This window comes from Toxotes jaculatrix, chromosome 12 (assembly GCF_017976425.1).
Source record: "Toxotes jaculatrix isolate fToxJac2 chromosome 12, fToxJac2.pri, whole genome shotgun sequence".
NCBI classification, from domain to species: domain Eukaryota; kingdom Metazoa; phylum Chordata; class Actinopteri; family Toxotidae; genus Toxotes; species Toxotes jaculatrix.
In genome coordinates this window covers 11488945-11774980 of record NC_054405.1, presented here as the reverse complement: position 1 = coordinate 11774980, position 286036 = coordinate 11488945, and the positions used below count along the sequence as shown (strand labels likewise).

Sequence of the window (286036 nt, the reverse complement as noted above, 5' to 3'; positions counted from 1 at the left end):
TTCATTTACCATTTTCCAGCCTGAATGAAATAACTGAGTGAACGGATGATACACAGACCAGTTTGGTTTTTGGTAAATTCACTACATTTGCCAACTTCAACTCTGGCAACCATCAAGTAGAGGGATTTCCAGTGGAAGTGTATAGTATATAGTATAATCCATGAATTTGTGCAGAGGAACAAAATGCCTTGTATGGTAACATGTCCACAAAAATATGCAGTGTAAACATGGCGTTTAGATTTAGATGGACAAACGTCATAGAAAGTGTGCTGAAATGTTTCCTCATCTGCGACTGTCTGTAGTTAAGTTTGTTAGAGTAGGTGTTCATGATTCAGTAAGTCGCGAGTGTAGTTAAACACATTGCAGTGTTGGCGGTAGTGCTGCTGTTGCTAACTTGTGTGAGAAAAGTGAGCGGGGTTAGTGTGACAGTGCATTAGCAGCCAGAGTCCATTCTCTGCGTCCCCAGAGAGACCAGAGCCGGCATATTAACATTCTCCTCAGAAGGGCCACAGGATCTGCCTTCAATGCCGTCTGACTCCAAACAAAAGATGGTGTGTGTATGTGTGCGTGCATGTGTGAGACACAGAGACAGGCTGGGACTGTGTGTGTAACTGTGTGTAAGACGAGGAGGTAAAAAGCAGGGAGAAGGAACAAGGGAAAAGGGCTATGGTAGGAGGAGGAGATGAGTTTCAGTAAATACAGTATGTACCGTTGCCTGCTGTGTATAGATTTGCATTCCTCCTCAAGCATACTGTAAAACCCCCTGTCCTGCAAAAAAAAAAAAAAAAAAACCCGTCAAAAACGTTTTAAGAATTCAACAGTTGATTGATTCCCTTTCATGGTTTTTGGATGAAAACTTTATCCATCAAAAACATTTTCAAGCAAATCTACCATCTTTTTCCTTGTTTCTCATCTTGTGCATTTTAAAGAACCAACAGACGGACTGTCAAATCATTCCCACGAAGAAACATAATCCACAAATACAAGCACAAAACTAAATCTGAAGAAATCTAAATCTGAGTCATGACATTTTTGCCTCACAGCAGTACTATGATTGCTTACTTTTATTTCAGTTTTTGACCAATCGATGTGATCAACACCCTTGTCAACCACCCTGACTCAGTTAAGGTTTAGTACGTATTGCTTTACAGTATGAGAAACAGGATTAGTTGCTATGCAAACTGTAACCAGGGAATTCACAAGCAACTCTTCTTACTTACTCACTCATATACCATTTCTATTTTTATTTATGCACTGTTTATGTGACGTTCTTTGAGGACTTGTTGTTCAAACTGAGTACATGTACTGGTTATATTCGAGCCATAATATGTGAGAGGACCTTCTTAAATTTGATTATACAGTAGATACCAGTGCTGGAGCCTGGCTGCTTCACTGTCATACCCAGTAGCAACTGTAGACAATTGACTTCCTATGCATAACTCAAACATCTGGCCTTCATCACTGACTGCCTGAAATCTTTCTACATTCCATGTGCAAACTGCACCATGTCATGCAATATATGTCCCCTCTGCTGCTGTGAAGATAATTCACTACTCCCTCATTTCAGACTATAGTGTGACAGTCATGCATTTACAGCAAAACTATGGAAACAACTAACGTATAGCTTGTTGTTCTTTATGTGATGTGTTTAGACTACTTGAACATGTCAGTGACCAGTCAAATATCTGTGCAGTGCAATTAAAGTTAATTCCTGCATGTTTTCCGCAATGTCACAACAAAATTTCTCCTTTGATTGGTTAATTGTATTATCCCCCACAGGGAAACTGACATTGAGTATGGGCAATAAAAGAAACATACACAATAAAAACAAATGAAAAACAATTACAGTAGAGTCATAGTTACATCAGAGATGTAGTCCACACATAATAAATACCTGTATCAGTGGTATATCACATAAAGGGACTTCACGACTTTTTACATAAATGTGACACTATACATGAATAAGAACAATAAAGCAATTAAATTTACAATATCTTGCAGTGTTTTTACAGGTACTCTCTGATAATATGAAATCAACAGTTAGCAGAACTGTTTGTGCAGCAGTCGACAGTGCAACGGCCCATTTTCCTATACACTAAAGAAACTAGACTCTACAGTCATGCTAGCAGCGCTGTAAGGCTGCAAGCAGGCACAGCAGGTAGTGCTTTGAGCTAAATGCTAACATGAGAATGCGAACACACTCACACTGACAATGCTAACATGCTGATGTTTAACATATGTAATATTTACCATCTTAGTTTAGTCTGTTTCCATTCTAACATTTGCTAATCAGCACAATCAGAATTCAGCTGAAGCTGATGAAAATGCCATTAGTTTTGAAGATATTTAGCAATGAGCCAAAGAACAGGACAAATTAAAGTTTTGACTTGATAGTGTTTTATGCAAAATTAAGGGATCAATAAAGGATATAAATGTCTGCACCAAAGGTTTTCTAAACCTGTTACCTTTACCTCTGCCCGTTAAGACATATCCAGAATGGAAGGGAGCTGACAAAAACAGCACAAACAACACTTTAAAAATACAATAGAATGCAATCTTTATACATATACTTATATACTTATAGTACTTCTTCTATTTGTTAAACAGCATCTGTCTTACCATTATTTACTTTATTGTAATGTGTACTGCCTCACTACTCACTACTGCCATAGTTTGTCCTCTAAAGAAAAATGTCCAACATTATTTGAGTTGTCAGTAAAATATAGCTGTATGTCATCTGTCAATAATGACAAATACCCAAAAGACCTGCCTTTTTCATAGAAAGTGTATAAATGATTAGTCCATCAACACATTATTTGTTGATAACTTGTCAGTTTAAATGCATTTAAGGATCAACTTCTACAAAAACTGGCTAGATTGGCTTTAATTCTGTCCATTTTGCTGCATTCTCGCGACCCACATCACATTCAGACTAAATATGACTGTGATTAGCATAATTCTAGTAGCTATGATTGAATAGCTCTGTGACTGACTCACAGCTGGTGCGACAGAGGGCCATCTCCAGTGACCTGAAAAAGGGGAACATCAGATAAAAGCTGACAACATTTAACCCTGAAGCAAGGCAGCCATTGACCTCAAATATGCAGTATCACCGCAAAGGTACAGTATACGTACGTCCAGGTCCAGAGACACAAGTTTAAAAAATAAAACTGGCAACCTCATATATATGGATACATTCTCAAGGGACAGTTTGTTTTCTTCATATTCTTTATCATTTCATTAGTATAGTTTCTTCTTGGCAGAGACTCTGAGAGGATCCAAGACCTTCTGAATTTACCGCTGTATATCTCTGGCCTCCACCTACACACATCCACTTGTTTTTCACCAAAGCACAGTTCAATACAGCTGTACCATTTCCATAAGCTGAAGTAGGCTTTCTGAATTCGTAGCCTTCACTTTCACACCATATTTTCTCTCACTGCAAAAGAAGTACTATACTCTTATCTTAATCTGTTAAGAAAAAAGTAATGTGTGCAGCACCTTTGTAGTTTGAGTGACAAAGTGACAAATACAGCTACAATTGATAGTATTGTCTGAAATATGATTTATCCATACAAACTAATTATGTTCAGACATGTTCTGTGAAAATAGCTGTGTTTGGAGTGAATGTGAGCATGTGTGAAGCTGTCATTTTATGATGGAAGTCTGCTCTGAGCACATATGGTCAAACAGCACAGTTTCTGACACACCACACACACACACACACACACACACACACACAAAGATAGCATATATGTGCGCTCGTATCTCATGTATACATAAATGCCTGCAGAATCATGGACACATTATGGTTCATATTTGATTTTGAAAAGCACAATTTATCATATCCTGCTAAAATTTCTTCATAAAAACATAAATATAAAATAATTATGAATTGACTTGTTATAATTATGTCGTATGGCATGGGATGGTGTATGGTGAGTTATTCTAGTCAAGATTAAAGTAAGTTATTTTAGCAACAACTGAACTGAAGTTTTGGTATTAGTTTTGTTAGTAAGTATTAGTGGTTGAAACCACAGTCTGCATCATTTTAGTACTCATGAAGATGAATTTGCTATAAGATCTTGATGACAAATGTCTGCACCCTCCACTCTATGACAACCTTTCAGGTATAATGCACACCTAAAAGTTGCAGGTGTGTCTGCCTCTGTGCAGAGATAAAATGCGTCCATTTGCTGGCTGCAGGCAAGTGTTGTGATATCGCTATGCTTAGGCAGGACTGGCATGGAACAAACCAAGAGTGGCAGGAGAGAGATCCTGGCAAACACTTGAGGCTGGGTTAGATGATTTGGTTTGAGTGCAGCAGAGGCAGGCAGACCGGCAGCACAAGCAGTAACAAGATGGCGGCGGTCTGCAGCAGAGAGTGTAGTGAGCTCTGTCTGTCCAGGGAGAGAAGAGACGGAGAGCCGTAAGCGTAACCTGCTCTGGGCACCTAGGTGCCAAGTATCACAGTGATTTGGAGCCAGTCCCTTCCATGGGGTGGGGGCAGGCAGAGTGGCGCCAGCACCCACGCTAGCACTGATAGGTGAGGGGGGGTGCGAGAACAATGGAATGGCTGCCTCCCAGACAGAGCTGCCGTACTGCAGTGATAAGGGAACAGGAAGAGGGGGGGTGGGAGGGGTGGCACAGGAGGTAGACACACCTGCTTCTGCCGCTGGAGCAACACAGACTGCAACAGACTGAGCTGGATTCAAGCGCGAGTCCAGCCTGTCATCCAGCGATCAGAGGGCATCTCAGGACTCTGTGAGAGCATGAGTGAGATCATAGCACAGGGGAAGAGACAAGGACAAAACCACACTCACTGACATATGCTGTACTCTCACATAACACAGAGGTGTTTATTCATGCATTTAAACACGAAAAAGAATAATAATAAAAAAAAGAAGCTGCATCTTAAATGTAGGCAACAGAAAATCGGTGATGGTTGCTTTGTGATTTACAGTACAATCTCTTCATTTAGTGCATCTCCAGGAGATGTTATCTGCTGTTACAGTGTGATGTTTTCTGAACAGTTACATCTACAATGAATCATCACTAAACCTGTTTTTAATTAGATGACAATAATGGCTACAGGTGGCTGTATCCACATTTTATGTCACTACATGATAAATCCACAATTGACTAATAGCAATAAACTACTGTACATATGCTGCTTAACTATGAGGTGAATTTATAGAAATGGGGCAAACAGGCAAAAAATAATAAGAATTGTATAATGCCGTCTATTCTTTTATCCCTAAAAATGGGATGCTTAAAATCTGCTTGCTTACGGTCACTGTGTGCACGACACCTAACTGTACAGTTTAACACTGTACAAAAAACATCCACACCGAGCAAGCTGTCAGTGAGAGACACTGATCTTTAGTCCTCTCAATGGTCGGCCATTTCACAAGTTGGAAAAAAAAAAATCCAGCAGAGGCCGGGGGGTAAGGCTGTGGTGGGAGGTCTTAATAATGTTGCATACGCGTGCGCACACACACAATGATGAAAGTACAGTGAGAATGCTTGAACCGCACACGTGGAAGTTAGCTGCTTTTATTTTCCTCACAGTCATTCCTTTTTTTTTCTTTGTCAGAGCAGAGGATGACATTTGAAAACCAAACAGAAATCATATCTGATATCACTCTACAAATATTCCTCTCATCTTCCTTACTGTCTGTCTGGATGTACTCTTTCTCTACATGTTAATGCTGAACAAGGCAAACACTGACATTGTGACCTACTACCTGCTGCTCCATGTAGGAAACTCCACTGAACTGAGACGACATGACTACATTTATATTTTACCACCAAACACCCAAATGTGAAAAGTAAACAACAAAAAAAGAAATTTTCAGTCAAGTTCAGAAAATGTATTTCTTCTGATTGCCTTTAAGATGTAAATGTCATAGAATGAAAGACGACATTACAATGGCAAACATAAACATCAGACCTCTACAGCTAATGCTTCTATATAGACAAGCTGGAGACGTTGGCAGTGAAGTATTTTCTGACCATGGCAATGAAAGATCAAGGCCCCCCACAAAATGTGGATTCAAGCTGTAACACAGACCAGACATCTAACAGAAATCAGCAGTCAGATTCTGTTGTACAGAGCAGTTATTTGTCTTTTGTTAAGCTCACTCAAGACGAGTTCAATCAAGGGCAAACTGGACTCGGTTGTCCAACCAAGACAACCACGACCTGGACGACGGAGAATCTTCACAGACATTGTTAAGCTGTGCTGTAGTATCAGGAGGTTTAGGGATCACTGAAGATATGATACACTTGTTTATAGAAATTTGGTTAACCTGCATAACATGCTGCTGAAGTCATTCTGAGGCAGCCTCTCTTACAGCTGCATCCTCACATAGTAAACTGAAACCAGGCTGGGGAGCAAAACTCCCAATAAGATATGAAGTGCGTGACAATGAGAATGAGTTGCAGACTTACAGAAGTCATTGCTCATTAGGAGCGATTGACCACATAGTAAAAATGCCTATTTAATGAATCTCTAAATTCCTTAAGCGTGGGGAGGGGGGGTTGTTGTACCAAAAATGGCAATTGTTCTGATATGGCTAAAAATGCCTTCAAATCAAAGCTGAAAATAGAATCCGAGCTCAAAGCTACCTGTCCTTCAACCACATAATCACGGCACCGCATTCAATCCAAATTAACGAAAGAATGAGGACAAAACATCAAACGGCATCACTGTTCAAACGCCGTTGACACTCCTTGAAAGACAGAGAGTGACTTCAGAGTGGCTGAAGAAGGAGGAGGAGGAGACATGTAAAGGGTTACAAACTGTAGGTGTGGAAAAAGGGAGGGGAAAGCTAGAAATGAAGCTGCTTCTGTGATCACAGATCACCGACCAATTATAGAAACAGAGCATACACTTTTCAGCTCGGTAGTTTTAGGAAAACTGTGAGCATTGGGATGACAGTCCTCAGCATGATAGATTGGACATCAGTAGCTAAGGACATGAACTGGCCCCACAGAAGATATAGCATCAGTCACTATACCTTCCATTCACATCCATTAAAATACAGTATACATTATAACAACTTTTTTCATTTCACTTTGACTGTAATCCTGCCATCATCCATGGTTTGATGACTTGGCATCCACTGGAGAGTGGGACGCTCCTCCACATGTACAGGTATCCCACAATTCTCATTCAATTACTGCGTTATCTTCTATTCACATGTAACAAAGACGCAACCACAGAAAGATGCACCAGGTATAGAAAAGGAAAGATGAGAATTTTCATGAGGTCAAACACAAGTGTACTGAGCTTTCAGTGTCACGCTCTCACCAGTACTTTGTGCTGCTCTCAAGATAAGACCTGTGGACAGCTTGAGTGGCGAAACTGAGGAAAATCATGATGAATTCAAACCTTTTCTCCCTTTTTATAAGGGAAATTCAATATCGTAAAGCACTGAATGCCATTATATTTAAAATATAACAGACTTTTCAGCCTAAGTGATATTTTTTCATTGTATGTAAATGAAAACATGCTTACAGATATATAGTTGTCATTGTGTGTCTATACTTTACCCACAGAATTGTGTGTCTACAACTGTCTTTTACAGCCTAGGGTGAGGGATATGCTGTTCGTCTATGTTAGCATAACATTAGTCACTGTGGGTGTAACCATAGTCACAAATTCCTCCTTCATTCATTGTACCTGCGCCAAAAAAACCCCAAAAAAAACAAGAATACTGTAAACGTGACAGCGTTTTGCCATATCACCCCACCTCGTCTGGACATCCCTCCATCCCAGTCACATGCCCTTCATACCCACATTCCTCTATCCATCTCCCCCTTTCACCCACCCGCCTCAACGCCCCACACGCTGTGCCTGCCTCTGGGTCCAAACCCCTCCATATCCTGAAAGAAACCCAATGTTCCTTCTTTTCGCTTCCCTCTATCTCTATTTTCGCTGTGTGGGTGGATCAAATGAACATTCCCTGTCACCGCGCCTAGCTAAAAAAGCAAAGCCGTCCCTTCTTTGCTGCGCTGTCTTTCCGCCATGTTAGTCTTTTCCTTTTTTTTTTTTTTGTTTTAGGTTACAGAGATGTGTGAGTGCCCCTCGCAGCTCCCAAGAACCCAACCCGTGCACATCACAGCAAAACGTCACAAGTTAGGGTCTCAGGGAATGAGAGAGGTACAGATTGCTTTTTGTCTGGCCTTTCCTATGCGACATACAGTAGATCATCAGCTGCTCGACCGCCATGGCTGAGACTAGAGGAGACAATGGCAGCTTCCTCTCTTCCTGGCTTTGTGCTGTGCTGTACCCTAAGTCTCAGTTTTGCCACTCAGTCCACTCTGGTCTCATTAAGTTGAGGGTCCGTACGACTGCACAGCACACGGATTGGTTCATCCATAACACTTTTATACTATATGAGACAATCGTGCTACTCCGTGCGGTATTTTGTGAGTCAAACACCGATACGAAAAGTAAATCACAAGCACATCACATATAAAGACTCTAATACAAAATCTGACCACATATCATCTTACTCCAAGTGAACACACGCATGCTGCACACACTTGTACTGTAGTCGCCACTGAATGGCCACACACACACACACCCAGACAGACAGCACTTTATTATCACATGATGTTCATAAGGATGGCTCTGCCTCAGCGTATTTTAGCCTGTCTGTCACTACCACAGCTTGGCTCGGATGAACAATGGTATTATAATCGATAGTAAAACATCACAGATTTTTCACTTAAAATGCCATAATCCCGCACTGTGCACATGCGCAGCAGTACCAGTCCGACGACAAGGACAGCAGCAGAAACTGAAAATGGGCTGTCAGGGTCTCAGTCATATAAAAAAAAACCCTCCCCATCGCTAAAAAGCCAAAGCTCCTTACCGCTTACATTCTCCCCATGAGATATCCCATCTCCAGACACGCCACGCTTGTCAGTCCTCTGAGACCACACCTGTCAATCATTTAGCTCTGACTTTATGGAGGGAAAGCTCATTCGTCAGGTGGACAGAATGAGATCTGACTGCCCGCGAGATGAAAGAGGAGGAGGAATGGGAGGTTGAGGAGGGCGATGAGACGAGATGCGAGGACAAGGGGAGCAGGAAAGAAGAAAAACTCACCCAGCTGACCGCGGTGGCGGAGGCTGCCGCAGTCCTCCCTGTGTGTCTGCGCCGGTCAGCCTAGCACAGAGGAGGAGAGGATGTGGCCAGACAAAAAGAGAGAGATCTGTGAGAAAAACAGAAAGCTAGAGAGAGAAGTAGAGGAGGAGATTTTAGTGCTGCGAGCTCAGGCTTTGTTGAATGGATCATTCGAACTAGCACATGAGGCTGCTGTAGCAGATTGCTGCTGTCTAGCCGTCTGCTGCTCAGACATGCAAGACTATACCATGTGCAGCCAGAGAGAGAGAGAGAGGCAGAGAGAGAGAAGGAGAGGGGGGTTGGGGGGGGTACAGTGACAGAGAGTGAGATGAAAGGGAGGGCAGGTGTGAGGTTAAAGGGTTAAAGTAGGTGAGCAAGAAAAATAATAGAGATGGGTTTAAAACAGAAAACTAGTCAGAATGACCGACACTACAGTAAATTTGGAAACTACAGAGTAAAGAAGCCACCGTATAAAAATGTAAAGCAGCAACAGAAAGTACAGGGAATACAAGAAATTCTTTAAAAAAATATTGCTTTACAAAATGAGAATGCAACAAGATGCGCTGTTGTGGAAACCATTAGAAAAACGGCATGCACAAGGAAAAAAAAGAGCAGATCAATAGGCCTGCGCCGCTACATGCATGCTCACTAGTACAGGAGAGCAAGAACAAATGACAGAGACAGAAAGAATGAGAAAAATAGGAAGGAAAGAGAAGAAGAAAAGCAGTATTAAGGTAAGTCAAGGTACATAACTGATTACTTATGTAAAATAAAAGCCAATTTCAAACGTACCATGCTAAGACACACATGCATGCCACATACAATAAAGTAGATATATACCCACAATTTCAGCATTCCCTAAAGTTTCCATATAAATCACAGCTTTACATGAGACCTTAAAAAAACATCAACAAACAAATGGAAATCCTTGTTATCATAAGATTTTCGCAGATATGGTTAAAAGCTCTGTAAACAGGCTCAGACACAGAGCGCCAAACCAGCCACAGGAGTGAATAATAGGAAAAAATGTGTAACGCCTGTTGCTGTAGTCCCTCTGTGCCTGCTGCTACTCACCCCACTTTCTCCATGTGACACTACTACCCATCTTTTTCTTCCCCTGTCTGTCTGTCTCCTGGCTCCATCTGTCTCACATTTTCTTTCTGCTCTTGCTTGGCGCTTTAGTCTCGCTATATCACACCTCTCTGTCTGTGTCTGTGCCTCTGTATTTTCTTTCCCTCCTCTGCCTTGCATGCTTCATGGATTGCAGGCTCAAGTCCCCAGGGCAGAGAAACTGTAGAGCCTCTGCTTGCCCCTCTCTGCCTGTTACATACAGCAACGAAACAGCAGCAGCAGAGCGGGGAAAGAGAAATAAATATCATCCATTCATTTCCTCCCACAGCTGAAATCACTTAGACTCTAAAGGCCTGCTATATGCAGAAAAGGAGAGATAAGGAAAGGTAGAGAGGGAGGGAGAAAGTAGAAAAGAGAGAGAGAGCATACAGTAGCAGAGGAGAGAAAGAAAGAAGGCAAAGATAGGCAATCTCATTTTCATCTTACAATGTCTCTTTTCAAGCTCCTTTTCATTTAAGCAAAGAAAAAAAAAAATCCTTCCCCAGTCGGCAAGTCCGGTTCTGTTCCTGTCTCTCTCTCCCTCTGTGTCTGTGAGAGTGACTGGGTATTACAGCGTGCGTTTCATGGAGAAAAGGAGGGTGGGATTGAAAGAGAAAAGGAGGGAGCAAGAGAGAGAAAACGCATGAGTTCAGGGAGCGGTAAAGGAAATGTAACTGGAAGCCTGGTGGTGTGGTAGTCTTATATTTTATCAGCATTAGCTGCTGTAAAGCAGCAGAAAAAGGTTGTGAAAAAGGACGAGAGACAAGATGGTAGGAGAGCGAGACAAATGGGGAGAAGAGGGAATTACCGGAACAGGGTTCCTCTGACGGACAACACACAATGGGCTGAGATCAGTGACAGCAGAAAAATGGCCTGTGTGGTCCCACACTAACACCCTCTTTCCCTCTACTGGTTTCAAATTGATTTCACTGAGCGTGTATTCCCTTAAATTCCTCTTCCTTGTTTGCTTGGTCAATTAGAAAATCACAAACCAAGGCTCTCACTTACATTTTCCTTTACTCCTGATTTGAGTATCATCAGAGATACGTCCTTTTTTGAATCTATTCCAGCAGTTTTCTTTTTTTTTAGTAAATACATTTCTCTGGGTCACACACATCACATGCTGTGCTGTCTCGATGCATCACATGCACTTCAGTGCGTCGAAGTGTCCGTTCATATAATCTCAAAGTGCTTTTACAAAGTGCCTTTCTCTACTTCCACTTCCTCCCCAGTAACGTTGACACACTGAGCCGGCAGCACACAGAATCCACATTAGAACAGCTAAACAAGACTATTTATAGAAATTGTCAATGAAGACAAAAACCTGCACTTAGATTCCACGAGGAGGGCGGGGTGTGTGTGCTGGGGGTTCACAAGTGAGAGCTCCTGTATGCCTCCTGCTGTATACTGTAACACACTACCCCATGGCCACCAAAATAAATAAATAAATAAAAAAATAACACTGACAACTGATAATGCTGAAAATGCTTTTCTTGTACCAGGAAAATCCAAACTAACTAAGGCAATTATGCACTAAGAGAAATCATTCCTGCTGTATCTACTGTAACCAACTGCTCGCTCTCTCGTACTGCTGAAGCTGCCCCGTACCAAGGGCCCCTAATTCATTCTGGCCCACAGAGCTCCTTACCCCACCTCCATCGAACCCGGTGGCCTTGGGACAGAGAGCGAAGAGTTTAAGTGGAAACAGTCTTTCATCATCATACCACTCCCTGCTCTACACATCTGCACACAGCAGCACACCGCACTACAGGGATACCATCTATCCCTAACAGGATAGATCCACAGTCTCACTGTATTTGTAAGAGTAGTTCTGACTACAGACTGTATAAGGAACATACTTCCATGGCAGTACAAATAAAGATGCACCAGGAATAATTCATTTTAACAACTGTGTTACTCAGTTAACTGTGTTATTCAGCAGGAAATCCTGCAACTATGGTATAATTTACTGCAAACTGCTCATAAAAAATTCCACAGTAACTGATAACCTGTACAAATAATTCCATCTATCAAAAAAAAAAAAAAAAAATAACATGGATTTCATTTATGTCACATTCAGCGGGAGTGTCTATTGATGGAAGCTTACAAGTGAAATTTCCAACACCTTGAACTGGGAGTTTAGAAAATGTAGTTTCCAACAGAGATCAAAACTATGCAGCTAAAACATGTCTGGGAAGAGCAGTTAAAGGTCATAAAAAGTTATCTGAATATGCCTCAAATAAAGCAATAAATCTGTGTATTTTACACTGCTGTCAGGGACCAAGATGATTTCAGGGGTCTGTCGTTTTCTCGGTTTGAAGCAGTGAAAGTTGTTACTGGCTGTTTTGATCACAGCTGTGTCTTTACCACATAGCTGTGCAGAGGAAATATATCGTTTTGGTTAAGTGAAGCTGAACTTTGTACATAATTGGCTGCCAAGACCGTGCTCTTCCCCCTGCGGCTGTATGGTGTTTCCCTTCAGTGGCATCTCTTTCATTAGAGCGGCCCGCAGACCTTGCTGCAGTAGCATGTTGGTGCTTTCTCCACAAAACTCAAACATTTTCTCAATCGTTGTTCTGTACTGTGTGATTGTTTTAATTTATGTGACAAATAATGTCATACAGTATGAAAGGAAGAAAGACATTTTTCTTGTTCTTATTCATGTTCATGCTGGCTTTACATTTTTCAAGTCTCTATTAAAAAAAAAAAAAAGGTGAAACACTGCATCAAACAAAAGAAACGGCGAAAATTCAAAATCAATAATTTAGTTCCAGATGCGAAACCACCCGATAAAAAGACAGTGTATTTACAACCAACTGATAAACCCTGTTCCCATTCTAATAAAGCACAAAAGTTGGTGTCTGGTAAAATAATCCATCAGAGTCCAGAGTGTGTAGTGTTTCCTCAGGGAAAGCTAGGAGGCTGTACAGTTATCTCCTGTGGTGTCACTCTGAACTATACAACCTACTACCTCAACCTGCGGAACACTGGAGGAAACTGCAGGATGGCTGTAGGTGTGGGCGCGCAGCTCAAATCTACCATTGTAATTTTACAGTATACTCTGATAGCAAACTATATCATGGTATAGACTGTTGTTAGGATGCTGGGAAATTTTTAAGAAAATTTAAGTAAAAGTATATGGCTAAAATAACCAGATAGGAACGTCCGTTTATTGCTAATCCATCGAATTACGTTACCTGACATGAAGTTTTATGCAAACATTCTGTAAATTCAATATTTGCTACGCAGCAGTCCTGTTCATTGGTTTGACCCAATGACCTAATTCAGCCAGAGATATTACAGGAATTTTTGTAATGTCATGTCTTATTGTCATAGAGCCCAACCCTACTAGTTTGGGTGGGGTCACTGCGAAAAGATGGGACATGTGGGATAGGTTTGGCAGGATTCAGGGTCAGATAGGGTTGATGCTGTTTAATCATGGAAACACAGGCAAGGAGAGCTTGGTGCTATAAATGACTTGCTTTTATAGACAAGACTGTGAAGAAATCTGACAGTTCCCGTCTTTACGCCATTCCAGTCAAAACCTGCTTTTGAAGATAATTACACTGAGCTACTCATTTGTCTTACAGGCATAGGGCAGGTGCTGTATTTGCCAGGAAGACACATACCTATAGATACGAGCTTGTGCAGCCAGTCACCACAAGTTCGGATCTACGGGTTTGTGGCAGCTGGCATTACCCCTTCAAGAGCAAATAAGGATGCAGAAACCCACAAAACATGGAAACAGCAAGTCATGCTACTGTCTGAACCTGTCAATTCAACTCATCTCATTGGGCTTTCAAGCACATATGTCACAATGAACCACACTGTATTTATCAAGAACCAGAGTGGATAATATTGATAACATAACCACAACACAACTACATCATATATCTTTCCATTGTATGTTAGATTTCATTAGAGAGAAGAGTTCAGTTCCACTTTCACAATATTTAAGGAATAAATCTTTGCTTAATAGTACGGAAATACTGATCCTTTCATGTACTGTTCATGTTTTCTATCTAATTAGACCATTTCAGTGTGGGTTTAAAACACATTTCCTGTTTGTGTATCTTACCGAGGAGAGCCTTGAAATTAAACCATGGTGCACTGAACAGGCCAGAGCACATGACTGCGAGAAGGACGTGGTGTTTGTGTAACCTACTGATCACATTCTTTTGAGGTCAACATTTATTTTTGAAATGTCAGACAGAATAATATACTGTACGTTGTTTCACATCTGGACGAAAAAAAAATACAAAATGTCAGCTACTAATGATTGATTTGAATTTAGAAAATAAATTTGTGCAGTATAAAATACTATTTTAGGCAGTGTGAGTTTTTTTTTGTTTCTTTTTTTTAACAAAATACCACAATATGAATAAAACATCCCAAGACCACATTACAAGACCATGTGTATTCTTAGCTAAAGGACCAAGTACAACTACAATTTCCAATAGAATCGCAAAAGCTTATTCTACAACAAATCCGACACCTCTAGGCAAATATAATAAACTAAGACTTAGTGAGACTGTGAAATCATATTAAATCGCACCTGTACAGAACACAAAATATGACACCAGTTTGAATTTTGAAAAGAAAACTGGGAATTTATCGATACTTTCTGTGCGATTATCTGATAAACTTCGCATTTCCATAATGTGTAATATTACTGTTTCTCTTCACCTTGCTACCTGCCATAAACTCCAAAAAAAATATTCAGTGTGAAAAGCGAACACCGACAAAAAAAAAGTGCACAAATCATCAGGTACATATCATATAGTGCGGATTACAAACTAGACTGAAGCAAGCTAACAGACAGAAAACTATAAGTATTATAAATCGCCAAACATACCAGTGGGGCACATGCTGGATCTGATGGTCAGACGTTTTCTGGAATCAGGCTTGAGGGGTAAGTGTAGGCCAATGCTTCAGCATAAATCAAGAAACCTATAAAAAAAGATATACAAATAATCAAACTGACTGTGAACAGAGCAGAAAGTCTAACGTTCACAGATGAGACTCCCGTACACACATTCCTAGCACCACACACTTACAAACACGTGGTAATACAAGCACACCCTAAAAACACATAAAAGACTAAAAACTCCAAGCACTACAACAGCGATTCAATAACAGTAACAGTGAAAAAAAAAAAGCTAAATAACATGCAAAAGTAAAAAGATAACAACCCCTCGTTCTCTCCCTGTTACGCCCTCCTAACCCGTTGTCCAGTCCCCATTTTCCGGGGTACAAAAACCTCAAATCGCCTTTAAAAAAAAGGTACGGCAAGAGAGAAATGGCAAAAGGTTGAATGCGGTAAGATGTGGATGAGGAGGAGTCGCAGCGCAGGGCTGGCTACAGAGAAAGTGGAATTTGTGACAAGCAAAGGAAAGGGTGGTGTTTTCTTTTTTTTTTTGGTGCTTCATTCTGCTTGGCTTTTTTGGATCTCAGCAGGATCCTTGGCTGCAGCTCTGTCTCTTCTTAGTGCTGCCAAAATTTGGACATATCCCTTTGTCTTAAACTTTGTTGCATAAAATCAAATTGAGAGATGAGAAAAGATATTACTTAAAAGAAACAAGGGGAAAGGAGCGGCCACCAAAACTAAAGCGCAAGTTATTGAAGAAAAGGACACAGCATGAGTGAAAGTGCACAGCAAAGAGGAGAGAGGCTTAGCAGCTGAGTGCAAGGGACACAAAAAATTCATTAAAAAAGAAAAAAAAAGTCAAGATGGAAGAAGGTTGTTTCGCGTCAGAATTTTTTTTCTCTGCAAACATATTATCTCCCAAGTGCGAGCTGCAAAGTGTGTCTTCTGTGCTGCTACAACACAGCAGCCGAAGCCTTTCCAAAGCTATGCCACGTAGTGAGAGAGGGAGAGAGAAAGCAGCCACTTTTTCCTCTCTCCAAAATGGCTGAGGGCCGGGGGAAAGCAGCTATGAGCAGAGAGGAAGAGTGGTGCTCCCCGTCCTGCTCAGGGGAGGGCTGGGCGATTCAGCGAGCATCTCTCCCTCGTTTCCCTCTCCTCACTCATGCCCTTTGTCCCATTAGCTGTCTTTCAGACCGGATGAATGGCGTACAGCTGTGTTGTCAGTGCATAAGAAACTCTACTTGGCCCACCATGCAGGGGAAGGCTACAACTGGGAACGAGTAAGGCTGATATGGCTTATTGTGTGTCTCCCATATGCCCACATGCTGATGCTCTGTGTTAATGTATCGTCCTGCGAATGACCTATGTTTTATGTACTCATTGAATGTGTCCAGAATGCATTACTGGACAAAGGGCTCGTGTTTTATCACGGCATATTTAATATACACAAATATAAACAGAAAAAAATATATATATCCAATATTGTGGAATTTTATCTTTGTATGTCGCATTTTTAGCACGGCATGCCAACATTATAATTTAAAATGTCCTGTTTACCATTTTTTTGCCTTGGTTTTTCAGTAAACAGTGCCCTCACTTTGTTGTCCTTTCCATAGCCATATGTTCCTCAATTATATATACTGTACATATGTCAAAATCATCACACAATAATAATTTACTACTACTAATTTACTTGAGTGGACTCCTCCAGTTGGCATCTTTCTTTCTGTACTGAACCTCAGCACCACTTCTGACATCACTACAGTATAGTACGTAGTTCAACAGCCAAGCTGCTGCAGTCAGTAGTACTACGTCTTCATCTAGTGGAGCAGCTCAAGGCTCTATCCACGGGCCGATTTTGTTTGTTGTCTCTTTCCTAATGTGTCCCTTGAAAAGCTCTACAGATTTACAATAAGGCCAAAGACTGTGTGTAACTGAAAAGCTTTAACTAAAAAAAAAGGAGAAAGTTATAAAATGCAGAAAAAGGATAAATTTAAGCAGACGTCAGAAGGTGTGTTATTCCTAAACTGATACACCATTGATTATAAATACTGCACTCTGCACTGCATAGGCACACCACCAGATTAATTCAACTACAAAAAGCAACAATAGGCTACTGGCAACTGGCAACATTCAAAAGGGCAAGCAATTTATTTTCTAAACTCACTATTTAACAAAGGAATGATGCAACTGGGTAACATTATTTTACGTGAGTCCATCCTGGTTTTTCCCATTGCAAAAACCAAAGGGTGGGGGAAATCCACTTCCATATACTTGATCCTGTTGTTCCTCCTTTACAGCAATAAGCTTTCTTTTTTATACAGTGCAGTACTTGTTCCTGGTAGAATATTCACATGCGGGTTTCCGCAGCTTTCACACAAAACATATTCATTTACAAAACATTTCCATCTTACATCTGAGAAGCTGACATACCAGTGAGGTAACCTGAATCGACACTGGAGGCATTATTTCAAATTTTGAAGTAGCTGTTCAAACACAGTTGTGCAGTTAGACTGTACTCACTGTGGCCACATACCAGTAAGCAGTTGCCCTCCTAGTGTCCTTAAGCAAGACATGAAATCCCCATCAGGGTTCCTCTTTCTCTCCTCGACTTCTGATCACTAGATGTATAAGCTCATTTGTGAGCAATTTATAAGCAGATACAAATTGCACAAGAAGCCACAGCATACGCCATATCTTAGAAATACCAGACCCGCCTTCACACATATATTTGCCCCTGCATATCAGCTTGTTAGTGTTATGAAAAAGGACAAATGTTGGGTTCAGGATATTAAGTGCCCTGGATACTAGTTTTGCCACAGCATGCCAATGTGCTGCTGTCTGCTCCATGGTCACCACTTGAATTTAAATGAACAGATTTGACTTTCAGGATATTGCCAAGAACCCTGTCACAGTGCCGACACAGAGAAGGGCCTCTCCAAAAACAGAAGGTTGAAGAAAACAGAGTGACCGACATGGGCATAACCCCAAACCTCTAACAAGGTAACCCCTTAAAGCCACTCTCAGAGCCTGGGAAAGTGGAGAAGAAAAAGTGGGCTGCCAACAATGGGCAAAAATCATTACCACATTTTTTCGTACAGTAACATAATGTTAGGACAGAAACTGCAGTGACAACTGAGCTGAAGAATTCAGGCCTGAGTAACATAGATTATCATTGTATTTGATTGTTGTAGTTAGATTTTTTTATTTGTTTACTATGTGTCCTCATTATTGTCCATCCAGTGCCTCGCAGTCGGGTTGTACATGTACCCTACCTTAAAAATGGATTATCCCCTCCTTTCCCCTCTCTCACAAAATTTCTGTGTAAATTCCTGTGAACATGGCATAAACTAATAATTTACTTAGTGATATACAAGTGTTCAAGTGAAAGATTTATTACTGCAGTGTCACAGGCGCACTTGTTGGCAAAGAAATGAAATGTTAACTCCTCCCATCAGTGCGGTGGCCTAAATTTTGCATCTGAGAGCCACCTTTAATAAAGGCAGGCTGTATTACAAAATCCACCCACACCTTTTTGTCTGAGGGATGTGTAAGTGACATGCTAGGAAATGGCCTTTATTGGTACAAGATGACCTTTTAAAGGATGTGTCTGATGATAGTGTTGTATTTCTTGATACGAAATGATCTTAAAACACTGGTCATCATTATTAATGAGGTGTCACTGCAGCACGTACACGACTGCCCCCACAAAATTTCACCTTGCTTGTTTTTTCTGTAAAGCAGTCCCTATTTTCTGGTTTCACTCCATGCCCTTATGAGGTTCTGTGCTGTTCTTTAGACAGACACGTGAGAGACTGAAGGAGTTTAATCTCTTCACCCGACCACTTACAATTACCCATTACGATCTTTTATAGCACTCAGGACTTTGATGCTCTCATTCACTTGAGGTGAGTTTATGTTTTCTGTTTTTACACTCCAAAAAAAAAATGAACCAAAATTTTCATCTGAGTTGTGAATCAGAATTTTTATATTTGAAATGAAAAGTACATTTGACCTCGAACAGTGCTACTTATAAAACTTCATTACAATATCGAATCAAAACCTATGGATGTCTTCATTTGTATATGAACATTAATCTATTTAATACAATGATGTATACTGTGTATAATAATATGTTTAAGCAGTTAAAATGCCTAAAGGCATTATTATACACTGAATATTATTCTCATCTAGATACAAAGAGGATTCCAGGAAAGGCTCCAACCAGCATCAATACTGAAGTTATTTTACTTCTCTATTCTACATTTGTGTTTAGGCCAATTGACTCATTGTTGCATCTTTAGTGAAGGAAGTTTCTACTAAAAGGTCAGTCACTGGTACCAAGTGACTACCAGGCATTCAAGTACAGTAATGTCCGGTGATGTTCCTATTTCAGATGTGGTTCTTGTCTACTGGCATTTTAATGAAAAACACAATCCTTTTCTGAGTACTTACAAGCAAAATTTAGCATCCCAGGGGGGCAAGTACTGCAAATGGCTGATTTTAATTGTTTGAATACAGCAGTCAAAACACGAGATAACCGCCCACAGTCCAGCCTGTCTGCTCTATTATCTGAGGAACTTGCACAAGCAACTTAAACCTACAGTAACACCTCTGAAATCCACCAGTGCTCAGAGTTCAGAGACATAAAGGCTGGATGTAGGTAATAGCTGTAAAAAAATATATACATATACTGGGTAGCTTTTGCAATATGGATAGAGTATGATGAACAGATTCATTTTGAGATTTTTAAATAACTCCTCAGTTTGCTTAATCACAACTACAAGTTACATACATTCATGATCACAAATGTATCGAGATCAAAGCGTTGGTGTGTATGTAAAGCCAGTTTCGTTTACCGAAATGATTTTTTGTCTACCAAAATGTTGCTGCTCACTCCAACCAAAAGCAGACATAAGGACATTAGATGTACCCATCTGTCTCCCAGAAACTTGCTAAAAGAAGAAAAAGAGAACAAGCGTCTGGTTCAAAAAATAAGAAGAGCCTTTATAATGGGTACAGGTGTGCCTGCAGTATGTCTCACAGGGACTTCAAGTATCATGTAAGTGAAATTAGCAGTAAATGTAAACAAAGGCCTTTCATCCTTGAAGAAGCATACTTCATTAACCCGAGTCTGCTCACAGAAAACATTTACTTGCTTTGTTTATTCTCTCCCTGGTTGTGTTTCCTACATGTGCTGTCTTTAGAGATATCTTTAACTGAACCTGATTGAGGTGTATATTTCAGCTGTCTGTGAAGAAGGCCCTCATGTAGATATTCAGCGCAGTGCAACAGAATGAAGGTGTAAAAAGCTTGCACTGTGGAGTGCAATCAGACAGGAGAGCAGGATAAAGCACCGCTGGGAGACACGAGACAGCAGCAGTATTTATTACTGTACATTTTCATTCACGCTCATACATCTTTGCTTCTTGATGTTTCAGTCCATTTTTATCTCTCTTCCCCCTTTCATCTCACCCATCTCTTGCAGTTGCTTGTCCCTCACTGTTCCCTCCTCTCGCTTCCCCCATCAAATATTCTGCTCACGCACAACTGCGGCACCCTTTCTCCAGTCCTCCCCATTAATCCACACCACAGACATCTTGGCCCACTGTCTCGTCTCTCTCTTAACGTGAACTCAAAACTCTCAAAGTCTGGGCCATTTCAGGAGAGAGTGCCTGAGCGTTTTTCACAGGCCATGAGGCCCACTGCTGAACATGCTTGTTACTGTACAGACAGACTGGTAGTATATCACCCTCCCACTAAATACCACTGATTACAAAAACGTAAGACGGTATCCTAGTCAAAGCAAAGGTCATATCAGGATAAGCAGCATACCAGTCCTTACTCACACTACACAGTATGCAACCTATAAGCTTGAAATTTATTTTCAGCACTTCAGAAAAGAACACCACAAAACAGCCTGCTTAAATCAAATATATCATATCAAATATATATATATCATATACTGTATATATATATATAAAATGTAAATTATTGATATATTTAAATTCTAAACTTAACAACTTTCTGTATGTTACTTCTTTTTTTCTTCTTATTATTATTAAACTCTAGGCTCTGACAGAACTTTCTAAGTATTACCAGTCATGGTTGGACTGTACTGCAGTGTTTGACAACATACCAGTAAACAGCAAGTACAACTTAGCAGCTCCAGTACAACAGCCTCTTAAAGATGCTTTGCAGTAGGAGCTGAGAAAGGAGCGAGCACAATGACATAGCAGGGGTAAGGCTGTAGGAAGGAGCAAAAGATCTAATTACTGTATTAATTACTTAATTTCTATTCATCTGCAGGATCCACTGGCTCGCACTAATCACTTTAAGAATGCAGCCAAAAACTCAATATTAACACATCTTCCATGACAGGAGGAAGAGAGGGTCTAGGAGAATGGGGATGAAGAAATGCAGAGATTTACAGGGAAATTAAAGCAATGAATGAAGCAGCTCAAGATGGACATCAAAGAGGAAAACTCAGGGAGTCCACAGTTTTTTTTTCTGTTTTTGTGAAGTGTGCTTATTTTTTTTCTTTAAATGTCTCCTTTTATCTGGCAGTGTACAGAAAAAAAATGTGGGTAGATAGACACAATATTTCCAGATATTCCAGAGTATAAAAACCCTGGGTGGATATTGAGTTTACTGCTGCCATCTTCCTCCTCTGAAATGAGGGCTCAAGTGAAAGTTTGCAGCGGTGCTTAGAAATAGCCCACAGTGCCTCATCAGCCACCCTCCTCTCTTGCCATTTCTTTCTTTCTCTCACCCTCCACTCCTGCCATTTCAGACCCTTATTTCCCTTCCCTCGTCCCCCTCCCTCCTCTCTCTCTCATTCATTCAGTTTAATTTTGAACTCTGCACTGGTAGACAGGCAAAGAGGGTAGCTCCATGGTTACCTGGCACCAGGCCATCTCATTACACTGCCAATTGATTCTGGCCTGCCGCCATGTCCACTGCCTACCTCCCCCACACCCCACACCCCACACCACCCACCATCTCTGCACCCCAGACTGTCTGCAGCAAAGGAGATTTCAGAACACACAGGAAGGAGAAAGGCAAACAGCTTCACTTACGTACATCAAACTTAGCTTGCATTCATGCGCCGCTGCACACAATAAGCGCACAAACAAATAACACCAATACTCACTCACATAAATAGTACATGGAAAAGAAAACTGTGTACTATGTTTAACCACTCTTACAAACCTAGCTCCCATACAGTGAACATGACAGAGTAGATACAACCCCAGAATTGTATTCAAAGGTTAAGACGAACAAAAAAACAAGTGAAATATTCAATAATCAAAAATCACAATAATTAGTAATACATTTTTGTCACCTATTTATCAAATACAAGTGTCTGAAGATGAAATATAGATCCAACTAAGATGAATCATTGAAACATCAACTGAATTTTACTCAAAAGACTTCCAAAATCATCTAAAATTTTAGTGGATGATAAGAAAAATGTGTTTTTCAAGGATAAAGAGAGTGAGTCCTGCAACAACGTTCTGAAAGAAAAAAAATGGTGTCACCGGTGATAGCACAAATAATGATTGTATGCTGTCATATATTTTTGAACATTTAATAAAACATAAAGGTAAAAAGTATGTTTGACAACGTGTGAGGAACCTGAATGCGTACGTTTCCCACAATGTATTTAATAAAGACATTATTCATATAATAATACATTATTCACACACTCAAAAGGAAAAGAGCTCTAATGAACCTTTATCTAGTAATATTAGTTGAAATTAGTTATACATTTATATGTAATGGATGCCTGCAGGGATCTGGTTTGTCTTGTTTGATATTTTTCATTTTCCATTATGATCAGTAACCTGTGGCTGTGTAATTCCAACTGTTATTGGACATAATTTTTCCAAAGCCAGCTTCATGAAGCCTGACCTAACCCAACAAAATGAAAAAAAAGGGATTTGGGTTTACTACTCACCACTGCAATTTTGCATTTTTCAGGACTTTGCAATGTGAAACTTCCTGTCCTTATCATTTGGTATACTGTTAAGTGTAAGCATGACGCTTACCCAGCCTGCTACTTCTATCAGTGACACATGCAGTATCCATCCAGTCACAGAACATTTTCTTGAGTTGAATGTTGGCACCAACAGCAACAAAATTTCCCACAAAATCACATCTGGACTCATAAGCACCTAAACAAGTATAAGCACAATGGTGTTTTGGTTGTCAGGCCAAGTGACAATGGTCCCTTGAGGTGGTCGAAGGCACTTAGTTTGACACAGGTGTAAGTTCTCACACAACAACAACAAATAATGTTGGTACTGACTTTTAAATGACATCCCTTATTAGGTAATACTGAGAAAGGACTAAGGTGTTTGGCTTTAGACTTTTCATATTTTACATGGTGACACATTTCACAGCAGTTTTAGACCAAACATAATCCTTATAGGGCGTTCCTAATATCTAAAGTGTCTGCTACAAATAATTTTGTGTAACTCTGAGCCAAAGGAGCCAGGATCAATGTCTAACGACTCATCTTGCCCTAAGAGACTTTCAGTCAGTAGCAGTGAGTATAGGGGCAGGTTCACTGAAAAAAAACTTCATCTTACAGAGCATCTGTCTAGGTGTGACTCAGACGGCTGTAGCTTGCCCCACCTTCTGCCACTGCTGGCAGATGCTGGGGTCATGGCCTCTAGGTCGCTGGGGATTTGAGAGGATCAGGAGTCAAAGGGATCATAAAGCCATATGACAGTGTGTACACTGTGCCTTCAATATCCCCATATTCAAGAGCCATTCATGTTCCAGTTAAAAGTGTAAAAGCAGATCGTTGTAGTTTTTGTATTGTGAAGACCTACAATAGTTCATCTACAGCTGACTGATTCGTCCAACAATGATAGTTGACTGGTCTGTAGTTGTGGTTTCAGGCTTTCATAAGTGTATTCAACAGATCTTTAAAATACGGAGCTATTATTTAGGATTTCAAGGATTTCATAAGTCCTGCCCTGCGTCAAGTCGGTGAAGCACAACTATGCTGGGAAGATTGTTTAAATAGGCTAACTTATTTTATGGTATTGATATTCAACTATAAGCATAATATAAGACTATAAAGTACCATGGTAAGTCTTTTTTTGAACTAAATATGCATTTTTAAAAAGCTGCCCTGCCTTTCTGACCATCTCCAGCTTCATTTATACGTGCACTACTAACCAAAATGTAGGCAAAATCTAATCAGAGCAAGACTTGGAGTGCAACCCAGAGCATCTACAAATGAGACCCAATCAAAAGGTGCTCTTTGACTCATTTTAGAAGGTTCTTGCACTTTGAGATTCAGCCTTGAGAAATGATTTCTGACAGTTTTCCCAACAGCAAGGAAACTAAGCAGATATAGTTGATATGTACAGATAAATTAACAGCATACTGGCTATTTACTTTGTAAGGAATAGACAGAGTTACCAAGACATAAATCATTGTCACCTTTGAAAATGAATTCTACAAAGCCAGCAGACAGGCAACAAGTATATCATTCAACTGCTGCTTTAGTATCACTTTCTACGTTTTTTTTTTTTTATAATTAAAGTGTCACAATTTTTCTTTGGAAGCAGGTTGAAAGCTGATTTTCCTCTGCGGTTTACAAAATCAACCAAAATCATCCACACACAAACACACACATATAATGTCCAATCCAAAATCTCAATTGTACCACCTTACACCGCTTAATTTTACCACATCTAGGACGTAAACATACATACTGCATTGGTGAAGCAAGTCAGTACAGAGAGAAGCTGCAACATGTACTTTAACATGAGATTGTAAATCTTAATTTTGTTCCAGTGCAGTGACCTTGGTGAAATGGTTTCCGTTTTTTTCTGCCTGCAACAGTTTGGTAATTTCATGGCTCATGGAGACATTACTTGTGTGGAAATGGATGGAGAAACTCCACTCGAGAGGAATTCTAACAAATCGAGTGCACTTCAGTAAAAGTGCATTTCAGTAAAAAATATGAAGCTTGTGCCTCCACTTATTTAGACCAGGTCTTACTACAAGCACCCACATTATCCTGTGCTTTCATGGTTTTAGTTAGCAAAGATTCAGACTGACCACTCTCAAGTCACATGAACTGAATATTATATGATATGGTACTTTATGAATTTTCCACAAATTTATAACCAACGGCAAACTGAAAACTCATTTATTCGATTTATATAGACAATACAGGGAACCATCAAAAATTAAATACGTTTGAATATATGGAGTCAGTTGTGTCTGCGGTTACTCTGTGAATTACTTCTTTTCAGTGTAAAAAGCAATTATGCATATTGCTACCTAAATCATTAGTTTAACTTCAAAAGGACCATCATCTGTCTTCAGCCCATTTCTTGGCTGCTGCACACTTTTGCCTATTGACTCTACATCTTCAGGACAAGGCCATCAATTTCATCCTAGCTGGTGCCACCCATCCATCCACCCACTTACTCATCCATCTCCAAACAGACAGGTGCCCCATGTTAAGGAGGACAGTATCTATAGAGAGGGGGATGAGAGGCCCACGCCCCAAATGAGTTAAATTAGCACAGACATGATATTTGAATGAAAAGTGCTAGAATTTCCTTTAGTGCATGTCTCAAAAACAAATATGTCTATAGAACATTTAAAATTAGTCCATTTCCTCTGTTAACTGTTACTGTTTCTTTACAAAACTGACTTTATAAACCCATCTAACTGCCTTTTTTTTTTTTTAAAGTGCAAAACTCAATACAAAAGCCAGCACACCTACCCACCTAACTAGTGAAACACCGGGGCCTTAAAACAACAACTGAAGATTCTCAAAGTATCACAAATGGTTAGACAAAGATTTTAAAAATATACATATAACCCAGATAACAATGCAAATCTTTAGGACATGAATGTTACTTTTTCCCATCTGTTGCTGTACACATGCTGAGAATCTTTAAAGCATACTGTAAACTTTTTGCATACATTTATGTACAGACAAGTGTGTGTCTGTATGGATTTTAATAGATAGCACTAATATTGCTGTTAATGATGACTGTGGTAATTATGGCACCCTGGAGTTCACCCGTAAAGTAAAGCTGGTATAGAGATTTTCCAATGCGAGTCTGTCTCTTCGAAAACTAAGGGTTAGAGATGGGCCTCCCCACTTTGGGGCCCCTTTCCTGTACATGCACACGGGTTGTTTAAGGACACAGTGAACCAGGCTACCCGATCTAGGGAAGGGGCCAGGCAGGGGGAACAGTGACGGGACGGCCAAGTGGAAGAAACTCTCATGGAATCCTAAGAGCCCAAGCTGCTGGCTTAATGCTGGAGGGAGTAGAGTGTGCTGGAAAAGAAAGACAGGATTGGCTGATGTAAAAAGAGAGGGAGGAGCCTGTTCCCCAGGAGGAGAGTAGGATAGATTCATGGGCTCCGCCAGCGGTAAGGAGAAAAAAAGAATAAAGGTGGTGGGGGATGGGGGTGTGTGCACAAGTTGGTTCAAATATGAGATTTTGTTATTGTAAAGTTACAGTACAGATGAGAGGCACTACAAAGAATCTCTGTTATAACCTATAAGTCTAGAATTTGGCACATAATAAGCAGATACACAAGGTCTGTTAACTCAAGGACTTAATAAACAATGTAATTTCTGAGGTTTTTCAAACAAAACTCCAGATTGTGGATCAAAGCAGAGCAGGTCTGGGTTGGTCCAGTTATACACAACAACCCATCACACCTGCATTCTCGGAGGAATGGGAGCTGCCACACAGACCTTCTCCCATTGCCCCCTCCCATCCCTTCTCCATTTTCTCTCCCCTTGTTACCTTGTCTCCCCCTCTCCTGCGTTCCTCTCCTTCTGTTGCTCCCCTTTCTGTGTGAGTGTGTCTGGGTCCTGCTGGAGAGGCTTTGTCTGTGAACACTGGAGCCCAGACCGGCCCACGGGGGCCAGATCCATGAATACCCACACTGTGAGAGCTGCTCTTTCACTTCACACCACTTTCTCTACTGGAATGCCTGAGCAGTGAGGTAAGAAACACATGCGCGCACTGTCATGTGCACACGCACGCGCGCGTACACATACACGAGCATACAGTACCAGTGCACACACATTTTCTCACTTTTTCTGCCTTACGCACGCGCACACGCACACATCCACACATACACCACACTTTACACACAAACTGAGTGAGTCATGCAGTGATGAAAAGCCAGTGTTTTGTGTGTGAACCCTCTCACCCTGGACTCACATCCTGAGAGCCTTTCTCCTCCATCAGTCCCTGCCAAGCTCTCCCACTAATTAAAGACCATTGGGTCCAATAGCATTGGCCCAGCTTCCCCCAGACCATGCCCCTTCCCCAGCTCATAGAGGTCCTGAGCAGAGTAGAGTCTATGTGGAATGTGAATGACTGTGGTGATTAACAACTTCTCAGGGTTTCTAATTCCTCAGTTAATGGTGTGCTTGGCCGCAAGACTCATGCCAGCTTTACAGAGACGCTGGCCTAATGGATAGACTTCAGCTGACAAGGGATAGTCTACAAACGCATCTCTAAAGACATTTAAATTGCTTGATGTTTTTGTTTGTAATTTAACAATACTATTGCATAGAATACTCTTATCCAGAAAAAAACAAAAATAATATAACTTGAGAAAATTTTGATCTGCTTGGCATTTGAATTTTTATGAACTGACTGCAACTTCAATGCACTGAAACTCTGCCTGCACCTGTATCTAATAAAGACACTGACGGCGGAGCTATGCAGGTAATACGTGATATCCAGTTGCACAATTTGCAATTGCAATGCACTGTCAGCCCAGTCAGTTACTGAAGCACGAGAGAGATTTTTGTTTTTTAAGGTTGCATGTCATTCAAAAGATTGTGTCGTTTGCTCCATTTGGCTGTGATTGTTGCTGCAGGACCTCAGCAGGCAAAGCAGCCAATGAGCCAAGCATGCGAGGGAGAGGCCATTCCATCTGTGTGCAAAGTATGCTTCAACTGTGATTGAATTTGGATTGGTCTGTTCAAGTGCTATTTTAGGGAGCATATTTTGCCACAACTTGATTTGCATACACATCCCAGTGAGTCACGCAGAAAGTTTGTGCAAATGAGCAGCAAACAATTAAGGGCTATCTGGACAAATTTCAAATGTAATAATGATGAAGCAAAGCAAAGAAGGAAAAGATAAAATAACTGCATCCTTAGGCTGTCCCGAATACTATTTTTGGTGCTCCGAAGCTTCAGTGACAATCACCCGCGAATGTCTGAAGCTTCAACTGGGTGCGGTGAGGGGGGGCAGAAAGAAACAAAGACAACAAACAGACTTCAACGTTAATAGAAAAAAGAACATTTTAGCAGCTGCAAGATGGTAATAATAATTAATGTTGAGGCATAATTAATAAAGTTGGATTACTGTTTGTTTCACAGGCTAATAGGGATTTTTGTGGTGATGTATATAAAATAAGGATTTTTAAAAAAAAAACAAGCAGCATTTGAATACTGGGAAGTCGGTTACTGGGGCAATGGGCCACTGTCCCACTGTCAGTACTAGTAACGTTGCAAACCAAAGGTATGTAAATGCATCAAAAAATGATAAAAATATGCTGCTAAGCAGAGAGGACAAGATAGAGCAACATTAAGCGACAATGTTCCCAACGCTGGTCCAAGAAGACTCAGATTTTCTTTCAAAATACAGAGAACAAAATTCAGCCAAAAGTATTTTCCATATCATCATATCCATATCATATTCCATATGTTAAATATTAAAACATGATAATGAGGCTTAAAGACACCATGTTTGCAGGTATATACAAAGCCAATTAGGCCACATAAAGCCCAATCTGTTTCTGACATGAACAGAGAGGCCACATGAATTCTGTTTTAACCATCCTGCCACAACAGATCCACAGGAACTCACTTCACAAATATCATACAGTTAGGGCCCTATGATTTCTGGGATCACAGAATCGCGGAATCGGCCAACCAAAACGGAATCCACTCTTTAACGCAGAACATCGCGGTACCCGACAAAACTTGACAAATTATGTCAAATTCCGCGCTATTCCGCATCAAAAAATTGACTCAGCTCTAGTCAGCCAATTCCACGATTCGGTGATTACGGAAATCATAGGGCCCAATACAGTAAATTACACAATCAGACTCTATCCAATACACGTTATATTTTCTTGAAGCATATTTAAAATGCTTCACTAATTTTAATGACGGTTGCTGTAGGCTAAAATTCTTATTTATATACTGCTATCTACATAATTGAATACAGGACTGGACTTAACATCATCAGAAAATCAATACTGAAAAGAGTCAGATCAAAAGCAAACCTGAGGAGGGGGATCCCTGTTTTGAGAATGTCTTTGTTTGACTGACAGGCCTCTCTGCCTCTCACAGTAAGTCATGATAGTTTACTCTTGCTTTACACAGAAGACCGCCTCCCCTTTGCCCAAATTTGGACTGGCGAACCCAAATCCAGACTTGAAAACCTCCCTTCAGAGACCTGTGGGTGATGTCATAGACACTGAATCCTTTGCAGCGTCTACAGTCTGTGGTCACACCCTCCACCTCTAACAAGTTACTCTTTTTCATTTTGGACATCACTCTCTTCGAAGTCATTTTAATAAACAACTAGCGGAGCGCTCTGGTTTGGAAAATGCCAAACATCACACAGACATTACCAGACTGTTACACATGTCTGCTGTGGAGGAGGAACGGGACAGCCAATCATCTGAATCTATGAGATGGCAGTAATTAGTCTGAAAGAATGAGTCGGAGTCAGGGTAGGACAGAAAACAAGTGGCAATTAACGCTCGCAACAAGCATTTCTCAGGCAATAACAGCTCATTGATTCCAAGCTCAAACAGGGATGTGACTTGAGCTACTGTACCTGCATCATGACACACTGTCGGTAGCAGATTCTAAACCTTCCCTCACTATAGCGATGTTGATTTTTTTTTTTTTTTTTCAGTTATTATTTCTAAAAATTTACATACATCTGAGCTTCTGATTTTTGATGAGCTGCAACAAAGGCCATTATGCCTCTTAAATCCATACCCATCACCAAGGAGATACAGTGACTGAAGCCGGCAAGAGGAGGATAATCAAGCTTTGACATGATTTAGACTGAGGACAAAGGGCTGAAATGCAGCTAGAAAATCTACCTTATAATTTTGTACATCCAGAATATGTTACATGGTTATGATTGTGGTCATATTTTGTTGCGTGTTCCATATAAGATCTCTTTTGTCCATCAGAGTGAATGAACAGCCATGACATGTGACAGGTGTGCCTAACTGTGTGTGTTTGCATGTGAGTGTGACTCTGTATGAAAGTAGTTGTGTTAACACACCACAAAGGCTGTTGATCGCTGGGATGACGGCTCCCACGGGTGATTTCTCATCCCAGATGAAAATCAACTTTATACAAAGTCCAAATGGCATCAGTGATGTGCAGAGCACAACTCATCTCCTTCTGCCTCCAACCAGCCTCTTCCATGCTGATGCCTTTGTCCTGTTGGAGTTTGTATGAGTGAGCTGCCAGTTTTGTTAAAATAGTTTTCTCTGTCTTTATTAATTTATTTATTTTTTAGTTAGTAAGGCTAAATTGCTGTAATTTATTTTCTTTGATTTTGTCATGTTTTTATAGATATTCTTTGTTTGATTTTGTTAGAGTATATTTGTTACCTTCCCAGTTTGATTTGTTTTGTTTGCTGTGTTGGCCTTTACCACCCTGAAGCCAGCCTTAGCTCTATCTTACATTTTTTTCCCTCCGTCACATTATAAATAAACACAATATATTCTGCAATCTGTCCTTGTGGTTGCTTGGGTCCTAGGAGAAGATGGGTCTATTTCATATTGCAGCTCAGCCACCTCTAGACAGGGAATAACATTAGCTGGGGCCTCATGGGTGGGGTGATTCATGGTAAGTTTGGTAACTAGTTTTTCTTTTATTGTTCTGATTGGAAGTTTCCTTTGGTGTATGGGAAAATTATGGCGTTCAGTCAAAATGTAATTCAACAGTTCATTTGCTTTTGTAATGTTTACAAATGCTGGATAAGGAGATCTGATTTGATTTTATAATAGGCGTCACTAAGTTAAGGAAACAATTCTGTTAAAAGCAGACTCTAATATTTCACCAGAATTAGGTAGACACTGCCTGCAGTTTGTTTCTGTTAGCCTGTGAACGTTTCTGACCACAAAAAGACTGTCCCTATTACAAGTGACAAGACGTGAAAAATAACTTAACATTTACTGACTTGGTGGAAAAGCTTGTGCCGAGTTTCAGCATTTGTTTCTGTAGAAAACAAAGCTGTGACAGAATAGGTAAAAGGAGAGTCTATACACACACACAGACACACACACAGTGCAAAGTGACCATATTTTTGGCCTATAATTTAATGAGGAATTCTGAACCTCCATCACTGCAATTAAAACAGAAATCAAAACAAAATGTTAAATATCAACAGTCACAGAAAAATAATTATAAGAAAGATCTCTTAAATAAATACAAATTAGAAGTTAACTACAGCAAATGCTCCCCTATTAATTTAACTATAAAGCCTCTACAGGGTTATAGATGCTTTTGAACATTTCTGTTTGAGCTTTAAGTTTTTAACAAGAAATCTTCATTTTTATTAACTTTGTATTAAACTGTAAAAAACTGATTAACTATTATAGCACATGACCATTGTTTTAATTCAGTGGGTTTCACTTACTATTATATAGTTATTCCACCGGAATAATTTCCTGTGCATACATGTATTCATTCATAGTTAAACTACCAAAAGAGCACAATTAGTGTCACTGTACTCCTCTTCAGCTGTGGGTCAGTAGTTCAAATGAATGACTCAACAATGTCTGTGTCTCCCTATTGAATAAATGCTTTTGTTTCAAAAGTAATAAATCTAACAACTTTGTTGGGTGTGTCTTCCCAATACGGTTTGGGACATGATTCAGAACAGTGGAAAGCCATTATGAGCAAGCGAAAAATCCTGAAGTTCTGAAATCAAGTAACTCAAGTGTGTGTGTGTGTGCGTGTGTGTGTGTTTATGGTACAAGGGAGTGTAGACATCACTGTGGTTTCCTGCTCTATTGTGTCTGTTTTTTACTGATGACTCAGTTGCACTTTCACTTGTGGTGAGCATATGAATCAAACTCATTCCACCACCAAAACTCAGCCTGAATCATTTCCTTGACCACACACACACACACACACACACACACACACACACACATACACACAGACGCACACACACCCTCCCACTCTCCCATCCACCCACCCACCCACACACACATACACACACACACACACAATCTGGAACAATCAAGAATATGTCTTGCACATAGTTCTGCGCAGTTATCGAGGACATGAAGCAGAGATCCACCCTGTACTAAACTGTATCCTCCTTAGTCTTTCCAGTGCATGCTGATACACACAAAATCTCTCTCTCTCTCTCTCACACACACTCACACTCACACACACACACACACACACACACACACACACACACACACACACACACACACACTCTACCTAGTGAGTCATGAACTATAGCTGTGAGGCTGAGAGGGAGGGACAGATACAGACAGTGGGTAGACAGCAGCCTCTCCCCTCAGTGTAGCTCCAACAGAAGTTGCACCTGACAATCACATTCCTAATATCCTCATTATGCACCCGCACGACACTGTCATCACACGCAGTCTCAGAGCAACGAATGTTTAAAAAAATAATAATAATCATCTGAACTACTTGAAACAACTCGTCAATAGTTCTGAAAATTGAACTCTAACGTATCTTTTACAACCAGAAAAATACAAAAAGTAAGCCACATCATAAATCGGTTCAACTCAAAATAATACATATCAACACAATTACAAATCAACCAATATCTATTTTGTCTTAATACTGGCATCATTTTAATGAATCTCCCAGTTTCAGTCAGCCTTGTTCCAGACATCTGAATCACAGACCTCATCTCCAAACATTTCAGTGATTTAAATAGTAAAGGTAGCAGCAGTTCATTCTGATTATCAGGCAGATTTTCTCACGTTTTGGTCATTTTCCAGTTCAACCTTGGTTGAGAGGAAATATATGGTTGGCTTTCTACTTTGTCTCTTCCAGGGCTTCGTGAGTTGAGGTGGTGAGACGAGAATTAAAAGACATTCCTGACGTGCCCAAATACAAAAAAAAAAAGAAAAAGGAAAAAAAAGCTAGAATCTCAGTTATGTGGCTTCATGATGCACACTGCACATTTTCAAAGGTCACTGTTGTAATAATATATATTTATATACAATAATTAAATTAATACAAAGTGTGTCATTAAATATTAACATGTTATTTGACTGTAATGTTACTGTATATAAAGTAAGGAAAGCATATACAATAATTCTAAAGCAGTTAAACAAGTACAATTTAGTTTTAACAAAAAAGGAATCAATTCTTTGTGTAACTACAGTAAATACAAACATATGAGTGATTATTCAACACATCAAAGCTTAATTTTAGACCCTTCCATTAACAGTAAATCACATAGAATCTATGAAATAGTTCTGCTGAATGATAAGATTAATTCTTGTTACTTGGCAGAAACAGAAACATGGACTTCTCTATAAAGTGAATTAATCGGTTTTGCCATAATTTAAGTGACACTGCAGACATTATATTATATTCAGCTTTGTCTTGGTATTAAAAGCCCAACCGTAACACAGGTGAGTAATCATTTCAATGGAACCAAATTCACAACAAACTTCTTCATTTTAACTTCTTCAAACACAAATAAGTGGATTATTTGAGAAGTTATATTACAAATACACCACAAATCCAGTGCATTGGACCCTACCCCAAAGAAATTGGTTTCCCCGGATTTCAAGCAAACTCACTGAACAGGTTGTTGAGAAGTTCAGAAAATTTAATCCTTTATCAGAGTGGCTTCTTGTGTGCTGAACTAAAGGAGGATACCTCAGGAAAGAAAATTTCATACAGCGCTGAAACAAACAGTCCAATAGACGGTCTTATATTTTGACATCCTACAAGCTGGAACATTGTTTTGTTTTATTGTTTTTTTATAAGTTAAAAGGTGTTCAAGCTGTTAGACATCATCATCACTTTACAGTAAAGATTAGAAAGCTCTTACAGGGATCAAATATGCACAATTCTATTCTTTTTTTTTAATTTCAATACAATGAAATGTATAGAAATGCTTGATGTTTATGGATGAGGATCTGTCTCTAAATAAATATTGTGGAACAATCATGAGAAATGCATGCCAGACTTTTTTGACATGAAAACATGAAAAACTGTTCAACATCACTCAATCTTAAGAAATCCAATAAAAGATTCCTTGACCTACACCCTGATCAAGACCCACACTTAACACTGATTACTTGGTTTTTTTTTACCAAATCTGAACTTTCCACAAAAAGTCACTGAAATCTGTTAACAGGTTCTGGAAACCCCTCCTTTTAGAGGTAACAACAACAACAACAAGGTATACTGAAGAAGCTATTAACTAAACTGCTAACTATAATGACTGCTGCAGTAATGTGATCCCTTTAATTTTAAACATTGAGTACCTTTGGAAATTCTTTTTTTCTCATTAATTTACATATTTCTCATGTAGCTCCAGAAGCTCCAGAATCTGCTGCAATCACCTATGTATTGTTGATGAGTTACTACCTTTACAAGAACGAGTCTACCCACAGATGGAAATAAAGAAAGATGCCAACCCTAGACCCTAGATGGTATCCGTGCTTGCATCCTGTTGGTGAAACATAAACTCGTATCCACCTCGTTTTCACGATGTCAACACCCTGATGAAGCACAGATTTAAAAAAAAAAAAAAAAGAAAGAAAGAAAATCACTGAACCACAACCAACACCAGGCACTGCATGTAAAACCTGCAGACATGTGCCACTCATCTAAGCCCCCCCTCCCAATTCACTCATTACAAACAGGGAAAAATGGCACTGAGGGTATGTACGGTGACATGTACAGTAAAGTGCACACTGATAGAGAAGTCCTCTGCCGGCTGGTCACTGTTGTCTGGCATGTGTCTGCAGCCGTTAAGACCGTACTGCCACACTGTGTCAGACAAGGTAATAGGCTGTTTTTCTGCTGTGACTGACTTGACAGACACTGAGGCTGACAAGTCACATCCTGGGTTGATTCTTTAAGAACTGACAGGGGCTGAGTTTCGAGAGCAGTACAGTAACTACAAGGCATTCCACATATTTGAGGTAGCAAGTATATATGTACCTAAAGGGAAATATGGAGGTTTATGGCTCCATTGTTGGAGCAGAAAAAGAGCTAATCCCTTTAACAATGCCCCGACAAAACTATGCTCTTCCTCTCCTCAATAAAAGCCACTGATTGCTGTTACATTGACCTTGTATGAATGAATGGCTGTCACCCATACTTATTATGCCAGACAATTATATGATCCTTTTTCACATCAAGGTGAGTTGAGGGGAAATCCAAAGTTGAAATTCAAAGGAGACGGCATTCAGACAGAGACCAAACATCCCCTCTCATATTTGTCTTCCTTTGTCTTTTCTTAACAGTGAACAGAAGAATATGTAATTTCAGGTCGACAAGGGCAGTCATCCCATTGTTTCCAAGAGTAACGGTGTGATTGGGAGGTGGTCGGTCAGATGCTGCTGATTATTAGCCAAACTGTATTTACAGTGTATAGTTTCAAGAGAGACAGTATAGAACCCCAAATGCAGACTAAAAATATCCGCAGGTACCAAATTCAAAATATATAAATATTAACCATGAATATCTAATCATTCTGAATAATTGAATAATTATATGTCTAATTATCATCTACTTGAATTGTGTTATTACATTGTATTTTTTTTCAAATGAATGCTATGACTTGCAAAATGTGCCTCCTTTGAATAAATTCTCACTGTACTTACTCTTTTCTTTCTTTCTTTCTTTTTTTTTTTTTTTTTTTTACTACTGCTGCTTTCTTTGCTGCAGTGTTCTGCGATTGGCTGAAAACATGTGTCAAGTCACTTCAATGCTATCTGGATAAGGAGTGTTATTGGCTGATGCTCCAACCGCACTCCACCCCCGCCAACCACCCACCTCCCAAGCCATGGCGTAGATGAGTGGGCAAGCAGATGTGTGCATCAGGTGGGGCTGCACTCCTAGGGAGGGGGAAGAGGAGGAGGAGGAGGAGGAAGAGGGGTAGGCGGCGCTCGTTGCCACCCCAGGTAACCGAGCATCAGCATGGGGACAGTGGAGTAACTGGATGCTTTTCACTGCCCTTGATATGTTTTCATTCACAGTGGGCCGAGTGCAGTGATGCAGTGGAGCACCTGTTTGGAGGGCTGCATTTACACACAGTGAAATATTCTAATTTATCCTGTAAAATCATGCCAGCGAGTAGCATCAAAATGGTAAAACGAGGTCATATGAGGGAAAGTATTTCAAGGAAAAAGGATTTCCATAAAAGCTGTTCATTTGGAATTACATTCCGGGTTATTTGCTTTATGATGGTCACCGACTAGAGGTCATGCCGCTCCATAATAGGACAAGAGACATGATACTTTTAATCTATAATCCACTTTTTTCCAGATAAGCCAAAGCCAAGGCCTCTCTCAAGCCTTATTCAATCTCCTCTGACTGTACAGGTTCACTGACAAGCTCCAAGCTCACGTCAGGGCGGCACATCAAAGCTCAACAGTATTAGTGAAGCTGTCTGGCATCGCACACAGGCCTCACGGTGACACTGTGGTTTAAAAAATAAAAAATAAAAAAAATAAAAAAAAATTTAGGTCATGCCAGTGCTGTGAGCCACTTCATGTGGTCTTCTGCCATAAACCACTGACATAAACAGCAGCAACACTAAAGAGACAAAACAAAAACACACGGACTCTGACTCACACAGCGTAAGTACTAAAGTGAAGTGGCCATCAACAATCCGTCGCTTTGTCACATCACACCAAACTTGGCAGACAGGGATGGTGAAATGGGAGTAGAGATCCACCCCCACCACCCCCAACAGTGGTGTTGCTGCTTGTATTGTACTGTGTGTAGAGCACACAGCAGTGGGTGTGACTTCCACCTGCAGGCCAACCCAGGAAGTGAGGTTTAGTGAAGACTCAACTTACCGGTGGGAACATGGCTGCTGATTCCATCCACTATAGATAGTTCATACAGGCACCTATGGAAGAGACAACAATGGTGATTAGATCATACGTAGAGCAAGTGGTTGTCCAAATCATCAAACACTGGCTAATAAGAAAGGTGTAAAATCTGACTTTTCTATCCTGGCGCTCCACGTACTTCAGTGCTGATATGGAGCCTAACATTTTGATCAGAGCAAGAGTGGCTGTTTTGCAGAATGAGGTCAGGATTTGGCTCGCAGTGTTATGTAACCTGGTATATGGGCCAGAATAATAGTATTACATATGAGATTGCAGTTCAAATGGGAGTCACAGTGGTGAAAGGCAGGCTGATGCAGACTGCGGCAGTGTCTGTGTTTTCAGGCTGTGGCTCTGTGCTCATAACAGACAGACGTGCCCCAGAGAGTAATCTAAGTCGTTTTCTTCTTGCCTCGTTTCACTTCTCTCCTTCCCCATCCTTCCCCATCCTCTGTGTTCTCACCCACACTCTGCTATTCTTTTTCTTTCATTTTCTTTTCTCAAACTCCCTGATGTCGCCATTGCCACATTTTAATGCTTCTGCTTCCCCATTTAGTCTCACTGTGACGAACTGGCAGACAACCAGCCAGACAGATAGAAAGATAAATCAGATAGATCAGACAGACAGACAGACAGACAGATTAGACAGACAGACAGACAGACAGACAGATAGACAGATAGACAAATAGACAGAGAGACAGATAGATGTTCATCTCTGTATCAAGGATCTCATTAGGGTCTTGTCAATCTGTCATTGCCACTTCTGTTTTTTTTCTCTCTTGCTCTGGAAGGGTGGGATATCCGCATTGGTTGCTATGGCACCAGACAGCTCCTCGTTTCCTCAGACAACGGCTAACTGCGATCGTGTGTCTGTGTGTGCACATGTGTGCCTGTGCACATGCATGTGTGTCTGTGTGTGCACGTGCACATGTGTTCCTCTACATGTCTAATTGTGTGTACGATCAATGCAAATACATGTAAGGCCCCTTGTGTTTAATGTGATGAGGTGCAGCAAAGCGATAATCATCAGTGCAGCGTCTGGTTTACTGTGCATTGACTGCAATCAATGATAAAATCCACTTAAAATTAATCCATGACAGGTAAGCAGCTGCAACCCAGCTTCATTCAGTGTGTTAAATAGGCCTTCCACCTGATGACTGACTTGATTTATTCATGAGATTTGAATGGGATTACAGCTGGCATCAACTATTTGCGAGGCAGACTGAATTTCTATCAGTCCTCCATTTTAATGTCTCTGCCATGCCTCTGCTCTTTTTCTCTTGACTTTGTAAAGTGTGAGTCTGTGTGACTTCACAAACTTGAATCTCACACTTGCATCTTGGGGCATCTGTCCTTGTTGACCTGCCCTTTCTTCTGTGCACTCCAGCAGAGGGCAGTGTCTGCTTGACACTTTTCTATGCCGCTCCCAAACTATATCCACAACAATTTATCTAGTGAAAGAGCATAATTTCTCAGAAAACACACACTTGCCTTTTTTTAATTAAGAAAAGTGTTTAAAAACTTGTGCTTTTATTTTCCACACACAGTCAAGCGTAGAACATCCGCATGTCAAAAAGTTAGCAATTATCAACTTCTGACTGACAACAGAAGATAATGAGTAAAAGCAAAGGGACTTCTTTGAGCCAGATAATCTTATTTACAACAGCCCAAAATTCAGCTTTTTCACTGAAAAATATCTAAAGTTCACAAAACATTTCCAACAACAATACGCATCATTTTTATTTAACAAGATGAAACGAATGAGGAAGGACCACGTACATTAAAATGACTTGTTGGAGATCTTTCAAATCAAGATAGCTTGAAACTGTCGAAACTACAAGACCTTGCTGCTTTGACAGCTGGGGCGGTAAAGAAAGGGAGCACTTGAGCATTTGTCTGTCAGTATATGCGTGTGTGTGTGTCTGTGTGTGAGTATGTGTGCGTGTGTGTCTGTTCATGTTTGCGTATGTGTGTATGTGAGGAGGCTATGGTGTTGGGTGAAAGAGGTGTGTTTTTTTCCACCCTGAGGGGCCTCAGGCTGGGGTAGGGCGAGGCGGAGCTTTGGGGAGGCGCAGCATGGGGCAGGCTGTTTCAGCTGAACTCAGTGCACTGTAACAGCACTCGGGGCGGGAGGTCACAGAGTCCAGCATTCCTCTAGAGCGCTGTGTGTTTACATGACTGCCGCTGGGCCGGGGGGAGGTGGCAGCTCTGCATAACTACACCATCAGATAACATTTATTGCTTGTATTCATGTTCATCATCTACTAGGCAGATAAAGATCCTTTATTCATTGTTTCAAATGCTCCAAACTGTTCAGGCTTTTTACTTCATTTAACCCCTTTGTTTTTAATATGCATAAATCCTAACACAACGGCTTCAGCGTAGACTTAACCCAAGAGACAGACTTTTTGGTACAGTAAATGGTGTATACTGTACTTGTTCCTCCTTTCTCCTTTGTGTTTTACATGCAAAGAGATACTGAGAAAACACTTGTGATATGACCACATGCAGTCAGTACAACCTAAACATAGCAGACAGTGCCTGTAATGCACCCCTAACAATGTATATGCCTCCCCTTGCAGCTGTACCCTTGTCTATGTGCACTGAAACTGTTGTTGCAATAAGCCATTTTTGTATTTTACATATAAGTAAAGATGCTATGAAAATATATTGGTTGTATAAAGTCAAATATATGTGAAATACAAAGCATACAAAATTATGTTTCACACTTACCCCCCCCCCCAAAAAAACAGACCAGAACTGATCAGGGCTGGATTGGACTAAAAAAGAACCAGTTCAACTTCCTCTAAACTGTCCTAGTTCATCAGATTATTTCTGCAGGAATAGCTTGGACTTGGCTGAGCTGAGATGCTGCTGGCCTCTCTGCTGGGCTAATCTGGGTTGAACTTTGACTGTACCTCCTCTGTACTGCTGCTTTCACATCCCAGAGCCTAGAAGCCAGCTGGTCAGCTCCAGGGGAGCACAACAGAGATGGGGAGTGACACCCAAGCCCTAGAGAGACAGTGCTCTGACTGTACTGTGGACTAGGGAGGGGGGTATGACTGTCAAAGGCTCCATTGTTTGACAGGCCAGCATGGTTTCACGTGCAGCGCATGATTCTCGCTGCGGGTCTGAACTCTAGCCCAGTCTGACTTAAACTGTCCAGGAGGATGTAGCTGTGGCCTCCCTGGGCAAGTTAAAGTGTAACCGTGTCCGTGTTTTCTCAGGAAAGTGTGTTTATCTAGAGGACCAACACGGAGGCCCTTTTGTTTAACTAAGTAGCAAGGCTCGCCCTAAAAGTAAAGCTCTCTGAAACACACAGGAACCAGGTGGCCCTTCTCTGTTCAATTTACTGCTATTTAGGTAAAGCGTGCATGAGCATGTGTTTGCTCAAGTGTTTATTTACATGTGTGGAGAAAAAAGCAGAAATGCAGATACACAGACACGCTGAAAAAAAGAAATCTGTAAAATGAACAGTGAAACCTAAGCTGAGATTTTTGATCCAGCTCAATGCAAATGGCACACAATGAAAGTGCCCAGAAATTCAGAAAACAAGAGGCACATATTTTCTGTGGAGTGTGAAACAGCTGCAGCCAATTAAATGCAAATAGTGTGAAGTTAATTTACAAGACACAGTGCAGCAGTGTTAAAAGGATATTCTGGTATTTTTCAACCTGCATTTTGTTCTAATAATTGTGGCCATTGTGACTATGGGTTCCAACAACTCCACAACTTGCCACCGCCACTGTGCAGATTTGGCAAACTCCGACTCTGACAAAACAACTTGTAAACAAAATAACCAACCCATGCTGTGAGTGGACTATTACAAGAATGATTGTAAGTCACTTAAACTTGATGGCCAGCCATATTTATACACACACGAGGAGCTTCATTAAAATGGAAGAGGAAAGATGAAGAACGGAGGCAGAGGGAGAAAGGCAGCAAGAAGATGTAATGGTGCTAAATGCTTATGTCAGCATGTTTACATGCTCACAATGATAATGCTGATGTTCAGCAAGTGAAATGCTTACAGTGTTCTTACTTTTACAAGTAACAACTGTATAGTGTTTACTGCAACAGAACTTGTTTTCCTTTGTTCACAGAAACTCCAGTAATTCTGTCCACTCGAGGCCCCCTAAAAATCTGTGGAAAATCTGTGACATACCCCCAGACACACCACCTCAAAACTAAAAGGCTATGTCACATTAGACCCCCACCTGTCAGACACCTCATCGCCAACATAAAAATACAGCAGTCAATTGTCAGCAGTGGGGACAGAACGTCGACTGTGAGCATGCAACTGAGAGTAGGAGTAATAGCAATAGCAATACTACAGTAGCAGAAATACTGCCTCTGTTACTTGTAAGCTAACAGTTTACACTGTTGATCAGTTTTATAGTGTTTGTGGCAAATTTGCCCCCTCCCTACCATTCATTGTCCAAAGTCAATGTGATGGTGGTGCTAGAGGAAAGGTCAGGAAACCACCAAAGTCATTAGGTTTTATCTTCTGAGGATCATGAATGTTTGCACAAAATTTCTTGCTAATCCATCCAATAGGTGTTGAGAGTCTGGACCAAATGAGTTGCCTGACAGACACACGTTGCTTGTGTAGCTAAAAACTCCTCTGTCAATGTTTCTTATGTTAGCTTGATGCTGTATGGGCTTCACTCATCAGTATAACTTCTAACAATACTACTGCTAACAAAACACATCAATGGCTTGTTAGCTGCAGCTCCAAGCACAAGTTTGTTTACTTTGTTTCTCTGTGCCCCTGCCAGGGATCAACATGTGAGCATGCCTGATATTTTTATTCCTTTTTAACAATGAAAACCTGTTAACAATGAACTCACTTTATATTTAACTTAATAACTTTGACATGGTTTTTGACTGATGACAAAATGGATGGACTGAATTAGTAGTTTACAGTGTTACAAGTTCAGGTAAAGCAGGGCAAAATGGATGACAGCAATAAGAAAATATTCACTTCAGGGTACGGGACATAAAGTACATTCAGACGTGCAGTTTTCAGTTGATACATGTGGAATATTGCCCTGAGGCAGAAACTGCAGAATGCATTTGAGAATGTCTTTGGGATTTTACTTTGGTTTGCATCTTTTTAAAACTGGTACAAAATGGTGTGTCTTTTAGATGTTAAACATAAATACTACAACTTTATATGTCTGAATTACATTATATGGAATCTCCACGTTGAACGGATCAAGTGAAATCTGATTTTTTGGCAGACTAGAGGATCCAGAGTATACAAAACTCAATTGAAAATGAATTCTATTTTGATCCATAGTCTCCCTTTCAACCATCCCTGGCTCTTGTAAACATTCAGACAGGTAAAAGAATTATTTATCATCAGCCAGATAGGCCTATATTATTTTCTTCTGACTCACTCTATGGCAATTAAATATTTTTATACTTTAATTTTCAAAGTTCTCCATGTTTCATAATAATGAAAACAGTAATACAATATCCCCATTGCCTACAGTTCAGTTATTGTAAAGGTACTATGATAACGAAAAACAAATCATTTTCTTATTTGAGATAAATTCCCTGCTTAAAATGACACTCACTCACTAACCCTCCAGTGACTTTGACATATTCATGACAAAATGACTGAGCTGGGTGTTGGCTGCTCAACTAACGGCCTTGTGGAGCATAAAGCTGTACACCTTTATGCACCAATATTCAGTTGTGCGTAAAAACCCTAGAGCAATGACAAGGTCTACTTCATCAAAGGCCTCACTGATTCACATAATCTGGTAACCACAGACGCCACCCAAACACCCTGGGTAATTTTTTTGCACCCTGAAAATACCTGGGATTGCCACTGGTATAATTAGGTTCTTACATGAGCTCAGTTTGTGACACTCAGTTTGTGTTTCACGCAGGTCTGACATTGCAAGCTTTTGTGTGCTCGGGAGAACAGGAGCTTACTGTAATAACTGCTGGGTTGGGTGGATAACTGCAAAATCCTGGTTTGAATCCCAGCTCAAGACCATGCTGAACACATGTTAGTAGGTTTTTGGTTTTAGCAGTGAAGTGTGTTTAACTACACTCCAGACTGGAGTCTCTGTTAATGCAAATAACCATAAATTAACCAGTGACAGGGATTGCATTTGTACAGGTCTAACACAGGTAAATGTGATCAGTAAACCTGCATTATACATGTGTCTACACTATAAGTAATACACTGATATTTATGCGTGTAACGAGGGATAAAGGAAATGTCCCCCTCAGTGAACGAAAGTAGGAAATTTGCCCCAGCCCAAGAAAAACTGTCATTCATTGATTCAGGTTCAAGTTCACACTTTTCTGTGTTTAATTAGTACACTCAGTTGGGTGGAACCACCCTTCATTGTACTAAGCATAGTGGAGTACCACAAAAGAAACAAAAGATGAAGAAACTGTGCACACGCGTGAGTATCTAAATGTGCGCGCTCACCTTCTGGTGAAAAGAGACAATGGAGGCAAAAGAGGCAGACAGAAAGCAGACTGATAAGATGTGGGCTCAAGATGAGAACCAAGAAACTGGTTACTCAAACAGTCGCATAATACTGTCGGCAGCATGTCGCGGGTTGTAGCAGCCAAACTCCATTTCACTTTCTGCTGTCCTCTGTCTCTCTTTGGGTTACTTGCTTCAGTAAAACTAACATTGGTGATCCTGGATAACCGGTATTATGAAGGTGGTTATTTCCTGTCTCTGTTAACATTGAGGTTTCCAGCTACAAGCAGAAAAGGCGTGTTGTTAACCGCTACGTTACAAACCACATAATTAGAACCATGAATGAAGTACTGAGATGAGATGAAACGAGGTTCAGTGGTGATTCAATGTCAAATGATTGCCATGATTTGCAACCATACACAACCGGATGCATTTTCCTCATGACCAGCCCTCCACACAGACACACACAGAGACACACACACCCCACCCCCTACAGTCTGAGGGAGGATTTTGCTCTTGGTGATTTTCAGATATCATGTTCGGGCTGACAGATCCCCATCACAACAAATAGGCAGACAAGTAACTGTCCCCTTCATCCCTTTTACTCACATTCTGCTTCATTTGAGCAACAACTATCTATCAAGCTATGACTATAAGGAACGAAGAATTTGAGAGCAAATCAGGGAACATCCACGGGTGCCCTCCAAGGTTAGGAGAAACTAGGAGATTGTACATTCTTTTTTGCCTCTAAAGAAAATACATGCACACTCAGCAAGTATGTTTCTCATACTGGAAGCAGATATAATGCCTTTTCTCTGGCCCAAGGGTCTGTATTTCCACTCATGGTGCTGATTCAGCCCACGTTGCAGAGGCTTACTATGAGAAATGGATAGCAGGGTAGAAAGAAGGATGTTGGGCACTGTTGGCATTAAGGGAGAAAAGGCAAGTGGGGAAAAAAAAAAATCTCATTTCATAACCTGGAGCACTGGAATCTGAAGTTCATGGCAAAAAGATTAACTCCTAAGGACAGTAATATTTTGCAGGGATTATAAAGATCTTTAACTTGCTTTATGTGACAGATATTTACTTCAGCCTATGATAAATCACCCGGTCCAAAAATTATGAGGTTTTTGACAATAATGGTTGTCAAAATTTTAGGACGCTCATTAAGAGGAATGTCCATCTGTAGGGCGGTGTTTTGGTTGAAAATGCTTGCTTTGCATTTTTGGATGGTGATACACAGTCTCTGTGTAGGGATTTTGTGAGGAAAAGCATACTTTTATGAAGCAACCAAAACCCATACTAAGTTTCCCAAATGTTCTAATGCAATTATGCATACCATTTATTTTACTGACAATCCTATTCAACAAGTTGAGAGCAAACACCAAACAGCTTTTTCGTCTATGTCCCAAGTAAAATCTGGTTCCACAGACACACAAAGAGACAGCCACACATGCCACCCTTTGCACACCACAGCAAGTATCAATATTTGGTTTTGCCCCATCACTTTCAAAGATGCCAATCTGTCTTTCACGCACACTCTGTAAACCCTTTTGGAAAATCTGACTGTCTACTTAGCTCAGACCTGTGTTCTGAATCACTGCTGGATGTGCAGAAAGTCAGTCTGTCCCTCAGTGGAGTTTGTTGTTCCAATGTAGTAACTCTGGATACATAAGAGTGTTGAGTCGTGGACCAGAAGTGGGATTGGGATGAGAAGTACTAGAGAGGATTTGCAGAAGATGCATGATGTGACTGTCGGAGTGGAAACATTATGGTGCTTACACTGAAAGAAACTGGTTATCTGTCAAGAGGCAAGCTGAACAGTCTCTCTTAGAGTTGAAGTTAGTGTTACTACCAGTGCAAGTGAAAAGCACAAAGAAGAAATGAGTGACTGTTGTGGTTGAGGGGATAATTGAATGCAGCCATCCTTATAGGATGATGGAGCACAAGAGGAAATGCAGAGTTACCCAAAACCCAGTGTTTGCTTTCCACACTCACAGATGGTCCTCCCTCATGCATTGATATAACTGTTTCCATATTGTCTATTTTTATGCAGCCACATGACTTACAGCATAGAGCTAGACCGATAAATTAGCTGGGCCGATATATTGGCTGACATTAGCTTACTGCAGATATATGGTACCAGTGTGCATGGTACTTTGTTTATTTTTCAACTCCAACACGTCCTGCTCAGTACATAGCTTCATCCAAATCCATTATTGTTGGAAATTTAATTCAGTATCCAAATCCAGAATACTAGATCATCAAAACGATTAATTTCTACACTAGATATTATGTGAAAATTACATCAAGTTTAAAGGATGTTTGAAAATATTGTGGTTGTTTGCCTTTTTATAGGAAGACCAAATTAAAGGACTCCCTGTATTGTGATCCTGCTGTCAATCAAGAGCTGAATCTGAAGCTCTGCTCTCATTATATTGTGTTTGCTAGCCCTCAAAACCATATGCAGCAACTACCATCTAACCTGCCTGGCCTGAAATTACAGAAAATCCAAAACAGACACGTAGCTTGTTAAGAGAGATCAACAACTAGCAAGCTGAAGAGGTATTCTACCCAAGAGGGGGCAGAAAAACAAAAGTAAGAGCAAAGCTAAAGTGCCAGTGAATCTTGGAAATGCATTCAACCACTGCCAAGAACAAGGACTCAAATGAGATGCCCGTGCTGCTATGTTTTTTGCAGTATGACGGCAGTTGTTTGCTACCACAGGACATACAAAGGCCTAAATGTATAATGTCTATTAATGTGCATGCTGGCTCACTGTCACACTGTCACGGCTTACTGAGAAAAGAAAGCCTGTGTTTTTTCTACAATGACAAGTAGTACATAAAAAATAACAATAATAATAATAATTAATAAAAAAAACCTTATACATTATAAGAGCACATCAATTTAGATGCAGCAGAACCACATACCATCTTATTTTTGTGCACATTCTTCTTCCTTGTCAGATTCTTGCACCTAAATTACCCAAAGTGCAACTCGATCACCAACAGTTGGGTCGAAGATTCAGGTGTTTTATGCTAAAAGCAGATAATATAGGTAGCTAATATAGTTAGAAATGAGCGAGCGGGCTCACTCATTTCTAACTCTAAACCTCTAGAATTTTTTTTTCTATTTTCAAACCTGTAGTCTGTTGCCCCAACTAATACTGAACCCAACAGCTCACATTTCAGACTTGTCCCGGCTCCCTCTGAAGCCACAGTCGACTTTATACACTCTTTTCATATATCTAGTAGTATTCCTCAAAATAAAATTAGTAAAGTTAAAATTGCAGCTTATACTATTACTGGTTTCTATGTTTAAACCACATTAAATAAATTCCTAATTTCTGTCTTTGAGCTATCCGGCAGGGTTTGGATGAATAAAAAACATAGAAAAACGCTTCTTACGAAACCTTTTTGCTGACCAAGAGATTGTGTTGCCACGAGGCAGTTCACTCAGGGAACACATTCTCTAAAACTACATAAATCCTTCACCAGGATAAGCACACCCAAACTCTAACCATAACTCCAAACCCTAACATTAAGAATCTATAACCTAAACCTAAATATAACCAGCAGATTGGTTGAGGTTTTTGGAGGCAGCACACAGCAGGGTGCTGGACAATGTCATGGGAATACAGCTGTTTCTCATGGCTCTGTCTCCTACTGCCTGCTTCAGTAAGAGGGAGACTGATATACTGGCAATTCCTGTAAAATTACATGTACCCACCGTATATGTATGTCTGAGTCCTCTTTTGTTTTCCATGTAAATTAATTCTTGCTACAAACTTTACAGGCTGCCCTGTCATTTTTATGTGACACCCAGCTACACAAACCTTTCTGACCCCCTACTGACCTAAGCATGATTGGCATTTGTTAAAATAGAAGTAAAGGAAATATTGGTGTAATATTTGATCACAAATTAAATTTTATGTGTTATAAATTTATCTGGTTGCATACTGGTTTTACAGGGAATAAAAATGTATATGCATGCACATATAGCTGGATAATGCCACATGAGTGATACTGAAGTATTCATGTGATACCGTTTTATTATCCTTCTCTTTTATCATTTTCCTGTAAGGTTTAGGTCAAACATTGTCCTCTGTTACTACAACAGTGCTTCAGATTTATGTATTTAATAAGCATATGATTTCAAGCAATGGCTGAAACTTGTCGGCCTCTTCTCTGTGAGAAAGCACACAAAAGAAAAAAACAATCACAGCATCCTTAATCCTTTTTTCTAATTAGTGAAAGCAAAACTCACAATGGCTTCTCGCAGTGACTGCATGAAGATGAAACGAGTGAGTGAGTTTAAGTTAATAACCTTTGTTTACAGTAAGCCTCATACTGTGTGTTTTTCTCACTGGCCCAGTATGAGATCAGCTGCAGACACAGAACCAGCTCCATACCATGAGACCCTCTGCCTCTCTAGCAGGTTGATCACACCAGCTGGAGTCCAGGACAGCAAAAGAATGTTAAGAGGTTCACCCAACCCAAAGCAACCCTCTGCTTTACATGAGCCACTCTCGCCACTCTCAGCTCCCCTGCACACTACAGCTCTGTCACGTGTGTTACCTGAGGAGGATCAGAAAGGCAACATCTGGATATGTTCTGAGGGCTGTAATTTTAGAAGCTCTCTAACACTCTTAATCCCCTCACAGTATGTTGTTTATTTTGGTCCTGTTCTCTGGTCAATAGCCAGGTTTCTTAGAAGCAACCACCAGGTTACTGGGATTGACACGGCGAGGCCCTACAAAGCAGAAAAAGATCTGGCTGGTATGGATTTTAAGCACACAGAGCACAGCTATCTTTCCCATAAAAAGTTAACAACCAGTCAATAGGCATATTTGTCAACGTAATTTATGTCTTCTTCACTCTACATCATGAGCTGGCTTTTTTTTTTTTTTTTTTTTTTTTTTCCTGTGTGCAGCTGTTTTGTTTGCATTCCAGGAAAAGCAGTTGAGCTCATCACAACACAACAATATGTCTGTTTTTCCTGAGACCCAAATGTTGGACCTGACTGTCACAGAAATAAAATGAATCCCAACTCAGTGCAGGCTTTTCTAACGTGAATACAAGTGTACCGAAAAACAGAAAAGAGCCGTAGTTTTCGCTGAGGCAGGGCAGAGACGGGAGTTATTCAGAAAACAAAAACTGATCCCATTACTCTTCATGCATGCTTCAAAACTGTGTTCTGACTGACTTCATCGTTTAACTATGCTTGGAGTGGAGGATTTTCAACTTTGTTACACAACTGGGCACTCTGGTTTCACATGCAGAGGGACAGACTGACAGGAGTACGTAGTCGAAAAACAGACTTGTAGAGAAAAAGTCAACTGATTTATTGTTATTTACCACCATGTTTATTACACAAACTGAATATATCAAATATAGAGACATTACTGAAAGGATGTAGTGCTGTATTATTTATCCAGTGTGCCAAAATATGATCAGATTTTACTAAGGTTCAAAGCTAAAGTTTTGATTAGATGTGGGCTAATGTATACCACCTGTAACAGTATTGAGCTCATGTCAGTTAACAATAGCCCATGTGGCAACCAGGAAAAAGGAAGCCAGTACAACAGCATACACTAAGGGAGGCAATTTTCTTGTCAAAGGAAAAGAGAGGCCTAACAGGAACAGACAAAAAAGGGAAATATAAAGAAGACGGAGAGAAAAGAGATGAGAAAGGGTCAAAAGGGCAGAGAGAGGAGAGAAAAAAGGAAGTAGCATGGTCATATTTTACAGCCGGCAGCGTGTGGTATGGCAGAAGACTCAGGAGTTTTCATTTACAAGGGGCTGTCCTTCCTTCAAAAAGGAAGGAAAAAAAAAACAGTCATCTCTCATCTCTGTAACATAAGGATATGGCCAGTCCATATGTTTCAGATTCAGGCGTACACAAGAACACTATATGCATAAATACCCATTAGTCCTGATAAATGTAACACATACAGTGTACCACAAGGCTGCCTGACACCTGAGGTGCAAGGTTTCAGGCAAAAATCACTATATGTCACTTTACATCCAACAGTTCACAGCTCAATTATATAAAGTGGTTGGATAAATTTTAATTTTCAGATGACTACATTCACTTCTAAAATGGACTCCGAGAGCCACAGGGAATCAAACATACAGGCCAAAGCAAAAAATACTGCTTAATAATGTTTTTGACTATATAGGTTTAACGATAGAGCTGCACAATTTGGATAAAATGAGTGTGGTTCCACTCACCCAGGCTTAACAAATATGTATGTAAAATATGATAATGAGGGAAAACATTTTTTTTTTTACTAAAATATGAAATCTCTTTGTTTTGAGGCAGATACAAACACAACAAACACTCTGGCTGTGACCTGACCATTTTAATCCATGGAAGAAGAAATTATGAGCAGAGGAAGAAATTATTGGAACTTATTTTTTTATGGAGCAACACAAAAATAGCACCCACCTGAGGCAAAAACACAGAAGGATGTCAGAAGTCAAGTTTTTTTGGAAATATACACATTACTTTTTGTTATTAGGAAACACTAAGAGCAGGAAAAGTGGATGAAGGGTCACCAAGTAATAAAATGTCGACAATAACTGCAAATATTAACTGACTAATATTGAGTTAAGCTCATATGTTCACAAGAAGAAGCTTTACCTTTCAAATATCTGCTCCCTGCTCATAGTCAGTAACACTACAGGCACTATGCCTACAAATATTAAAATCCAAAGTACACATCTTCCCAACATCTGACTGAACCGTTTGGGCTGAAACTTAATCACACTGGTGTCTCATCATGACAGTGGAATCAATACAAAAATGCTCTGTCAAAGAAGAACAGGATTATTTTTATTAAGAGATGCTTCTTTTATATGTAATCAGTCATGCAGAGGTTTTCACTGCCACTAATGCCTTGGTCTTTGGTTTGTTTAGGGATTACTCTAAACCGTTTAGTGAAAGGGTGTGTGATCACTGCAATGATACTGTCTTTTCATCTCTAAGCCTCATGCCAATTACTGCAGGAAAACTGTTTTTCTGTCACATCCCATCACCAGCTGCCTAAGATTAACTTTAGCCTGTGTCAGTGACCTCAGCCCTTTAATTTTCCAGGCAAAAATGAATTTGGACTGATGTCTTGACTGCAATAATCCACCCCAAACTGTTCACACCTCACAACCGTCATTTTTACCCTGTTCATTCGCTGATTTTTTTTTTTGTATATTCTGAATAGGCCTCATACCGTATTGATAAACAGAAACAATACTCTTAACCCTTTAAATAGCTTCTGTAACCAAAAACACAGTAATAACTTTAGCTCTAAAGTAAATGTAACAGTCCACACTACTAACATACATTAGAGATGGACAATGGAAAGGGACTCTAGCACCCTATAGTTTTAGAGTGTAAATCTCAGTGACAAGCGAAAAAAAAAATATTGATAACATTGTAATTAAATGTCTACATGGCTTATCCTGGGTTTGGTCTGGTTTTAATTTTTTTTTTCATCAATGTGCAATATATTTCCACACAGATCATATAATTACAGAGCAGCAGAGCACTAGGCTCACAAACATCAAGTTCACTACCAGTAACGAGTCAAAATCAGCCACTGGCCACAACAGTGTGACCTTCAAGCCCGGCTGTTGTTATTTTCCATAGAGGTCAGCAGCTAAGAATGTGAAGCATGTGGAGCCTGAAACACGCCTTTCTCTTCCCAACAACCCCCACCACTTTTCTGTAAATCATTTTTTGCCGCTATTACTATATGGTACCTCCATTTCTTTTGGTCTAAAATTAATGTAAGTTTTGAAGGACACGCTATGGCAACTCCATCATATGAAATGTCTGTCTTGTCTTCTGTTGTGCCTGTGCCACACTTTGAACTTTCCTACGTTTTTACAGAGAGCTATTTTAATTTCTTTCCCCTGCAGGATATCATGCAGATTTTCAAACTGCCCAACTCAGATCACGCTTTACCTCATGGGCATTTGCTTTGTTAAACTGTGCATAATATGAAGCTATGGATTGCAGTTAGACAAGCTGAGTCATTATTTGTTCAATTATTATTAAGATCATTTCATCATCTTTTTTTCTGAAAAATAAACTTTGAAGCAGTTACCTTTAGGTATGAACTGGTATGCAAATATTATGGCTCTGAAGCAAATAGAAGCAAGCTCTGTATTTCTAAAGTGTATCAATGCCATATAGATACTGTACTATATCTATTAACTGAAAGGAAAGTACAGCAGAAAACAATATCAAATACCACAACATTGGCTGCCCATTACAAAGCTACTGTAGAAACAAAACTAACAACTGAGGGCAAAAGTTTGTTAGTTACACACAGAATATACTATTAGTTGTGCTACAGGGTGATCAATGTAATTTAATCATTCTGTTAACTCTTTTCAGCACCAAACAGCAGACAGAAAAAGTTTGAAAAAGTTTGTCACTGCCTGGGTGCAGAAAACCAAACATCTAGTTACCTAAAGACCCAGATATTTTTCTCAGGAGTCTGTGGACACAACAACATGGCTAAAAGAGACGGTAAATATTGGAGTTACAGACAGCAAGACACATGATTCCAAATGAATGCTACTGTTGCGCCATGTCTGCTCGATGTGTAAACAGCCCTCTGTTTGCCAATACAATCCCCATTTAGGGTGAATAATATATCAGGGTTGTGTCTATGTCAGCTTGTTTTGGGCTCTACTGCCCACTAGTGGCTAAAAACGGATTAATATAGCTTTAAGGTTATTTAACAGTTGTAGACTTTTTACTTCAACCTCGTCTTTATATCCTGGATGAATAAAGCCATGTTCAGACTAACTTAAGCCCTGCATGAAAAAAAAATGAATGGAACCTGTCCATCGACACAGCATGGTTGGCCAAAGTGAGTGCCTCCAGCAGAACAACGCAGGGTCATCTGGCAAAAAAAAGTTGAACAAGGCTCAGTTTTTGCTGTAGCGCAACCTAATTTCATCCAGCAAAGCACTGCGATTGCTAATTAAATAAACACAAGTGCACATTCCTAGTGGATCACTTTGTAACGTGAATACAGTTTTCGTACCGTTTACCCTGCAATCGTCACGACAAAAGATAAAATAGTTGTTGTAGCGTTAACTTGTGTTGCTGTCTCATAAACATTCAAACACATAAATATGTTACTCCAATTGGACTTCCTTGATTGCATTTCACTGTCTCACCAATAAAACAGCTCAACCAAGTCAACAAAGCCCCTTGCGTTGTTTTAATCCAGGGCTGTTTTTGGCCTGAATCCCCACTAATGCAACCCAAATGTTGAACAGAAGGCTATTATGGTTAAAGGTTACTAATTCTGAGTTAAGGACATTTTTAATGATGTCCTATTGTAATATAGAGTACAGGTCGTCACAAGTCCACTCAGTTCCTGGTAATCGTGACCTGACTCAGGACCCGAGTTGGGCTGGCTCCAAATTATTTTCGAGTGGACGTGCTGCCAGCTCTGATGATGTGGTGTCTGCTACTTACAAACATTTTTGATTTGCGATCATTAATTGCGGGAAACTTTATGCACATCAAGTTTGGGTACGTTTTCCAGAAGCCTACTTCCGATTGGGTCGAATGTTTTGTTATGTTTGGATGCTGCTGGATCTCAATGGCGACTCGAAACTTTTCTGATCTGAAACAGCGTTATGTTCAGCTCTGATGAATACTCAAACCATGAACAGACGAAAAAAATCCACAATGCTCATTTAACGTTTAATTAGCGCCACTTCCTTTATTACAGCCAGACTGATCAATTCTACCTGCATCAGTCAACATCCATTTAAGCTGCCAACAATGTTTAACACTACCTCCCTTAAACAAGCTGCTACACTATTTTAACAGTAAGCAGGCTAACTGTTAACCATATTCAGCCCAAGATTCTCTCTACTGCATTCATCATGCACATCACAATGAATGCAAGCATACATCAAATCCTCTGGGTTTCTGTTTACGCTTACACATATTTGAATTTTGTAAGAGAACAGTAGCTCAGACCACAAACAGCTAAAAGCAATGATTTTACAGAACACAATTCATTAAATGACCACTGCTATAAAACTTTGCAGATTTATAAAATATGGTATTTTTGTTACAATGACCAAGCCCATATTTTTAATAAAGCAAACTCACCCGCAGTATATCACCAGAATTAGAGATAATCTACCAACAACACTGCAGACTGAGTGAGTTGTTTATAATGTTATTACCTCTGATTACAATAGATTATTGGTTTACAAGTAGACTGCTGTTTTTTTTTAACAGCAGGAGTAAATCCTGTCTGGCCTAGAGTGAAGACATCACACTGTCTAGTTGCTTCCTGTGTATAGAGCAGTGTGCGTGTGTTTATTTCTGGACATGTGAGATGTCTGAACAAATGAACAAGAGAAAACAAGACATACCCTGAGAGAACCAGAGCAGCTGAGTCTAATCCAAAGATGAACCACAGAGCAGCCAACGCATCATGAAATTCAACAAACACAACACACGCCCCCACACATGCGTGTGCACACACGGCTACAGTATTGCATAGTTTACTGAAGGGTTTTAAAGCTGTTGTACAAGAAGATGAAAACTTTTATACTGATCCTGGTTGAAACCAAACAACCAAGAGTAACTTCAGCAGTTTGTGAGTAACTTACCCTTTTCCACACAAGTCTGCTTGTTGTCAGTCCTTCATTCCAGCTAGGCAAGTTTGTTCCTCAGATTTCTTTTGTCTCAAAATGGAGGCAGAAACTCTCCAAACACAATTCCTTTGCTCTGAGTTTTTGTTATTTTGAGTCTACCAGGTCCAGTTCTGCTTCTCTCCTGCTGACTGCTGCTCGAGCTGCTAACATGACAGAATTCATAAACAACCAGTTGGAATGAGAGAGACCAGTGAGTACTGAAACACACAGGTGCACGCTGACTCCCAGCGAATACAAACAGAGGCATAGACAGCTCAGAGGAGCACAGTATGAAACGGCTCCTTTGCCAGTGGTTCCCCTTGTGTGGGACTCCAACCTTACTCCACCTCCCTCCTCCTCCTCCTCCTCCTCTCTGCACCTCCCCTCCCTCTCTCCCAAACAGCTCCAAGACAGAACAGAAAAGAAAGGACAACTCAGAAGTTGCTATTTCTTGCGCTTCTTCCTGTGAGCAGCTGTGAGTACAGCACAGAAGCTCTTCTTTTTGCTTGAGTAATTTACAGAACAACTTATGTAGATGAAAGATGAAGTGCAGCAATAGCACTTCTTTCCTCACACATTGAGCTCATTTCAAAATGACAGTAGCATTTGTACAGAGTACAAGTTAATATTTTCAGGCACCTAAGAGATAAGGTCTACAGCTCTTTCTTACCAATATCTTTGTAAAGGCCAGTGGCACAGAGTCTAGAAAGAAGAAGAAAGAACTGATGTTTTACATGTTTATCTTTGAGTTATGCAGCACAGTAAAAATGATCTGATGTTGCTTTTATTGCATAAAACCTTCTTCACCGGTTCCATTTAGAAAAGCATGCACTTGATGCCCCTGCTGACTAGTGTATAGTCAGAAGGAGCATTATACACAGTCAAACCATCACAGAAATGCACTGAAATCCAAAATGTAGTTTTATGCAAACAAAGGTGACTGAGCATGGAATGTCATATCATTTTATATATGCTTTAGCGGCTATTATTGTGCCAGCCCGGCAAGACAAGCAAGAATGCCTGTAACGACAGTGTTGAAATTTCAGTTTTATAAAAAGACGAAAGGGAAGGGTTCATGGAGGCTTTTGGAAAGATCACTCAGTGCATCCCTTGGGCAAAAGCTGGCCTCAAGCAGCACGTGCTAGCTCTCACTTGCCTAATTTCAGAAACACCAAGTCGTGTTTACGGGGAACAAAGCAAAACCGAAATGTTTTCCAGTACCGAAAAAGTATATTTGGTATTTCTTCTATAGTTGACTATATCAAATGGTTGATATAGTTGATTATTTTTTATAATTTCAGAAACAACATACTAGAGATGGCATCACTGTCTATGTGCTTGATGGCATCTGTATTTGCTCCTGTATATTCACACATTTCTATGTTCTTGGACTCTGAATCCAGTTTAGCCCATAGAGAACTTACTAACTCGTGACAGCTGTGTCAAACCCTATTAGTGGTCAGGATGACTAGCTCTGTTGTTCAAAGGCAAGAGGCTAAATCTCTAATTACAGAAACCCTGTCAGTGTGAAACCATTCACATCATCTTCAGATATATCCATATTTGATATTAGGAAGTGATAAATTTTTTTTTTTAATCAAATTTGAAGGAATGAGAAATTATAAATTCAACCAATGTAGCCTAATCTTCAACTAACTGTGCTGTTAAATTGACATTGTTCCATTCATTTGCTTCTACTGCTTCACTTGTGTGACAAGCTAACAGCTGACTTCAGACTAGCTGTCTTGGTAATTCTACTGTAAGGCAGTTGAAACAGTCTTACGCTGATCTTATCTTATCCTTGATTTTTCCATCTATGATGTTGAATCCAGAATGGTTCACACATTTGGTATGGATTATGTACTGTACTTTCAGGCTTTACAATCCACAGTCAAGAAATGTTTATGATTTAACCATTTAAGAGCCCTTTTACCCTAGAAATGTGCACTTTTCTCCATCTTTAAAAGCCTTGTGGGATTAATCTCTATGTTTCCATCAGTGATCCATCAGTGTTTCCCATCCAAATGTAGTGCAAGTTTTAGTTTTTCATAAAACTTGCAAAAGAAAACACAAATTAATCTGTGTTTCCGCCCATTACCATTATGCAAATATTAGGAGCTGAGTGCATCGAAATGAACAGCTGGTGGCGCTAAGTCTCTAGTTGAGTGCCATTAAGTCACTGCAGATGAAGATGGCACAACGTGATGGTATAATTAAAAGTTCCAGGCAAACCTCAAATGGTGGAAAAAAAACATTTGTTTCATGTATTAATTAGAGGAATTTTACAGGCTTCTCATCACTCCACTCAAACCTGCAGCTATTTTTAGTCTCTCCAGTGGAATGAGAGCTAGAGTGACAAATAAGTCACATGCTTCACGTACGTCATGATTAATTCCCTAAGTCTGTTTGCATTGCACTGTCACATTTTGCTTTTACAGAAACCTAAACTTTTCCACCTCAGTCAAGCATAAAATAACTTTTTTTTTTTTTTTAAGGTTTTTTTTGTGCACACATTGAAAATGCACACAAAAGCAGGTGGTGTCTCATTTTTCACTTCCTCTCCCCTTTCATATTTTCTCTCCTTTTTTTCTTTTTTTTTTTTGCTTTACATGTTCAGTAAAGCATTTGTATAATTGTCCATTGGTGGACACAGGTCTACAGCGTACATAAACTGCCAAACATCCCACAGCTGTCTCCTGATCCTGAGTAAAATCACACAGTCATACCTGGGTCATACCTTCTACATTATGGTCCACTTGTGTCATTTTGGTTTTGGCATTAACTGGCCTTAACACTATACAGAGCAGGGTCACACCTCTGACTTTTTCCACACTGTCTCAAAGGAAACCAAGATTTCAGTTCCCCCAGTGTCCCAGCTGATGTCATTACCAACAGGAAGCCCAGCAGCCTTGCATGACAGCCACTTAAGATACTTCTTCCTTTCAGACCGTCACTGCTGCTCTGCAGTGTGTCTGAAGACCCTCAATGGGTCCAACAAGTGGAAAGCAGCCATTTGCTATTGTCAGAGACAATTTAGCAGGACACAAATCTTCCCACACAGTGACACAGAATTCAAAAGTCAAAATTGTTTTCATGAGGGATTGGATAGACGAAAGTCCCACAACCTAATTTCAGCCCTCCCCAGACAGCGACACTTTGGGTCTAAATCAGAGTTTCAGAAACAGCCACAAAGAGCTAACAGTCATGATTGGCTGTGTTCCTGTCACATTCATTAACGTAAACTACCCTCATTAACAAGCTGCAGCTCTGTAACTATGGAGGGGCAAAACACTGATGAATGTTTTCAATTGATATCTTGTAAGGAAGCTGCTATTTACCTAATTAATTGATTTGCCAATCAAAAAAAATGTATAGCTGAACATTTTAATGACACTCACACAAAAGCTCTGATAAACTCACTGTACATTATCTACCCAAACAGCAGACAGACAGAGTAGGCACCTTGCTAAAGAACCGGACATTTCCCAGTTGGTGGAGACTAAAGCAGAGCTAAAAGGAGAGTGAATGTTGGACTTAACCTCGTCAGGGAAAAACAACTTCAAACGAACACTGTTGCTATGTACCGGTATAGATGTGTAAATGGGCAACTCTTTGGTATTACAATCACCCTACCAACTTCACAGGGTGATAATACTTTGTCATTGTTGCGTTTACAGCTTGCTGCACTGCCCCCAAGTGGCCAAAGTATAAATAATACAGGCTTAATTAAAAATAAACACTGGTTTAGTTTCATGCCAGAACAACTACTGAGGGACACTGATTATTAGATCATAGTACACCACAGTTGCATGGCTGAGAGGGCAATGTTACTGTACCAGTTTCCCTACGCAACCAAAGAAAAAAATGACAAACTAACAGGTTAGATTTAAATAATAATAATAATAATAATAATAATAATAATAATAATAATACATTTGGGGTAGTACCACAGGTGCTAAATAGGTGCTAAATACAACTCCTGGTCAATCTCTGACACAAATTCCCATGACACAGATGATAAAAAATAAGTGCATGAGGGGATACAAGAAGGTTTCTTTTCATCCTAGCTTAGGACACTGAAAATGACGGCCTGCCAATAATGTCTTCAATTACTTGTCTGAGGATTGATTGTGTAATTTTAAGAATGGCAGAGTGGCTGGATAGCTTAAAAATAAACGGACAGATATATTTGTATTTTTAGTATGGATAAAAGACAGGACTGTAAAGTACTTTACTATAGTACTATAGTAAAATGATTTTCTTAAGGGAAAATTTTGATTAAATAAATAATTTTAAAAATTATGCACCTATTTGTAAATATAAATGTATTTATAATTTAAAGATTGACTTTTGTAACTCAAATTACAATTCATTTAACCAATTAATAAACTGAACTTTCTTAAGTTCATTAGTACCATGAATCTATATTTGAAACTATCAGATATGCAGATAGCAAGCATTTTTCTTATTTCTTAACTTTCACAGATCCTCAAGAACATTGGAAACAATCCACAACAAAAAAGTGTTCACCTATGTAAACAACTGAGTCATTGAACACCTACCTGCAGGGATGCCGTCCTTCACTGCCCCTGCCCTCTGAACCCTGCAGGAAAATAAATGGATTAAGTATAACCAGTAAGCACCAAGCAAACTTATTTTACTTATGTTGTTTTATGAGGTATGTGTGTAAATATTTTACAGGCTATGTTTTGGTACAAGCTGATCAAATAAAGGACCTCTAGAATTTAGAGTACATAAAATGATCCACATAAATCAGAAACTGCTAAACCGTAGTCCAAATGTGGGGTTGTAGTGTTCTGTGAAATACTGCTTCTGATATTAGCCATCGAACAGCGCCATCTAGTGTTTGTCTCACACTTAGTCTGCATGTGAATATTTACCGCATTTAGTGAGTGAGACATCTCGGAACATCACAGGCACTAAATCTCAAACATCATAAGCCCTAACTGTTAATGTTTTTAACAGTACAAACACATGATCTACTATAGTCACTAACACAGTGTGAGATATAGTGTATCTAAATTGACTTTCATTGTATAGACGGTTATCCAAGGACCCTGCATACCAAATGACCATATTTAATTTATTAAGCTTTCAGAAACTTTCACCATTTTCTATGGGTGTGCAGTACCATGCTGTATTGAGTTTACTGCAACATTTCAGTGCGCACAGAAGATTCCTTCATACACTCATCATCATATTTATGAACATTTTACTTAACCGGTTACCATCCTTTCTTCCAAGTTAGTCTAAGGCTGCTGTCCTGTGAGAGAGATTGTGCTGTTACATTTAACAGTCAACACTTTTCAGGCAAGGTATGAATGACAAAATATCTAAAAATAGTTGAGTATTTTGTTGTTGTTGTTGGTTTTTTTTTTTTTTTGTTTGTTTGTTTTTTTAATAAATTAATGTGGTGGCATATGGTGCTATTACTCTGCAAAGTGCACCAATTTGCAAGGTCAAAATGGGAGCATTATGGTCACATTAAAACAATGCTAAATGTGCTTTAAAATACATTGTGGTTAAACGTAAGTTCTGTACTCATCACCTGTGTGTTAACCACAAACAGTGAGTGAGTTCAAAGGTTTAAATCCTCATGAAAGCAAACTTTTAAGGCAGTCAGGGGTCAGCAGCTGAATGGGGATGTACAGGAGATCAGGGTGGTCATTTACATAACAGCGTTAATATACAACCACTAATAGCATAAGGTCAGAGCATTAAAAGCATCACTTGTTAGCTTGAACTGATCCTGTTTCACGTCGCCTTTTGTGTAAAAAAGCTTGAACCACGTTATATTTTTTTTTAGTTAAAACTGATGTTAGCCGAACCAGTTTCAGGCTCAGTTTATAATATCATATACAAGTGCTTTAGTTAAGGACTAACAAAACAAACACTGCACGTCTCACCTGTGTTAGCAAGAGAAAAAAGCCCGTCTGTCCGTGAATCACTTTTCACCAAGCCAGCGTTAGTTAACGTTGCTCCGGGTGTAAGACGTCAAAGCTTCATATAATATTTATAAGTCCTTTCTATTACCCGGTGAAACTTTGAAATGTTATTAAAGCAGCAATGACTCCACTCCACAGGGTCCACATTGTCCAAAAGTGCTTCTTCAAAAGGAGACGCTCCTCTGCGGTTGAAGCCCAGGTAAGTTTTTGACATGAAAATATAACTTTATATATAAAAAGAAGTCTGACAAATGGACAAATTTATGTTAACACTCAGAATTCTGCCAATAAAGGGGAGGTATGCTGTAATTTATCCAACATTAGGCAAATTAAGTCTTGAATTTATATTCTTTACTTTCAGGAGTTTCAGGACTAAGATGTCTTCCTCACGACAGACGTTACGACGCCACAGCAGGTGAAGCACAGGTGTATTTAATCACATTAATGATGGCTGCATCACACTTAGTGGAGGGCCTGGTATTGCGTATGCTGGCTCAATCAGATATCTTACTGGAGCACTAAAAGGAACTCAGCCATCCCCTAATGTTATTTATCCCACCTGTGCTTTTCTCATTTCGTCAATTTAAATTGTCTGCTATGCAGAAGTTTATATATATATATGTGTGTGTGTGTGTAATTTATTTATTTTAATGAGAACGATCTCCATACTCCACAACCTTTGCTTTATTCCTTTTTGAGAGTAGCAACAGATTTTCTGAATCATACAACAAATAATTGGTATAGGCAGTAAGCACTTAAATTGTCTGACATAACCAAATTAAAAAAAAAAAAAAAAAAAAATGAAATGCAACAAGTGTTTGAAAAGTGTGGTTATCAGGCTTACAGAGTGTGTTAGGGTCATGATAAGCAAGCAAAAGTTTGAGTCAAACGGTCTCCATTTCATTATATTCATTTTCTTCCAACACATGAATGCTCTTGTGGTGGTAATCAAAACCGCATTTCCTCCACATAATGCCTGTGGACCATGCCCTCACAGGAAGCTTAAAGGATTCACGTGGGCACATAAATGTTAACTTAGAAGAATCACTTAATGATATGACACATACAGGAATAAAACAGGTATAATAAACCCACCCTCCTCAGCACCAGAAATAATGAAGATCAGTTCTCCCGTGTCTGATTGTCAACATTTCTTTTGTGCTTTTTCGTGCAGGAGGGTCATAGCTACAAGTTAAATAAGAACTTCTGACACATGGAAAAATATTTCTGTGATACAAGTCCTCTCATCTAATTCTTGTCACAGTGTGTGAGAAGGCAGCAGAACACAAAGTCTTCACTGCCACGCCTGAGGAGGAGCCACAGACAGAGCTTAATGACACACCTTCCCATGGAATAAAATCAGATTCATCAGCATCCATCAAGAAAAATCCTGATTTCTCGTAGCACCTCCACATTTTGGGCAAAGAAGTGGAATGTTGAGGGGAATGCGACATAGTGCTGCCCAATCTGTAGCTCATTTTTGCTGTGATCTCCAACACAAACTGTATTTTCTCTTTCCTGAGCAGTACATCTACATACATTTGCCTCAATGAATGCATACTTTTTTGCATGATGTCTTTGACAGAAGCTAGACTTTTTTCTTTTTTTTCTAATAGTTGGGCTGAATTTGTAGCAGTGTGGGTTAAAAATAAATATTTTTTTCAGCAGTTCAGGGCAGCAAAAAATGATAGAGAGCCAAACACAGCAAATCCTTCAGTGTTGCATTAACATTTCCCTCCAGTTGAAACTGTGATTGGGTCCATGTGTCAGAGGCAAAATGGGTGGATCGACCAGCTGCCACACCCCGGTCTCTCCCATTTCTTCACAAGCACAAAAACCCAAATAAGGAATCTGCACAAAAACAAGAGACAAATGTGTGTGTTATCAGAGAAAAAGACATGAGGAAAGGAAAGAATTGAAAGGAGTGCTGTAACCAAGGCAACAGACTGACCTTTCGGACAACTTGGACAAAGTCCTTGGAGTTTTGAGGGCTCAGGCCTTGTATCTGGCGAGTGCAGGCCTCCAGGGAAGAGGCATGAGCCACAATCAGGACTGTGTTTCCTGTGTGAAAGAGGTAGAGAAGCACATTCCACAGATAGCATTAGCGTAACATAATGTTTATGGACACTTTGTATTCACTAAGATGAAGTTTGAAGTGTTCAGGCTCTTTGACACATTTATATAGAGAATGGGACAACACCCAAAGTAAACATTTTGATTCAGAAGGCCAGCAAGCTAAGAACAAAGTGCTTAATAAAAACAGCACTTTCCTTATCCTGCTGGCCCTACACAAAGTAGGAGCCTGTTTCACACAGATCCCATCATTTAGTTTTGATTTTACTAACAGGCTCATTGTGCAGTGGCCACCACAGATTCAATTTCAAACATCAGTTAACAAGAAGAATGGGATCTTTAAAAAAGGAAGCAGCCAATGTAGCCTGTGAATGCTGACAACATTTTGTACTTAGAAAAATTCCACTTCACCTTTACCCAAACTCTTGCACTCTGCCAGGATCTCTCGAGTCACTTGGAAGCTCCTGCTGATGTAGGTGTCGTAAGACTCTGACACCGCCAACTTACTTATGGGAATGTGAGGTCTAGGGAGAAAAACGTTGGGAACATTACTGTAAACTGCAGCATCACAGATAAAACCTATATAGCACTAGTGTTGCTATATACCTGTACGTTGTGTCCACGCTCAGGTTAGCAGCAGCCAGCTCAGCTGGTGGGATCCAGGTGGGTAAACATGTGCCTGAAACCCACTTGGTCCATTCAAACAATCCAGGCTCCACTCTGATTTTTGTCTTTCCCTCCTGCTGGAGACCTGACACAGAGTGAAACACAGAGAGAAGCTGTCAGAGAGGAAGATATCTCTTAGAAATACTCAGGTCACATGTCTTGCTGTGTCAGAACTTTGGTGTTAAATCTATAAATACATTTTCACATGAAATGTAAGACTTGGTGCAGTAAGGTTTAGACAAAGAAAATACTTTTAGTGATGGGAAAATAAGGTAGACCTCCTGTGAGACCTCTTTCTTTTCCAATCCAATCTTTCTGATGTCTCTTGGTACCAGAGAGGTCTTATTGTAATTTATTAATGCTTTAAAAAACAAGACAAATCCTATGAAGATCTAAACCAAAGTTTTCAGATCCAAAAACACTATTGAAATTATCACGCAGCAGTAATAACTTTAAATGTACATATACCATACCAACTGAGGAACATGAATAGATGCTGTGTAACTTGTCTGTGACTGTGGTCAGAGTATTGTTAAGGGCAGTGAAAATGAGGTCCCACCCTGCAGAATGTTCTGAGCAGTCTGGATGCAGCGAAGAGAAGGAGAGCAGTAAACAAAGTCTATTGTCGTGTGGCTTTCCAATAGAGCTTCACCTGAAATAGAACAAGTAGAACAACACAGTGTGATTCTATTGTCAGCCATTTTAACTGTTATATGACTTGGGAAACATAATCTCTACTGTATTTAATGATCCTTAAAAAAGCAAACTGCAGTAACTTTACACATACTTATTGATTGAATCATATATAAAATGTACTGACCTACAAGACGGGCCTGGGTGGAGCCAAACACAGTAATTGGACAATCTTTATCATAGTCCCGGTGACCTCCACTTCTGGCTGGCAGGCTGGATGGCATGTTGAGATTGGAGCGGATGTATCGGCCTACACGGACACAAATGAGAATCTCTCAGAAGAAGGAAATACTAAAGTTAAAAGTGTCTGATTTAAGCTACCGCTGCATGCTAACCTTTGGAGTCGAAGCACTGAGTGACCCAGTGTTTCCCAAACACCACATCCATCCTCTCCCCATGGCGACACACAAACAGTCTCATCTTAGACTGGGAGGACTGACTAGTTGGCCTCGTCATCTGAGATAAAGATTCATTTCAAATTGTGAGGCATTATACTCAAGCTCCTGCCAGATGCCCACACTAATAATTACTAAACACAGTCTTACTGAGATGCACAACATTATGGCTCGACAGAAGCAAGGTTCATAACATTCTTTTCACCTCAGCATGAAGCCTGAGGATACATTTTTTATCTGCATGCCACAGGAAAGGTCTCACAATACAAAAACGACATACCTGCATGGGAGGACAGAGGCCAGCGAGGCTGGAGGGATCCATGAGACTGTCAAGTAAACTGTCATTGGGCTGTCCATCAAATAATGACCCACCCACAGTGCCGCCAGAGTTAGATGGAGAGGCACAATTGAGGGTGGAGTGAGACCTGAAGACCAGACAAACACAGAGAATTCAACCCAACCTTATTCACATAGCACCTTACATATGATGATCACAGTGATGTTTTTGTGAAATGGTCGTATAAAGAGACTTGGTCATTTTGAAGGGCAAGCAGCGATGAGCTATCACTGCCGTTAGTGCTGTGACTGTACTCTCTGTGGACTTCATTCATCAAATCCAATACCAGTGTCTCCAAGTACAGCACTCTTATGTGTCATGGAATTTTTTAATGCTAGAAATGCATGGTGATGGATTTGTATTTTTGTTATTGTGTCATGCTTCCCGTCCGTACCCGTGGACAACCCAGGTGTCAGACTCATCAGCACGGTTGACGTAGTTCTCGGGCAGCAGGCCGGACAGCCCCGTGCCCAGCGAGGTGCCGTACACCCAGCCCTCACTGGCACCGCTCTGCTCCACCGGAGACATGAAGATGAAGTCTCCCGTCACCAGCTCAAGCTCATCGTCATTTTGAGGCGCATACGGGTACATGACTTGCAGTGTCTACAGGGGGCAGATGGTTAACAACCATCAGACAGTGGCAATTATAATTTTAACAATTGTCACTTAATGTCAAAACTAACATGCCACAATTATTATTGAGGAAGGGAACCATATTTGATTAAAGAAAGTACTAATTTATTAAAGGGAGCAGTTCTACCTCATGGTTAGCAAACCGAATATCCCGGGAGAAGAGCACAGCCAGCCAGTCACATCCTGAGGACACGTCCACGTTTTTGGCTAACTTCTCCAAAACTGGAAGGTGACTGGCTTGGAAGTGGTATGCCAATGTGACATGCAGTTGTTTCTTATGGGGCTCGACATGAACGTCTGGATAAAAGAAAAAGAAGAAAGTGTGCACACCAGATGTATAAATACATACTGTATATATACACTATGTATACTCATGACAAAGATGAAATGTTCACATTCTTTTAACTATAATGGTTCTCCACTGACATTTAGACACTAACACACAACACACTGAAAATCTGGTGATGCTGCTCGGCTCGTCCCTAACAAATCATTACAGTAAATACAGTTAGTCCACAACTGCCCACATATGGAGCTGTAAATATACAAATGAGAGTCTCTTAAACTGCATTATTCTTGATTGGGCCTAGGAGCACCAAGTTTAACCCTGTACACTGACTCTACAGGACAGTGTTCGTGTATAATTGGATTTTCACCAAAGGGACTCAAACCTGCTTTGGCAGCTGCTTCAGTAGCAAAATCAGCAGCGAAACTCTTCAGCACCTCTGCCACCTGCTCCTCCACAAAGAGGCCAATAAAGGTTGAGGAGGTGTAGAGCTCCAGGGGGAGGGGCATGGGTATACGACCCTTCCACTTGGCCACAGTGGTCTGGAGAGCGTCGGACAAAGCCTCCACCTTCCCATCGGCACACTGAGCACAGCAGAAACAACAGAACAGGAAACTCAGCATGAAATGTTGAAATAGTAAACACCCAGTCATTATATGAAATATGCATATATAAGCACATGTGTACAACATATGTACTGTACAGTCAGTGGCCACTTTATCTGAGAACCATGAATGTCTGCACAAAATTTCATGGCATTCCATTCAGTTGTTGTTAAGATATTCTAATCTGGATCAAAGTGGTAAGATCAACTGACACTGTCATCCTTAGAGCCACCAGCACGGCTAAAAAACAAAATAAACCCTGCAAAATAATTTATTATGTAACAAGGAGTGCATTCAAAAATTATGACAGCGAATGCCAAACACTGCACCAACAAAGAGGAACTGGTGTCACAAGTTGAATCGAACTAACATGGATTTGAAAGCCATAAAGAGATGACAGGGAGTTAAAAAAAAAACATGCAAACTGGCAAAATAATGTGTAGCTGTGTTTGCAAAGCTGATTTAGCTGCTTCTCCCTTCTCAGAGAAACAGACTCCCCAATACCGTGTTGTTCACTGCATTATGAAGAGCTTCAATAAGATGAGACAGCGTGTAACATGGTGCACAGACTTGGTTAGAGCAACATGTGTTCAAAGAAATAACCTGACCTCCCTCTACACAAGCACCGACAAACACAGAAACACACAGAGTAAGGCTGAGCCTGACCATGAAGAACTGGCAGAGGGTGATGTGAGGGAAGATGTTGTGCGCCTTATTCTTGCCACAGGAGAGGCGGGACTGCTGCCAGAAGTGTGAGAGCTGCTGGAGCAGCGGTCCACTGGGCCGAAGATACAACACATATTCTCTGGGCAGAGGGTCGTCCAGGAAAGGGTCATCCACATGGGAGAAGAGCCTGGAGCGAGGGAGACAGCCCACAAGACTGGAGGTGAGGACAGATAATGTCCAGCAGAGGGCACTACTGCTGTAACAGCACAGTGACACGTCACTACAAGGTTGAGTTAGGTCAGTGCTTGTCAGGTTTACCATTACAAGACTTTCTATTGGTACTCCGGTTGTTCATTAATAAGTGTGTGGGAGCATTTGAGGAAATGTTTTGTTCTCACCAGTCGCAAGCTGCCTGGACATTTTTGCCTCCTGTCGAAACCAGAGCTTTCAAGCTGCAAAGACAAAGAGAGAGGGAGATCAAAGCACAGTCACAAAATCAATAGCTCCTCTTCCGGACCGGGTTTATTAGGAGAAGAGAGTGCTGCGCTTCCACGTGACAATGAACAAAGCCCAAACATCTCAAGAGAGCAGTAAAATCACAACAAGCACACTATAATTCAGAACAGGAGTTCATTATTCATACCAGAGGTTTATGGAACAGCACTGATACAGATTTGAAACAGCCATATTCTTTGCTATGAAAATATTTTAAAGCCCTGGTTCTATCATCGAGAAAGTGTGCTCACCCACTCAGTGGACACAAATCCCCATACTAAGTGAATACCGGGTTTAACATGACGCTGAATCTGGACATGATTCTGTTACAAGTGATTGAATCCATGATTAAATACCACTGTGTTCGAGAGGACAGGGTATGTGGAGCGACTCAGTTCACAGTCTCTTGGTTAACAATTAATTTCCTCAGCAGGAAAAAGTCACATCATTAAAACCCCTAAATACGACAGTAACATTGAGAAAAACATAATTAAAGCCTTGTGTTTTAGTGTAATAGACATTAATAAGAAAAATGCGGTGTCCATGTCCTACGACGATGATTTATCTGAGTCATTTCATTAACTCTAACTTCTAAAGACGTCTCTGTGAAAGAGGAGAGAGCTGATTACATGATTACTCCTGAGTGCTCAAAATCTAATTAGTGTCTTTTTATAAAACCTCTGGCATTGCGGGCCGCCTCTGAAGGGATTCACTGATGGGAGCGGCTTTCTTCGGTTTCGAAAGGACTAGCAGAATATCTAGATGTGTCTTTAATTTTGAAGGTTTACATCTCTGCCCTTCTTTCCGGCAATAAGCACATCAGCGACACGCTTGTCAAACACGCTAAATTCTTTCAGCTTTATCTGAAAAAAATTTGTCACACCATAACCTAAACTTGATATTCCTAAATTAGAGTCCAAAGAACTATGATATGACTTGGTGGCAGCTGAAACCTTGCGTGCTGCCTCTGTATACCACAATGACCACTTGCCAAAGATTGATCTTTTGATAGTTTATCTTTTTATATACCTGGCTCATTTCATTACTAACCATTAAAACTCAACTACAAGTCACACAATCCCATCTCCTTTTGCTTCAAGCTCTTTGTGTGATATGTGAAATGAAACGCAGCCCAGAGTCAATGAGAATTCATCACGCATTCACTTCATTAGATAACCAAAAACAAAGCCTCCATACTGCTGCCATGCTTCATCTAAAGGGTAACTGTGCTGCCCCTAAACACAGCACTGCTTGTTGTTGCTCTGAACGGCAGCTCTAATGAACAGAAAATAACAATCTACAGGTGATATCAAATTAAAATGAATAAGTAAAATGAATAAGCATTGGGTGTAAAACATTGACAGTGTCCATTGTGCCACTCAAGCGTTCAAATTCAATGAACCATTTTTAAATTTGTCCCACTGAGAGGGTCCTACATACAGCAAAGTCCCCAAGCCCTGGGGCAGTGTGCCCTGACAGAGCGCAGCATGCATGGTGGGAACGCCAAAGCTACAGCATCGTAACAGATGGCTCGCACAGATCTACCACAATATGCACACACAAATATATGCAGGGTGGAATCCAAGCTACAAAGATAGAAAAGCACAGTCAAAACCTAGATTTGTTTCCTGTTCATTCACCTGAACTGGGCCACAGCTGTTAGATGACAGATACAACATTTTACCTAAGTGATCCATTTTTATTCCTTCAGTATAAACCACTACTGCATGTAGAAAGCTTAAGACAGAGAGTCGTTTGTTGGCTGCAGGCGTATTATTCAGAGATTCCACCTGGTGCTGTGCGGAGGAGGAAAAGAAGGGGATTTTCTCTCAGAAGGAATGATGGGATTACAGGCAGATGTGACTGAGACGTCACAAAAACCAATCCAGGCTAGAACATTGGATTGCTTGCTTCTTATCTCACTGGTATTTTATGAAAGTGAACCCTAGTGACATGAAATAATAGAAAAGGTCTTACCGCTGTGTCCATGAGCATGTCCACAGAGACAATACAAGGTTGACTTGAATTTTATCTTTTTAGGTTGCGGAAATTACTAGAGAAGGTCCAGTGAAGTCGAGTCAAATTTCATTTATATGGTCTCAAAACGTATACATAATATATGGTCTCAAACGGGGCTTCACAGTCTGTCAGTCCTTAGACCCTTGGAATCAGATAAGACCCCCCCACACACACACACACAAAAAAGATCCTTTAAGGGAAAAAAGAAATGGAAATTTGAAGTCATTGATGTGAGACATACTTTCTGATGTGAGACATACTGAGCGAGGGTAAATAACAGCAATGTTTAAACAGAATGAAAGACTCATTACCACAACATTTGCCATTTCCAGCTCCAGTCTAACGGCTGGCTCACCAACAAAAAAAAAAGAGCAGTCAATAGCAAGAGACCAATGTAGGCCTTTAATTATCAAGCAGAAAAGTCAGTGTTTATGAAAAACAGGAATTGTTGTTCAGCATTAATGTTGACAATGTACTGCCTGCACTGTCTTGCTTGCACAGTATTGACACTGAAGGTATACTGATTTGGACATTGATGCATAATGCAGCCTCAGTTGGCCCCTTTTCCACCTATTACATCCAATAACTTAATCAACAACTAAATACATGCATATGTATGAAGTGGTTATCGCAGATAATAAGAAATCAACTGTTCAAACCCTGCTGGCCTTTATAATACATGGGTGACCTTGAGTGTGTACTTCCCAACTACTACTACATGAGACACACTGTAAGCGCTGTCTTTTTTGTGCTGAATGTAAAGAATAACATGTTCAGATTCTATAGTGCTACTTCTGGCAAAAGAAAGTGGGACACTGACATCTCCAGCACCCACAGAGAGCAGGAGAGGTGTGACAGGGAGCTGCAGAGACAGCGGTTCACAGATATCCTGGAAAAATGAGCCAGAGGCTGAAATCGCATGAGACAGCAGCCAGGCAACATGAGATGGACCAGTGCCGAGCAGAGTTTCACAGAGACGGCAAAGTTTCACAGCCACTTTCTGTCCCTTATGGGCCAGCTAGTCGATGTTTCGGCCAGGAAGACATCGCATCCTGTTCCATAGTTCTGTGCTTAGTATCTGCTGTTTGATCTTTTTATATTTTTAAAGAACAAGTAAGTATTTTTGAGACCAAGAGATTGTTTTTGCCAAATTGAATATTCCTGTTTCAAAATTCTTTTCTGTCTGTTCCAACGTAGTTGAAACAGTCATCTATAAACTGCATCCAACCCCAAGGCTTCTCCTTTGCTCTTCGCAAGCACTGAGCAAGTTATTTATAAACTGCATTTCCTGTTCACAGCTAGAGGAAGATAAAAAAAAAAAAAATAGAGAGCATGAGGGACAGAACTCACTTTGGGTTAGGTATAGCATCAAACCAGGAGCTATGTTTGCATATGTGACAGTGACCATTACTAGATGAGAGATATTACTTAATTTGTACATGCACCACTGCTGCAGGCGATATTGATAACAGCTTTTCCACACATGGCAACTGTGTTCATTTCCTATTTCCACATTTAACCCTACCACAGATAAAATGTGCTGGCTGCCTGTTGCATGTTTAAACAGAGGTGTTTTTGGTTTTTCACATATGTAAACATTCTTTGGACTGTTTATTGTAGCTGACCTTTTTTTTTTGCTGGACTTGGATACATTCGGGGTTTTAGAGAAAGTTATCTCTTTTTATCAGGCAATCTGCACACTTTTCAAAGTATCTCATGAGTGAGAGCACTTGGGAGTTTCTGTGATAAAACTCGACTACATAAATATTCTGCCTTTCATGTCCAAACATATTAGCTGAGAAAGAAGGAGGAGATCATAAATTAATGCCAACAGTAACAAGCATGTAGAACTGAAGTGAACAAAGCCATGCCACCCTGTTTCTGCACGGACACAAATGTGCACACATGCTAACACTCGCAGCTACATACTCCCAAGGGTCCCTCCCGGACTCAGCTCTGAGGGCGAATCAACATTTCCTGTTTACAAGCCAGTGGCGAACACACATCACTAACCACTTAACGCACTAACAACGCTGAGAGCACTGCTGCTGCCCAACACCAGACTGCACCCTAAGGAGAGCCCTGTCAGCAGAGGAAATGTGCTTTTCCAGGGAGTGCGATGCTGTGTTTAATTTTTGGCTAATCCGGCTAGCACCAGAGTCTTTGCTAGTCGCAGCATGTAACTTGCCACAAACTCTCTTTATGTTTATGGTTCATGTGCAGATAAATGAGATACAGCCTGTTAATTAGATAAGTTTAAAAGTGTTAGCAGGCATATTTTTTCACTCTGGACAGAGCCAGGCCAGCTGTTTGCTTCGAGTCTCTGTGCTAAATTAAGCAAACAGGCCGCTGGGAAGTAGATTCATATTTACCATAGAGAAATGACAGTGGTATTGAGTTTCTCATCTAACTCTTGGAAAGAAAGTGTATTTCACAAAATGTCAAACTGCTCCATTAACGGTGGAAGTGAGTGGTGACTGTTTGAGTGTTTTGGGACCACAACATTTTTTTTTAGGGTCAGCAAAGTCACTAATAAGGCCAGCTCTTGCTGTTGTACACTCATAAAGCTTTTCTTTTTGAAGCTGACAAGGAAACGTTTCAGTACCACATCTCTTAACAAAGCCAGCTGTGTACAGCCGGTGTCTGGAACTGCTTCTCTTCCTCTCACTTCATTATTTCTGGAGAAGAGAGATGAGATGAGATTGTCCACGAGGTCAGACAGAGCAAGTCAGAGACTGACACCATTAAATGAACTGTGTGCGTCTGTTCGTGAGTAGAAGACGTTGACAATATTCTTCACTAGGTTATTGTGTCCATCAAGTTTATCGGTCTGAACAAATGATTATCAATGTTTCTGTCAAACCTTAAAATGAAGAGTGCTGCATGAGTGTTATTTTTAGCGCTGCCTGACGTCAGTGAAACAAGTCAAAGTGCACAAAGCAAATGTTTCACTAAGAATACATGAGGCACAGTGCCAAAATTGTGATGGATCACACAGTACTCCTCAAAGTCCCAGGATGTGTCATACAAAGCAAACAGAGCGAGGCTCAGAGTTACAGCCATGATTGGTACAAGGCATCTTTAAAAAAAAAAAAACTTAAAAAATCAAGACCACCTCATTTTAATTAAATCCGGAAATTTGATTTCTGGGTCCATTTGTCAAAAGCTTAAAGAAATACAAAGCCTGTTTTTAAGCATGGTCCAGTCACTAATTGTGGTGAAAGTTTACTACATTTATGAAAAAATAGTAAGTGAAGTAAATCAGTCTTTTTCCTATCTTCATTTGAAATGTGAATCCCCTGCTTCAGCTGCGCTGAAACCACCATCTCAACAGAGCGCTCAGTAAAGGTCACAAGCCACTTCCGGAAATAGGCGACTTCCTTTTGGTCGGCTCTAACACAAGCTTAGAGTTTGTTCTTACAAGTTCCACATGCAGGCACCGAAGTGTCACATGTATATTATGTGCCGGAATTACTGGGCTTATGTGGAGTCCTCACATGACATAAAAGTGGTTTCTCACAGTGCTTTTTTGGCAGTTTTGAATGCAGTTAGTATGGTTAAGGCAGGAGTTATGAAACCGTCACACATAGTCAGCATGAGCGCTGACTTCCTCTTGAATACACAAAAGGCTTCATGGTGTGTGTGACAGGGTGAAAAGAAAATGTGAATTTACCGTACAAAGCAGCTAGATGTGTTACAGTTCAGCAACCAGAGACAATAAACATGTTCGGGTCTAAAGACTAAAGAATTTCATCTGCATCAAATGAGCAACCTGAAGAATTGTATCACTATTAAAACACATTTCATTGGACCATTATGACTCATGGTTGTGCTGTCAGATGCCATCAGTCCAAAAGGCCCTTACCATGGGATTACTTTAGTGCTGAAATGATTTTTCAATTAATCAATGACCTGATCAACAGACGACTGAAACCTACCAAACATTTTCCTGTCACAAAAATAAACTTTCAGCTCTTTATTTAAAAAAAAAATAACAACAAAAAAAAAAAAAGGTTTGCTTTCAAACTCCAATCCCTTCTACAGTTATCCAGTGAAAGGTAAGTACAGTAATTTAAATAATCACTTTTATTCCGACATCAACCTATGAGAGACACACACCGACTGCACGCCTGCCCAGTCGCCTAATGAGAAAGTAAGTTACAGTGGTGCCAAAGGAAAGAAATCTGTTGGTTTCCAAAACCCTTGGCAGAACCTGTCACCTAGGTAACCCACAACGCCTCAGAGAGGATCCACCCAGAGTTGGCTGTAAAGATTACCAACCTCAGCTACCAACTCAATTTGGGTCCTGGCCAAGAGTCTGCAGACCACCAACTGAAGTAGGCAAAGCCATGTTTTATTTCTCTCTTCATGACTGGGTTGCTGTCTGGATTAATATCTTTATTCTTATATTTCAGTTGTTATCATTTCAGTGTATATGGCAACTAAACACGTTCCCTCCCACCATTACCCAGTTCATCACATTGTTCATTTTAACAGCTACTCAGTAACATCATTCGTTTGATCCACTGTGAATCTTTACTTGATATCAGTCCTTGCATTTATCCTGTGTTAGTAGATAGCAGTTAATAAAATGTTCATTATTTAAACCCAGTCGTTGCTGCGTGTTGTGTGTTCCTTTGAAGCTGAGATCACAGATCAGTGAACTGAGAAGTTACAGCTTCTGATGTTTACGGATTAAAACGACTGATTAAAGTCTGTTTCCTTCGATAGAGGGTGGTGCCCCCCCCCCAAAACAAGTGAGTTCATATTTAAATAAAACCCACTTACTGCCTTAAGGGAAACTCCTCTTTTGGCTCAATGCTACCGTCTACCATCATGTTCGTAATACACTGAGTAAAAAGACCTTTAATTTTCCTCCTCAGTCTCCGTCACTGCAGTTGTTTTGCTGGTTCATTTTCATCATCAATCTTCCATTTCCCTTGATCACTATTGCCACATCATACATTGGTGTAACTAACAAAACAAAGCTACAGTAAATGATTACATAGAAATGTGCATCCTGTTTCAAATTCAAAAGTGTTTCTATTTCTGTCAATTTTGTTTCACACAGCTGCTCCCAGGTTCGTGCTTTATGCATGGCTGCCATGGTGGAGCCGCAGACATGCTGTCTGTTTACTTTGATGTTGAGACGTTTCTCACGTTTCTCTTAAGCACTTGGCACCTCCTTTGTCTAAAATTAACCCTTATTATTGCCATTAATTTCCTGTGTTAAGTCAAACAGCACAAGGACTCTCTGGGGTAATAAGTGTTGTTTCCTTATTTCAGGTGCTCCAGTCATTCCCAGTTATTTTGGCTGCAAGCACATTTAAAACTGCACACACACTGCCATGCATGTGTCTGCATGAAGCAAGAGCCAGCCTTCACACCACTTGGACCTCAAACACTCAAAGATGGTTTCTCTAAACATGTACGTTATACGTTATCGACATGCTCCTCACAGTATGTTCTGCATACAGCAGACAGACAAACCAATACATTCTTTTTATTATGCACAAGAACAATAAATGGATAGAACTGAAATACTGAGGAAAGTAAACAACAAATGAAGTTAATACTTAATCATCATCACAGTGATACAAGGAAGTTCCATTTACACAAGTGCAATTTAAGAGACGTCACAGAACACGTGATTCACACCTTGAAGGAGACACAAGTAATCTATTTTTCCTTCAACGTGTGCATCAGTAAATAAGAGCAACTGTGTAGAGGTGAAAGGGACTACACGCAAAGGTATGACAATACAGCAGTGCCAAGCCGCCCCCAAGAATTACCAGAGAAAACGATATTACAGTGGGTGTGGTGTTTATCTCACAGCAGATGGCTCAGTGGAGAAGGAGCTAGACATTTTTTTATCAGGACACATAGATCACATCCTCAGTATTTTACTCTGGAAACTTAGGTTGTTTTAGCAACCGTGGGGAGAGTTTACACTCTACAATTTAAAGACTTGAATGTTCTTTTGGATGGTTTCAGCATTTTCAGACTCAGTATATTTAAATTTGATTACTTTCGTGCCAACACAATTAATTAAAAGAGGAAGTCAAGTATTTCTCCACCAAGTTTTTTTTCATGTTGAGAAATAAAAATGACAATGCTTTCTTTTACAAGTCAGCAATTTCCAAATACATTAATACTAAGTTTCTTGGAAAGGACTGTGGTATTTGGTGATAATTTTAGAGGAAATAGAAACAAAGTACTTTCGCTGTTATTTTGGTTATAGTTTATTTTTTTGAGCAGTTGTCAGTTGTTCAATTAATCAATGAATTTATTTTATCTATAAAATGGTGAAATTGCTCATTTACAACTTCCCACAGCCCACGGATGATGGAAACTTTCAAAGCACCTCAAAATGCATTTAGAAAACATGGAAACCCTTTGATAGTTGGTGAATAACAAACGACAACTGTAGTGACATCTCTCTCATCAGAAACTAGTTAATGTTATCCTGTCATAAGCGGTTAACTGCTCTCCATCCAATTTAACATTTGTTATAATCAAACCAAAACTGGCCTAACTCTACTCTTATCTAATTCCAGCATGCTACAGCTACAGCAAACAATGAGCAATAACCCGATGAAACTCTGTGTGTCCATCACTTTCTCAGCCAGATCAGTTTGCAAACCTGCTTCCGACCATCAGGCATGATCAGCACAGGGAGAGATCACTGTCCATCCAGCTCCTATCTGATTACACCGGTCAATTCCTGAATGACTAAGCAGAAAATCCCCCAGTTAAAACAGAGGGGCTGTTCGGTGTGTGCATGTGTGTATAGATGATTCATGTTCCCTGTTGGCTGGAAAAAAAAAAGCTCAAAACACAATGAAGCTCTTGTTCCCTGAAACTATGACTGATAACTGATTTTCCTATTGTTCCTTCTTCCTCTACCACCAACATCTAGAGAAAGACCTGACAGCAAAACGTGAAAACCCGTCATGTATTTAGATATTTTCCTGCAATGTGACTGGGACAGCGGCTGAACCAAAGAGTAAAACGTGATCTGCACAGGCAGAGATGTTGCAGGTCGCAGGCCAACAGTCAAGGGTGTTTGAGTGTTTGAGTTTCGAAAGCTGTCAAGTACTAAAAGCTGGCACCTGAATGTCTGGTCAGTGTCGTGCTCTTCTTTACTTAATCACTAAACAGCCACTTTTTGATTTAAATAATAATTTTTAACCCACTAGGGAGTTATTGGTTAGCTCGCTAACTAGTCCTGCCAATATGGCCCCACATAATTTGTGTACACAAGCAAATGTTACTTTGCAGTGTGATTGCCACTTAAGTGAGCAACAGCAAAAAAAAAAGCTGCAAGTCATAAAACCAATACGCTAAAATTTTCTGTTTAGTTGGGTGGACCCATAGTCTGTGGGTTTTTGAAGCATTTTTGATACTCAGATGTCATATTGGCTCTAGTAAGGCAAAAAACAATACCCCCTGTGTAACACACCAAACTAACACAACAAAGTCAAACGCCTGGGGTGATGTTCATAAACATCATACAGCCCCCACCTGCGCTGATTTCAGGCTGTTCACAATGACATATTTTGCATTACATAACTATCTGAATTTTCATCAGTTATTGTGTCCTCACTGATATCAGGCCAGACAGGGTTGAAGGTAATGATGCTAAATTATTCTGCTTCATTATAATTTTATAGCCTCGATCAAATCAAAGCGTATTAGTCTGTCATCAATAATAGATGTTAGTCTGCAAATATAACCAAATCCAGCCGCTCATTCTGTCTGCAGCGGTTCATTAGGCAGGAGGAGAGAGAGCTGCAGTCTAGCACGATGAAAGCCCGAATGACCTTAGCCAGTTTTGCGGAGGATAAAAAGGCTTAATTTTGGAGATACTGTATCTGTCTAGTTGAAAGAAAAATGGCTGTTCAACGCTTTCGTCCTACTTAGCAAAACGTAGATAACTGTCAACACTCATTGAGAAATTTTAGCCCCTTGTTTTACTTTGGGGCAGTTTTACGTCCTACAACTCAGATTCTGAGACAAGTCACAGATCTGAGAGATGATCGCAGCACTGAGATTACCAAAGTGAACTTCTTCAGGTTTCTTTTCTTACTTGGGACACAATTTTGAGGCACGCTGCACATAAAGATAAAGAAAGGCTTTTGTGTGAGACGAGGCTGTTTAAATCATCAGGCTCAACGTATAATGTGGGAGTCTCTGACAAACAGGAACAAAGAGAAGAGACGTTATGATTACAGATTATGTGAATAGGTAGAGTTCGTACAGTGGGAGGAGGCTGAGGCGCAAAAACTGAGCTGTGCAGAACTTAAATTAAAATGTAATATCTTTTCAGCGTCTGCGACTATATGAACCAGATCAAAGACTGTATTCAGGTGCACAAGGATTCAAGCTGGTGTTAAAAAACTGGTTATTACAGTGTTTTGACTCTAAAAATATGTATTTGGCAAAAAACGCTTCGTTACCAGGAGTAAAAGAAGCACACATGGGTGTTGATTCATGGTTTCAAATACTTAGACTTCAACAATCCACTACAGTCTTGTGTTAACCAAGACTGTTATGTTTAAGCCCCTTGTTAAACACTTGTTGCAAGCAGATCACCAGACTCCTAACCTTTTTTTTTTAAATGTAATTACATAATCAACAGACTACAATCACAAGCCAATACTGCTTGTTTCCTGGCAACTTCTTCTCTCAGGGATGAATGAAAAGAAGTGTTGAAGACCACACTGGAATACCCGCAGGATCAGGTTTTCATTGAAAAGCAAGCAGAGCTGGCAAGAGAAACGCCTGACTCAGACAACACTGAGCATCTAGTCCAAGCTACACACAGGCAGGTATGAGCTAAAGCTGAAACAATTACTCGATTAATCGATTGGCTGATTTTTTGTTTCGCATTTCACTGTTTATGACAATTTCTAAAGCAAGTGATTAATCGTAAAAATAACCAGAAAATTGATCAATAATGAAAATAATCGATATTTTCTGCCCTATGTGTGTGTACATAAGTAATTCTATTACAGCCCAAATTTGAAGTAGTTGTGCGTTTTCAGAGGAATTACATGTTAATGCATCAGTAATAATAACCCCATATTGTACTATGTAATAATGTAACACTGACAGGAGCCAATCTGTGTGCATGTAAGCACACACAAGTACCTTTAACACTTTAAATCACTTTTTTTGGTCATATGAACTTTTGCTTACTTAAACTTTGATTGCAGGACTTTTACATGCAATGCAGTGTTTTTACATATAAGATATAAGAACAATATAACTCTCCACAACATATAAACTGACGTTAATGTACCAAGCTCTGGACACAAATGTGGATAAGTGACACTAAATCTCATTGCACAGCCCTGCTAGGGCCCATGCTATATGCCTGTGGATTCAAGAGCAAGAACCTAAGTTTAGAAGGGGTCACTTGACCTGACCCCAAAGGCTATGACATATGTTAAGTACGTGCACAGCAAAGCAGGCATGAAGCATCTCCCTTCAGCTGCAGAGAGGCTACACATCAGCTGCTGGTGTTGATCATGAAACACGTAGAGAGGGGAAACTTTGGCAAAGAGTGTGGATTTAGTGGATGCTGCTGGAAAATCATGATTCAGTCTCGTTTAAGTGTGTGTGCGTGTGTGTGTCTTGGGACAGTGCAGCTGTGTACTCACGCCCTGGTCTTGGGGAAGCCCATAGACAGCAGCACGTCCAGAGTGGACCCATGTTTGATAGTACTCGGCCGGGTCTGGCGCTGCCTCCGCGGGGTCACTTTGGCGTATAGGTCCTCTTTAGCTGCCATAACTCACTGCTCCATCGGTATGACAGGTCCTCGGCTCCTCTGGTGTGTTTTCATTTATTAAAAAAAAAAAAGAAACAAACGAGCAGGAAGGTATCGGCAGACTCTTTAAACCAGAATGACTTGTGTTAAGCGGAAGCACGTAGAAAACACAAAATCCTGCGATGAAACCAGCATTTTTAGAGGTTTGTGAAACGGTCCGGGCTCAATCAAGCTGCCTCCTGACGGCTCGCACATGAAGGGGTCAGCCATGGGAAGTCACTTCTGCTCTCTCAGCCGTGCCCCCCGATTCACAGTCCCCGACCGAGGTGAGTGTGTCTGGTTCCTGCTCGCCCCTCGCATCCGGTCCGCTGAATGAAAAATCAGATGCGCCTATATGAGCTTCCTTTCCACACGATGTCTTATTTATGAATGGATCCTGAGTGAGCGGGGCTTCAGCCTGTAAAAAGGTTGAAGCTCCAACTGCGCGGCCCCCCTTTTGTTGTTAAAGGGACAGTGCACAGTTTGTGAGAGGACAGGAAATCAGCGCGGTGCGCAGGCGGAAAATGAGCTGAACTGAAACCAACACGCAGCCTTCTGGGTTCGACGTGGGGTCGTTGCCCTTGTGCACGAAAATCACTCCGATTAGCTGAGGCAGTACGATGGAAAGTGTCGAGGGAGGCCTGGAAAGTGGAAAAAGTTGGTCACACTTCCTGTCTGCAAAAGTGGACGTCCACATTCCCCGCATGCGCAGTGCACAGAGCACGCCATCATCAGTTGCCATAGCAACGTCAGGATGGCAAACTAATCTACTTCATAATTTTGTACATCTTTAAGTTACTCGTTTACTCCTACATTTAAGTGTCTTTATTTACATTTTATTTTGAAATCACAGACTTTTTGCCTATAACAGGAAGCTATGACTAATCTTTGTGCTTACAGTTTCATGCGAGCTGGGAACTGATAATAATCTAGTAGTATTGTAATAATAATAATAATATTAGTAACTGCTAATCAAGCAATCAACAGCCCATCATGCCCAGATCAGGACTCGTGTAGACTGTATAATGCTGGAACTCTACAAGTGCAGGTATTTTATTTTGAAAGCTAACTGTGATGACGTCATGAACTAGAACTTGGCTTTACTTCCCTTAAACTGATAGCATTGTTCTGTATCACATGAGGAAGCTGTCTGAGTGTGTCATGGACATTAATGGGAACATTGCATTCTCATTTGAACTTGGCACAGTCAAAGGAAAAACATAGCAAAATAATACTGTCATCAAAAAGTTTTGTCAACAGCTCATCTCTCCATATAATCCCAGACTGACCCCATGATGCTGAGATCAGGGCTCTGCGGGGGCCAGACCATCTGTTACAGGACTCCTTGCTCTTCTTGTCACTGAAGATAGCTCTCTATAACTCTGGCTGTATATTTGGGGTCATTGTCTCGTGCTGCAGAATAAATTTGACTAGACGGCTTCCTGATGATACAGCATGACGGACAAGAATCTAAACATCGAACGTGCCTAAAACTTTTCCACTGTATTGTATTCTTTTATATTTGATAGTAAGAAATGTAAACGTAAGTTTATGTAAGTTCACTGCATCAGCAGTCGTTCCAAACTTCCAAATTTTAGCAAATATATTTAGAATCATCTGGGTTCAGAATTTCTCTGTCACAGAAATGTGTTCTACGGCTGGTGTGGATGCAAATTCTTATTTTTTCTCTCATTTTCTTTCAGTTTTGTCAGTGTCATATTAGCAGCTGATGTACACCATGTGGAAATGGGCTTCAGGGAAAATCTAGATGATGTATTTACAGCCAGGCTGCTAGTGATGCAAGTGTGCATCTGTATGCTTCACTCACTTTATTAGATCATTACTGTTGGAGTTGTTTATGCCTTTACTGCACAATTGTGCACTTGTAAGTATTTTAATGATGCAACAAGAGTACAATGTTCACAACACAGGGTTAATGAGGCTATTCACTAGTCAAATTTCAGTGGTTATTAATATACTTTGTTTTTCTTGGATCCTTAGTCCTATTATTTAGCAATACGTAGACCAAGCTGTCAGTCTTCACTTCTAATTCTCTTATTAGTAACCAGTGACCTTAAAGTAAAATCAGCTTGTGTCACACACCTGTAAAGAGAAAAGCAGAACTATCACAGACAAGCATCTTTTAATGAAGGTTAACTGTGCTTATGCAAAACTGATTATAAACTTGTTGACACAAGAGAATGGACTCAATATAACAACAAACATTTTATTAACAAATATATAAAGCAAAGTTAAAATCACCCGCCAGTTAAGCTCTAAAATGTTTACAAAGGTCAAGCAATGTAGAAAACAGACAGCGTTTCCTGATCAGTTATAGAAACTCGTGATATGTACTGATGTCTGACCTTCTCGAACCTCCTAAGCACCTGAGAATTTGTGGAAGTCAAAAATACCAAATGACTCAAAATCAGTCTGTCTAGATGACAAAACTAATATTAGGACCATCATTTCAGAACAGTGTGGGATTATGATAAGGCTACACACCATGCTCACAAACATGCTGGTCATCATTTAAAAACTTATTTAAAATATCATCATTAATCGTTTGCTGATGAAATGGATTTCATCTTTTAACAGCTATAGGTTTTTGAAGATCAACGCACGAGTTCACCAGATGTAGTAGAGAAGTTTACAAACTTATTTCTCTAACTACACAAGGAGAAAAATGTAATATTAGTTCAGAAATTACATGTTAAAGAGAATTAGCACCTAAATGTTAATATCATCCAAACCACGACAACCACAAATGAATGTTAAGAGTTTGTGTCAGGAATCTTCATGACAACTACTCCTGCTTTTTAAATTGTTGTAAATTTCAAATGTAAAATTATTAGACGTTATTTACAAGAAAAAAAACCTTAATAATTAACAGAAAAAGAATATTTTACAAAAGTTTGTGCTTTGTTAGATGTAATAATCTGACTGTAAGAGGTTTTATCTAGACACTGCATTTGCAGAGAAAATGGTGTCTATTGTACTTGTATGTTCATTTCCCACAGTGAAAATAACTATATATATATACCCAGATGTTTTCCTTGCTAAATGGCAGACAAAATCAGAAACACAAAAATGCACACTCCAAACGTAAATGGAAAAGAGTTTGAGGCTAAAATGGGTCAGAAATGGGTCACAGCTCATTCTATTAAAAAAAAAAAATGATGAGAGACATGATGAGAGAAACTTAAAACCCAGGGTTTTCTCCTGTGGTGACTCCTGCTTGCAGACTATACCACGAATGATGACTTTTGTTTGAAATCCCCCTGTAGACAAACACATAATGCACATAATCAAAATCAAAATAAGCAAACTGGACTGTGATATAAAGCTTTGGGAATTACAACAATGCTGTATGGTGAAAACAGGCAGGTTCATCCTTACATCGTCTTCTTCATTACCATACAGTGACTGGTTCTGGGGCTGGTACACCACGTTTTGTTTGCTGAAGGTAAGAAAAGCAAAAAACATGTTGAGATAGTGAAAGAGATACCAGACCAGTTCACTGATTATCTGTTAAAATCCATTAAAAAGTATAAAAAAGAAAATCCTCTTACCTCTTCTCTGTAAAGAGAAAAAAAGGACACATCAGTGAGACAAAGCGCTTGGTAAATATGTACTTATACATTGCTGTTTTCATTTTAACTGACAGTTACTACTGTGTCTTTAATGCTTCATGATGCTGGGACTGAGCTGAACAGACTCCATTTTTACAGCCTCTTCAAAGGCAAACACTTATTCAGCTTGAAAATGATTGAGCTAAAAATTCAAATAAAACCCTATCACCCCAGAATATACTAATGCAGCTTAAATTAATTCAAACCTATATAGTGTCGGAGTCTGACACTGTGGGCCTCAACCTAGACAAAATGAAGACAACAGCCCATAATCCCCTTAATCTGAGGTCGTCTATGAATTTTGATGCAAGTTGCAGCAATCAGGAGCTAAGTATTTTTAAAATGCCTTAACTGCCTCCATGCCTCTGTTGCCAAATCAGCAGGTCAAATTACAATAATTAACCTCACGTTGTTTTTATTCTCCCTTTCACCTCATGTAGTATCTTCATCTGCACCTTACATCTCCCTGTCTTTGCAACCCCTCTTATTAACCCCTCCTTATTTCCTCAGTAAATAGTAGTAGAAATATTGACATTTCTGTATGTCTTGTTTTTATTTTATTTGCTTTTTCAATAAACTTCATGCTGACAAGTTAGTTTTGCTACTTCCTTTAACTTGTTAATAAAAAATAAAACCATTGCTGCTGACATGCCAGCACCCAAACTAGCTGCCTCCGATTCTTTTACTGCTGCCTGTGTGTGGACTGTGTGCTGCTGAAGAACAACTTTTTTCAGTTTAATCTGAATCAATTTATTGCTCATTAAGGTGACTATTCAAATGTCTGAGGGTTCAGAAGTACCAGCACAGAGTATTAGAGTACTGATGATCACAGCAAATGCTATGACTTTAATATAAGGTAGAAAAACTCACGGGGCAGGTATCCTTTCTTGTGGGCATACCAAATGCCAACTCCCAGTAGGGCCAGTAGCAGCAGAGCCACAATAACCCCAGCAACAATTCCTGCCGTGTTTTGGTCGCCTTAAAAGAAAACATCACAATGTATGGGTCATTAGAATTACAATCAAATAAATAGTGTGGTAAACAAGTAACGTTTCATGAAAATTACAAAAAAAAGGAAAGTTGCTAAAACTGTTGATTAAAAGATAACTGAAAATGAAGTTGATGAAATTCTGATTATATACTCCTTTGATGCTAAAGTAGCTGTGTAGTAGCATGAGGCCCACTATACCAGCTGACACTGGCTGAATACATATTGTGTTGTACTTTATTTCATTTCATTCTCTGCCAAGGAAAAGCTCATCGGTTCAGACTGAAACATGCTTTTGAAATTAAATTGAAGAGCACTTACGGACTTCCATTCTCACAGCTTTACACTGCTGAGGAGGACCAGCATCGTTGATAGCCTCACAGTAGTACTGACCTGAGTCCCCCTTGGTTACTGCAGGAAATTCCTGGAGACAGACAGGGCACATTTATCACACATTATGATTTGGGGGGAAAAAAAGGCACAACTGTCACAGTAGTTGATGGTGCAAAGTAATGAGCTGTAGCTGACCAGGTTGCCATTCTCTGTGTTTAGCCTGTAGGTGGAATTTTTGAAGCCAGCAATCTTGTTAGGCTCGAGGGGCAGAGGGGTTCCATCTCTGTACCACCTGTACGTGGGAGGAGGTGAGCCAGTGCTGTCGTGGCAGGACAGGAGGGTCGTCTTGCCCGTCGTCACTGTGGAGGGGATCCTACACAAAGGCGAAGCTGGAGGCACTGCGGGACATAACACTCAGTTTTCAGCTGGTCTACTCATGTTAAGTACATGTGCCGACACTAAGTTTACATCAGAATATCAGCATATTTTATGGTGGTGATGTGAGTCTGCGTGGAGTATAAATGGAAGGATGTGTTTTCAGAATGTGACAATCAAAGGATCCTTACCCAGAACAGTCAACTTCACAGTGGCTTCCCCAAACTGGCCGTTGCTGGACACCTCACAGAAGTACTCTCCATTATCCCTGCTGGTCACTTTGGAGATTCTCAGATTGCTACCACCGTACAACGTCACTCGTCCAGAATACGACGCTGTGGAAAAGTTGCTGTGTTAGGTAACATTATGAAGGCATTCGGAGAGCTCCAGCCAAAGCTGCCTCATCCTCTAAAAATGTTCTTTATTAATACAAAATGTTTCGAAGCTTTCAATCTAAATCTGGATCACAAACACACACACAGGCTGTGAATCATGTGATCAAGTGACTTACTGAGGTATGTATGTATTTGAAAAATAATTCAGAATAGTGGAAAATATGTATGAATGGGCGATGCCTACAGGGACAGCTTTTTTTTTTTAACATGCTACAGATTCAAAAAAGAAATGTCTATCTACTTACTTGTTGGTTGCCCATCAAAAATCACATATGTCTGTGAGCCTTTTAAGTCCCTAAATTTCCACTCAACTCTGGGGCTCGAGCCAAAGTCCGCTGAATAAGAGCATTTCAGGTCGGTCCCTGAAAAAACAAGAGTTCACAGTGAGTCAAAAAAATCCAAAAACACATCACTATACTGTGAAGGTTTTCAAAATTATGATAATCATAATTGTTCTTATTATATGATAGAATGTGTAAGGGCTCTCTTAGGCCATCACAGATAAAAAAAATCACAGGTATGTTTTTACAAAATCAAAATATTATCATGCAACATCTGCTCAGATTTGTGGATATGACTAATTATTAATTTCCTGGCTCATCTCCCACATTCAGATGAATTTACATTTCCAGGACTCACCTTCATTCTCTTTCACCCTCACACTTTGAGTGGAGGTGGTGACTGTAAAGCCACTCACACCTGGACACACAGACATTAAAATAAAACAGGTAATTAGACTTCGAATAATACATCTTTCTACTTATTGATATAAGTAGAAATAATAATAATAATAAGCACAGCTTCACATATTTTCTATATTGAAATGGCCCAATCATTGTTTGAGTTTGCTTATAATGTCACATTTCCTCTAAGTGACAGGCATTCATCAGCATTTTTTTAAGGTGCTATGTCTAAACTCTTCTTGCATTTAGCAGTGTCTCCTCTGTGGGTGCAACAGCACCAGCACCCACCCAAAGCAGACAGAGAAAAGTCAGGTTGTAGTTACTGGGTTAGAAGCCTGTCTTTTTTAATTTCCCTCATATGAAGTTAAAGCTGGGTATGAAGCAAACATAAAAGCACTCTGTGTTGTAATATTCATAAGCAGCAGCAGCAGACATGAAGACTGGCCGAACTGATGCTGGGATGACTCAGTCTGAATCGAGATTAACATCAGTTCTATACTTTATTCACAGAGGAATCTCATTGGTCAGATTGGAAGAGTGAAATTATGAAAGATGATGACTGATCCATCATCAGAATGACAAGCAGCAATTTCAGTATTTCAATATTTTCAGTACTTTGTCTGTTTAAGAAACAAGCAGGCCTGAAACTAATTGTTGATTAATCAATTGGCTGAATTAATCAGCAGCAATTTTAATCATTCATTCATTTTTTTTTTTTTACATTTTTAAGGGAAAAAAATCACTGGTTCCAGCTCCTAAAATGTAAATATTTACCAGAGTTCTTCATATTCTATGATTGTAAATTGAATATGTGAATGAATAACAATTGAATGCTTACGATTAGGTAATTTGAATAAGTCAAATTGGCTTTTGAGAAACTGCAACAGGCAGTTTTTATTATTTTTCACATTTTATAAACTAAATGATTCATCGATCAATTGAGAACATGAGTGTGATATGAATCATAAAGAAAATATTTATTAGTTACTGCCCTATACAGATTTTATATCACCCTCTGTACCGTGCTTCTTTAGGGTGAAAAGATCCACCACAGTGTTTACAATAAGTGAAATGATCAAAGCTTCCCCACAGAAGAAGTTCACAAACTGGTATTCTCTTAAGGATCACAGAAAAAGCACTTAAGAACACAAGCCCTGTAAAAGCCTGAGAGCATGCACACAAGCCTTCAGGGTGTGAACCAAAAAAAAAAAAAAAGCGCGACTTACTCATGTCATGCTGAGCCACAAAACTTCCGGTGAAACTGTCAACAGTCTGGATGAAACTAGGCCCTTTCAGTCACAGCAGTGCCATCTCACACAGGTAACTAAATCATTCATGCATGAAACGATCGGCCAGTCTGACAGCCCCATTTACACATTTATGCACCACTTAACTTTTCATTACATTACACCACCGCCATTACTTTAAGTGTTGGGGGTGAGATGATTTAACTACTACCTTGTTTTCTGACAAGGTGGCTTCAACTACAGAGAACAGCAGCGGGAGCCAATTAATCATCAACAGCGTACAAAGTCATTCACATCACCCAAATTATTACGAAAGGAAAATATAAATATAACAAGGTTTAAATGAACTTCAGTCGATAATTCAAATTTACAGATGGCATTTTTATTGCAGCTATTTCCTCCAAGCCTGTACACGTTTCTCACAGGCATTCTTGGCTGAGATAACGAATAACAGTCACAGTTTTGGTTTGATAGAGATCAACGTCAAGTGTAAAATGAAACCAGGGCACTGCATGAATGCCTTTCAAGACAAAGTACTGGGAATACATGCAGATTAGGAAGCCACAGGAAGCCCATGATAAGCCTATGAGCTGCATTGTTCAGGGTCCTATGCCATGATGTTTTCACAGAAAATCCTTACAGTTACTAGTCAAGATTGTAAATTTAATGCTGCAAGTTCATCGTGATGACCTAATTTTGTCCACAGTATTACTGAAACAGCACTTTACATTTTAAATAACAACCCTGTCATAAACCAGAACATAATTTGTGGTTACTCGCTTCAAACAGTGGTTCATCCTCCCAAAACAAATTAAATTCAAAGACGCTGATCACATGAAGAGTGGCAGCTGGATTTTTGAGCATAAGTATGTCAGAAATTCAGAGAGCATATCATTTTAATTAAGAGACACACATTTAAGGATCTATGGCAGTGACAAGTAAAGGAAAAGCTGACAATGTGGGCAGTATTCACACACACAGTGACTGCATTGTCCGACTGCTTTTTTTTTGTTTAAATAAGATACAGATTACACAAGAAAGCAACAGGGGGAAAAGAAACATCTCGGCAAAGTGGAAATCAACTCTACTGGGACCTTCAGTTCCCTCAATTTGGATCTAACTGTGGCCTCACAGAAGTTCACTCGGTTTTAACATCATTGTAACTTATCTATGCCTAAAGTTCACTAAAAGAACACCGATGTGAAAATAAGTGATACCACATGCTGTGTTAAAGCACCCTGGCCAATACTTTGATGAACAAAGAACAATGGCAGTTTTTGCAGATGGGAAGGAACTGATTCTTCTCCCTCCCACATATTTGTGATATGGTGGCCCATCTCTTAGTTTTCAAAAAAAAAAGGAAAACGAGAGAGAGAGATAGCAAAAGTTTAAAATGTCCTGCAACGAGTAGAATACAAACAAGAATCCTTTTTAATGGCCACTAATATCAGCTTCAGCTTGTTTATCAAGCTTCTGAACATAGAGAGCAGGCCAGGCCCCGAGGCTCATGTAGGCATGACAGCAGCAACAAACTCAAAACAAACTGCAGTTAATTTAGTGTTTAGGGGTCTGTTTCTATTATTATTACTGCTGTTGTTATTGTTGTTTTTAAAAAAAAAGTGCAACAGTAACGTAACGTTAAGGCGTCGCCAGGATCACTCACCTGTCGAAGCGTAAAAGAACAAAGCCACCGAAACCAGCCCGCTGACAAACATGTTTGGTCCCTCTTCAACCAACTCCCAGAGAAAACGAGCAGGTAATACCCAACAATCTTCTTCGCGGTCGAATAAAACACCTGATCTCCGATCTTTTTTCCGACTTTCAAGCCACTGTTGACGACGTTCTCCTTTTGTAACAGCCGACTCCTCTCACCCGAAACGGCAGCCTGCCCAGGTGAACGCACGGTCGGTAACTTCCGGTAACTGGATCCTCTCAGGTGCCTGGATGACGACAGAGTGGAGAAACAGGTTTGACTGCAACACAGTGACACATAGCACATAAAGCAGAGGCGGGTCGGTCGGTCGGTCAAACGAGATCTGCTCACACGGCGGACAGGTCGGCTTCAGGTCTGCAGCTATAGTTGTGCCCAGAGGCGATTCTAGAGTCTCTTGGGGCCCAAGGCAAAAATTCACAGGGGGCCCTCCAACCAGCCTTCATCACCCTTACATAAAAATACTATGACACTAACAAGAAAAGTGAAATGTAAACATTTTTTATTTCAAAAGAGCACTGGCATCTTTTCAAAATAAGAACGTCCATCAATACACAGTAGTACAAATTTCTTGCACATTAATTTTATACTTTAGCATTCTTAGCTTGACAGTTAAGCTTGGCTGGAGCCAAGCTTTCATTTGATAACCAAAAGAAAAAGTATTGTCCAAGTTAGATTTTTATCCTGCTCGCTAAGCAAACAAGTCATCTCAGCTCGGTCACATCAGGACCAGCAGAGCAGGACACACTAACCTGAGCTAAATTAACAACTGCATTATACTCACCACAATCTTGCTTTCTTTTCTGGTCTAACTGACCAATTACACAAGTTCTCCTAAATCAGTGTGCATGGTTTGATGACTCAGCTGTGTAAGGACTTGCAAAATAAGCCAAAAGGGAACTTTTACTTTGGTAGTCGTTATGCTGCTCTCTCCTCAGCAAGATAAACATTTTTCACTGTACAGCTTTTAACTTTGTCTGTAGGTGTACAGTTACACCATGTGGCTGAAGGTATGTGGACATAAACTTTTGATGTTTATATTTATTTATTTATATGGTATTTTCCATTAAGGGAATTCATAATCCTACAACACACACATCCAGACACTACCACATTTTCAAAGCTGTTTCTTCATGACTATAAACCCTGCAATAAGTTCCTTCCTCTTTTTGGCATTTTCCAGTACAGTTCATCAACACTCATTCTAACATTTCGCTTTGGTTGGTTTGTCTCAGTGAACTGTCGTTGTATGTTGATGCCTTTAAATTTCAGTTCAGTTTATTGTCATTATACAGTACAGAGTACAGCAGAGCATTTCAGTGCATTTAAATGTTTGTGCTTTGGCTACACACCACCTACTCATCTATATACATGAGTAAAAATCCATTACAATATCAGAGAAAACATTGCACCATAAAAAGCATATTCAATGTAAATTTATAAATAGGACCATTAATGTGGATGTGACGTATAGCCCTCAGAGACACACTGTATATTTATGGGCTTCGGCTGAACATGGATCACGTGTCTCAGGCACAAGTGAAAGGCAAAATAACTCTGAGTTTGTGTTTCAGTTATCTTTGTCACAATCATTGCAAAATTTTATGCACTGTCTCCTCACAACAGAATATAGATTTTATTGCTTGTGCATGCATCATTAATCAGTCAAAAACAGTTTTAAAGTTTTTGTTTCTCTCCTTATCTTTAGATTAAACAGCCCTGCCCAGTTCTTATCGACAAATACAGCACAATCTTCAACTAGAGGACCTGTGTGGCACAAGGTCGCCTTTGTCTCCCCTCATCGTTTGGCAGCCAAGAAGAGACACAGGGGACAGATTTCAGTCAGGCTAAATAGATTGCTTACCTTAAAGAGCGATGAATGTTGCATTGTGGAGTGCAATGCTGTTTCACCTGTGAGTTGGGAAATTTTAAATTGCTATTTAGTTTAGTAAAAGCAGTTTTCATCTCTTTTTAAAGTCCCTCCTATTTGCAGCCCTCATTGTTTTTTCCTACCTTGTTATTAAGACTGGAGGCTAAAGCTCAATATCTTTCATTACATCAAATAAAATCAAATCACTGGAGTTATTGAATATAGACATCTAAATATTACAGAATACAGACTTTCAGTTTTAGCACATTCATGCTTTTTGCTCATCACTCTGTTAGAAATTCATCTGGATCCAACAGATTGGTACTGTACATTTCAACATCTGAGTATATGTGAGAGTACTGTAGGATATAAAGTGTTTGCAGTAGTATATGTGCTTGGTATTGAGTGCATGATGCTGAGTATGCAGGCCTGCGACATACCAAAATGCAGCATATGTTGTACATACATTCAGTTCAACTCATTGCACTTTGTGCATACACACAACTTGTGAGAAGGCCAGTAGCAGTCACCAGATGATTATGGGTGCAGTGTTAATGTATGCGGCAGTTTGGCGCCATGTTCACAGCCAGTGAATTTCCAGCAGCATGGGAAGTGTCATCAAGGTCAGCAGCAGACCGCTGCAGCTTTGTAACAGGACACTCCACGCTGAGCAGGGGAGGAGGAGCTCTGCAATAAGAAAAAATAATACAAGTTCAGATGAGTGGGTGGGGGGCGGCGTTTTGTTTGGCAGCCACCCAAATGGTTTCTTTTTTGCGCGTAAAATAACAGGATGTGCATAGCTGTGGTAAACAATGTCCATGAGCGCACGTAGCTTACTTTTCTCAACCACTGAGGTTTTGAATGCTGTGGCTGAGTCGGCCTGTTTGATGTTGCAGGTGAAGTTGGACTTGCCGTTGGGCAGGTTTTTAAACAGCAGGCGACAGTTGTTGCCCGGAAAGATGCGAACTTTGGCGCGGTTCTTGAAGGGGGCATGCTGCTCCTCATCTGGGTCGGTGGTGTCAAGGAGTCTCTCACCCTGTGTGTACTTGCAAAATGCTTCTGGTGACTCAGCGGGAAGCGCATATTTACAATCCATCCTGAGGTGGTGCTCTTCTATTGAGCAGTAGGTCAACTGAATCACCTTCTGGGCTGATGTAAAGCCTATGCACAGTATAACACAAAGAGATGATCAGATCCATCAAAAACACGTCATCAGTGCCAGAAACTCACTCAGAAAAGAAAAACTTTCAAAATGAAAGGGGAAAAAACATACAAATATGAGAAAAATATAACATAATGTCAACCATATATGATCTTACCAAAGAGTAAAATTGTGGCAAGGAGAAACATCCTTCCAACTTTCCTGAAAAAAAAAAAAATAGACATTAAGGAACAGAATCAGAGCAAAGTCACACAAGGCAGTTGCTACACAACAGAACCAAACAACTAGCTTCTTTATTTTATTTTACATCATCGACGCTCCAAGCAAATAAAGCTGACTATGCTGTAACCAGTAAGATCAGATTTCAGAGACATGAATACCACACTTCTGCAGCACTTATGCAAACCCACAGAGGTTACTGTAGAAAAGCCACTGTACCATGATACTGAACAACCGAGTACAATACAGCCTCACTGTTTATGCTGCAAAGACATGAACTGCAAACTTCACTGGTGAATTGCCAACGCTGACGCATTTCTGTCCTTAACGTCTCTCGAGAACTTGGGTTGATTCTATGCCTATTTGCATTCAAGACATTAAGAAAATACATGAAGCAGTTCAGCAACATTTTGTTTGCTTGATGCAACCCTGCTCTCGCCTTCATTCACATATTTGCTTTAGTGCTGGCTCCATTGCTTAATCAAAGATTTCCTTCTGAACAAAAGAAAGAAACAATACCACTCTGTGCAACACAGTTCAATATTTTATCCCAGCTCTGATTCAGCATATAACAGTATATGAATCATTCTCACCTTGTCTGATGCAGTTTGAGCTTTCCTCAGTGCTCTGCAGTGTGATGCCAGGGGTAGATACAGTAGAGGTCGGCTTGTAGAAGAAACATAGGAGAGAGGGAGTGGGACAGAGAGAGAGAAAGAGAGAGGGGAGGGGGAGAAAAATGCTGCTCCACTGGACTTTGGGGACATTTCTCAGTATTGTATAAGGATTTTTATTGATTTTTTTTTTTTTTTTTACCAGAGGACAGAGGATCACATGTCAATACACCTCTGGTCCCGTATCAAAAATTCAGGCTGTTGAATGAGAAAGAAAAGGGAAATGTTGTGATGAGGGTTTGATTAGCTGAGACGTAGACGCAGATACTTTTACCAACATCAGTTCTTATTTTAGATACAAACATGCAGACATGCATCCATACAATACGTGTTTGAGTATTCTGCTTACAGACAAACAGCTATATTAATATTACACAGAAGCAGTAAGTGCCAAAATTAGACCATTGAGAGGTCTACGTCGATGCCAGGATTAATCTGGAGTATGTTCACATTAGGCTAACTTTGAAAAAAAGCATCTTTTTCTCTTTGCTTTCTACCTGCACTTAGATGGCGTTCTTTACAAAAATCTTCAGAGTGGATAAATCGTGAACATTGGCTGATATGGGAGGGGAAGCTTTTTCCCTGTCTGGTAACCCACAAGTCAAACTTAACAACTCACTGTGACTAGTAACTGACTTGGAAGTTGTATTATCATTATCATGCCACACAACACCACAGCGCATTTTGAAAATTGACATATTTCGGGGGTTGAGTCTGTCATCACCTGGGTCTGGTGCTCTCAAACTATAAAGCGCCGCCTCTCTGGTCAGAGACGGCTCTCTTCTCCCCCTGGGGCTGCATCAGAACTGGGCTATGGAGCAATGGAGGAAGGTGGCCTGGCCTGATGAATCCCGTTTTCTTTTGCATCATGTGGACAGCTGGGGTCTGTGTGTGTTGTTCACCTGGGGAAGAGATGGGAGCAGGATGCACTATGGGAAGAAGACTTGCTGGCAGAGGGCAGAGAGTACCAACTACCTAAACATTCTTGCAGACCAAGCACACCCCTTCATGGCAACAGTATTTCTTGGTGGCAGTGCCCTCTTTGTCTGAGAATGGCTTGAAGAACACAACAAAGAGTCCAAGGTGTTGCCTTGGCCTCCAGACTCCCCAGATCTCAATCTGACTGGGCATCTGTGGCATCTGCTGGAAAAACAAGTCCAATCCATGGAGGCTCCACCTTGCAATTTATAGCACTTAAAGGATTTGACGCTAAGCCCTTGGTGCCCAGTACCCTAGGACACCCTCAGATGTCTTGTGAAGTCCATGCCTCAATGGGTCAGAGCTGTTTTGGCAGCCTGAGGGGGAACTGCGCAATATTGACTTTACGTTTTTTAAGTAATAAGTTGAAAACTCAACAAAGATATATACAGCCACTGCTGCCAGTCTGTTAATGGTCAGTAGCACAGTTGAATAAATAAATCATAAAAAAAATGCTCTAAATGTGAACTTCTATGGCAATGGAAAACAATATGACATTGAATAGCTAGAATTTCTTCTTTTTAAACCCAATGAGCTAGACCGACTGTATCCTCTGTATCCTCCTCACACAGCTCATCCATTTTGTCAAGGTCCTTCCTAGACAGCTGCTGAACAACTGCCATAGCGAAGCAGTCTCCCGGGACACTGACAAAAGTGTTTGCTGAGGTCTCTGAAAGGCACAAACCCCCACAAACAATGAAATCAGAGGAATCTGAAATCTGCCACTTTACATACTGTAGTTTATTTACTGTATTAACAAGCCAGTTCAACTCCTCCCTTTTTGCTATCAGAAGCAGAGAGAGCAGGTGTAGTGATTCCTGCCAAAAGTATTCATTAGAGATTCTGGTGTGATCCCAGCCTCTCCTCTGCTGGATGCTGCTGCTGATGCACTGCAGATGAAACACAGAGCCATCACCTATTCTTTTTCAGTGACATACAATATACTACAACTACTATGTTACCATTATACTGTCAAACTGCAGCAAGAATAAGTATGAAGTGGATGCTTTTTAAAGCCATTGTTTGTACACTTTTCCAGTATTTTTGCCTTAAGGTCCATAAAAAATTGTGTGGTTTCATGTTACAAAAGCAAACCGGGTTTGTGTGTTTACTTTATTTACTGGCATACACCTGTTGTGTGTATGAATGCGTGGTCATCATTAGACACTGTGTAGGTTTTTATGTATCTGCGGCAAAATATTTGTCATATTTAGATCACCACAGCACAATGAGCAAGTACACCGTGTACGGTTATAATTTTACAGTTTTCATTCAGTAACGCCACCAAAACACACCTGTGTTTGTATATTTCCAATGCATGACACACAGCACACCGTTGTGTCTCTGTCATTCAGCACCACTGTTAGAAAGCTCATTTACATACAGTTTTTGTATTTGTACTTTGTTAGTTCTCTTACCGTTCCCATTTTCATTGAATGCACCTGAAGTTATAATTTACCGACTGACCGTGAATGCACCTCGATCGCGGATGTACGGCGAAATCCAGGCACTAGTTATTTTTCCTTTGCCTGTGCGGCTGTTATAAGTTGGCGGTGTTGCTCGTTAACTTCCACTGTGTGTCGCCTAGTGCGTACCTGCTTAAAGGTGGGTGTAATGTTCACATCAGGAGTCATTTTCATTTTTTAGTAGCCTGTTGCTAACGGCTAAATTCGCCTGTGAGCCGTAAGAGGCTATACAGGCGATCAAAATTAGAGAACAACCCACAATTTCCTAAATTCCTAGGTCACTGCTTAGTCCTATTTGAAATTATCCAAACAGGAATAAAATAGCAGCTTTTTAAAACATATTTCATGAGTTACATATATTCTGAAACACAGTATAAAAAACTTTAATGAGATATTTGAAAAAGAACACTGATCAAAATTAAAAAACACTTTCAGATAGTTATTGGTGTTAATCTTGTACCTGGTGCTAATCTCGTTAATTATTTGACAAACCCTATTTAACTGGCAGCCTAACTTTCTAGTTTTCACTGATTTTGCAAGATGGTGAGCCGTTCAAAAGTGACTGAAACCCTCCAACAGCAGGTTGTCCAGATGAAGGCCCAGGGGATGACCCTTTCAGCCAGTTGGTCATTCCAAATCTGTGATTTCTATAATATTTTATCTTTACAACATCACAAACTCATTCAAGTCCCCCAAGAAGGCTGGTCGTCCACGAAAGACAAATGCAAGAGAGGACAGGATAATGCGGAGAACAGGGTAAGGATATGTAAATTTGCACTCAAAGCCCACTCTGCCGTGACCAGGGGCGGGCTGGGGTTGAAATTCAGCCCGGGAGCTTGGTTTGGAGAGGCCTTTTACCCGATCGCACTACAGACGCAAGTGGAACTGTGATTTTAACATGAATACTATATTTGCAAAAAAACAAAAACAATATAATGATATACAGTCAGTAGAGTGTACCAAAGTTAGCTACATATGCTCACACATACTATGCACATACTATTTAAAAATTAAAACTACTGTGTGTGTGTGTGTTAAACACACATTAAAGGAAGCACAGAAATAAATAGACTGACGTCTGGCATGGTCTTTAATCGGAACACCTACATACTCTGAACCACTCTAAAAAACAACATCCTTGGAGCCTATCTCTTCTTCAACCACAGTGATACCTCCGTACATACACACTGAGACACTGAGCTGTACCATTAATAAATGGCTGTTTAAATGATACTGTATGTTAATGTCAATATTTTAAAAATCTCCTAAAATTAATTCTGAATATAAAGGTGTAATTGACGTACTTCTTTTTTTTTATTTTTTTTTTTAGCTAATACACTGCAGGGGTGACCTATAATTGCTCTCACAGCAGAAATATTCCTCAAATTATTGTCATAACATTTTAAGTTTATTATATGATTTATTATATGATACGTCCACGTACACCAGATGCCACCAAAACATTGATTGCTTTGTCATTTCTGGTCGTGGTGCTTCCAGTTTTTGTCCTGCAGAGGGAACTCTTCCATTGCACCAAGATAACAGTCCCTCCATATCTGGATGAGAATGGTGGTGGTAGGAAAAGCTGCTTGTCATTGTGTATAAAAAACAAAAAGACATCTGCACCTCAATACAGTTCAAAAGTTCCACTTCCCTATAGGAAGTACAATGCAAACACTTTACAGCCTTCTCATTAAGTTTGACACATGAGGTGGTGATGAACATGAAATCTGAGTTCAGAGTAGAAACTTGATCTGATTATCTGATAAATGGAAGGAAACTGAAATGAGTTTATTATCTACATTCCACTGCTTTTGGATCCCTAAACTGTGAACAGAGTATTTTTATTATTTTATTTTTATGTTTTGTTTAGTTTTTTTTTTTTTTTAAGGATAACCGCCCTCAGTCCCTGTGTTTGAGCGAAACCGTACAGAGCAATAACTGTCTCCTAGTCAAACAGTCAGCGCTGCGCTGCTGAAGCTGATGCTGCTCTGCACACAGGCACAGCTCAGCCTCGAGACAGGGACCCAGCATCAGGTAAGACCGGCTCTCTCATCTGCGGGCTAGAAAAAAATGATGAGGATAATAAAATGAACGCTTAGATGCGTCAGTATAGAAGATCCAACGTTTTCAGATCGGTTCTGCGTGTGTCAGAAAGATGCATGGCTGTCCGGGTCTTTCACCTGCAGTAAGGACGAACTGTGCGCATATACAGTGAAGGAAGCTCGGCAGTTTGCTGCAGTGCAAAGGCTCTGCAAGGGCGTAGTCCTATCTGCATCTGGGCTGCAGGGAGTACAGTACATCCAGGCCTGTTTTTAAATGCGCTAGTGGATACAGGAGCCAAATTTGTGGTGCAGTTTGTGCATGTAGGTTGTGTCTCCATAGATTATAAGCATCTTGTGTTCTGTTGTAATCACTGCTGGTATTCTGGGAGCTTCATGTTCAACTTTCACATGCTGTCCCATGTTGAACTCCGCCAGGTGATAACGCGGCGTGAAGGCTATCGATCTGATCAGACAGATACCAGTGTCCATGGAGCTGCACCTGTTCGCCACAGCCTGTCTCCTCTTTGGCAGGATCGTGATAACGCATCAAACTCACAGTATGTGTGATTGTGTATTCTTGTAATTATTTATTCTCAGACTTGCATGTTAGATTTACTGAAGAACCATATGGATGCAATTTGAGGTTGTTGTTACAAGCTTGATTTTCAAAAGCAACTATGGGTGGTTACTTCAAAAAGACATTTATTAAACGTAATAAAATAGCCTATCTGTCCTGTGAATAAAACTTCAATCTGAGATCAAGTCCAGTTTGCTCACTCCTCCATAAAAATTCGATAATACTGCAGCAAAGGTGTCATTTCCCAGTTTCACCACAGAGAGTAGTAAAGTTTCATTAGGTTCATGTCATCTAATTGTAGAAGTTTAAAGATATTGGATTTATTACAGAAGGATGTTAGTTGTTTTCTACCTATGTTAAAATTTTACACTGAACTGAGTGGAAGATGTGAAGGGGTTAAAATGATGAACAGCTGTAGGTTACATCATCCCAAAAGCTCTTACAGTGCCATAACCCACTTGGCCTTTTATCGTGTTCATCTTCTAAACATATTGAGTTACAGTTGATATAAATGGATTTTCTTTTCTTTCTTTCTTTCTTTTTATTTTATTTCATTTTTGCTTGTTTTTTGGCATCATCTCATTGATCATGAGAAAAATATCATTTTAAAATAAAAAAGTCAGCAAAGAAATTAAATAACATACTGTTTAGAAAACAGAAAATCATTTACTCAAATAATTTGTTATTTCATCATTTTTATTTTCTTTTGTCAATTCATTTTCATTTTACAATAAATTAATTTTTAAATTCAAAGTCTGTTTTTATTTCGTAACGTCACTTTTCTATTTCGGCTGAATAACTGGTCGCTCAAGCCAACAAGAGCAAACTCTCACAGTTAACACTGACTCTTCACTTTGATGCTGAGTAATAGTCTAAGCTCACAAACTGGCCTAGCTAGTTAGGCAGGCTGGGCAGGTAAAAGAACAGCAGAGTTATAAGAACTGCTTCAATGAATTCACAAATTGTTGGTTCACATATAATCATCAATGTTTACATGTTTTACACATTTTATTCAATGACTTGTGTTCACCCATGTCAAGTCATTGTGTAGCTCTGGCTTTGTGTTTCAGGTCATTGAATCTTCACCCCTATTACAGTTCTCTTATGGACTGAAGCAAAACATTTTTTTCCAGGATTTCCTGTGTGTGTTGCTGCTTTCATTTCACAGTGTAAAATAAAAAAAACTAACACAATATATTTTTGTTGTAACTGTTATTTTATAAGCATACTGTAAAAGCGATTCACATCCTGTTTCCCTCTTTCAGTGAACCCAGTGACCACCTTTCTGTTCGCTCCACGTGGGCCTCAGATGTTTCCATGTCTAACTTACCTGGAGAGAAACGTCAGGGTGGACTGTGAGTTTCCTCCCACCTACCAGGTCCCTGGCCCCTACTGTGAGTACCGGCAGGACAGCAGACTGGTGGGTACCACCTACCCCAACGCCGTCATCTACGTGTCCACTGAGGACCGCAGGAGGAGCAATGTCAGCCTGGTCACTCCCTCTCTGTGCCGCCTCACCTGGGCCCCGCTGGCTGATGAGAAGCCTTACACCTACACCTGCAGAGTTTACCAGGGCGGCACCTGGAAAGAGAACAGCATGGCTGTGCATCACAGTGAGTAGACTTTACCTGTCCTGTGGCTCTTTGTTCCCTCTGAGCACCAGCAGAAACAAGATCTAAACTTGCATTCTGCTCTATTGCAGGGATCCTGCCAATCTGCTCTGCAATCAGTGTTATGTTCAAATCTGCACCCTGGCTTTTATCACTGGTGATGTCACTTCCTGTGGCAGTGGGTCTTCTGAGTCCATGAACTCTTACTTTCACAGGGTAATAACTCAGTGGACATTTTTACGTGATTTCTGACTCACACTGGTTTGAGGGGTGGCGTGTGAAACCGTGTGGGGTGATTTTGTTTTCTATTGTTTTAGGCAGAGATTGGAAGCCATGAAAACACCACTAAATAAATCAGATCGAATAAAATCAACCTCTCATTGAGCACTGAACAACACATTTAAACATGTATCTTTGAAATGTGACAGACCTCATTCCCACCACTGTACCTTGAACACCACTGTTTCCCAGTGCTACCAAAAGGAGGAAGAAATCATGGCGATATCAAATTAAGGGCAGCGTAGGCAAATGCAAACGTTTTCATTTTCTATTATAATGGCTAGTGAAAAAGAGCAGATTACAGACAGTTTTTTGAACTGTTGTTCTCGATCAGGTCTCCCTTGTAAATAAGATTCACTGGGGCCTATCTGCACTCAAACTATCGTTTCATTTATGGCCAAATAAATATTAATTTTGTGGTTTTGTATATTTTTTTTTTAAGAAAAACAGATGCTTCTTATAGATTTATATTGCAACCTATTGCTGCTATGAAAGCAAATAGGTTTGATTAAACTGTATATAAAAGTGGAGATCTTCCCTCAACACTTAGATCTGGTGCTCCTGCAACATACAGTTGTATGTGAAAAAGAAGAGAGCTCTTTGATTGATTTTGAAAACATTGCAGTTTTTATTGTCTGTCACTTCTCTCTCTTACTTTAATTTGAGTTTTGTTACATTATGTTAAATTCTCACCACTTTGCTCAACTATACTTACAGCGCTGTAGATATGTTTTCAGTTGGATGTTATGGCTAGTAATGAATAACTGCTCAAACACTGCCTGTCCTGCTAGCAATGGTAAGCTCAGACACCTTCAGTACCCCGCCCCCCCCCCCAAAAAAAGAATTAGGATGTTTTCTGTACACTGGATGCCCATGTGAGGTCCACTTGGTTATAAAACAGCAACTGAAATAGAACCATTTTTTCCCCCTTGGACAGCAGTAAGACAAATCCTCAAAATGACTGAGATGATTATTCCTTCCTTGAAGGCCATCTGAACTAGACTCTAATGTCAGTGCACAATGTTTCACTCAGTGCTTTGTGCTTTGTTTAATGGGCTGAAGGGTTGTTGTTTTTTGTCAGTGCGATACTGCAGCGGAATTACCTACCCATTTCATATGCAGTTCAGGTAATAACTAATGGTCATACATTTTTTGCATAGCTAACATTCACTACAATAGTCCTGGCGTGTTAAAGTTAGGCAAGGCTCTTCTGTACAAGTGCGCATGTGTTAATGTACACAGTATGTGTGTAGTATGAAAAAATATTGTAGCTTCATGTGTTTTTTCAAAGCTGCTTCCATTTTAATATGTTGCAGTCTACATGCCTTTCACGCTATCTGAACACACATGTAGGCTCTCTTTATGCTGCTTCCTTAATCCAACCTTGATGCTATTTTATTTTTTTTATTTTAATGTCACATTTATAATTATAATTGTGTCCACAGTGCATTTCTTTTTATGTTTCCATCATCTTCTGAAGCTACACTGCTCAGTATTATTTGCACAGTAGTACTTGTAATAAAGATGTCCTTATATTTTTCAAATAGACAATTTTTTGCTCATTTGATTTATTTTACTCTATTACCAAATGAGTACTAAATGCTATAGCAAATCTATAGTAACAAATAAAGGTTATGCACAGTAAAAGTTTCCTGTATTTTCTCTTGTTACTGTTCAAGATAATGAAAACACATAAGAATATTTTATATAAATAAAATAGGCTATATTCACATGTGAGCAGCAGCGTTAAAAAGGCTGGAATAGGAAAAGAATCACTTGAATATCCACATCACCATTATCCCTCTGTTGATAATGCTGCCAAAATACAGAGAGTGGCAAATTGTCCAGGGTGCATCCTTCTTCCAGTGCATGCTGGGATAGAATCCAGTCTCACAGACCATGAAAACAATAGCCAAATCACTATATAAGAACTGAAAGCTCTCAGACGTTGAGCTTTTGAAGCCAATGCTACAGCTCTGACCATGACTCTGGGGTACATCACACCCTGTTTGCCTTTACACTAGATGTCACTAAAACACTGAGTTGCCTTATTTATCAGTTTTGTGGTGTTGCTTCCAGCTTTTGTCCTGCAGAGGGAACTCTTTGTTTACACCTACATTTGACAGCCCTCTGAAAACATACTGCATATTCATATCAATGAGGTTATACAGTTGAGCCCCCGTGTGCATCAGGACCTACAGCTCTCTTTGACCTAACAGAGAAAAAAACAGGTGTGACTAGGTGCTATTCAGTTGCAGGTTGCTGATATTATGCATGCTGGCTCCATGTCAGGATTTACTGGAACAGTTAAACTAAACACAGCCACCATTAATGTCATTAATTACATCTGTGAAGTGGTGGAAGGTCACTAAGGACATACAGTTACTAGCACTTACTACAGTTTACGCTTTTTACTTCACTGCTTGACACCTATAGTTACTAGTTACTGTGCAAATAGGTCAACTTATAAAATATGGAGCATTGTCACTGATCAGTCTACCCCTCAGTATGCAAAGAAGTCAAAATTAGCTTTACCTTGGCTCACACGTTAATGCATCAGTAACTTTATTACTAATTACAAATGATAACTGTAACATTCTGAAAAGGGCTATTGTGTATATTGAGTGATTTAAGTTATGATACTTAAAGTACTTTTTGCTGACACAACTTCTGTACTTATCTGTAAGTTTGTGTAATTTCATGACTTTTACACTGTGGTATTGCTACTTTCCACTTCAGAAAAAAAAAAAAAATCTCAATACTTCTGTCACCACTGCACAAAAATCAAACTATGTATTGTGAGAAAGGCCTATTGCAGAAGTGATCGATTTGAAGATAAGCGTGTCACAGAAAGATGAAACCTGCTTGGTTCCATTCGCTCAAGATGTTTTAAGCAGAAATGCTGATCAAGCCAGGGAAACTGCTCCTGTTTTGTTGAAGCCCCCAAGCAGCACAGTCATCTTGATGTTTGCCAGAATGACATCAGGTCTCTCTGTCTGTCTGTCTGTCTTCCATACCCACGCACATGCTTTGAGAGTATTCAAAAATAAGCAGAATTTCATGCTAGTTTTGAGAACTGCAGTCATTAAATCCCAGCAGTGGGTTTGTTCATTTTTATCTTTAATGAGGGAGATGTAGGTTGCAGTTGTTGGTGAACTTAGCATGCATGAAAAGGGAAATACCAGCTGGCCTCTGGATAAGCAGCTCTACTAACTAAACGCAATTCATAGTGATGCAGCGCTGAGGCTTTTAGAGTATTTTGCTTCAATGGCACACGTGTACCAGTGTAAGTCACACTGTCATCAACTGACAGTGTGACTTACACTGGTGGTTGGTCATGCTGTAAATGCTGCTGTCTTAATGTCGTGAGGAGTCACATTTTAGTGATTTTCCGATTGTGGTTGTTCACACCAGAGTGAAGCTAAAGGGTAGAAAAGGACAAAAGTTGAAGAAACGGGTCCTGTCAGAGAGAAGGGCTGTCACATTTAGTCCTTTTTAGCGGCTGTCTCAAAACTGTGCTGCGTAAGCAAAACACTGTCACCAACGGTAAAGACTTGAAGAGCAGCAAAAGCTGAAGTCACTTCCTGTGATAATCAGCATACTGCAGTTCAGAGGAACCAGTGGAAATATTTTCTGTATGGAAATGACATGCTCATCAAAGGAGCAAAAAAAATACTTGGCTTCCTGTCTTTTTAATAACCTTCAACTGTACTTCTTCACAAAATAAAACATTAGATATACTTCTCCAGCAGTTTCTTAATGAATGGTACCAAACTATAATAATGCAGATTGATCCCCTGAAACACTTTAATGGTGCACATCACCATTTTTTTGTACATCTTCTGTGGCTCTGGAGGAAGCTGATAAAATAGACTAATGTGGTATTAAAATGGTTGGTCATTAACTCACCTGTGGGTGTCGAGACATATCCTTAGCCTCGCAGGGATGGTCAGTTTAAAAGATCTGATTGGTTGGATTATGGGAAGTGTAGGATCCAGTGTAGGGCCTACACTGCTTGACCACTATTCACACTAAAAATCAGGTCAGTACTGGCTCAGTTTGGGCCAATATGGCTTTTACCAAATAACTTTACCCAGTGCTGATGGTTTGTTTTGACCCTCTGTTACAGTTATATTTATGGGTTATTCACCTGTACTAAAATATGAGTATCTTCACCCAGTGGTATATAAGACAACTGTCAAAAAACTGTTTTTAGTTGTACAAAACAATGTGTAAGTGACATTCAAAACCACAAAGGACAGACGTTTTATTAGTAATAAAAAAATGACGTCAGTTGAAAAATAACAAAAGTCGTATCCACACTGTTTTTTAGTTTGAGTAAATCAAACGACCGTAATATGTGAAAAAAATATTGACCCAGTCAAGAGCATTTTATTTTTTTTCATAATTTTTTTTTTTTTTTTTTAATTGCAAGCATGTGGACCTGTCATGATTCGGTGACTCCGAGCAAAGATCCAGCCCTGAGTCACAAGTTACCAGGGTTGTTTGCATCCATACAACCAACCTGATTTTCTTTCCTGTTTCCTGTTCAAGCATTATGGGATTTGACTGATCAGCAGACCGCTGCCAGGTTAACCTCATCATGAATTCATCTTTATTCTGGCCTCCCTCTGAGAGATACAGAGATGCATTGCTGCTCTGATGCTGGGTGTGCATGTGTATACTGTGCTTTACATTAGCAAAGCTCCGACCACCCAAACCACATAATTCCCTGGCTTTGTGCCTGTGCTGCACAGATAAATTAGCCTGGCCCCAGCTTGCTGTGCATCCCCTTTGCAGACCACCACCCCCCCTTTGGGAGAAATTATTGAACAAAGGTCCACCTTATTTATACAAGCATGGCAGGAATAATCTAATTCAACTCTGAGGTGTATTAAACAAACCTTCATCTTCAACTCCATGCAGATGTTAATAGAAGCTCTGCTGCTTTTCTTATGAGTCAATTAGGAGCATCAAGAGCACAGCAAGACACCTTTAAACCACATCTGTGTCATGAGGTAATGTTTGTGGAACAAACAAGCAGATTTTTCATCTTGTATGTGTTGTGCTGTAGAATCACCTCTACATTCAGTCCTTATAACTCTTGTATGCAATTTACTGAATAAATGATTAGTGGTAGATTACAGCCATAGGTTACTCGCAGATGTAATGTACTGTAATCTCAGTCCCAGCATTTTCATGGGGCTGATGATGTCAGACCAACATAAGGCAGTACATGTGCAGAATGAATATTTCTGTTTACTGGAGAAGTGCTGTTGAATAAATGTGATTCTGGAAGAAAATACTGAATGAACAGAAGGCAGAAAAAGGTTGGCAGGAATATTCTAAAGAACCAGTTCTACACTTTTAGAAATATCTTTTTTCTTACATTATGAGATTTTGATACCCATCTCGTGTCTCTACACAAATATGAAGTTACAGTAAGGAGACAGCTTAGCCAGCCTGGCGAAAAAAATATGAAATATCTGCTTCTCAGCACCTCTAAAGCTCACTAATCAACATGTTTCTTTCCCCAGGCTGTGGCTCTGATGAATATGTGACTGTTTTTTCCCCACTACCTCCTTCAGCATCTTTGCACATTTTCCACTACCTCATTTCACCGTCTCTTTTTATGTTTTTTGCACTATAACCTGCACTATTTCTCTCAATAGCCTGAATATATATTTATAATAGTCTGAATATATATTTATAATAGTCTGAATATATATTTATATATATGTAAATAGTTATATAGTTATCTTCTGGAACAAAATTGCACTACCCACATTCAGACTGTCCCATTGCACCATTAGTGTTCCGTCGGTTGTGTGTTGTTGTTGTTGTTGTTGTACCGCAGGAGAGGAAGAAAAACCGGAGTCAAATTCCTTGTTCGTATGTACAAACTTGTATGTACAAACTTGGCCAATAAATCTGATTCTGATTCTGATGGTTATATCTTATTTGTTTGACTTTTACCTGAATAGAAATGTTAAAAGGACTGCTAAGTATATTTTTAACCTTTAGGGGCAGGCTAGCTGTTTCCCCCTGACTCCAGTCTTTATGCTAAGCCACGCTAATCATTTCCCATCTCTAGTTTTATATTAAATGGACAGATATGAGAATGGTATCAATCAATCAATCTCATCTAAAAGTGTTTTCATACAGAAAGTTACACCAATTTGTGTGCTATGTCATTTGCACAAATTTGTATTCATATAGTACACAAATAAGTGACAGGTCCCCACTCCACCACCCACCTAGCTTCTCCTAATGCACTTTATTGACCAGTCAGACAGGAGAGGTGACCCGATGCATCTGAACAACATCCACTTAGGCGTTATATTTGTGATCTGCCTCCCTGCTGCTGATAGGCGTTGATAAATTGTGTGTGAAGATGGCTCGGTGTGTTACTTTGAGATACTAAATTTGAGAAACAAGTGATGAGTGATGGAAGAAAAGTGCAAGTACATGTGTTCTGGTCTTTCTGATGAGATTATGATCTTTTTATTGATTGATTCTGCTATTAAACTGATTAACAAAGTTAAAAAGAGACACTGAACATTGCTCACGCACACAAGACTGCAGCTGTAAAGTGGCCTATTTTCATACAGGAAATGAACTTGCTATCACTGACATCAAGTTTGTCACGTCTGGCAGAGACCAAAGTGTGAATAAATGTTGAGATAGCAACCTGCCTCCTCTCTTATTACATTTGGTATTTTATTAAGATGTGCCTGAATATTTCCTACACTCAATAAAATCTATTAACTGGGCTTGTTTGGGGGAATGGACTTCAAGTGGTGACAAATAGGCCACATGGGAGATGATTAATTGTTCACATTTGCTGCCATACTTTTTAAAATCAGTTTCCTGAAAGTAATTTTAAAGTTAGGGGTTGAAATGGGTTGCAGCTCTGAATGCTCAGCTTAGCCAGCAGCTAAGTCTCGTACTGCAGATGTTCTGAGCTCATTGAAAACTAGAGGATTTTAGTCATGAACAGATAGGAAAGTCCATCCATCTGTTTTCTATACTTTCTATCAACATGAGAGGACAGACAGTCGTACTATGGCAAGAAGCCTACCACCCACACAGGAGGAGGCTATGACTGCAACTTTTTGTCCTGACTCTGAGTGTGGTCACTTTGAATGGGTGCAAACATATTAAGACGTGGTTGGAAGACATGTTGTGCAACCTTGTTTGTTCGAAGCATACTAAGGCCTTAAGAGACTCTTAATCTGTTCTGCCCCACTGCTGTACACCTTCCCAACTGCAGGAACCCAGGTCACAGCTCATTCAATGCCAGTTAGCCAAGAAACTGTAGAGACTGAGTGAGTCACTGTAGGAAGGAATGAAAATACGCCCTGATAGTGATCAAAAGTCCGGAGAACTTTCAAATGGGGGCTGGCCCTGGGCCTATAACCTGGAAACTATCTGTAGGCAGTGTGTTGGAGGTACAATATTTATTATTGATTTATTTTTTGCCTATGTAATGTGAATCAGCAATAACACCTTCCATTCATTTATTGCCCCTCCCACTGGTAAATGCTCAGATGTCATTTATGATAACAATCGCTTGACTCAATGGTTTGCTTTTATAGCAGAAAGACTTGTGCACACACGTATAGTTGTACAAGCTATGTTAGTGAATGAGGCTTGCCAATTTAAGGAATCAACACTGATTACATCTCCAGCGTTAATAAGCTTCTCTTAGCCAGAGCTCAACTGTGGTTAAATGTAGTAGGCTTGTCTCTGGTGGTATTCTTGGTGTTAAATTTGACTTCCTGAATGATAAATTTGTTGAAGCTTACAGTGAGATGTGATATCTGCATTGGTGACTCATACAGTGATCCTCTCACCCATTGGAGGAAACATTTTCTAAAGGCTGTTTAAGGACAAGTCAGCAACAGAAGAACGTGCTATAATGTTTCATGCGTAAGGGTCATATGACCTTGAACTGCTACTGACCTGTGTGACCTAGCAGAACTTTTGAGGATATGAATGAGAGCATGTGGACAGCACACTTCATGTGCTTAATGAGGGGTGTATATCCTGTACAAACCTCATTCCTCACCAATAGCCTCACTGTTTAAGATGCTCTGTGGCACTGGAGTTGCAAACAGTAATGACTCAAGTCATGATTAGTCAAATTGTTTTTAAAAGCTGGTCCTCCCAACACCCAGTAAACAAACAGCACAAATAATCCAACAGATTCAGACTGAGATAAGAGTTGGTGATGGCTGACATTACTTGGCATTGTTTTACCTTGTAATGCCACTGTAATAAACATACACTGATGCAATTCTGTTTTTTCTTCCTTTAATTGCAAGTTCTCATGGTGATATATGAATTGGAATGGGTTACATACAAAAAACTGCATTATTTCAAAAATACCTGTATGTGGATATCAAAGACAAAATAAAACATTCCATTTTTCCTGAAAATACTTTTTACACGAGTAGGTATCATCATTTGTGTAACTTCAAATATTATATAAAAAATTCATTATGCTATTTTTCCAAAATGAAATGTAACAGGCTCAAGTACTTGTTAAAGTTTAATCTCATTTGTGCAAGGTAGCAATGTTGACCCATTGTTAAAATCTTCCATCATGTATTTATTTTTAATTGACTTCAATAATTATAGAAATACTACTCTTCTGCCACAACATAATTAAATTCTGTTTACTGAATTCTGTTAAACTTTCACTGAACAATTTTAAAATGTTAAATTTCACACAAATTCATGTTTAATTAAAAACTTTTACTGTCACATTAACATTAACTATAAACTAATGGCTATAATCCTCAAGCACAAGAAAACAGAAATGCAAAGACAGACGACAGGTCCAAATATAACTGGTTTCAGCATTAATCATATACAAAAAAACAGAAAAATATTTACAAAACTATGTACGTCAAAAATGAAGATGAATTCAATACATTACTCACTGAGGAAAATGGCAGGAAAATCCCTTCAACACTTCAGAGGTAAAATATTTTGAGGTATGAGTGTTCATATATTTACTGATATAGGTTGGACTGAGATATGTAAACAAACATGCCTAAACAAATACATAAGAATGCAATATTTCAGTACAATCCTTACAAGTCATTTAAAACCATTTACAAAAATGTACTACTAAAGAAAATAATATGTACAACATTGTAAGTCAGTGAGACCATGTAGGCACAGTGAATTGGAACACTTTCTTTGAAATGTGTTTGGTAGAGTAGATAACTCTTTGGTGCATGAAAGCTGTAGCTTTGAAGACCATCATCCAGTTTCGGTTTGTTTAGAATCTGATCATCTCCACCTACTTCTGCTCCCCCTGTATCACACAGCATTAGTCAGGCGAAAATCTCCAGATTTTCCAAAATGTCCCTTTTTCAGTGAAAGTGATAAACACAGCTCTGATTTTAACTTGATCATCATACCTTTTCAGTTTCTCTAAAGCAATTTTGAAATGTTTTTCATGCACGGTAGAATTTCCTATATCCAAAGAGGTTCATGTAATTATAGAGAGATGGAAGTTTGTCCCCTGATAGCAACATTCATGATTAATGAGTTCAATACGGCAAAATAAGATGCTGAGGAGCATTATTCTTTATGGGTGACAAACACTCACATTTTCAAAGAGTAATTAGTGCATGAAAACACCCTAATGTAACAGCGAGCTTTCACAAAACAGATGTCTCCATATTAATTGAGACTTTGAGTAAACTGTTTTAGAAGGCAGCATTTCTAATGTATCTGTAATTTTGGATATTAATGTGAAAAAAAAATTAAGTACAGCATAACAGTATTGGGTATCTTAATTCCAGTGTATACATTGTACACAGTATAGACACTTTTTTTTTTTTTTACCAGAATACAAAATACAAAGCAAGAATCCAACAGCTACAAATAGAATAAAAACATAAATAAATATTTTCATACAGTATATGACTGATTGGTTGATATTTGACTCGAGCCCTCAGTTTGACAGCACTGTACCATGACATGTGTCTGTGAATATTTCAGCTGTGTGTAGGCCAATCAGTATATTTTTTTAGGCTACATTGTTGTTTGTTTCATAATTTGTGGATTTCTCCAGGGGTCTATTCCTGGACATATCTTTTGTCACAGTACATTATTATACAGCATTTTATACATTACACAGTATTTTAATATTGTTAATATGATTCCTTATGCAGATGATACACTGGTTTATCTATAATTTAAGCCGAATGACCTCAATAGGATTAACACTTGAGTAATCATTTGAAAAAAAAAAGGCTGGATGCTAAGAACTTTTCTCAAATTTAACCTTTCAAGTCTGACACTCTTGTGATTGATCAGACCGTACAGAACATCAGATATGGCAGATTTTTGGATCCACTAGATAATAAGAGACCAGTGCCATTTTCACATCATAAACACAATTTTAAGCAATGGACCAAAAAAAAAAAAATCACTGCTTGATGTCTTAAGTCAAACTTTGTGTGGACAGATATAGCCATGCTTTTATCTCACTGAATATGCATAATGCTGCTGTGTGGACCCCACATTAATCCATGACTGGCTCCTTTCACGAGATGGTACCAGACTGATCACAAATAATTTGTTTTAAGAAATTTCTAAACCTCTGCTTTTGTAACTATGTTTTGTCTTATGTAAAATCCTGTACAGTATATTTTAATATGTCAGGAAATCAGAAAAAATAAACAACTATTTACATATTGCCAGTTTTTGACAAGTAATTGTAAACTAAAGGCAGGCTTGTCTCTTTGTTTTTAAGCATGTTCAATGCTATTATGAATAACAACAATTCTGGCTTTTGAGTCTTTTTTTCTTTTCAATATCTGGATCTGAATGGTAAACTTCTTTAGTTTAGTCTCATAAATAAAAAGTAAATACATACACTCTTATGGTCTAAGTTGAGTCGTGGAGCTCAGCTTAGACCATAATATGGAGCTGCAACTCAAGATATCAAATTTTTGACAATGACTTTGTGTCAGGTGCTCTGTTGAGAGTGATGGTGGTGGCTTCTTTGGATTTACATTTTCCAGTCTCTGAATGAAGATGAGCAGTGGCATGATGCTGAGAAAACCTGCGAGGGAGAATGGAAAATGTTCAGAGACAAGAAACATTCAGAGGACATTTTATTTACTGAAAATGTAAATAATTGTACTTGCTGCCAGACTAATTGTCATTCTCACCTGTTTGTGATCCACCATGAATCCTAGCCTGACACCCAGCTGTGTGTGGTGGTCTTCACCCTTTGGGGAAACCCATGAGGCCCAGCTGCGGGGTCAAAGTTAAAGTCCAGTGCCCCACCATCCATGAGTGTGTCATGGAGGACAGACTCCATGTCACATTCAAACCTCTCAATGGACATGTTGTCCAGGTCACTTGGCAGCCGCTCCTGATGATGACCGTGCGGGTGACCCAAGCTGATTTCCCTGTAGCCATTGCTTCTGCCATAGGTTGCTGAGACATCATTAGTGTGTGCTGGGTGTCCACGGGGCAGCTGCATGGTTGTCCTCAGGTTGGTCATTTGAGGAGGGGCCACTGAAAGACTAGTCAGGCTAGTCACTGGGATCATGTTACAACTATTCAAGTCTTGTGAGGTTGAAGGACCCTGGCTATGTATAGCTTGTGGATTTACATGAGGAACTGGGTGACTCTGAGGAGGAGTCATCATTTTTACTCCATTGTGAGCCCCAGCATGCCTCTGGCTGCTGTAAGTGGGCATTAGGCAACCTCCCCTCCCAACCTGAGACACCAGCGCATCCCTTGAGGACATGACGTCCCTACTGGCATCTGCATCTACGGTCAGCAACTCTTTAAGAAGACCAGCTGTGCAGATATACTGGTTCTCATAAGGCCCGAAGCCCGGCTTGGTCTCTGGCAGTGTCTGCATGGGCACAGGGGAGAGGGAGTTCATCCTCACCTGGCCATACATGCACTTTCGGTAGTCCTGCTGTGAGTGCGGGGTCAAGCCAGAGGAGCTGTAGGGGCTACTCTGAAGCATGGTAGCATTGGAGGAATGTGAGGAGTCAGAACCCAGCGGAGGGTTTTTAGGAGACAGGAGGTTCAGGTTATCCAGCAGACTCTCCATGACATTCTCTGAACCATGTTGGCCCAAGGATCCAGTCACCTCAGACAAGCTGGGCAGGGTGGAGGTTATCTTGGTCCCTGCAGCTCCAGGATAAATCATATGGCCATCAGACTCTCCCAGGTCATCCTGTTCAGAAGGGAAAGGTGAATGGTGACCACTCAGAGTGCTGGCATCAGAGCTGGTGCGCGTCCTGAAGGAGCTCCAGGTTTCAAAGTCCTCATTACCGTGGGAGTTTGGGCTTCCCAGCCAGTTAGAGTACTGGGAACCAGGGCTGCCAGCTCCACCCTCAGCCCCTTCTTGTAGAGCCATCTGGGCAGAAAAAAAACATAGAAAAAATCTCACATAGGCTGCCATAGAAATTCCAGTATCTGATTAACTTGTTATAAAATGAACTTAGATCCAGCAGAGCTGTGACAATAGACATTAATTATATGAGTATAGTGTTAATAAAAGGAACTGTACCTTTTTCTTCGTAGCCCTTCCTTTGCTTTTGGCAAGCTTACTGTTGTTGTCCATGGAGGCGGCTCTGCGTCGAGGTGACTTTCCATTCTTTCCCCCCTCTGGGTTCAGCATCCACCAGGAGCTTTTTCCTGTTCCCTCATTCTGTATGCGCACAAACCGGCTGTGCAGGGACAGGTTGTGTCTGATGGAGTTCTGGATGAAAAAAAAAGTGAATCATTTGTAAGTTTTCTCTGGACATTACAGTACTGTGTTGGTTTCAATGCAGCTAGAGGAATAATGAAACCTAGATTTATTTTCCAAAGATGATTTTTGTTTCTGGCCAACAAATTAGTCAGTACTTGACATTCTAATGCAAAATAAATAAATAAATAAATAAAATCAGGTGTCAGTTATACAAGGCTGCTTTTCACTGGGAATTAATAGATTATCTTGAAGGGGAAACATTTGTCATTTTTCATAAATTGTGGAGAAAATTCCGGTAGTTGAGTGTGATGTCAATCGGCAGATGAGCAGCAAGTATGCATACATCCATATCCTCTGCTAACAATATTATGTCTACCAAGCCTTTTCCATTTCCTCCTCACACTCTCCAGGAACTGAAACTATTCACTTTGGCATGAGGGAGCGAGGGATGGACGGGATATATGGTGTCATTTATTTGACACTAAATAAATATTAGGTTCCCTCGCGAGCCAGAGTACAGTATCGGTTACTGAATATGACGACAAACAAAAGAAAAGACTAAAGGAGCAACAAAAAATACCTGACCAGATTTTTTTTTCTCCAAAAAGCAAGAACCAATAATGAAAGTTTAAATGATGACAAATCTCCATCAAATATATGAATGACGAAATAAACAGTTTCAGTTGGATCAGTCTCAGCCTCTTCTCCTATCATGTAAAAATGTATTCTCATCACATTGCTTTTTTTATAACCTGTTCAGTATTCTAATACAGTGGGTTTTGTTAAAGTATTTTAACTTTTAAGTTCACATTGTTTAGCTTTAGTCATCCTTTAAAGGCTTCTAGCTTTGCTTTTGTTGGGCTGGTTATCCTATTCCCTCCTCACAGTATGAAATATTCATATGTTTCCTGTGATTTCCAACTCTCAACTCTTATCTGCACAGCTATATCCCACCCTTCTACCAGCAGCAGCGCTGCTCCAGCAAACTGAAAGGACAGCACAGACAAAGCAAGAAAAGAGGGTAATTTTGGAAGACACATTACGGATATAATTAGATCAGGATCATCACAGCTGTTGGATACACGCATAAAGATCCAACTTTGTCTGTGTCTTGTCTCAAACCCACAGTTCTAGCTTGACAACTACGCTACTGAAAGAGCTAATTCAGACTGTATTCCTTTGGCTTTACCCAAATGGCTCCCCCTTTTTTTTTTTTTTTTATGTGGTCACATTTGTCCTTGTGCTAACACGAATACACCTAAAGCCTCATTCAGTCCGTTTTCTCTAATGCTATGTTATGAACCCTAAAAAGGACGCAGAGGCACCTCCTGCTGTAATTCTCTCAGGAAGAAAAACAGCGGTGGTTGAAGAACAGTAAGACCGTCACACAGGACACAGACGAACTGTACTGCTTGGTCTCTCTTCCTAATGTGCAACTCATGGTTGTGCTGGATGGAGGCTACAATAAAAGATCATAGAGCAACACAAGACGAACTAGCAGGGAATTTCCCTTCAATACCCATGTGAACCCAAGAGCAGCTCCCTGCAGTTAGTAAAGCCAGATGTCCCCAACCACAGGATTCAGCAGGGATATACAAAGCATGGAGATAAAGACACACATTCAAAACAACAGACAGATTGTCTGTGTGTGTCTCTGACTTGTTGGTCTTGGGTTTGGGTTAGGCTTTCAGCAGATGCATTTTGTGGTTATTAATCATCAGAATTTGACTCATTCAATAATTAATTAATATGACAGAATTATATCTTGTAAATATTTTTATTTATCATTGAATTATTTATCTCAGGAATATTAATACTCAGAAATTACTAACAGAAAAAAACACCAGCAGTTAAAGAACTATTTCATATTAAGGATGGTTCTGGAAAGTAGATTAAAAAAATAACCAAGACACTTCAAATAATTATAGAAACAGAACTAACTTAAAACTAATCTGAGTAATATTTGCACGACTGTTCTCACACAAAGGCACTGGACCATGGCAAGTTCAGCCTCAAGCTATACATAAACAGTAGCCTTCACAAGCCTGATCCTAAGAGTGGAAGCAGTGGGCTGTGCACGAAAGAGAAATCTTTACTGAAAAAGAAAGCAAAGGGAGGTTACAGAGTTCGAAGTGAGGATGGGGAGGGTGGCAGCGTGAGATGTTTTTGCCGGCATGGCTGGGGTCAATGAGTTCACTGTGTGCTGAACATGAGCTCCTCAACCGGCGCTGACGGAGACATGCAAACAGGTTGGATGGAGTGGGAACAGAGAGGAGGAGGAGAAGCGTCAGATGTGACGAGCTGGGCCAGACTGTCTGTCCTCTGACTTGAAAGAACTGAAAGAACCCCCCCACCTCCAGAACCGGACTCCTCCCTTCTCTTCCACTGACATTTAAATAAGGCTTCCTGTGTCAGAGGACATCCTGCACATGCAGGTTGGGGAAACCTGTGGTGGAGTTAAGGCACGCTGCACAGCCACAAACTGCAATGCTTACCCTGACTTGTGTTCATTTACGTCATGACCTTTTCTCCCCTTTTTCTTCCTTTTTATATGATCTCAACTGAAGACAGGAAATGAGTCATTATTGGAGGACCTGAGATCTGAGCAGTGTGCTGCACATACCCAATCTGTAAACCAACTTTTAGTCTAACTAACCAAATGACATGTCTTGCTCACACATGGCTGAGACCACTGGTGATATGCAAATGTCTACAGCCTCTGATTAGTGCCCACAATAGATCATGGACTGCATGACTGGGCCCTGTGAAGGGGCATTCTTTACTTGGCCTGGGATAATCCTTGTCTGAGACAGACCTCACCTCAACCCAAAGAGAACAAAAGACATCCCCTGCCTCACTAATTCACGAGGTGCCCCATTCACACATTATGTCTCTGAAAGCCCGAGCCAAGGTGCCCAATATGTTTCATTGTTGCTAAACTTCTTTATAAAAACATATTGTAATGGCCCTCACTTTAAAAATGACTTTGAAGTAGTAAAAAAAAAAAAAGTGCACCTGTGGCTGCATGACAGCTCATCTGAATGTGGGGCATTAAGAAATCTATATGATCTTCATTGGCCTCTCTAAGCAACCACTGGCAGCTCCCAGGCACAGATTATGGAGGGCTGTAAGTGATGCAGATGCTTAAGAGAGAAGATCTTTTGAGTTTAGAGCACTGATCCAACACAAGCTTGTACAAGTCAAGATGCATTACAAACAGTATATGTCATTACACAATATTTTAATATAATGCAGCTTTGCCTTTGCCCTTTGCTGCTCTTGGCTTGAAGACAAAATCTATACTCTTTGTGTGTGGGGGTGGCCATGTCAATTGATTTTTGTGTGCTTAAAATTTATTCTCAATGTCAACTCTGCATCATACCTGGCATTGCAGCAACTAAATATCTCTTTAGATTATTGCTATTAGCTTTTAATTAAAAAGTATATGCTAAGGAAATATATCGTTCTCCTTTCTATCAAAAAAAGAAAGCTCTGTGAATGAACAATATTTCTTGATGCTTGTTTTCCCCTATTTTTTTTTTATTTGCATCTGAAACAAAATGGCGGTACACTTAAGAATGCATGAGTTTTAACGTGACACTGGTCCTAGGTCACCTGGTGCAAGGACGACTGACATGGGAAAAATCTTTTTGCTTGTGACAAAATCTATTTTAAGTTCACCCACAGAAGTTGGGCAGCATGCTGTAGCAGTCGTCTCTCCACAGACTGAGCTGATGTGAGACCATCTGCTGCTGCCCAGCTCAGATACATGGTTGCACTTAGAGGACCTGCGTTAGATTATGGAGAAACTCCTCCAATGTACTCAATGATCTCATCTTAATCATCTGCGATCAGTGTCATCGAGACAAACTCCCACAGCATGAAATGACTCCTCCTCCTGGACTTCAAAACAATTGAATTGACACAGCTGCCGTTTCTTGTGTAGCGAAGCATGAGGCTTGCAGTAACGGTCGCAGGATAAGTAAACAAACAAGGCCCAGTTGCAGAGGACAGGTGCAGCCACAGTGAAAGTGGCCTCACTTGCAATTGGTCCAAACATTTTACATTCAGCACCAGACAAAACCACAGACAGGACAGAGGATCTCCCATGAGGCTGACTGCTGAAAACCAGCTGCTTCTCAAATCAGTAACTCAGTTTTATATCAATGATGAGGTCTGATCTTTAGTTAGTGATGAAAGACTGGAGGCAGAAAAGACTTATTTTAAATTTGCATTTACCACATGCAGCTACAGTTATGACAAAAACATTAAAGTGAGACTAGCTCCAGGAATTGATATTATTATCTTTTTTTTTTTTAATCTTACAAGTAAAACTCAGAGGTTTTGCTGCAACAGTCTTACTTGGTCTGGAGACTAGAAGCTTATGGTGGCCAATGTTTGCAGACTACTTCTGGGTGCTTGTGCATGTCACAGAATGGTTTTATTGCAAAAATAAAACAAGAAGTAAACAAACTGAGTTTACTGAAATGTTCATCTGTGACAAACTAAAACGTGTAACAACATCACAAACAAAGAAGTCAGCAAACTAATTTAGTAATATCAGTTATGCAGAAATGTCTGTCTTAAAGTTTGCTAACATTAGCTAATATTAGCTACCAATAGCCACTACTAAAACCAGACTATGTTAGGCTGTGGCCGCAAAACCACTAAGTGTGTAATGGTGTAATTTATTTCTTATGAGTTCAGTTGTTGATTTAAGAACAAGAGTGTATTATTTCTTTTTTTTTTTTTAATTACATGGTCTCGCTTTAAGCTATATATTCTTACACGTCATTTATTCAGCAGTAGTTTTTGGTTATAGAACTATTTTTTTTTCTTCTTACTTCTGATCAGAGCCTTATTGACCTCAGCAATCAATTCAATTGCTTTCAAAGCATTGTTTTTGAAATGCTTCTGCCGTAAGGTTTTGAAACAAAAGTTGTGAAAAAGAGGAAAAATGTGGAACAATGGTACATCAATGAACATTATATTAACTGTGAAATAAGGAAATAATGGCTGAGTCCTGGGCTGGGTAAATTAACTTCTGTTAACTAGCTGATTGTGTAGCTCACATTATCAATGCCAAGAGTGACTTCCTATTAGCGTTGCAAGTTGTGTCTGTAATCGGTCTCACAATATTAATGATTATTTTTCCGATAAATATAGCGATATATAGCAATATATATATTCGGTGTGTTCCCCTGGTATGCATTAAATATAATCAGACAAATCATTTTACATGTTTAAACAAAACCTTAAATAAATAATTATGTAAAGTACAGACACAAGTGGTCAACATGATACCAGCTGCTATGTTACAAGCAGTTACATTTTTAAAAAAGAAAAAAATCATCTAATTTGCAAAGATAATTTGTGGAAAAGGCAAATGACACAAGAGTGAGACAAGTGTTAACATAGCTTGACCTAATATATGAATGGATAACACACTGCTTCCTTATCTTATACTGAATGTTGGCTTTCTCTGGTCACAAGGTGCAAAAATAAATGCTATCTTTAATAACTGCTGTCATACAGTATTACTGCTATTACAGACAGATATCAGATATTTGGTTTAAATAAGAGAATGAGAAAGCAAAATGTCTGCAGAGATTACAGTAAAAGGACATGCCACTTCCTGACAGTGTGTCTTCCTGTGCACCCAAGAAACGCAAGCAGATTTGAAAAAATGAGTGTGGGAACTAAGTTTTCTGTTACACGCTGGCAAAAAGATGAGCACGGCTGCAAAAGAAGACAAACCCTGCAGCTCAGTGTGGAGACTATGTCGCCTCTTCATGGCTCCAGGCACAATGCAGGCTACTTCATTAACACTGAGCATCAAACTGAGTGACCTACTTCTGCAATGGCTTCAAAGTAGGACCATGAAAGGGAATGGAGAGCTTTGTGTTAGGAGTTCAGCTTTAGATAAACAAGGATAGGGCAAATGAGAATGACGGACAAACATTAGTTAAACATCCTCACGTAATGTGCTACTGATTACAAAAGAATACACGCAATCCTACTTAAATGATGCTTAATATTCAGAAATATAGACGTGATTAGAAACTTAATCTCCAGTCTTTCTCAGCCTGATCTTTAGAGTGACACATATTCTCACACTTTACAGGGTAAAAAGGCTAACTAGTTTTTTACAGGACACTAATCTCAATCACTTTTGACCCTGTTTCTCTGTCTTCACACCATATTTCTTTGCCTCCCTCAGCACCCGTGTCCTTTATGTTTTGAATAATGGCTTTGAGGCCAGGTTCTTTTTGTGAACATAATATGGAGGGGGATTATTATCCTGCGCAGGCTGGAGGACAATGCAGAAACCCACATGCCACAGATTCCACAGACTCACACATGTGTAGACAGCAGACTGTACACAGGCCTCAGCCCACTGCCAGCCAGTCAGCTGACTGCTCCCCTCCTTCCCTCAAGCCACAGTCGCTCCACTTTAAAAGCCCCTGCCCCAAGCCTCCCTTTCTTCATGGGGTTACTTTAAGCATTCAGTGGGCCTCTTAAGTTCAGGGCAGGCCTCCCATTTTAACCTTGTGATCCCAAGACAAATAGCTGGCAGTTATTCAGGTTTTTTTTTCTTTCCTCTTTTAGTAGCTGTTGTCTCTTTTCAGGCCCAAACTGTGTTCATAAACCAATAATTAAAAACTTCTTTTCGGATGATTCATTTTAAAATTGAACCTTTACTCTATTAAAATAATGTAGAGTAGAACATTTTTTAATAGAATTTCTTTCGTATTCTGTTTTGATATGCTATTTTAAATAGTCTCCAGCAATGCTAACAGCCCTGTGAGGCTACGCTTAAAGCCACAGTGGTGCTCTGAGTTAAATGTTAACGTCAGCATGCTAACATGCTAACAGTGGCAACACTAACATGCTGTTTAGCAGGCACAGTGACAATTTAACATGTTCAAAACCGATGTTTGTAGCATTAGCGTGCTAACAAATGCTAATAAGCACTATGCATAAAATACAACTGAGGCCAATGTGAATAGCATTAGTTTTGCAGGTATTTAGCATGCTTGCATTTTACAAACTAGACACCAGACTCAAAGATGTCACACATTAAATTCACTGAAACATAAGCCAAAAAGTTTTCTCCCATGTTGTGCAGCCAGCTGCACATGTGCATAAATATTTCTGGTGCTGGCCTGACCAAACTACAGGACCAACAAACAAACCTGACATTGTGTGGAGGTAGTTTTAGTAACTGATAGGCCAGTGGTAGTAAATGAGAGGTAATATAGTGACTCCTATTAGCCAAATTACTTGAAACACTTCATGACATTATCATTTACATACATTATTATTATTTTCATGTAACTTGCACTCAGCCTGGGCTGCAGGACAGTTTGCATTTTGCCAGCTCTTCAGCTCCATTTGTGGGCACTTTCATTAGCTGTTATTTGATCAGGGGGGATGTTGTTCAAATGGTCACAGAGTAAGTGTTTCCACTGAGCAGCTCAGCTCATCCTGAATAAATACTGCCTGTGTTGTCTGTCACTAATTTCCACAGTGGTCATATGAAAACATTAGGCACCAGACAGCACAATCAACAGGCTGGTGATTTGTAGTGTAGGGGCCCCTATGTCACCTAGTTTGATGATTTAGGAAGATAAACCACTTCACAGCAGGCGGCCATTGCACACATACTGCAGGCTGCAACCAAAACCAATACCCAAACTGCCTCAGATCCGTGTAGCACTGCGTAACCTTTGAATAGATCAAGAAGGTAGCTGAAATACTTTCTCGCAATTTACATGTTTTGAAATGAATACCTCAGAACATCACTGCCAGTTAAACTCAGGGGCGCTACTTCCTGTTCCACTATTTAAGGTCACAGTTCACTGAGAAAAACAGTGGCAGTACCAGTAAGATGGTAAAGTACCTCACATGCTGCACACTGTCACTCAAACACCCATCAATATCCCAGGGGAACCAGTCCTCCCAGTTGGTAGAGGCCCTCTCTTGTGGCAAAAGCGATGTGATCACTAAACTGCCACACAATTTTTGGAGGGAAAAGAAAAACATCTCCATGACATGAGGGAGACAGGAAGCTCTAGCAGCACCAGCATCGCCCCCGTCCTGCCCTCCACCCACCTTCAGTTTTCTAGGTGGAGCTGTATAATCACTGTGGTTCAAGCTCAGTGCCCTCCACCCACCATGAGGTCTCTGGCTTATCTCTGTCTGTCGTTACAATCAGGGCTCACGTTCATGCATGTGGATTCTAAAGTCAATACAAAGGCCAGGATATGACACGAAACATAATAAAGCAGGCTGGTGATTTATTTTGCCATGCGGTGGGAATGCTGAGATGGAATAAAATGACTTCATGTAGAATTAGATGCACAAACATGGTCCATTTATGGTCTCTCCCAATGGTAATTTCTCTTTTTCCAGCAGTGACCCTCGTGTTTTGCAGGGCGGGGATGTTAACACATGGTACTGTTTTCCATCCACTTGGCAGGAAATGCATCACAGTTCATTGTGGGGGGACTGCCGTGTTTTTTTAACCGGAAAGTGTAAAAATAACTATTAGCCGGTGGTTCCAAGGCCTGGCGTGCATGCCAGGATTTAGAAATGCAGAGGTTTAAGTGTGGATGTGTTGATTTAATGTTAAAGATAAACAGGCTTGATCTGTTGTTTTTGATGAAAACAGAGGAAAATAATTAACAAGGGATAAAAGATCATCAGCTGGACACACACTGATCATGGTATGTGCTCAGCACAAAATCCCACTGTGGCACTTCAAAGCTACTGGATGGCAGCAGTACAAGGCACAGTGCCTGTATCTGTCCCTTTTTCCTCTAACATCTAATCAACTAAATGGTCTCCACGTTATTTTAAAAGTAAATCAGGCATCATTTATTATTTTTCCAAAGTTGTTTTCAAAAATGTGGCAAGAAAGATGTTTATTTATGATGTTAAAACAAAAAGATCAATATATGATTTACCTAAAAAAAAGTGTAGGAGGCTTTTTTTTCTTTTGCCCCATCAACAGTATAAAAACTCTTCAAATTCCCAGTTTGACAGAAGGTCACAGAGGTCAAGATTACATGGACCTCAAGCTCTCTCAAGCTAAATGATGATCATAGAATGGAAAATAATCCAAGTCAGCAGTCTTGTAGATTGTGCTTCAGATAGACCTTCACCTCAGGGGTCCCCTCTAAGTAATGAACTCAAAGTAAATTCCAGACTGGGGCTCCAAACTGAAAAACCACTGCAAAGTCTTAAGTAATATAAAATCTGTATGTTATTCAAAGAGCTGCAGGGATTGTTCCCATAGTTTACAGATACATAACATTGGCCTTGAAACTAAAGAGTCTGTATGTCTCCAAACTCTGAGTTTCACTTGAACAAACACAAACACCTTCAGCAAAAGGCCTGAGAGAGGGCACAAAAGGAAGTGATAGGATAAAGAGCAGCAAACCCTTTCTCCAAGCTGTAGCATCCGCTGAGGAAACTCTAGAAGACAGGAACACAAAGATATGAGTGCACAGCTCAGGAATGGAGGATGTTTGACGTTGGTCCCAGCATCCCCTTTTCCCAGCCCCTTCCCCTCCAACACACTCCCCAGCACTGATTGAGATGTTTATGTCGCCTCCTGTTATTGTCGGGTTAGCTCCGGACAGCTTACTCCAAGCTGCCTGCCTGGCAAAAAACAAAAAAAAAAACTGTCTGCATTCCCACCAGCCAATGCACCTATATTTAAGAGAGTGCAGTGGAAGAATTGCAGAAAGACTAAGAAAAGGAGGAAAGGGAGGTTTAGCAAAGCCATAAGTCATAATACAAGCTGTGATCAAGCTTTCACGTGGGGGTGTTAAACAATGGAAACTATATTTGATTGAGGTTCGCAGGCATTTCCTGACATAACTTCAAAATTACGTCTCACGAGGATGCAGGGGTTACAGGGAGGGCTGTGAGCTTAAGTATGAATTTGACTCAGATTTAGTTTTGTGTGTAGGTTTTAATTAGCATCTGCTTTGGGCGCATCTTTGACTTTCTCTGCTTTTGTCCACAGTTTATTTCTGTCCTTCATGGCTAACTTCACTTCACCTGGCGAGATAATATCAAGACCTGGAATAACATGTTTCTGGGGGGGCATTTGACAAATGTACTAAATATTTCCAATATATGCCCAGGTCTGAAGCACAGATCTCAAATTTCAGGACTCTACCACGTTTTCCATGACTGTGGAAATGCTGCATAAACCATGAGTCAGTGTGTTTTGTGGCAATACTGGAATGTCTCTTCCCACTGAGGTTTGCTCAAGAATAGGAAAAGGCACATTTGAAATCTGTGTTGAGCTGCATCCTTCTCCTCAGTCAAACCAGATTTCAGCCATCATTCTGTCAAGGCTTGTTCTCCAACACCTAATTGATATTTTTATAATAAAACTCAATATTTTCTGCTGCAGTTTTCTGCTGCCCTCAGTATTCTCAATACTAAACATGTTAACAAAACATATTTTTTTGCAGTGTGCTACCTCAGGGCTTTTTAGAGAGAAATTTTCTCAGGCAGATGTATGGGATGTTTACGTTCTCACATGCTGGCTGGTGCTCTGCTGCTTTAGAGCAGTATGTTTCCTCACTGACGCAGCAGAGAGGTGTGTGCAACCACTGACAGAGGAAACCACTCCAAAACTTCAAAAGGTACTGAGATGCTAAAGTTCAACAGCCAGATTTCAGAGTAACCGCTGAACATTTCTGAAACCATGTTCATCGTTCATTTTTTTAAACCATGAACAACAAGAACAAGAAAGTATACTATACTCCCTCTTCGAGACGGGGAAGAGGGAGAGGATAGATAGATAGATAGATAGATAGATAGATAGATAGATAGATAGATAGATCCCCAAGGGAAATTCTTTTCCTATTATCATTGTTCATTTCTATTGTATGACCATGACCACCACTGATTATGTGCTCAGTATTAACCTGAAGAGTTTATAACTTTTGTATCGTGATTTGAGCAGTACAATAAGTTTTTAATGCACCTCTGTGCAAAACCAAGCACCTCTCTGTGCTTCCTGTTGACACAATGAGTAGACAGTAATATTAAGGATGCAGCCTTTGCTGCATTACTGCTTTCCCAAACCAAGTGAACATACTGTTGTCTATGTGATCAAAGAAGATGTAGGTGAGAAACCTACTGGTGCTCTCTCTCTCTGGGTTAAATCTCTCAGTCATGTTGGACTGACTGCATCGCAGCGAGTGATCTCACACCAGGTATTCTGCCGTTGGCACCTGATAATAATAATAATAATAATAATAATAATAATAATTGCAGTGACATCTATGACTGTGGAATTTAAACACAGGTGTTATTAATAACAGGACAACTGGAATTCAGTTGTTGTTGTTGGTGTTTTTATTTACACCTGTGATTTTCTTGCTGACATGACATAAAAAAGGCCTATTAATCCCTATATTTTTTTTATAATGTAAAAGTACTCAGTAGAGTAGGATGGAGCCTGTTTTCAAACTGCTGTTTTGAGAGTTTGAGCAATTTGAGTGACATTTTTTAAGTTTGACTCTTTGAACAGTATTGTGCTAACTGCCAACTGCATTCAGTTACACTCAGAGCCTACTTCCACAATATAACAATTAAGTCATTTATTGTTTTCTTTAAATATGTGATAGGAGCTCGTGGGCCTTCTTGAACCAATTTTTCACAAGCATATATCCTAACTCAGTTTGGCGTTGGTGTCTTTGGTTTTTATTTGATTTTTTGCGCTAAGAGTAAAAGGAGTTAAAAGATACAACCATCGAAACCATCTCAGGTGCGTCCTAAACAACTGGATGCTTCCGTGCGCCCGCATTCACGTAGAGAATAAGCCCTGACGTGCACGCAGACACTCACCTTCCAGCCCGCGGAGCTGTTGCTGTCTCCTTTATCCTTGAAGTAAGGCACACTCTTGACCATCCAGTCGTAAATCTGAGACAGTGTCAGCCTCTTCTCAGGTGAGCTGTCTATCGCCTTGGTGATCAGGTCAGCGTACGACATGTTCCCCCAGGCGTTACGACGGGACGAGCTGTGGCCGCTCTTCCTGTGGCCGGAGCTGCCCAGGGGTGCGAGGCCAGGAGGAGGCACCTGTTGCTGAGGCGGCAGTTGCGGACCCGGGAGCTGCTGCTGCTGCTGCTGCTGAAGATGATGGTGGTGGTGGTGGTGATGCAGATGCACACAGTTTCCGTCCCGACACTGAAAATCATTGCAGGGCACAGGTGGTTTCTGCTCTGCGTACTCCTCATAGTCCTCCTCTAACAAGCCGAGGTTACTAATGAACTCGGTGTTTCCTCCCGGCTCCTGTTGCACCGATGGTGCCGGGGAGGATGTGTTGGAGCCGGTCGGGTCGAGGAGTTCCGGCCGGGGAAGAGGCCAAGTGCACGATCGCGGGCGAGAAAGAGGCTCAAAGTCCGGGTCTATTTCGACCGGCTGTGTCTGTGGTGGCGGTGCCTCAGCCATGTCAGGGTCAAACCGGCGTTAAGTGTCACATAAACACTCACATACAAAAAGATAAATATTAACCAATAAGAAAAATATCACTGAGGTAAAAAAATAAAAATGAAATAAAATGTTGCGTTCACACGCTAGAGTCCAGTTCTATGACCAGGTGAGAGAGGTCTGTAATTTAAAAGTCAGAGAATTGCTTCGTTCAAGGTCTTCACTAACTTCACACTATCCTGCACCGATCCCTCCCAACTCTCAAGTCTGCCGGTCTGTCACTATTAACAAGTAGTACAGAGTCTGGTGCTGCCTTCACGGACCCCTCACAGGCTCCGTCTTCTGGCTTCCATAACTTCACAGCGCATTCAAGCGTTCTTTGGTTGGAAATCATGCGTAAATTGATCCTGTTTGAAATCAAACATGCAATACAGTTTGTTACTTTACATTTTGCAGCCGAGCTTAGATAATTAGTTCAGCTGTCATTAATTAGAACTTACTTAGAATCTTACAATCATTATTAGTTGCTGCCTTCACGTTAACCCCACCACATCTCGTTCAACTCTGACACTGACAATTTTCTTTAACTTCTCTTCCAACGCATTTTGACGGCACGTAAACGCACCATCGATGCGGAGGAACATGCAAACTTCCTCTAGTGCTTTGAGAGATACTGCACCCATCTGTCACAGAAAGGTTTTATGAATTGCTACCTTTCTCTCCTGTGGTTTTCATTGTAAAATCGATTTTTTTTTCAGACATATTTCTGGTGTGTAGTTGGGCATTTTCCCCACAAACGATTTCAGCCCAGTTGGTGTTTTTGACCTGTTAATTATGAATACTGCCATAACTTCAAGAACTGTTATGATACCACTTTAATCATAGGTTGCCCAATTAATATCCAGTTTTATCACACTAGTTAATAAAACTACTCCAACACATTATTGAATCACAGCGTTGTTGTTGGTAGAAATTTTTCACTTTTATATGGGATATTTATCAGTACCGCCATCTAGTGGGTTATTCTTATTTAAGAAACGTCTGTTCATAGCCAGGTGTCTTTCCACACAAACACATTTTTTTGTACTTCATACAGCCCACACACACGCATACAAGTAAGGAAGTGTTTCCAGCATCTTATCATGCCAATCCCGCCTGTGTTTAAGGAAAAGTGAACAAAATGTGGAAATGAGGCACTTTAAAATGTCAGGCTCTCAGTTTCCACACTTTCTCAGACAATACATTGCCAAGGGTGTTTTTAGACCAGAAGGAATCAGCGTGGTACATTGTTAACATGTTTTTTAGCTTTAAAAGTACTTCCTTTGCAAAGGGCACAAGGTTCAAAGTCTAATTATGCTCCTACTGTAAGCCTGATGTGAGGTCCTGGATGCGGCACGCAAGTTATACCTTTTTCACAGCATGCCTTGAAAAACACCATTAATCATAATCACAGCCGTTTGCGTAACCTCTGACACTAAAAGAACACAAAAATATTTTGATCAAACCTATTCTTTGAATGTGCAGGTCTTTATCAATTCATCAGACTTTACAGTCTTCTGTTGTTTTTTATGGAACCTAATCTGTAAACAACTTTTATGCAAAGCTAAAGCTTTTATATCATTTTTATAATCAACCAGTATAATTATATTTTGTATATCACTTAATATACCACCAAAACTTCTGTGAACACATTTGCCATATCCCAGACACTGAAAATCGACCACACTAGAGACACATTATAGTTGGTTAAACGTCTGCATTAGCATTGGACAATGCAAATATAGTGTAAAGAAAAGACAAGTGGTAGATGTGGGCAACTTAAATAAGCAAAGAGCCAGGATTGTGTCTTTGCAGCTTTATATTGTTTGTATACTTTGTACAATCACTTGTATCAGACTTTCTTCCCGCACAGTTTTCCTCCATCATCAATGGCTGAAGTGATTAAACAGTGGTTTTATGGTCTGATGAACATTTTAGAAACAGCATTTATTGTACAATGGTTGACACGGTGGCACAGACTTTATGCCAGTCCACTCTAACAGGCCTCATGGAAAAGTCAAGAAATCTAAACCAGGTTTCTGCTAGACTGTGTAACTGTTTGGGTAAAGATAATCATAGCAGCAAAGCCCTGCTGAGAAAATGAGCTATGCCTTTCTGTGTTCACATTGAACTAATGTTAAAAAAAAATAAAATAAATAATTGTCCTAAGTTTGGTTGAGATAAACATTAGCCTCCTTGAGGATGCCTTCTTTTTGATGGAAGTAGTCTCTGAACCACGAAATGTGTTCCTCCTTCTGTTGGACAGTTAAGTAGGGGTTTCTGGACAGTCCGGCCACCACGAGCTCCATGAAGTGACGCACTGGTCCCCGAAGGGGGAAGCTCTCCTTCAAGTGTTTCTCTAAGAAGATGTGCTCATGGAATGGGACACTGGCTTCCTCTTCCATGCCTGACGTAAAAGCAAGAACATACTGTCAGCGTGTCCCTAAGCCAGAATTTATTTTTCCCCATCTCCATTTATGCTGTACACAAATACAGCATTCATTACTCACCAGCTTCGTTGTTGATTGGGTACTGCCACATTTTCCCCTCTTTGGTCCACTGGATCATTTCCTCAAGCCCGTTGCGGGGCATTTGGTCGATTGACCGAGACAACCGATTAGCAAAGTCCATGTCCCATAAAGTTGGCCGTGCTGAAAAATTCGACACCAGCATTATTAGCAAATGTACCAATAAAGTTTAAACAAAAAGATTTTGCAAGGTGACATAGAGACACAAACTGCATGACCACATCCCATGACAATAAGCATTAATGAAGTTCTAGTCTAATTACAATGGTTTGTGTTACAGCACCATGTTTAAGACAGGGGTCTAAGGAAGAAAAAGACATTCAGAGAGAGAAAAATCAAAATGTATTATTACCAACTGCTGATTCAACTCCATCTTCATCAGTAACTGGGGAGAAGATGTTAAGTCTTTTCCCTGTGAACAAGTTCCTTCAAAAGAAACAAAAAAAAAAAAAAAAACAAGCATTAAAGTAAACCAAACAAAAATCATTATTCAAAATCTATCTGAGTAAAGATGTGTTGAAAGCATTTACCTTCTCTTAACACCATCCAGCTCAGCAGTGATTCCTCTGTCCTCTTTATATCCTCGCCCATCTTCATCAAACCGGATCTGATTGGCCGACCAAGCGCTGTTTCGGTTGGGTTTCTTTCCTACTTTCATGTCAGCGATAATTACTCTGAGAAAATATGGTTGGATTAATGTTTATTATGTGGGATGTGGTAATGAGGCTTTTTATTTTACAGTATCTAGGCTGAGACCACAAAAGAAATGTCCCATTCTCATTTAAAATATTCATACAATCAACATTAATATTCTAATACTGGAAACATATACACTCAACACACCCGAGGTTGCTCACGTCTCCTTTCCTCTGAGCCTCAGTGATGGCCTCGTGCTGCCTCAGCTGCCTCAGCAGCTCAGACTCAGCCTGGCTGCTGTTAGGCAGAGTGGAGGCAGCAGCCGATGCAGCTGCAACAAGTTCAGGATCCAAAGTCTTGCTGAAAAACACAGTGCAGAGAGGTTGGAGTCAATGGATGAAGAGAGACTAAAGCTTCCAAGGCAAGATGTTAAATAAATGAGACATTTTATAGGCACAAACTACAAGTAAACCCCTCCCTCTCACCTCTGTGATGAAGCCTCCTCTGTAGCCTTCTGAAACATACTGATGGTACTCTCCATAGCAGCTGGATTTGTTCTGCTAGACTGATGATCATGCTTTGTTTTCAAGACTTTGAGCTTCTTTTTACTGGTAACTTCCACCTTCATCGCCCCAAGAAGGTCAAGGAGACCCTCCTTCCCGCTCTTAGCTGCATCTGTCTTTACTGACACCCTGTCTTCATTTTTAATGTCCATCTGCTGTGAAGTGCTTTCTGTCTTTAACACCACTGGCTCCTTGCTTTGTTCAGCCATCTTGATGACTTTGATGTCATCTTCAGCTTCCTGCATAGCCAAAGTTGGACTTTCTGTTGGGTCAACCTGTTTATCCTCATTTGCTTTTTCATCATGATTCTGGAGGCCAACATCGTCTTTCTTTTCACAGAGCCTGACTGCACTTGTGCTGATGGCTTTGACTCCACTTCCATTTGCAACCCTACATGAAGTGGAAAACACAGTTAACCATCGTAGGGGTCTGAATCAGAAAGGATCACATAACTGAACAATAACAATAATAATAATAATAATAATATTCCAATACTCAACATGACAATTATTGTTAGGTTTGGGAAAGACTGTTATAATAACAATATAATATCATTTTATTCTTAACATATCACACTGGTTTACAGTTAGTTTCTGGAATTTACTCATTCACAGTGAAGCCAGCAGCAACAGTGCTTTTGTTTTCTGTCATGCGTAGTGCTGCTGTACACACTATTGATGTAAATATGAATAAACACACTGAATAATATTAATATCCTGATATAAAAAAATCTTATCACATTCAAAATTATTCCAGTATTACCAGTTGTTTTCACAATGTGCCAAAGGTAAAGCTGCACATAAATGAACAGAAGCGAAAACACACATCACTAAATAGTAAGAAGCAGTAATTAGCAGAGCGTTAGCGTTTATCAGCCACTCAGTGTAATCAAGTGTCCCGTTCGGTCTCAGACTCCTCACCTGAAAACTGCAGCCTTGTCGCATTTAGCTGGCAACACACTCAACTCATAGACACTGAATGAAGAACTTCGAGCCGTGTAAACAGTCCGGAATAAAAATCTATACATGGTTGCTTCTTGCAATGTCCTTCCACGTTCCTGACATTTGTCTCCGTTGCTGCAAGATAAAGTAACCCCCGTAAACTTCAGGATAACTTTGGTTCCGCGGTCTCTCTTGTAATAGGACGCTTCTTTTCATAGGAAAACTGACAGTTAATTATTGGTGTTATTTAATTGTTTAATTGAGACCTTGACTATTTTGCCATTAAAATACATGCCTTTAATTGATTTGTAGTAAGTAACTTCTCAATAAATTTGAGGCAGCTACTCGATGACCTGGCTTGTAATCTCGCGATAATACAACCGGAACGTGACTCAAAATGGCGATGCAATACAAGCGCTAATTCACGAACCGAGGTCCCAACTGCTATCCGTGAATTAGTTACTTATTTATATCAAGAAATGGATATTCACAGAGAAGAATTAGCTTTGCGAAATAATCACTGCTGCAAATCTCATCAGTGACGGTTTCTATTCGTAAAAGTTCCTGCTTGAACTCAAAAAGGAGAGGACAACTTCGCACAGGTAAAAACGTCAACGGAAGCTAAGTTACTAGCATGCAAGCTAACATACAACAAATTTAGCGCAGTGTAAGTTAATATTAAAGAAATATGCCATCGCCAAAAGCCTTAAAATTAACGCCTAAAATTATTTCGCAATGAAGCTGTTGCGTTTGAATGAATATACTTTTAATGTGACTGGTGTGTGGCATGTAGCTTGTTGGTTGTTATTCCGACAGTGGTTAACCCGCTTTCTGTGCAGCTCAGTGTGTTTGTTGACACACATGAAGTGTGCACTGAAAACCTCTTAAAAGCGTGCGTTTTTTTCATGTTTTACAACTCTGAAGCAGAGTGGATATGATCGGGATTTGTATCACCGATTACAGAAAAGATTGCGTATTGTCAGTGTGTCTATATTTAACTTACTAGTATGCTCCTAAGTTATTTAATTGGGACATCGACTGCAGAAATCTCAGCGTTCAGTCTATATACCTCCCTCATCATGTTGCATGATTAATTGATTAAGTTCAGATACAAATACAGTGACATTTTAAGAATCATTTGTGATTTGGTCTGGACCGCTCCAAGACAAACGTTATTGTTGTGAAACCATTGCCGAATGCGTCAGGCTTTACGTTTGCGATTGTTTTCCTGTCGGATTCATGTTACCTTATGCCGACATGCCTTCCGGGGCATGTTAGAGAATCATCCCACAGCATGAAGCTGTGACCACCAGGCTTCATAGTGGGGATATTGTGTTTTGCTGACGTTCTGTTTTTGGCGGAATTTCAATGCAGCATTTGAAACTGATGACCAATAAATGTAGTTTTGTTCTTATCAGGCCCATTTTCAAGTTGTGTATTTGAGTTTGCTACATGCCCCCTAGCACCTACTGGCTGAGATGCCATACAAGGCGTTTTCAACATTGACTTACTTTTTTTGTCATTGTCCCACAGAGCTGCAGTTTAACATTCAGCCATGGAAAGCTGTGGCTCTATCTGTGATGTGTGGCGTTCCCTCAGTAGTGCTCCTCTTGCATGAACACTAAGTTTTCGCCTGCTCTTGGCAGATGTATAGCTGTGTCATGTTGTTGAAAAATATTAGACAAGCTCTTTCTCATATTTACATTGGATGGAAGGGGACTAATGATGCACTGCTACTAGCAGAGTCATGTCCATAGAAATAGACTATAGACTCACATAACATTAGTTGAACCATCACATAATATACAAAAGCAGACACATATATTTTCAAATTATTTATTTATGTTAATCAATTAATTGTTTTGTCTATACAGTGACAGTAAATAGTGAAATTGTAATAGATGAATGATGAAAGTGATGTCTTCAGGTGTCTTCTTTTGTCAGACCAGCAGCCTAGAATCCAAAGACATTCAGTTTACTGTCATGTGTGACAAAGAAAAACACCAAATCATTAAGAAGCACGAAAGAGCAAATATTTGGCATTGAGTGTGACTTCAGACCCATTGAGTGACTGTTACTGACAGTCAACCATTCAAATATTCTAAAACTGATAGTTGTTATACCAAAGAAATTCTGAATAAGGGCTATGCATCTGTGTGAACTTTGTTGTACGTGTGCACCTGTGTTCTTTGTTAGCTATGGCGGAGGAACGACGGCAGAAGCAGTGTTCAGTCATCCTGCCCACAGAGTCCATGAAAGCTATGGCAGAGTCTGTTGGAGTGGGGCAGTTACAGGAAGAGAGCTGCATAGCCATAAGTGAGGAAGTCAGCTACAGAATAAAAGAAATTGCCCAGGTAAATCACAGATGATTGAAGCAAACATTTTGTTTGTGGGTCTGTAAAAAAAAGTTTTATGTCATATCTGATACATGCGCTTTGTATTTTTTTTTTCTCCTTTTTACATAGGATGCCCTCAAATTCATGCATCATGGAAAGAGACGTAAATTAACCACCAATGACATAGATAATGCTCTCAAACTTAAAAATGTGGAGGTAAGAGAGAACTTGTAAACTTAAGGAAAGCACAAAGTGGGTCTTTTGCTTTGGTTTCTTTTCTTTCTTCTTTCTGCATTCTAAGTAAATCCCTCTCGTTATAGCCCCTGTATGGGTTCCAGTCGCAAGAGTTTATCCCTTTTCGCTTTGCAAGTGGTGGTGGAAGAGAGCTTCATTTCTATGAGGAAAGGGAAGTCGACCTCAGTGACATTATAAACACACCGCTCCCCAGAGTTCCACTAGACGTGTCTCTCAAAGGTACCCAGATAATCAATATTACATACTTGGATATTGTATTGTCTTGTTTTGACTATGTATGCTCATACATCACATTTTTATGTTGATCCATAGCCCACTGGTTAAGTATTGAAGGGGTGCAGCCTTCTATTCCAGAAAATCCACCACCAGGTGAGCCCTGTTTAAAATTTTCTTCTCTTGAAATGCAAAAAAAGGACAAACTTAGCATTAAGTTATATTTAATATGTTTCAGCACCAAAAGAGCAACAAAAAGCTGAATCTACAGAGCCCCTCAAAGTGGTCAAACCTGGTCAGGAGGAAGAAGCTACAATTCAAGGCAAGAGTCAGGGAGCAAAGGCTGCTGATGGCAAAGGTCAGTATCTTGTGTCTTGTGTTATATGAAAATTAACCGTTTTTATTCTCCTGTGTCCCCACACGACTCCCCCTCCATAATTCTTTATGATTATCTTTGACACCATCTCATGTTTGTGTCTTTGTCTTTCAGGAAAGGAGAAGGGTCTAATACGGTTGAAGCCACGCAGCACTCATGAACTGTCTGTGGAACAGCAGCTCTACTACAAGGAGATCACAGAAGCGTGTGTTGGCTCCTGTGAAGCCAAGAGAGCTGTAAGTCCTGCTTGCCTGTGTGTTAACTATTGTTTATTGTGTACGTGCTGAATGATCACATAGTGGTTTTGATTAATCAGCTTGTAAAGTATCACTTCTCAGCTAAAAGGAAATTGTCAGTGCAGTTATAGCATAATGACAAATGATTGTTTTATTGCTTTTGTCTGATACATCTTTCCTCTTGTGTCATTCAGGAAGCTCTGCAGAGTATTGCTACAGATCCTGGACTATATCAGATGCTTCCAAGATTCAGCACATTTATTTCTGAAGGAGTGAGTATCTTTTCCAGTTTTTTTCTAATGTTCTGAAATACTGCTCATCTTGTATAGAATACCCAGTCATATCATTTACTAAAGGTGATGATTTTATGCGCTCCTCAAAGGTTCGTGTAAACGTGGTGCAAAACAATTTGGCTCTGCTGATTTATCTAATGCGGATGGTCAAAGCTCTAATGGACAACCCCACCCTGTATTTGGAGAAATACGTGAGTAAAGAAAACAAACAAAATATTGTGTTCTCTTTTTGAAGCAGCTTATTTCACCAAGGACTTAATTCTAATATATTTTTCCATCTGTGTTTGTAGCTGCATGAGCTCATCCCAGCAGTGGTGACATGTATTGTGAGTAAGCAGCTGTGTTTGCGACCAGATGTTGACAACCACTGGGCTTTGCGAGACTTTGCCGCTCGCCTCATGGCCCAAAGTTGTAAAACCTTCAGTACGACAACCAACAACATCCAGTCCCGCATTACCAAGACCTTTACTAAGGTGAGTTTTTGAGTTTCCAGTAAATATTAAGGCTAAGACAAGTTTTGTTAACCAGTAAAACATATAGTTCAAGTAACCACATTTACACGGTTCCCATGATAACCAGATATCACTCTGATCATGTTGTTTGTGTCTTTAATTATTTGAAATGTTAATGATTGATAAGTTGAATTTTTAAATAACTAAGTTTCCTGGCCTAAAAAATGGTAAAACAAATTCTCACTGATAGTATTTAGAATGTTTGTTTTTCCTTTTCCGAGATACTGCATGTTTGGGGTGATAAAATTCTTGGAGGATAAAAGTTACCCTTGAATTTGACTTTGACACCACAGTTTAAAAATACCTCACATACTAAACCTAACTAATGCATTTCCTCAGAGTTGGTTGGATGACAAAACCCAGTGGACGACACGTTATGGCTGCATCGCTGGACTCGCTGAACTGGGGGCTGATGTGAGTGTGATTCTGTTTTTCATGAGTCTTTTATCATTTTCACGCTTTTTCAGTCGACACCAACACCCAGATTTTTTCCTTTGTAGGTGATTAAGACATTGATCCTTCCTCGCCTTGCTGTAGAGGGCGCTCGCATCAAAGCAGTGATGGATGGACCGGTGGTCTCCAATATTGATAAGATAGGAGCTGACCATGTGCAAAGCCTCTTACTGGTAATAAATGAAGTTCTGTGATTATTATACATCTGAAAGTAGACAGCTTCTCACAGACTGATACATCTGTAAACTAAAACAACAGGACATTCATCAGTCATTGTTTAATTTGCTTTTGTTGAGTACTTACGTTTCATACATACAAAATGTGTGTGTATTTTTTTTTTTCTCCCCAAAGAAACACTGCGCAAGTGTTATTGCCAAGATACGACCTCAGCCTGACAACGTGGAGCAGTATCGGACAGACTACGGTTACCTCGGACCCATGCTCTGTTCCCATGTAATAAAAGCTAGGACTCAAGCAGCACTCCAAGCTCAACAAGTCAACAGAACCACATTAACAATCACACAGGTACATTTAATACATGATGAAATTGTAAATACTAAAAAAATGAATGTGAAAAGTTTAAGAAAAGGCAACAGTAAGTATAAAAAATACCATGTAGGCCTCACCCTTTCAGTTCAGAGTCAGTGTGAAGCACTGCAGTATGACATATGTTACTAAACTTGTAAACAGCTTTTCTACAATGAATCATGACTTTTTCTCGCAGCCTCGTCCCACTCTCTCAGTCTCACAAAGTGGGTTAAGTGGGTCGACAGGTCCTCGCACTCCCAGCATCATTAAGGTTCCAAGCTCCCTCACCCTGATGTCCCCTCGACCAGGTACCCCATCACAGCCATCTCCCCCGGCAACAAAGTACATTGTCATGGCAACCAGTGCAGGAGCCGCCTCAACTCAACAGGTAGTTAGATTTTTTTCAATTTAACACTCCTAAAAATAGTGCTCTACAGCAACAGAAATACAAAATGCCTACATTTATTTTAATTGTGTGAGTGGTGTGAACATTCAGAGGTCTGGAATTTAACTTGATTGGATTTACTTAAACTCTTCTCTGTAAAATCCACAACTCCCCAGAGTATGAATTTACATCTCTCTTTGTGTCTTCCCTTCAGGTAATCACCCTCAGTTCTTCCCAGTCGGCTTCACCAGTAACTAGCACTGTTCCCAGTGCCACTTCAACCTTGCAGCCGTTGGTAAAACTGGAGTCTGGCAGTGGCCCTGGACTGACAGGTTCACGGCCTCTGCAGAAGTACATAGTGGTATCTCTGCCCTCGTCTGCCTCTTCCTCTTTGGAACCTAAGAGCTCTGTTCTACCAAGCTCAATTTCCTCAACCTCACTAGAAGCAGGGATGAAGATAGAACGGTCCGAGTCTCCCGGAGCGAGCACACAGTCGCCACACTGAGACTTGTATAGGTAGTGGAGATTTTTACCATGCTGGTGCAGCTGAACACACGAGGAGGTTTGTTTGGGCTGAACTCAAAGGGTTAAACTCTGGAGTGGTATGAGGGGGAATATCTGAACTCTTGAATGATTTAAGAGCAAATGTGACCAGACATTGTAAATATGTTAATGCCCAATGAAAACCGAGGTCAGTCTGTGAGATCTGTAATGTTTCGGCTTATATTCTAATTGATTTCATGTTCTTTTTTTACTCTAAAATAAATCAGATTTTGTATGAATTCCTTTTATCTGAATGTGTTTTTCAAGTTTATATTATAGTTTTTAAGAAATTATTTTTCTAATATAGAACATTCTAATATTCATTGTTAGTATGTTTGTCATCAGCAGTTTTCATTGTTTATTAAGTGTTGTCAATACAATAATGTTTATTAAGTGAATAGATATTTCAAAACCTGTCAAATTTGCAGAAAAATTAGGTATGCTGTAGATTTTTAACATGTTCTTCAGAGTTCTAGTAGAATGTTTATTATCAGTAACTGCTCAAACTGCTGCTACATTTGTCTTTGCAACTGGCAATGTAAACCCCATTAGTGGGGTCAAAGCTCACAAAAAGAGGAAAAACGCCTGTAACACCTGCAAAAGTATCAATACTACAGTGTGAAAATACTCCAAGTAAAATCCCCACATTCAAAAAGTAAAAGTTAACAAGCATCAGCGGAATGTGGTTAAAGCATCAAAAGTGAAAGAATGCGGCAAATACATAAAAATGACTCCTGTGAATGCCATATTAAATACAGTTGGATGGTTGATACTATTGCACTAATGTGCAAGTGGCACTTCACTGGTGGAGTTTGTCGAAGTGAAGTTTTAACTACTGTTTAAACTGTTAGTGTGTAAAATCCAAAATAACCATATTTAATTTAAGCTTATTTCATGTTTTATATGTAAAGTCTTATTTTGAAAAGTAACCAGCAACTTGCGTCGACACCTGTCAGATAAATGCAGTGGGGTAAAAAAAGCACAGTATTTCTATCTGAGATGTAGTACTATAAAGTTGTACAAAATGGAAATACTCAAGAAGGCTAAAGAGTTTTACTTGAGCACAGTGCTTGAGTAAATGTGACTCCCACTAAGCACTGTGATGTGAATAATCAAAGTGTATTTTGTAATAGTACATAATGTAGTATGGAGTTTGGTGTGAAACGCGACTTTTGTACCTTTTATTTTGAAAGCAAAATGACGGCATCGGAATCGTTTCCTGAGCCGTGTAGTCCACGCGGTAAAATTTGTGGTTGTCTGAGACAGGTGGACTGTGGTCGACAAGGATAGTCGAAACTCAGTTTTTTAAGCCATGGATTTCAAAATACGCGCTGCAACAAAAGAAGACTGCAAAGACGTATCGAGAATGATAATGGTGAGTGTTACCTGGTCCACACGTACACGTTTTGTTTGTTTAATGTTGCCTTGTCTGTGCGTTTTGGCCTTTCGTGCACACGCAAACTGCGTTGCCGGTCACTGACAAAGGACCTTCTGTCAAACTCATTCCAGGGTTAAAATCTTAAGAAACTCCTATTTAAATTTTGACGTAGAGACGCGTAAAATGGAGCTGTGGGCTTGTAACGTCAGAGTGTGCGACGTTATTTCCCCCTTTTCTTGACGTCAGAACGTGCGCCCTTATCTCCCGTGTTTACAGTCTGTGGTTTACATGAGGCGATTTTGTGCAAAAATTCTACCCAAAACTTCTGCTTATATTGTTTTACAATATTTATATTGTTTTACAAAATAAGCAGCATCATTCCAAACCTTGCATTTCCTTTAAAGAGCAACATTGCTATAAGGCTTGCACATAATGCATAATGTATATACATATACATTCACACATAACTTTATAAAATGTTGTTTTTCAGGAGCTGGCGGTTTATGAAAAAATGCCAGATCAAGTGAAGATATCGCATGAAGGTAGGTAGCTTACTGAACTTGTACCAAAACTTGGTTAAGAAAACGTATAGGATTATTATGATTATTGTGTCTTGCAAAATGTATCAATGTTACATGTTTATTCATTGTAATACTGGACAGTATCCTAAAAGACCATCGACTGACAGGCAGAATATGAGGGAACGTTTTATGACTTTGTTTTTGAACAGCTGTGTAGTGACGCACACAGATAATAGTACATTCATTACTCCGCATGGCTTTAGTCCTCTTTCACAGCAGACATTTTGGGCAGGTAAAAACTCAGGTGAAACTGCTAACATTAATTAACAATTTCTCAGTGTCCCAGAAAGCCATACCAGTGAGGCATCATGCACAGAACCTGACAAAACTTAATGGATGATCCTATTGGTAAAGTTTATATGTAAGCCTGTGTTTTTTCCTGCTGTGATATGTCAAAGTCTGCTGCTAAAAAAGTTGTATAGTACAACCATGGGAGTCAGTGACAGTAGCATTGATTTACAAACCAATGCTACTGTTACTGACTCCCTTTGTGTCGCACAGTGTGTGTGTATAGTAATGTATAGTTACAATGTGCAGTGTGAGATGAGTTATTATGGAGCAGTTAAGACTTATTGTTCAGACATGGGTAATGATAAATGGAGTGCACTAATCAGTTACAGTGATGAAATGACAGTCAGTTTCATAAGCAGGAGCGGAGGTGAGTTCAGCAGTGCTTAATCTTTGGTGGATTTGATCACATCCCTCAGGGGAAAACTTTTAAAATGTGGCTATGAGGGTGGGCAGGCTCAGCAGCAGTTCTTCCTACTGTTTATCATTTATAATGGAAGTTGCGTTCTTGTTTGAATTACACTTAATGCAGCTAGTTTCCCTTCTGATTTTCTCATGAGTTGTATGTTTCTTGAGTACTGTGTGTCTCTTTGGAAAGCAGCGGTTAACATACATACATACTACTACCACTGCCACTACAGTGTAACTGTGATGTTTACAATGCATACAGCAGTGGTATCCTGTGGAGTTTTTGACCACCCGCAGCGCTGTAGAGCTGTGTTTTGATGGGCTTGGTCCCCAGTTTGGTTAGCTTGTGTTTTTTTTTTAACCAAGATGCTCACAAGTCAGCAAGCACTAGCATGACACAATAAACACTTCTGCCTGAGTAAAGATAATTTATATCAACGGCTGGTGATGGTGTGATATGCCTTATGGGTGGCAGTGTGCCAGTAAGAGAGGAATAGAAGAAGACTTCAACCCGATGCAGGTTTGAAGCATTTAGGAGATGGCTTTGCAAATGTTTTATGAGGTAGTAAATGCATTCAGCATTACATTACCATTAAACAGCTTGATTGGGATAAGACCGAAAGATTTAGATGCAAAAGTCTGAGATAGTGGAGACAGTGGAAGCCTAGATCTTAGCTGTTATTATTAAATAAGAGCCAAGTTGTAAAAACTTTGAATTTTTCTTCAAGTGTCTTGAATATTAATTGTTTTGATACGTCATTTTTGATACTGATGAAAGCTAAGATAACCTATAATAAGTCAGGTTATCTGTCTTGTTTTACTTTAGAACTGGAGCGTGACGGTTTCTGCCAGAATCCCTTCTTTGAATGTCTCGTCGCAGAAGTACCCGAGGGGCATAAATCAGAAGGAGGTAAAGTGTGGATCAAGGCCTTGTTGATTGTGGTCTTCCTTGTCAGTTGGCTTTGAACTTGTCGGCATCTTACACAGATAATAAAAGGTCTGTGCCCTCGCTGTTGAGATATGCCTATTTGGTATCCACCATTCCTGTGCCACCTCATAAATCAGCAGTGTCAGGTGTAGTTTTCTGTTTCTTCTCACAGCTGAAACTGATAAGGGTTGGTGCACTTGAGAAAAGAAGCATAATCCTCGCTCATTGACAAAGGAAATATTTACCAATGAATAGAGGTTTCTCAGTGTTGACAGCCCATTGCACTGCACATATACACATAGTCAGTGGTAAATTGATTCAGTTGTCTCACAAGTTCTAATTCACATGCATCAGCCTTATATGCAGTAATGATCTGTCACATTAGTAACAATCCATGCACATGTGTGTGCAGTTTAATGATGGTTATATTGACCCCAGATTTGAAATTCAGTCTCCATTTTTAAATTCCAGACTCATGCGCATTTTTCAGGTTTTCTTCCTGTTTGCCTTTTTGACGGCTTGTGTCTTCTGTCCATATAGGATTCACAGTTGTGGGATACGCCCTTTACTTTTACACTTACAGTACATGGAAGGGACGATCAGTATATTTGGAGGATCTGTATGTAATGCCAGAATTCAGAGGTAAAATATATATAATATAATAAAAATTTGCTGTATTGTGTAATTGATTCCTTACACGCTATCTTTAATCACATTTCCTTTATATGTGCAGTGCTCTTAATTTACCTGTTTTACAAAATGTTTTTGTACCCAAGTAAAATCATTTTCATTTTTGTTCTGCAGGAAATGGCATTGGGAAAGGTTTACTGAGCAAAGTTGCTGAGGTAAGAATGTCCTGTTCACTATTTAAGCATCATTTTGTAGGAATAGTAATAGTTGTGGTGCAGTAGCACATAAAAGGGATTTTTTTAAGTCTTTTGAAATGAAAATGTTGTTGATTCTTGTGTAAGACCAGCTGTCCGGTGTGATGGAGAGGTAACAATGCGCGATTAACTACAGCACTTGTTTTGTTTGCTTAGGTGGGTAAAAAGAAGCAGTGCGTGCGGTTGCAGTTGTCCGTGTTGAACTGGAATACTCCCACTCGAGATTTCTATGCTGCCAAAGGAGCTCAGGACCTCACCGTCAGTGAAGGCTGGCACTTTATACGGTTTGATGGGCAGAACCTGGACAATTTAGCAAATGAAGCACCGAAAGATTAGTCGTTTTTCTAAGGAAAATAATCATTGGATCTGTCTGGTTTTTCTGCTGGAAACGTTCACCCTTTGTAGCCCAATGCCAAAATAAGCTTCACTGTAGCTTCACTAGACTTTCTCACAGTTTAACATGATTTTATCCTAATTTAAAGCCAATCATACCCACTAGGACCTACATATGATTTATAAATATAATATCCTAATTTCATTAAATTACATTTGAACTTATGATGAAAGTAGACACAGCCCAACCCTGAAATGTTTAAAATCTATGGGATCAGATGATGCTGGGTTAAGACTTTGGCTTCCCAGCAGCACAATGCAGTCTGACCTGAATAAACCCAGTCCCAGATGTGACACCATATCTTTCCAGCAGGTGGCATGTTGAACTCGCTTTTCCCCCCACTTAATAATTCTGCTTGGTCTGTACACTGATGCCTATGACAATCTACACGAGGTAGACTCAAAGTCAGAGGCATGTACATGATTTCATTTGTCAACTCAAGTGTGACTGAGCTGTCAGGGAATGCAGTGACTAAATGGGACATACAGTCAGTTTTCTGTTTGTTAATGGAGTCAAAGGAAAGGATGATGTGCAAACAAGCTCTGTAACCCAAAACTCCTTTATTTGTACACAAGAACTGGTGTTATATATTTTTTATAAGTAATATTGCTCAACAACTGTGTTTTTCACACTTTAACAAAAATCATAATCCTTCATCAAAATTCTCAAGGTTTACTGCAAACTAAAATGATATTTAATTGCATATAAAACATCACACATCTCAACCACAGGAACATGTGTACTATTGCCCATAAGAAAACTATGACATTACATTTAATATGCAATAAACACAAAAAAGAAATGCATAAAACCTACAAATGCTATGTTTCCATTTGTTTCAACCCTTTTACTCAAGTGTTTTGGTTCATAGGTGGGAATGAAAATAAAACCACACTGGGTGAAACACCTGGTGTTACTACAGCTATTACTGGTTAGAGTAACGAGTTTAAAATGACAGATTTCCCTCATGGCTACTGCACAGTCAAAAGTCACAGAATCTTATTGTGGATATATTTTACTGAAAACCTGCACTTAGAAGGTGTGTTTCCTTTAAGAGCAGTCAGATTGTTGATCAAGCTGATTGCAGTATTATTTCCCTGAGAGAGGAGCTTTTAGAGCTTGTAACCTTTCTATAGACAAACAAACTGGATGGTTATCCACCATGGGTGACAGGATTATTCTGAATATGTTGCACCTCTCATCTTTCTCAACCAGAAAACCTGCAGCAGGTTTAGGATACATGGATATAAAACAAATGATTACCACACTTTATATAATAACACAAACTTTAAAAACTTGAACACAATTAATTGTTGAAAAGCTTAAGGTTATCTGAAGATTAACCATTGGTAAGCCCACAGCAAGTTAGTATAGGCTGGAATAGTAAAGCAATTTTCACACTATATGAACAACACAAACTGCTATGCATGAAATGCGTTTCCCTAAAAGGTTCAGATTGGATAAAGCCAATAAATCCCCAAATCAAATTAAAGGTAATGCTGTTAAACCACTATACAGTGATCATAAATCTGATTTCCATTGCTGCCCCTCTCATAGTTCACTCAAAATAGTAAACGCTGTTCCTTTTCTCTCAAAACAATCAGTCTGGTGAATTGACTCCAACTCAGCCGGCTTTCCCTGCTACGCAATAACAATCAGACATATGCATTTCTCCCGTAGTTGCTTGGCACAGACTGAGACGTTGCCACACTTGGCAGCATGTGTCCTCTGGAGGGTGGTTGGTATGGATATGGTCTAAAAAAAAGACATGTTTCAGTAAGGAGGATGTGCATCAGTTTTCCTAGACCTAGTAGATTAATATCAAACAGTTACTCACATTTTTTCATTTGGTGTTTTGACTTTGCAAGCACACAACAGGCATGAACCTCCGCATAATGCAAGTGTGGCTGAAGACCAGCCGATGTACAGGCCCTCCCCAATCTCGTACCTGTGATGCAAGAACATTTTTTTTTTTTTTTAAGTGTTCATTTAATCATTGAATCCACAGTAAACAACAGCATCACTCTGTGCCATTCAGCTGTTGTTCCACTTCTTTCAACTCAATGAGATATTGATGACGTTTGTATTGACTTACTTGGTCCCTGGGTAAAACTGGTCAAAGAACTGTTGTGTGATGTTGGCTGCATACCAAGACACAGCAATCATGGTGGAAAGCCCTACAAAACACAAAACATTGTTTACTTTAGTCAAGTGGGACATTATCCAGTGCAAATAATGCACATAGTTACAAGCTAAGATATGATGAAATGAATAATAATAAAACTTTTTCTGGGTTTGTATAGATGATTTAGACTGATAAAGAGAAAAGCCATTGTAGGAGTGACACTGAATATCTTAATCCTGAAGTCAGCTGAGGTCTGAGGGGCTGTTCATGAGGCTAAAACTATCTTTTGCAAGCTTTTGACTATTATTAATGAGGCCGAATGATATGAGGAATAGGTACCAGCTAGTGACTACATAAATCAGCTTGTTGCAATGTTAAGTCGCTAATCCTGTGTAACCACTCTACTCGTTCTTTTCTGGAAGGTATCTTAATGGAAAACGATTACTATGTAAATAAGATTAAAAAAACATGGTAATACAATTTAAACATGTCTCAAATTAAATTACAATAAGTTGTAAGAGTAATTTTAATAAACTGACATTGTGTTTTCTACAATTCTACAGGCAACATAGCTACAGTATATGCTATAGGCTGTAATGTAGGTCTTGATGACAGTCTGTTTTTGCCTTTTGTTTTATGTTGGTCTGCATAACTTTTTCGATTTTACGTAGTGTGAGCTATTCTGACAATCCCACGGCCTTTGGTAAAGGCAGGCTTTTGTGCATCAGCAGGTTTGTTAGAGTAGGGATAACCTTTTGAACTGGTGAACCATTTTCTGATAGCTTGTCTTCAGTACACAGAGTTTGGATTATCAGACATGTTTACCTCTCTGGGTGTTTCAATTCAATTTATCATGTGACAAAATTCCTTTTTTTTTTTTTTTTTTGGTTACATGGCCATTACATCCATCCTAACATCTTTACCCTGTAGTAAAAAGAACACTCCTCCGATTGCAGCAATCCTCCCCTTCAGGACGTAGTTTTCTCCTCCTATTTTTGAGCACTGCATTCCCACGAGAGTTGCCACAAGCCCAAATGTCCCAAACACAATGGCAGCAATCATCAGTGCCCGGGAGGCCTGAATGTACCCTGTGTGTGGACATGAAAAAAATACAATAATGCACCTTGCTTAAAATAATGTGTTCCCTTAAAACATTTTCAATGCAAGCATTTCATATCTCCCTGTTGTATGTACCTCAGTAGTTTTAGGATTCTCACTTACCTAAAGGTGAGCAAACAGGTTTGATTCCTCACTCATGTATCAACCCTATCAGTCTCTCATCTTATCACAACAGGGGTATACATATCTGCACAGAAACTAGAGAGTATATTTCTGCCTTTGATAAGATGAGGGCTGGACATCTGATGGTGGTTCTTTTTGAGTACTAATCAAAATGACTATGTGATATAGAAAAGTCTGCCACTTGACTATAACTGACACCAAGAAGGTGTTTAGACTTTCATATCTGTTGTATCACTGAAAAATGTTCGTGGTAAATATTTACGCGTGTGTGTGTGTGTGTGTGTGTATGTGTGTGTGTGTGTGCGTGTGTGTGTGTGTGTGTGCGTGTGTGCGTGTGTGTGTGTATATATATATATATGTTTAAATTGATACCTATAGGTAAACTGAGAAACATACTGTAACAAATTTAAATCAATACTAGTTCTACAAGATCAGTTTAAAGTTTTTTTTTTATTATTTTATGAGTTCATCTATTTATTTGGCTTCACTTGTACTTATCCTCTCTCATCTTATCATGTCTTACGTTATATTACCCCTATCTACTACTGATTATAGCAAGTACAATAGTAGGTTCCTTAAAGGTTTTTGAAAGTACTATAAGGTCATGTTTAAGAAAACAATAGAATAGACAGTTCTCCTTTGTTGGCCTGGATCCAGTGAGTCCTTGAAGATCAAACGGTTTTATTGTCCATTACACGGTTACTCCTTTACACACAGGAGATGAACTATGATTTGGTTTTTGCTTTTTTTTATTTAAGTGCTTCGTTACAAAAGGGATTATCCCCACACAACTTTTATACTAAGTTGCTCAAAGAGTAAAGTCTTTCTTGTTTGCTACAGTCTTCAAAATCTCATTCCTTGTCTGGGTGGATTAGTATTTAAGCCTGATAAGTAGTCATCAGTACTAATAAAACACCTGTCGTGTTGGCCACATACCATTAAGAGCGAGCAAAGATGGAAAATCCCGGCAGTTGTGAACTCCTGTAGAGTCAGTTGCACAGGACATCCATAGGTTTTCATAGATGGTTGATGTGGTAATAACGTTACCGTCCACAGTGGAGACCTTCCAGTATCGATTTGGAAGGGCGACCCCAACCATCAGCCAGCCCAGAAAGCCCAGAAAGAAGGCAAAAGCTTCCACTATCGCATTCATATTTCCTTGTTTCTTCTGTCCAACCCGTGTAGAGTTATCCAGAGAGAGAAACACTTTATACAAACGTTGACTCTCAGAGCTGTCTTCCAGCACAAACGTGTGGTTTTGTTGGCCCCACAGTCTCTGTGTGCCGGACCAATTCCCGCAACCCCCAAGCTAAGATGCTACAGAAAACTGCAAATCAATCATTAATTACAAATAGCCCACTTGTGATTTCCCCTATTATGCTCAACTCTATTGAAACTTTTCAAAGGCTCCAAATGTTTACCCAACCTAAAGGACAACAGAGAGGTGAAGTCCAACCTTCAAACCTGCTTACTAGGGTTTATAGACTCAAAGCTATTTGTCACCTTTTGTCCTTTGCTTTTGAGCACTGTGGCAGTAATATCAAACCGTTATTGATGGGATTCGAGTCCCGTTTTGGCTTCTCACTTCACCCTCTGTCTGAGGCATGATGGGAAAGCTGAAGGCTCTGAGGGGTGAGGGTGCATCACTACATGCTGACCTGCAGATGACCAGGTTTGCTGCCCAAGAGATAAACCTGTTGAGTTGTTCATTTATCAGGCCTCTATTACCACGGCCACAAAGCACCACTGCAGCCTTTTGGTCATACTGACAAAAAAAATGTTTGACCTAAAACTTTGCTTTAGTCCACATGGTTTAGACCTCAAAAATAAATAAATCTTTTGATTTAACAGCTTTAAGTCTACCCAGTGTCAAATTTATGGACATTTATAAAGGCATACAGTAGTTTGTAGTGGTGTATTACTGTATACAGTAATACTGTATTACAGTATAGATTTAGGTGTACAGTCCAAACAAGAACGACATACCACTCCATAAGCAACAGCTTGACTTAACCACTTATTAAATACATTATGAAATTACCATGTGTAAAATGACAGGGTTTAACCTATGTCCAACATGCATTACATTAAATACAATGGATATCATTATTCATACGGAGGAAAAAGAAGCACCTGTACAATCTAATGATGATCTTATAGCGCTATAATAATATCTGCAATGTTTCTCAGTTTTTTTGATTTAGTTTGTTCTTGGGTTTTTTTGTTTTTTCATTTTTTTGTATAATGAGACTTTGTCCACCTAAAAATATACTGTAATCTACAACAATCTATGTCATTAGAATAAATGTTCCTAAAATAGACTCAACTCCTTTTTTTGCAGCCTCAACAAAAGTAAATATTACAAGTTTCACAAACTTTACAGAGCTATTGTACTGGATCGCACAGCTTTCTGCACTTTGTCAAACCCATGTAGATCACAGCACAGCACTAATGTTGCATGTTATATGTATTGATATGGCATAGGTATTTATTTATTTATTGTTTTATTTTGTTTTGTTAAGAATGGTCTATCTGATGGGCTTTCTGATAGTCTGGACTCTAAGAAGAAACGTACGTGCCTCACTCACTCAAAGAATAGAAAGCTGCATTTCTCAGTATGACATTACAGATTATAAAATGCAAACTCAGCTATTGCACACAGCTGAATCAACAGAGAAAACTGTAAACTCAAATGCCTACAGAATAATGTGAAAAATATTCACATAAGCCCAAGCAATTTGTTAATATTTACCACTAACAGTTACATTTTCATTGTTTTAACAGCAGACACAAATTAAGTGACCACAAATTCACCATTATACAGTTACTACTTCTACTTTTACTTACCTGGCAGAGCAAAAAGGGATGGAAAGTCACGACAGTTATAGATCCCCGTTGAATCACTAGCACAAGACATCCATAGGTTTTCATAGATTGTGGAGGTTGTAATGACGCTGCCTTCTGTGGTGGATTCTTTCCAATACTGATCTTGCAGTGATATGAAAATCATTATCCAGGCAACAAAACCCAGAAAAAGTGCTATAACCTCGATGATCTCTTTCATCTTGAAAGTAGTTTTCTATTAATAATTAGCAAAATGTGATAGATATTGCCTCTGTGAGGAGCTCTATTCGCAGCTTCTGTATCTGATATACATTTTGGGAGTGAGAGAACTGACTCAGGATTTTTTTTCTCATGCACTCAAACCTGGACTAATTTGAACATTGATTTGTTGGCTGTAGCTACATTATAAGTCTTCTATTCCCGCCCAAAATTGATGACATTTCACGTGCCTGGCACGTTACCATAGAAATCTATGTATACAATGAGCTTTTTCCTCTCTTTTGATTGGCAGTGGAGCAAGAGATACTCTCACAGCTTTAAATTCATGAGACAAAGTTTAAAAGACTGGAGTCATTTGGCGCTGATTGCAGGAGACAGGAGACATAACAATTCACTGTTTTGTTCTGTAGTATAGTTTTAAGAAGCCTTACAGGAGCACTGTGATATTAATTGCAAAAGGTATTACAACTATATGAAAGATGAAATTAGTCAGTCATAGAAAGGATTAATGATGTGCTGAATAATTAGGAATCATCTTATGAAGTGATGTTCATGCTGTGCAGTAGGTTTGCTCTGTGTGTATCATTCCTCTTTTTTTGGTTGCTCATATCATCTTATCTTCCTGCCTGTAAACCCCTTTTGAGGAATTGGTAGCTTGTGATTTTAGGGAGGTGATTTCAAGTTCGCTAAGCAAACACTTGTGGGGAAACACTGAATAGAGGGCAGAGCAGTCACTGAAAGCTCGGTAAAAAGTGGTTGGTGGGTGATTTATTGAAGGCAGAAAGTGTCTATTTTAGTACTGGTTAAGCATTAACGAGTCTGCAACGGGACAAAAGATGCGTTGAAAGTCTTGTTCTTTGTAAATACATTTTTTGCACTGGAGCATATAGATTTAACAATGATGTCTGTTCTTTTGAAATGTGTTTACACAGTACAGTGCTGTCAACTAAAGGAGGCTGGCCAAAGGCCAGGTTGTTCAAACACACCCTTATAATTAATTGGTGGTCTCTATATAATAAAGCAACTTAAGTGTGTAAAAGTGCAAGATTTAGAAGTATTGATGTTTATACAGTACAATTTTATATTCAGTGCTTACACTGTATATTCAGTTTTTATATTCAGTTTAAAATATGTTTATCCTTTGTTTGAGTCAAGCAATTCTCTGTTTAGGAGAAACTTCAATCTCAAAATTTACAGTCTGTATCTTATCAAATGTGAATTCTCTTTTGCCGACCGGTAATCAGAGGCACGGTTCAAAGTACTGTCATATACTTACAGTATTGAACAGACACTCAGGCTTTAACTCCCAATCTTTTGTCTGTTAATATTTTATTTCCTTGCCCTTCCCTCAGTCAGTTGGAATATTTATTCAGTTGTGTCCGTATTGACCTCCCTGCTTAAAGGGAAAGTTCACTTAAAACAAATCTGAAGTGGCTTTTCGGTTTTCATCCTCTGACACTGGCTGTGGCCAGATGTCATCACTGGCATTAAGACCCATTAGAAACTGAAGTTAGACACATCAACTATTTAGCCAAGAGAAAATGCATGTTTTTATTGTGACTGTAATGATTTTCAACCTTTCATTCATTTCTAAACACCAAGTTAGTTTATAACTAGATTCTAAAGCAGACTAGTTGCAGCTGACTGTTCAGAGGAGAGATGCTAAACTGCTTTAAAGAATTATTATAATTTCATAAAACATTTTAAACAGTTAATATATGTAAATATTTACTACAGTCTCACAAAGGGGTTTGATCTTGAAAAACTTACTTTCTGTCCCATTTGACTGAAAAATGTATTATTGTTATTGTTATTGTTATTATTAGGGTTAATCTGCCTTAATTAGTAAACTTGGGATTGGTGAACACTCAAGTTTCAAAGAAAAGTCAAGTAAAAGCATAAATGTTACATTGATTTAAAAAGCAGTGATGTGATTCACCATATTTCCATGATGTTACATAATATTTGCAACAATACCTGCAGTCAGGTACAAAACGATAATAATGAGTTAATGAAGCAGTCTTTGGTTGTCCATTAAGATGACTTTAATAAATTAAGATATTATGTAATTGAACAGACCTTTGTGCAGCTCTCCACGAAACTAAATTTGGATTATGATTCATGTGTGGGTTTAGTAATGTGCTCTCTCAGTAAAAGCTGTCATGTGATGTTTGTGTAACTTTGAACAGTCCGTATTTGTGTACCGTATGTGATAGAGTTTCGGTGAAGTCAGCTTTAATACCTGGTCTTATAAATCAGTGTGATCGATACCTGAGATTACAGCTCTCTGTGTCTCCTTCTCCGTCTCTCTCTCTTAACCACGCACACACATACACAGAGCAGCTTGAAAAATCATTTATTTGTATAGTGGACCATTATGTAGTTGCTGGACTTGTGAAATGCAACATTTAATAATTTTTGGCCATGCTAGCGGCATTGTTTCTGTGGATGACAGTGTTGGTCTGTCTGTGAAATATATCAAAAACGATTAATGGGTTTCCTATGAAATTTTGTACAGACATTCATGGTCCTCTGAGGATGAATCCCAATGGCTATGGTGCTCTTGCTTGCAACAGCTATTGGATGGTTTGTCATTAAATTTCACAGAGATATCCATGTCTGGCTTTATGATCAAATACCTGCAAAATCATCAGCCTCAGTTGTACCTTGGGTTTAGTGCTAGTCAGCAAATATTTTAGCTTTTTAACATGCAAACAACGATGGTAAATATCATACCTGCCAAACGTCCACAAGTTAGCATTATGAACATGTTACTGTGCCAACATTGGCCTCAGAGAGCTGCTAGCAAGGCTATAGACGTTAGTCTATATATATATATATATATATATATATATATATATATATATATATATATATATATATATATATATATATATATATATATATAAGATATAGACGTTAGTAGATGTTAGTCTTGTTAAAAACGTTTTATTTTCAAAAATATATTGTTATGTAAATTCTCCATCAAAAACCAAACGCTGGCTATTTGGCTCTGCTTAGACATTTCAAAGCAATTCTCTAACTCTCATGTTACTACAGAGTAAAACATGAGGTCAAAATTAGTTTGGATTTTAATCCAGTTTCTCCATTGAAAAAAGTTGCTGTCCTCACATCTATAGGTTAACGTTTGATGTCACAGACAATAGGAATGTGATGATAGATGTCCAACATCTACATTACTCTAATGTACTGACCATCTAGTCAGTTTTATATGTGATATTATAAAGAAAAATGTTGTATTATCATTGTTGGATTTGTAGTCTAGTTTATGCAAAAGTTATGGTCTCAAATTCACAAAATACAGAAAAAAAAATTGTTAATAGTAACAAATTCAAACCCAGTGCCATAGTGAAGAGTCTTAATTGATACACAGAAAGTCATTTTTAGTGTACTTTTTAAATCTCACTAAATTTCACAGATGTTCCACTCGAGTTGCCCCCTCTTTTATAAAATTGAAGGTGTACCTCAACATGTCCTCCAGCCTCCAGCCTATCCTCTAAAACGATCCACAGGAGCGTTTCCATAATTAGCGCCCCTACTGGCGGCAGGAGAAATGCCAAAGTTAAACTGTTAATAATCATTGTTGAAAAATAAATGGCTAACCCTTTTATGATGTGACAGTGCTATGATAAAGGTTTGGTTAGTGTCACTACATAACAACGTCAGCTGACTTCCTCTTTTCTCTTTCTATTCCTTTTGCCTGCCATATTTACTATGACCAATAAAGGATATTGTTACTTGAATGTTAACATATCATTCTGGCAGACTTGCTGAAAGGACTGATGATGTGTCACACAACAGCTAGATGTCACTTAACAATAAAACATAGCACTGGGCCGTGATAAGTTGTTTGCACAGACGACCAGTGGGATTGTTTATGGTTTTCATGAGATGACAGTTTCATGTATCTGTAGTGGCATTCGGGGAAATCTCATTTCATGAAAAGCATTTTAACCTAAGCGTTGTTTGCAGAAAACTCATATACTAATAAAGAGATTTAGAAACAATAAAACGATTGCACAAAATACAATGATTAAGCCACTAGATATGTGTAAGATCCTTGTTGTCATTTTCAGGTTTGATAAGCACTGACATTTGACACATTTTCATGTTTAAGCAATCTTTCTTCATCTTTAAACAATGTAAAAATTTCACAACTTTTACTTTAAAAAGTACTGTGGCCTACGACCAGTGCCTACATTTTTTTATACATATAAAAATATACTTGTTTATTTTTTTATAATAATATTTTAAGGAGAAAATTACATTTACTTGAATAGTTTTTTAGATTAATTGCAGTTAATATTTACAGAGATGTCAGGTGTTCATGCGTCACACTGAATGTGATAGAAAGTCCACTATCATTGTCTTATACTGGATTAAACTGATAAATGAATCAGAAAATCTGATTCTAAGAAAATAACCTGTGAAATAGAGGATTTTGTTTTAACAAAAAGGAAAGAAAGGGAAAAAAAAGAAGTAGGTAGTCATTGGCTGGACATCATTAACAGTTTTCCATGTACTTCCTTTTTTGGAAACTTCACCGCATCATGTTCTTGTTTGACTCTTATCAAAGCAAGTTATAGATTAATAATTGATGTAAACAGATAAATAGGTCTAATTTAGATCAGTACCTGTTTTTTAAGAGCTGGATACAAGAAAATATGTAAAACTCAATACAAACAGGGACAATTCAAATGCACATCATGCTTCGCAAGATTTTATTAATTGCTTTTAACTCGTCTGTCTACAATGTTTGCCATAATAATAACTTAAAGATTATTTGTCGTATAGGCAATAAAGAAACTAAGTAATTACTTAACATTACAGTGACAATACAATGGCTTTACATAGGTCAAAATAATTTATGTTAAATAAATATTGCATGAGGTTTCTATACAAAATATTTCTTATTCAATATGTCTGCAATTACTCAACAAATATAATAAAATATACTTTGAGATTACAGCAGTCATTATTTCTGAAACTATAATCTATATTTACAGTGTCACATAATACTGTATTTAAACTGTACTATTTCATTATCCTGCCACTTTTACAGTAACACTGTGTGTATATACATATGTATGGTGTTATTTATCAATTAGTGACTAATTGTACATAAAATTATATAATTATATAATACAGATCAGGAGTCAGTGCCATCAAATCAGCACATACTAAATTTGTCTAATTTCAGTACATGTTCTTCCCTCAGCTGTCTTGTCACCTGTTGCTCTAACTCAAAGCAGCACACATCCCCCGCCTTTGGCTTCCACGTAGTTTGGGTCGAGGTCATTGGGCAGCTTGCCACCCTCTCCCCAGACATTCAGCTCTCCAAACACACCTGTCTCAATCATTTCCTCCTGCCAGGGTATTGGGATGTTGCCAGAGGCGAAGTCATTGTAAAATTCAGTGTCCTTGTTGTCCAGGACCACACCTTTGATTGTGCTGAAGGCGCCCACATCGTCAATATCTTTAGCATAGACCATCTTAGGATCAGGGACAAATGGTGGAGGTAGAATGCCTTTAGATGAAACACAGAGGAGAGATAGAAATTAGAATGTGGTGTATAGGGAATATTTTTTATTTTTGCATTTTGCCCCCTTTTTGTCCCATCCATATCTGGAGTCTTTTTTGGGGCTTGGAATTCCCTCTTTTGTCTGGCTCAACCAGTGGGACTTGACAGATGAACTCAATAATAAGAGGCATGTGTTTACATTAATACATTTTTGCTTATGGATGGTTTTGTAGGCGTCGCCCACCTGCTTCCAGACGGCCCCAGTTAATCTCTTTGAAGAAGGGCTGATTCTTGAGCTCTGTGCAATCGTTATTTTTGAACCCGAGACGTTTCTCTGGGTCCTTCTCCATCAAGCCTTCACAGATATCCTTGCACTCTTTGCTGAAGTTAGGTGTATACGAAACTGGATCGTTAAGGATTCTGCGAGTCACCTCGTCATTCTCAACCTGTGGAAAGATACAGTTTGTAAATATGATTTTTGTGACAGAAAATTGGAAATTGGCAATGACCTGCAGTAAAGAGGAGAATTGCATATATTTTACCCATGAATGTCATCTGATTCTGTTCTATGTGTTTAGTACCTTCTCTCCTCGCACTCTAAAGGGTCCTTTGGCAGCAATCATCTCATACAGGGTGACTCCCAGAGTAAAATAGTCCACTGTGTAGTCATACTCCTTCTTCTGGAGCAGCTCTGGAGCCATGAAGCCTATATTCAAACACATGATCAACATGGTGGTGCAGATCTTTTTTTTTCACAATGACACTGACCTGGCATTTCCTCTGTACTAAATATTGGATTTGTTCACTTACCTGGAGTTCCAGCGTATCCTTTAGTTTTGTCTTGCCCTGGTGGAAGTTCAACAGCCAGGCCCAAATCTGACAGGCGGACGTGTCCTAAGTGGCAAGGCTTTGGTTACAACAGTGGCATATGGGTAATGATAGACTACTGACTATTATGAACAAAGCTGTTTGCTCTAAGCTAACTTAGTTACAGGCTAACATGAGTGCAAAATGGTTGAGGACAAATAGTGATGGCTTGGGGCAGAGACAGTGACTTGGGGCTATAATATGTCCATGCTGATACATAAAATGCAGGACAGGAGATGGCTCACCTGCATCATCCAGCAGGACATTCTCTGGTTTCAGGTCTCTGTAGATGATCCTGTGCTGATGAAGGTGCTCCAGTCCACAGACGATCTGAGCTGTATAGAAACGTGCTCTCTTCTCATCGAAACCAGGATTTTTTTCATCCACATTATACATGTGAAACCTGTGAGAGTGGGGAGGAGAGTGTTATTGTACTTTCTGAAGCCTCTGTGAAATCAAGAAAGATAGAGGAGGCAAGAGAAGCTGCTCAAGACTCATCAAGTTGCTATAAGTTCACTTATGACTCACCTGAGAGTCTAGTCTTTATATAAGCTGTGAGGTTTATCTACCCTAGGCTGATTGGTGGAGATGAGAAAGCTGCAACTCTATTCCCATGCTGTTAACCACAGAAACCAGTATGCAGCATGTGTTTTAAAGGCATAGTGTTTAGGTCAGTCTACAGAATATCACTGTGATTGTGTATGTGGTGTTTAAACAGAGCACCTGAGGTCTCCGCCATTCATGATGGTCATAACTAGGCAGAGGTCTGTCTTGGTCTGGAAAGCGTAGGCCAGTGTCACGATGAAGCGACTGTGAACTTTCGCAAGGATGCGCTTCTCCACAATTGCTCCCTAAACAGAAGTAATCATCAAAACATGATTAGTCCAACAAAGACCAGGGATGTATGATGTCCGAAATAAAAGCTGTGTTGTCCAGCCACACTGGTATTTTGGATATATCTAGCCCTTTTTCACATCAGACATTTTGGCATGTCAAGGTAGAAAAGGCACAGCAGCACTTCATTTGGTTGCCTTTGGGCAAAATTGGAGCTTGGGTGTACAGTTCTAAGGGCCTGGCATTTTGAATGCTGGCTTTCTGGCATGGCTTCATCAAGGAGCCTCAGTCTGCAGGATTTCCTTCCTGTAAGACACCTCAGCAGGTGATTTCAGCAGATGAGTTCTTCCCCTCTACTTGAAGGTGCAAAATCTTAAATAATTCTGCATATAACTACATAGATGGATCCTACGAATCTGGCTGGGAAAGGTTACTGCCAGTGACTCTTTAGTTTTTAATTGTTCTTGAGGCAAGGCCCATGAGGCTTTACTAGTTTTTATACCTCAACAATGAAATTGATGCTATGTTGCAGTGCTTCTCCAATGCCAGTCAACAAAATTAAAAGTTTACTATCCACTGATGCTTTTAAAAACAGTGGGTTTCAGTTCACTAGTGTACTGAACTACTGTATTGCCTAGTTCTGAGGTCTTTTTCACAAGCCTCTTTGCATCAAGCCATTGTGCTAAAAATTAAATCTCTGCAGTCAGTGGGGCATATTTTCTCACAGTTTTTCCCTTATTTCCTGCTCCGAGTCATTATGAAGTTGCAGGTAGAATGAGCTCACTTTCTTTTGTTTAACACTATGAATGGCCACAGGTGGGACATTAGACACTATGTCAGTACTTTACCTCGTAGCCTTTGCGTTTCTTCAACCTCTTTTTCTCCAGCTTCTTGTTGGCATACATTTTGCCTGTTGCCTTTGCCTGGCAAGCATACACTTCCCCAAAACCCCCTTTACCCAAGACCCTGAAGTCCATGAACCACTCTTCATCAACAGGCTGGCTCTCCAACCATTTGAACTGAACATAACGCAGGAAGTACATGCTGTTCTTGAAGCCATTAATGGCCTCCTTCTCCAGGTGTTTGAGTAGCTGCTGCTCACTCTCTTTAAACACGTCACTACGGACGTTCTTGAAGTTTTCCTTAACCCAAGTAACGGCCTTCTCTTCCAGGAAGCTGCAAAAATTCTTTGAAGCTGACTCACAGTACTTATTGACTATTTTCTGGGCCTTCTGCACCCTGTCCTTCTCTTGACATATGTTGTAGTCTTGGATGTCTTTCCACAGCTCTCCAGCGTTCTTATGGGTTGCGTCGCTCTCCAGAAACTGTTGGAACAGGCGCTTGCCGATGGGTTGTTTGACACACATGCTATCAAAGCTTGTGTCTACAGTTGCCTTCATGTGCTCGCAATCTCTGATGTGTGGGAGTTTCAGCCTGGCACGGATCTTCTTGTCACGCATGGCGGCTGCTGCAGCTCCGTCCACACTGCCACGGGCAGACACATAGGCAGAGTTTGCCACCACCGTCTCCAAACCACCAATGTCCATGGCTTCAACTTTATCTGTGGCACACACAAAACTGAGAAAATCAATGAGAGTGAGAGAAAAATTTTGCACTCTGCAGTTGATTATATGTGTATATATGTATATGATTATATTGTAACCATAGTATGTCGTCATATTTACTACTTCCAATTTCCATTTCAATATTAAATGGGCCACAAATCTGCTTAATCAACTGCAAAACATCAGGACACAAACCCGCATAACATTCACTGTTCAGTCTATGTATTGGTTTTTGTTCTGATGAACTGATAAAATTCTTAATGGATTTTTTAAGGAGCCTCTTTTGTTGTTATGACCAGTGGGATAGTGTTGTCATTTTTAATACAAAAAATCTTTTTTGGGTGCATTTTGATAAAATCTGTCAGATTTTTCTTTCACTGTCTCTCACAGTTAAAACCTTATATAATCATTAAAACACATTAGATTATTCTTTGTACAAAATACCATGGAATGAGAGAGGCTGATGCTGATTATTTTTTTTCTCTTGTGATCATTATTAAGTCATTAGATTAAGTCACCAGAAATCAATATTGGATGGATTCCATGGGTCATTTTGTTTTCTCATGTATTTTGCCAGTATATTAATTTGCCTCTGGTGTGTACAGAGCATGTCTCTGTGTACTTACTGATTGAGAGAGTGATAATGGTTGCAGAATAACTTTTTCCAGATGCTAGATAGACAATAATGTTGTGATGTGCTGCACCCTACTGTTCAAAAGACAAAAGTAACTGTCTCTCACTGAAGGGGGCTTTTTGTTTCACATGCTACGACCAAGGCATGAACTTTAGCTTGCATGCACTTGCATGTACACACACTCCTGTGAAGTAAGAGATTCTGGGGAGCTGCAAGTCCAGGAAGGAGAGAATTAACTGAAACTGGTCTTTCCAAGGTCTTCTCACTTCCCCAGCCTGGTTCCTCTCTGTCTCTCCCATTCAGCAGATTACCTCCCTGATGTTAGCAAACTACAAGTGGTTCACTTCCCATTCTGAAATATAGTGTAGACACAATGAAAACATACAGTCTGAGAAATTCTCTGCAACTTTCATGTTGGATTTCATTTCATGTTGCTGAACACTGGTGAAAAAAGTCACTTATAGAAAGAATCTTGTGCTTATTAATCCTGAAGGACTGAAGCCAAGGTATGGAAGAATTACATTGTTTTTTTGTTTTTTTTTTAAAAAAAAAGCTAACCTCTGCAAATAAACTTTATTTTCTCTACTAGAACATCTCCATATCATATCATATCATACTGTATGTATCTTGTGCAGATTCCAGAATGTGTCAAAAAACATATCTCCATTCATCAAAATGGGACAGGATGTAAAGTGTGTTAAATCGTTCTGGGTGTGTATTTCATGTGTATAAGCTGCTCTGTCTTGACCTGGAACATATAGTACTGAAAGTGATACTGTTGACTGCATAGGTGCTTTCCTGAACTTCATAATCCAATTAACACTGACTGTTGATATCAGAGATTTACATTTAAATGTGTTCAAACAGGTGGAACACTCATTAAGTTTGAAGATGTTTGGATAAAGTAAGTGGACGTGAGATGCATTCAAAATTTTATGGCAAATTCACAAAACGCCACCAAACTTTGGCGAGCCACAGAGGCCACGCCCTGTAACTTAGAGAAAATCCTTGAGTAACTTTTGATCACCATGGTCTTGAGGTGAGGTCCACCAAATATGAAGTTGATCGGGCGAAATCCCTAGCACGAGTTTGTCCGCATACCAGTGGTGTAATTCACCCAAATCGCCAACTTTTTGGTGCATCTCGGTATGATCAATGTGTGTACCGAGACCTTTTGGTGCGTCTTAGTATGATCAATGAATGTACCAATTTTCGTGCACCTATGACAAACTAAGCCCAATGGGAGGGGGGTTTTGAAATTTTAAAAGGGGCGCTGCAGAACCATTTAGCCCCCCCCCCGTTTACAATGACCACAAAAATTTTCGCTAGACCTGATGAGTGTGCAAATTTTGGTGAGTTTTCATTTACATTATTCAAAGTAAAGTTTTCTTTCCTACATTACAACAGCATTTCCATGAATGCCATATCTCATTCTACCTAGATATGTTGATAATACAATATTTAAGAAGAGATGTTGAAATATAGGTTTTGCTTTACCTTTACATAACTTCAAAAAGCAAAAGGCACTGGTTATGGTCAGTGGTCAGTGACCTCAAAATGTCATAAAAAAACGTCATAGTATAGTAAGGCGTAAAAATCAGCCAAAAAAAGTCAAAAAATTTGTTGACCTCAAAATGTCATAAAAAACGTCATAGTATAGTAAGGCGTCAAAATCGGCCAAAAAAAGTCAAAATTTTTTTTGATCTCAAAATGTCATAAAAAACATCATAGTATAGTAAGGCGTCAAAATCGGCCAAAAAAAGTCAAAATTTTTTTGGACCTCAAAATATCATAAAAAAAGTCCAAAATTTTTTTGACCTCAAAATGTCATAAAAAACGTCATAGTATAGTAAGGCATCAAAATCGGCCAAAAAAAGTCAAAAAAATTTTTGACCTCAAAATGTCATAAAAAACGTCATAGTATAGTAAGGCGTCAAAATCGGACAAAAAAAGTCAAAAAAATTTTTGACCTCAAAATGTCATAAAAAACGTCATAGTATAGTAAGGCGTCAAAATCGGCCAAAAAAAGTCAAAATTTTTTTGGACCTCAAAATGTCATAAAAAACGTCATAGTATAGTATGGCGTTTTTTTCAGCCAAAAAAAGTCAAGAAATTTTTTGACCTCAAAATGTCATAAAAAACGTCATAGTATAGTATGGCGTTTTTTTCGGCCAAAAAAAGTCAAAAATTTTTTTGACCTCAAAATGTCATAAAAAACGTCATAGTATAGTATGGCATTTTTTTCGGCCAAAAAAAGTCAAAAATTTTTTGGACCTCAAAATGTCATAAAAAACGTCATAGTATAGTAAGGCGTCAAAATCGGCCAAAAAAAGTCAACATTTTTTTTTACCTCAAAATGTCATAAAAAACGTCATAGTATAGTATGGCGTTTTTTTTTCGGCCAAAAAAAGTAAAAAAATTTTTTGACCTCAAAATGTCATAAAAAACATCATAGTATAGTATGGCGTTTTTTTCGGCCAAAAAAAGTCAAAATTTTTTTGGACCTCAAAATGTCATAAAAAACGTCATAGTATAGTAAGGCATCAAAATCGGCCAAAAAAAGTCAAAATTTTTTTGGACCTCAAAATGTCATAAAAAACGTCATAGTATAGTATGGCGTTTTTTTCGGCCAAAAAAAGTCAAAAAAATTTTTGACCTCAAAATGTCATAAAAAATGTCATAGTATAGTATGCCGTTTTTTTCGGCCAAAAAAAGTCAAAAAAATTTTTGACCTCAAAATGTCATAAAAAACGTCATAGTATAGTATGCCGTTTTTTTCGGCCAAAAAAAGTCAAAAAATGTTTTGACCTCAAAATGTCATAAAAAACGTCATAGTATAGTATGGCGTTTTTTTCGGCCAAAAAAAGTCCAAATTTTTTTGGACCTCAAAATGTCATAAAAAACGTCATAGTATAGTAAGGCGTCAAAATCGGCCAAAAAAATCAAAATTTTTTTGGACCTCAAAATGTCATAAAAAACGTCATAGTATAGTATGGCGTTTTTTTCGGCCAAAAAAAGTCAAAAAATTTTTTGGACCTCAAAATGTCATAAAAAACGTCATAGTATAGTATGGCGTTTTTTTCGGCCAAAAAAAGTCCAAAATTTTTTTGACCTCAAAATGTCATAAAAAACGTCATAGTATAGTATGGCGTTTTTTTCGGCCAAAAAAAGTCAAAAAAATTTTTGACCTCAAAATGTCATAAAAAATGTCATAGTATAGTATGCCGTTTTTTTCGGCCAAAAAAAGTCAAAAAATTTTTTGACCTCAAAATGTCATAAAAAACGTCATAGTATAGTATGCCGTTTTTTTCGGCCAAAAAAAGTCAAAAAATGTTTTGACCTCAAAATGTCATAAAAAACGTCATAGTATAGTATGGCGTTTTTTTCGGCCAAAAAAAGTCCAAGTTTTTTTGGACCTCAAAATGTCATAAAAAACGTCATAGTATAGTAAGGCGTCAAAATCGGCCAAAAAAATCAAAATTTTTTTGGACCTCAAAATGTCATAAAAAACGTCATAGTATAGTATGGCGTTTTTTTCGGCCAAAAAAAGTCAAAAATTTTTTTGACCTCAAAATGTCATAAAAAACGTCATAGTATAGTAAGGCGTCAAAATCGGCCAAAAAAAATCGGCCAAAAAAATGTCCAATTTTTTTGGACCTCAAAATGTCATAAAAAACGTCATAGTATAGTATGGCGTTTTTTTCGGCCAAAAAAAGTCAAAAAATTTTTTGACCTCAAAATGTCATAAAAAACGTCATAGTATAGTATGGCGTTTTTTTCGGCCAAAAAAAGTCCAAAATTTTTTTGGACCTCAAAATGTCATAAAAAAACGTCATAGTATAGTAACGCGTCAAAATCGGCCAAAAAAAGTCAAAATTTTTTTGGACCTCAAAATGTCATAAAAAACGTCATAGTATAGTATGGCGTTTTTTTCGGCCAAAAAAAGTCAAAATTTTTTTGGACCTCAAAATGTCATAAAAAACGTCATAGTATAGTATGGCGTGTTTTTCGGCCAAAAAAAGTCAAAAAAATTTTTGACCTCAAAATGTCATAAAAAACGTCATAGTATAGTATGGCGTCAAAATCGGCCAAAAAAAGTCAAAATTTTTTTGGACCTCAAAATGTCATAAAAAACGTCATAGTATAGTATGGCGTCTTTTTCAGCCAAAAAAAGTCAAGAAATTTTTTGACCTCAAAATGTCATAAAAAACGTCATAGTATAGTATGGCGTTTTTTTCGGCCAAAAAAAGTCAAAAATTTTTTTGACCTCAAAATGTCATAAAAAACGTCATAGTATAGTATGGCGTTTTTTTCGGCCAAAAAAAGTCAAAATTTTTTTGGACCTCAAAATGTCATAAAAAACGTCATAGTATAGTAAGGCGTCAAAATCGGCCAAAAAAAGTCAAAAAATTTTTTGACCTCAAAATGTCATAAAAAACGTCATAGTATAGTAAGGCGTCAAAATCGGCCAAAAAAAGTCAAAATTTTTTTGGACCTCAAAATGTCATAAAAAACGTCATAGTATAGTATGGCGTTTTTTTCGGCCAAAAAAAGTCCAAATTTTTTTGGACCTCAAAATGTCATAAAAAACGTCATAGTATAGTATGGCGTTTTTTTCGGCCAAAAAAAGTCAAAAAAATTTTTGACCTCAAAATGTCATAAAAAACGTCATAGTATAGTATGGCGTTTTTTTCGGCCAAAAAAAGTCAAAATTTTTTTGGACCTCAAAATGTCATAAAAAACGTCATAGTATAGTAAGGCGTCAAAATCGGCCAAAAAAATCAAAATTTTTTTGACCTCAAAATGTCATAAAAAACGTCATAGTATAGTATGGCGTTTTTTTCGGCCAAAAGTCAAAACATTTTTTGACCTCAAAATGTCATAAAAAACGTCATAGTATAGTATGGCGTTTTTTTCGGCCAAAAAAAGTCAAAAAATTTTTTGACCTCAAAATGTCATAAAAAACGTCATAGTATAGTATGGCGTTTTTTTCGGCCAAAAAAAGTCAAAATTTTTTTGACCTCAAAATGTCATAAAAAACGTCATAGTATAGTAAGGCGTCAAAATCGGCCAAAAAAAGTCAAAATTTTTTTGGACCTCAAAATGTCATAAAAAACGTCATAGTATAGTATGGCGTGTTTTTCGGCCAAAAAAAGTCAAAAAAATTTTTGACCTCAAAATGTCATAAAAAACGTCATAGTATAGTAAGGCGTCAAAATCGGCCAAAAAAAGTCAAAATTTTTTCGGACCTCAAAATGTCATAAAAAACGTCATAGTATAGTAAGGCGTCAAAATCGGCCAAAAAAAGTCAAAATTTTTTTGGACCTCAAAATGTCATAAAAAACGTCATAGTATAGTATGCCGTTTTTTTCGGCCAAAAAAAGTCAAAAAATTTTTTGGACCTCAAAATGTCATAAAAAACGTCATAGTATAGTATGGCGTTTTTTTCGGCCAAAAAAAGTCAAAAAATTTTTTGACCTCAAAATGTCATAAAAAACGTCATAGTATAGTATGGCGTTTTTTTCGGCCAAAAAAAGTCCAAAATTTTTTTGACCTCAAAATGTCATAAAAAACGTCATAGTACAGTAAGGCGTCAAAATCGGCCAAAAAAAGTCAAAATTTTTTTGGACCTCAAAATGTCATAAAAAACGTCATAGTATAGTATGGCGTTTTTTTTCGGCCAAAAAAAGTCAAAATTTTTTTGGACCTCAAAATGTCATAAAAAACGTCATAGTATAGTATGGCGTTTTTTTCGGCCAAAAAAAGTCAAAAAATTTTTTGACCTCAAAATGTCATAAAAAACATCATACTATAGTAAGGCGTCAAAATCGGCCAAAAAAAGTCAAAATTTTTTTGGACCTCAAAATGTCATAAAAAACGTCATAGTATAGTATGGCGTTTTTTTCGGCCAAAAAAAGTCAAAATTTTTTTGGACCTCAAAATGTCATAAAAAACATCATAGTATAGTAAGGCGTCAAAATCGGCCAAAAAAAGTCAAAATTTTTTTGGACCTCAAAATGTCATAAAAAACGTCATAGTATAGTATGGCGTTTTTTTCGGCCAAAAAAAGTCAAAATTTTTTTGGACCTCAAAATGTCATAAAAAACATCATAGTATAGTAAGGCGTCAAAATCGGCCAAAAAAAGTCAAAATTTTTTTGGACCTCAAAATGTCATAAAAAACGTCATAGTATAGTATGGCGTTTTTTTCGGCCAAAAAAAGTCAAAATTTTTTTGGACCTCAAAATGTCATAAAAAACATCATAGTATAGTAAGGCGTCAAAATCGGCCAAAAAAAGTCAAAATTTTTTTGGACCTCAAAATGTCATAAAAAACGTCATAGTATAGTATGGCGTTTTTTTCGGCCAAAAAAGTCAAAATTTTTTTGGACCTCAAAATGTCATAAAAAACGTCATAGTATAGTATGGCGTTTTTTTCGGCCAAAAAAAGTCAAAAAATTTTTTGACCTCAAAATGTCATAAAAAACATCATAGTATAGTAAGGCGTCAAAATCGGCCAAAAAAAGTCAAAATTTTTTTGGACCTCAAAATGTCATAAAAAACGTCATAGTATAGTATGCCGTTTTTTTCGGCCAAAAAAAGTCAAAATTTTTTTGGACCTCAAAATGTCATAAAAAACGTCATAGTATAGTATGCCGTTTTTTTCGGCCAAAAAAAGTCAAAAAATTTTTTGACCTCAAAATGTCATAAAAAACATCATAGTATAGTAAGGCGTCAAAATCGGCCAAAAAAAGTCAAAATTTTTTTGGACCTCAAAATGTCATAAAAAACGTCATAGTATAGTATGGCGTTTTTTTTCGGCCAAAAAAAGTCAAAATTTTTTTGGACCTCAAAATGTCATAAAAAACGTCATAGTATAGTATGGCGTTTTTTTCGGCCAAAAAAAGTCAAAATTTTTTTTGACCTCAAAATGTCATAAAAAACGTCATAGTATAGTAAGGCGTCAAAATCGGCCAAAAAAAGTCAAAATTTTTTTGGACCTCAAAATGTCATAAAAAACGTCATAGTATAGTATGGCGTTTAAAATCGGCCAAAAAATGTCAAAAAAATTTTTGACCTCAAAATGTCATAAAAAACGTCATAGTATAGTAAGGCGTCAAAATCGGCCAAAAAAAGTCAAAATTTTTTCGGACCTCAAAATGTCATAAAAAACGTCATAGTATAGTATGCCGTTTTTTTCGGCCAAAAAAAGTCAAAAAATTTTTTGGACCTCAAAATGTCATAAAAAACGTCATAGTATAGTATGGCGTTTTTTTCGGCCAAAAAAAGTCAAAATTTTTTTGGACCTCAAAATGTCATAAAAAACGTCATAGTATAGTATGGCGTTTTTTTCGGCCAAAAAAAGTCAAAAAATTTTTTGACCTCAAAATGTCATAAAAAAACGTCATAGTATAGTATGCCGTTTTTTTCGGCCAAAAAAAGTCAAAATTTTTTTGGACCTCAAAATGTCATAAAAAACGTCATAGTATAGTATGCCGTTTTTTTCGGCCAAAAAAAGTCAAAAAATTTTTGACCTCAAAATGTCATAAAAAACGTCATAGTATAGTAAGGCGTCAAAATCGGCCAAAAAAAGTCAAAATTTTTTTGGACCTCAAAATGTCATAAAAAACGTCATAGTATAGTATGGCGTTTTTTTCGGCCAAAAAAAATCAAAAAATTTTTTGGACCTCACAATGTCATAAAAAACGTCATAGTATAGTAAGGCGTCAAAATCGGCCAAAAAAAGTCAAAATTTTTTTGGACCTCAAAATGTCATAAAAAACGTCATAGTATAGTAAGGCGTCAAAATCAGCCAAAAAAAGTCAAAAATTTTTTTGGACCTCAAAATGTCATAAAAAACGTCATAGTATAGTAAGGCGTCAAAATCGGCCAAAAAAAGTCAACATTTTTTGGGACCTCAAAATGTCATAAAAAACGTCATAATATAGTATGGCGTTTTTTTCAGCCAAAAAAAGTCAAAAATTTTTTTGACCTCAAAATGTCATAAAAAACGTCATAGTATAGTATGCCGTTTTTTTCGGCCAAAAAAAGTCAAAATTTTTTTGGACCTCAAAATGTCATAAAAAACGTCATAGTATAGTATGGCGTTTTTTTCGGCCAAAAAAAGTCAAAAAATTTTTTTGACCTCAAAATGTCATAAAAAACGTCATAGTATAGTAAGGCGTCAAAATCGGCCAAAAAAAGTCAAAATTTTTTTGGACCTCAAAATGTCATAAAAAACGTCATAGTATAGTATGGCGTTTTTTTCGGCCAAAAAAAGTCAAAAAATTTTTTGACCTCAAAATGTCATAAAAAACATCATAGTATAGTAAGGCGTCAAAATCGGCCAAAAAAAGTCAAAATTTTTTTGGACCTCAAAATGTCATAAAAAACGTCATAGTATAGTATGGCGTTTTTTTCGGCCAAAAAAAGTCAAAATTTTTTTGGACCTCAAAATGTCATAAAAAACATCATAGTATAGTATGGCGTTTTTTTCGGCCAAAAAAAGTCAAAAAATTTTTTGACCTCAAAATGTCATAAAAAACGTCATAGTATAGTATGGCGTTTTTTTCGGCCAAAAAAAGTCAAAAAATTTTTTGACCTCAAAATGTCATAAAAAAACGTCATAGTATAGTATGCCGTTTTTTTCGGCCAAAAAAAGTCAAAATTTTTTTGGACCTCAAAATGTCATAAAAAACGTCATAGTATAGTAAGGCGTCAAAATCGGCCAAAAAAAGTCAACATTTTTTGGGACCTCAAAATGTCATAAAAAACGTCATAATATAGTATGGCGTTTTTTTCAGCCAAAAAAAGTCAAAAATTTTTTTGACCTCAAAATGTCATAAAAAACGTCATAGTATAGTATGCCGTTTTTTTCGGCCAAAAAAAGTCAAAATTTTTTTGGACCTCAAAATGTCATAAAAAACGTCATAGTATAGTATGGCGTTTTTTTCGGCCAAAAAAAGTCAAAAAATTTTTTGGACCTCAAAATGTCATAAAAAACGTCATAGTATAGTAAGGCGTCAAAATCGGCCAAAAAAAGTCAAAATTTTTTTGGACCTCAAAATGTCATAAAAAACGTCATAGTATAGTATGGCGTTTTTTTCGGCCAAAAAAAGTCAAAAAATTTTTTGACCTCAAAATGTCATAAAAAACATCATAGTATAGTAAGGCGTCAAAATCGGCCAAAAAAAGTCAAAATTTTTTTGGACCTCAAAATGTCATAAAAAACGTCATAGTATAGTATGGCGTTTTTTTTTCGGCCAAAAAAAGTCAAAATTTTTTTGGACCTCAAAATGTCATAAAAAACGTCATAGTATAGTATGCCGTTTTTTTCGGCCAAAAAAAGTCAAAATTTTTTTGGACCTCAAAATGTCATAAAAAACGTCATAGTATAGTATGGCGTCAAAATCGGCCAAAAAAAGTCAAAATTTTTTTGGACCTCAAAATGTCATAAAAAACGTCATAGTATAGTATGGCGTTTTTTTCGGCCAAAAAAAGTCAAAATTTTTTTGGACCTCAAAATGTCATAAAAAACGTCATAGTATAGTATGGCGTTTTTTTCGGCCAAAAAAAGTCAAAAAATTTTTTGACCTCAAAATGTCATAAAAAACATCATAGTATAGTAAGGCGTCAAAATCGGCCAAAAAAAGTCAAAATTTTTTTGGACCTCAAAATGTCATAAAAAACGTCATAGTATAGTATGGCGTTTTTTTCGGCCAAAAAAAGTCAAAATTTTTTTGGACCTCAAAATGTCATAAAAAACATCATAGTATAGTAAGGCGTCAAAATCGGCCAAAAAAAGTCAAAATTTTTTTGGACCTCAAAATGTCATAAAAAACGTCATAGTATAGTATGGCGTTTTTTTCGGCCAAAAAAAGTCAAAATTTTTTTGACCTCAAAATGTCATAAAAAACGTCATAGTATAGTATGGCGTTTTTTTCGTCATAGTATAGTATGGCGTTTTTTTCGGCCAAAAAAAGTCAAAAAAATTTTTGACCTCAAAATGTCATAAAAAACGTCATAGTATAGTATGGCGTTTTTTTCGGCCAAAAAAAGTCAAAATTTTTTTGGACCTCAAAATGTCATAAAAAACGTCATAGTATAGTATGGCGTTTAAAATCGGCCAAAAAATGTCAAAAAAATTTTTGACCTCAAAATGTCATAAAAAACGTCATAGTATAGTAAGGCGTCAAAATCGGCCAAAAAAAGTCAAAATTTTTTCGGACCTCAAAATGTCATAAAAAACGTCATAGTATAGTAAGGCGTCAAAATCGGCCAAAAAAAGTCAAAATTTTTTTGGACCTCAAAATGTCATAAAAAACGTCATAGTATAGTATGCCGTTTTTTTCGGCCAAAAAAAGTCAAAAAATTTTTTGGACCTCAAAATGTCATAAAAAACGTCATAGTATAGTATGGCGTTTTTTTCGGCCAAAAAAAGTCAAAAAATTTTTTGACCTCAAAATGTCATAAAAAACGTCATAGTATAGTATGGCGTTTTTTTCGGCCAAAAAAAGTCCAAAATTTTTTTGACCTCAAAATGTCATAAAAAACGTCATAGTACAGTAAGGCGTCAAAATCGGCCAAAAAATGTCAAAATTTTTTTGGACCTCAAAATGTCATAAAAAACGTCATAGTATAGTATGGCGTTTTTTTCGGCCAAAAAAAGTCAAAAAAATTTTTGACCTCAAAATGTCATAAAAAACGTCATAGTATAGTATGGCGTTTTTTTCGGCCAAAAAAAGTCCAAAATTTTTTTGACCTCAAAATGTCATAAAAAACGTCATAGTACAGTAAGGCGTCAAAATCGGCCAAAAAAAGTCAAAATTTTTTTGGACCTCAAAATGTCATAAAAAACGTCATAGTATAGTATGGCGTTTTTTTTCGGCCAAAAAAAGTCAAAATTTTTTTGGACCTCAAAATGTCATAAAAAACGTCATAGTATAGTATGGCGTTTTTTTCGGCCAAAAAAAGTCAAAAAATTTTTTGACCTCAAAATGTCATAAAAAACATCATACTATAGTAAGGCGTCAAAATCGGCCAAAAAAAGTCAAAATTTTTTTGGACCTCAAAATGTCATAAAAAACGTCATAGTATAGTATGGCGTTTTTTTCGGCCAAAAAAAGTCAAAATTTTTTTGGACCTCAAAATGTCATAAAAAACATCATTGTATAGTAAGGCGTCAAAATCGGCCAAAAAAAGTCAAAATTTTTTTGGACCTCAAAATGTCATAAAAAACGTCATAGTATAGTATGGCGTTTTTTTCGGCCAAAAAAAGTCAAAATTTTTTTGGACCTCAAAATGTCATAAAAAACATCATAGTATAGTAAGGCGTCAAAATCGGCCAAAAAAAGTCAAAATTTTTTTGGACCTCAAAATGTCATAAAAAACGTCATAGTATAGTATGGCGTTTTTTTCGGCCAAAAAAAGTCAAAATTTTTTTGGACCTCAAAATGTCATAAAAAACATCATAGTATAGTAAGGCGTCAAAATCGGCCAAAAAAAGTCAAAATTTTTTTGGACCTCAAAATGTCATAAAAAACGTCATAGTATAGTATGGCGTTTTTTTCGGCCAAAAAAGTCAAAATTTTTTTGGACCTCAAAATGTCATAAAAAACGTCATAGTATAGTATGGCGTTTTTTTCGGCCAAAAAAAGTCAAAAAATTTTTTGACCTCAAAGTGTCATAAAAAACATCATAGTATAGTAAGGCGTCAAAATCGGCCAAAAAAAGTCAAAATTTTTTTGGACCTCAAAATGTCATAAAAAACGTCATAGTATAGTATGCCGTTTTTTTCGGCCAAAAAAAGTCAAAATTTTTTTGGACCTCAAAATGTCATAAAAAACGTCATAGTATAGTATGCCGTTTTTTTCGGCCAAAAAAAGTCAAAAAATTTTTTGACCTCAAAATGTCATAAAAAACATCATAGTATAGTAAGGCGTCAAAATCGGCCAAAAAAAGTCAAAATTTTTTTGGACCTCAAAATGTCATAAAAAACGTCATAGTATAGTATGGCGTTTTTTTCGGCCAAAAAAAGTCAAAATTTTTTTGGACCTCAAAATGTCATAAAAAACGTCATAGTATAGTATGGCGTTTTTTTCGGCCAAAAAAAGTCAAAATTTTTTTTGACCTCAAAATGTCATAAAAAACGTCATAGTATAGTAAGGCGTCAAAATCGGCCAAAAAAAGTCAAAATTTTTTTGGACCTCAAAATGTCATAAAAAACGTCATAGTATAGTATGGCGTTTAAAATCAGCCAAAAAATGTCAAAAAAATTTTTGACCTCAAAATGTCATAAAAAACGTCATAGTATAGTAAGGCGTCAAAATCGGCCAAAAAAAGTCAAAATTTTTTCGGACCTCAAAATGTCATAAAAAACGTCATAGTATAGTAAGGCGTCAAAATCGGCCAAAAAAAGTCAAAATTTTTTTGGACCTCAAAATGTCATAAAAAACGTCATAGTATAGTAAGGCGTCAAAATCAGCCAAAAAAAGTCAAATATTTTTTTGGACCTCAAAATGTCATAAAAAACGTCATAGTATAGTAAGGCGTCAAAATCGGCCAAAAAAAGTCAAAATTTTTTTGGACCTCAAAATGTCATAAAAAACGTCATAGTATAGTATGGCGTTTTTTTCGGCCAAAAAAAGTCAAAAAATTTTTTGACCTCAAAATGTCATAAAAAACATCATAGTATAGTAAGGCGTCAAAATCGGCCAAAAAAAGTCAAAATTTTTTTGGACCTCAAAATGTCATAAAAAACGTCATAGTATAGTATGGCGTTTTTTTCGGCCAAAAAAAGTCAAAATTTTTTTGGACCTCAAAATGTCATAAAAAACATCATAGTATAGTATGGCGTTTTTTTCGGCCAAAAAAAGTCAAAAAATTTTTTGACCTCAAAATGTCATAAAAAATGTCATAGTATAGTATGGCGTTTTTTTCGGCCAAAAAAAGTCAAAAAATTTTTTGACCTCAAAATGTCATAAAAAAACGTCATAGTATAGTATGCCGTTTTTTTCGGCCAAAAAAAGTCAAAATTTTTTTGGACCTCAAAATGTCATAAAAAACGTCATAGTATAGTAAGGCGTCAAAATCGGCCAAAAAAAGTCAACATTTTTTGGGACCTCAAAATGTCATAAAAAACGTCATAATATAGTATGGCGTTTTTTTCAGCCAAAAAAAGTCAAAAATTTTTTTGACCTCAAAATGTCATAAAAAACGTCATAGTATAGTATGCCGTTTTTTTCGGCCAAAAAAAGTCAAAATTTTTTTGGACCTCAAAATGTCATAAAAAACGTCATAGTATAGTATGGCGTTTTTTTCGGCCAAAAAAAGTCAAAAAATTTTTTGGACCTCAAAATGTCATAAAAAACGTCATAGTATAGTAAGGCGTCAAAATCGGCCAAAAAAAGTCAAAATTTTTTTGGACCTCAAAATGTCATAAAAAACGTCATAGTATAGTATGGCGTTTTTTTCGGCCAAAAAAAGTCAAAAAATTTTTTGACCTCAAAATGTCATAAAAAACATCATAGTATAGTAAGGCGTCAAAATCGGCCAAAAAAAGTCAAAATTTTTTTGGACCTCAAAATGTCATAAAAAACATCATAGTATAGTAAGGCGTCAAAATCGGCCAAAAAAAGTCAAAATTTTTTTGGACCTCAAAATGTCATAAAAAACGTCATAGTATAGTATGGCGTTTTTTTCGGCCAAAAAAAGTCAAAAAATTTTTTGGACCTCAAAATGTCATAAAAAACGTCATAGTATAGTAAGGCGTCAAAATCGGCCAAAAAAAGTCAAAATTTTTTTGGACCTCAAAATGTCATAAAAAACGTCATAGTATAGTATGGCGTTTTTTTCGGCCAAAAAAAGTCAAAAAATTTTTTGACCTCAAAATGTCATAAAAAACATCATAGTATAGTAAGGCGTCAAAATCGGCCAAAAAAAGTCAAAATTTTTTTGGACCTCAAAATGTCATAAAAAACGTCATAGTATAGTATGGCGTTTTTTTCGGCCAAAAAAAGTCAAAATTTTTTTGGACCTCAAAATGTCATAAAAAACGTCATAGTATAGTATGGCGTTTTTTTCGGCCAAAAAAAGTCAAAAAATTTTTTGACCTCAAAATGTCATAAAAAACATCATAGTATAGTAAGGCGTCAAAATCGGCCAAAAAAAGTCAAAATTTTTTTGGACCTCAAAATGTCATAAAAAACGTCATAGTATAGTATGGCGTTTTTTTCGGCCAAAAAAAGTCAAAATTTTTTTGGACCTCAAAATGTCATAAAAAACGTCATAGTATAGTATGGCGTTTTTTTCGGCCAAAAAAAGTCAAAAAATTTTTTGACCTCAAAATGTCATAAAAAACATCATAGTATAGTAAGGCGTCAAAATCGGCCAAAAAAAGTCAAAATTTTTTTGGACCTCAAAATGTCATAAAAAACGTCATAGTATAGTATGGCGTTTTTTTCGGCCAAAAAAAGTCAAAAAATTTTTTGGACCTCAAAATGTCATAAAAAACGTCATAGTATAGTAAGGCGTCAAAATCGGCCAAAAAAAGTCAAAATTTTTTTGGACCTCAAAATGTCATAAAAAACGTCATAGTATAGTATGGCGTTTTTTTCGGCCAAAAAAAGTCAAAAAATTTTTTGACCTCAAAATGTCATAAAAAACATCATAGTATAGTAAGGCGTCAAAATCGGCCAAAAAAAGTCAAAATTTTTTTGGACCTCAAAATGTCATAAAAAACGTCATAGTATAGTATGGCGTTTTTTTCGGCCAAAAAAAGTCAAAAAAATTTTTGGACCTCAAAATGTCATAAAAAACATGATAGTATAGTAAGGCGTCAAAATCGGCCAAAAAAAGTCAAAATTTTTTTGGACCTCAAAATGTCATAAAAAACGTCATAGTATAGTATGGCGTTTTTTTCGGCCAAAAAAAGTCAAAAAATTTTTTGACCTCAAAATGTCATAAAAAAACGTCATAGTATAGTATGCCGTTTTTTTCGGCCAAAAAAAGTCAAAATTTTTTTGGACCTCAAAATGTCATAAAAAACGTCATAGTATAGTATGCCGTTTTTTTCGGCCAAAAAAAGTCAAAAAAATTTTTGACTTCAAAATGTCATAAAAAACGTCATAGTATAGTATGGCGTTTTTTTCGGCCAAAAAAAGTCCAAAATTTTTTTGACCTCAAAATGTCATAAAAAACGTCATAGTATAGTAAGGCGTCAAAATCGGCCAAAAAAAGTCAAAATTTTTTTGGACCTCAAAATGTCATAAAAAACGTCATAGTATAGTATGGCGTTTTTTTCGGCCAAAAAAAGTCAAAAAATTTTTTGGACCTCACAATGTCATAAAAAACGTCATAGTATAGTAAGGCGTCAAAATCGGCCAAAAAAAGTCAAAATTTTTTTGGACCTCAAAATGTCATAAAAAACGTCATAGTATAGTAAGGCGTCAAAATCGGCCAAAAAAAGTCAAAAATTTTTTTGGACCTCAAAATGTCATAAAAAACGTCATAGTATAGTAAGGCGTCAAAATCGGCCAAAAAAAGTCAACATTTTTTGGGACCTCAAAATGTCATAAAAAACGTCATAATATAGTATGGCGTTTTTTTCAGCCAAAAAAAGTCAAAAATTTTTTTGGACCTCAAAATGTCATAAAAAACGTCATAGTATAGTATGCCGTTTTTTTCGGCCAAAAAAAGTCAAAATTTTTTTGGACCTCAAAATGTCATAAAAAACGTCATAGTATAGTATGGCGTTTTTTTCGGCCAAAAAAAGTCAAAAAATTTTTTGGACCTCAAAATGTCATAAAAAACGTCATAGTATAGTAAGGCGTCAAAATCGGCCAAAAAAAGTCAAAATTTTTTTGGACCTCAAAATGTCATAAAAAACGTCATAGTATAGTATGGCGTTTTTTTCGGCCAAAAAAAGTCAAAAAATTTTTTGACCTCAAAATGTCATAAAAAACGTCATAGTATAGTAAGGCGTCAAAATCGGCCAAAAAAAGTCAAAATTTTTTTGGACCTCAAAATGTCATAAAAAACGTCATAGTATAGTATGGCGTTTTTTTCGGCCAAAAAAAGTCAAAATTTTTTTGGACCTCAAAATGTCATAAAAAACGTCATAGTATAGTATGGCGTTTTTTTCGGCCAAAAAAAGTCAAAAAATTTTTTGACCTCAAAATGTCATAAAAAACGTCATAGTATAGTATGCCGTTTTTTTCGGCCAAAAAAAGTCAAAAAATTTTTTGACCTCAAAATGTCATAAAAAAACGTCATAGTATAGTATGCCGTTTTTTTCGGCCAAAAAAAGTCAAAATTTTTTTGGACCTCAAAATGTCATAAAAAACGTCATAGTATAGTAAGGCGTCAAAATCGGCCAAAAAAAGTCAACATTTTTTGGGACCTCAAAATGTCATAAAAAACGTCATAATATAGTATGGCGTTTTTTTCAGCCAAAAAAAGTCAAAAAATTTTTTGACCTCAAAATGTCATAAAAAACGTCATAGTATAGTATGGCGTTTTTTTCGGCCAAAAAAAGTCAAAATTTTTTTGGACCTCAAAATGTCATAAAAAACGTCATAGTATAGTATGGCGTTTTTTTCGGCCAAAAAAAGTCAAAATTTTTTTTGACCTCAAAATGTCATAAAAAACGTCATAGTATAGTAAGGCGTCAAAATCGGCCAAAAAAAGTCAAAATTTTTTTGGACCTCAAAATGTCATAAAAAACGTCATAGTATAGTATGGCGTTTAAAATCGGCCAAAAAATGTCAAAAAAATTTTTGACCTCAAAATGTCATAAAAAACGTCATAGTATAGTAAGGCGTCAAAATCGGCCAAAAAAAGTCAAAATTTTTTCGGACCTCAAAATGTCATAAAAAACGTCATAGTATAGTATGCCGTTTTTTTCGGCCAAAAAAAGTCAAAAAATTTTTTGGACCTCAAAATGTCATAAAAAACGTCATAGTATAGTATGGCGTTTTTTTCGGCCAAAAAAAGTCAAAATTTTTTTGGACCTCAAAATGTCATAAAAAACGTCATAGTATAGTATGGCGTTTTTTTCGGCCAAAAAAAGTCAAAAAATTTTTTGACCTCAAAATGTCATAAAAAAACGTCATAGTATAGTATGCCGTTTTTTTCGGCCAAAAAAAGTCAAAATTTTTTTGGACCTCAAAATGTCATAAAAAACGTCATAGTATAGTATGCCGTTTTTTTCGGCCAAAAAAAGTCAAAAAATTTTTGACCTCAAAATGTCATAAAAAACGTCATAGTATAGTAAGGCGTCAAAATCGGCCAAAAAAAGTCAAAATTTTTTTGGACCTCAAAATGTCATAAAAAACGTCATAGTATAGTATGGCGTTTTTTTCGGCCAAAAAAAATCAAAAAATTTTTTGGACCTCACAATGTCATAAAAAACGTCATAGTATAGTAAGGCGTCAAAATCGGCCAAAAAAAGTCAAAATTTTTTTGGACCTCAAAATGTCATAAAAAACGTCATAGTATAGTAAGGCGTCAAAATCAGCCAAAAAAAGTCAAAAATTTTTTTGGACCTCAAAATGTCATAAAAAACGTCATAGTATAGTAAGGCGTCAAAATCGGCCAAAAAAAGTCAACATTTTTTGGGACCTCAAAATGTCATAAAAAACATCATAGTATAGTAAGGCGTCAAAATCGGCCAAAAAAAGTCAAAATTTTTTTGGACCTCAAAATGTCATAAAAAACGTCATAGTATAGTATGGCGTTTTTTTCGGCCAAAAAAAGTCAAAATTTTTTTGGACCTCAAAATGTCATAAAAAACATCATAGTATAGTAAGGCGTCAAAATCGGCCAAAAAAAGTCAAAATTTTTTTGGACCTCAAAATGTCATAAAAAACGTCATAGTATAGTATGGCGTTTTTTTCGGCCAAAAAAAGTCAAAATTTTTTTGACCTCAAAATGTCATAAAAAACGTCATAGTATAGTATGGCGTTTTTTTCGTCATAGTATAGTATGGCGTTTTTTTCGGCCAAAAAAAGTCAAAAAAATTTTTGACCTCAAAATGTCATAAAAAACGTCATAGTATAGTATGGCGTTTTTTTCGGCCAAAAAAAGTCAAAATTTTTTTGGACCTCAAAATGTCATAAAAAACGTCATAGTATAGTATGGCGTTTAAAATCGGCCAAAAAATGTCAAAAAAATTTTTGACCTCAAAATGTCATAAAAAACGTCATAGTATAGTAAGGCGTCAAAATCGGCCAAAAAAAGTCAAAATTTTTTCGGACCTCAAAATGTCATAAAAAACGTCATAGTATAGTAAGGCGTCAAAATCGGCCAAAAAAAGTCAAAATTTTTTTGGACCTCAAAATGTCATAAAAAACGTCATAGTATAGTATGCCGTTTTTTTCGGCCAAAAAAAGTCAAAAAATTTTTTGGACCTCAAAATGTCATAAAAAACGTCATAGTATAGTATGGCGTTTTTTTCGGCCAAAAAAAGTCAAAAAATTTTTTGACCTCAAAATGTCATAAAAAACGTCATAGTATAGTATGGCGTTTTTTTCGGCCAAAAAAAGTCCAAAATTTTTTTGACCTCAAAATGTCATAAAAAACGTCATAGTACAGTAAGGCGTCAAAATCGGCCAAAAAATGTCAAAATTTTTTTGGACCTCAAAATGTCATAAAAAACGTCATAGTATAGTATGGCGTTTTTTTCGGCCAAAAAAAGTCAAAAAAATTTTTGACCTCAAAATGTCATAAAAAACGTCATAGTATAGTATGGCGTTTTTTTCGGCCAAAAAAAGTCCAAAATTTTTTTGACCTCAAAATGTCATAAAAAACGTCATAGTACAGTAAGGCGTCAAAATCGGCCAAAAAAAGTCAAAATTTTTTTGGACCTCAAAATGTCATAAAAAACGTCATAGTATAGTATGGCGTTTTTTTTCGGCCAAAAAAAGTCAAAATTTTTTTGGACCTCAAAATGTCATAAAAAACGTCATAGTATAGTATGGCGTTTTTTTCGGCCAAAAAAAGTCAAAAAATTTTTTGACCTCAAAATGTCATAAAAAACATCATACTATAGTAAGGCGTCAAAATCGGCCAAAAAAAGTCAAAATTTTTTTGGACCTCAAAATGTCATAAAAAACGTCATAGTATAGTATGGCGTTTTTTTCGGCCAAAAAAAGTCAAAATTTTTTTGGACCTCAAAATGTCATAAAAAACATCATTGTATAGTAAGGCGTCAAAATCGGCCAAAAAAAGTCAAAATTTTTTTGGACCTCAAAATGTCATAAAAAACGTCATAGTATAGTATGGCGTTTTTTTCGGCCAAAAAAAGTCAAAATTTTTTTGGACCTCAAAATGTCATAAAAAACATCATAGTATAGTAAGGCGTCAAAATCGGCCAAAAAAAGTCAAAATTTTTTTGGACCTCAAAATGTCATAAAAAACGTCATAGTATAGTATGGCGTTTTTTTCGGCCAAAAAAAGTCAAAATTTTTTTGGACCTCAAAATGTCATAAAAAACATCATAGTATAGTAAGGCGTCAAAATCGGCCAAAAAAAGTCAAAATTTTTTTGGACCTCAAAATGTCATAAAAAACGTCATAGTATAGTATGGCGTTTTTTTCGGCCAAAAAAGTCAAAATTTTTTTGGACCTCAAAATGTCATAAAAAACGTCATAGTATAGTATGGCGTTTTTTTCGGCCAAAAAAAGTCAAAAAATTTTTTGACCTCAAAGTGTCATAAAAAACATCATAGTATAGTAAGGCGTCAAAATCGGCCAAAAAAAGTCAAAATTTTTTTGGACCTCAAAATGTCATAAAAAACGTCATAGTATAGTATGCCGTTTTTTTCGGCCAAAAAAAGTCAAAATTTTTTTGGACCTCAAAATGTCATAAAAAACGTCATAGTATAGTAAGGCGTCAAAATCGGCCAAAAAAAGTCAACATTTTTTGGGACCTCAAAATGTCATAAAAAACGTCATAATATAGTATGGCGTTTTTTTCAGCCAAAAAAAGTCAAAAATTTTTTTGACCTCAAAATGTCATAAAAAACGTCATAGTATAGTATGCCGTTTTTTTCGGCCAAAAAAAGTCAAAATTTTTTTGGACCTCAAAATGTCATAAAAAACGTCATAGTATAGTATGGCGTTTTTTTCGGCCAAAAAAAGTCAAAAAATTTTTTGGACCTCAAAATGTCATAAAAAACGTCATAGTATAGTAAGGCGTCAAAATCGGCCAAAAAAAGTCAAAATTTTTTTGGACCTCAAAATGTCATAAAAAACGTCATAGTATAGTATGGCGTTTTTTTCGGCCAAAAAAAGTCAAAAAATTTTTTGACCTCAAAATGTCATAAAAAACATCATAGTATAGTAAGGCGTCAAAATCGGCCAAAAAAAGTCAAAATTTTTTTGGACCTCAAAATGTCATAAAAAACGTCATAGTATAGTATGGCGTTTTTTTTTCGGCCAAAAAAAGTCAAAATTTTTTTGGACCTCAAAATGTCATAAAAAACGTCATAGTATCGTGTGCCGTTTTTTTCGGCCAAAAAAAGTCAAAAAATTTTTTGACCTCAAAATGTCATAAAAAACATCATAGTATAGTAAGGCGTCAAAATCGGCCAAAAAAAGTCAAAATTTTTTTGGACCTCAAAATGTCATAAAAAACATCATAGTATAGTAAGGCGTCAAAATCGGCCAAAAAAAGTCAAAATTTTTTTGGACCTCAAAATGTCATAAAAAACGTCATAGTATAGTATGGCGTTTTTTTCGGCCAAAAAAAGTCAAAATTTTTTTGGACCTCAAAATGTCATAAAAAACGTCATAGTATAGTATGGCGTTTTTTTCGGCCAAAAAAAGTCAAAAAATTTTTTGACCTCAAAATGTCATAAAAAACATCATAGTATAGTAAGGCGTCAAAATCGGCCAAAAAAAGTCAAAATTTTTTTGGACCTCAAAATGTCATAAAAAACGTCATAGTATAGTATGGCGTTTTTTTCGGCCAAAAAAAGTCAAAAAATTTTTTGACCTCAAAATGTCATAAAAAAACGTCATAGTATAGTATGCCGTTTTTTTCGGCCAAAAAAAGTCAAAATTTTTTTGGACCTCAAAATGTCATAAAAAACGTCATAGTATAGTATGCCGTTTTTTTCGGCCAAAAAAAGTCAAAAAAATTTTTGACTTCAAAATGTCATAAAAAACGTCATAGTATAGTATGGCGTTTTTTTCGGCCAAAAAAAGTCAAAAAATGTTTTGACTTCAAAATGTCATAAAAAACGTCATAGTATAGTATGGCGTTTTTTTCGGCCAAAAAAAGTCCAAAATTTTTTTGACCTCAAAATGTCATAAAAAACGTCATAGTATAGTAAGGAGTCAAAATCGGCCAAAAAAAGTCAAAATTTTTTTGGACCTCAAAATGTCATAAAAAACGTCATAGTATAGTATGGCGTTTTTTTCGGCCAAAAAAAGTCAAAAAATTTTTTGGACCTCACAATGTCATAAAAAACGTCATAGTATAGTAAGGCGTCAAAATCGGCCAAAAAAAGTCAAAATTTTTTTGGACCTCAAAATGTCATAAAAAACGTCATAGTATAGTAAGGCGTCAAAATCGGCCAAAAAAAGTCAAAAATTTTTTTGGACCTCAAAATGTCATAAAAAACGTCATAGTATAGTAAGGCGTCAAAATCGGCCAAAAAAAGTCAACATTTTTTGGGACCTCAAAATGTCATAAAAAACGTCATAATATAGTATGGCGTTTTTTTCAGCCAAAAAAAGTCAAAAATTTTTTTGACCTCAAAATGTCATAAAAAACGTCATAGTATAGTATGCCGTTTTTTTCGGCCAAAAAAAGTCAAAATTTTTTTGGACCTCAAAATGTCATAAAAAACGTCATAGTATAGTATGGCGTTTTTTTCGGCCAAAAAAAGTCAAAAAATTTTTTGGACCTCAAAATGTCATAAAAAACGTCATAGTATAGTAAGGCGTCAAAATCGGCCAAAAAAAGTCAAAATTTTTTTGGACCTCAAAATGTCATAAAAAACGTCATAGTATAGTATGGCGTTTTTTTTCGGCCAAAAAAAGTCAAAAAATTTTTTGACCTCAAAATGTCATAAAAAACATCATAGTATAGTAAGGCGTCAAAATCGGCCAAAAAAAGTCAAAATTTTTTTGGACCTCAAAATGTCATAAAAAACATCATAGTATAGTAAGGCGTCAAAATCGGCCAAAAAAAGTCAAAATTTTTTTGGACCTCAAAATGTCATAAAAAACGTCATAGTATAGTATGGCGTTTTTTTCGGCCAAAAAAAGTCAAAAAATTTTTTGGACCTCAAAATGTCATAAAAAAACGTCATAGTATAGTATGCCGTTTTTTTCGGCCAAAAAAAGTCAAAATTTTTTTGGACCTCAAAATGTCATAAAAAACGTCATAGTATAGTAAGGCGTCAAAATCGGCCAAAAAAAGTCAACATTTTTTGGGACCTCAAAATGTCATAAAAAACGTCATAATATAGTATGGCGTTTTTTTCAGCCAAAAAAAGTCAAAAAATTTTTTGACCTCAAAATGTCATAAAAAACGTCATAGTATAGTATGCCGTTTTTTTCGGCCAAAAAAAGTCAAAATTTTTTTGGACCTCAAAATGTCATAAAAAACGTCATAGTATAGTATGGCGTTTTTTTCGGCCAAAAAAAGTCAAAAAATTTTTTGGACCTCAAAATGTCACAAAAAACGTCATAGTATAGTAAGGCGTCAAAATCGGCCAAAAAAAGTCAAAATTTTTTTGGACCTCAAAATGTCATAAAAAACGTCATAGTATAGTATGGCGTTTTTTTCGGCCAAAAAAAGTCAAAAAATTTTTTGACCTCAAAATGTCATAAAAAACATCATAGTATAGTAAGGCGTCAAAATCGGCCAAAAAAAGTCAAAATTTTTTTGGACCTCAAAATGTCATAAAAAACGTCATAGTATAGTATGGCGTTTTTTTCGGCCAAAAAAAGTCAAAATTTTTTTGGACCTCAAAATGTCATAAAAAACGTCATAGTATAGTATGGCGTTTTTTTCGGCCAAAAAAAGTCAAAAAATTTTTTGACCTCAAAATGTCATAAAAAACATCATAGTATAGTAAGGCGTCAAAATCGGCCAAAAAAAGTCAAAATTTTTTTGGACCTCAAAATGTCATAAAAAACGTCATAGTATAGTATGGCGTTTTTTTCGGCCAAAAAAAGTCAAAATTTTTTTGGACCTCAAAATGTCATAAAAAACGTCATAGTATAGTATGGCGTTTTTTTCGGCCAAAAAAAGTCAAAAAATTTTTTGACCTCAAAATGTCATAAAAAACATCATAGTATAGTAAGGCGTCAAAATCGGCCAAAAAAAGTCAAAATTTTTTTGGACCTCAAAATGTCATAAAAAACGTCATAGTATAGTATGGCGTTTTTTTCGGCCAAAAAAAGTCAAAAAATTTTTTGGACCTCAAAATGTCATAAAAAACGTCATAGTATAGTAAGGCGTCAAAATCGGCCAAAAAAAGTCAAAATTTTTTTGGACCTCAAAATGTCATAAAAAACGTCATAGTATAGTATGGCGTTTTTTTTCGGCCAAAAAAAGTCAAAAAATTTTTTGACCTCAAAATGTCATAAAAAACATCATAGTATAGTAAGGCGTCAAAATCGGCCAAAAAAAGTCAAAATTTTTTTGGACCTCAAAATGTCATAAAAAACGTCATAGTATAGTATGGCGTTTTTTTCGGCCAAAAAAAGTCAAAAAAATTTTTGGACCTCAAAATGTCATAAAAAACATGATAGTATAGTAAGGCGTCAAAATCGGCCAAAAAAAGTCAAAATTTTTTTGGACCTCAAAATGTCATAAAAAACGTCATAGTATAGTATGGCGTTTTTTTCGGCCAAAAAAAGTCAAAAAATTTTTTGACCTCAAAATGTCATAAAAAAACGTCATAGTATAGTATGCCGTTTTTTTCGGCCAAAAAAAGTCAAAATTTTTTTGGACCTCAAAATGTCATAAAAAACGTCATAGTATAGTATGCCGTTTTTTTCGGCCAAAAAAAGTCAAAAAAATTTTTGACTTCAAAATGTCATAAAAAACGTCATAGTATAGTATGGCGTTTTTTTCGGCCAAAAAAAGTCCAAAATTTTTTTGACCTCAAAATGTCATAAAAAACGTCATAGTATAGTAAGGCGTCAAAATCGGCCAAAAAAAGTCAAAATTTTTTTGGACCTCAAAATGTCATAAAAAACGTCATAGTATAGTATGGCGTTTTTTTCGGCCAAAAAAAGTCAAAAAATTTTTTGGACCTCACAATGTCATAAAAAACGTCATAGTATAGTAAGGCGTCAAAATCGGCCAAAAAAAGTCAAAATTTTTTTGGACCTCAAAATGTCATAAAAAACGTCATAGTATAGTAAGGCGTCAAAATCGGCCAAAAAAAGTCAAAAATTTTTTTGGACCTCAAAATGTCATAAAAAACGTCATAGTATAGTAAGGCGTCAAAATCGGCCAAAAAAAGTCAACATTTTTTGGGACCTCAAAATGTCATAAAAAACGTCATAATATAGTATGGCGTTTTTTTCGGCCAAAAAAAGTCAAAAATTTTTTTGACCTCAAAATGTCATAAAAAACGTCATAGTATAGTATGCCGTTTTTTTCGGCCAAAAAAAGTCAAAATTTTTTTGGACCTCAAAATGTCATAAAAAACGTCATAGTATAGTATGGCGTTTTTTTCGGCCAAAAAAAGTCAAAAAATTTTTTGGACCTCAAAATGTCATAAAAAACGTCATAGTATAGTAAGGCGTCAAAATCGGCCAAAAAAAGTCAAAATTTTTTTGGACCTCAAAATGTCATAAAAAACGTCATAGTATAGTATGGCGTTTTTTTCGGCCAAAAAAAGTCAAAAAATTTTTTGACCTCAAAATGTCATAAAAAACGTCATAGTATAGTAAGGCGTCAAAATCGGCCAAAAAAAGTCAAAATTTTTTTGGACCTCAAAATGTCATAAAAAACGTCATAGTATAGTATGGCGTTTTTTTCGGCCAAAAAAAGTCAAAATTTTTTTGGACCTCAAAATGTCATAAAAAACGTCATAGTATAGTATGGCGTTTTTTTCGGCCAAAAAAAGTCAAAAAATTTTTTGACCTCAAAATGTCATAAAAAACGTCATAGTATAGTATGCCGTTTTTTTCGGCCAAAAAAAGTCAAAAAATTTTTTGACCTCAAAATGTCATAAAAAAACGTCATAGTATAGTATGCCGTTTTTTTTCGGCCAAAAAAAGTCAAAATTTTTTTGGACCTCAAAATGTCATAAAAAACGTCATAGTATAGTAAGGCGTCAAAATCGGCCAAAAAAAGTCAACATTTTTTGGGACCTCAAAATGTCATAAAAAACGTCATAATATAGTATGGCGTTTTTTTCAGCCAAAAAAAGTCAAAAAATTTTTTGACCTCAAAATGTCATAAAAAACGTCATAGTATAGTATGCCGTTTTTTTCGGCCAAAAAAAGTCAAAATTTTTTTGGACCTCAAAATGTCATAAAAAACGTCATAGTATAGTATGGCGTTTTTTTCGGCCAAAAAAAGTCAAAAAATTTTTTGGACCTCAAAATGTCATAAAAAACGTCATAGTATAGTAAGGCGTCAAAATCGGCCAAAAAAAGTCAAAATTTTTTTGGACCTCAACATGTCATAAAAAACGTCATAGTATAGTATGGCGTTTTTTTCGGCCAAAAAAAGTCAAAAAATTTTTTGACCTCAAAATGTCATAAAAAACATCATAGTATAGTAAGGCGTCAAAATCGGCCAAAAAAAGTCAAAATTTTTTTGGACCTCAAAATGTCATAAAAAACGTCATAGTATAGTATGGCGTTTTTTTCGGCCAAAAAAAGTCAAAAAAATTTTTGGACCTCAAAATGTCATAAAAAACATGATAGTATAGTAAGGCATCAAAATCGGCCAAAAAAAGTCAAAATTTTTTTGGACCTCAAAATGTCATAAAAAACGTCATAGTATAGTATGGCGTTTTTTTCGGCCAAAAAAAGTCAAAATTTTTTTGGACCTCAAAATGTCATAAAAAACATCATAGTATAGTAAGGCGTCAAAATCGGCCAAAAAAAGTCAAAATTTTTTTGGACCTCAAAATGTCATAAAAAACGTCATAGTATAGTATGCCGTTTTTTTAGGCCAAAAAAAGTCAAAAAATTTTTTGACCTCAAAATGTCATAAAAAACATCATAGTATAGTAAGGCGTCAAAATCGGCCAAAAAAAGTCAAAATTTTTTTGGACCTCAAAATGTCATAAAAAACATCATAGTATAGTAAGGCGTCAAAATCGGCCAAAAAAAGTCAAAATTTTTTTGGACCTCAAAATGTCATAAAAAACGTCATAGTATAGTATGGCGTTTTTTTCGGCCAAAAAAAGTCAAAATTTTTTTGGACCTCAAAATGTCATAAAAAACGTCATAGTATAGTATGGCGTTTTTTTCGGCCAAAAAAAGTCAAAATTTTTTTGGACCTCAAAATGTCATAAAAAACGTCATAGTATAGTATGCCGTTTTTTTCGGCCAAAAAAAGTCAAAAAAATTTTTGACTTCAAAATGTCATAAAAAACGTCATAGTATAGTATGGCGTTTTTTTCGGCCAAAAAAAGTCAAAAAATGTTTTGACTTCAAAATGTCATAAAAAACATCATAGTATAGTAAGGCGTCAAAATCGGCCAAAAAAAGTCAAAAATTTTTTTGGACCTCAAAATGTCATAAAAAACGTCATAGTATAGTAAGGCGTCAAAATCGGCCAAAAAAAGTCAACATTTTTTGGGACCTCAAAATGTCATAAAAAACGTCATAATATAGTATGGCGTTTTTTTCAGCCAAAAAAAGTCAAAAATTTTTTTGACCTCAAAATGTCATAAAAAACGTCATAGTATAGTATGCCGTTTTTTTCGGCCAAAAAAAGTCAAAATTTTTTTGGACCTCAAAATGTCATAAAAAACGTCATAGTATAGTATGGCGTTTTTTTCGGCCAAAAAAAGTCAAAAAATTTTTTGGACCTCAAAATGTCATAAAAAACGTCATAGTATAGTAAGGCGTCAAAATCGGCCAAAAAAAGTCAAAATTTTTTTGGACCTCAAAATGTCATAAAAAACGTCATAGTATAGTATGGCGTTTTTTTCGGCCAAAAAAAGTCAAAAAATTTTTTGACCTCAAAATGTCATAAAAAACATCATAGTATAGTAAGGCGTCAAAATCGGCCAAAAAAAGTCAAAATTTTTTTGGACCTCAAAATGTCATAAAAAACGTCATAGTATAGTATGGCGTTTTTTTCGGCCAAAAAAAGTCAAAAAATTTTTTTGGACCTCAAAATGTCATAAAAAACGTCATAGTATAGTAAGGCGTCAAAATCGGCCAAAAAAAGTCAAAAAATTTTTTGACCTCAAAATGTCATAAAAAACGTCATAATATAGTATGGCGTTTTTTTCAGCCAAAAAAAGTCAAAAAATTTTTTGACCTCAAAATGTCATAAAAAACGTCATAGTATAGTATGCCGTTTTTTTCGGCCAAAAAAAGTCAAAATTTTTTTGGACCTCAAAATGTCATAAAAAACGTCATAGTATAGTATGGCGTTTTTTTCGGCCAAAAAAAGTCAAAAAATTTTTTGGACCTCAAAATGTCATAAAAAACGTCATAGTATAGTAAGGCGTCAAAATCGGCCAAAAAAAGTCAAAATTTTTTTGGACCTCAAAATGTCATAAAAAACGTCATAGTATAGTATGGCGTTTTTTTTCGGCCAAAAAAAGTCAAAATTTTTTTGGACCTCAAAATGTCATAAAAAACGTCATAGTATAGTATGGCGTTTTTTTCGGCCAAAAAAAGTCAAAAAATTTTTTGACCTCAAAATGTCATAAAAAACATCATAGTATAGTAAGGCGTCAAAATCGGCCAAAAAAAGTCAAAATTTTTTTGGACCTCAAAATGTCATAAAAAACATCATAGTATAGTAAGGCGTCAAAATCGGCCAAAAAAAGTCAAAATTTTTTTGGACCTCAAAATGTCATAAAAAACGTCATAGTATAGTATGGCGTTTTTTTCGGCCAAAAAAAGTCAAAAAATTTTTTGGACCTCAAAATGTCATAAAAAACGTCATAGTATAGTAAGGCGTCAAAATCGGCCAAAAAAAGTCAAAATTTTTTTGGACCTCAAAATGTCATAAAAAACGTCATAGTATAGTATGGCGTTTTTTTCGGCCAAAAAAAGTCAAAAAATTTTTTGACCTCAAAATGTCATAAAAAACATCATAGTATAGTAAGGCGTCAAAATCGGCCAAAAAAAGTCAAAATTTTTTTGGACCTCAAAATGTCATAAAAAACGTCATAGTATAGTAAGGCGTCAAAATCGGCCAAAAAAAGTCAAAATTTTTTTGGACCTCAAAATGTCATAAAAAACGTCATAGTATAGTATGGCGTTTTTTTCGGCCAAAAAAAGTCAAAAAATTTTTTGACCTCAAAATGTCATAAAAAACATCATAGTATAGTAAGGCGTCAAAATCGGCCAAAAAAAGTCAAAATTTTTTTGGACCTCAAAATGTCATAAAAAACGTCATAGTATAGTATGGCGTTTTTTTCGGCCAAAAAAAGTCAAAAAAATTTTTGGACCTCAAAATGTCATAAAAAACATGATAGTATAGTAAGGCATCAAAATCGGCCAAAAAAAGTCAAAATTTTTTTGGACCTCAAAATGTCATAAAAAACGTCATAGTATAGTATGGCGTTTTTTTTCGGCCAAAAAAAGTCAAAAAATTTTTTGACCTCAAAATGTCATAAAAAAACGTCATAGTATAGTATGCCGTTTTTTTCGGCCAAAAAAAGTCAAAATTTTTTTGGACCTCAAAATGTCATAAAAAACGTCATAGTATAGTATGCCGTTTTTTTCGGCCAAAAAAAGTCAAAAAAATTTTTGACTTCAAAATGTCATAAAAAACGTCATAGTATAGTATGGCGTTTTTTTCGGCCAAAAAAAGTCCAAAATTTTTTTGACCTCAAAATGTCATAAAAAACGTCATAGTATAGTAAGGCGTCAAAATCGGCCAAAAAAAGTCAAAATTTTTTTGGACCTCAAAATGTCATAAAAAACGTCATAGTATAGTATGGCGTTTTTTTCTGCCAAAAAAAGTCAAAAAATTTTTTGGACCTCACAATGTCATAAAAAACGTCATAGTATAGTAAGGCGTCAAAATCGGCCAAAAAAAGTCAAAATTTTTTTGGACCTCAAAATGTCATAAAAAACGTCATAGTATAGTAAGGCGTCAAAATCGGCCAAAAAAAGTCAAAAATTTTTTTGGACCTCAAAATGTCATAAAAAACGTCATAGTATAGTAAGGCGTCAAAATCGGCCAAAAAAAGTCAACATTTTTTGGGACCTCAAAATGTCATAAAAAACGTCATAATATAGTATGGCGTTTTTTTTCAGCCAAAAAAAGTCAAAAATTTTTTTGACCTCAAAATGTCATAAAAAACGTCATAGTATAGTATGCCGTTTTTTTCGGCCAAAAAAAGTCAAAATTTTTTTGGACCTCAAAATGTCATAAAAAACGTCATAGTATAGTATGGCGTTTTTTTCGGCCAAAAAAAGTCAAAAAATTTTTTGGACCTCAAAATGTCATAAAAAACGTCATAGTATAGTAAGGCGTCAAAATCGGCCAAAAAAAGTCAAAATTTTTTTGGACCTCAAAATGTCATAAAAAACGTCATAGTATAGTATGGCGTTTTTTTCGGCCAAAAAAAGTCAAAAAATTTTTTGACCTCAAAATGTCATAAAAAACGTCATAGTATAGTAAGGCGTCAAAATCGGCCAAAAAAAGTCAAAATTTTTTTGGACCTCAAAATGTCATAAAAAACGTCATAGTATAGTATGGCGTTTTTTTCGGCCAAAAAAAGTCAAAATTTTTTTGGACCTCAAAATGTCATAAAAAACGTCATAGTATAGTATGGCGTTTTTTTCGGCCAAAAAAAGTCAAAAAATTTTTTGACCTCAAAATGTCATAAAAAACGTCATAGTATAGTATGCCGTTTTTTTCGGCCAAAAAAAGTCAAAAAATTTTTTGACCTCAAAATGTCATAAAAAAACGTCATAGTATAGTATGCCGTTTTTTTCGGCCAAAAAAAGTCAAAATTTTTTTGGACCTCAAAATGTCATAAAAAACGTCATAGTATAGTAAGGCGTCAAAATCGGCCAAAAAAAGTCAACATTTTTTGGGACCTCAAAATGTCATAAAAAACGTCATAATATAGTATGGCGTTTTTTTCAGCCAAAAAAAGTCAAAAAATTTTTTGACCTCAAAATGTCATAAAAAACGTCATAGTATAGTATGCCGTTTTTTTCGGCCAAAAAAAGTCAAAATTTTTTTGGACCTCAAAATGTCATAAAAAACGTCATAGTATAGTATGGCGTTTTTTTCGGCCAAAAAAAGTCAAAAAATTTTTTGGACCTCAAAATGTCATAAAAAACGTCATAGTATAGTAAGGCGTCAAAATCGGCCAAAAAAAGTCAAAATTTTTTTGGACCTCAAAATGTCATAAAAAACGTCATAGTATAGTATGGCGTTTTTTTCGGCCAAAAAAAGTCAAAAAATTTTTTGACCTCAAAATGTCATAAAAAACATCATAGTATAGTAAGGCGTCAAAATCGGCCAAAAAAAGTCAAAATTTTTTTGGACCTCAAAATGTCATAAAAAACGTCATAGTATAGTATGCCGTTTTTTTCGGCCAAAAAAAGTCAAAATTTTTTTGGACCTCAAAATGTCATAAAAAACGTCATAGTATAGTATGGCGTTTTTTTCGGCCAAAAAAAGTCAAAAAATTTTTTGACCTCAAAATGTCATAAAAAACATCATAGTATAGTAAGGCGTCAAAATCGGCCAAAAAAAGTCAAATTTTTTTTGGACCTCAAAATGTCATAAAAAACGTCATAGTATAGTATGGCGTTTTTTTCGGCCAAAAAAAGTCAAAATTTTTTTGGACCTCAAAATGTCATAAAAAACGTCATAGTATAGTATGGCGTTTTTTTCGGCCAAAAAAAGTCAAAAAATTTTTTGACCTCAAAATGTCATAAAAAACATCATAGTATAGTAAGGCGTCAAAATCGGCCAAAAAAAGTCAAAATTTTTTTGGACCTCAAAATGTCATAAAAAACGTCATAGTATAGTATGGCGTTTTTTTCGGCCAAAAAAAGTCAAAAAATTTTTTGACCTCAAAATGTCATAAAAAACGTCATAGTATAGTAAGGCGTCAAAATCGGCCAAAAAAAGTCAAAATTTTTTTGGACCTCAAAATGTCATAAAAAACGTCATAGTATAGTATGGCGTTTTTTTCGGCCAAAAAAAGTCAAAATTTTTTTGGACCTCAAAATGTCATAAAAAACATCATAGTATAGTAAGGCGTCAAAATCGGCCAAAAAAAGTCAAAATTTTTTTGGACCTCAAAATGTCATAAAAAACGTCATAGTATATTATGGCGTTTTTTTCGGCCAAAAAAAGTCAAAATTTTTTTGGACCTCAAAATGTCATAAAAAACGTCATAGTATAGTATGGCGTTTTTTTCGGCCAAAAAAAGTCAAAAAATTTTTTGACCTCAAAATGTCATAAAAAACATCATAGTATAGTAAGGCGTCAAAATCGGCCAAAAAAAGTCAAAATTTTTTTGGACCTCAAAATGTCATAAAAAACGTCATAGTATAGTATGGCGTTTTTTTCGGCCAAAAAAAGTCAAAATTTTTTTGGACCTCAAAATGTCATAAAAAACGTCATAGTATAGTATGGCGTTTTTTTCGGCCAAAAAAAGTCAAAAAAATTTTTGACCTCAAAATGTCATAAAAAACATCATAGTATAGTAAGGCGTCAAAATCGGCCAAAAAAAGTCAAAATTTTTTTGGACCTCAAAATGTCATAAAAAACGTCATAGTATAGTATGGCGTTTTTTTTCGGCCAAAAAAAGTCAAAATTTTTTTGGACCTCAAAATGTCATAAAAAACGTCATAGTATAGTATGGCGTTTTTTTCGGCCAAAAAAAGTCAAAAAATTTTTTGACCTCAAAATGTCATAAAAAACATCATAGTATAGTAAGGCGTCAAAATCGGCCAAAAAAAGTCAAAATTTTTTTGGACCTCAAAATGTCATAAAAAACGTCATAGTATAGTATGGCGTTTTTTTCGGCCAAAAAAAGTCAAAAAATTTTTTGGACCTCAAAATGTCATAAAAAACGTCATAGTATAGTAAGGCGTCAAAATCGGCCAAAAAAAGTCAAAATTTTTTTGGACCTCAAAATGTCATAAAAAACGTCATAGTATAGTATGGCGTTTTTTTCGGCCAAAAAAAGTCAAAAAATTTTTTGACCTCAAAATGTCATAAAAAACATCATAGTATAGTAAGGCGTCAAAATCGGCCAAAAAAAGTCAAAATTTTTTTGGACCTCAAAATGTCATAAAAAACGTCATAGTATAGTATGGCGTTTTTTTCGGCCAAAAAAAGTCAAAATTTTTTTGGACCTCAAAATGTCATAAAAAACGTCATAGTATAGTATGGCGTTTTTTTCGGCCAAAAAAAGTCAAAAAATTTTTTGACCTCAAAATGTCATAAAAAACATCATAGTATAGTAAGGCGTCAAAATCGGCCAAAAAAAGTCAAAATTTTTTTGGACCTCAAAATGTCATAAAAAACGTCATAGTATAGTATGGCGTTTTTTTCGGCCAAAAAAAGTCAAAATTTTTTTGGACCTCAAAATGTCATAAAAAACATCATAGTATAGTAAGGCGTCAAAATCGGCCAAAAAAAGTCAAAATTTTTTTGGACCTCAAAATGTCATAAAAAACGTCATAGTATAGTATGGCGTTTTTTTCGGCCAAAAAAAGTCAAAATTTTTTTGGACCTCAAAATGTCATAAAAAACATCATAGTATAGTAAGGCGTCAAAATCGGCCAAAAAAAGTCAAAATTTTTTTGGACCTCAAAATGTCATAAAAAACGTCATAGTATAGTATGGCGTTTTTTTCGGCCAAAAAAAGTCAAAATTTTTTTGGACCTCAAAATGTCATAAAAAACGTCATAGTATAGTATGGCGTTTTTTTTCGGCCAAAAAAAGTCAAAAAATTTTTTGACCTCAAAATGTCATAAAAAACATCATAGTATAGTAAGGCGTCAAAATCGGCCAAAAAAAGTCAAAATTTTTTTGGACCTCAAAATGTCATAAAAAACGTCATAGTATAGTATGCCGTTTTTTTCGGCCAAAAAAAGTCAAAATTTTTTTGGACCTCAAAATGTCATAAAAAACGTCATAGTATAGTATGCCGTTTTTTTCGGCCAAAAAAAGTCAAAAAATTTTTTGACCTCAAAATGTCATAAAAAACATCATAGTATAGTAAGGCGTCAAAATCGGCCAAAAAAAGTCAAAATTTTTTTGGACCTCAAAATGTCATAAAAAACGTCATAGTATAGTATGGCGTTTTTTTCGGCCAAAAAAAGTCAAAATTTTTTTGGACCTCAAAATGTCATAAAAAACGTCATAGTATAGTATGGCGTTTTTTTCGGCCAAAAAAAGTCAAAATTTTTTTTGACCTCAAAATGTCATAAAAAACGTCATAGTATAGTAAGGCGTCAAAATCGGCCAAAAAAAGTCAAAATTTTTTTGGACCTCAAAATGTCATAAAAAACGTCATAGTATAGTATGGCGTTTAAAATCGGCCAAAAAATGTCAAAAAAATTTTTGACCTCAAAATGTCATAAAAAACGTCATAGTATAGTAAGGCGTCAAAATCGGCCAAAAAAAGTCAAAATTTTTTCGGACCTCAAAATGTCATAAAAAACGTCATAGTATAGTAAGGCGTCAAAATCGGCCAAAAAAAGTCAAAATTTTTTTGGACCTCAAAATGTCATAAAAAACGTCATAGTATAGTATGCCGTTTTTTTCGGCCAAAAAAAGTCAAAAAATTTTTTGGACCTCAAAATGTCATAAAAAACGTCATAGTATAGTATGGCGTTTTTTTCGGCCAAAAAAAGTCAAAATTTTTTTGGACCTCAAAATGTCATAAAAAACGTCATAGTATAGTATGGCGTTTTTTTCGGCCAAAAAAAGTCAAAAAATTTTTTGACCTCAAAATGTCATAAAAAAACGTCATAGTATAGTATGCCGTTTTTTTCGGCCAAAAAAAGTCAAAATTTTTTTGGACCTCAAAATGTCATAAAAAACGTCATAGTATAGTATGCCGTTTTTTTTCGGCCAAAAAAAGTCAAAAAAATTTTTGACTTCAAAATGTCATAAAAAACGTCATAGTATAGTATGGCGTTTTTTTCGGCCAAAAAAAGTCAAAAAATGTTTTGACTTCAAAATGTCATAAAAAACGTCATAGTATAGTATGGCGTTTTTTTCGGCCAAAAAAAGTCCAAAATTTTTTTGACCTCAAAATGTCATAAAAAACGTCATAGTATAGTAAGGCGTCAAAATCGGCCAAAAAAAGTCAAAATTTTTTTGGACCTCAAAATGTCATAAAAAACGTCATAGTATAGTATGGCGTTTTTTTCGGCCAAAAAAAGTCAAAAAATTTTTTGGACCTCACAATGTCATAAAAAACGTCATAGTATAGTAAGGCGTCAAAATCGGCCAAAAAAAGTCAAAATTTTTTTGGACCTCAAAATGTCATAAAAAACGTCATAGTATAGTAAGGCGTCAAAATCAGCCAAAAAAAGTCAAAAATTTTTTTGGACCTCAAAATGTCATAAAAAACGTCATAGTATAGTAAGGCGTCAAAATCGGCCAAAAAAAGTCAACATTTTTTGGGACCTCAAAATGTCATAAAAAACGTCATAATATAGTATGGCGTTTTTTTCAGCCAAAAAAAGTCAAAAATTTTTTTGACCTCAAAATGTCATAAAAAACGTCATAGTATAGTATGCCGTTTTTTTCGGCCAAAAAAAGTCAAAATTTTTTTGGACCTCAAAATGTCATAAAAAACGTCATAGTATAGTATGGCGTTTTTTTCGGCCAAAAAAAGTCAAAAAATTTTTTGACCTCAAAATGTCATAAAAAACATCATAGTATAGTAAGGCGTCAAAATCGGCCAAAAAAAGTCAAAATTTTTTTGGACCTCAAAATGTCATAAAAAACGTCATAGTATAGTATGCCGTTTTTTTCGGCCAAAAAAAGTCAAAATTTTTTTGGACCTCAAAATGTCATAAAAAACGTCATAGTATAGTATGGCGTTTTTTTCGGCCAAAAAAAGTCAAAAAATTTTTTGACCTCAAAATGTCATAAAAAACATCATAGTATAGTAAGGCGTCAAAATCGGCCAAAAAAAGTCAAATTTTTTTTGGACCTCAAAATGTCATAAAAAACGTCATAGTATAGTATGGCGTTTTTTTCGGCCAAAAAAAGTCAAAATTTTTTTGGACCTCAAAATGTCATAAAAAACGTCATAGTATAGTATGCCGTTTTTTTCGGCCAAAAAAAGTCAAAAAATTTTTTGACCTCAAAATGTCATAAAAAACATCATAGTATAGTAAGGCGTCAAAATCGGCCAAAAAAAGTCAAAATTTTTTTGGACCTCAAAATGTCATAAAAAACGTCATAGTATAGTATGGCGTTTTTTTCGGCCAAAAAAAGTCAAAAAATTTTTTGGACCTCAAAATGTCATAAAAAACGTCATAGTATAGTAAGGCGTCAAAATCGGCCAAAAAAAGTCAAAATTTTTTTGGACCTCAAAATGTCATAAAAAACGTCATAGTATAGTATGGCGTTTTTTTCGGCCAAAAAAAGTCAAAAAATTTTTTGACCTCAAAATGTCATAAAAAACATCATAGTATAGTAAGGCGTCAAAATCGGCCAAAAAAAGTCAAAATTTTTTTGGACCTCAAAATGTCATAAAAAACGTCATAGTATAGTATGGCGTTTTTTTCGGCCAAAAAAAGTCAAAAATTTTTTGGACCTCAAAATGTCATAAAAAACGTCATAGTATAGTATGGCGTTTTTTTCGGCCAAAAAAAGTCAAAAAATTTTTTGACCTCAAAATGTCATAAAAAACATCATAGTATAGTAAGGCGTCAAAATCGGCCAAAAAAAGTCAAAATTTTTTTGGACCTCAAAATGTCATAAAAAACATCATAGTATAGTAAGGCGTCAAAATCGGCCAAAAAAAGTCAAAATTTTTTTGGACCTCAAAATGTCATAAAAAACGTCATAGTATAGTATGCCGTTTTTTTAGGCCAAAAAAAGTCAAAATTTTTTTGGACCTCAAAATGTCATAAAAAACGTCATAGTATAGTATGCCGTTTTTTTCGGCCAAAAAAAGTCAAAAAAATTTTTTACCTCAAAATGTCATAAAAAACGTCATAGTATAGTATGCCGTTTTTTTCGGCCAAAAAAAGTCAAAATTTTTTTGGACCTCAAAATGTCATAAAAAACGTCATAGTATAGTAAGGCGTCAAAATCGGCCAAAAAAAGTCAACATTTTTTTGACCTCAAAAAGTCATAAAAAACGTCATAGTATAGTATGGCGTTTTTTTCGGCCAAAAAAAGTCAAAAAATTTTTTGACCTCAAAATGTCATAAAAAACGTCATAGTATAGTAAGGCGTCAAAATCGGCCAAAAAATGTCAAAAAATTTTTTGACCTCAAAATGTCATAAAAAACATCATAGTATAGTAAGGCGTCAAAATCGGCCAAAAAAAGTCAAAAAAATTTTTGACCTCAAAATGTCATAAAAAACGTCATAGTATAGTATGCCGTTTTTTTCGGCCAAAAAAAGTCAAAATTTTTTTGGACCTCAAAATGTCATAAAAAACGTCATAGTATAGTATGGCGTTTAAAATCGGCCAAAAAATGTCAAAAAAATTTTTGACCTCAAAATGTCATAAAAAACGTCATAGTATAGTAAGGCGTCAAAATCGGCCAAAAAAAGTCAAAATTTTTTCGGACCTCAAAATGTCATAAAAAACGTCATAGTATAGTAAGGCGTCAAAATCGGCCAAAAAAAGTCAAAATTTTTTTGGACCTCAAAATGTCATAAAAAACGTCATAGTATAGTATGCCGTTTTTTTCGGCCAAAAAAAGTCAAAAAATTTTTTGGACCTCAAAATGTCATAAAAAACGTCATAGTATAGTATGGCGTTTTTTTCGGCCAAAAAAAGTCAAAATTTTTTTGGACCTCAAAATGTCATAAAAAACGTCATAGTATAGTATGGCGTTTTTTTCGGCCAAAAAAAGTCAAAAAATTTTTTGACCTCAAAATGTCATAAAAAAACGTCATAGTATAGTATGCCGTTTTTTTCGGCCAAAAAAAGTCAAAATTTTTTTGGACCTCAAAATGTCATAAAAAACGTCATAGTATAGTATGCCGTTTTTTTCGGCCAAAAAAAGTCAAAAAAATTTTTGACTTCAAAATGTCATAAAAAACGTCATAGTATAGTATGGCGTTTTTTTCGGCCAAAAAAAGTCAAAAAATGTTTTGACTTCAAAATGTCATAAAAAACGTCATAGTATAGTATGGCGTTTTTTTCGGCCAAAAAAAGTCCAAAATTTTTTTGACCTCAAAATGTCATAAAAAACGTCATAGTATAGTAAGGCGTCAAAATCGGCCAAAAAAAGTCAAAATTTTTTTGGACCTCAAAATGTCATAAAAAACGTCATAGTATAGTATGGCGTTTTTTTCGGCCAAAAAAAGTCAAAAAATTTTTTGGACCTCACAATGTCATAAAAAACGTCATAGTATAGTAAGGCGTCAAAATCGGCCAAAAAAAGTCAAAATTTTTTTGGACCTCAAAATGTCATAAAAAACGTCATAGTATAGTAAGGCGTCAAAATCAGCCAAAAAAAGTCAAAAATTTTTTTGGACCTCAAAATGTCATAAAAAACGTCATAGTATAGTAAGGCGTCAAAATCGGCCAAAAAAAGTCAAAAAAATTTTTGACCTCAAAATGTCATAAAAAACGTCATAGTATAGTATGCCGTTTTTTTCGGCCAAAAAAAGTCAAAATTTTTTTGGACCTCAAAATGTCATAAAAAACGTCATAGTATAGTAAGGCGTCAAAATCGGCCAAAAAAAGTCAACATTTTTTTGACCTCAAAAAGTCATAAAAAACGTCATAGTATAGTATGGCGTTTTTTTTCGGACAAAAAAAGTCAAAAAATTTTTTGACCTCAAAATGTCATTAAAAACGTCATAGTATAGTATGCCGTTTTTTTCGGCCAAAAAAAGTCCAAATTTTTTTGGACCTCAAAATGTCATAAAAAACGTCATAGTATAGTATGCCGTTTTTTTCGGCCAAAAAAAGTCAAAATATTTTTGGACCTCAAAATGTCATAAAAAACGTCATAGTATAGTAAGGCGTCAAAATCGGCCAAAAAAAGTCAAAATTTTTTCGGACCTCAAAATGTCATAAAAAACGTCATAGTATAGTAAGGCGTCAAAATCGGCCAAAAAAAGTCAAAATTTTTTTGGACCTCAAAATGTCATAAAAAACGTCATAGTATAGTATGCCGTTTTTTTCGGCCAAAAAAAGTCCAAATTTTTTTGGACCTCAAAATGTCATAAAAAACGTCATAGTATAGTATGCCGTTTTTTTCGGCCAAAAAAAGTCAAAAAAATTTTTTACCTCAAAATGTCATAAAAAACGTCATAGTATAGTATGGCGTTTTTTTCGGCCAAAAAAAGTCAAAAATTTTTTTGGACCTCAAAATGTCATAAAAAACGTCATAGTATAGTAAGGCGTAAAAATCGGCCAAAAAAAGTCAACATTTTTTTGACCTCAAAAAGTCATAAAAAACGTCATAGTATAGTATGGCGTTTTTTTCGGCCAAAAAAAGTCAAAAAAATTTTTGACCTCAAAATGTCATAAAAAACGTCATAGTATAGTAAGGCGTCAAAATCGGCCAAAAAATGTCAAAAAATTTTTTGACCTCAAAATGTCATAAAAAACATCATAGTATAGTAAGGCGTCAAAATCGGCCAAAAAAAGTCAAAAAAATTTTTGACCTCAAAATGTCATAAAAAACGTCATAGTATAGTATGGCGTTTTTTTTCGGACATAAAAAGTCAAAAAATTTTTTGACCTCAAAATGTCATTAAAAACGTCATAGTATAGTATGCCGTTTTTTTCGGCCAAAAAAAGTCAAAATTTTTTTGGACCTCAAAATGTCATAAAAAACGTCATAGTATAGTATGCCGTTTTTTTCGGCCAAAAAAAGTCAAAATATTTTTGGACCTCAAAATGTCATAAAAAACGTCATAGTATAGTAAGGCGTCAAAATCGGCCAAAAAAAGTCAAAATTTTTTCGGACCTCAAAATGTCATAAAAAACGTCATAGTATAGTAAGGCGTCAAAATCGGCCAAAAAAAGTCAAAATTTTTTTGGACCTCAAAATGTCATAAAAAACGTCATAGTATAGTATGCCGTTTTTTTCGGCCAAAAAAAGTCCAAATTTTTTTGGACCTCAAAATGTCATAAAAAACGTCATAGTATAGTATGCCGTTTTTTTCGGCCAAAAAAAGTCAAAAAAATTTTTTACCTCAAAATGTCATAAAAAACGTCATAGTATAGTATGGCGTTTTTTTCGGCCAAAAAAAGTCAAAAATTTTTTTGGACCTCAAAATGTCATAAAAAACGTCATAGTATAGTAAGGCGTAAAAATCGGCCAAAAAAAGTCAACATTTTTTTGACCTCAAAAAGTCATAAAAAACGTCATAGTATAGTATGGCGTTTTTTTCGGCCAAAAAAAGTCAAAAAATTTTTTGACCTCAAAATGTCATAAAAAACGTCATAGTATAGTAAGGCGTCAAAATCGGCCAAAAAATGTCAAAAAATTTTTTGACCTCAAAATGTCATAAAAAACATCATAGTATAGTAAGGCGTCAAAATCGGCCAAAAAAAGTCAAAAAAATTTTTGACCTCAAAATGTCATAAAAAACGTCATAGTATAGTAAGGCGTCAAAATCGGCCAAAAAATGTCAAAAAATTTTTTGACCTCAAAATGTCATAAAAAACATCATAGTATAGTAAGGCGTCAAAATCGGCCAAAAAAAGTCAAAAAAATTTTTGACCTCAAAATGTCATAAAAAACGTCATAGTATAGTATGCCGTTTTTTTCGGCCAAAAAAAGTCAAAATTTTTTTGGACCTCAAAATGTCATAAAAAACGTCATAGTATAGTAAGGCGTCAAAATCGGCCAAAAAAAGTCAAAATTTTTTTGGACCTCAAAATGTCATAAAAAACGTCATAGTATAGTAAGGCGTCAAAATCGGCCAAAAAAAGTCAACATTTTTTTGACCTCAAAAAGTCATAAAAAACATCATAGTATAGTAAGGCGTCAAAATCGGCCAAAAAAAGTCAAAAAAATTTTTGACCTCAAAATGTCATAAAAAACGTCATAGTATAGTATGCCGTTTTTTTCGGCCAAAAAAAGTCAAAATTTTTTTGGACCTCAAAATGTCATAAAAAACGTCATAGTATAGTAAGGCGTCAAAATCGGCCAAAAAAAGTCAAAATTTTTTTGGACCTCAAAATGTCATAAAAAACGTCATAGTATAGTAAGGCGTCAAAATCGGCCAAAAAAAGTCAACATTTTTTTGACCTCAAAAAGTCATAAAAAACGTCATAGTATAGTATGGCGTTTTTTTTCGGACAAAAAAAGTCAAAAAAATTTTTGACCTCAAAATGTCATAAAAAACGTCATAGTATAGTATGCCGTTTTTTTCGGCCAAAAAAAGTCAAAATATTTTTGGACCTCAAAATGTCATGAAAAACGTCATAGTATAGTAAGGCGTCAAAATCGGCCAAAAAAAGACAACATTTTTTGGGACCTCAAAATGTCATAAAAAACGTCATAGTATAGTATGGCGTTTTTTTCGGCCAAAAAAAGTCAAAAATGTTTTGGACCTCAAAATGTCATAAAAAACGTCATAGTATAGTAAGGCGTCAAAATCGGCCAAAAAAAGTCAACATTTTTTGGGACCTCAAAATGTCATAAAAAACGTCATAATATAGTATGCCGTTTTTTTCGGCCAAAAAAAGTCAAAATTTTTTTGGACCTCAAAATGTCATAAAAAACGTCATAGTATAGTAAGGCGTCAAAATCGGCCAAAAAAAGTCCAAAATTTTTTTGACCTCAAAATGTCATAAAAAACGTCATAGTATAGTATGGCGTCAAAATCGGCCAAAAAAAGTCAAAAAATTTTTTGACCTCAAAATGTCATAAAAAACGTCATAGTATAGTAAGGCTTCAAAATCGGCCAAAAAAAGTCAAAAATTTTTTTGACCTCAAAATGTCATAAAAAACGTCATAGTATAGTATGGCGTTTTTTTTGGCCAAAAGTCAAAAAATTTTTTGACCTCAAAATGTCATAAAAAACTTCATAGTATAGTAAGGTGTCAAAATCGGCCAAAAAAGTCAAAAAAATTTTTGACCTCAAAATGTCATAAAAAACGTCATAGTATAGTAAGGCGTCAAAATAGGCAAAAAAAGTCAAAATTTTTTTGGACCTCAAAATGTCATAAAAAACGTCATAGTATAGTAAGGCGTCAAAATCGGCCAAAAAAAGTCAACATTTTTTTGACCTCAAAAAGTCATAAAAAACGTCATAGTATAGTATGGCGTTTTTTTTCGGACAAAAAAAGTCAAAAAAATTTTTTACCTCAAAATGTCATAAAAAACCTCATAGTATAGTATGGCGTTTTTTTCAGCCAAAAAAAGTCAAAAATTTTTTGGACCTCAAAATGTCATAAAAAACGTCATAGTATAGTATGGCGTTTTTTTCGGCCAAAAAAAGTCAAAAAATTTTTTGACCTCAAAATGTCATAAAAAACGTCATAGTATAGTATGGCGTTTTTTTCGGCCAAAAAAAGTCAAAAAAATTTTTGACCTCAAAATGTCATAAAGAACGTCACAGTATAGTATGGCGTTTTTTTCGGCCAAAAAAAGTCACAATTTTTTTGGACCTCAAAATGTCATAAAAAACATCATAGTATAGTAAGGCGTCAAAATCGGCCAAAAAAAGTCAAAAATTTTTTGACCTCAAAATGTCATAAAAAACGTCAGAGTATAGTATGGCGTTTTTTTCGGCCAAAAAAAGTCAAAATTTTTTTGGACCTCAAAATGTCATAAAAAACGTCATAATATAGTATGGCGTTTTTTTCGGCCAAAAAAAGTCAAAAAAATTTTTGACCTCAAAATGTCATAAAAAACGTCATAGTATAGTATGCCGTTTTTTTCGGCCAAAAAAAGTCAACATTTTTTTGGACCTCAAAATGTCATAAAAAACGTCATAGTATAGTATGGCGTTTTTTTCGGCCAAAAAAAGTCAAAAAATTTTTTGACCTCAAAATGTCATAAAAAACGTCATAGTATAGTATGGCGTTTTTTTCGGCCAAAAAAAGTCAAAATTTCTTTTGACCTCAAAATGTCATAAAAAACATCATAGTATAGTATGGCGTTTTTTTCGGCCAAAAAAAGTCCAAATTTTTTTTGACCTCAAAATGTCATAAAAAACATCATAGTATAGTATGGCGTTTTTTTTCGGCCAAAAAAAGTCAAAAAAATTTTTTGAACTCAAAATGTCATAAAAAACGTCATAGTATAGTATGCCGTTTTTTTCGGCCAAAAAAAGTCAAAAAATTTTTTGACCTCAAAATGTCATAAAAAACGTCATAGTATAGTATGGCGTTTTTTTCGGCCAAAAAAAGTCACAATTTTTTTGGACCTCAAAATGTCATAAAAAACGTCATAGTATAGTAAGGCGTCAAAATCGGCCAAAAAAAGTCAAAAATTTTTTGACCTCAAAATGTCATAAAAAACGTCAGAGTATAGTATGGCGTTTTTTTCGGCCAAAAAAAGTCAAAATTTTTTTGGACCTCAAAATGTCATAAAAAACGTCATAGTATAGTAAGGCGTCAAAATCGGCCAAAAAAAGTCAAAAATTTTTTTGACCTCAAAATGTCATAAAAAACGTCATAGTATAGTAAGGCGTTTTTTTCGGCCAAAAAAAGTCAAAATTTTTTTGGACCTCAAAATGTCATAAAAAACGTCATAGTATAGTATGGCGTTTTTTTCGGCCAAAAAAAGTCAAAAAAATTTTTGACCTCAAAATGTCATAAAAAACGTCATAGTATAGTATGGCGTTTTTTTCGGCCAAAAAAAGTCAAAAATTTTTTTGACCTCAAAATGTCATAAAAAACGTCATAGTATAGTATGGCGTTTTTTTCGGCCAAAAAAAGTCAAAAATTTTTTTGACCTCAAAATGTCATAAAAAACGTCATAGTATAGTAAGGCGTCAAAATCGGCCAAAAAAAGTCAAAATTTTTTTTGACCTCAAAAAGTCATAAAAAACGTCATAGTATAGTATGGCGTTTTTTTCGGCCAAAAAAAGTCAAAAAATTTTTTGACCTCAAAATGTCATAAAAAACGTCATAGTATAGTAAGGTGTCAAAATCGGCCAAAAAAGTCAAAAAAATTTTTGACCTCAAAATGTCATAAAAAACGTCATAGTATAGTAAGGCGTCAAAATCGGCCAAAAAAAGTCAAAATTTTTTTGGACCTCAAAATGTCATAAAAAACGTCTTAGTATAGTATGGCGTCAAAATAGACAAAAAAATTCAAAAATTTTTTTGACCTCAAAATGTCATAAAAAACGTCATAGTATAGTAAGGCGTCAAAATCGGCCAAAAAAAGTCAAAATTTTTTTTGACCTCAAAAAGTCATAAAAAACGTCATAGTATAGTATGGCGTTTTTTTCGGCCAAAAAAAGTCAAAAAATTTTTTGACCTCAAAATGTCATAAAAAACGTCATAGTATAGTAAGGTGTCAAAATCGGCCAAAAAAGTCAAAACATTTTTTGACCTCAAAATGTCATAAAAAACGTCATAGTATAGTAAGGCGTCAAAATCGGCCAAAAAAAGTCAAAAATTTTTTGGACCTCAAAATGTCATAAAAAACGTCTTAGTATAGTATGGCGTCAAAATAGACAAAAAAATTCAAAAATTTTTTTGACCTCAAAATGTCATAAAAAACGTCATAGTATAGTAAGGCGTCAAAATCGGCCAAAAAAAGTCAAAATTTTTTTGGACCTCAAAAAGTCATAAAAAACGTCATAGTATAGTATGGCGTTTTTTTTCGGCCAAAAAAAGTCAAAAAATTTTTTGACCTCAAAATGTCATAAAAAACGTCATAGTATAGTAAGGTGTCAAAATCGGCCAAAAAAGTCAAAAAATTTTTTGACCTCAAAATGTCATAAAAAACGTCATAGTATAGTAAGGCATCAAAATCGGCCAAAAAAAGTCAAAATTTTTTTGGACCTCAAAATGTCATAAAAAACGTCTTAGTATAGTATGGCGTCAAAATAGACAAAAAAATTCAAAAATTTTTTGGACCTCAAAATGTCATAAAAAACGTCATAGTATAGTAAGGCGTCAAAATCGGCCAAAAAAAGTCAAAATTTTTTTGACCTCAAAATGTCATAAAAAACGTCATAGTATAGTAAGGCGTTTTTTTCGGCCAAAAAAAGTCAAAAATTTTTTGTACCTCAAAATGTCATAAAAAACGTCATAGTATAGTATGCCGTTTTTTTCGGCCAAAAAAAGTCCAAATTTTTTTGGACCTCAAAATGTCATAAAAAACATCATAGTATAGTATGGCGTTTTTTTCGGCCAAAAAAAGTCAAAAAATTTTTTGACCTCAAAATGTCATAAAAAACGTCATAGTATAGTATGGCGTTTTTTTCGGCCAAAAAAAGTCAAAAATTTTTTTGACCTCAAAATGTCATAAAAAACGTCATAGTATAGTAAGGCGTCAAAATCGGCCAAAAAAAGTCAAAATTTTTTTGTACCTCAAAATGTCATAAAAAACGTCATAGTACAGTAAGGCGTCAAAATCGGCCAAAAAAAGTCACAATTTTTTTTGACCTCAAAAAGTCATAACAAACGTCATAGTATAGTATGGCGTTTTTTTCGGCCAAAAAAAGTCAAAAAAATTTTTGACCTCAAAATGTCATAAAAAACGTCATAGTATAGTAAGGCGTCAAAATAGGCCAAAAAATTCAAAAAATTTTTGGACCTCAAAATGTCATAAAAAACGTCATAGTATAGTGAGGCGTCAAAATAGGCCAAAAAATTCAAAAAATTTTTTGACCTCAAAATGTCATAAAAAACGTCATAGTATAGTAAGGCGTTTTTTTCGGCCAAAAAAAGTCAAAACATTTTTTGGCCGATTTTGACGCCTTACGAATTTCCCTAGGAGGAGTTCGTCAAAGTACGGTGAGTGCGAAAGGCAAAATGGTGCAGGGTGCTACAGAGCCGTTTGGCCGTGCCCTTTCGCATTGACAGTGTGAAAGAAGAATTTTGGGCAAAGTTTGGTGACTTTTTGACCACATTCAGAGGGTCAAATTAGCCGACAAAGCAGCGGAAGAAAAATAAAAGATGAGAATAATAATAATCCCTTCAGTTACAATAGGGCTTCGCACAAATTTCATGTTCGGGCCCTAATAATAATAATAAACATTAGAAAAACAATAGGGACTTTGCACCACTTGGGTGCTTGGGCCCTAAATATCAGCAGCCTGATCAGTAAATACTTCTACAGCCAACATTCTACTTAAAATGACAGTATTTTGATACCATTTACAGTAAAATGAAAACTGATGTAGCAGTACTCACTGTACTTTCTTGCTGTAGCAGGGAGTCAAATGAGCAATTTGATGCAATAAATTAAATCTGAACAGGTATCATCCACTATATATTCTTCTCCTCTTTGCTCCCTTTTCTTCCATCAGCCAGAACAAATATAAATCATCTCTGTCCTGTCAAGCTCTTGGAAGGGTGTGTCCGGAGTGTGCTGAAAATGTTGGAGCACTGAGTCGAGGTTTACTTTGCACCTGAAATCCTACTTGGTAGTTCATTAGCTGGTGAGGATTACACCCTGACATTATTGGTGGGAGCTACTTGGCAGAGGCTATTAGTGTAACTCAGCAGCAGCAGTGATCACTGATGAGGAATGCTGTTCTAACTCAATAAGCATCATTTAACTGTTAGGGTTAGGGTTCATGCTTGGTTTCAGGAGTAGCACATTTCATATAAAACAGGAAACATTAACAGAAAATATTAATCTTGACTCTTAATTGATACTGTTCTTGATTAATGATTTCCTATTTTCCTTGTCCAAGCTGCTGTGTTTTGAATCATACTAATGAGTTATAACAAAGGCTGAGATACACAGCAAAGTAAAAATGTGTTTGCCTCACAGTCTTTTGAGTGACAGTCCGGCTGAAAAGCCAAGCTCCACACTGAAAGTGGATTATCTCCCTTAGGTATCTAAGAGCACAACACAGCGTTAACATAATCTTTGATCTACTGTATGTCTGTATGGGCTTAGCTGTGTGAGAAAATGCTGTTTACATTTGATGTGTTGCTCTGCATGTGAATCAAGATCGTCACAAAAGTAGTTACACTTGCATGAACAAGGGAGAAAGAAATTAAGTGGGTACATTTCATTTGAGAGGATTTAGTGGGTGGTTGAGGAAAGAGAGAAGAGGGATTTGGATCAGGCAGCTAAAGAGGATGGGAACAAGGCCAAACAGCAGAGAAACTGTATCAGAGCACCTGTTTAAAATGAAATAACTGCTCATTTGTGGTCAAAAACACAAAGCTGCTTTCATCAATCTGCTGAAGAAGGGGAAATTCACAGGAGCCCGTCTGCACTGTCACAGGCAGACTGACACATACTGAGCCTGCTGGGAAGTCGTTTGTTGTCATTTACGATTCCTTTGGCTCAGTTTTTACCACAGTTTCACTTTGTGTAATACACAACACCGACTCTTAATGTTGCTTTCAGGATGTATCAAAGAAAATCCAACATCCTTATTTGGTATAGGAGATGACTGTGACTATAATCTAAAATACATTAAACTGATTATATTACTTTTAATAAATGTTTGCACCACAATCAACACAATACATGGCAACATAACCTGACAATTAACAAAAGGCAAGAAATTTGCATTTTTTTTCTCCCATGTTTTCCCATACATTTCAAATGCATTGCATTGGTGGTGAAGTAATTTGCAATACTGACAAATGACTGTAAAGGATGTAAAAATAATAAGAAAGGTTTACAAACACATGTTGCACTGATTCAGTTCATCTGCAGGCTTAGTAATCAGCACTGAAACTTATATGAGGTGTACTTATATGAGGTGTCTAAGGACTGGATGATTTAGAGTTCAACATTTTGTGTTTAAGTGTGAGAATTTAGCGAGCAAGTTTGGCTCTTTGCATTAAGAGTTTTGCACATTCAAACCTCAGTTGAGAGAAATGAGCCAAAGCTCAAAGTAAAATACAATAAAATAAAGAAAGAAAATCTGATATTAATATTATTCCTCATTTAAGAACTTTTACACTTCATGATCTGCTCTACATCCACACATGCTGATGATGTTTCAATTAACACAGTGCTAAACTTGTGCCACCTTCAGAAACTGTCAGGAAAATTGTTGTATACTATTCTGTGAAAGGGAAGTTACTTTTATTTGGAAACAAAACCAGATTGAACAAAGGTAAGGGAATACAAAACAAACAGAGGAAACATTTGACCCAAAACATAGAATGTAGTCCTATTAAGGACTGTTTAAGCCCATTTCCTGTCCTGTGCATCAGGCTGGGGCTGTTCAAAAGACCCTGGACATAAATCCTATTTGAAGAGGGTAGAGGTGAAACAGATTTTATTTTCCAGTCTAATCCAGCTCAGTGACGAAGAACAAACCAACCCACCCACCCAGACAAGGAGTTTAGTCTGTTGCTCAAAGACACCAATACCTGCATAGATCTTAACAGTGCCTTTTCATCTGATAAGTCAAAGGTGAGCTCACAGAAATAGTACCACAACATCTTAATCATCTACAAAGTCATAAATACAAAAATATAAACACAAGCTTACACTCATTCTTCCACCACTCCACTGCTTTAATTTTATCAGTCTAAAATGGCTTGACTTAATAATGACTTGTCTTACGGTGCTTTTAAGGCAAGTGGATAATCTTTCCCCATTTAATTAATTCAGCACAAAGGTAAAAATCTCATTACTTTTGCACACACGGAGTTGTCAAGCTGTCAAACTGTCTGCTGTCTCCTTGGGCTGCTGAGGTGAAACTGCTCCTCAGATGATTAAACCGAGATACGGTTAAAAACAGCACTGGAAGTGAATGCGCTGCCTCAGACAATAATCTCTAATTGAGAGTGATGGTGCTGACCTGGTAACCCAGTGTTTACCTGATCTCACTTCACTTCACTGAGAGGAATTTTAATAGAAATACTGAAGTTTGTCACTGCTCAGTGTCAAGAAATACTGATTTATATTAAGTACAGATAATCTGAAACTGATTACTGCCTACCTCATTTCAATTAGACATGATACTGCTGCTGTGTTAGATAGAATCAGTTTCTCTCATTGATTTACTGGTCAGACAAGGAGAACTGGATATACTGCAGCAACATGGCTGACCGTTCTCTTGTTCAGCTTGTCGGTCCCGCCATCCATCGGGGCCACAGTTAACAAATCCAGTGATAAAGAGCCGTTTTCATTGGCTGAGATTAAGCACGTCAAACGTACGTACGCCGTGGTACCAGTCTCCAGTATGAGATGTTTAGGGGGCGACGTGTGATACTAAATACAATACTAAAAATATGTCCCCATTATTCTTACAGTTCACCCATGTGAATGAATCTATTTACATTTTTTTCTTTATCAAAGTTGATCTAACATGCATTTTTGTTGTTAAATTCATAGAAGCATATCTATGTCACTTCATTACAGATGTCTATGCAAATTCAGTTAGCATGTAACACTAAAGGCATAAGCAGTAGTTATTTAACAGGTAGTTATTAGTCGATGTATTGTTGGTTATAAATTTGGGCTAGATGCACCTGATATGGCTTATGTTATTTTGTCTTTTGTTAATTATAAAATGTTAAGGGTTTTTCGGTCAAAACATTGTGGACAGAATAACATTTTTTGTAAAAAAAAAAAATTTGTAAACACGAAAACGAGCGTTTTCTAGGGAGGTCAACTGAAACTGAAACAAAAATGTATTTCGTAAACCATTACACAAACAGAGACGTCACAGAGAAGACACATTTACAGAGTCGTTTATCGGAATTACGACTTTACGGGGAGCTCCTGAAGTGGTCTCATGTCTGCTCACGGATGTAGCTCACTGTGTGTGTGTGTGTGTGTGTGTGTGTGTGTGTGTGTGTGTGTGTGTGTGTGTGTGTGTGTGCAGTATGTGGGAGGAGGAAACGGTGCTGAGCAGACAGCCGCTGATAAGAAGGACAGATCGGACTGACAGCAAGCTTTAACTCCACATCTGTCCTCCCGCCGGACGGTCGCGATGGATTTCGTGCTGAGCGGAGCGGCGGCGTGCGGAGCGTGTCTGTTCACCAACCCGCTGGAGGTCGTCAAAACGCGGATGCAGCTGCAGGGAGAGCTCAAGAGCCGGGGCACCTACCAGGTTTACTATCGCAACGTGTTCCACGCTTTTTACACCATCGGTAAAGTGGACGGTCTGAGCGGCTTACAGAAGGGACTGGTGCCCGGGCTGGTTTATCAGTTTTTTATGAATGGAGTCAGACTCGGCTCGTACGCCATCATTGAGTCCTCTGGTTACATCCACACCAACGGGAGGGTCAGCGCAGTCAAAACCACGTTAGCCGGGGCTGTGGCTGGAGTGGTGGGGGCTGTGATGGGCAGCCCCATATATTTGGTCAGTTCCTGGCTTTATTATAGGCTGTGCAGGCTTGACTTTGTTTTTCTCTGTATGATGACATGTTTGACATCTCAAGGTGAGCTGTCTCTTGTATCTGTGGAGAAAAGTAAACACAAATTCTCTCCACTGACAGGTGAAGACTCATCTGCAGAGTCAGTCTACCTCCTCTATTGCAGTTGGACACCAGTATAAACACCAGGTAAAATAATAACCTAAACTGGAAGTAATAAATATGAGTGTCAGGCATCATCATTTTTCTCATGTGTTCCTCCTCCTTCCTGCCAGGGGATGAACCATGCTCTGGCAGCCATCTACAGAGAGCATGGCATTCTGGGACTGTGGAGGGGCTCCAGCGCTGCTGTACCGAGGGTCAGCGTGGGGTCAGCTGCTCAGCTCTCCACTTTCTCCTCCTCCAAGGAGCTTGTGATCGACCTCCAGGTTAGAAATACGGCTCTCCGAGGTTTGATCTTAAAAAGTCGAAAGTGGTCTAAATTTAATGGTGATGATTGGGAGCAGGCTGGCTGGAGGTATGTGGTATCCTCAGGATTTCACCGTGGTAGCACGTCTTTCGTATGACCACATTGTTCAAGAATAAACATGACTGTTCTTTGGGGGCGGGTGGTCTGGTGTTACTCACTGCTTAGTTCAGGTAGAGCTGCTATGATCTTAGTAAACTTAAATATTAGAAAGTTTACTATCTTATATGATTGTTAAACTTTGGGTTTAGGACTGTTATATTAGGCTCTGGGAACCTGCAATGGGCATTTTTCACTATCTACACTACATCTACACCTTCTATTGGCCTACATTCAAAGACCATAAAGAAATCTTTAGTTTCAGGCTTAGAAAGACAGGCAGGGAAGAGATAAATCGCGGTCAGTGCCTGTGCACAGGTTACATAAACAGGCATTGTGGCACGACAAAGCCCTAGGCATTGCACTCTTCTGGAATAGAAATTCGACACCTTTCACCCCCCCCCCCTGCCTGAAAACATGAGGCTTACACAACTAGTGCACCAGTTCACTGGGAGCAAGTGGCAGCTGATCCAGCTCTAGCTAAAAAAAGGTCTTTGATACTAAATGCCAGAACCTCACTGATCAATGAACAGTGTTGTTTTCATTTGACCAGTCTGGCAAAGTTGTTCAGAAAAGAATCCTAACAACCTTGTGTGCAGTTTTCTTTTACTTCACTTCCAAGTACTTCCTGTCAGCTGTTTTAACTGGTTGGTGGGGTTGGTCAATGTGGAGGTAGGGACTGTTCACACCTCCCAGTGTCCCAGGCAACTGCCGGCCCACTGCCTCTGGCATAAGGTGCTACTGCTGTTTATAACATTAACAGTTGTGTTAATTTAATGCTGACTTACGTTGTTCCATAATGTTCAGGAACACAACAGGTCTGCAAGACCTTCAAAGAGGTAAAAAGTGCTGCTGCCGGGTTGTCTATTTATTGTTTTATTGTTGTGTCACTATTCTTACAGAGCGCAACACAAATTTCCTCTGAAAGTTTAGTACAAACAAAAGTTTTCATTTATATTCTGTTGCATTGTAAAACAGCAGATTTGCACAGGAAGCAGCTTTGATTGTACATAGTGGAGTGTGTGTGTGTGTGTGTAACATAGGTACTAAAAATAGAACCGTTTCACTGAATGTAGGAGAGCATGACCAGTTAAAATTGGCTGCACACATGGTGTTACCCTGGTGATGATATACCGGTCTAGTCTCACTGCACTGGTGCAGAGAGAGAGTTTGCTGCATCGTGTTGTTTCTCTCTTGTAGCATACTGCTACCTGAGCGTGTGCGCTCCATCATGTTGTTTGAGGTTGATGCCTCATAACATTATTTTATTTTTCCACAGGTTTTCCCAAAGGACAGCTGGTTGGTGGCCCTGAGCGCTGGCATGATCAGCAGTGTTGTGGTGGTGTTGGCTATGACACCTTTTGACGTGGTGAGCACAAGGCTCTACAACCAGCCTGTGGACCATCTGGGCAAGGTGACAGACCAACACGTTTAAGTTATAATTTCTAATATTTGATAAAAAACCAAGTTGTTTAGGTGTTAACTTTAATTGTAACTGGCACAATCTGCCATAATTTAGCCTCAAGACTTGCAGCTCCAGGCTACATTAGCTGCTACTAGTTTTAACACAGCCAATTCTCTGACTGAACTGTCAGTGGTCGAGTTATATTGTGGGTAATGTAGGCACCAGATTTTGACAAATATCTTGAACCATACCTTGTTGTCCTTTATGAGTCCAACTGTTTTAGATGTGCAAAGCTAAATCGGTGTACTACTGTTTTAAGGATTATAACAGAATAGGTAGTAACTGATCTCAAAGACATTAAGCCAATCAGATCTAGGCTGACTGTCTTTTTCTCATCTATAAGGGGCAGCTTTATAAAGGATTTGCAGACTGCTTTTCCAAGACGCTGAGGAAGGAGGGCTTGACAGGACTCTACAAAGGCTTGGGAGCTTCTTATTTCCGGCTCGGCCCGCACACTATTCTGTCTTTGTTCTTCTGGGATGAACTACGCAAACTGTACCAGCAGTTCAGATAACACCGGGGAGAAGGAGACTGGGAAATGGGTAACTCATTAAGCTCTTGAGTGCATAAGGTTAAATGAGTCCTCATTTAATGAGTTTACTATTATGAGGTAAAAGAAAAACCAGGAGATGCTCTCCTTTCTTAATGAGAGAGAGAGAAAGAGCAAAGGTAACATTTTACACTCCAATAAGAAAACACATCAGTAGAGTCAAAATACAATAAGAAGGAAGGTGAAAATGTCAAAACTGTAGTCAAGAGCTCTGAACTGTCCTGTCTGACAGATGCGAAAATGCACTTGGATTAGTCTCTGTAGCGTATGTGCTCAGATAAGATGATAACCTACACAGAAATTTTGAGAATATAATAGATTACATATACAGTATATTGTGTGTTCACTGGGGTAAATACATCAAACATCATGGCTCTTTTATAGCTCTTAAACTCTACAGTTACGTCATTCCAAAAGATATAAAAAAAATCTGCACTGAGCACAACTGTGTACCTTCTGGAGAAAGCATCGAATGTGGCTCACAGTTTGAAAACTTAATGTGCCAACAGCTATGAAATGATTGGTGCAACATAACCAGGTTTCAGCTTCTTTGTGCTTTGCCAACATAGGTAAAAATCTAAACCAGTATATTCAAAGGGAAACAGATATGTCGGTGTGATAATACAGTCTCATCAGGCTTGTATAGAAGTAGCACCGATGAAAATGTGAGGGCATCACAAATGACACATGCCACAGACTTGAACTGGCAGGAGGTGACGCAGAGTGTAATGTAGCAACAGAAGTAAGAAGTGCGTGGATGAGGGACTTCCTGTAAGCAACTTTGCCTTCAAGGTAACAAGTGTTCTCAAAGAGGTCCTGCTGATCACTCACCCAGTGGTGAGCCAGTCAGTACACACTCTTTTTATATTGTAAAAACAACATTTCTTCAAATTCACAGAACTTTATTTTAAGTTCTGGTTGAGATCATAAAGTTTCTAAACATGCCAGGTAAATGTGTGTCAAATTATGAATCTTCATATAGCTTAAATGAAAGAAGTGGAATAAGCTGACACAGAACATATAAAACAGTATGGAGAACGGTGGGTTTTCCATCCTTAACTGGAAAAAAGGGACTGTTTTTATAAGGATTAGAGGCAGCTCTTGGATCAAGACTTCCTTTCATGAATGACAGCATCTGTAGCAGACAAGAATCCCTCTGAAGTGTCAACATCAAATAGTGGAACAGCTAAAACAGGGTAAGCAAACTGAAAGCAAATTAAGTGTTAAGGAATGTTTGCTGTGCACACCCTTAGTGTGTTGTGATATTCAGCAAAACAAGCCATAACATTCATTACATAGTTAAAAAGTGGCTTTTTTAAAAAGAGATTAAGAGAAACAGCAGCTCAGTAAAATATGTCTCTGTTTTAACATTTTCATTAGTCGCTGGTGACAAAACGCAGCATATAAAGTTTGTTCGATAAATGCAAAGATTAGAATTTAAAAAATTGCTCTCAGCATCCACTGGACAACACTACCTCCACATTCTTTTTATGATTTTCGTCACATTAATTATTTCATTCTACAGTTTCCTCCTGTTTATTTATTAGTGAATATTGTACATATCCGTCAGTCTGACCGGACAGCACAGAGCATCTTCATTGTCAAAATTATTTATTTATTTATGTTTTATGGCTTGTCAAAAATTGGAATAAAACTGTGTTTTACTATTCCTCATGGACGTACCTCAAATAACTAGTTTGGTCTTGTCTCCTAGCACCTTAGGAGACTCCAAGCACCTTAGGAGACAAGACCAGGCTACCTTAGACATTTTTAGGTTATTATCAACATTTCCAAATGTAATGAGGTTTTCATAACTACAAAAACCCTTCTGCGTAAAGTGTGCTTCTCTTATATCATAATATAACCATAAAGCAATTTAAAAATCTGTTATAAATAGAAAACTAAATTAGCTGACTTTGAGTTATCATACTCATTTATGTCTAAGCTGCTGATCTCTGTCCTCTTGCCTCTGTGATTATTCAGCTGCTGACCAATTTTTAAACACACCGTGTTTGACCTCTTACACCGGTCAAACACAAGTCAGGTCAGGTCAGTGACAGAACAGATTACCAGTGCTGTATGACATCTGTGCTTTTTTTCCTGCTGTTTCAAAACATTGAAATTGGCTCATTCATCTGCGGTTACAAAATCTAAATGTTCACGCTGTATGTTTTGGCAAATTTGCTTCCTATCCCACAAGTAATATTATTATTATTTATTTTTATTAAGATCACCAGATCCTCGCTCAATATGAACAAAACGTTCAGTTAGGAGTTACCATAAGTTAGGAAACTCATTTTTGTTAAAGAAAAAAAAAATACATTTTTGCTAAAATTTCATTGTGATATGCTAGTTACAAAATGGTGTGCCTTAATCTTTCACCAGGAATAAAATTGTAATTTATGGGGTAATTTAGCTATGGCATAACTTTGAAAAACATTTTGTGAACTATTCAAGGAACAGTATATGACAACTGTGCCATCAGTCATTACTATTTACTTTCTAACAGTATGTTTATTTATTAGAACTGAAAAACACATGATTAATCTTGTCAGTGTGTTGTTATGGCCTTTGAAAAGTATTTCAGTTTGAGACAGAGACTTTTTTTTAAATCATCATTGGCACTCTTAAGATATGTAGGTATTGACATAAGCGAAGATTTGTTATCCACCAGATTATTCAGCTTTGTTCAGGGCTGGGGCAGATAAGTTAGCATTAACGTCATCTACACATTGTAAATACACATCATCCTGGTCAGCATGAGGCTACATCACAGTATAGGTTTACATTAAATGTAAAGGGTCCACTGAGTCCAGTTTTATAGTATTTCTATGAAGCCTGTACAGTTTAGCCCACTTGTGTGATTGCCATGAATGGTCACTGAACATTTTGAAATCTGAAATGATACAAAGCTGCTCTCTAATGTGTGAGCCAGGTTGGATGCTTTCTTGAACAATACTCAGAGTGTCAAGAATTTAACAGCTGTGAGCAATTTCAGTAGTGACTGCATATCTTTTAACATGAACGTGCAACATGTTCATGACACTGTAGCTAGATGACCACATCTGTCAACACAATTTCCATAACAGAAGAGAGGAAACTAATTTTACTTGAGTTTAGTATTTTGTATCATGAAGTTGAAGCTTTGGTCTTCTTGTATAAAGAATATTCCTGCAGCAAAGGTTGGCATTTTTGTACTTCTGAAGCAACTTTGTCTTCTCAGTGTTTTGACACTCAGTTGTATTGTCAACAATACAACTGAGTTCATTATTATTATTATTATTTTCTTATGTCTGTCAATTGAACAGTTTTTGGATTAATGTTGTAAGGTAAAATTCATCCAAATGGACAAGAGCACAGCTAAAGTATCAGCTGTATTGTATATTTCAAACAGTGACAGAACAATTATTGTTATTAAGGTAGATCAGACTGTGATGTCTTCCCCAGACCACATTATTAGATTCTGAAAGATGTCTTTGAAATAACAGCTCAGCCAGAAATTAATATTATCCAACAAACCCTGTTGTTTGTGCCAAACCTTTTGCCATTTGTTTAGGTCGCATCAGGCCAGCTGAACTATTTGTGGTGGTTCACATGCCAAAAAATGATGGCTCCTTAAAACCTCTTTTTGTTTTAGGCAGTAATTGGTCTTTCTAGCCAAAAGCTGACTTTAAAGACTCCTTTGTCAGATTTTATCCAATGGTGAAAAACATCAAAAATTACCTCAGATTCTTAACATGGTATGCTGCCTACTAATTTTGCCATTATGCCATTATGATAAAGCCATTTTTAATTATGCTATGAATTGAATGGAAACATGTTAACAGTGGTCTACAAGAACTACAACCTGAACAGTTACTGGTTAGTTTACAGAATTTAGGATCCTGAGAAATTAAAAATTAGGGAGAGAGTTTGGTGATAATGTCAAATAGATGCTCGACTCCGTTGCAGATATTTCCAGTGTACAGTCTCTGTTGACCTGTGTCCTGCATCATAAAACGTTGTCCTAAGAATTGAGCACTGTCAGTGAATGTTACATGCAGCAGCTTGGTAATGATTCATGAATGTACGACAAAATGCATTTCCTGTTATGGCCAGTCAATATTCCTGTGTAATGGACATGAAGAGCAAATAAATTATCTTTTTAGTGACTGACATTGTAGTGTTAACTACTTTGTATTGTATGGCCCGAATTACATGAGACAATGGAAAAATTGCCAATCTGATGAGGTTCATTTCCTCATCAGATTTCCAAGAATTGGAGTAATCTTCCCATCATTACATTCAAAATGACCCAAATGATGAATTTCCCAACCAGCTGATGGAATTGGAGAACAGGAAGTGTGAAAAGCATTTATCATGTGACCTCAAACAATTTTAAAGGTCATCGTCTTGTTTGACAGATTGTGTTTAGCAGGCAGAATGATTAGAAAGGAACAAATCATTTTGGATATAGGGAGGGTAAAAAAAATATTTCTCACATATAAGGGGGGAATTAAATATTTTTTGAACAAGACTAATGCCACCGCCCAGTTAGCTCAGTTGGTAGTGCACGAGACTCAATTTCCCGGGGTCATGGGTTTGAGCCCCACTCTGGGCAGCACCGCTTCCCATGTGGGAGGTGCCATAGGACTTTGGTGCATTGTGGACTGGGTGGCCTGGGCCTGGACCCAGACAAGCGGCAGATGACATGACTAATGACCAGAGAGCACTGACCAAACATGAAACAAGAACAGTAGCAGCTCTCTGCTTCTCTGACGTCGTTCTTTAACATGTTATTCATTCTTTAACTATGTTTACAGCACTGGGAATGTCTCGGGCCTGGGGCATGTTCACCTCACAGTGCTAAACTGGCAGTGATACTGCAAACATTAGATAATAGCCTGAGTTGTAACATGACTCCCAGAGGGAAACGTTGGAGGAGGAGAATTTTATGTACACACAGATAACAAACGCTTTTTCCAGTCTTGACATAAATGAAGGTGATAGCTCTGTTGTTTCTGTATACTTTCTCTTTCAAATCCCTGTGTTCTGTAGCAACATATCATTTTATTTACTAAGTGATCAGATATGAAATTTGAAAGTATCATTAAATTTAGTTCACAGTACAGTTCAACAGGTTAGAAAATCCATAAAATATGAATATGAAACACTACATGTATGTCTGTGTTCTGTAGGATGGAAACAAGGTTAATGTGTCCTTGTTGCGTGTGTGCAGCCACAGTCACTTGAGTGGGTCTTGGCAGAGCTCCTGCACATATCTGGAGTGTTACAAGGAAACACTGGACATTTTGTTCGGAGTGGTTGGAAATACTTGAACCTCAGAGGCCAGTCCAGAGGCCTCATTCATGAAAAGGTTCTTCCATCGAAATTGGGTGCTTAGAAAGAAACCTAAAAACATCAAACAGCTCCCTGGATATTTTTACCAACATGTAGGTAAATTGATTTACTAGATCTATCATAGTTCTTTTTCATGAAGCTTTCCCTTATTTACCTTCATTGTGACTCATTGTGAAGGTTGATGGTGTTCAATGTCAAACCTGTAGGAAAAATCTAAGCAGAGAAATTATTGACTAACACTCCTCCCTAAATAGGCCCTCAGACAGAAACTTAACCTGCAACTGCTCCAGTGAGCTGCTCAGTAGCTGACAAGACAAAGCTGAACTGTGTGTAAATGCCTGTGTAAGTAAGAAACAGCAGTTACGCTCATTAAACCTGGAAAAATATTTTTTGAAATAAAAAAAAACTGCATAGCAGCCTGATATACTTATTACTTAAGGATTTAGTTTTTTCTACAAATGAAGTCACATATTTTTAAAGGGCTATAAGAGAAACAATGAATCATATGATGCAAAATAGTAAAAGCAGAGGCTACCACAAAAATTCCAATTTTCCAGCTGGAATTACCATTATGGGGTTGGCACAGACATTTTCCCAGTCTGCAGTGCAAACAGCAAATCAGACACAAGATGAATATTTCATCAGCAGGGTGTTCCCTCAAACACAGGAAGGAACCAATCGCTGGCATCACCTGATCTGACTGAAGCCTGTGTGTTTACTTGCTAATGCTTGCCACATGACTGCGCCTCACCCCGGTTTTAAAGCCCTTATGTGCACTAGAAAGGACTGGTGAGAGTCTTTTGAAAATGTTTGGAGACTAGATGTGGAGGGTCAGTCAGTCAGTTTGTACCTAGAATGAAAGCAGTAAACTTTTGCTTCTGAAAATTTGAATGAATGCAAATTCATAAACAGTAACAGAGCCACTTTAGATACACCCATGAACCGAATGATTTATTTTACAGTCACTTGCCGCTTCCATTGAATTCTGTTTCCCCGAAAAGAGTGAAGTAGTTTTTACTTACATCACTAGATGGCGACAAACTATTTTTTAAATTCCCTCCACTTGTAATAACAGGAAACTAACAGTAAAACTGAACTTTAAATTGCATAAAGCTATTAAACTATTAAGCTATTAAAAGAACAGAGTGTAGCACACAGGCACCTAAGCACATAAAAACACTGTAAACATACTCTGCTATTTCAGCTCTGTATTTCAGTTACTGATGTGCCAACATGTAGCACAGAGTCACAGTATTTCTTAAAGACACATGTGCATATGAAGTGATTCGTCACCACCCTCTGCCTCTACTCACTCTTCTTTTTAGTTGCGGTGCTGCTCCTGTAACAGAGGACCTGGGCCAGGAGGACACAGCTAAGACAGGCTGACAGTATGTTTGGCAGAGTAGCCAATGAGGTTCCTGTCTCCTGTACACAAAGTTTAAAGCAAGTCAGTTAGTAAAGACAACAAGAACAGATTAGATTAGTTTAAAATATACAGTTGTGCAGCTGTGTTTATGTGTGACTGCATACCTGTAGAGAGACATAGACAACACCCAGAGAACCTGCCCACGTTAGAAACACAGACAGAGTGGACAGTTGGCCCGTGTGGCCATTACAGTAGTTAGCTCCAGCTTGGAGAACCTGGAAACAACAAATCCAACAATTAAATCCACTGTCCTCTGATAAGTTTGGACAGTTACTTCACAGTTCAAGTTACCAGGTCTTATTAATCATGGCATAATTCAGAAATTGAGCTGGACAGAGAAGATGAGCCACTGAGTTGCTACCTTGCTTGTAATTAAAGCTGCCAAACTGGATGCCTGCATCACTGAGACCACAGCTGCAGCTGCGTAGGAGCCCAGGAGGAACATTACACCACTGTAAGCCAATAGGAACAGCAGTCCTGCCACATGAACAAAAAAACAGGATAAAAGATGTATGAGGTGGTAGAAATTTATTACCTAAAATGGATGATTACTTACAAAATTCAACAGGAATATTTTATTTGCCATCTAAATTAAAACAGCTCTTCATCAACATGTTTTAAAAGCAGTGATGTAATTGCTCTTCCAACAAAAGGTCACTGTGAAAAGTTTATGAGTCGATTGGTAACAAACACCACAAGGTGGTGCTCCAGGAAAGACCTGACCAAACATGAAAACAGGAAGACAGTGTGAATGTTCATCACCTGAAACTCTGCTGTCAGCTGATAAAAACATTCTTCACATTCAGCAATGATTCAACAACACTGGGACCACTGTCATCCAGTCATTGCTTAATGTGTTTTAACAGAATGTTTTCACACTAATGAATTGTGCACTTTAAGGCTTTTATTCCATGTTCCATGCAGGATATTCAGGGCCATTTCAAAATTACTCGGATGAATGCTGAAAATACACAGAGCTTGTTAACTATACTCAGACCTTTTATGACAACTGTAAGTAAAGTTTAAGGCTTCTGTTGTGTTTGACCCATGGGATTACTTCCCTAAAATGTCTCACAAAAGTTCACATCTGTATAGAAGTAGTCATGAGTATTGCAGCAGTGTGACTTTTTATTTTATTACTAAACATGTTCATAATCTGTGCGTTCTAAAACTATGTCAGTGCCTCATGTTTCTTAAATTTAACTACAGTTCTGACTTGCACCATAAGATTACTGGACATATGATAATTCCATGAACGTGAGAAAGTATTTTGGTGAAAAAGTGGCTTGTATTAAGCCCTTGCTTCTAAGTCTGAATCCACGCTCAACATGTAAAACATCAAGGGAAGTTTTTTCCTGGTTGGCTAGGGATAATCAAGTATATTTGTATGTACAAGGAGATGAGTTATACAGCTCTTGTTAAATCTATGTCCAGTTCAGCTCTTTGAGTAACTAAGCAGAACGTCTGATAAGTAAGTAATAACTTCTGTGTTATTTCTGTTTTGGGTAATTGAAAGTTGCAAGTCAGCAATTTTTTTATATGTATGCTAGAATGACACCAGCTGTATCCTGAAACTGTTATTTGCAATGTGCATTTGTAAAATTTGCAGGTATGTGTGCTAACCTGTGAGAGTGTCACCACGATAATGCAGGATGAGGAAGACAATCGCAGATGTCTGGGCCAACGTGAAGAGCCTCTCAGCCCAGGCACTGTGGAGCAGTTCAAGTAAAACACATGTAAGTATACATGTATGATAAGAGATACATACAAGTCACCTACAAAACAGAAAATACTTTCTACTCAGAGACTGACCCCTATATAATGTATGGATACTGATGGACCCACTTTGAACTTGTGATGAGGTATGCAGGATTAATCTTTTGTATCTATTACAGGGGTCTTCAATGTTTTTCAGGCCAAGGACCCTGAAACTGATGGAGAGATGGAGCAGGGACCCCCTAACCCCCTCCACCTTGCTAATATGTTCAATTCATATTAAAATTCTCATTAAAACAGATGGCGGCGCCCTGTTCGGCTGCGGCTGCATGGGCTCGCGACAGTTATGGACATTTCTACCGAAACTTGCCATCTAGGACCGTGAATCCAGTCAGTACTCAGCAGAGTAAAGTGTACGATCGCCAGCAGCTGCTTGATTTACGACCATCCAGCAACTTCGGCTTTGTAGACACGACAACACTGGAGCGTTTACGTAGCCTCGGAGCGCTACGCCGGCTAGACCCAGCGGTCTGTGGAGCAGCGGATTCGTCAAGCAGCAACGGCCGACAGCGGAGCAAGCGGAGGCGGTGTGACCGAAGGCGGAAGCGGGGCTGTCGAGGAGGGCTAACGGCTAAGCTAAAAGCTAAACCCTACAAAACGCCGCTTCCATCCATCTTCCTCTCCAACGTCCGCTCCCTAGAGTCTAAAATAGACCATCTCCAGTTGGACTTAACATCTAAACGGGAGTTAAGGAACTGCTGTGCCATCATTCTGACAGAAACCTGGCTAAACTCATCAATCCCGGATAACGCTGTTAGCATCGGGGGGCTAGCTACATTCCGCGCCGACAGGAGCAGCGCACTCAGCGGTAAATCCAGAGGTGGCGGCTTGTGTATTTACATCAACAACAACTGGTGTAATAATGCTAGATCTGTCTCCAGTCACTGCTCACCGGACATTGAGCTCTTGACTGTGAACTGCAGACCATTCTACCTGCCCAGGGAGTTTACTGCTGTGATCATCACTGCTGTGTACGTGCCCCCCAGCGCTAACACCAAGGAGGCTATGAGTGTTCTTTACCGGACTATCAGTGAGCTGCAAACTGCCCACACGGAGGGCATTTTTGTTGTTGCTGGCGACTTCAACCAAGCAAACATGAAATCTGTCCTCCCTCACTTTCACCAGCATGTGGACTTTGCAACCAGGGGAATGAACACTTTAGACAAAGCCTACACTAATGTCAAGGATGCATTCAAAGCAGCCCCCCGCCCCCATATCGGCTCGTCTGACCATCTATCTGTTATGCTAATCCCAGCATACAAGCCCCTGCTGATCCGGGAAAAACCCACCGTTAGGCAGGTGAGGAAGTGGTCTGGGGGGGCCATGGAGGCACTGCAGGACTGTTTTGAGTGCACAGACTGGGACATGTTCAAAGAGGCTGCAACATACAACAACCAAACTGACATTGATGAGTATGCCATGTCTGTGTCAGCCTACATCAACAAATGCATGGATGACGTCAGTGTCATAAACAGCATCACCACCAGGGCCAATCAAAAACCCTGGATGTCTGAGGAAGTACGCAGAATGCTGAAGGCTCGGAACTTAGCCTTTAAGTCTGGCGATAAGGAGGCTCTGAAGACTGCCAGAGCCAACTTAAACCGTACCATCAGACTTGCTAAACGTACTTACAGCCAGAAAGTACAGGACTTCTTCAATGACCCCACGAACACCAGGAGAATGTGGCATGGCTTACGGACCATCACTAGCTACAAGACCGCCCCTCCTGCGTGTGGAAATGACACTGACTTCCTCAATGACCTGAATAACTTCTTTGGAAGGTTTGAGGCACTAAACAGCACCCCTGCAGAGAAAGGAGTCCCTCTGCAGGAAGAAACAGCATTGTGTCTTGCCTCAGCTGATGTGCGGAGAACCCTGAAAAGAGTCAAGACCCGCAAGGCCCCAGGCCCTGACAACATTCCTGGACGAGTGCTCAGGGAATGTGCTGATCAGCTGGCTTGTGTCCTAACGGACATCTTCAACACCTCACTGAGCCAAGCCAAAGTTCCAACGTGCTTCAAGGCTGCAACCATCATTCCAGTGCCCAAAAAGACACACATCACCTCACTAAATGATTTCCGGCCTGTTGCACTCACCCCCATCATGATGAAGTGCTTCGAGAGACTGGTGAAGGACCACATCATCTCCAAACTCCCCCCCACATTCGACCCGCTCCAGTTTGCCTACCGGCCAAACCGCTCCACAGAGGATGCCATCTGCTCCGCTCTTCACCTGAGCCTGACACACCTGGAGGAGAAGAACACGCATGTGCGGATGTTGTTCCTGGACTTTAGTTCAGCATTTAATACTATCATCCCACAGCATCTGGTGGGCAAACTGGGACTCCTGGGCTTTAGCACTCCCCTGTGCAACTGGCTGTTAGACTTCCTCACTGAAAGACCACAGTCAGTGCGGGTCGGCAAGAACTCCTCCAGCGTCATCACTCTCAGCACAGGCTCCCCCCAGGGCTGTGTCCTGAGCCCTCTGCTGTTCACTCTGATGACACACGACTGTGTCCCAAGGTCTGCCACTAACCATATTGTGAAGTTTGCCGACGACACGACAGTGGTGGGCCTCATCAGAGATGATAACGACCTGGCCTACAGAGAGGAGGTGGAGCAGCTGGTGAGATGGTGTGAAGGCAACAACCTGATCCTGAACGTTGACAAGACCAAAGAGATCATCGTGGACTTCAGGAAGATCCAGCCCAGTCACGCTCCTCTCCTCATCAACAACTCGGCCGTGGAGGTGGTCAGCAGCACTAAGTTTTTGGGGGTGCACATCACAGACGACCTCACGTGGTCGGTGAACTCTGCGTCTCTGGTTAAGAGGGCACAGCAGCGCCTGCACTTCCTGAGACGGATGAAGAGAGCCCACCTGCCCCCACCCATCCTCACTACATTCTACAGGAGTACTGTAGAGAGCATCCTCACCAGCTGCATCTCTGTGTGGTGTGGAGGATGCACTGCTGCAGACTGGAGGAATGTGAGGAGAGTGGTGAGGACAGCTGAGAAAATCATCGGGAGCTCCCTTCCCTCTGTGCAGGACATTGCTTCTCAGCGCTGTGTGTCCCGGGCCAGCAACATCATCAAGGACGCCTCACACCCTCACCATAGACTTTTTTCACTCCTACCCTCCGGAAGAAGATTCTGCAGCATCCGGTGCAGAACCACTAGGTTCAGGAACAGCTTCTTCCCCCTCGCCATCAGACTTTTAAACTCTTAGATTCTTAAATCCATAGACTGCACTACTGTCTCTTTCAATCACCGTATTGCACTTTGCACTGTTTTTTTTACTGTATTTATATTTTACCTGTGTTTATAGTCCTTATTTATTCATTTCTATTGCTTATTTCCTCATTTCACTGTCTACATGCCATATCCTTTATCTTTTTATACTGTTGCGAGTAAAATGCAACGAAATTTCGTTCTGTATACATTGTATACCTGAATGACAATAAAGTCTGTCTAAGTCTAAGTCTCTAAGTCTAATTAACATGTTTTTAAAGACATTTAAATTTGTGGGGAAAAAATGGGGGGAAAAAAATAAAAAATAGATTTAAAAATTGTCTAATCAACCAAAAACTTCACGACCCCCCTGCAGTACTTCTGCGGACCCCCTGTTGAAGACCTCTGATCTATTGCATCAATAAGAATTGGGAAGTTTGCAACATGCATATAAATTAAAACCTGTGACACTTCTGTCACTCAATGACTCGCTGTCTGAAAATGACAGTGAATCAGCATTTCTCTCGTCTTGTAACACCTGTGGCTTTGAAGAAGGCAACTAGGCGTTGCTAACCTGGTTTGATCAAAGTGAACCTGCAATGACAACTCAACCACTGAGTGTAAGACGTGGTCTATGACTTATGGCTGTCAAATACATACAAGAGTGGGAAGTTGTTGGCCATGGCGTACACAACAGGACATGAGAAAGCGTAAAGTTGTAGCAGGACAGAGGGCAGACTCAGGCCGTCTGCACTTCCTCTCCACAGTATCTTCAGCAGCTGTGTTATCTGTGCTGCAGGGAGACAACAGACAGGGAGGTGAGGGTGGAGGAGGTGCAACACCATCATCAACTCAGGACGGAAGATTTGGTAGTTTCACAGTCAAACAAATTAGCAATCAATATGTAGACAGTGTAGTTAATCACATCAAGAAGATCGCTGTGTCAAAAAGATCCAATAAAGATTTCATAATGTAAAGAAGAATTAGTGAAATAATACATGATGTGATGTGATGAAGTTAGGAGTTTTTTTTCCTCATTATCTTAGAAAACCTCCAATGTGCGCATGTCAGTGGGGTCACTGTTATTTATCAGTTAGTTGTTTATGTCCTGCTTTTTCTGCTGTCACGTGATTAAATCAGGTAGGTATAGGCTGAGGTAAAGTCTTACCCAGGAATGTGTCCAGTAAGATCCAAAATCCAGCGATTTTATTCAGCACAAACTTTAGACACGGCACTGGGGCATAAATGAAAAAAGTTAAAAACAACCACAGCAGATGTTCGACCTCTGCAGGGATCTATTGCTGGATAACACTGTCAGAGACCTCTCGTGAGCCTAAAACGTGATTTTGTGAAAGAGTAACGGAAATAATAGCCCACGTGGATCACATAATGTCAAAGTTTTAGGTGTTTACAAAATAAGTTCGCAGTGTTGCAATCCAAGCAACTCTGCAGGAGAAGCGTAAAAACATCTCCCACTCCCTCCACTCCTCCCGCCCACATCTGGAAAGATTTCTCGCAACATTTCACCTCTGTCAGATTTCACTGCGAAATTTAAGTCTCACCGTGCAAGTGAAAGTTGACGAAAAGCTCCTCATAGCATTTTTCTGGCATTAAATAGGTAACCAGGAACTCTTTGACGGGAGACGTAGCCATGATCGTGGTGTCGGCTGTAGGAGGAATGATCCCCGGTAGTTGGGAGGGGGGGTTGTGGGGGGGTGCGTTCAAAGGTTCCCCAATATTTACAGGGCGAAAAGAACACAGAGCCCGGACCTCTTAGGGTCTCTCTGAGGTATGTGTGGGAAGTCCACTGCTACAAAACAAACAGAAACAACTCTCAGTCCACTCATTCTTTGTTGGAAAAATGTTTCTCTGTGGAGGTTTACAGACAAGACACTACACTGACACAGTGCTGGTATTCAAAAATGTCATCCAGACAGGTTTTATGTTTATTTATTAATTTGTGTCTGTTTTTACAAAAAAAAAAAAGGTAAATAATTACCCAGATAACATGTTTTTAGAAATGTTTGCCGTGTGTTAAAAGTATCCACACTCTTTGCTGCTGCTTTCCACATTGTGGTCAGGCGCATCCTGTTTGCTTGCACACTGAATATCAAGATAAACACCAGGCCATGAAGGGCAAAAATGGGACAAAATTGACAATTTCCATTTTTTCCTGAGGTTGCATCCATCTTTAGTTCGGCAGTTGTGAAGACAACTTTATGTTACAGAGTGAATAAAGTCCTTTCGAGTTAAACAGATTGATAAGTTTTGATTGTTCTCCCTACTCATGTAAGACTGCTGGATTAAAACTACAGCGAGTACAATTTACACACAAAAAGTTATTTAACTACATGTAATAAATTACATTTCAGTCTGTTATTAATCACCTAGTTACATCTCCCATGTGTCTTTTTTCTCTTCTGTTTTGGCCAAATATTCACCATTTACTGTAAAAATTTTTGTACCGGACTCTATTTTTGTCACATAAAAAATTATTTGGATTGCTCCAGTCTGCCTACAATTCATCATCTACCAGGCTTCTCAGCAACCTTCACATCCAATCAATTCATCATCACTAATAGTGTTCAGCTGCCAGTGCAAATACATTTCCCTGTTTGGGTCATTTTCAAGTAGGCCTGTTCTTCTCTGGAAACAGGAAGGATCTGACTGAAAAACTAGTGAACGAGAGGTTTTGCAGCAGTTAGTTAGTCTTCTCTCTGACAACATGTGTACTGGAAAATGCTCCTATTGCATTGCTGTTAGTCTGTACCCGTTAGTGCTCATCTCCATCATCTGTAACATTGTGTTGTTCTTTCCTGGTGGGGACGTCAAGTACGCCAAAGATGGACATATTACCGAGGAGGTGAAATACATGGGGGGACTCGTTGGAGGTGGTTTAATGGTGAGTTGTCTTTTCTCTAGTCTGTTGTCTTTTGAAAAGCAAGTCCACAAAACTTGACTGATGACTGACTTCTGTGCAGAATTGTTTCAACTAAACTTATGAATTATTTTAAATGTATTTTATGTTGACACTGCGTCTAATTTCCTGTCACTGCAGGTGGTGATCTCAGGAATTTACATCCAAACGACTGGAGGACAGGGGTGCTGCGGGAATCGCTTTGGGGTGAGTTGGTTGGAAGTAGACATTTCAAGTGCTCAGTGAAAGATAAAGGAAAAAGTCAGCAAGGCAGTGAGAGTACCCTGAGTTAACATCATTTTTGACTATTATGTCAAGAATGAACTGTCACAAGCTGAGAAAAAAAACACATGCTGAGTAGTGCTGCATCACCACTGCTCAACATTTAGGTCCTCTTGAGATAGATGATGTAGAACCACAGCGCAGGACATTTCTCCTTTTTTATTTTTCAAAAACAACATTAACGAGACCCACACAACAGGCTTTACCCGCAATCATTTTTAAACTCACAACAATTAAACAATTAAATAGAGATCAGTAACAGAAGAATGTGAGGAAGGTGATAAGAGATACAAATTTCCTTAAATTCATAAATAATTAATTCAAAATAAACGGGGACAAAACATTAAGACCAAGACTTCAGTGTTGATACATTATTTCTAAAACGGCAAAAAAATGTTTCTGACCTTCAGTTCTCCTTTTACTTCTGAAGATGTTCTTATCGATCATATTGGCTGCAGTGGGTGTGACTGGTGGCTTGTACAGTTTTATTGTGGCTGTGCTTGGTCTGAGCAATGGGCCGCTCTGCAAAGTCAAAGGGACATGGACAACACCTTTTAAAGACAGGTGAAAGATAAGAGATAATTGTTTTATGATGACATTTGTTAACATCATGAAGTTCAGGTCACTTATAAACCCCCTTTTTTTTTAACATAGTAATTTGACCTACCTGACTAACCACAAGTCCTGGCAAGAATGCTCTGAGCCCAAGAACGTGGTGCAGTTCAACATCGGACTGTTCACTACTCTGTTGGCAACCAGCATTGTGCAGATGTTGCTCTGCGCCATTCAGATGATCAACGGCTTCTTTGGCTGCTTGTTGGGAACCTGCAACAAAAAAGAGGTAAAGACAAAGGTCACACTTCACGAAACCTGACTCCAGACACATAAGTTGTGTAATTTGAGAGAATCTTAACTTCAGTTCCATTCTCTTTTTTCTTGTTCTGTTTTTTTTGTTTATTTGCTTTTTAACTTACAGCAATCATAAGTTCCTGGTCAGAAGGCTTCTGCTCATTTGTACCACTTCTGAAGAGCTGACTGGCTCTCCCAGCTGGAGGCTAAGAGTAGTGATCCTGGCTGCGTCTGAATAATATTATCTCTTTGAAATTGTTGCTGTGTTTGGTAACAGATTTAGAAATTTTCCTTGTAGTGTATTTCATGATGCTTCACGCCGCAGTGTGTTAGGGTACGTTGTGATAAGTATTAAAAATAATTCATGCTAATCGTACATTGAATTTTAAACAAACCGGTTTAAAATAAAAGCTTCTGATCCACTGCTACATTACTTTGTTGTGTTTTATCATTTCTATCAATATTTGCCTCATTGTGCCTTATAGTGAAAACAGTAAATACCTGGGTGATTGCTACTGAAATAAAATACAGGACAAAGTTCTTCTTCATTGACACATTTTACACAGACTGTATGACGACAATAAACATCACTCATTCTGAATCAGCACTAATATTGATATAAATGTTACAGGGTCATATAAACTTATTGTTGCAGATCTGGCTTGAGTGGGCAACAATATAATAATAATTTAAATGAGTGGCTTTAAATGAAAAAGTTGGGCAGCCTCTCAGGGTCACAAATCAAAACTGAAACATGATAATTATCATTTCTGGCATTATTTCACCCCACACAAGCCAATGGAGAATTAATTATATGTTTATTTATTTATGTGTTTATTCGTTTCTTTGTTTGTTTCTATGTATTTCCAATGCAGTTGCAAACATCAGACTGCTAAAAGGCAAGGCTGAATCTGTCTGTTTGGTTTTGATTGGTCCAAAGTCTATGTTAAATTAGATGTAGTTCTGGTGATGAGAGAAAACAAAGGAAATAATCCTAAACTCATCAAGAATAAGGAATTTACCTTTAGATGTCCTATACTAAATATATCTTTTTTTCCTCATCGCTCTATGTTTTCAATGAAACTGTCATTCTGGTTGTGAATCTGTACTAAGTAAAAGTGGCTGAATATTCTACTAAATAATGGGCTGAAACAATAGCCTACTACCCGTCATGGGAGGAAGCAAACTCCAAGTCAGTTGAATGTGTTTCAAATTTACAAGTGATAAGAAAAGAGTTAACATTGCCTCGCCCAAGCGTTGCTAGGGAACATCATGTTTTGGGAAGCGTGGCTTCTTCTTCTTTTCTTTCTTTTTTTTTTTTTTAATTTCAGAATGTCTTCAATTTACTGATATAAAGTGGAAATGACTGCAGTCAACTATTACAGAAACTAAAAAACGTAGCATGCCTGGTCAGTGTTTAACCACAAACAATGTGTAGATGTCAATGAAACATTGTTCTTGCTCCACTTAACAAAGTCTAAAGTCCAACCGTGCTGTGATCCTGGAGCCATAGTGTCAATACATCAGCAGTGTACTGTATGCAGTAGGTGGACTAAAAACAAGTCCCTCACAATAAATCTTTGCTTTCTAATTAATAATTTAGTAGCACTTAATTTTAATACAACAGCATAAAAGAGACCAAGATTAACAACGACAAGGATTTTTGAAGATCTGGTCACTAAGCAAAACATAGGTATGTAACAGTGATGTGACCACGGACACATGTGACTCAGATGACCTGAATGCATTCACATCTTTAACCAGAAAACATGTGCATCTGCAAATTATCTCTAATAACACAACAAAACAAGCGCTGTCTCTCAGAGCCACCATGGAATGAGTCACATTTACTTCTGGAGCCTATCCCAGGCTCTGTTTGCTCATGTTATCGGACTCTCGTTACAACCTCCCACACCCTAACATCACTCACAGTATATAGTCTCCATTACATGTGCAAATACATTTCCATGTGGAGCTACTCTTGTCTGGAAACAGGAAGGATCTGACTGAAAAACTAGTGAACAAGAGGTTTTGCAGTAGTTAGTCTTCTCTCTGACAACATGTGTACTGGAAAATGCTCCCGTTGCATTGCTGTTACTCTGTACCCGTTAGCGGTCATTTCCATCATCTGTAACATTGTGTTGTTCTTTCCTGGTGGGGACGTCAAGTACGCCAAAGATGGACATATTACAGAGGAGGTGAAATACATGGGGGGACTCGTTGGAGGGGGTTTAATGGTGAGTTGTGGACTATGGGCAACTGTAAATTCCATTTTGTGAGTGCAGCCTCAGAAAAACGTTATTTTCATATGCAAAGCATAAACTGTAAAAATACTGGCTTTATATGGTCTATTGGATTTTATCTGAAGTGCAGTGGCCAGCTGTTCTGTTCTGAGTCCTACTTTTGCTCTTCAGGAGCTATTTTGTGCTGCATCATACTCACATGAGACAAATCAAAATCTGACTGAAGCAAACTCTTAAACGCCTAATGAATTTAGTGCCGTCTGACTGGAGACTGACTACCACAGTCTCATTTAACATATTCTACAAGCTTTTAGTTATCAAGATTAAGTGAGAACGTTGAATTAAAACTGAATTTCCTATTAACTATCGACCCATCTATCCTGTTACAGGTGTTGTTGCCAGCACTCTACATCCACTTAACTGGAAAACAGGGCTGCTGCGGAAATCGCTGTGGGGTGAGTCAGTAACCACAATAGATTAGAGGTTTCCGGTGCTCAGTAAAAGATGATGGCTGGTTTGAAGTATGAATAATTCACAATATAAACTACACTCCACAGTGTATGTAAGAAAAACACACACACCTTCTCCAACTGACTAAGTCAAATATAAAGTAGATTTGAATTCTGAAAATTGTCAGGAAACAGTTCAATACAACATGAGCAGTGGAAATAGACAATGATCGGAAAAATTTGTTTGTATAGACGCACAATGTGATGGCGACATGTTAATAAAACAGCGCAACAACACAATAACTCTAAAATAAGACTTTAAAATGTCTCTTGTAAATGTATCTTTCAAACTTTGCCTGAAAAGTTACTAAATTCCAGTATTTAATGGAGGTTAGTCACGCTAAGTTTATGCTGGGAGGTGTTGTCGACACACACCGTGATAAATCATACAACAGTACGTCTCTCTTTCTTGATTCAAAAAGATAATTTACAAGTTGAAGGCACGCACATAAGGCTTAATGAGATGTGTTTTATACTCTAAATGCCACATATACAAATTATCACATGCCTTTTTCAAAATAAAATCCAGATTAGGAATTTGTGTGCGATGGATTGTTTTTCTTCAGGTTGTTAAGAAGTTGTTAAAATGCTGATGCAAAGTGTAGTTGCAGCATGATAAATGCAGTACAGTAAATAAAGAGTTAATGTTATGTGGAAACAGGAAGCCGTTTCCCACAGAAGGATGTGAAGCATAATTATACCTTGATTTAGCTTTAGTGTGAGGGAAAATCACAACCAAAACACTGGCTGAGTAAATGTAAAAAGTGTGAGAGGTAAAACAAATGTCAGTGGAAAACTGAGAGCATGCTCCTACCCACAAATACCCCATTTATCAATGGCACGCAAAAGTAGAGTGGGAGTGGGCTAAGTGTGGGCATGTCTTAAACTCCAAGAGAAATATTACTAACCTTTGCTTATTGTTTCACCTCTGCAGATGTTCTTGTCCATTGCTTTCGCTGCAGTGGGTGTGGCTGGTGCCCTGTACAGTTTCATCGTGGCAGTTCTCGGTTTGCAAAACGGACCCCTCTGCAAAGTCCTTCTGATTTGGACAACACCTTTTAAAAACAGGTGACACACAGGAGTAACTTTCTGACGAGAACACAAATGTTTCTGAAAACCTGATCATTCATCAAAACCTTTTGTTTCGCACAGCGACCACAGTTACCTGACCGACAACACATGGTGGGGAAGATGCACAGAGCCTAAGAACATTGTGCAGTTTAACATTGGCCTGTTCGCTACTCTGCTGGCCACAAGCTGTCTGCAGCTCATTCTCTGTGCCATTCAGATGATCAACGGGCTCTTTGGCTGCTTGTGTGGCACCTGCAACAACAAAGGGGTAAAATGAAGCTGAGCTATCTCAAAGGAAATAGATGGAATAAGAACACTGTCAGCTTTTTCAGCGTTAATGTTACTCAGGGATTTCTCAAATAGTTTAATTTCTGAAAATTTTAACTATATTTTTGTGTTTTCCTTCTTTTTTTTCTTTTATACTTACAGCCACTGTGAGCTCCTGGCAGTTGACTGGCGCTCCCTGCTGGACGACTGAGGAGTCTTCCCAGCTGCATCTGCATAAAATATTCACTTGGAAATTGCAGTTGTGCCTATTTGACAATAGATTTTTATATATTTTGTGTGTATGTCATAGGGCTTCATGGTGTTAAGTTAACCAACACAAAAATCATAAATACACGGCAGTGTAATGTGTTTCATTATATTTACTATTTTACAATAATATTAAACTTTTGATATACTGTACTTTTCAGTCAAAAATAACCACCTTCAAAAGACAGTGAGTAAAATAAAATGCAGGACAAAGTTCGTCTCCACTGACACCTTTAATGTTGGTTGAATTACTACAATTGGATTGATATGTGTACCGGTACAAATATCTATGAGTTATTTCAAATTGCTTACATTGTCTGAATAAAATATCTACATTTCTCTAATGAAATTACAGGAATATGACTGAAAATTCTGATCTGCCAACTACTAAGCACTGGGAAAAAAAAAATCCCGCACATGGAATGATGTGTGTTAATGGCACATTAGACGCAGCAGCTTATATTTTTCCACTGACTTGTACAGAACAATAAAGGTTATAAAAAAAAAAAGGCAAAATGTACTTATTTAAAAGGCAAACACTGGGTCCCAAAGGAGGAAAGAGTTAATAATAACACTAATCACAACAGGAGTGGAATACAGCATGATGAAATAAAAACAGTCAGTATGACACCCTCAGTTTGAGATGATTGAAAAGATTTTAGGCTAAACTTTAAAACACTTGCTGGTTGTGTATTTCTTTCGAGATGAAACCCATAGTCGATGCTATCTGAAAAGCAGACACATGCTTTAGGGCATCTATTAGCAGATCTGCGTTTTCTTTTGATTTTAAACAAACCAGCATGTGAAACCTGAGGTGCATACTTCGCTCTGAAACCTTAAATAACTGAAAACACATCATCACTGCACATTCTAGACAACTTAAATGAATCTGTATATGCCACATCACATTTTTAATAAATTTCTTTTTCAAATAAAATCGTCATGCAATGAGCTCAAGTAAGGTTTTCAAGATTTTGTGCATTAAAGATAACCTGACAACCAACTAATGGAGTAGTTTTCTTACTCGTGTACCTGCATACAGAGCAAGTAAAGAATGATTTTAAACGACTGGCAGACAAACATTTTTTGCAGATACAACTTTGTTGAGGTAGACATAAAATAATAAACTGGAGTGTTGACATTCCCTCATAAAGAGGCTGGTTTACTGTACTACATATGTTTTTCTCATATACTGTACGGTGGCAGCATTTTTGGAGAGTTAAAAACAAAGAATAATCAGATCTAAAAATACATTTCTATCAGTTTTTAAAATAATCACTATGTCAAAGGTGTTTTTCTTTTTAAGATTAAAAGAGATGGAGTGTGTCACACATGAGCTTCAAAGCTCAAACTGGGAGTTCTAATGAGGTTATATGGCTATAATACCAGTTCACCGCTCCTTGTTCTGTGCATATGGGCCCTTTTTAGTTGTCAAACTGTTTCATCATGAGCTTCCGGCTGGCCTCATAACCCAGGAACAGTGCGCCGTTAGCAGGGAAGGTGCGGACCATGGTGGGGGTAAGACCAGAGTAGAGTGCCCTCACACCTGAGAGACAGAAAACATTACAATCTGATAAATCATGGAAACAGCCAGAGACTATCTTTCTTTCACAAAACATCTCTGCTAATAAAACAAAGCAAAACAAACATCAAACCCCACTTCTGCCTACCTTCGCTACGAGCAATGGTCATGAAGGTTTTGAAAAACCCTGCCTGTTTGCCCGTCATTGACATGACCTGGATCCGAGACTTGACACAGTCCATAGGATAGACCACCAGCCACAGACACGCCCCTCCGAAACCACCGCTGAACACAATCGGAGCCACACCTTCAACATACACAGTAACACCTGTTAAGAAGCTAACACAGTGACACTGTACATTAAGTGTGTGGGAGGTGTAAGTAAATATATGAATTAAAAGGCAAAAAAAAGTGTTAGATTGGTAATAAATCTTCATTCATAACTGCTAAGCCTTATAGTAACTAACTGTAGTTGAAGAGGTTTTAAAAGAAAATCCCCTTTTTGTCCCCAGTACCTATGTCATCCTTTTCACATTTCATGTAGTCTGCAAAGGCGGTGCGGGACAGTTCATAGGCACCGAAGAAGCAGAAGTAGCCAGGGACCTCTCTGGCTATGGTGGTGGTCAGGCCCTGGAAGAAGCCTTGTGGTCCCTCGTTCCTCATTATGGATTTCACCACAGACCACACTGTGCTTCAGAGCAGAGCAGAGTATGGCTCAGACAATGCACACACACTACAAAATTAGAAGATTAATATGAGACTAAATGGCCTACACAATGTTATTCTATTTAAAAACCACTTACTTCTGGCTCTTAGCTATCTTGCCTGATGCCTCCATTTCATACATGGCTTGCAGCCTACACTTGACAAGCTCCGTGGGGCAGAGTACTAGCGAGGAGAAGATGGATGCTACTGAGCCAGCACAAGCTTTCTGCATGTCGCTAACAGAAAGGGATGGAAAAACAGAAGACGGTTATAGACCTGACATGTATTAACAAGTGTTAACAAGAACGACAGCCTGGTTAATGTCGCCTTACCTCAGCACAGCTTCACTGTGGAGTCCAGCCGTGAAGCGGATGACCTGTTGGCAGAAGCCGTAGCTCATGAAGAGCACAGAGTTCTCTGCGATGTTGGCCATCAGTGCCGGAGTGGTGCCCTGGTAGAGGCCACGAAGACCCACTTGTTTGTAGGTGGACCCGACGCAGTGGATGAAACCCCGGTACATCGTGGGAAAGGTCTGCATCTTAACCTTTGCCGTGTCCAGAGGCTGCCCGCTGAAGACACATGCAGCTCCCCCTTGGAGGGTGACAGCGAAAAAACTGTCACAAACAAAAAGTGCTCCATACACAGACACGGTAAACAAACTTTAAAAAAGAATGGCTGTTACGCAAACTACAGGAAAATCAAAGTCTGCGCTCAATATATGTGCCGTGGAGAGAGATAAGAATCATGGAGGGCTTTACAGAGGGCTACGCTCCACTGGGCAGTATAAACAGTCAATGGAAACCCAGAGAGAAACAAGCCGGAAAAAGACAGGAGTCATCAAAATGTCCTGACACACAACACTGTCAGAAACAGTTACTGAGGCGTTTAGTAGAGGAAAAGTTGGGTGATTATTTCACAGGCATTACACACTGTGCATGGTGTACACTGTGATAGCATTTGTTTACTGTTTTTGTGAGACAAAGCGCTGTAGTTACCTACGGCTCCTGCAGAGAGGTCAATGATGGCCTGGACCACAGGGTGTGGGGCCATGGTGTCCAAAAGAGTTGTCAGAAGAGGTTTCTCTTTCTCTCAACTACAGATGAAAAAAAACAAAAAAAAAAAGACACTTTACCTCCTATTTCCACTCATAACACACTGCTACATCTGATTATAAGGATACACAACTTATAGGGAGTAATTTGTTTCTTCAGATACTCCCCAGACACAGTTAGATGTGAGTACAGCACCAGCAGGATCAGAGCTCAGGACAGACAGCAGCAGCTGGGTGACAAAGGTCACTACAATAAAACCTGCCTTCAGTAGTGACAACAGTGATTATTTACAGTAATCTAAAAATAGAGAAAAAGGTTTGTGTGGAAATAGAGTAACTGTCATGTTTATTGAAACGCAAGGTTAGACACAGCTTTACAGCTAAAATCACAACCATTGGATAAAACAAAGGACAAGTTTGAATAAACAGAAACCGGTCTACTGTGGAGGCTTTTGGTAGGTGACCTGTTTATTATCAGGACAGACATTTTTCCATGTAAAGGACCAGAAGGTGAAAACACACTATTCTTTGTATAGAGATTAAACCACTTTTGTTTATCAAATCGCCTGAAGGACAAATGTGAACTTTTACTGTAATGTTTGGATGTAAACTGAGAGTGAAATGCCAGACACTTCCCATTGAAGGGTACCTCTGGTTGCTAAAATGCCCTCCCGGTGAAAAGTTTTAGAACATCCCCATTGAACCAGTTTTTATTGAAATGTAAACAGTTCAAGTCCAGTGAATAACCTTAAACGGTACGTAGGTAAGCGGTGAACTGCCCAAGGTTAAAAAAAAATAAAAAAGTTTAGTTCACCACAACTTTCCTGCAGCAATGGGAGTAAACAAAGCGGTGAAAGTAAATGCAAACTTTTCCTACAGGTGTCACAGCTTTTGTTGATTACTTACAAACCCTGTGTCTGTACAAAGGCAGTGTTGGAACAGGCTGTGTTACTGCACCATCTGATGCATTACTGGGACAGCTCTGTATATTGCTGTCAGAATGGTGGGAAAAGGGCAAAAAAAAAAAAAAAAGGAAGACAGACTGGTTGGTCAGAGGTTCATCCTACAGCAAGATATTGACCCAAAACATCAGAGGAAAATAACTAGAAGGTGGCTTCACGTGATGAAGACCAGTACAGTCTCCAGACTTAAACCCCATGGAGCTGATTTGAGATGTAGCAGACAGAAGGTGAAAGCAAAGCTAACTACACATTTGAGGAAACTTCTGAAACAGTGTTGGGACACACTTCCTGAGCAATAACTGATTTCCACTGTAGAAAAACTTCCACAAGTGTTCAACTGCTGCAAGAGTAAAAAAAAAAAGTTGCTTAAGTATAATGTTTTTGCTTATGGTTGTCAGACATATGGACTGTCATTGTTAGGTCACTGTCAGTAGCAACACATGTAGCATATGTAGCAACAAGATGCTTTCAATATGCTAACAATACTCATTAGCTAGCCGAAACCGCTAGAAGGGTTTCAGGTTTCTCTAAAACCATCGTGAACTTTCCAAGTGTAAAAAGCTAAAGAGATAAAGGGACAATAATAATTTCAGCCTACAAACCTTACAGGAGAGCGACAAGTTCAGCCCGGGACATCAGAGAGTCGAAGCCGGTGAGGTTAACGTTAGAGGCTCTATCGTTAGCTGCTGACCGAAGCTAACGTCGTCCACCGCGGGTGACTGCATGCTAACTGACGCCGGCAGACCAACCATCCAAGGTTTAGTTAGCTTAATGTTATCTCATTTGCGGCATCTACCCCTGTGTCCACTCACTGTGCTCAATGAATGGATCGGCCATCAGTGATAATGGTGTGGAGGAGGGGGAATCCAGAGGTTGTTGCATCAGAGGGAGGATAAACTGCGAGCGCCCACTCTGCTCGCAATTCCTGGTACCAAAACCAGTCCATTGTGCATTTCCACATCGTAGAATTGCGTATTCTACACTGAGCATTTAATGTCACGGATAATAATACTATTCTTGGTGATCACAAGATATACATTTACTAAAAAATGTGCGTGGCGTTAGGAGGAGTTTGGATATCACTGTTATTTTTATCTTCCCCCCACTATTCCTCGATTAGATAATACTGTTGTTGCGTAAAATGTAAGATACAGACGCATTTATCGGCAGTTGGCAGAAGATATGGATAAAATGTTCAAAAAAAGAGCAGATACAGCCACTGAGTCATCTGTTTCAATTTAAGATCTATGACTTGGCGCTATGACGTGAACGTTAAAGCTTCCGGGTCGTCGTCTTCTTCTTCCTCGAGTTTTAAAGGCGGTTGGCAGCCATACCAGCTTATCGGTGTATTACTGCCACCTACTGGACAGGTGGGGAACAGTAAATTAGTTGATTGAGTAAGTTCAGCGCTGAGCGTCGTGACGTTGACACCTGTCGCGAGCACAGAGCGCCCCGTCTGGCAACGAGAGCGAGCGAGCAGGAGACATCGCGGCAAGAGCATAGACTGCATTAAACAGGACAAGAGTTATTATGAAGTATTCTTCATAATACTGATAAGTGTGGATGGCCTGCGCGCACACTTGTTTAGATCCCACAATTTGCAGGGAACTGAAGAGTCTAGAGTTGTGCAGTCTTTCAGATGTAAAGTTTGTGACTCATTTTACGCTATTACAAAATACTATTTTCATCATATTAATTTCCACAATTTTTTTCCAAGACATGAAACCATAGAATGTGCTTTTGGCGGATGTGATTTCAAGACAAACATATATGGGACTTACGCCACACACAAAAGTAGAAAACACAACTCCTGTTCATGGAAACATTTTAAGAGTGATGTGATTGATAAGCACTTACTGAAGATCACTGTGCAGAAGGGGTGCAGTTTTTCTTTTACAATCAGACCAAACCCTGTTTAATATCTACAAAAACCTGGCAGAAGCACTTGAAATGAAATATTTAGCCAACAAGTACATCACATGTAGTCCAAATATCTGATTTGTATAAATCGAGGAACTTCTCAGAATGTTCTGTTCTCGATCAGAGATGCCCTGGGAGTGCTGCTCTCTCAACTTCATAAACAGCTTTGTGCATAATTACCTTAATGTATCATTAGGGGTGTCTGAAAGTACTTTCTCTTCCTTCCACCCTGCACAAAATCTCCATTAAAGTCAAGCCTACATGTGCTCAGTCAGCCAAAGTGGCCAGTGCTTAAAAAGCTTCTGCAACTGTGCTGTGCGATGATAAAGCCACTGTAATGTTAGTTAGGAGTTTCTTGACTCTTGACTCTTAATGTAAATGCCTTCTAAGGTGAATCATAGTCAGACTGGCCACTGGGAGCACCAGAAGAAATCCTGGTGGGCCACCACATCAGTGGGACACTGATTAAAATACCCTTTTAGTCAAAATGTATATAGTTATGACAGTAATTTTACATAACTTGATAAAAAAAAACGAAAGAAAGATATACGTACCTACGGACCTGTGTTTAGAGTTCATGGAAGAACCTGGAAGAAAACATGCTTTCAGTCCTATTTAGACTGGGGTAATGGTGCAGTCCAGCCTCTTGTGGCCGCAATGTGTATTACAAAAACAAACACTTAAAAAAACAAAAAAATCCTGACCAAAAAAAAAAAAAAAAAAAAAAAAATCAACTGGTTTTCAAGGCTTCCATAGTAATCACATATAGGCTGTAGATTTTCATGGGCAGAGCCTGTTTATAAATATTTGAACCTTCCCAGAAGATACTAATAATCTCACAAACTTAAGAAAGTTACGTGTCAAAAACAGCTCAACTTGTGTAATGTGAGTGATGTGGCAGACAAAGGTCAAAACAGCCAATCAATGAAAGTCTTTTTCCTCATACTCTTATTACCACCTCTGCTGCTGTTTATCTCTACCACATTATTGACATTAACAACCTAAGCAAGAATGGGAAGGTAAAAAGAAGCTGTTTAGAAGCTTTTATAGCCTTTTCACACTTTGTTTTATTTGCTCTATGAATTCCCACAAGTTAGATATTCCTAACTGTTATTGATACTTTTGAAACTGATTTCCTTCATAATATCTTAGTATTACATCTGATTTCTCTTTCATCTCTGTGGTGTGTTTGTATGAAAAGGAAAGGCACCAGGGAAAAGTGTTGAGTTTCTTTTATATTTTGAAGCACTACAGTTTTTTGTTTTTTTTTTAAATTTAGATTGAAATTACTTAATGAATAATAGTAAGTTCATTGGACCTTTCCTCCTTGCATGTTATTCTGTTCACCTTTAGATTGATGACTTAATGGGAAAATATCCTAATCAAACAACAGAAAAAAAACACTCTGTTGTTATTAACCTACGAATTTCAGCGCTGCCAAAATACCATCTGTTTAAACAGAGTAGCCTGGGATTAAACACATTTGCCCTCTGTCCACAGGCTTATCCTTAAAAACTCAGACCAGCGATGTCTAGACTCACTTGACTAGATGTTGTAACACCTAATCAATTTAGACTTTTAACTTCAACAGACAGGCTGCTCGGTTAGCTCAGTTGGTAGAGCATGAGACTCAATCTCTCAGGGTTGTGGGTTTGAGTCCCACTCTGGATAGCACCACCTCCCATGGGCTCACCACCTGTGGGAGGTGCCGTAGGACATTGGTACATTGTGGACTGGGATCTGGACCCAGATAAGCGGTAGATGATGATAATGACTTCAACAGTCAATAAAAGACACAAATTTTTGTTTTTTTTTCTTTTTTGCATCACTTTTCCTTTTATCAAAAAAAAAGAAAAAAAACATTGACGTCTACATCACAGACAAGAATCATCAATATTCTGTGTTAACCAATTTTGCCATGAACAGAATGAACCCCATGCCCATCCCTCCCCTGGAGCAAACTCCTCTATACACAGTATACTTTACATACCTATAGTTCCTGTTCAGTCTTTTTACATTTTACATCATTATCAAAGTAGTATCAATAGCTTTAAAATACATACAATGCTCTTTCCATTGTAATTATAATTGCTATCCTGATTGTACATACAGTATCATTTCCCACAGTTAGAATCTGTTGAGCAATTTATGTGCCTCGTTTTCAACGACATGTTACAAAATATTCTACAGAGACAACATGAGTCTCTTTAGTTTCACTAAACCAAAATACTTGGCAGGATTCTGGTGATTCATAAATAGATGAGAAGCATTTCCGCATGTCATGAGAAATGGAAACACTGCAGAGAGCCTCACACCGCTTAAAGTAATTTTGAATACACAATACGTTGAATGATATATACCCAAGTCCACAGTTTTTATTTTATGCATTCCTCCTATTTGGCATGAGTAATATCCTGAACCCTTCTCAGACACTCCAAGGGGCTTTACTACCAACTGTTACGTCTGCTCAGACTTGAGATTATGAGGTACAGTCAGAGAAGCTCGGTAATCCCCAATTAGAAGAGTCACACTGTAGGAATAACAATGAGATTATCAAAGATCACTTTAACAAAAGAGTAACGAACGAAGTGTACCGAAATTAGAAAAGTGGAACTAGTCCACATATTTGTTTGGATTTGTTATACAAGAGTTTGGAAATAATGTTCTGAGTATTGAGCACAAACTGTTGGCAGTAGTGGGCTGTGCTCCATTAATATTTCTTTTTTTTTTTTTTCATAAGATAAAAAACAGTGACTGATAAGTGCCTCACAAATGTTGTAAAAACCAGATTTTCTCAATTAAGCTTTGTATTCATTTGTGTCAGAGGTCCTCAGTCCTGCATGGTCACATGTCTCAAGTGTGAAGCTCAGAAATCACCATTTACATATAAAACTTTGGCACCAGAAACAAGTCCTTTGCAAAGGAAATGTTGGCCAGGGGTTGCGCACATCTCCAACTGAATACTAAAGACGCGTGTGGAAGACTTTTGTTTTCCAGGAGCTGGTATGAATTTCAATCTGTGCATTGAGATAATTGAAACATAACTGAATAATGACCAGACACCAGTAATCACAGCCAGGCACTTGAGTGTCCTTTCAGATGTGAGTTGGGTCAGTCAATGAAGAACCTGTGGACTGAGCAGAGTAAATATCTCTGTGGTTTTTAGCTCCAGGATTGAAACACTCAGATTGGTTTTTATGTGTAACAGCATGCAGGTAGTTAAGCATTTAATATCTGCAACAGGGTTAAAATCATTTGACTTAATGAACCAGACCCTGCCCCCCACCCCCACCACCAAGAAAAAATAAAAAATTCAATCTAAATGTGGGAAAAGCTACCAGTGTCAAAAACACATCAAGAAAGCCTTCTTCGTTTGTACCCTGTATACACACAGCCAGAGCCCTGGATAAAAGAGTTTGGTCTCACAGCAATTAGTGAAACATTTGGCATCACAAGACCATATACAGTTCGCTTTTTTTTTTTTTTTTTTTCAAATATTTGCTACCAACACGTCCTGATTCAGTATCACTAATGTCACAACATGGCCAAACTCTCCCATCAGCAGCACTGGATACAGTACGCAACCAATCTTAAACTATAAGTTACACTATCTTAAGAAAAACACTGTTTGCTTAAAAATTTTTTTTGACTCCATTTAAATTTTTAACAACTCATGTTTTTGGCCTAGCGGCTATCAAAAGTGAGTTTTTATTTTTCTTATTATTATTTTTAAATCAGATGTTTTACTTATTTTGCGTGTCTACTCTTTGCAAAATTATCTTTACAGTATACCTTTGAATTGTAGTCAGACTTTGTATTTTTGGCAATTTGTTTGACAGCAGCAGAATGTTAAAATGGAAGTGAGGAAGTAATGAGCTGGAATGGCACCATCTCATAGTTTAGACAGAGTCCTGTGTTTGAGTGCAGAGAGAAAAAGAGAGTGAGAGAGAAGTAGCATTATTCACACCTTCTGGGAACTGAATCCACATCTAGATAATCCACATCCAAATAATAAGAGCAATGCACAAGCGTGTTAATACTGTTTTAGCCCAGATAAGCAGTCAGCCACCAGTACTGGCTTCATTGAGGAGTTTATGTTTGTTCAAAATATACTGAAAACCGCCAGTAAATTAGTGCACATAGTTAATTTTCTGTCTAATACTGAGGAAGATCCTGTTTTATCATTATACAATGTTGAATCCTTATTTATGTTTTTTTTTTCAGTTTCAGATGGAAGATGTCAAATCTGAAATACAGGCCATCAGTTTACATGCTGAACAAGTGGGTGATTGGAAATGGGCAAGAGTTTTAAAAAAGAAAGGACAGTAGGGCCTGAATACGTCTCAGAGCGTGAAACTGAGTGAAAGAGAAGGAGAGGGGTTTTTTTCCCCTTTGTTTTTCTTTTTTTTTTAATTTTCTTTTTTTTTTTCTTCTTGGCCAAACCTCAGCTTGATGAAGCCAAACAAAAGAGTGAGGGAGTGCTTACATTGTGGCTGAAGTGTTAGGCACTGCAAAAAATAATGAGATTTTTTTTCTTTTTTTTTTTTTCATGTTTCTGATAAACACAGTAAGGCAATTTGATTATGGTTGACTGATAGCAGTATAAGTTTCCGGTCTGTCTTCTGTAAAGTTCAACTTATGAACAATTTTGATTCAGGAGAGAAACAACACTTTTTTTTTTTTTCCAGTTTCACAACCCATTCTAAGATTACCTGTGTAAAAACAGCTACAATCAAAAATGAGGCACTTTATAAAAGAGTATATAGATATCTAGGCTATATAGTATTAATCATTATATGTATACTGTATACCTTATATACCATTGTAATGTGTCACTTTATATTAGAATTGTGTTAACTGTTATGCAAATGAGGAAAACTCATTGTACTATAGTTTCTGTCCTTCTACTTGTATACTACAGTATATATTTACTATAGTACAATAGTATTTATATACTATAGCATAATATACAGTTATAATAGAAAAGAACAGTTGCCAAAAAAGTATTTACACTTTGATTTTTTTCAAACACATTGCTTCAAAATGTACCAACATGAGATCTAATTTAGTTGCAGTCAACTCAAAAGTGCTAAATAATTTTATACAGAGATGGAAAGGCAATTGCAGACTGTCAAGTTAAGTTTAAAAATTCAAAGAAAAAAAATCTATTGTTTATTATCTAGTCTCCTTTGTACCCTATCATCTTACTAGAAAATGTGTGTGACTATATGTGGGCTGTTGTTAAGAGACTGTATGAAAATTATTAGAGAAGGGCAAGGAATTTTTGGGTGGGCAGGGGAAGGTCTTTAACTTTTTTCTCATCCAAGATTCATTTTTCCCTGTGAAATTCATTGGATTAAAAAAAAAAAAAAAAAAAATATATATATATATATATATATATATATATATGCTATGCTCTCTGGAACAGCTGCCTCCTACATCCCCAACGTGCCTGGCCATGTGACTCAAGCATCATATAACCGATCTAGACAGTCATCTGTCAGTCTCATCTGATATATGTTATTACGTTGAATACGGGGGTGGGGATAAAAATTGCAGTGCTCAAGTCCGTCAGGAGAAGAGCGAGTGAACTGCTGCACGTGCTCGGTTCACTCGTGTAACAACTGTTTACTTAGCAGCTCTTTGTTCAAAAATAAAGAGTGGCTCGAAAATTTTGCCATGTTTGCCAAAAATATATTAAAATTAATTATTATATATGCATGCATTATCGTTAACATTAATTTACAGACGCTCCCCAAGCTAAACTGTTCAGTTTCCTTCGCTAACAAGTCTGTTATCAGGTTCCTTCAGCACATCTCAGTGAAAACATTTACATACACAAGTCTACAATTTAATTATTGGCCTTACTGCATGTTTGAAGCCAATTTGATTAACCTGTTTATATGAACAGCAGAACAATGTTAATGTGGCCATTTTTATGCAATGCTGTGCACTGTGATTATTAAATGCATTTATTTAATAAATGCACATTTATTTAATAAATGCATGAAATGTCTATGTATGCGTCTGCTTTTCTGTGTGGATCTACAATATGTGACATAAATCATTTCTATAAAATGCTGTCATTGCTGTCATGTGACTTTTCCTGCGGCATTTTACGTACAACACGTACTGTATTCGGCATATGAAATGTCATTTTTTTTATTTTGTTTGTTTCTTAGCTGAAACCACTGAAGGTTTGAAATGTCAGTGTATATGTAAATATGGTCACTTGTATTTTGGGGTAAAGATAACTCTATTTTGTTTGATTTTATAATGCAGCACAGTGGAGGAATAGTTTTTTTTAAAGGGCAGAATACCCACTGTGTGACAGGTGATCGCTTAACTTTTCCATCAAACCCTGAAAACCAGGTGTACAAGTAGTGTACAAATGAATCCACCAAAAATCCTAAAAATCTATTTAGATGCACTGACTGGACCTTCCTCCTGCCACCATTTGAAGATCAGCCATGTGACCTGACTGGTCATGTTTAATTTAGGCATAATCAAAGCTGGGGCTGTATAACATGTATCCTGTGTAAATCCACGTCTGGATAAACTTCAGGGATAAAACTTTCTTCTGTGTGGAAAAACACAGAGATATACTCTGTGTGTGTGTGTGTGTGTGTGTGTGTGTGTGTGTGTGTGTGTGTGTGTGTGTAAAACAGTATTAAAGTACTCACAGTACAGTATTTAACTATTGTGAAAGGATAAAAAGATGCCCATTTTCCCATCCCTCAGCTCTGTGCAGAAGTACCACATACTGTGCTGTTCACAATGTGAAAATGAAAATGTAATCACACGATGCCCTATTTAATAAAGATTACACTCCTATGGATTTCCTAAACATTGCATCAACCATGTGGGATTTTCACCAACCATTTTCCTACTATGCAAACAAATAGATGGGAAACTACATCTCAATTAACTGAATTTCATTGCCAGTTCCACAAACTGTACTTTATTATACCTCAGAAAGTAAGTACACTTTGAAGTCTTTCAGTAGCATAAGAAAAGTGGTCAAGAAGTATAAAGGCTTTTTAGGCAACTGTGTATAATAAATCAAATATGTTTTACAGTGACAGCGTGTGTGAGTGTATGAACCCTCGGCCAAGGCTGTATTTCCTTCTTATTTGGAGTCGAAGTGACACTTGATGAGCATTTAACTCAGAATAGAGACAAAGGATGATGTGACTTACATGGAAACACAAAAAGAGAAACCACAGGACCCAATAATTATCTCTTCAAATTCAGCTGAGATTGTGTCTACATGCCTGCTGCCATTTTGAGCCTTGAGTTGCAAGACATCAATAAACTGGCTCATGCACTAATCACCTGTGCAAATGTGTTTACGTTAAAACACACAGATGGGCATTTTTTGCATTTGTGTGATTTCCTGAAATCCTTGTTAATCTGTGACCTTGCCTGGGTGACTGTTGAAGAGCTGTGATCGACTGGATCAAGTTAAACGAAGACTTCGACAGGACGTGATGGAGCCACCGCCATCAGCATAATGGCCACCTGAGAACTCACACAATCACATTTTAAGTTGTCACCCTTTACCTATACTAAGCTAAATGATCATCAAATGTCATCTTTAATCAAAACAAGGCAAAAAACAAGACCTTTTCCTTACCCTGTGTCTGTGTGCATTTGTTTGTGTGTGTGTGTGTGTGTGCGTGTGTGTGCGTGTGTGTGCGTGTACATGTGTGTGTGTGTGTGTGTGAGTGTGTTTGTTTGTTTGGCACACATTTGGTTGACAGAAAACAGCAGACAGGATGGGGATGTGTTTTCCATGGTTTCAGTGTTCAGACTCCAGTGTCCAGCTCTGTTTTGGCAACAGATCAGGCCACCGACCGCCACAGACTGAGTGTGGAGCTGTCACACAGGCATCACACTCAGATCCGAGGTGAGGACGAAGATCAACAATCTGAAAGAAAAAAAAAAGGAAATAAAATTAAACATTTTCCGTGCGAAGGTTTTCTACTGTTTAGAATGATTTGTGTTTTTGAAAGTGTTTAGTGTATTGTTATCGTTTACATAAGAATTCACAGTGAATCTAAGTGTTAAGTCTCCCCACATAAAACGTAAAGGTAAATATCACATGACGTGATACCTTTCTTAAAGGATTTTCTCATTGCAGTCTGTTGCAGATGTCAATATTATGTGTCATGTCTTATCACTTCCAGGGATTTTGAACCTTTTTCTTTTTATCGAGCCCCCTAAACAACACAAAGTGCTCAGCGCAGCTCTAAGTTCTGAGCATGTCAGCAAAATAAATGTCAGTGGCAGCAAGCAAACATCGGAGCATTGCAATCGTCATCTTGCAATTACAAAGGTTTTTATTTTTTGTTGTTCTGACGTGGCCTACAGAAGAGCAGAATTACCTTATAAAATAACTTTATTAAAGAATAACCTCACCAAGCAACCACAAATAGTGTGCACTTCTAGGGAAGCTCAGACAAGAGTGCAGATAAATCAACCTGTGGTTTAAGTGTCTCTGAGTCAGTCTAACTGCTTCCTCCATCCACTCTCAGAGTCAAATGATTGTCTGCAACCTCAACATGCTGGTTGTTGACACTGCTGTGCAAAATGATAGTTTGTATGGTTGAAATTGTCTGCAGTTTGGAGGCATCTTGGTGCTGCTGAAATGTATTGTGTTACACTGACAGGTGTTTCTTTTTTATGCCATTGAGAGTAGAATAAATAACAGAAACACCTCTCTGTATAATGCAATACATTTCCACAGCACCACACGCTACATCCTCCAAAATTATCATACAGTTGAGTCAACAACTCTCTAAAACTGTTTCAATAAAAACTGGACATTATAACCTTCATGAAGGGAGGATTTATTGCAGGACTGTTGTATTGGCTGCATTATTTTAGCAAGGTGTGCTGAATAGTAGAGTGGCAACTGAGTGTAGAAGTTCACCTACTCTTTGTCAGCTTGTTTTTTTTTTGTGCAGATATTTATCTTTACAATTTGATACTGTTTCACGGAAAGATGGTCACTGCCGACTGTCAATTCATATTTACTAAGTTTATTTAGAGTGTATATGGCTCTTCAGTGTTAGAACATGTGTGTGCAATGTTCTTCACTAATAATTACTCATATTAGTTTAAGTGGATCAAGCAAAGATAATTAACTATTTACAAACATTAGATACCTTGGGAAATGTAAGTTACTTCATTGAATCAGATTTGGCATTGTGCTCAGCTATGTTAACACTAGCACTCAACTCACGTTCATAATGCAGATGTGACATTACTCCAATTAAAACATAGGGCACACATGGGCATCTTAATCTAATTCTCAGATTTTAGTAAACATTGTATTTGAACACCTAATTAAAATGTAATTTAAACACAAAAATCACATGAGTGTTGATTGGACATTTGAGAACCAAGCTTGTTTTTGTTTGAGGTTTTATAAACTGCAGTGCAGACACCATCCCCCCTATACCCAGCCTTCATATACTGAGCTCCATTATTAAAATATGGCTGCAGTTAATGAAAGCGGGATAAACAGTGTAGCTTATAGGAGGAGAAGCACATTCAATCATTAATCACAGTGTGAAAAATGACATGAAAGAGTAATTTACAGAATATTAACTGATGCTTCTTTTCCTTGCTATGCATATTAAATACATAAATAAACTATCCCCAATTGAAATAATTAGGCAATTATTATGATTATACATGTACACGTAGAGACTGAATAGCTTTAAATAAATCAATCATGCAAATGCTGTAGCAGCTCCGAATAAATAAGCTGCACAAGTTGTTTGTTCCATTTAGTCCTCTGATTAATATTTATATTAATATTTATATTTACCTTTATATTTACATTTTAATATACTCCCTCACATTGCTGTTATTTCTTGACATGTAAAAGCAATGGGTCTCTTATGCGCTTCAGCGTACATCCATGAAAATGTACTTCAGCCTCCAAAATTAACCATTAGATAATTGTCATGTGTCCAATGAGAGGGAAACCTCAGAGCTGCCATGTGAAGTCCTGCAGCCGAGAGCACGCCCACACACAAACATAAACACCTGGCCCGTAGTCTGTCCCCTCTACCTCCGTTTATGTGAAATGGCTCATTACCAGCAGACAAATCAATTGGCTTTGCTCTCTGAACACCCACTTGTGATAATAAGAGACTCTACAGACAACCCACAGCCTGGAAACTCAGTGCTGCCCACCAGCTTGAAGCAAAGGTACACATCAGTAAAGGATGAAAGGGGAAGGAGTGACTAAGACCCAGACATGAGTTTTGTCTGTGGATTATGCACATCATTTCAATAGCTGAGGCTGCATGCAGCTAGACAAATATTACCAGGAATGATATTTTTTCTCCATAAAAAATGAACGATAATCAATAAATTGATAATCAAAATAGTTCCCAAATAATTTTCTGTTGATCAACTAATTGATTAATCAACTAAATGTCAATACTTCTTGGAAAATATACAGTTCAGACAACATAGAGATGCAGATGTTTATTATCCTAACTCTTTCCAATAGGTTATAGAAATTCAAACAATCAGTTAACCAAGCTTAACTTAGGATTAACTGCTATGTTGATCAAAGTCAAGTTGCCTCAAAGACATCACTGTGCCACCTTTCTTGTGTGATATCGTATATAAATATATATAGTACTGAGTATTTTAGTTGCAAGGCCAGACCTGACACCTATACCATCACTGTCTACAAGCAGAACAAATGAAGATGCTGCAGCCTTATGCAAGATGTCTCAATTCATAATATAAAAGAAGATATCTAAGAATGTATAGAGCCTCATCTGTAGGATATCTGAACATTTTCTGATCACAAAATGTGTCTCAGTCATCTGATTATGATCATAACATCTTAGATGTTATGATCATTGTTTAATAGATATTTTAAGATGAGATGGGTTTGCAATCCTAGCGGTGCTTACCTTGACCATCCTTTCTACTGTTCTGGTGTGCTCTCAGTTCTTCTGACTTATAGAAATCAATACTGGCATAAGTGTTGAGGCTGGAGCCAGCACTGCTACCCACTGCGCTTCCTCCAATGTTGTAGGCGGTAGAGGTACGTTCCACTCCAGCTTGAGGGCTCTCCTTAATGGCCAAGTCAAGGTCAATGTAGTTAAGGCCTTGTTCAGCAGATGAGGTGGAGGCTTGTGGTGGAGGTGAGGCAGACAAACTAGCTGCCTGCCCGTTCTCCCACAGTGAGCAGTCCAAGCCATGCCGATGGCTCGCTGCCTGGCTGCCCTCTGGGAAGAGGGAGGTAGAAGAGGGTGGGTGGCGTGGCAGAGAGGGAGGTGAGCTAAATGTCTCTGAGTGGTGGCTCCGCCATCCCTGTGGGTCACTTCGGACCAGTCTGCTGCTCCGCTCAGGAGACTGGAAGGACTTGACTGGGGAAAAACCCAAACCTGTCTCCTGTTCCATAGATGAGGATTGGCCGGAGTGGATGGCAGGTCTTGCTGAAATGCTGGGATCTGAACCATTGTTGTCCGTAAATGGAGTAGCGGCATCTGCTGGCGTTGCCGCCATCTTTACTTTTGTTCTGTACCCGGCGTTGCCCTCTGCTGCCAGAGGAGAGGATGTGCCGTGTTCATGTCGGGCCTTGGCAACAGCTGGTGGGCGCTGTGAAGTGCTGAATGTGGACCTAACGGGGGTCAGGGGTGTCGAGGACTTTCCTAAATCCATGCTGACGTATTCAGCAGAGGTGGACAACGGTGCAGAGAAGCTGCGGGGTAGGTTAGCAGGATTATCGTGGCAGAGGAGTGGCTGATTCAAGGGCCGGAGTGTTCCGTGGATCACAGACTGTCCATGTTCAGACCCTGTGCGTCGTCCTCCATCATACTTTTTATCTTCCTTGAACACAATACTGACATACTCACCAACGTTTTGAGACACAGACGGTGGGAGATTCTCCTTCACCCTGGGCAGGGTGTTCGCTTTAGTAATGTCTGAAGACACACTGAGGGGACGACCCCTCCTTTGTTGCTTTGGGCTCTTACTACTTGATCCACGTTTTTGATGGTGTCGTCCATCTTTTGTGCATGTTCCCGCACTCTTGTACTCTGCTCCAGTTCTTAATAAACTTAACCCTCTCCCTGCTGATATGGACTTGTCTTCCAGGCTTTCACTGCTGGCTGAGCTGGAGGAGAAAGAAGAGGAAGACATGGAGAGTTGGCAGCCTCCTGCAGAGCCCACTGCAATTTTGTTTCTTTTGCTGTATCCCACTCCCCCTCCCCTTCCAGCGCTATCATGCCCATTGCTGTCCTTTTTTCCTTCCCCTTTGTTTAAGTCCTCCTCAAAGCGGGTATAGAGAGTATGTTGATAAGCTCGTGGCAGGGAGAAATAAGAATTGAACATTTTTGGTTGCAGTTGGTGCTGCTCGGGGTGGGAAGGTGGTGTGCTGCAGGCAGAGCGGCTGCTGACAGGTGAGATGTTCATGTAGTCACTGGCAGCCCGGCTCTCCATGCTGGCCCTGCTATCCCACATGCCCAGTCCATGCAGGTCTGTGGAGCTGCTGTTATTGGGAGACATGACCATGTAGCCCTCTGAGCTGGGCTGGCGAATGTGCTGAGGAGGGGACACACTGTTGTTGGGAGTCATAGCCATATACTCATCATCTGCCCCAGGTTTAGCACTGGCGTCAGACATACCTATTGAGAGAGAAAGTGAAACAGGAGGAGACGTCACTCCAGGCAGCATGGACATATAGCCACTATCCACAGCTTCTCTTGCATCCACTTCTCCCCTGCTTTTCTCAGCCCTCTTCCTATTCTCCCCCACTACATCAAGCTGCCCACCCCCAACTGCCTGACCCCCTGAGGCATGGTGCAAATCATCTCTCTCTCTGTTAGCACTTTGTGACATGATGGCATATTCTTCATCATCTTCATCGTCTTCATCTTTTCTATGTGGGGTCGGTCGCTCGTGGGCTGCCAAAGGCAGGGAAGCCCTCTTACTTAGTAGTCTGCGTTCTGCCTCAGATTCCCGACTGGATGAGCGCCGTAGAATTCGTCTGCCTTTGGAGCGATGATGGGAACCAAGGAGACCCTCTCGCTGACCCATGACTATATAGCTGGAGGAGCCTTCTCCATGTACATGATGTCCAGACAGACTGGGTACAAGCAGAGAGTGTTCCCCAGGACTGGAACCATACTCATCTGAGGAGCCATAGTCGCTCGGTGAACCTGAAACAGAGACCCTCTGAGAAACACGAGGGTAGGAGCAGATCGTCATGCCTCCCACTGCTGCCCCCACTAGGCCACACTCTGAGCCATGACCAGAGCTGGAGGACAGACTTGGTGCAGGAGAGGGAGCAGGGTTAGGTGTGTAACGTGCGAGGCTGAGGGTAATCTTAGCAGGGGTTGGGGCCCTGGTGGGTTTGGGCCTCAGTGTTGGTGTAGTTGAGCAGGATCCATTAAGACTTGGACTGGAGCTGGCCCATGTCCCTTTGCTGCTTGCTCCGCCCTCCTCTGACCTGGCCCCAATGCTGGCCGTTCGCGCCCTTGGAAACCCGTGGCGCGACGTAGGTGAAGTGCTCGTGCTGCTGCCTCCTGTTCCAGGGGTCTCTGTGCGGGCTCGTCTGGAGAAGCCCACCTGGCTTGGCGGCAGATTTGGATGATGACGACGGCTCGGGACACTGATGGGGTTTGAAGCAGTACCACCACCACACGACGTTCCCACAGACTGAGATTTACTGCGCTGACGGAACTCCTCGCTCAGGGCCTTCATGGCCTCCAGCAGGGTCTCGTGCATGTTCTGAGCCACTACAGAGTCATCCACCTGCATCCAAAACTCTCCAGGGCCGGTAATCGCAGAGCGACCCACCTCGATGAAGAAAAAATTCTCTGAATGACCACACCGACGAACATTCATCAGCTGCAACACCACAGCGGCCACATCAGAGTTGAGTTTGACAAAGTTGACTGTTTTGTCAGTTAGGCACAGCCGGTAGATGCCCACTAAGTTCCTGGCATGTCCAAGACCTTTAGGCCAAACCTTGACCTGCCACACTTCTTTGAAGGTTGGAACAGGAGACGGAGAGCTACACTCTCCACTACTGCCATAGTCTTCAGGAGTTTTACCTGGGAAACCAATAAAGAGTAAATAAATAAAAACAATCAATGCACAGGATGACATCATACATATATTGAGAAATAAAAACTCAGTATTTCCAAAGAAAAACACACTACCTGTCGAAATACTGATCACAGTGAAAATGACAAACTGGTGTAGGTGACACTAATAAGTAACACTTTGTTTCCCTATCATTACGGAATTGCTACATACAATGATGGCTGCTGTGTCTGCCAGGCAGCTGTGCTGCAGCTAATTCATCACCATCACTTTTAAGCTACAGCTCTATAATTAATTAAGTCTTAGGAAGTATAGAACACATCTATGGAAAAGCACCATGCTTGATTGTGAAACAATGCAGCGTTTCAAATCAATGCCAATCACATTACGAATTACAGAATTATCTTTTTTTTTTCTTGCCACACAGTCACTGTTATCTTCACTGAGCAACTGACAACTGTAGTGGTTTGCTCCCATCCTCAAGAAAAATATTTTATTTATTAAAGATGATCTCCACAGGAGTCACTATAACCTACATGTTAATGTGTTTCAATCTCCGTTTGTATGTCCCTAAGCACATTATTAACACGGACACACTAAAATTAAATTTAATTAAATTAAATTAAATTAAGAACAGCGCTTTATTGTGTCTGTCCCTGAAACATAATCTCAACAAAATGGGGGTCTGTACTCTAATGTGTATCTTTTTAGTGGTCCACAACATGACAACACTGGAGCTGGGCAAGCCCGTCAATCTCAACTTACTGAAAGGCAAAGCATAACAGGGAGGGTGGGTGCTGGTGTTCAGCCACAGCATAAGGATAACAACGTAAACACGAGGATACCCAACAGAAACACATTTTCCAGTGAGAGCGCACTGACGATGCCATCTCCTCCCTACCAGCAGCACCGTGTAACAGAAATGTAGGTTAGGCGAACGGCAGTCAGAGCTGTGCAGAAAAACAAAAACACAGGCTCCAGCGGAGTGCACCACGATAGGCTACTACTATATGATGCATCCCTTGGATGGTTGCTATATGCCCACTGCGCCATGCAAAAATACACCGTCGTATGAAACGGGCTGCATTTCAGCCAGAAAAGGCGATCATCTAAATATCAGAACACGTAGATGCTATTTAATGCATCAGATTATATTTTGCAGACAGAAAATGATCCGCAGTTTATAACTGTATTAAACCAACGCTTATTGAGATTGTGCTGCACAAACACAGCACATGCCGCCCATAGTGCTGGTCTACCCCGTTCATCGGATCCACCTGCCTCTTGGTGGAAAAACACACCATTCGAATTGCATTACTAAGACTGATTAAATTCACATTAAATGTCTAAACTACACTTAGGCCTACTCCAAAAATATTCAAACAATTCGAGCCGGTCATATGCAATGAACAATCAGGAATGGCCGCGCCAAATAGTGTATGGAGAACAAACAGCCTACGGCAGGATAAGGCCTGATGCAGAAACAGACAGTAGAAATCACATTACACTTTTCATATCTTACAGTTGCACTGAAGATCCAGCATTGCTTGGTACCACTCATTCTGGACCTCCTCACTGTCTGCAGCGATGGCAAAGCTCTCGCTGCGGGTATAAAGGACTATCATGTGCTTGTTCTTGGAATCTGCCCGCTTGTTGATGTTGAAGCAAGTGTCCAGGTTCAGGACTTTTTTGGGCACAGGTGATTTACTGCGGAATTTCTTCTCGTTCTCGTAATACTCAAGTCGAGCAGGACCATGCTCCGAGGCCGCCCTCAGCACGAAGAATCGCCGGTGCATTGATTTATGCTTGCGGAGATACCCGCTTTTCTGTACATCTTCATAGTTCTGCGGCTCGGCTGCTTGGTTCTCCATGGCCGAGGCAGGGTGATAAAAAATTATAAGCCAATGATCTCAGGGAAAAAATCGAAGTCCATGTGTGCTCCTCATTAATCCACAGCAACTACATCCCTTGTCCTCCGCGTGTCCACATTTAAGTGTCCAGCAAGTGTGCGAAGGCTCAGGATGCGAAAATCGGCCAAACCATGTTTTGGATCTGGTATCATATTGTGAATCCAGCAGCTGCAGGAGGATCCGCGCACCGAGCGCGCACAGCGTCCACCGCTGCTGGTCCTGCAGCCCAGCCCAGTCCTGCCCGATCAAGCCCAACCACGGTGCAGTTCAGCTGCTTAAGGACGTCTCCTCCACCTGTCTGAGGTTGGCCACAGTCAATCTTTACCCACCACCGTCAAGTTAAGTGGGATAAAAACTGCACTTCCGGTAACGATTTTCAAAATAAAACATTTTAATGACTTCAATCAGGCCTACTATCCATTGCTGCATTTTTTTAAAATCACTTGTCTTTGGTCAGGGTTAATACATGCACAGGCATACCTTTTCTCTCAGCACCAACTGCAGTAGATCTGTGAGTCCTGGATTCCCCCAGTTGTCTAAAGTTTGAGATGAGAAGAAAGGAATCAAAACCACTTAACTGAACTCCTCTGACTGCGAAGCAGCAGCAGGTTGACTCAGTTCAGCCCTCCAAATGAGTTTGTGACACTATTTGTGTCACATTTCTACTGGCCAGGACTCAAAAAGAAAGACCACAGAGAGTTATAATAAGTACATGACCATCAACTCTGCATTTTCAGCAGTGTTGTGATACAAATCACATACATGACCAGAGCTCTCTGGTTGTCACATTCCTGTAAGAGCCGCGCAAAAGGATCATCCATTTGCATGAACTGATCTTTCAGAGTAAAACCTATTCTAAAAACCCTAAAATTGTTTGGTTATCAACTACACCCTCATGGTCACGGTTCAACATGTCACCTGAGTAGTTGTTGGTATGGTTGATGCTTTAATTGTGAAAGCCGAAATGCTGAGTTTCCGGTCTCCCCCTGGCTCTCCCCTGGCGACTTCACTCTTCTTCTGCTGGACTGACATCTCCAAGCCGGTGCCAGTCAAATGCCAGCGGGGCTTCAGGACTGATGAGGAGAACAGAGGAACACGGTGTTCAGGCGAGGAAGACGTCGTTTGTGATCATGTGGACGATCAGACAGTTCGTGCCGTGAAATTCAGCATTTATCTTTGGGATTTTACTCAACACACTGTACGAAGACAGGAGAAAAAATAACTGCAGAACAGGCTGTTAGAGAGGTCAGGGCTCATGCAGCTATAGGCCTAATTTTTAGCGTAGTACAGCTGAATGTCATTCAGCCATTAAATCCAATTTTGCATATTTTAGAAAAAAAAGTATAGTCCAGTAGCATATACAGAAGGTACAGTGAATACATGAAGATAAATTAACTCCCTATAGAGACACATATAGAGAGATTTAAGAATATCGTGATAGGAAATTGTTTAAGTTTTTACATAATCCCCCATTTAATTTAATTCATTTAAATCTAAATTAAATGTAAATATATTACAGTAAATTGCTGACCACCTGCTGCAAGAAATTCCAGGCTGAGCTGATCGTAACATACAATGTTGATTATATTGTCAGACAGAATATTCTCTGAATAATGCCACACAGCACAGTACTGACATAAAGTAACTGACACCCTAAGCAAAACAAAAAACAAAAAAAAAAAATTACAACAGTGGAGTTTAGAAAGAAAGTCTCTCGTACTGTAAGATGATACCGTCTGTGGTTAAATCCCAGGGTTGTGACTGCACCATCACAGTGCCTAAAAAGGTTTGGCATAGCAACCTGTCAAACTGATCAGGTTTGCCCTCACATCAGCTCCTGTTAGTGGCAGAAATAAAAATTGCTTTTGAGCTGACATTGTCCTCAGGGCACAGATTACTTGTAGATATTCCTTCTAGCAGCACAGACACAATCTGTTCATATTTCAATCTGGATAATATCATTTCAATAATTTTGCAAAGTCACCTTTAAAAATATTGTCTTCGGTGGTAGCTAACACTTGGACAGGTTTGTGAGGGTATTTATAGTTTAAAGATCTCATGACCTAAAACAGTAAATACATTCGTCACCAGACATCTAAATTTCTAAACACTTGTTGTTGACGTTGCTGTGAGACGGTGGCACTTCAATGCACCTACAGCACCATGGAGGATGTATTCCAGCTAGAAAACCACCTAAAACACCATTTGCTCTCTTCAGGATGAAACAGTGACATAAACACTTAGAGGGTTTGTTTAGGATGCACAGTGTATTGCACAGGAGTTGCATTATGTAAAGCTATCCTTACATTTTCATCGGATTGTTCCACTACCGAATAAAACAGAGTCACACCAGCCCAAGTAAAGTAAAACCAGCCCAAAGCTTGTTAGCATTATTTTAATTCCCTTTGGGATTTATGGTGAGTTAAGACTTCCACTGAGTTGCTGTCTATTCATAATTGAATGGAGTTTTAATGTTGCTGCCACCCCTTGTTGCCAGGTCCTTTCTTATGTCCTGTCCATTTACAACACTGCTATTTCAAAACTTCTAGCTTATTATAATTGAAACGTATAAATCAGATGTGATGGATAAAAGCCACTAACTTGAAAATACCAAGATGTAAATGGCTTACCTGTCCTTTACAGTATGATTTACTGGCCTTTCTTGAACTTATGATTTATTGGTCCACTTGCTTTGAATCATAATTCAGCGCACAGTCAGCTCGCCATTTGGGATAACAGCCGCAACACATCTAAACTCAAGAATATGCAATAAGACAAACATCAAAAAAACACAATCTTCACTAAACCATAATTTATTTACAGAAACACACTGAAATCACTTTCAAAATGAACAATACAGTCCATTCAGTTTTGATTATATTTATCTATTTGGCAAATTGATTAAAAGTCTAGAAAAAATGGGTCCTATCTATGTAATGGAGTAACTCATTTTGTTCTTTAGATACCCATCAAAGAAACATTCAGACAGCTTCCCCCAACCTCTTCACCTCGATTCTGAATCCTGTGTTTCGTCTTCCTCAGGGGTTTAATCATCCTTGAAGAGCCAGTGCTGGTGCTAAACACTTAATGGTGTGAAAGTCTACAGCACAAAGAAGCGACCTGATAATCAAGTCATCAGATGTCCCTTTTTTTGTTGTTGTTGTTGTTATTGTTGTGGTTCTTTTGTTTTGTGTATACGCTGAGCTACTGTGACAAGTCAGTGTCTGTCAGAAATGGTCAGAACTGAGCTCTCAAGGAGAAAATGTCTGCAGACTGTTGTCAGAGGAAAATCACATGCTGACATCGCCTGCCTATTGTTGCCTCAACACCAGTGCTGCGGCGCACAATTAGCAAGCCAACAGACAGTGAGCGAACAATGTGGTTGCTTGCTTTTTCTCTTTGAATGTGTGCGCTGTGTTTTGTAGTTATTTCCTCTTGAGTTGGGGGTGTAGGGAACCCAAGCAGAAAAAAAATCTTCACTAAGATGTTCCTAACAAAGACAAACTATGTACAAATTTTCAGTATACACAGTACACATCCCCAAGCCAAAGAGAAGTGACTCTGAAGACTCTGTCCTCCCCCTCTTTTTTTTTGCATGCTCCCCCATATATGTTCTGCAAAATTCAACTAGGAGTCAGAGGGGTGGACATGGGAAGTGGACTTACATTTGATCTCACATGACCTTTTGTGGGCCTGTCTGGGTCAGAACGTGGCCCTTCTCAGCCATCTGTTTGGGATCACAGGGGACAGTAGTCACACGATAATGGCTTAAAAACTCAGACAAAGCCAGAAAATTTCCTTTAGAAGATGGCGGATACACATAAAAAGGCTCAATCTGCTGAATTATTGCAGATGATCGTTTCAGTCAGTTGACATTCTGTGCATCAGTGCAGAGCAGATATACTGTTTGTCTCAAAAAATGAGGTCTTCCTATTGCTGTCCTATGAAGAACACAGAGCATGCTGTACAATACATGCAGCCATGCATATGCAGCATGTTTCAGTAATTGGCTACATGTGCAGTGAGTGGAGCAGTAATAACAATGTATTATTTTATTGAGCAATAGTTAGGGCCTTGTTTGCATGCTGCGTACGTCTTGTTTTGGTGGAAAATGTCAGCATAACGTTAAAAGCAATATACACATCATTAAAAAACAATACATATGGTATGTAGTATCATAACATCATTAGGGAGAGAAAGATACTGTAGATGCAAATCATAAGATAATCTCTTAAAGAACAATCATGTGGATCCCGTTGTGCTTTTCTAAGAACTGTTTGTTGTTAAATGGGAGAGTTTATGCATCATTTCCAGCTTTGCAAATGTTTTGGCCACAAGATACCATTAAATCTGTATTTTCATAATTATCATTAGAATAAGTCATTTAAACTAAATTTTAGAGCATATTTTTGTCTTTAGATACACTAAACTGAACTGACATGTTTGGATGAAACAGACCTATCAGTCAAATCAACACATATAGGCCTATCATAGTAGTGGATTCAGAGATGAATAGTCCAGCAGCAATAGTTTCCACCCTCAAAGTGTTCATGATGAAATTTTTCCAAAATCTCTACAAAGCACAAAGATCAGTACAAATACATACAAGTACACCAACAACCATAACTCCTTTTTGTGGACACATCATCATAATTCCCTTTCATTAGGCCATTGCTGTCTTCTAAGACAACACATTTTGAACCCGTAAATCAACAGCAGTGTGCACATTATGCTGCATGTATCTGTTTTGAAATAAAAACAACTGTTAAACAAATACGGACAGTTGTGTCCTTTTGGCTCATTTGTGCAACTTGGTGCCAGAGCTTATCATGCCACCAAAGTGCTAAAGCTATGAATGAGTAGAATGATAATCTCCAAGAAAGATTTGTTTAGCCTAGAAATGATTTTGTCGAAGTAGGAATTTCCTTGTCACTGGTACAGGGTTTCATTTTGAGCGTAGCACAAATTATAGTGGGTCATAGTGGAATCATAGTGGATCATTTAAGAATATAGCACGCTTCACTTTTCATGCACACAGCTTTCACACAGTCTTTCACTGAAAAAAAACAACAATGTTGTTCTGGAAAATATTCAGTGAAAAACATCTGGCTAGCCCATCTTCTTCTGTCGATCCAGAAATTTTTGTCTTCTGTCAACAGGTATCTCATCTAAACCGATACCATGATTGCTTCCCCTGTAATGAGAAACACACCCTTTTATGTACCATAACTGGAACACGGAGCAGAACACAACACCATTTGATTACATTAAGTTGTGCTGCAATAATCTAAAATTACACAGTATAAATGTAGTGTAAAAGATTAAACACCTCAAATCACATGTGCATATATGGAGGAATAAAGAAAATATTCTTTTACCCTTGAAGGTCTGGAGGAATAGGCAGAGGCTTGTTGAAATCTTCCCTCCCAACCAACCAATATGTGTTTTCAATACCTTTTCCCTAGAAATAAACAGTCATTAGCCTTCATGTGCTGCAGTAGGTAGATTGCATATCTTCTGTATATATTATGATTTTTCTCATTTTGTTTACCTTTAACTCTGTCATGCCTCTCACGTCAATTTTGTATCCCAGCTTCAAGCTGTTCAGGACATCAACTGTGCTTTGGTTGACATGGATTCTGTAAGCTTTGATCGCAAACAGAAAAATTCGCATTTGCACACTTCAAAATCGGGTATATATAAAATTGTTTTAAACTGTTTTGGCTTCTGAACTTTCCAAGGTTTTATCTGAGAAATTTAGAAAGTCAGATAAAGTCATTTTGCTGTTAAGCCACTTGGTGGCAGTAGATTACCCCTTATGAGTTTGCTCCTAACAGCAAAAATACAGTATGGTCATGCATAAAACCATAACTGCTGCTGAAACCGCCACTGACCAGCTGAAAACAGAATAGTTTCTTTCACTACAGTATGATCTTCTGGGAGCTCCATGAAATATGAGAGTTTTATTTTTAAACAGGTAAAGTGTACTGAGCAATACTTAAGTTTATACTTAATTTTTTACAGCATGCAGAGGGTATTTGAGGGTACTCGGTCATTGACGACATTTATACTGAAACTTCAAATTGGCCTCTAATTCTGCTGATAGTCTTAAAAGATTAGTAAGGACTGTTCACTCAAAGCCCTGTTTAGCCCTAAGCACCATGCACACAAACTGCCACACACCTGTCTTCTCAACCACTATGTCAAAACATAAAAGAGGAGATCTGTCTGGTCTAAATGATAAATAATACATGAGACACTCACGCAACCCTGTGGACTCCATTCGAGATGCTGTGTTGACAGTGTCTCCAAACAGACAGTACCGAGGCATCGTAAGACCCACTACTCCTGCTACAACTGGGCCTGCATAGCATACAAGAGCACACACATAGACACACACACACAGAGGTTGGGGTGCTTTGAACAAGATGCCTTTCTTCTGCAAACAGTATCTTAAATTGTAAAATACTATTCATTGTGACACATGACTATAACTCTGAGGACTCAACTCTAAAAACAGAATTTATTCCATGACATCAAAACAGCGCACTACCACCTCTGTGTGCATAAAGAAATTCATAGAACAGAGTTAGAAATTCAGATATGCACTGTGTTAATTGGATGACAGGACCCTAAGTGGATAGAGTTTCACTGTTCCAGGAATAAGTTCCAGACAAGGATAAAGGAGGTAAAAATACCTCCTTGCCTTAGCAGCTTAGTGTTCCTGGATTCTTGTTCCTCTGCACTAAATTAACTTTTACTCACTCTAAAATGGAGTTTGGATTTATTTCCCCTACATATTACTCATTACACATGTATGTGTAAAATAACTTCTTATGGCAAAGAATTCTTCATGTGCAGCATTACTGTTAGGTATCATGATGGCTAGAGTAGTTTATCACAGCACAAGGAGGGCATGTGAACATGTTGCTCACCAGAGTGCAGCCCAATACGGATTCTGACTTTTAGCTCAGGCATGTGCCTCATCTTGAAGGTCCCAATGCAATGGAGGATGTCAAGAGACATGTTGGCCATTTCAGCTGCGTGACGGTTGCCGTTCCTGGTGGGAACTCCTGATGCCACCATGTAGGCATCTCCGATAGTTTCCACCTAAAAAAATATGAACACAAGAGTTGAACACACACACAGGTATAATTTGATATTTTTCTATCAACATCCATAAAAAGGACAATACTGCAAAGTAAGTCTAAGGAATTCTCTTAATAAATAATTTATACAACATGTACAGGAGCAACCTTGTGGTTTTGGCAACAACAATATAAAGAATCCTGGATCTAGTTTCTTCTGACGTTTTAAAGTGTTCATCTAAATACATTATAAATATGTGTCTATCATTATGTTCAAAAATATAGAAAGAAAACTAACAAAAAAAATACTAAAAGTGTGCTATGAGTAAAAGTGAATAAAGCCAAAACAGTAAAAAAAAAACGTATAATGCAACACTCACCTTGTAGACATCATGCAGCCCAATGATAGCATCAAAGCATGTGTAGAGGTCATTGAGTAAATCGACCACCTCGATGGGCTCACTGAGAGCTGAGATGGTGGTGAAGCCCACGATGTCACTGAAGTACAGAGTGACCTCACTGAAATGCTCGGGTTTGACGGGCTTGCCTGTCTTCAGCGCCTGGGCCACAGACCTTGAGGGAGGAAGATGATGAGCGGAGGACAGTTAAAGTTTTCCCACAGCTCCCAGAGACTGCTGAGAGGGACATCTCTAAAAAAAACAGCTGGTGTCACCATCTGCTCCTGAGTGCCATCCCACCTGGACTTTTTCTGTAGCATTCCCTGTCTTATGTTAAAGTGACTTACCTTGTGTGTCTGTTGTGTTGCATTAGTTAATTAGTCTGTAGTGTATTTGTTGCCTTGTCTTCCCCCTTTTCAGCTGCCACAGTGTTATGTTTACGTTAGTTACTGTGTGCTTCGTTCCCTTGATCCTCATGTTTGCTTGTATTTTGACCTTTTTGCCTGGTGGCCTGTGGATTTTGATTCTTGCCTCTGACTTGTTGGATCTATTTGTCTATTTTGGACTGCCTTCACTGGTGTTCACCCCTACCTACCTCACCCTCTCATACGTCTTTTATTTTACTTAGTTTAATAAATCACTGAACGTCAACTGCCTCCCTCTTGTCTACACTGTAGCATGGTAGCACTCCCTCCTCTCAATACGCAGTTAATAGTTAAATATGGAAAAGACGCTTCTCTTTGGCACATCACAATTAACAGCATTCTTTTTTTTATTTGATGTGACATTGCAAAGTATATTTATTTTGTATGTGGCAGAATGTGAAAAGCACAGAATGAGTGCATGTAAAATCTAAAGGAGGTTTTAATGATGGGATTAAACAGGTGTCAGATTATCTCAGATCCTTATCACATCCTTATTGTTGGCTGCAGCGAACATTCCCACAGATCCTGAATGCAGAAGAACTAAAACCATATACTGGTGGACAAAATTTAGATACAGAGAAATACATCATGGCTGTGTTTTGTTTTTTTTTCCAAGAGATGACAGCTATGATTCAATAAACTCTCACAACTTTTCCCCTTGATTCAGATACATTCAGATTGTGCAGCCTGTCCTGATCTCCATGGTGCCTGAGAAGTCTGAGAAGTCTTAAGATCTCTATTGTATGTCTCAGTCTGTACAAACATAAGTTCTGATTTTGGTTCTTGATCGATCAAGTATCACATTGCTATTGTAATTGCACTGACGCTATACAGGTCTCCAGAGGCTAGTGCTGCTCTATAGCTGTGCTGTGTGTGCAGAGAAGTGAAACATGACATCACATGGCATCACAGTTTTATCTGGTCTTCCATGTGTCAGTGAAAGTTACGGAACACTCACCTGGGCAACATCTGAGCCACCAGGTTGTCAGTCTTTTGTCTCTCCACCTCCAGCTCCTCTGTCCTCTCTCTGATCAGATCCTCCAGGTTGGAGGAGTACTGTTCCAACATCCGCAGCATAGAGTCGATGATGTTGGTCTTCTTTCCCTTGGTAACGCTCTTGAACTGTCAGATGAAAACGGGAGGGAACAGGAGTGTCATCTCCAGCTTGCTACTTTAGTACAGAGAAACAGTATAAGGAGGAGAAGACCTGTATCAGAAGGGGTTTTTTTTTTACCTGTTTGAAGATCTCCTCAAAGTTCGGCCTCTTCTCTGGCTCTTCGCTCCAGGCCTGTTTCATAATCTGTATCACATCCAGCGGGGCCTCATCCACTGACACAGTAGGCCGACACAAAGGAGGAGGCTCTTTGAGCTTGCTGATAATCTCTGTCAACACATGCCCACAGACAAGAACACAGAGATGTTGGACACACAGAAATGCACAAAAACAGACAGATTTTGTGCAGCCGGTTACATCAATTAGCTGTGAGCGTCACTGCTGATAAAAAGCAGACATAGTGCAGCATTTTCAGCAACAAAACTAAAATTTGTCACTATGTTTTCTGTAATGTGGGTGGACAGCAACATTATGCCCACAGGTCACTGGCCTTTTCCACAGGTGGAGGACATGAAGGACAGGATGAACATTTCAAAAAGCTCCTACACAGACTTGTCAAAAATATTTTGAAGTATAAAAATAAATCTTTTGGAGAAGTCTCCAACACCTTCTATTATTTAGTTGTTTCTTTTCACGTTACCACCCTTTGGGGTTCCTGATACACCACTCACCCTTGGGAGGCATGTCTAGCATACAGAAAGGTGCAGAGCGAGAGATGACCTCCTGCATGATGACGGCAAAGCTGTAGACATCTCCAAAGAAAGTTCCCCTCCTCCTCTGGCTAGAATTTCGCAGCAGCTCAGGAGCCGTCCAAAGCAAATCTTTTTATTGAAATAAAAAAACATGCATGCAACCATTAATGAACAAACAAAACTGTATATATGCATAAGCAAATTCAATAAAATAGTCTGTGGATGCACATAAACTCACCCTCTGGCTTTTCCTCATCAGTGTCAATGCTTTGGCTTATCAAAATTTCGTTGAACCCATAATCTGTCACTTTCAACACAAAACGTCCGTCGACCACACAGTTGCGGGATTTGAGCCGTCCGTGGATGATGTCACGATTGTGCAGGTACTTCATTCCCTGATGACAGATGACAGTAGAAAATGGGTGAAAGATTAAATAAAACATAGTAAGGTGGGAAATGAAACATGAGTAGGTCATGTTGTCTCTCCTACCCGGATCAGATCCATGATCAGGGAAGACTTGAACATCCAGTCAAGACGCACATCCTCGTTGCTGAGCAGATCTTCCAAGCTGCCCCTGGAGCAGTGTTCAGTCACAACACCAAAGATCCCAGAGTCGAAGAACAGGCCCAGGAACAGATTGAGATTCTCGTGCCTCATGTCTCTGAGCTGAGGGGAAGAAAATGCAAATATCAAAGCTGTGAACTGTCAAGTTTGCAGTTTGTACTTTTACAGTGCAGTCAATACTTTTTCAACATCTCTGTCTTTCGTTTCAAATTCAGGATAATCACAGATCCAGACCAATGTGTATTTTATGGTTTCTGGCAACAATGGAGAGTCAGTGTGCTAATGATGAGTGACGTGCCTTTGCAAAAAAAATAAACCTTCCCGTTCCTAAACTAATTCTCTTACTTTGATAAAGACAAACTCAGTGTTGCTGTTGACACCCGATACTGATCCAGTGGGACATTTCTTCAACCAAACCCAGTCACCCTGGGAGGTAAACAGAATGGCACAGTCAGTAACATCCAAAGGCATGAGCTCCAAAACAGGAGTTTATTGAATGTGCCGTGTCAGACTCGCCTCACCTCAAACACGGCAACATTGGAGCTGTCTGGCGTTGAGGCCAAGTAGCTGCGCCCTGACACAGAGTGGTGAGGTGTCTTCATATCCACCTGGCTTTTCATGATACTTTCATCATTGAGCTTCTGCTTACACACACACACAGTTCAAAGAGGACAGGTCAGCTTGCTAGAGAAGATAATCTTTTACAGGTAAACAACTTTCATGCATAGCATACTTGCAAAGTATTGCACGCACAGCAGAGAGTAGCAAATCACTGTCAGTATTGTCAGAGATTCAGCACAGAACTGACCCTTTTGCTGACTTGCGTGTTGATGAAGACCAGGTCATCAAGGGTCAGAATTACTTTATTTGATCCACCATTACCACCACCTCCAAGGCTGAACCCAATCCTGCCGCTTCTCCTAAACAATCATGATGTGTTGTTAAAAAAAAAAGTCACAAGACCACACTGGCTGATATGTCAATCTTTGAAATTCTGGCGTACATACTTGAAACGAATGAAGGTGTTAACTCCAAAACCAGCCAATGAAATGAACACAAGGAAAAGAAAGAAAAAAGTAACTGAATCCAGGCCTTTAGGAAGAAAAAAAGAGAAGAAAAAAAGACAGTTTGAACGCACTGATTTCAGGAATGTACACCACACCAGCTCATAGATACATTTCCTGTGATGATGGTACTGACGCACTCACCTCCAGTACAAGCAAAGTAGGGGCTAAACCAACAGCTTGAGTCTCTGTAAGGCGTACTGCCTGCAAAATGGATCGAACGACCAAGGTACTTCAAGCCCCCGATCCTGGCATTTGTATGAGCAGCCTCCAGAGCATGAGTGGAGTAGAGAGAGTTGCCCATGCCACTGTAGTCCAGCACTACATAGCGAGCCTGCATGCCGTCACCTGACTTGCTGGCCCTCAAGGGCTGATTAAAGCCTTGAAATTCAAAGCCGCCCTCACTGTGACCCAGGATCTGACCAGTTACCCAGCGGCCCCCTTTGGCGCGTGCCTGCTCAGCAGCCATTGCTGTGTAATACATCATGTTGTAGATGGTGCCAAAGAATGGAGAAACCTGGCAGAGGAGACAGTGATGAGATTTGAGATTTGTCATCACTTTCGACTATAATTTAATAATTACAATACACAGAAAAGAGTCTTACCTCCACTGGAGGGGTGCTGCTTCGGATTTCATAGCTATCCTGAGCATCTTTGAAGGCCTCATAGAAATTGCGTTCTCCAGAATCCACAGTGATGGTGAGGACCCCGTCATAGGCTTTCCGCAGCTTGGTGTCATTGCCAAGAGAATAGTAGAATGCATCATTGTAGGGTAGTGAGTACAGAAGAGTGTCGTAGGGTATGAACACATAGCCGCGGTCGATCATACGCATGGCCAGAGCTGTAGTCAGAAGCTGGTACTGGGATTGGCCACCAATCAGGACAGAGGGCATGCACATGATGACCACTGTGAAGAGAGCAGGGTTTAAAAATTAATTTCTTTCTTCAGTCATATGGAATAAAGCAGTGTGGAGGTTCTTTTAATCTTGTTAACATTTTTATATATGAAACTCACCTCTGACCCGGTCTGCTTCTCTGACTTTTGACAGGGCTCTGCGAGGCCCATCTTTGTCGGTCTCCATGGTTACCACAGGGTTGACAGGCAGCCCGAGGGCCCTTAGTGAATTGGCCAGCTCGTGTCCTGTGGCTTCCCACAGGTCTGTCTCTTCTGAGATTATGGCCACATGAGCCCACCGGAAGAACCGCAACACAGCGAAAAGTACATGGGAGGACAGTGGCAGAGGCCTCAGGAAGGTGGGGTACATCCCTCCCCTTTTCATGTCAGGTTTGAGGCAACCCCAGGAAAGAAGACCAGCATCCCACTCCTTTGCATACAAAGCAGCTGAGGAACAGTATCCTGGGTTGGCAGGGCCCAAGAAAGCAGCACCATAGCCTTCCAGTTCACCAAAGCGAGCAAGGGCACGGGATGACTTGCAATCCTCATTGATCAGCGTGTAGTCATACCAGTAGCCTTTGTTTAAGTAGGGGTCCTTGTTTATGCGGGTCGTAGCGAGACGGGCTGCCAAATCAGGAAGGGCTTTAGAGTATAAGAGGTCACACGTCCAGGGTCCAACCAGGGCGATCTTGAAAGTGGTCGCCCAGGCTTGACAGGGCAGAAATGTGACCATGAATAAGGGAAGAAGGAACCAATTCCCCCACCAGCTCTTGGAGCGTTGCACAGGGGATGATGGCAACTGTGGTTTTGATGACAATGACGATGATGATGTTGATAATGATTCAAACAGACTAAACCCACTGCAGCTGCTTGTAACCACCGTCCCTATATGTCTTTTTCTCTTGACATTTACTGAGTCATGCTGCCATCGTGGGTGGTAGGACAGGTTGTGCAGAAAGCGAGGGTCTCTGTGACTTGCCATTTTCTCACACAGCTATTCCGATGCTCTGGACACAGAAGAGGAGTGGAGAGTTGATAGAGATTAGTGTGACAGTGAGCCTGTCTTTGTGGATGGGACTGTCTCCTTTGGCACTCAGCAGGCCTCTAGTCCAAAGCTGGACAGGCGACGACACGACCCATCACTGCCTCCAGGAATAAAAGAAAAAAGAGGTGGAATGAATTAGAAAATTTTGAGCATGACAATACAATACAAGCAACAAACATCTCAGGGCTTAAACCGTCTCCAGGATACAGACATGATCCCTGACCTGAACTTACATCTTCCGTGAGCTGAGCTGTTTTGTTTAACAGAACGTGATGTTGAATCTTATCAGCATCCATCTGTCTCACTGAGGACATGGTGCCCAGAGTGCCTGTGCTGTTACTTGGAGAATTAATGGCATGTGTGTAGCAAGCTGATTAGTTCTATCAAAGCCACAGAGTTTAAAATCAGTGCCAAGTAACGTGGGGTCTAAATCTGGCCTTGATGTCTCTATTTGATCTTGGTATCCTTTTCCCATGTAAAGTCAATCTCTTGAGATCTTCTCAGCTGTCCATTTCTGGACGATTCATCAGTCTCCCGTCAGATTCTTGAAACCCACGTCTAAATTTGTATCAGCTGACAGGAATACAGTGCATTCAGAAAGTATTCAGGCCCCTTTTCTCATGTTTTGTTGTGTTGTAGCCTTTTGCTAAAATCAAGTAAATCCATTTTCCCCCCTTAAATTTACACTCAATGACACACACAATGACAAAGTGAAAAACAGAATTTAAGAAATGTTTGTACCTTTCTATGCAAGGACTCACAGCTGACAATAAATTTCAGAGCAAAAACCAAGCTATGAGGCTGACAAATTGTCTACAGAGCTCAGAGACAGGATTGTGTTGAGGAAAAAAAATTCTGATGCATTGAAGGTCCCCAAGAGCATAGAGGCCTCCATAATTCTTAAATGGAAGAAGTTTGAAACAACCAGGTCTCTTCCCAGAGAAGGTGGCCCAGCAAGACAGAGAAAAACAGGGGAGAAGGGTCGTAAGAGAAGTGACCAAGAACCCAATGGCCTCTCTGGCTGAGCTCCAGACTTCCTGTGTCACTGCAGCACTCCACTGATCAGGCCTTTATGGCAGAGTGTACAGACAGAGGCCTCTGCTCAGTGAAAGACACATGAAAGTCTGTTTGGAGTTTACAAAAAAAAATCACCTAAAGGTTTCTCAGATTGTGACAAGATACTCTGGTCTGATGAAACCAAGATTAAACTGTTTGGCCTCAGTTCTAAGTATCATGCCTGGAAGAAACCAGGTACCACTCATCACCTTCCCAATACCATCTCCACAGGTGAAGCATGGGGGTGGCAAGCACGGCAGGGAGAGAAGGCAGGGTTGAGGAAAAGCTGAACAAAGCAAAGCAAAGCAACATTCTTAATGAAAACCTCGTCCAGAGCACTCTGGACTTCAAACTGGGTCAAGGGTTCACCTTCCAATATCACAGTGAACCTAAGCACACAGTCAAGACAGCACAGAGTGACTTAGGGACAACTCTGTGGATAACCTTGAGTGGCCCAGCCAGAGCCCTGGCTTGAGCCCAACTGAACATCTGTGGAGAGACCTGAAAATGGCTGTCCACAAATGGTCCAACCTGACAGACCTCGAGAGGACCTGTTGAGAAGGCTGTGCCAAAGCTTCAACTAAGTACTGACTAAAAGGTCTGAATACTTGTGTCAATGTGATATTTCAGTTTTTCAGTTCTTTTTAATAAAATTTTGTGGGGAAAAAAATTTCTATTTTTGCTTTGTTATCATGGTGTATTGAGTGTAGACTGATGAGTGCTAAGATTGTCTGAATTCTTTATGAATGCACTGTATCTCAACATTGAATCAGCTTTTTGTTTAGTTTGATTACACTGACGTTTCAGGTTATTTTAGAAAAGACAGCTGGTTCCTCACAAACATCTTCAAACCTTAACTGAATTTAGAGATTTTTATCATTGAAATACAAGGAAACAGAAAAACATGCAACTGCATGCAAATCCAATTCAGCTACTGCTTAGTCTAAGTTGTACCAACTTTTAAAGACTAAGCTTCCATGTCTATGATCTTCAGCTGTTCAGATTCTTACCACTTCATGAGTCAACAGTTTCATGATCTGCACTGGTAACCTACAGCATTTTATGGTTTGAAAACCTACTTTTAAAATACTGTTTGTTACTGTTTGCTACATACTGTACATAATAAAACACAGCTGATGTCATCCTGTGTTCACATGTATACTTTTTAAAAATGGCTGCCCACGTCCAAAGTTCTGATGTTGACAGAGTATTCTGGTCAGAGGCCTGACCAACATGACAGCTGCAATTCATTGTAAAATTCAGAGCACTGCAAAACTGAGCTTGGAAGAAATAGAAATGTTCCATTTATACAATATTGGTTTATGAAGACAAGTTAAAAACTTATGCCTGAAGCTTAAAATACTGTCTAAGTCTAATTGAAAAATTATTGATAACAAAAAAGTGAAAAGTCTTTGTTTTGTCCTCATCAATGTTAGTAATTTAATCCTTTTCCAGAAAATTTTGAAAGTCTGTATCATGTATGAAATTTAATGAGGCCTGTTCTGGGTGAAGCTTACATGAAAACCAACTGTGGATTTCAGTGTTTAAAACCTTGCATTTTTACAATGCAAAACACCACAGAGCCTGGTTCATTTCTATGTCTTCAAGCTGAAATGCAGCAAGCAAGCAGTGGCTAACAAGATTCCTAAAGCGGCTACTGCTGACAGTGGCTTTTCAGTTGCTAATAGGTTAAGAGGAGCACTGACTAGAATACTCTGTTCTAATGTGCTGCTGAAAATAAAAGGTCAAATCATGTTAATCCCTCAAAACCTTGAGGGATTAACACATAGATCAATGATTTTTAAGATTCAGGCAAATTTGTAAAGGGATGAACCAGTCTGTGGTGTTGCAACAGCTTCGCCTCTACAGAAGTAGTTCTGCTGCAAAACAGATCTGAATATAACCGTGATGAAAGAGCTGTTCACATTTACAAAACCACACCTATGTTACCCTTAAGGGACAAGACATCAAATAAAACAGATATAAGAAACAAATCTGACCTGGAGCAGTTCTTCTACATAGGAGCCATGTCAGTGTTGTCTGTAGCTGAATAGCACCATCCAAGCATCCAAACTCCAGGTGGATTAAGAATACAGATGTATACAGCAGGAGCACTTATCTTTCGTCTTTTACTGTGAAAATATACCATAGGTAATCCAAACAGCATGAAAAGTTAAAAAAAAAAAAAATCGATCAAATTATCTCCACTTGCATCCAAGTTCCTTAAAGAAAATGCAGAAAACGATAAATCTCCACATTTCCAGTAGGTTAGTCCAGTTTTAGCTCTTGCTGTCCCTGTTTCGGACCGGGACCCACCCCAGGACAGTGAGTGAGAAGAGGTGCAACCTTGATCCTGAGTTTGGAATGGCAAAAAATAGATATGGCAGAGAGCTGGGGAGAGATAACAGGTAAAAGCAAGGGAATGACTGCGAAGCTTTGACTTCTTAGCCCTGTTTAGCTTTTAATCCATACTAGTGAGGGAAGAGTGGAGGGAGGGCTGACGGGAGATGAAGAAGAGGGTGAAAGTAGAGGCATTTTTTACCCTGCATCCTTTCAGCGTTGTGGACAGAAAGGTGCTGATGTGGCAGAGAAAATTTCACAGGTTCACAACTGTCCTAAAATAAACTAAAACAAGTCTTAAACAGCATAAGGCCGATTTGATTTGTGGATTCAGCTGCTATTTTAATAGCAAGAACTGGGAAGGACTGTGATGAAAATTGTGACTTAATAGTCGTGATGAAAATTGTTAAAATCCATGGTTTAAAGGTACACTTTCAACCTGTTATCCTTATAAATTGCTATAAAAGTGCCTGAAGAAAACAAATATATATATATATACATTAATAAATCAACTTACTTGTACAAACCAGAACAAAGAAAAAATGCTCTAAATCATAGAATTGCATGTAATCACCAGGGTCTTGGAGCTAGTGCAGTGATTAAGACTCCTGCAACTGTTGCCTCATATAACCTGTATGTAGGTTGTTCAAATCCTTGAAACCTTCACTCATGTCCTGTTCCCTTAGTCTTGTACAGTGGCTAAAGATGCTAACTGAAAGTTAGTATGACTAAGACTTTCCACACAATAAAGTAAATTCATTTTTTTCTCAATAATCTGATCACTGATAGAATAGCAGAAAATGTTTCTGATTAATAATAGCTTTTCTCAGATTGACAAATTGTGTAAAGCTATCCTTAACATGACCAACTTTCTTCACATCCTCTGAGGCCTCAAGCCCCCACTGACATCTTTGTAGCCTCCCTCCTTTCCTAAGGTTCCTGAGGCTTCAGATTCTGGGCAAGATAATATTCACAGGCCAAGGGTCAATGTGAGTACCTTACATATGGGGAGCTATGCTAATACGGGCATAAGAACTATGTGAGCTGGAGCCAAGGGCTGAAAATATCTTGTGGTAAGCTACTGAAAGTCTGGTGTCTTTTGTCCTGGCAGCATGTACAGTTCACTGTAGCACTACAGCTGGAATCTAAGCCTGTGAGGGGGGAAGGGAACTGACACATTAAAAAAAAAATAACAAAGATGCTCCCAAACAATACAGGAGGCACATTAAAACACACACCTACAATTTTTGCCTCTCAGATTCATGAATATGAAGGTGATCTACAACATTCGGAGGTGTGAGGACATGTTTGTTCTTGTCTGTCCTGTCTTACACAGTGATAACAGCCTTGTTGAAGTAATCAGATTAGTCAGGTGAGGCTGTGCTAAACTGATCTGCTGCCCGCAAGCCTCTTAGTGACATGGCTAACGGTACTGACAGAGATCACTTCAAAGCAAGGTCAGACATGCAGCAAAGAACCAGCTTGGCCTACTACAGAGACAGCAACACAGCACAGTGCTTAGAAGAGGATATCAGCATTTCTGACCTGTGATTTGCACATTGCTCTTAGCCTCAACTGTCATTCATCTGTGGCCAAAACCAAACCAAGAACCACAGTTGTATAGGCAAAACATGTAAAGTTACATTGCATTCAGTATTTGTAGAAATATATAAGACTGATTTGACTTGAAGCATAACAAACCACACATGTTTTTGATTTAGTTCACTAAGAATTGTATTTACTTTTTAACCTAAATCTATCCAAATGCACTCTGTGTACATTTTAAAATTACATGTCTGTCTGTTGCGGGACAGTATAATACATGGTCACATGACTTGCAAAGCTGTGTGATCTGACGATTTATAAGTACCTCTCTCTCGGAATTCTGTACTTTCTCCAGGGAAGCTATTTGTCAAGGTTAATTAATCAAACACAAGAAAAAAACCAGTGGGAGGAGCGATAGAGGCGCTTAGACATTTGCCTCCTCGTTGACCCCACTAAATTGATCAGGTGAATTAATTTGGCCGCTTTCCACAGTGACATCACTCTGTCTTTCCAGGATCACAGAGTCAGAGCTGCGTAGGAAAGCAGGGAGTCCTCCTCCTGCACTTGAGACTGTTATATAAAGTGTGAGTTGGGTAATAGGAAACCTCCTCTCACTGTTCTTATACACTGGCCTCAGAACTGGACTCGTTCCCTGTCAGTTGTGAAAGAGTTGAGATCAGAAAATGATCAGGAGAGGCAGGATATTTTCCCCCACAGAAATCTTCAAAATGTAACTTAAAAATAAAATAGAAATAAAAGTTTTGAAAGGTTAAAGTAAAAACTGAGAAAATACGTATTATACATTCACTGATGAAACAAATGAAAAAATCTTTATAGGGCCTCACCCAAACTCTTGGAAAAAGGGGTGAAAAAAACCCACACACTTAAGCTGCACAACCTGACAAGAGAAACTTATTAACATAATGATACACAACAACATAATACCATCATACAGAAATATGTAGTAAATAAAGCTGACAGACTTCACATCCTTATGAAGGCAGTCAAACAGTTACAGGTCTGTAGCCCTTCACTTCCACCACACACGCCACTGGATGAACTGTCTCATCCTTTGAACTTTTACTTTATATAATTTTAGATTGTATTATATCTTGTGTTCATGTTCATGCTTACACTGGTATGTTCTGATTGTTTTTTCTTTGACATTTAAATAAGGATAATAAGAAATGTTGAACAACAACAAATTTCACTCATGCAGAATTACATTTACACATTAATGAGTGTCGACTGAGCATCTCTGCCACCACAGATTACTGTCCCTCTCTGTCAAATCCAGGTCCAGCTGTGGCCTGTTAGGTCTCTGCAGCACCCTCTGGTGGTTGATGGTGGTCCTCTAAAGTGAACTTGTCATATTAAGAAAACAGAGATAGACTCCAGGTGACTGCAGACCCTCATCTATTCATACATCCCCATCTCCTTGACATTTAGCAGTTGAAAGACATTTTTCTGAAGCAGTTTTTATGTCTTCCGCTCTGGGCGTGGGGCCTTTTAGTTAACAATTAGTATTTACTTTGTGGCATTTACTTAAGAGAACATTTATTTAGTAAAATGCTTGTGGGGAGAATTTGCACTACATTAACTAAGGCCATCAAGATTAAATAACAATGTAGATGTCTACTGAAGGCTCCTGTGCTTTAGTGGTTCACGAAGTGTTACCTAACAAAACTGCAATTCATTTTCATTTAACTGCAATCAAATGAAAATTACCACAAACTACAGTATTTGTGACATGCTGAACCTGGAGCCCTCTGACCCCCCTGAGGCAGTTCTCCATTTTGCCCTGTCAGTGATCTAGATTTTGTAACTGCTAAAGAAATTTGTAATGCAACAGAGCTCTCTCAAGAAAAAAAATCACAAGGACTGAATCTGATAGCAACAAGTCTGCGTAGTAGTTTGTTGGAAAGTCCTCAAGTTACTTTGTGTGTCTTTGTTCATGCAAGTCAGCATCAGCTGGTTGAATCAGAGGAAGGGGAAATGTCTCGGCTGTTAATTCATGCACACAGTGTTCAAGGTTAAGAAAATAAAAGCCTACAGGACCTTAAAATAAGTGACTTCAAGTTTACAAAACATGTGAGTGCCACTCAAAAACACTGAGCCACGATGACAGGAAAGGTTTATCAGAGCAGTAGAGTAGAATATTTTCTCATCACTTGAATCAAGGTACTGTACAGTGTACAACTGGAATTTCTAGACTATCACAAAATATTATCACTCAGACGTTTAATCAGGAGCATTTTCAGGTTTATCGATGTACAGACACTGATTTTACATGAGTGGGTAGGACTGTTTCTGCTTACACTAAAACCTGACAGATTGTAACTGCAGCAAAGACTTATCAGCTGTTACAAATACTGTGTCGTGTTCACAGCTACGTTATTGTTTTTATCTCCACTGCAGCTCCTTTAGGAGTCATAGTTTTGTTTTGGGCTTTTGTGATTAGATGGAAGTGCTACCCGCGTAATGAAGACCTGTTATTTTACTGAATGTGCTGTTTTGGCATCATGCTACGTCCCACAGTTAAAAGGGGCAATCTACCAATTTTACATATCAAGTTAGTCATCATGGGAAGCATCACTCAGCCTGTGGAAACATCTGTAAAATGTCTTCTGTGGCATCATAGTGATGGAATTAGGGTTATATCAGCTTGGAGTTTGACACTACAAATTTATGCATGTCTGATTTATGAATTATTGCCATGGAGTTTGAAAGATATGGGAATTTATTACACAGGATTATTTAATGAAAGACACTATCAAGCTGCATTATGGGACTTTTATTACCAAGTATTTTTGGTGTTTGACCCAAACTAGGGTTAGGGTATTTTAGTCTTAATCTTAATACTAGAGTATTCAAAAAAGCACAGCTTTGCGTTTTTAGAATAAGTTCTGTGTGGCAAACATTTCTTTATGGGAAATAAAAGTAACAACAACTGTAGAAAATCTTAGAAAAAGGGTCTGCATTTCAACAGGACAGTAGCTGTTTTCTAATTATCATTTAATGGTGATTTAAAAAGGTTGAAACTGTTCCTTCAGTTCAGCCTGCAGGGACTTTGTAAGGTTCAGGTGCACTGTGTGTGTCCAGGGGCGTTGCTTTCTCTGCCAAGCTCACCCTCATGACACAGTGAGAGGTGGAGCAGTGTGGGAGGAACACTGTGTGATACAGTACATAAAAATAGTTGTCATTTCCTATAACATAACATTAGGAAAAACCACCTTTTTAAGCTTTGCACATTGTGCTACAAGGGATTCCTGTACAGTCGGTAGCTCTTCTGTAAAATGTCATTCACTGACGTACTGACCATCATTGGGGGATTTACGATTGTTTTTCACCTGCTGAAACTGGCCTGGAAATGTTGGTGTGGTCTCAGAGAGTTTGTGCTGTCAGAGTTTTGGCAAGTGGATTTAAGGACACATGGGCAATGGGCAGGTAAAGTCAAAGAAAACTTACTTTTACAATGTTCTATTACAGGTTGCTTTTATAGCAAAACAAAATGTTAACAGTGTCTATTATGTGCACCGTATGTATAAATGTGTGTGTGTGTGTGTCCAGGTGTGTGTGTGTGTCCAGGTGTGTAAAAGAATCTGCCATCACCACCGGTAGATGATCCAGGTCTTATTAAAGCCTGTGGTTAAAATGAGTGCAAGTTAACAAGCAACAGGAAGCTGAATTTTGGGAATATTTGGATTCTCGTTCAACATAATCCTCCACCTGCAGCAGCACACATCAGGCTTGTTCTCTGTCAAGCCTGTTTGATAAGGGACCTGATAAGTTTTTCACATTCCTTCTTGATGGGACATTTCCTTCTAATTACCTGCAGACATTTAAAAACTTCTGCAGACGCACATCAGATTTGATGTTAATTCAAAATTAATTCACACGTTTCCTGAAGAAAAAGAAAAGTAATATGTTCTTAAAACTAAATATTGTGAAGATACCGAAGAGGACAAGCGTTTCTGTATGACAAGAATCTTATCCAGAAATAGCAGCAGGCAGAATTGTATCTGGATAAGCAACAGGTGATGCTTCAGGTCCTTCACATTTTCTTCCTTCCTTTTCCACTTTTCCTCTCCTCTGTGCACCTTTCTGTAGTCCCACCACTTATTTCTCTCCAAAATGGGAGAGCTAACCATTGCCCTATAACTTTAGACTTAGACAGATAAGCAACTAATTTTAGGACCCGAGTCTACTCTGTGTGGCCAACTGTCAACTTCAGTTTGAAGTTTGTAGTGTTTTAGCAATAAAGAGAGACTGAGATGTAAAATTGTGTCCTGTGTTTTTGCAAAATAGATCACTTAGATTTGCAGAGTGAGCTAAATCTGTTTTTGTATTTTTGCAGAACTGGTTCACGAGTTTGGTAAATGAGTGTCAGCTTGTGGTCACTGTGTCTTAAGTTCTACTGATGTTTTAACACAAATTTACATGTTGTACGTTTGAATTCTAAAATTTTTTTAAATTGATTCCTGTGACATTTCTGTGCTTTCTCATTTTGTGCAGTTGTCACTGGTGCCACGTCTGGCATTGGTAAAGCTTATGCCAGTGAGGTGAGTCTCCAGATTCATTCTACAACAATTTATCTCATAATTTTTTGGTCCAAATTTCAAGTGTGGAGCTGAGGAGAGTTGGCTGATATTTGTTAAGCTGTTTTAAATGGAGCGGTTCAGTTTTCACTGGTGCAGAGTCTTGTTGTTGGTTGAAAGAGCGACAAAACCTGTCTATCTGCGTACCTCCTTCTAGCTGGCACAAAGAGGCCTGGATGTTGTTTTGGTAAGCAGATCTGATGATAAGCTTCAAACGGTTGCCAAGGAGATAGGTGAGTCAAATTAAAATGATTCTGTTTCACCGTTACAGTAAACATATTTGTCTTTTCCTGTGCAGCTCTAGAGCAGAAATCATCCAAAATGTCCCTTTATCTCCTTCAGAGGATCAGTATGGACGAAAAACTTGCACCATCCAAGTGGACTTCACAGAAGGCCACAGTATCTACCCTGCTATAGCTGAGAAACTACAAGGCCTGGAGATTGGAATTCTGGGTAGGACAAATAATTATAGAGCAGAGGAGAAGGACTAGGATGTTATTTAGAGGCACCATGAAATTAGAAATATAAGAGGTTTAGATGATTAGTACCACCCTACTGTCTGTGAGATAAATATGAGGTTGCAGCCAGCAGGCATCTTAGCACAAACACTAGAAATAGGGGGAAACAGCTAGCCTGGATCTGGTCTTTGTCAGGCAACAAAATCTTCAGGCACCACCAAAGATTGAGTGGGGGTTGTGTCCATTTTTGGGGATGTGCAGTGATTTTCTCAAATATTGCCATGACAATGAGGTTGCCAGGCAACCAGCAGAGATTCTAGGAAGGCCCACACGTGAACAAATAAACCTACCCCTCCAAAATGAGGAACTCTTCCTTTAAAATCTGATGCATCTGCTGCAGCTCATTTTGAATATGCCAGTGTTTTTTCTCACCCGTTGAAGGCTCATTCAACTACCTGTTATGTTACTGAATGTAAGCAAATTCTGAAGCTGTGCAGACCAAATGAGCGATGTGGCTGTATGCGCTAACTCTGACAGTCAAAATGCTTGAAGGGGAAGAGAGCAAATTAATTAGTCAAAGACTGACATGAGGTAAATACTTAATAACAAAGGTTGTTGTTTGTGTCTTTGTAACCCACACAGTAAACAATGTAGGAATGACCTATTCTGATCACTTTGCCCATTTCCTGGAAATACCAGATGCTGAGCAGGTAAGTTTGGTGTGATAAATGATAACATCCAAAGACAATACACTGGATAATTGTATTATTTACTGTCTCTGACTGGTAGAAAAGGTCCTGTTTGCCTGATTTGTCATTCACAAATGTGAATGTGTGTGTACTCTTTTTCTAAACAGAAAATCACTCAGGTTGTCAACTGTAACATGCTGTCTGTCCCTCAGGTAAGATATATAAAGTATGTGAGTGTTTACCATGTGACTGTGTCAATAAACGCAGTTTTGTTTTTTGTTGATCATTATTACTGTATTAACAAAAAGACTGTTTGTTGATTTATGTTATCTTCACTCAGATGACCAGACTGGTTCTTCCAGGCATGATTGAAAGGTATTGTCACAAATATTCATTTACAGTGGGTATAAGATAATGAGAGTCTAGGATGAATTCATGGATATTGGTCTTCTATCTCCCCCGCAGAGGGACAGGCCTAATCATCAACATCTCCTCTGAAGTGGGTGTCCGTCCACAGCCTTTGTTGTCCCTTTATTCTGCCACCAAGGTATTTTCTCTTGCACATATTCTGTAATATACATGCACACATTCACTCAAACACACCATGACCAGATAGTGCTCACACATTCACTCATTAGTGCACAATTTCATGACACTATTTCCCTGCTCTGCTTGTTTTTTGACTTTGACTTTCTTCTTTATTTCAGATTTTTGTAACGTATTTCTCTCAGTGTCTGCATGCTGAGTACAAGTCAAAGGGAATTACTGTTCAGGTAAAGTTTGCAACACAAGCAGACTTTCAAAACAAAAAACAAACTGTGGTTCAAGGCAATTTAATTTGATAAATGTGTGTTTTGGATATTCATTTAAAAAAATGTGAAACATATATAAGATCCCTGTTGTGCCAGTATCACCACTCCCTGTGTGATTTTACATTCTTCAGAAGCTCATTCGCTTTAAGAACTTACCAGTAACAGTGAACAACATGCCTAGGGTTGGTTCTTCTGGACGTGTAACTGTGGGATCCCCTCTGTTTGAATAAAAAAAAAATAAATTAAGTAATCAGGCTATACAGGCATTTTTAGGATTCAATAATAGACAAAAGTTGGTGAGGATCCATGAGGATTTCTTTCATTTTACATTTGAGAAACAAACTTGTCACTGCTCTCTGCTGGACGAACTATGTAATGGAAACACAGTTTCCAAGTGACCGCAGACATACAGTATCTTCAGTATCAGTAACATCTAGCTAATATCAGCCGATATATCTTATTGGCCTGATCAATACATTGGTCTAGTTCTAATTTACAAACTACCAAACAATCGATATATGCAGAGGCCCCAAATTATCACAGCACTAAGTGATACAGGTTAATGAAAAGTCAGTCAGCTCCAGTTTCAGTGGACTTACTTAGATTGTAAAAATACAAGAAATGCCATCTTAGTGAATAGAGGCAATTATTTAAACAGAGATGGAGACTGACCCCTATGAGTGTGCAGAAGTTAGATTATAGATTGATCACATAAGGAGGGTTGACAGATGATCTTCTCTACCTTGACTCAGCTGCCTTTTTTTTTTAGTTTTTGATATCATTGGAAAATAAGAAAAACATTCAAGCTACATTCGAGGTTGCTATGTATACAGTGCTCCCCTGACAGAAGCCAAAGAGTAATTTGAACAGTGTGTTTTTATTAGTTAAACAAACAAGCAGCTTATAAAATGAACCTTTGCCCCCTGCTGCTCTGACTGACTCTGGTTATCTTCCTCTTTTTTTTTTTATTTGATGCACAGGAAGCTGCATCAAACTGTTTTTTTTTTAAATTTAATAATAAGTATATTTTGTGATATTAAGGGAAGTTCAGACCATACAACTGCAGTTAATGTTTCCCCAGTGTGTGGCCCCCTTCATGGTCTCCACCAACATGACAAAGAACATGAGAGTCAACTGCTTTGTGAAAAGTGCTTCAGGGTTCGTGCGAGAAGCCTTGAACACTGTGGGTCACTCCAGCTACACCAGCGGATGTCTGTCTCATGCACTGCAGGTCAGAGGGATGATCGACTACAATCACATACAAATTTTCAGTTGCAGCAGTATCTTAACATCTCACCTTCTTTTTCCTGCCATCCCACAGAACATGGCTATCACATTACTCATGCCAGACTGGCTCCGTTTGTCATCATTCCTCATCAGAAAGCTTCACAACCTCGCAAAGACAAGTGAATGTAAAAGAAGAGGGAATGAGGGAAAGGAGAAACTCAGAGAAAAGGAAGAGTAATCATCTGCCAAGTTCTCACGTGAATGTTGGTTTCTGCAGCTGAATATGTGCATTAGAAAAGGCTCTCTTGACTGTAGGCCCACTGCAGATACCTAAAAAGGGTGGAAAATCATGGTATGGTTACTTTGATACATACATATCATTACTATTATATTTTGTACATGTATTTATTCTTAATTATTGCATTAAGTTTTGAATTATCTATGGAGCAAACATGTTCAACAGCCTTATTCACTGGAACCTTTAAGTGTCACTGAGTCACAATAGCTGCAGGGAAACACAACAGAGTTTCTCTCTCCATTGTTCCTATTGCTATTTACAGTATATACTGTTAGACTTACACAGATATACAGACACAATTGGTTTGTATTGCAGTTAAGCGACCTTTTAAATACATATAGTCCGTTGCAATTTTACAATATTGCAGTTACAAAGATAACAATACACAGCACATTTGGCATGTTTACTCCTATGTACATCTACAGCAAAGACCATTAGTAAACAAGAGTCAGTCATTTCTGAGGTTTCTCGTTGACCATTAATCACAACTCAAGATGGAGTTTGACAAAATGGCCAAGTCAAGACATGCAAAGTGCTTTATCAGCGACTTCCTATTTATTGTGTTAAAGGTCCACACAGTGTTGAACGCTATCAAACGAAACATGACAAGAGTGCAGTAACATTTTATTGTGTATTTTGTGATTATGGTTAATTAATTGCTGAGTAAAAAATGTGAGAACTTGCTCTGGTTTCAGTCTTGACTTGGTCTGAATCATCCTTGGTCGTGACTGAGACTAGATTCAGATGCTCTTAATTTTTTTGTGCCTTCAGTGTACCTCTTTTTCGTGTATTTTCAACAGTCACGAAATGACAGCACAAAAATATGTTGTTGTTTTTTTAAGTTAGCACATACAAGAGCAACAAATACCATTCATTATTCCGAGGTCAAATGTAAACGGCAAACTGTTCCCTTTGTGAAGAACGAAGATAAATATTTTAGCATCGAAAGAAAACATGTTTGCATAAGTGCACGGAGAACAGACATCAAAACTCAGTTCTGCGCGGAAACAAAAAGCCTTTTGATCACTTGGTCCAGCAACCAGCAGAAATTATAGAATGAAGGAAAAAGCAAGCAGCAAAAAATGCAAAGGAATTAAAAAGAACAATTATTATGAATTAATACAAAACCATTTTGAAGCTGAACTAGGATTTTTTTTTTTTTACCGTGGTTGATATCGGTATCACAAAACACCACAAATTCATAATTTCATCCCTGAAATGATAAATTAGACATCGCTATATCCAGAGTCATAGATAACCCGTAACCCTCATAATAAATTGTGTTTTTGTTCTGAAGAGTCTTTGACACATTATTTTTATCTCTGTCTTATGTGAAAAGACAGATCTAAAGATAATGTAACATAAAATATGACCAAAAACGTTAGTATTTTCCCATTTCTTGGCTCAATGACCAAATCTGTTCAAGTATATGAAAACAGGACATTATCCTAGAGTTTATACTTTCACCTAAGTAAGCAGTCAAGTAAGACTTTGCTGCATGTACAATATTAAATAATAAAATGTGAACAAAAGAATTGACTGCACATGCTCAAAGGTCAGTGTATGTGACCGGGGTGACACCATGAATCAGGAGCGTTGGCCCTAAACCACTGGTCACTGCTTCCAGCTGAGCTACATACTGCTGTGCCTGGCTGTGATGAGCAGGAGGTCGAGGTAAATACAGGAAGCGCACAGCAGCTTGCGAGCTGTGCTCCATTAACATACAGTTCACAGCCGACAGGAAGCCCTCAGACAGAGGTCGCGTCTGCTCTGCGTCTGGCTGAGCGTGGTGCTGCACCACAGAGTCCCACGGCACGATCTTTATCGAAGCCCTGATCCGCAGCTTCCTCAGCAACTCTCGAAACGTCTCTTCGTTTACCACCCAGCCCTGGTCGCTGGACTCGGTCTCCACGTTCAGGAAGATTCTCATTCTTGCGTGGCGCCATTTGTTGGACATGTTGAGCACGCAGGCCATCTGCAGTAGAAAGAGGCTGCACACGTCCTCATAGTCACGGCTGCCTGGCTGAAGCAGGTTGAGAGGCCACACGTCTATAGTCCGCTGTGACCCGTCCACTTTACTGTCTTTACCCTCCCCCTCTAACTGGAAGAAATAGCGGCCAAGGCACACGTTCTTGTTCATTTTAATAGCGTCAGAGATTATCCCCACGTACTCCTCCGGTGACAGCCAGCGCGGGCTCTCAACGTGCCTGACTGGGGGAAAATGGGCCTGTAATGAAGGCAGGTCAACCCCAAAATTATATTCTCCCTCATTACTTTGTCCTATAGATGAATCACAGAACGCAGAATCTTGTAGAAAGAAGTCCTCAGGAGTGCAGCTGTCATAGAAACCCAAAATCAGTGTATTGGGCTTCATGCCACCTTGTAGAGAGAAATGGAAAAGCAGAGTGCACAAGGGTCTCCAAGAGTAGATGAAATATGAATGTAATACTGAATGGGGGGTGGGGGGGTTTAAGATCAATCAGAGCTTACCTAAACCTGTGATGCGTAGCAGATGCTGTGTTCCCTGTCTGACGGTGGGAGACAGCGTCAGATCTACAAACGCCTTCACCCCGAGTTTATCAACTAGGCTCAACCAGAAGTTATACTGCTGCTGGACCGGGTCTGACGGCAGGGTGTCTTAAACGCAGAAAAGGCAGAAATGAATATACAGCACAGGTTTGAATACTACAAATTATTCAACAGTACAGGACTTCATGTCTCCTTATGGACACCAGGGGGCAGAGAGGCAATCTGTGAGTTGGTAAATAAGTAAAAGAACATGTCGGCAAGTTGCTCTTTGAATCCTTGAGGTTCTAAAAACTCCCAAAAACTGAATATATTTTCTCACAGTCTGGTAAAGATATGTGTAATTCTGAGAAATAAACAAAAAGCTTGCTAACTCCAAAAGAGGAGTTTCATTTCTCTACCAAACCTTCAGGGGTTTATTTTGAAAAAAAAAAAAAAGGAAAGGAAAATGATTCAAAGATAAGAATAATTTAATACTTCGCTGCAGATTGCCTGAACAGACCATCCACAGAGCATTACCCAGATCTCCCAGCTGCACATGGCCCAACACGTACAGCCCTCCCTTCTTCAGCTGGTTGACAAACAGGATGAGCTGACAGGAGGAGCGAGGGTTGGCCACCATTAACAACACCTGCGGCCTCCAGAACTTCACATGCTCTTTCCTCACATCCAGCATCAACAGATACTTGCGCACCTAAACCACAGCGGAGACAGGAAAACAACAGTGTTGACAAACTGGACTGAATGTCTGAATGAGTGTGTTTATGTCTGTGTGTGTGTGTGTGTCTGCTGATTGTCCAGACACCTGATGGAAAATGAGAGCCTGGCTGATGTAACCCCAGCTGCTGGTGGGCGATCTGTAGTGGAGGAAAAGGAGCAGCAGTAGCAGGAGGACGATGCTGCCCGAGGAGTACACGGGGTTAATGACGAACATCATGACTACACAGCTCAGAATACCCAGCAGGCAGGTGTGCCAGGAGAAGAGCTGGAAGGTCGGTCTGTTGAACACACAGAGATGAAAAAAAAAAAAAAGAAAAAAACTGAAGCCGCTGGACACATGAAACCCAGAAGCAATAAATATTACTTCTGTCTTACTATCCCATAAAATATATGAGCACAATATATCCAAGCAAGCCCGATCAGGTTGTTTATCTATATGATGCTGTGAATTGGTGGCAATAATTCTGGCTTTCAGATCTCACCTTTCAAACCTGGTCTCACTAAAAGAAGACACCTTTGGCTGTCTTACTTTTACAGACTGTCTGAAAATATGACTGCAATTCCCTCTTGCCACTGATGGAGGTCAGTAAAGACAACCAATTTCATTTTTTTTTCTTTAACAGTGATTGATCTTTTATTACCTGAAATTCGGTGCTGACGCCCACTCAAGAGCCAAACAGGCCAGGTCAACTGCAGCGTAGGCAAGCAAGTAGAAAACAGTCACCAAACCTGCTACAGCATTGAGCTGCCCTGCAAACACCACACACTGCAAAACACAAACAAACCACAAACCGCAGGTTAAGAAACCAGCTGTAATTCTGAAAGTAGATGACTGCATAGCACAGAACCTCTGCTCACCTGTGCCAGGCCCCAGGTGTACAGCACTGCCACCCATGGATTTCCCGAGCTTGATGTGATGGCAGCTGGGGCTAGTGGCAGACCTGGATAACAAAATAATTTTAGAAAACAGCTCAGTTGACAAAGAAAGAACTGACACAGTGAGTAAAAACCTCAAGCCTTACCAAAGAGGTGATCCAGAGCGAGAGCGTGGAGGATACGGGACGCACCAATCATGGCGCACATTGCAGCTGACAGAGAGGCACAGAATATCCCGATAGTGACGAACGGTGGCCAGATGTTTATTCTCTGGAAGAACCCGTAATCCTGAATCAACAGGGTCCTAAAGGAAAAGAAACAAATGACTATTTGTTTTCGTAACTATACTTATTTGATGGCTGATCTCTCTTCAAGTATTTATATCAGACAACACTACTGTGAGATATCTCAGACCTGTCACAGGTGGCGCTGACCAAGATGAAGAGGAGGACGTAGACCGTGAAAGTGTACAAGACGGCTACAATGGTGCCTTTAGGGATGGAAACGCTCGGAGTCTTCAGCTCTCCTTCAGAGACACATGAAATAAGAGCAAAAATCAGGGCCTGCTAGTTTGTGTGTACATGTACTACAAAGATTTACTGAATTGTGACATGTATAAATAGGGACATATTGACATGCTCACAATTCAAAGGTAAAAGCAGCAATGCCATAATGGAAAGTAAACTGCAAGTAAAAGTCCTGCATTCAAAATCTTAAGTAAAAGTACAGAAGCATTGTTGGCTAAATGTTATTACATAAATGTTATTTATTACATAAAAGCTGCTTAATAAACATAGTGGGGTACAAAGTGCAATATTTCCCTTTGAAATGTAGTGGAGTAGAATTTGAAGCATAAAATGGAAATAATTAATGGCCAAGTACCTATAAACTGTAATCATGTACAGTACTTGAGTAAATGTACTTAGTTACATTGCACCACTAGCAATGACACCCTACACTGCAATGTAATTACACATATCATGACAACAAGCTTTAACCTGACATGTTGGCTCCGGCCATGATCCCAGTGCAGCTGGTGAACATGACGGCAAACACGGTGGCAAACGACATGACAGTGTTGGTGCTGTAGTCCAAAGAGTAACCGGCTAGAGAGACAAAAAGAATGAGGAACAACAGCAGGACCTTTAATAGATGCTCCTATATTTATAAGAGAAATCTGGCGTCTACTCTCATTTCCTCACAAACATCAACTTCATATCACATCAACACTCACAGCCGAGGTTGTTCCTCAGCGTGGTAACACTGAAGCCCGTGTAGCTGACGTTGTAGCGGAGGGTCTGGTTGCCAGGTCCCTGGTGGGTGATGATAAAGTCGCGAGGTCTGACGGCCACGGAACTGATGAAGACGGACAGCAAGGATACAGTGACCACCAGCAGGATGACGAAGGCGGTGCGGGAGTAGATGTGAGCTCCCACCAGACACACAAGCAGACACAGCAGTAGGACTACTGAGGAGTATAGCACTGTGTACCAGTAACCCTGAGGAAGTACTCGTACCCCACTGGACACAGATGACTCTAAAACAGAGGAAAACAGGAGAAAACTGAGAAAAAATAAAAACTGGAATACGTGCCAAATGATGTAGGGGAAGTAGTTTAGTAAGATAAAGAAGACATGACAAAAACTTACCAGGATCTGAACCAAATACGTCAAGTATGGCCTCCACAAGACCGAGAACATATTCTCCACATGCAAACACTTTGGCGAGGAAGAACATCAAACCAATGCTTCCTCCAAACTCTGGCCCCAGAGACCGACTGATCATGTCTGGTCACATTTCGTTAAAGTTTCTGTTTCAACTGAGATGTGTGTAACTGTGACTAAAGAACAAGAAAAAAACATTTTGAAAATGTGTTTTCCTCTGGAAGGATACAGTAGGCTCCACCGCCTTGTATAGCACCGTTAGTGGAAATGGCACAAATGGACAGTATTGTCAGGGATATGATGGTGTAGGCTACAATCACCATTAAAAGACCCTGTAACAACCCCGCATGACCAACCACAAACCCTGGAAGAGAGATTCTATCAGAGTTAGTCACTGCAACACAATGACTCAGTTATACTGTAAGTGATTCATACAAACATCCATTTTATACAACCAAAAGCAGCTTTCCGTTTTCAAACGTCTTCACCCATGAAATTGCTCACCTGTTCTCAGAAACAGCACAATGCTGAACATGGAGAGGATGGTCGGCACCATCACCCCGAAAAAGGTGTTCAGTTTACGAGGGTCTTTACTCGGGGTCCCGGCAGCGGAGTCGGGGGTGGCGTCCTGCGCCGCGCCGCATGCCGCCGCGGTCACAGACAGACCGCACACACCTGAGGTGATCAGAGGGGTGCGTTCGTTGGACATGGCTGGTGAGAAGAGCTTCAAATGGGTCTCCTTGCCCTGTGAAAAAGTAATTAATGAGGACAAGTTTCAAAAATGAAGAAGTGTTATTACAGAATTTAATCTACTGCAGACTGGTGAGGGTTGAATTCGGAGATGAAGGCTTCAGTCAATTTAGTCACTTTTTCGCTTTTTTTTTGTTTTTTTGCCAAATGTGTGCTCTTGTTAAACTTTCTCCGTATATTTGAGGGGCACACTGAGGGAGAATATCAGGTCAGTTTTATCTCATAATGTATACCGCTTTTGTTTACTTGATGTTTCGGTGTCTTTTTCCAGACAAATGTAGCAACAAGCCCCAAGCGCACACACTCCATTCATACAGGCATTTGACTTCTTACACTAATGCAAACACAGTGATGTTTTGCCCTTTCTAGCACTTCCTAAAAATGAAGACCATCATGTGCACAGTAGCACATGTTCTGCACTCCATTGGTAACTACCCCGTTAGTAATGCCTCCTCAGATAAACAAAGTGTTTTAGTTGTTGAGAGCAGCTGAAAATATTCAAATCTAAGGCCAATCTGACCATACTGTTTTTTTTTTTGACAAGATAAAACAATATTAACAAATCAGACTCAGTGGCTCAACACAAGTGTGTGAATGAAATGCAGCAGCAGGTTCCCCAGCACTCACAGGGACATGCAGTCACCTGACACTACAATGCGGGATGTTTCATCTGACCTGTTCTGTTCTACTTTTTTTCACACAGACTGTGATTTCTCCTCTTTGCACCCTTTCACAGCAGGGAAAGAGATTTTGTTTTACTACAAAATACAGCCAAGTCGAAGCACTGGAAGTTTGCGACTTCATGAAAACTCATGCTCACACCTCAGGTTGGTATTTGCAGTCAGCTGATTCACAGCTGCTTGTCTGTTTTTACATGCAGCTCAAACCAAAGAGCAGACATCTCAGCGGAGCAGCATGCCTCCTCCTGCATGATCACCTTGCTTATGCTGCCAGAACACCAGCCCTCTCTGCGAATTATTAGATCAGATGCAGGAATCACATGACATGATGGCAAACTTAAACTAGGACAGAAGTTTTACATAACAAAACTAACTATTATGGGGTTCCCACCCAGTAACTGGCTGTTTTCTACTTAACTACTTTAACTACGTTATAATTAACTGAATATGTTTGAGTTTTTAGAGTGATGGTCCGACAATCTATTAGAGGCTTGGGCTGAGGAAAATCACAATAAACAAACAAATTGTCAGTCCAAAAAATAACCAGCAAATTAATCAATCGCGTCAATAACTTCCGCAGCCCAGTTGGACAGATTCTGTTTCCAGAGAGTCAGAGACATTTCTATCCACCACTCATAACCGTTCAAAAGATGAGACAGAGAGATGACATGAGACAGACTCAAACCCAGTGTGGTGAGAAGATTTGTCAGCGGTTTAAACGGGGAAGTTGAACTTGCAGAGGAACTACACACATAGATGCCCTCCATCACGTTCAGTTCCTGTATTTTTGATGCTGTGAGTGACGGACGGACACGCTCTGCAGGATGCTGCGAGTGAAGCACTGAGCAGATGTTCCTGGTGTTGATGCAGACCGCCTGAACCTACCCAAAAAGGCCCTCTTGGGGTCCCCGGACCCTACTTTAGAAACAAGTCGGTAACCAAAATAAACCACCATTTCCGCCGCATTTACGCAGCATGAGGGTGGAGCAAATGCGGCCTATAAACTTTGTAAATGGTAAAATAAAATAAAATAAAATAAAACAATGCTAAAAACGTGGATAAACAATGCGCCACATTTACAGCTGTAGCCTATCCTGGGTAAATGCTTGTTTACGTTTTGAGGTTCACGCTCAGGTCAGGAAGTGATCCTCACCTGCAGTTCGCCAGGCAATAATAAAGCAACGCACCCGGTCTGAAGCGCCTCTGCACTGTGTCATTCAGCAGCATCCAGGATATTTAAGGAGAGACGCGCCCTGTGCTGTTTCTTACCCCCGGCTGAAACACCGCGGACAGTCAAACTTACCTCTCTGGACCTCCCCCGAGACAGTTTCACCCACTTCCTGCTTGAAAACTCCTTCTCCCTGAGCCCGCCTGTCTCTGCGTGTCTCAGCCGCAGAGGGTTTCTGACAGAAGATGTCCCGGGTCAGATGCGCAGTGGACGGTCAAACGTAGCAAACCGCAGCAGGCCGGTGGGCAGAGCTGAGCTGCCCCGGGAGTTGGATGCTGTTGAAGGATGTGCTGCCCAATAATAGCACCGCAGCCATGGCACGCCTCGTCCCTCTATTATTTGTTCAAAAGTGTCACGGGAGAGCAAAGACCGCCCATGTGACTGTCAGAAGGGGAGGGCCAAAATAACACAAATATGAGCAAAGGTAGTGCGTGCCCAAAGTAGCCACGCCCCTTATTTGCAGACTACTCAAACGTGACTTCACCGGTGATTTGCAAATAAGATTAGAGTAGAATAAATAAATAAATAAATAAATAAATAGGTGGTAGATTTTTTTTTTTTCATCTGTTAT

At 38.6% G+C, this 286036-nt stretch overlaps 18 protein-coding genes across 30 annotated transcripts; 7 read left to right on the top strand and 11 right to left on the bottom strand.

Moving 5' to 3' along the window:
• Window positions 1-61018: 61018 nt before the first annotated feature.
• On the bottom strand, window positions 61019-79668 carry ubash3ba (ubiquitin associated and SH3 domain containing Ba). 2 transcript variants are annotated; one of them, XM_041052193.1, is made up of 14 exons: window positions 78886-79668; window positions 67105-67158; window positions 66707-66893; window positions 65821-66019; window positions 65277-65446; window positions 64911-65119; window positions 64460-64604; window positions 64120-64240; window positions 63912-64034; window positions 63651-63743; window positions 63032-63176; window positions 62843-62949; window positions 62304-62413; window positions 61019-62203 (listed from the first exon to the last, which is right to left on the bottom strand). In XM_041052193.1, the coding sequence occupies exons 1-14, from the start codon at window positions 79011-79013 to the stop codon at window positions 62066-62068; spliced, it is 1929 nt and encodes a 642-aa protein (XP_040908127.1). In that variant the 5' UTR covers window positions 79014-79668; the 3' UTR covers window positions 61019-62065. The 2 variants fall into 2 exon arrangements, with proteins under 2 accessions (XP_040908127.1, XP_040908126.1); XM_041052192.1 differs by having other exon boundaries at window positions 62837-62949; window positions 78886-79666.
• Window positions 79669-81244: 1576 nt separating this feature from the next.
• Window positions 81245-88637, bottom strand: f11r.1 (F11 receptor, tandem duplicate 1). Its single transcript, XM_041051893.1, has 10 exons — window positions 88348-88637; window positions 85394-85453; window positions 85000-85116; window positions 84551-84694; window positions 84180-84382; window positions 83973-84075; window positions 83534-83641; window positions 82604-82610; window positions 82431-82491; window positions 81245-82312 (listed from the first exon to the last, which is right to left on the bottom strand). Exons 1-10 carry the CDS (start codon window positions 88397-88399, stop codon window positions 82277-82279), a joined length of 891 nt encoding a protein of 296 aa, XP_040907827.1. The 5' UTR covers window positions 88400-88637; the 3' UTR covers window positions 81245-82276.
• Window positions 88638-94770: 6133 nt separating this feature from the next.
• Window positions 94771-100906, top strand: si:ch211-215c18.3. Of its 8 annotated transcripts, none has more exons than XM_041052283.1 (6): window positions 94771-95517; window positions 96262-96336; window positions 96653-96798; window positions 97242-97363; window positions 98649-98996; window positions 99086-100906. In XM_041052283.1, exons 4-6 carry the CDS (start codon window positions 97294-97296, stop codon window positions 99190-99192), a joined length of 525 nt encoding a protein of 174 aa, XP_040908217.1. In that variant the 5' UTR covers window positions 94771-95517; window positions 96262-96336; window positions 96653-96798; window positions 97242-97293; the 3' UTR covers window positions 99193-100906. The 8 variants fall into 8 exon arrangements, with proteins under 8 accessions (XP_040908217.1, XP_040908222.1, XP_040908224.1 ...); XM_041052287.1 differs by having other exon boundaries at window positions 94774-94900; XM_041052289.1 differs by lacking the exon at window positions 96262-96336 and having other exon boundaries at window positions 94774-94900; window positions 95450-95517.
• Window positions 100907-107584: 6678 nt separating this feature from the next.
• LOC121191039 (forkhead box protein O1-A-like) lies at window positions 107585-124724 on the bottom strand. The gene is made up of 4 exons (XM_041052090.1): window positions 123895-124724; window positions 111835-112026; window positions 110471-111681; window positions 107585-110361 (listed from the first exon to the last, which is right to left on the bottom strand). The coding sequence occupies exons 1-3, from the start codon at window positions 124495-124497 to the stop codon at window positions 110494-110496; spliced, it is 1983 nt and encodes a 660-aa protein (XP_040908024.1). The 5' UTR covers window positions 124498-124724; the 3' UTR covers window positions 107585-110361; window positions 110471-110493.
• Window positions 124725-126108: 1384 nt separating this feature from the next.
• mrps31 (mitochondrial ribosomal protein S31) lies at window positions 126109-129334 on the bottom strand. Its single transcript, XM_041050807.1, has 7 exons — window positions 129163-129334; window positions 128165-128632; window positions 127887-128039; window positions 127574-127717; window positions 127396-127469; window positions 127026-127166; window positions 126109-126922 (listed from the first exon to the last, which is right to left on the bottom strand). The coding sequence occupies exons 1-7, from the start codon at window positions 129267-129269 to the stop codon at window positions 126681-126683; spliced, it is 1329 nt and encodes a 442-aa protein (XP_040906741.1). The 5' UTR covers window positions 129270-129334; the 3' UTR covers window positions 126109-126680.
• A 244-nt stretch (window positions 129335-129578) lies between these two features.
• On the top strand, window positions 129579-135552 carry taf6 (TAF6 RNA polymerase II, TATA box binding protein (TBP)-associated factor). Its single transcript, XM_041050781.1, has 15 exons — window positions 129579-129785; window positions 131380-131537; window positions 131649-131735; window positions 131840-131993; window positions 132087-132143; window positions 132226-132345; window positions 132478-132599; window positions 132794-132871; window positions 132982-133083; window positions 133183-133365; window positions 133744-133818; window positions 133905-134030; window positions 134209-134382; window positions 134582-134773; window positions 134985-135552. Exons 2-15 carry the CDS (start codon window positions 131382-131384, stop codon window positions 135273-135275), a joined length of 1917 nt encoding a protein of 638 aa, XP_040906715.1. The 5' UTR covers window positions 129579-129785; window positions 131380-131381; the 3' UTR covers window positions 135276-135552.
• Window positions 135553-136554: 1002 nt separating this feature from the next.
• sat2b (spermidine/spermine N1-acetyltransferase family member 2b) lies at window positions 136555-140967 on the top strand. 2 transcript variants are annotated; one of them, XM_041051764.1, is made up of 6 exons: window positions 136555-136688; window positions 137182-137233; window positions 138795-138878; window positions 139437-139538; window positions 139701-139741; window positions 139937-140967. In XM_041051764.1, exons 1-6 carry the CDS (start codon window positions 136626-136628, stop codon window positions 140114-140116), a joined length of 522 nt encoding a protein of 173 aa, XP_040907698.1. In that variant the 5' UTR covers window positions 136555-136625; the 3' UTR covers window positions 140117-140967. The 2 variants fall into 2 exon arrangements, with proteins under 2 accessions (XP_040907698.1, XP_040907699.1); XM_041051765.1 differs by lacking the exon at window positions 138795-138878.
• Window positions 140968-141829: 862 nt separating this feature from the next.
• On the bottom strand, window positions 141830-144694 carry cldn15b (claudin 15b). The gene is made up of 5 exons (XM_041051880.1): window positions 144478-144694; window positions 143223-143387; window positions 142270-142351; window positions 142012-142122; window positions 141830-141929 (listed from the first exon to the last, which is right to left on the bottom strand). Exons 1-5 carry the CDS (start codon window positions 144692-144694, stop codon window positions 141830-141832), a joined length of 675 nt encoding a protein of 224 aa, XP_040907814.1.
• Window positions 144695-151868: 7174 nt separating this feature from the next.
• On the bottom strand, window positions 151869-155394 carry grk1b (G protein-coupled receptor kinase 1 b). The gene is made up of 7 exons (XM_041051464.1): window positions 154696-155394; window positions 153737-153864; window positions 153259-153416; window positions 152957-153040; window positions 152728-152852; window positions 152391-152592; window positions 151869-152152 (listed from the first exon to the last, which is right to left on the bottom strand). Exons 1-7 carry the CDS (start codon window positions 155392-155394, stop codon window positions 151869-151871), a joined length of 1680 nt encoding a protein of 559 aa, XP_040907398.1.
• A 1068-nt stretch (window positions 155395-156462) lies between these two features.
• slc25a35 (solute carrier family 25 member 35) lies at window positions 156463-212532 on the top strand. The gene is made up of 6 exons (XM_041052159.1): window positions 156463-156552; window positions 205308-205787; window positions 205924-205989; window positions 206076-206228; window positions 207645-207779; window positions 208174-212532. The coding sequence occupies exons 2-6, from the start codon at window positions 205416-205418 to the stop codon at window positions 208342-208344; spliced, it is 897 nt and encodes a 298-aa protein (XP_040908093.1). The 5' UTR covers window positions 156463-156552; window positions 205308-205415; the 3' UTR covers window positions 208345-212532.
• Window positions 212533-213270: 738 nt separating this feature from the next.
• On the bottom strand, window positions 213271-221830 carry LOC121190748 (mannose-P-dolichol utilization defect 1 protein-like). The gene is made up of 7 exons (XM_041051732.1): window positions 221712-221830; window positions 221318-221383; window positions 220810-220942; window positions 216770-216855; window positions 215508-215623; window positions 215251-215361; window positions 213271-215145 (listed from the first exon to the last, which is right to left on the bottom strand). The coding sequence occupies exons 1-7, from the start codon at window positions 221800-221802 to the stop codon at window positions 215026-215028; spliced, it is 723 nt and encodes a 240-aa protein (XP_040907666.1). The 5' UTR covers window positions 221803-221830; the 3' UTR covers window positions 213271-215025.
• Window positions 221831-222820: 990 nt separating this feature from the next.
• On the top strand, window positions 222821-224607 carry LOC121190846 (transmembrane 4 L6 family member 5-like). The gene is made up of 5 exons (XM_041051863.1): window positions 222821-223051; window positions 223208-223273; window positions 223779-223912; window positions 224003-224189; window positions 224325-224607. Exons 1-5 carry the CDS (start codon window positions 222875-222877, stop codon window positions 224331-224333), a joined length of 573 nt encoding a protein of 190 aa, XP_040907797.1. The 5' UTR covers window positions 222821-222874; the 3' UTR covers window positions 224334-224607.
• Window positions 224608-226154: 1547 nt separating this feature from the next.
• On the top strand, window positions 226155-228659 carry tm4sf21a (transmembrane 4 L six family member 21a). The gene is made up of 5 exons (XM_041052174.1): window positions 226155-226434; window positions 226830-226895; window positions 227884-228017; window positions 228102-228288; window positions 228450-228659. Exons 1-5 carry the CDS (start codon window positions 226258-226260, stop codon window positions 228456-228458), a joined length of 573 nt encoding a protein of 190 aa, XP_040908108.1. The 5' UTR covers window positions 226155-226257; the 3' UTR covers window positions 228459-228659.
• A 115-nt stretch (window positions 228660-228774) lies between these two features.
• On the bottom strand, window positions 228775-233690 carry slc25a15b (solute carrier family 25 member 15b). Of its 2 annotated transcripts, none has more exons than XM_041052172.1 (7): window positions 233397-233690; window positions 231777-231874; window positions 231114-231372; window positions 230880-231017; window positions 230592-230767; window positions 230225-230383; window positions 228775-230100 (listed from the first exon to the last, which is right to left on the bottom strand). In XM_041052172.1, the coding sequence occupies exons 2-7, from the start codon at window positions 231829-231831 to the stop codon at window positions 229979-229981; spliced, it is 909 nt and encodes a 302-aa protein (XP_040908106.1). In that variant the 5' UTR covers window positions 231832-231874; window positions 233397-233690; the 3' UTR covers window positions 228775-229978. The 2 variants fall into 2 exon arrangements, with proteins under 2 accessions (XP_040908106.1, XP_040908107.1); XM_041052173.1 differs by having other exon boundaries at window positions 233402-233690.
• An 8723-nt stretch (window positions 233691-242413) lies between these two features.
• On the bottom strand, window positions 242414-250673 carry si:ch211-284e13.4 (insulin receptor substrate 1-B). The gene is made up of 3 exons (XM_041051918.1): window positions 250325-250673; window positions 245661-248810; window positions 242414-242644 (listed from the first exon to the last, which is right to left on the bottom strand). Exons 1-3 carry the CDS (start codon window positions 250671-250673, stop codon window positions 242637-242639), a joined length of 3507 nt encoding a protein of 1168 aa, XP_040907852.1. The 3' UTR covers window positions 242414-242636.
• Window positions 250674-255821: 5148 nt separating this feature from the next.
• gucy2d (guanylate cyclase 2D, retinal) lies at window positions 255822-263935 on the bottom strand. The gene is made up of 18 exons (XM_041051552.1): window positions 263074-263935; window positions 262664-262965; window positions 262203-262575; window positions 262002-262086; window positions 261803-261914; window positions 261516-261635; window positions 261340-261420; window positions 260920-261096; window positions 260668-260824; window positions 260409-260558; window positions 259858-260006; window positions 259582-259745; window positions 258181-258373; window positions 257648-257822; window positions 256977-257075; window positions 256264-256358; window positions 256091-256173; window positions 255822-255906 (listed from the first exon to the last, which is right to left on the bottom strand). The coding sequence occupies exons 1-18, from the start codon at window positions 263933-263935 to the stop codon at window positions 255822-255824; spliced, it is 3462 nt and encodes a 1153-aa protein (XP_040907486.1).
• Window positions 263936-272122: 8187 nt separating this feature from the next.
• On the top strand, window positions 272123-277705 carry hsd20b2 (hydroxysteroid (20-beta) dehydrogenase 2). The gene is made up of 11 exons (XM_041051791.1): window positions 272123-272386; window positions 273455-273501; window positions 273695-273770; window positions 273880-273990; window positions 274638-274705; window positions 274852-274896; window positions 275025-275059; window positions 275150-275231; window positions 275392-275457; window positions 276578-276727; window positions 276818-277705. Exons 1-11 carry the CDS (start codon window positions 272236-272238, stop codon window positions 276959-276961), a joined length of 975 nt encoding a protein of 324 aa, XP_040907725.1. The 5' UTR covers window positions 272123-272235; the 3' UTR covers window positions 276962-277705.
• A 10-nt stretch (window positions 277706-277715) lies between these two features.
• On the bottom strand, window positions 277716-285769 carry slc12a9 (solute carrier family 12 member 9). Of its 3 annotated transcripts, XM_041051789.1 has the most exons (15): window positions 285541-285769; window positions 283312-283552; window positions 283037-283171; window positions 282793-282930; window positions 282635-282680; window positions 282378-282499; window positions 282142-282249; window positions 281558-281669; window positions 281290-281447; window positions 281126-281208; window positions 280909-281033; window positions 280353-280545; window positions 280067-280241; window positions 279512-279658; window positions 277716-279400 (listed from the first exon to the last, which is right to left on the bottom strand). In XM_041051789.1, the coding sequence occupies exons 2-15, from the start codon at window positions 283514-283516 to the stop codon at window positions 278571-278573; spliced, it is 2577 nt and encodes an 858-aa protein (XP_040907723.1). In that variant the 5' UTR covers window positions 283517-283552; window positions 285541-285769; the 3' UTR covers window positions 277716-278570. The 3 variants fall into 3 exon arrangements, with proteins under 3 accessions (XP_040907723.1, XP_040907722.1, XP_040907724.1); XM_041051788.1 differs by having other exon boundaries at window positions 282378-282680; window positions 285541-285768; XM_041051790.1 differs by having other exon boundaries at window positions 279155-279357; window positions 282378-282680.
• Window positions 285770-286036: the final 267 nt, after the last annotated feature.

Bases quoted from the DNA above. Each gene is read 5' to 3' on its own strand.
- LOC121190748 (XM_041051732.1), bottom strand. From the start codon at position 221,802: ATGGCTACGTCTCCCGTCAAAGAGTTCCTGGTTACCTATTTAATGCCA. The intron at 215,362-215,507 runs GTAGCAACTCAG...TGTTGTTTCCAG, and splicing joins CAGCTTTAATTACAAGCAAG to GTTCTCCAAGCTGGAGCTAA. The intron at 215,146-215,250 runs GTATGCAGTCAC...CTTTGTGTACAG, and splicing joins TTGTCTATGTCTCTCTACAG to GAGACAGGAACCTCATTGGC.
- si:ch211-284e13.4 (XM_041051918.1), bottom strand. From the start codon at position 250,673: ATGGAGAACCAAGCAGCCGAGCCGCAGAACTATGAAGATGTACAGAAA. The intron at 248,811-250,324 runs GTAAGATATGAA...TTGGTTTCCCAG, and splicing joins GCTGGATCTTCAGTGCAACT to GTAAAACTCCTGAAGACTAT.
- slc25a35 (XM_041052159.1), top strand. From the start codon at position 205,416: ATGGATTTCGTGCTGAGCGGAGCGGCGGCGTGCGGAGCGTGTCTGTTC. The intron at 205,788-205,923 runs GTCAGTTCCTGG...CTCCACTGACAG, and splicing joins TGGGCAGCCCCATATATTTG to GTGAAGACTCATCTGCAGAG. The intron at 206,229-207,644 runs GTTAGAAATACG...ATTTTTCCACAG, and splicing joins AGCTTGTGATCGACCTCCAG to GTTTTCCCAAAGGACAGCTG.
- slc25a15b (XM_041052172.1), bottom strand. From the start codon at position 231,831: ATGGCCCCACACCCTGTGGTCCAGGCCATCATTGACCTCTCTGCAGGA. The intron at 231,373-231,776 runs GTAACTACAGCG...TCACCCTCCAAG, and splicing joins CCTCTCTGCAGGAGCCGTAG to GGGGAGCTGCATGTGTCTTC. The intron at 230,384-230,591 runs GTACTGGGGACA...TGTATGTTGAAG, and splicing joins ATGTGAAAAGGATGACATAG to GTGTGGCTCCGATTGTGTTC.
- ubash3ba (XM_041052192.1), bottom strand. From the start codon at position 79,013: ATGGCAGCTAAAGAGGACCTATACGCCAAAGTGACCCCGCGGAGGCAG. The intron at 64,605-64,910 runs GTACGGACGGGA...TCTGGTCTTCAG, and splicing joins GACACCTGGGTTGTCCACGG to GTCTCACTCCACCCTCAATT. The intron at 64,035-64,119 runs GTTAGCATGCAG...GTGTCCGTGTAG, and splicing joins TCAGTGCTTCGACTCCAAAG to GCCGATACATCCGCTCCAAT.
- LOC121190846 (XM_041051863.1), top strand. From the start codon at position 222,875: ATGTGTACTGGAAAATGCTCCTATTGCATTGCTGTTAGTCTGTACCCG. The intron at 223,052-223,207 runs GTGAGTTGTCTT...CTGTCACTGCAG, and splicing joins TCGTTGGAGGTGGTTTAATG to GTGGTGATCTCAGGAATTTA. The intron at 223,274-223,778 runs GTGAGTTGGTTG...TTACTTCTGAAG, and splicing joins GCTGCGGGAATCGCTTTGGG to ATGTTCTTATCGATCATATT.
- mrps31 (XM_041050807.1), bottom strand. From the start codon at position 129,269: ATGTATAGATTTTTATTCCGGACTGTTTACACGGCTCGAAGTTCTTCA. The intron at 128,633-129,162 runs GTGAGGAGTCTG...CACTTCATGTAG, and splicing joins GACAAGGCTGCAGTTTTCAG to GGTTGCAAATGGAAGTGGAG. The intron at 126,923-127,025 runs GTGAGTAATGAA...CTTTTACGTCAG, and splicing joins CCCAATCAACAACGAAGCTG to GCATGGAAGAGGAAGCCAGT.
- gucy2d (XM_041051552.1), bottom strand. From the start codon at position 263,935: ATGGCAAGTCACAGAGACCCTCGCTTTCTGCACAACCTGTCCTACCAC. The intron at 260,007-260,408 runs GTGAGTGGTGTA...ATGTGTTGACAG, and splicing joins GCTAGACATGCCTCCCAAGG to AGATTATCAGCAAGCTCAAA. The intron at 256,359-256,976 runs GTGAGTGTCTCA...TTGCGATCAAAG, and splicing joins AATGGAGTCCACAGGGTTGC to CTTACAGAATCCATGTCAAC.
- f11r.1 (XM_041051893.1), bottom strand. From the start codon at position 88,399: ATGTTTGTCAGCGGGCTGGTTTCGGTGGCTTTGTTCTTTTACGCTTCG. The intron at 85,454-88,347 runs GTGAGTGATCCT...CTGTGTGTCCAG, and splicing joins GTTCTTTTACGCTTCGACAG to GTGTGAGTGGCTTTACAGTC. The intron at 85,117-85,393 runs GTGAGTCCTGGA...TTGTTTTTTCAG, and splicing joins GAGGGTGAAAGAGAATGAAG to GGACCGACCTGAAATGCTCT.
- grk1b (XM_041051464.1), bottom strand. From the start codon at position 155,394: ATGGACATTGGTGGTTTGGAGACGGTGGTGGCAAACTCTGCCTATGTG. The intron at 153,417-153,736 runs GTGCTCTGTTTA...CCACTCTCACAG, and splicing joins ATGAATGGCGGAGACCTCAG to GTTTCACATGTATAATGTGG. The intron at 152,853-152,956 runs GTAAGTGAACAA...GTTTGAATATAG, and splicing joins AGGATACGCTGGAACTCCAG to GCTTCATGGCTCCAGAGCTG.
- sat2b (XM_041051764.1), top strand. From the start codon at position 136,626: ATGGATTTCAAAATACGCGCTGCAACAAAAGAAGACTGCAAAGACGTA. The intron at 136,689-137,181 runs GTGAGTGTTACC...GTTGTTTTTCAG, and splicing joins ACGTATCGAGAATGATAATG to GAGCTGGCGGTTTATGAAAA. The intron at 139,539-139,700 runs GTAAAATATATA...TTTGTTCTGCAG, and splicing joins TGTAATGCCAGAATTCAGAG to GAAATGGCATTGGGAAAGGT.
- cldn15b (XM_041051880.1), bottom strand. From the start codon at position 144,694: ATGAATGCGATAGTGGAAGCTTTTGCCTTCTTTCTGGGCTTTCTGGGC. The intron at 142,352-143,222 runs GTAAAGATGTTA...TGTGTTTTGTAG, and splicing joins AGTGTTCTTTTTACTACAGG to GGCTTTCCACCATGATTGCT. The intron at 141,930-142,011 runs GTGAGTAACTGT...TCTTTTTTTTAG, and splicing joins AAAACACCAAATGAAAAAAT to ACCATATCCATACCAACCAC.
- taf6 (XM_041050781.1), top strand. From the start codon at position 131,382: ATGGCGGAGGAACGACGGCAGAAGCAGTGTTCAGTCATCCTGCCCACA. The intron at 131,736-131,839 runs GTAAGAGAGAAC...CTCTCGTTATAG, and splicing joins TCAAACTTAAAAATGTGGAG to CCCCTGTATGGGTTCCAGTC. The intron at 132,600-132,793 runs GTAAGTCCTGCT...TGTGTCATTCAG, and splicing joins CCTGTGAAGCCAAGAGAGCT to GAAGCTCTGCAGAGTATTGC.
- si:ch211-215c18.3 (XM_041052283.1), top strand. From the start codon at position 97,294: ATGGAGCTGCACCTGTTCGCCACAGCCTGTCTCCTCTTTGGCAGGATC. The intron at 97,364-98,648 runs GTATGTGTGATT...TCCCTCTTTCAG, and splicing joins GATAACGCATCAAACTCACA to TGAACCCAGTGACCACCTTT. The intron at 98,997-99,085 runs GTGAGTAGACTT...GCTCTATTGCAG, and splicing joins CAGCATGGCTGTGCATCACA to GGATCCTGCCAATCTGCTCT.
- hsd20b2 (XM_041051791.1), top strand. From the start codon at position 272,236: ATGTCATTCACTGACGTACTGACCATCATTGGGGGATTTACGATTGTT. The intron at 273,502-273,694 runs GTGAGTCTCCAG...ACCTCCTTCTAG, and splicing joins GTAAAGCTTATGCCAGTGAG to CTGGCACAAAGAGGCCTGGA. The intron at 276,728-276,817 runs GTCAGAGGGATG...GCCATCCCACAG, and splicing joins GTCTGTCTCATGCACTGCAG to AACATGGCTATCACATTACT.
- slc12a9 (XM_041051788.1), bottom strand. From the start codon at position 283,516: ATGTCCAACGAACGCACCCCTCTGATCACCTCAGGTGTGTGCGGTCTG. The intron at 281,448-281,557 runs GTCTGAGATATC...CTTTTCCTTTAG, and splicing joins GTCAGCGCCACCTGTGACAG to GACCCTGTTGATTCAGGATT. The intron at 280,242-280,352 runs GTGTCTGGACAA...GCTGTGGTTTAG, and splicing joins AGGCTCTCATTTTCCATCAG to GTGCGCAAGTATCTGTTGAT.
- tm4sf21a (XM_041052174.1), top strand. From the start codon at position 226,258: ATGTGTACTGGAAAATGCTCCCGTTGCATTGCTGTTACTCTGTACCCG. The intron at 226,435-226,829 runs GTGAGTTGTGGA...ATCCTGTTACAG, and splicing joins TCGTTGGAGGGGGTTTAATG to GTGTTGTTGCCAGCACTCTA. The intron at 226,896-227,883 runs GTGAGTCAGTAA...TCACCTCTGCAG, and splicing joins GCTGCGGAAATCGCTGTGGG to ATGTTCTTGTCCATTGCTTT.
- LOC121191039 (XM_041052090.1), bottom strand. From the start codon at position 124,497: ATGGCTGAGGCACCGCCACCACAGACACAGCCGGTCGAAATAGACCCG. The intron at 112,027-123,894 runs GTGAGTGTCTGC...TTTTTCATCCAG, and splicing joins ACAGCTCCGCGGGCTGGAAG to AACTCCATCAGACACAACCT. The intron at 111,682-111,834 runs GTACAGTTCCTT...TTTTCTGCCCAG, and splicing joins GAAGGGCTACGAAGAAAAAG to ATGGCTCTACAAGAAGGGGC.